The sequence below is a fragment of the Epinephelus lanceolatus genome, chromosome 11 (genome assembly GCF_041903045.1).
Source record: "Epinephelus lanceolatus isolate andai-2023 chromosome 11, ASM4190304v1, whole genome shotgun sequence".
NCBI classification, from domain to species: domain Eukaryota; kingdom Metazoa; phylum Chordata; class Actinopteri; order Perciformes; family Serranidae; genus Epinephelus; species Epinephelus lanceolatus.
In genome coordinates this window covers 42,589,237-42,818,432 of record NC_135744.1, presented here as the reverse complement: position 1 = coordinate 42,818,432, position 229,196 = coordinate 42,589,237, and the positions used below count along the sequence as shown (strand labels likewise).

At 41.3% G+C, this 229,196-nt stretch overlaps 10 protein-coding genes and 2 long non-coding RNA genes across 24 annotated transcripts; 6 read left to right on the top strand and 6 right to left on the bottom strand.

Annotated features, from left to right (window-relative positions):
* The first annotated feature begins 6,676 nt into the window (after positions 1-6,676).
* Positions 6,677-17,582, top strand: ncbp3 (nuclear cap binding subunit 3). The gene is made up of 14 exons (XM_078172651.1): positions 6,677-7,106; positions 7,938-8,003; positions 9,399-9,504; positions 9,614-9,739; positions 10,181-10,306; positions 10,384-10,544; positions 10,669-10,777; positions 12,255-12,354; positions 12,430-12,539; positions 12,763-13,078; positions 13,992-14,140; positions 14,218-14,400; positions 14,532-14,867; positions 14,906-17,582. The coding sequence occupies exons 1-13, from the start codon at positions 6,795-6,797 to the stop codon at positions 14,852-14,854; spliced, it is 2,187 nt and encodes a 728-aa protein (XP_078028777.1). The 5' UTR covers positions 6,677-6,794; the 3' UTR covers positions 14,855-14,867; positions 14,906-17,582.
* Positions 17,583-21,014: 3,432 nt separating this feature from the next.
* Positions 21,015-41,986, top strand: pcf11 (PCF11 cleavage and polyadenylation factor subunit). Of its 2 annotated transcripts, XM_033649033.2 has the most exons (18): positions 21,015-21,394; positions 26,782-26,907; positions 27,205-27,387; positions 30,177-30,392; positions 31,418-32,412; positions 32,735-32,912; positions 33,589-33,988; positions 35,351-35,494; positions 35,602-35,667; positions 35,943-37,282; positions 37,488-37,554; positions 37,666-37,791; positions 37,908-38,031; positions 39,122-39,305; positions 39,408-39,563; positions 39,971-40,063; positions 41,021-41,056; positions 41,135-41,986. In XM_033649033.2, exons 1-18 carry the CDS (start codon positions 21,152-21,154, stop codon positions 41,378-41,380), a joined length of 4,923 nt encoding a protein of 1,640 aa, XP_033504924.1. In that variant the 5' UTR covers positions 21,015-21,151; the 3' UTR covers positions 41,381-41,986. The 2 variants fall into 2 exon arrangements, with proteins under 2 accessions (XP_033504924.1, XP_033504933.1); XM_033649042.2 differs by lacking the exon at positions 35,602-35,667 and having other exon boundaries at positions 21,016-21,394.
* ccdc90b (coiled-coil domain containing 90B) lies at positions 41,451-50,386 on the bottom strand. Of its 2 annotated transcripts, XM_033636060.2 has the most exons (9): positions 50,251-50,386; positions 49,916-50,035; positions 47,531-47,634; positions 47,318-47,419; positions 46,524-46,565; positions 46,369-46,440; positions 45,953-46,006; positions 45,753-45,867; positions 41,451-44,671 (listed from the first exon to the last, which is right to left on the bottom strand). In XM_033636060.2, exons 1-9 carry the CDS (start codon positions 50,285-50,287, stop codon positions 44,616-44,618), a joined length of 702 nt encoding a protein of 233 aa, XP_033491951.1. In that variant the 5' UTR covers positions 50,288-50,386; the 3' UTR covers positions 41,451-44,615. The 2 variants fall into 2 exon arrangements, with proteins under 2 accessions (XP_033491951.1, XP_078028776.1); XM_078172650.1 differs by lacking the exons at positions 41,451-44,671; positions 45,753-45,867; positions 45,953-46,006 and adding an exon at positions 46,019-46,196.
* A 738-nt stretch (positions 50,387-51,124) lies between these two features.
* alg8 (ALG8 alpha-1,3-glucosyltransferase) lies at positions 51,125-61,269 on the top strand. Its single transcript, XM_033636411.2, has 13 exons — positions 51,125-51,215; positions 52,894-52,972; positions 53,143-53,336; positions 53,588-53,697; positions 53,910-53,977; positions 54,065-54,191; positions 55,922-56,025; positions 56,606-56,726; positions 57,081-57,220; positions 57,758-57,897; positions 59,637-59,734; positions 60,152-60,224; positions 60,643-61,269. The coding sequence occupies exons 1-13, from the start codon at positions 51,133-51,135 to the stop codon at positions 60,872-60,874; spliced, it is 1,569 nt and encodes a 522-aa protein (XP_033492302.2). The 5' UTR covers positions 51,125-51,132; the 3' UTR covers positions 60,875-61,269.
* Positions 61,270-63,636: 2,367 nt separating this feature from the next.
* Positions 63,637-82,473, bottom strand: guca1d (guanylate cyclase activator 1d). The gene is made up of 4 exons (XM_033637826.2): positions 82,017-82,473; positions 72,429-72,578; positions 70,493-70,580; positions 63,637-67,952 (listed from the first exon to the last, which is right to left on the bottom strand). Exons 1-4 carry the CDS (start codon positions 82,209-82,211, stop codon positions 67,828-67,830), a joined length of 558 nt encoding a protein of 185 aa, XP_033493717.1. The 5' UTR covers positions 82,212-82,473; the 3' UTR covers positions 63,637-67,827.
* Positions 82,474-88,751: 6,278 nt separating this feature from the next.
* Positions 88,752-100,225, bottom strand: dub (duboraya). 2 transcript variants are annotated; one of them, XM_033611051.2, is made up of 7 exons: positions 100,078-100,225; positions 94,544-94,633; positions 93,357-93,425; positions 93,145-93,213; positions 92,815-93,066; positions 90,848-91,303; positions 88,752-89,549 (listed from the first exon to the last, which is right to left on the bottom strand). In XM_033611051.2, exons 1-7 carry the CDS (start codon positions 100,081-100,083, stop codon positions 89,520-89,522), a joined length of 972 nt encoding a protein of 323 aa, XP_033466942.1. In that variant the 5' UTR covers positions 100,084-100,225; the 3' UTR covers positions 88,752-89,519. The 2 variants fall into 2 exon arrangements, with proteins under 2 accessions (XP_033466942.1, XP_033466934.1); XM_033611043.2 differs by having other exon boundaries at positions 93,145-93,216; positions 100,078-100,224.
* On the top strand, positions 94,557-109,868 carry LOC117246991 (uncharacterized). Of its 4 annotated transcripts, none has more exons than XR_004500787.2 (7): positions 94,557-94,658; positions 100,005-100,157; positions 100,330-100,397; positions 101,152-101,314; positions 101,967-102,448; positions 104,666-105,045; positions 106,418-109,868. It is a non-coding gene; the product is annotated as an uncharacterized LOC117246991 (long non-coding RNA). The 4 variants fall into 4 exon arrangements; XR_013492372.1 differs by having other exon boundaries at positions 101,152-102,214; positions 102,328-102,448; XR_013492371.1 differs by having other exon boundaries at positions 101,152-102,448; positions 104,959-105,045.
* A 1,954-nt stretch (positions 109,869-111,822) lies between these two features.
* Positions 111,823-158,278, bottom strand: LOC117271015 (stromal interaction molecule 1-like). 4 transcript variants are annotated; one of them, XM_033649103.2, is made up of 14 exons: positions 158,116-158,277; positions 154,025-154,177; positions 138,249-138,379; positions 137,927-138,041; positions 133,065-133,176; positions 130,659-130,774; positions 126,990-127,164; positions 123,861-124,038; positions 123,591-123,758; positions 123,404-123,504; positions 120,999-121,234; positions 118,991-119,077; positions 116,745-116,808; positions 111,825-115,505 (listed from the first exon to the last, which is right to left on the bottom strand). In XM_033649103.2, the coding sequence occupies exons 2-14, from the start codon at positions 154,173-154,175 to the stop codon at positions 115,040-115,042; spliced, it is 2,100 nt and encodes a 699-aa protein (XP_033504994.2). In that variant the 5' UTR covers positions 154,176-154,177; positions 158,116-158,277; the 3' UTR covers positions 111,825-115,039. The 4 variants fall into 4 exon arrangements, with proteins under 4 accessions (XP_033504986.2, XP_033504977.2, XP_033505001.2 ...); XM_033649086.2 differs by having other exon boundaries at positions 111,824-115,505; positions 123,591-124,038; positions 158,116-158,278; XM_033649110.2 differs by lacking the exon at positions 118,991-119,077 and having other exon boundaries at positions 111,824-115,505.
* Positions 115,712-126,074, top strand: LOC117271041 (uncharacterized). 3 transcript variants are annotated; one of them, XR_004502844.2, is made up of 5 exons: positions 115,712-118,336; positions 118,942-119,160; positions 121,006-121,269; positions 123,388-123,781; positions 123,911-126,074. It is a non-coding gene; the product is annotated as an uncharacterized LOC117271041 (long non-coding RNA). The 3 variants fall into 3 exon arrangements; XR_013492369.1 differs by having other exon boundaries at positions 123,870-126,074; XR_013492368.1 differs by lacking the exon at positions 115,712-118,336 and having other exon boundaries at positions 119,021-119,160; positions 123,388-126,074.
* A 5,330-nt stretch (positions 158,279-163,608) lies between the features above and the next one.
* rhogb (ras homolog family member Gb) lies at positions 163,609-181,548 on the top strand. 2 transcript variants are annotated; one of them, XM_033649232.2, is made up of 5 exons: positions 163,609-163,775; positions 177,059-177,167; positions 177,895-178,054; positions 179,493-179,663; positions 181,055-181,548. In XM_033649232.2, exons 3-5 carry the CDS (start codon positions 177,926-177,928, stop codon positions 181,328-181,330), a joined length of 576 nt encoding a protein of 191 aa, XP_033505123.1. In that variant the 5' UTR covers positions 163,609-163,775; positions 177,059-177,167; positions 177,895-177,925; the 3' UTR covers positions 181,331-181,548. The 2 variants fall into 2 exon arrangements, with proteins under 2 accessions (XP_033505123.1, XP_078028774.1); XM_078172648.1 differs by lacking the exon at positions 177,059-177,167 and having other exon boundaries at positions 163,641-163,775.
* A 10,638-nt stretch (positions 181,549-192,186) lies between these two features.
* pgap2 (post-GPI attachment to proteins 2) lies at positions 192,187-201,484 on the bottom strand. Its single transcript, XM_033639632.2, has 6 exons — positions 201,128-201,484; positions 199,536-199,704; positions 199,155-199,404; positions 198,871-198,977; positions 193,183-193,291; positions 192,187-193,093 (listed from the first exon to the last, which is right to left on the bottom strand). Exons 2-6 carry the CDS (start codon positions 199,701-199,703, stop codon positions 192,963-192,965), a joined length of 765 nt encoding a protein of 254 aa, XP_033495523.1. The 5' UTR covers position 199,704; positions 201,128-201,484; the 3' UTR covers positions 192,187-192,962.
* Positions 201,485-216,365: 14,881 nt separating this feature from the next.
* Positions 216,366-220,997, bottom strand: LOC117264525 (uncharacterized). Its single transcript, XM_033638551.2, has 4 exons — positions 220,452-220,997; positions 217,822-218,024; positions 217,507-217,618; positions 216,366-216,719 (listed from the first exon to the last, which is right to left on the bottom strand). The coding sequence occupies exons 1-4, from the start codon at positions 220,902-220,904 to the stop codon at positions 216,528-216,530; spliced, it is 960 nt and encodes a 319-aa protein (XP_033494442.2). The 5' UTR covers positions 220,905-220,997; the 3' UTR covers positions 216,366-216,527.
* Between the last annotated feature and the right edge of the window lie 8,199 nt (positions 220,998-229,196).

Sequence of the window (229,196 nt, the reverse complement as noted above, 5' to 3'; positions counted from 1 at the left end):
CAACCATTTGTGTTGTTTGTTGGTGTTGAACGGTGGTCTGCGGGTTGGCAGGTGTCTCTCTGAGGTGTCACACCGTCCACCATCAACACCTTATGTTGGTGTCCTTTAGTGACCTGTCACTGCCGATAGGTCCCCAAAAACTTTTTCTTACCATAACCACAAGGTTTTTGTGCCTAAGCGTAACCACACATTAACCACAGCACTGCTAAAAAGTAAAGTTTCACCGTATTCATATCATAACGTACAAAAGTGACGTATCTGTGGTTTGTAGAAACGTACAATGCCAACATTTGTTCTGGCGACTGGGTCGACGTCTGTTAAAGTCTGATGAAGTGTTTTTTGTTTTTTTTTCAGGGACGCTGAGCTGAAGGCTGATGTTCACAGGAAGATACTAAATAATATTTCTCTCATTTATCGCCTAATATTTAATTACCTAATATTGTTTTTATTTTTAGTTTTAATAGACCCTTTTAGGGCCGACGTCACAATGACATCATGTTATCAGCTGGAGGTGCAGCTGCCTCTCCCCCACAGGGCTGTAGGCTCCATAGGAGTGTTAAAATGTGTTTGTCTTGTTGTGTTATTGGGAGCCAGAATAGAAGGAGTCATGGCTCAAAACCAGCCGCCACTGCCCGTCAACAAAAACAAAGACAACTATGGTTAAATGTGATAAGACCAAAGGACTGGACGGAGGCCATCATCAAAAATGCTCACATGTGCAGCGCACACTTCATATCAGGTTAGGGAAAAAGTATTTCCTGTTGTAGGGATGAATAAGGTTATGTGTATTAAGGGTTATCATGTCCACCTCATCAGAAACTGGGGAGGGATTAAGAGGAATATTGGATTTCTCTGGAACGCTAGCTTTTTAGCACATTAGCTAACGTTAGCTTCCATAGCAAAACAAACAAGTGTGGTCCTCCTTTGTAAGATTGGCTTCCTGTGACATCATCCATCCACTGAGTGAGAGCATACGGGTCGGCCAGTCTGGTCCCGTTGGTCAGTGTTTACTTATTCCAGTAACACTGGCGGTCCCGGAGAGTGAGTGACCTGACATGGTGCGTTGGTAAATTCAGTCTGACGCTCTACACTAAAATGAGAGCCCTGTTGGTGGAAGAAACGCAGCGTTATATTTCTACATGAATGAACCAACAGTTAAGTTAATCACACATTCACTCCGCTCGGCGCTCTGCTGCTCCGTCTCCACAGACAGAGTGTCCAGAGTGCGCTCTGCCACTCTGAGAGTGCGCTGCTCTGGATAACCCAACGCTACATTCAGACAGCGCTCCCAATTTATCAACGCTCCAGTTTGTGTCAGAGTGCGCTCCCACACTCACAATGAGTGTTTCTGAACGCACCACTCACATCATCTTCCTCCATCGTCTAAAACAAGACAACACAACTTGTTAGCTAGCGCTAGCTAATGTCTGTGGAGAACTGTTTTGCCTCCAGCTAAGCCCCGCCCACCAACAAACATCACACTGTTTACCAACAGTAAAGGGTCTATAAATGTAACATGTTTTGGTATTTGTTTTCAGCAGATACAAATATTAATGAATGCACTTTGACATTTAAGTTGATAAAAAAATGAGTCATTATCAGATTACAAACTGAAGGTACCAGAGTGACGTCTGGTTCATACTCTGTGATCCGCATTTATTTATTACATCAGAAACATGACTTTGCGTCTTTTTTGGCTAAACTTTGAAAAAATAAAGTTTTCGCACATTTAAAACTTTAAATTCAGTTTTCCCAGAAAGTTTTGCTGCAGACAGAAGTCGAGATTTTACCAAACACTTCAATTAATCATTTTTTAATCAGTTTCCTGCTGCGTGTCCAGGTTCAGGTCCCGCACGTTAAATTAATAATATAACCAGGGGTTATGGTGATATCCTGCTGGAAGTCCTGAACAGAAACATGCCATAATAATAAATGAATCCTAATTTATCAGTCAGTAACTGTGACATTACTGCAATATTTTTATGATTACATACAAATGTATGTGAATTCACAGCAATTATCTGTAATTGAAAATGTCCTCTGTTAAAAAATGATTTATTTCTGTGATGGAAAATCAAAGGAATGTTTAATTTTAGGGTAAATCACATAAATTCTACATATGCATGTCTACATTTACATTCAGATTCTAAAAGAAAACATTTCACTGTAAAAACATGTTCGCTGCATTAATTTATCCTTTCATGTGACATTAAAAAGTTTAAATGTAACCTGCAGAAGCGCTCGCAATAATCACTTTAAACCCTCGACAGCCACAGACGATCACTGCATGTACAGTGTTGTGCAAAAGTTTGGGCACCTCTGGTCAAAATTCAGTTTACTGTGAATAGTTCAGTGAGTAGAAGATGAACCGATCTTCAAAAGTCATTAAGTTAAAGATGAAACATTTATTTTCGGTAAGATGACTTTTTAATTTCAATGTTTTACAGTTTCAAAATAACAAAAAAGAAAAAGGGCCTGAAGCAAAAGTTTGGGCACCCTGCATGGTCAGTGCTCAGTAGCGCCCCCTTTGGCAGGTACCACAGCTTCTAAACACTTTCTGTATCCAGCTCAGAGTCTTTCAGTTCTTGTTTGGAGGATTTCTTGCAGCTCTGTGAGATTCTTGGGCCGTCTTCATGCTCTGCTCTTTGAGCTCTATCCACAGATGTTTAATGATGTTTAGGTCGGGGGACTGTGAGGGGCGTGGCCAAACCTTCAGCTGGCTCCTCTTGAGGTCGTCCATTGTGGATCTGGAGGTGTGTTTAGGATCATTGTCCTGTTGTAGAAGCCATCCTCTCTTCATCTGCAGCTTTTTTACAGATGCTGTGATGTCTGGAATTTAACTGAATCCATTCTTCCCTCTACCTGTGAAATGTTCCCCGTGCCACTGGCTGCAACACAAGCCCAAAGCATCATCCATCCACCCCCGTGTTTAACAGTTTGTTCTCCAAACATACCTTTGCTCATTGTGTCCAGAGAGTTCTGTTTTACCTTCATCAGTCCACAGGACTTGTTTCCAAACAGCATCAGGCTTGTTTCGATGTTCCTTTGCAAACTTGTGATACAGTAGAACAGTGCACCACCACTCCAGAGTCTGACAAACCTTCCTGCAGGTCTTTTGCAGTCAAACAGAGGTTTGATTTGCCTTTCTAACAATCCTACGAGCAGCTCTCTCACAAAGTTTTCAGCTTGACCTCCACAGTTCCTGTTAACTGCCATTTCTTACTGACATGACCAACTGAGGAAACGGCTCCCTGAAAACACTTTGCTATCTTCTTCTAGTCTTCATCAGGTCTTTTAGTTTTCAGAGTGCTAGGCAGCTGTTTAGAGGAGCCCATGGCTGCTGATTGTTGGGACAAGGTTTCAGGAGTCAGAGGAATTATAAAGCTTTGAAATCTGCATCACCTGGCCTTTCCTAACGATGACTGTGAACAAGCCAGAGCCCTAACAAGCTCATTAAGGTCTGAGTACAGCTCATCCTCACTGTGACCTCGTCACATGTCCACGTTTGGTCATGGACTTTCCACGTCCACATATGACATCCAAGGTACCCTGGGTGCAGACGTTGCACTAGACTTTTTTGTCGCCGGTCATTTTGAATGACAGGGTCATAAAAATCCAGTCATAATCTATTTTTACCGGTCATTTTAATTTTCGTTTTTAAATGATAATAAAGATATTCAAAGACATTTAGTTTTCATTCGTTCGTTTTTAATAAATCCAACAAGCAAGTTATAAAGTGTGCATTAATAAGGACATGAACGAAAAGATGAACAGACATCCACACACCGCAGCGCTTCAGAGCCGCGAGCTCTTCTGTCAAGCTGGATAGAGCGGATCGTACCAAACAGGAAGTCGGACACAGAAAAGACGAGAGAATCCGGCCAATTTTCAAAATAAAATAACAGCACGCACTGAGGAACGTGAGGAGAAAATACCGTGTTTATAATTTAAAATAACACAACAGTGCATAACCGAACACATTTTTCAATACCATAATCACTTCATTACAATTTTAATTTTGTGTCACTGAGCCTACAGACTACATAAATAAAATGGTCAGAACAATATGACTGTCCACACAGGCAGCGCATTTCTCCTGCGCTCTCCGCGCCGGTTAAACATCGACTCCACTCGTCTGTTCCCGTCAGTACTCGTTTTTTCACTTCAACAGGTCATTTTAAACATGGGTAAGGCCATATTTTAACCGTATTTTATAACGTAATAAGTTAATGACAATTTGAGACAGAGAGCGGATGAGGAGGAAGGTTCCTGTTCCTACTCGCAGGACTTCTGCGGCACTACTGCATCTGGTGTGTCCAGGCCGTTACGTCAACAACGCTACATGAAGCAGATGAATGACAACAAAAACACGAGGCTGCCGGTTGCTGTTAAAGTAAAGTACGGCCGCATATCATGCCGACGTTAAAGGGTGGGGGGGCAAACTTTTGGACGGTGTTCCTTTAATTTTTTTTTTCCTCTAAAATTGTACAAAACTAAAATAATACACTGATCTTACTAAAATGTTGAAAAGCATTTTTCATCCTTAACTTTCTTCTACTCACTAAACGATTCACAGTAAACGAACTTGTGACCAGAGGTGCCCAAACTTTTGCAGCCACTGTGACTCCGTGTTGCTCTGAATCTAAATATTATAAATGTCTTTTCTTTGTATCTTTGATGACGTCTGTACGTTCACTCCGTTTTAAATGTAAACATCATCTTCACGGCCGACACTTGTTGAACCATCAGTCTGTCGTCGTCACTGCAGCCGCGAGTCAAACAAGTGCTGTGAAGATATTAACGTGAACACGCCGAACACGACAGACTGTAAACCTGCAAAAACAGGAAGCTTCACTGCCGTCTGATGCAAAAACTGACAGGACACAGGAATAATTTGCACTACAATGACACGTCGCTCTGTGGATGTTATATATATGAAATATGAAATATGTACAGTCTGAAGCACCGACCGAACTGTAATTGTCTGCACTGCACTGAAAGCACAAACTGTTCCTTCTCTTCTCGCTCTGATTTCAGGTGTAAATTTGTTTGTTTTTTTCTGTGTTCAGATTTTTTCAGAATAAGAGTAATAATTTATTTTGAAAGGGCGATGATGACAGGAAGATGTAGCATAAACAAAGATGTCGCTCTGTGTGTGTTCAACGTTCTGCATGAAAATCTGAAGTTATAAAGTTTCTGCAGGACGACAACGATTTTTGTTTCTTCTTCTGTGGTGTGTGTGTGTGTGTGTGTGTGTGTGTGTGTGTGTGTGTGTTAGCTGTGATTGTTTCTTGGTACTGTTATAAACCTTCCTTCTATCTCTGCTGATAGATTAACAAACACTGTTAAAACAAAATAAAATTAATTAATTTCATAATAATAATAATAATAAAATTAACAGGATTTTAAAAGAATTCACATTTTGAGTCAGTCCAACTAATTTTTATTTCGTTTCTAATCAGTCAGATGTGTCACTGCTGTCACTTTATCTTGTCATTTTTGTCTCCGTATGTTCTTGTTTTGTTCTTCTATTTTTTTTCAGACTTTTGTTTTACTTTTCATATGTCTTATTATTTAATCATTTATTTTCTCTATTTATCTGTCGTATTGCTGTATTTGTGCTAAAATGATTTATCTTATTGTTTTATTACAAATTAAATTACATGAATTTATAATAAATTACAGTAAATCACACTGTGGTAAATCAAATCGAGTTAAATACAGTTAATTGGAATAAAATTGTTTTGCAGTAAATTAAATGAAGTCAAATAAAATTACAGTAAACAATATTACAGCAAATTAAATCACAGCCTGTTATTTTACAATAAATTATATCATGGTAAATAATATTACAGTTAATTAAATTATAGTAAATTACATTATGGTATATTAATTTATTTTGCAATAATTAATTAATAGTATTCAGTGATATTACTGTGAATTCAATTAATTTCACTTAAAATATTACAATAAATCAAATTAAATTACAGTAAATATATTAAAGAAATTAATTGAAATTATTGGAAATTATATCACCATAATTTGAATTACCGTCAGTTAATTTACAAATAAATTATATTGCAGTAAATAATATAACAATTAATTAAATTATAGTAAATTACATTATGGTAAATTACATTATATTGCAATAAATTAAATGACAGTAAATTGTATAATGGTAAATTACACAATAGTCAGTTATATTACTGTAAATTCACTGCAGTAAATTATGGTGAATCTAATTTACTCATGGTAAATTAAGGTATAGTAAACATATAGAAATTAATATAAATTACAGTTAATGATATTACTATAAATTAAATTGCAGTCAGTTATTTTAAATAAATTATATTGCAGTAAGCAATATTACAGTGAAAAAAAATTAAATTACATCATTGTAAATTAAATACAATTACAATAAATATATTAAAGAAATTAAATGACGGTAAATTAAATGAGTTTGAACTACAGTATATAATATTACAATAAAATAAATTGAATCACAGTCAATTATTTTACAATAAATTATATTACATTGAATTAAATTAAGTTACATCATGGTAAATTAAATCAAATTACAATAAATATAGTAGAGAGATTAATTTAACGTGAATTAAATTAGTTTAAATTACAGTATAAAACATTATTACAATAAACTAAATTTCAGTAAATTATATAATATCACACGATAGTCAATAAGATTACTGTTAAATTTAATTTAATTTAATTTAATTTATAAATGTCAGACTGAGGCGATAAAAACACAGACACACAGTATCCACCGGGTGGCGCTGATGCTCCGGTGTAACGTCTGTTCCCGCCTCAACACCACCGAAGAAGAAGCGAGAGGACAGAATCATTACCGGGTTACAAAACAACCGCAGCACCTCCAGCAGCAGCGGCCGTTGTTCGCAGCTCGCGCCATGGCGGCAGTACGTAGCTTACGGGTGTCGGTGAAATCAGACAGCGGCTCGGACCGCTCGGACTCAGACTCCGACTCCGAGTCGGACAGAGATGCCCGCGAAGCCGAACCGATGGAGGTGGAGGAGGGAGAGCTGGAGGCGGAGGACATCTCCGTTAACCGTTCCCTGAAGGAGCTGCTACCGGTAAGTGTCTGGTTGAGGCCTTGTCAGACCGGGGACTGGCGTCTCTGGCGGCCGGCGGGAGCGCACCAAGAGCCGGCGTGTGTTAACGTCGACTCCGGGCTGTCTCTCTCCGGTTGTAGTTGTTAGCACTGTGACCGTTAACGGGCCAACGGTTACCGGCTGTTACCACGAGCCGGTCCAGAGTTAAAACGTGTTTGTTTAGCGGCCGCTCACTTGTTTGTTATTTCACTCACTTGTTGCTGGAAGCTGCTTCATGTAGTGTGTTTGGATGGAGTCACCGTGCCACCAAACCTCGGTAAGAACACTGGAAATTAAACGTTTTTAACGGCGAAATAACGGAGCGTTTTAATGATTATTAAAAATGTTTGATGATTCTGACACACACAGAGTCTCTGATCAATTCGGCACGTTAATAATCACATATAAAAGAGAAATTGATGAACTTTTAGAGGTAGTTTTACTTCATCTTCTCACCAGAACACAGTGACTAGAACACTGTAAAGTCTGCTGCGGAGGTGAATGTATCACTGCAGGTCTCCGTCACCTGTTGGTTCACCTGCCTCAGGTAGGACAGGGTGTGTAGTCACTGTGTTACTGAGCTAGATAAGAATTAAAGTAAGTGTTGTTTGAATGGGAGTTTGGTGTAACGCTCAGTGGAGGTGTTATGTCAGAGTTTTAGTCTGAAAGGAGTTTTCATTTAAACTGTTGGTCTCAACTTTAAATGTATTTGTTAACAGTCCTGCTGACATCATCAGGTCAGTGTTTGGTTGAGTCACAATCAGAGGGGCTGACAGGTGTCTCATTAAAGTGTCTTTGTGCTTTGTTTTGAAGGATACGAGCCGGCGATATGAGAACAAGGCTGGAGCGTTCATCACCGGGATTGATGTCAACTCAAAGGTACGACAGACAGACAGACAGACAGACAGACAGACAGTCCTCCATCCATTTTATTCAAATGTTCTCACTGTCTTACAGCAGCAGGGATCATGAATCGCCATATATATATATATATACATCGACCACTTTATTAGGTACACCTGCTCAACAGCTTATCAATGTAAACAGCTAATCAGCCAATCAGGTGTCAGCAGCTCATTAACATTTAGTCATGCAGACATGGTGAAGACGAGCTGCTGAAGTTCAAACGGAGCATCAGAATGATGAAGAAAGGTGATTGAAGTGACTTTGAACGTGGCATGGTTGTTGGTGCCAGACGGGCTGGTCTGAGTATTTACTGGGATTTTCAGCACAACCATCTCTAGGGTTTACAGAGGATGGTCCCAAAAAGAGCAAATATCCAGTGAGCCAAAATGCCTTGTTGATGCCAGAGGTCAGAGGAGAATGGCCAGACTGGTTCAAGATGATAGAAAGGCAACAGGAAGTCAAATAAGCACTGGTTCCAACCAAGGTGTGCAGAAGAGCATCTCTGAAGCAACAACACCTTGTCCAACCTTGAAGCAGATGGGCTACAGCAGCAGAAGACCACACCAGGTGCCACTCCTGTCAGCTAACAACAGGAAACTGAGGCTACAATTCACCAAAACTGGACAATAGAAGATTGGAAAAACCACATTCAGATGGAAGCATGGATCCATCCTGCCTTGTATCAACGCTTCAGGCTGCTGCTGCTGGTGTAATGGTGTGGGGGAGATTTTCTTAGTACCAACTGAGCATGGTTTAAACACCACAGCCTACCTGAGTATTGTTGCTGAGCGTGTCCATCCCTTTATGACCACAGTGTACCCATCTTCTGATGGCTACTTCCAGCAGGATAACGCACCATGTCACAAAGCTCACATCATCTCAAACATGACAATGAGTTCACTGTACTCCAATGGCCTCCACAGTCACCAGATCTCAGTCCAATAGAGCACCTTTGGGATGTGCTGGAACGGGAGATTCTCATCATGGATCAACTGTGTGATGTCATCATGTCAATATGGACCAACATCTCTGAGGAATGTTTCCAGCACCTTGTTGAGTCTGTGACACCAAGAATTAAAAAGTATGAACAAGGTGTACCTAATAAAGGGGTCAGTGAGTGATAGATGTTTGAAATAAATATCAAATGCTGTAAACTGTAGACGCACCCTGTAACCTGTGGATCAGAGTGGTCGACAAGACGTCTGTTTTTAACACAACACAGACGAGAAAATACAGTTAAACTCAGTAACACTTTCAGAATATGGTCCAATGTTAGCCTCCTCCTCCTCCTCCTCCTCCTGCTCCTCCTCCTCGTTGAAGCGCTGAACGAACAGAAACTGAAGTGTTGACGTGTGTTTTCATCGTCAGGAGGCGATCGAGAGAAAAGAGAAGCGAGCCAGACGTTTCCATTTCCGTCCAGAGGAGCATGTCGATCAGAGGAACGTCTTCTTGGATAAAGACACCATGAAGAAAGGTGGGAGGAGTCACCTGACACCTGCATGTCACATGACCACAGAGTGACCATTTACAGGTGTTTGTATTAACCTGTCGTCATCTTCTTCTTCTTCTTCTGTGGTGCTCAGCTATCCCCAAAGTGCGCATGGAGGCCATCTACGTGACGGGCGTGGATGACATGAGCACGCAGGACGTCTTCGGATACTTTAAGGAATATCCTCCAGCACACATCGAGTGGATCGACGACACTTCCTGTGAGTGTAACACACACACACACACACACAGTGGTGGAGGAAGTATTCAGATCCTCTATTGTGGTAAAAGTACTAATTCACAGTGTAAAAATACTCTGTTACAGTAAAAGTTTCTCTGTGAGCTCACGTTTCTTGTTACAAAAAGAAATTAAATTCTTCACAACGTCCTTTTTCATCAATTTTCATCAAGCGTTTAAAAATAAATAATTAATAAGATAAAATGAAATAAATTCAAATTTAATTTAATTAAAGAAAATAAAATGAAAATAAAACAAAAAGTGAAGTAAAATGAAATTAAATAAAACAGAATAAGATAAAAATAAAACAAAATAAATAAAAAAATGTTTTGAAGGTGACTGTTAGAAAAAAGCAAAAACAAAACCTGACACCAGAGCTCAGTGAGGACCTGATGAGTCTTAACACCACCTGATTGTTTCCTAGGTAACGTGGTTTGGCTCGATGACAACACATCCATCCGCGCCCTCATCAACAGCAGCCGGATGCCTGACGAGCAGACAGTTACCGCGGAAACAGAAAGGACGGAGCGAGCCGGCGCACAGAGCAAAGGTCAGTGTGCGTACGGAGACGCACTCAGCAGGTTCTCAAAGGGATCAAAACTGACCGTGTGTTTGTTCACTCGTCAGGTCGCCGGAGTCAAGGGTCAGATGACGATGAGGACGATGAAGAGGAGGAGGGCGAGGTGGAAGAGGACGAGGAGGAAACTGTGAAGAAGAGCGGTGAGGAGATCGAGGTGAAAGACAGCGATGGAGAGGCGGAGCAGAAGACGAAGGCGGAGAGCGTTCAGGTGGAGCAGAGTTCACTCCGACACATCCTGATCAGGTGTATTGATCTGTTCCAATAACTGATGGACGACATGAACAGCTGAGTGTGTGTGTGTGTGTGTGTGTGTGTGTGTGTATGTGTCTCAGGTGGATGACCTGTCGAGGGCAGAGAGAGAGTCTCTGCTGAGAAACGACCTGCGACCCGCCACCAGAGCCTTCAAAGGAAACAAACTCTTCCTGCGCTTCGCCACACACGGTGAGTTCAGGTCAAACCTCGCCAGCCTCCGTCCAGCTTCTGCTGAACCTCAGTTAAACTTAAAACTCCAGTTAAACCTCAGTTTACTCAGTTCAGAGGCTTCTCACCCTGAACGTCTGTTTGAAGCTCCGCCCTCAGGGAGGAGCAGGTCATTTCCTTTAATTCAGTTGCCTGTTGATCATCAAGTGAGTTTGTTTGATTACAAAGAAGTTATCTATCATCAGGTTTCTGTCCATCTGTAAAGAAATGCACTTCCTTGCGTCGGACACCAGAGGCATCCTTTGTATATTTACAGATGTACAGACACCAGTCACATATGTAAGTGGCGAGCAGCAGCAAAGACCCCTGGGAACAGAACAGAGCAGCATCAGTGACAAACAGAAATGACATTGATGAGTCAGACACAACATAAAGGAGGAGCTGGGGTGGAGGCAGGTTGCCAAGTAGCAACAGTAGGAAGCAGTTTAAATAGGGCGCCATGAATGAGATTAGCCAGTTGAATCCATAGAAAGGAATCATGTGATCTATCAGCTGATCCATCAATTGATTGGCTGCTTGAGATCAGCTGATGTGAGCTGAGCTTGACATCGTGTCCTGTCTGAACTAACGCTATGCTCAATTTAAACTGTAAAGTCTAGTTAAACCCGGTCTGTTTAGGTTTAAGTTAAATCTGGGAGCTTCAGGTTCTGATCACACAGAAAGCGTTTTAGCAGCTGGAGGAAACTTTTTGCTACGAGGCTACGCACCTTGTGTTTCTGCGCCCTAACACCTGGTGTTTTTGCCGGAGCACTCCTTGAGTAGAGAAAACTTTAACTCAGAGCAGAAAAGTGCCCCACGTCATCTCTGCTCTGTCCAATGGGATGATGTGAGAGGCGGGGCTTCTGTGGTGGTCACAACAACAAGTTTACAGTTGGTAAACAATGGAGGAGAAACTGGTGGTAGTGGTTGCTGGATACCCAGAGCTATACGACTTTACAAAGCACAGTTAGCACCATCTGAATAGAAAACAGCAGATAAGTGCAGTACTGTAAACGTCCATGATGGAGGAGAAGCTCCTGGACCAACTGGTGGTACTCCCCATGATCCAGCCTCTTTTTTAGGGTCTCATGTACCCACACAGATCTCTGTTTATCTGCTGACAGCCTCTCACCCTCAACCAGAGCTACACACAGCACCCTCTGCCTCAACATGGCAGCAGCTACACACTGATTACTGCAGAATACATACAGTAAATAAAGATGACACAGGAAGGTTAGGGTGAGGAGGTGAACAAGTGTTTTTGTACTAGTGTCATTCAGTGTGAAAAAGAAAAGTCGGTGCGCCTCATGTTTTGTAACCTGCAGTGTGTTCTCTGTGTGATCGCGGCCTCAGACAACACTGTTTTAAACCCGTCCTAACTTTGAACCACAGCTGACAACAAAGGTTTGATTTAAAACACAAAGACAACGTTTTACTGACTCTGTGTTTTCGTCCACAGATGATAAGAAGGAGCTGGGCGCCGCTCGTCGCAGCCGATACTACATGAAATACGGAAACCCGAACTACGGCGGCATGAAGGGGATCCTCAGTAACTCCTGGTGAGACTCAAACATGGTTCACTCGCCGGATTGTTTAAAGCAGCACTTTGTCTTTAACGTCCTCTGTGTCTGCAGGAAGAGGAGGTATCACAACCGGAGGATCCAACGAGACGTCATCAAGAGCAAGAAGCCTCTGATCGGAGACAGCATGGGACACACGCCGCCATACACACATCGACACTCTGGTAAACACTTGATCTCACACCTCAGTCTGAGCAATAGACACCAAACGTATTTTTTATTGAATAAAACAAGCTGATGCTCTAAAAATGCTAAATGTGAGAACGCAGGCGAAACAGGAAGTTTAAAATACTGTGTCATTAATTAAATCAGGAGCTCTGATTAAAGGAGACGCTCCTTCATGGACACAGCTTTCACTCCTCTTCCTCCTCTTCCTCTTCTCTCCAGCTGACCTGGTCAACCTGCCCGAGGAGCCCATCAAGGAGGAGGAGGAAGAGGAGGAGGAGGAGGAGGAACGTGACGAGGACATGGACTCAGACGACAGGGTGGTCGAGTACAAAGAGCGAGGCGAAAGGGGCAGTGGCTCGCGCTCGCTGGGGGCGGGGCTTCGCAGCCACGCAGAGCGCTCTCCGTCGCCGTGGTCGGAGTCGGACGAGATGGACTATGACCTGGAGCTGAAGATGATCTCCACACCGTCGCCAAAGAAGAGCAAGAAGATGACGATGTACGCCGATGAGCTGGACACTCAGCTGAAGAGCATCCGGTCAGCCGCCATCTTTATTCTCACTGTTTTACTGCGATGTAGATGAAGTGCTTCAGGATAACGACAGTATCAGCGCTGACAAGACAACAGACAGAATGAACATAAACAGACTTAAAATCATAAAGAGTCAAAATCATGACATAAAGTCAGAGTTGTAAAACTGTAAATCATAAAATCCAGTAAGATTTTAAGAGTTGCAGCAGTGTGAAGAAAGAAGAAAAGAAAGAGTTTCAGAGCTGAATGAGGAGAGTCAGAGCCAGTTAAAGAGAACAGATACGTTTTTAGCTTCCTCTGTGTTTCTGTCCTCACAGTGTGTCAGACGGTGGGTCGCTGCTGCTGCTCCCTGTATGTGCTTATGCCCCGCCCACACACACACATTCTCATTGACTGATGAATTGGCGCTGGTTATTTATATTATTGTGGCGTATTGATTATGAATACAGTCCATCTGATGCTGGTTTTGGAGTTGTTGACTAAAGATGATACACCGTCTCATGGTGGTCACTTCCTGTGAACCAGCAGGTTTTTACATCGACAGTAGGTGTTTGTTTCAACTCGTTTCATCATGAATCTTTGGTCTGAACACACACTCCTCCTCAGAGCGTCCTGCAGTGATTATACACTAAATATGGAGACACAACTTTTTTTTAACAACTCACAGATCATAAACACAATTATTAAAAGGTCTCATTGAAATTAGTCTAGAAATTTAAACGTTACGGTTCTTTATATCCAGAAGAAGAGACGCTCTTCTGTTTACTGTCACTTGTTTACAGGCTGGTTTTACCCTCTCAAATATGGCGACCAAGTGTTGAATTTTATTCTCTTGTGTTAAAAAGGTCTCTATCAGTCTGTTTAACCTGCAGAGACTTTGTTTATCTCATGTTTGTTTGTGTTTTGTTGTTGTGAGCAGGAACAGAGTTGGTGGGTCAGGATCACAGCCCAGGGCCAAATCACCGTCTCCCGCCAAGGTGACAGACGTTCGTCAGCTGCTGGAGGAGAAGAGACAGGGACTGTCTCAGCACAGACAGACGCCCCCGGTGGTCACCAGTGGAAAGACAGGTGTGACCTCATCAAGCTCCTCCTCCTCATTAATATTCAAATACATCTGATGTATTAACTGACTGTGTCCTCTGTAGACGTGCGGCAGCGGCTGGGGAAGAGACGCTACTCTCCCGAAAGACGGCGCTCCCCCTCCCCCGTCTCCACCAGAGACACGCCTCCGGCCAGAGAACCAATCAGAGACGTGCATCGCAGACTGGGCGTGGCCAGTCAAGACACCAGAGGCGTCTACTCCAATTCATCCAAAGACAGGAAGACAGGTACGGAGGCCGAACTCATAACTTGTAAAACAAACAACAAATTAATGATCTTTATGTCTGAGCCTGTTTATGATGTTTGTTTTTAACCCCATCACCTCCTCGTCACCTCCTCCCCACCTCCTCCCCTGCAGGTGGGTTGTGGAGCAGACTCGGCTCCGCTGAAGATGACAGCAGCGGCAGCCATCACGAGCGTAGGTCGAGCAGCCGGTCAGCGGGTCTTTTCTCCTCGGGGAGGAAGGACGTCAGCGAGGGCAGCGGCAGGAAACGCGGCAACGGAGAGGAGGAAGAGGAGGTGGAGGAGGAAGACGACTCAACGCTGCAGAAGATGTGGGGCGCCATGATCAAACAGAAACAGGAGCGTATGTCCCACAAGATGAAGAAGAGCCGGCTGGACAACCTGCCGTCGCTGCAGATCGAGATCAGCCGCGACAGCAGCGACGACTCTGACGCCTGAGACTGAGCTGCGGGTGGAGGGGGAGCAGGGGGGAGGGGGAGCGGGGAGGAGGGGGGGAGGACTTCATATCGCTCTTTTCTCCAAGTACAATAATATAAAGACATGAAGCTGATCTGAGGCCAGTGTGGTGGGTTTTCTGTTTCCATATTTGTCTCTACAGTCCAGGACGGACGACCCAGTGGACCGACAGGAAGTGATAGAAGGGACTGTTATCGTTTCTTGTTGTCAGATAAACGTAGATCTCCAGATGGTGTTTTTCTTTTTGTTTGTTTTTTGTTTTTGTTTTTTTTAAATATTGACAATCTGCAACCAAATCCAAGCGAACATTTACAGAGAAACACAAACCTGTGACGTGTTTCTGTGAAACTGAGTCTGGTGTCAGAGAGAATCTGTTCGTCTCCGGTGTCGGATAATTACTGAAGATCAGCTGCAGCACCTGAGAGCTCTGCTTCACCTGCACAGTGTCGCTGAAAGAGACGGAAAACGACCTTGAAGAGACAAAACGACAACAGAGATACTTCAAAATTATACAAAATGACTGCAAAGACACAAAACGACGACCTCTGACAGGTGCAAAATGACAAACACTAAGAGACAAGAAACAACAACCCCCAGGAGAGGCAAAACAACAACCACAGAGAGACTTCAAATGACCTCAAAGAAACAGAAAACAACCATAAAGACACGACAAGACAGAGTTTCAAAACAGCCACAAAGAGACTAAAAAAATGTCCAAAAAGACACAAAACCAGAGATGCAAAAGGACACAAAACTACGACCACCAAGACACAGAAGGACGACCACAGCGAGAGACAAAATAACGACCACAAAGACACAAACTATGACCACCAAGAGACGCAGGCTGACAACCACAGAGAGATGCAAAACGGTGACCGAGAAGATGCAAAAAGATGCAAAATTACCACACAGAGACTAAAAAACAACCACAGAGACACATAATGTCCTCCAAGATGCCCAAAAGGACAGAAACCGAGACACACAAGATGACGACCACAGACAGACACAAAACAACCAGAAAGACAAAATGACCGACGCAAAACGACCACTGAAAGACACAAATTGACGACCACTTCTGAGACGCAAAACAAACACCACCACCAAGATGCAAAGTGACCACAAAAAGACATGGTACAGTTTGTCTCCTGTAAACCCAGAGAGCTGATTGGTTGGTGTGTTGTGGTCGTTTCACGTCTCTTTCAGGAGGGGGGAGGGTTTGGGGCCCCTCTACATGTGTGTGCCAGATCTACACTCTGTTTATGTATGAAATATCTGTGCTGATATTTATCAGCCGTTTCTCGGTTGTTTTTTTGTCAGGATGTAACTGAGCATCATGGGAAACTTTCCCCCTGACACCCAATCAGATTCTCTCACTCCTCTCAGCTGGCCAAACTTTCAGTAAATCATTCCTGCGTCACCATGGAGATGTTGGTCGAGCTACGATTGTTATTTTTTCCTTAATGGACTTCCTCTGAGAATCCAACCCTCGACCTGCGTCAGCGCTCGGGACCATTCCTTCATGCTTTGAGCTCATCCGGCCGCAACGATCAGATCCAGGATCAGATCAGATCAGACCCAGGATCAGATCAGACCCAGGATCAGACCAGATCCAGGATCAGATCAGATCAGACCCAGGATCAGACCAGATCCAGGATCAGATCAGATCAGACCCAGGATCAGATCAGATCAGACCCAGGATCAGACCAGACCCAGGATCAGATCAGACCCAGGATCAGACCAGACCCAGGATTAGATCAGATCAGACCCAGGATCAGACCAGACCCAGGATTAGATCAGATCAGATCAGACCCAGGATCAGACCAGACCCAGGATCAGATCAGACCCAGGATTAGATCAAATCAGATCAGATCAGACCCAGGATCAGACCAGACCCAGGATCAGATCAGACCCAGGATCAGATCAGATCAGACCCAGGATCAGATCAGACCCAGGATCAGATCATATCAGACCCAGGATTAGATCAGACCCAGGATCAGATCAGATCCAGGACGAAGTGTTTTTACGTTTTCAGTGTGAGCAGACTTGTGACGTTGCTCTGAAATAGAACGAACTGATGAAACAGACTCAGAGAAAAGAGACGTGATGAAACCAGAGGAGAGACGGATTATTTCCAGACATGAGCAATTTCTTCCACTTAAAAAAAAAAAAAAAAAAAAAAATCACCTTCTGTTATTGATCAGCTGCTTCCTGTCTGTGTGGACATCAACACTGTTGTACTTCCTATATCAGTCCACTCACGTCAGTCGTGTTGTTATTTTTTATTATTTTTTAATCTAAACTCTCAGAGGCCACGACGTCACAGGTGGTCTTGAATTTAGATTGCTGTTACAGTGTTGGCTAAAAGCTTTATTTTACACGTCTGCAGGACTTCCTGTTGAGTTTTACCAGAATGCATTGTGTTATTTGGAGGGGAAATAGAGACAAATGAATCAAACAGAATGAATTATTGGAGTAACGTCCACAGGCAGCGTATCTGAAGGACACCTGGGTTTAAATCAGGGCAGCAACTACAAATTTTTTTTATCATCAGCCGATCTGCAGATGGGTTTTAGTTGGTGCGGCTGTTTTAAGTTAGATTTCCTCTCCTGTCATCAGCGCCAGGTTACAGAGTTCTGTTCAGGAAACTTGTGGAAAGGATTGAAATATGTCAGACCTGTAAAATAAAGTGTTGTCACTGTCGTCCACTCTGAGTTTTGACACTTTGTGAAAACATGTCAGAAGTAAAACAAGTTGAGTCTCTGCTGGAGGAGCACGGCTTTTACTTTAAACACTTGGACATCTGATGGTGTTTCTAAACGTCTGTCTGCAAAATGTTTTTTATTATATCACTTTCAGCTTATACTGGTGACTCTGCAGATTTATAAAATCTGACAAACACGATGTTAATGCAGCTGTAGTGACTGAGCTGTGTGTCCATCAGCGTGTGTTTATAAGCAACATTAGGAAAGTTAGTTGACATGTTCTCCCTGTGTCAGTGTGGGTTTCCTCCGGTTTCCTCCCACAGTCCAAAGACACGCAGGTAAATTGGTGACTCTAAATTGTCCGAAGGTGAAAATGCAACAATGAATGGGACGTTTCCTGTCACAGTTCCAGCTGGACGAGGACATCTAACTGGCCTACTGTCCTTGTCCCAGTATACAAGCACGGGAGGGGAATCCATTTATTGAGCCAAGTATGTGCGACTCCTCTACGATAGGTGGAGATATGCCCCCTTTCAGCTTGTTAGTATTGGACCTTTTTCCTGTTGACCTATTACGTCACAGACCAAACAATGGACAAACAAGTTAGCTACGGTTAGCTAGCAGCTAACTGCTACCATGGTGGACAACTTTACAGCTCTGTACATTTGGTCTGTCCAAAAAGTCACGGCTCTGGATGTAGATTTCTCCATGTTGTTACCGGCTTCGTCTTCTCTTACACATTTAATGCTATTGGACTTCCGGGTCAAAGCCCGGGGCGGAAACTGTGGAGCACTTTAGGGCCATTTCAGTTGTTCACAGTTTCCACCCCGGGCTTTGACTGTCATACCAAAATCTGGTCTTGCAGATCTCAGTTTGTAGACATTATGGTTCATCCTGAGGGGAGCGTGAATGTCTGAGTCGAGACGTGTCTGTCTTTAACGGCAGCTACAGTCGTGTTCCCTGATTAAAAAGCCTTTAATCAGAATTTTAGTGTTGGATGACAGATACAACATTTCTCCTCCCAGTCTTGTGTTACTTTACTGAGTCTATTAATATCCAACCAGCTGGTGAGGAGCCTCACATGGCAGCTGTGACACTGTCAGCTCTCTGCTGTCAACAACACCATTCAGTCTCTACCAGTCCAGGAAATACACCCTAACAAAACACACACATTCCCTCAAAGTTACTGAAATGTTTACAGCCAGCTGTTAGCTGTCTGTTAAAATCACACATCTGGATCATTCTCCTTTAACTGTCAGATATATTTTTGTTTTTATTTGAGTTCGACAGAAAGAGGAAGGAGCTGCTCATCATGGAGAATATACTGCAGTTAGTTTATCTTCAGGAAACATGATGAATTAGAGCTGGAAAAAACTGACATGCAATATAACAATCATTTTTTTAAGCGGCAGACAAAGTCAGAAATCTGTCTCCTGATCGACTCACAACTTCAAACATTTGTATCACTGCTTTAAGAAACCAACAACAGTTAAAGCCCAGATTGTCTCTTTATCAGACACCAGCCGAGTGGGAGGAGCACGAGACTGGAGGTTAAGCCCCGTTTCCACCGAGCAGTCCGGTTCAGTACGTTTATTTTCCGTTTCCAGTGTGAAAAGTTGTGGATGGTCCCAACAGAAGCGTTCCTTAGCGTCCCCATGTTTGGTCCCCCCTCTGTTGGGGTACCTAGCACACAGATCTGGTACTAAAAGGTGGAGCTAGAAACCCTGCAGTCTGATTGGTCAGTAGAGGACGCTCACTCTGGTTTTATGTAACCTCTGTTCATACATCAGTAAACTACAGCTATAAAATGAAAGAGAAAAAAATAACTTCATTCACTGGGCCGACTGCCGGCAACTTTTAAGGTGGAACGTTAACTTGTAATGTTACTCAATGCATGAGTTGATGACGTGAATCCATCAGCACACCTTAAATTTCACTGTGACAACTTTGACCATCACTTTAGTTTTTATATGACACACACTTTTAGTAATGACTTTAAAAATATAGATGAATTTGGAGCGGATTATGTGAAGGTCATATATTCTAATCCTCACTTCCTGTGGGCTACAGCAACACTAAACCCCTGAGCTTGCCTGAGAAGGACTAAATGCACAAAGCTGCTATTTTTAAATATCCCATGGAGAGAGACTCTCACTGCAGCCTGTTCTATTTTGTTGTGAAAATGTGGGCGTGCAGCCTCGTTCTGTGGACGATAAACCAGGTGCAGACTTCCATCTGTGTCACCGCTGATGAGGAAATACAGCGAGTGCTGGACGGAGCAGTGAGTGACAACAACCCCGCCCACATTTAAGAGGACTGTCTGAACAGACCGAGGGTCTAGGTACCATGTCTGAAGGCTTACTGCTGGTTCCAGAGGTGCTGGACTGAAAGGGTTTGGTGGAGACGGAGCTTCATTGGCAGATCTGAATCAGCGTTTGTGCTTCATATCTGATATCGCCTCAGCTAACCTCAGAACAGACCTTGTGCTTTGGTCCTCCTCACTGCGCCTCGTCTACATCATTGAGCTCACTGGGAGGATGCTGTGCAACAGGCCTACGAATCCCAGAGCCTTAAGTACATCGCCAGGATGCCAGGTGCTGCTGATGAGCCCTCTGCACTGTCATCACAACACCAGTGAAGGAAGGTACCCACCTGATGACCCCAGTGAAGCTTTTACCCTCCCTAAATCACACCTCTATATATACATCCAATATATGTATATAAGAATTACGTCTGACTTAAGTGTAAAAATATAAAATATATTTAATATGCTGAGTATGAACAGCGTGTAAAAAAATATATAAAAAAATGTGCCTCATGCTCTAATTAAAAATATAAAATTATCTGTATAATGTTACAAAGTACAACATGCTGATTATGATCACATTTTATTTTTATGTTATTTATTTATTTAGTTACTTATTTTTTAATTTTATTTTTTTATTCATTTATTTATACAAAATACTTTGACAATAACATATCTTTGTTTATGCCAATAAATTATTATTATTATTATTTATTTTGTTTCGATTTTTATTAATTAATTTGTGTTTTTTTAATTTATTTTTATGAATGCTTCAGCAATAACATATCTTTGTGCCAATAAAGCTATTTGAATTTTGGTTAATGAATTTTTTCACGTCATTGCTAATGTCGTAGTATTAATCATAGACATATATGTCTATGGTGTTAATATTAAACACCTGATTTAAACTCCAGTTATGAGTGAAACGTCACGCCTCGGCCTCGTGCTGGAATTCTGGGAAACATATTTCGTTATGTAATCATAAACTCACCCTGCTTCAATCTGATTGGCTCATTTGTGTGGCTGTTATTTCATCGAACCAATGAAAATCAAGAGCCCGCTACAAGCGGCCTGACACAAGCCAATGGGGATGAACTGACGTCACTCAGCTATAAGAAAGTTGGTGTGACGTATGAGGCCTCCAGTTACAGTCGCCATCTTCTTGTCGTCCATAAACGGGCGAAGAACGACGACGAGGCGACGGCAGAAATAACCCACCGCACCAGCGTTAATCTGAACCGAGTCAGGGCGGAAGAGTTCCCGCATGAGTTGATGGACTGCCTGCTGATCAGTGGTTATGGTATCGATCAGGCTCGTGTAGGTTTCCCCGGGTCGCTCGGCTCAAAGATGGACGACAAAGCGGCGAGGGAAGACGCGTGCCGGGAGTATCAGTCGTCTCTGGAGGACCTGACGTTCAACAGCAAGCCGCACATCAACATGCTGACCATCCTGGCCGAGGAAAACCTCAACTTCGCCAAGGATATCGTGGCAATAATTGAAGCGCAAATCAGCAAGGTTTTTATAAAAATAGAATATTTTCAATTCCAGATGTTTGTGTCGATGTATGTTAGATTTAACAGGCCCGCTACACGCTGTGTTAGCTGCTGGCTAAACATGGCGGCCAGAGCTGTGTTACACCTAGATACGGTACATTCCGTTGTTCTGCTCAATAACAGCAACACCCGAGGGGCTGCCGGTAACTTTACTAATCTGTTACAGAGGGAGAAACTGCGGGTTTATATTAACACGTTTGTGCCCAAAGACTTTCTTATTATTATACAGCTCAAAGAAGCTTTAATAGTTTGACCACACGGAAACACAGCGCGGTGTACAGGTGGTAATAAATATAAACTATAAACTGTTGTAACTGTAAGATACGAACAGTAAAATATTAAAGTGTAAAACAACAACTGTGTCAATAATATTTTGTAATGCAAATCCCACATACTGAATTTAGGATGAAAAGTGAAAGCACCATAATATGCTGTGCTTTGACTCAAGTCTGGGCAAAAAGTTAATTACGGACATATTTAGGAAACTTTGGAATTTCCACAACACATGAAAAATCGCACTTTACTCAAAAGTCAGAGTCAGGATTTTTAAAAATACGGAAACACACTTAAATTGTGTTAGTTTTGTAGATAGATGTGGTCTGCAGGCACATTCTTAGTCCTAAAATATAATGATATAGAAAAACAATAGTCTCATGTGCCCACAGACTTTATTACAGTTCAGTTTTTAGAAGCTTTATTGGTGTGACCACACTGAACACAGCACATTGTACAGGGTGGTGTTAAATATAAACTGTTGTAGCTTCTTTGGTATCAACAGGAAAAGTACAGCCTTTAAGATGCTAACAGTAAAATATTAGGTTAACATTATAGTGTATAACATCAGCTGTGTCAACAATGTTATGTAATGCAACTCTTACATACTGTGTTTAGTACAACACCATAATGTTGTGCTTTGACTGAAGTCTTGATATGTGGTAAGTAGCAGACATATTCAAGTCAGTATTTACATTTTCTTCCACATGTGTAAAATATTTGTTAAAAGATGCCAGATACTTGATTCACATAGTTTCTGAGATACTATATGTGATCTTAAGGCACATGGGACTGCTGTTTATCCCTAAAATATAATGAAATGTGTATATATATATAAAAAAAAAAAAACAATAGTCTCATATAGTCAAAGATTATATTGCATTTAGTTCACAGTATTAGTTTGATTGTATTGAAACATGGTGCATTATACAAGGATTATTCCCTGCAGTTTTAAAACAGGCCTGAGCTTGGTAAGATAATACACAGATGAATATCACTCTAAGTTAATTAGTAAAATAATGACAATAAAGCTAAAAAGATAAATATGAGATAAAAGAAATGGGAGAAAGTAAAAATCTATAAATACAATGAAATATTTGTTTTAACACGTATTTAGTCTTTGGACACGAGAATACTGTTTTCCCCAAATAAATATATATGAATTATTTAGAAAAACAGTGGTCTCATGCACCCAGAGACATAATAGTTCAGTTTTTCGGGCACATGGGAATACCATTGTCATTCCAAAAATAAAATGATATATGCATAAAAAGCAGTAGTCTCATGTGCTCAACGACTGAATATAGTGAAATAAGAAACCTTTCAGTTTGACCAATTTTAAATGTTTCTCCAGATTTGTTCTTCAGCAAGCTCAGACAAAACTTCAACCAAAACTAAATTCAAATTTCAGTTGTGGGCACAAATGGGTTAATATATTAAGTTTGCTCCAAATTCAGAATTTCAAAAAAAAAATTTCTCGGCGCACTGATGTGAAATCAGCTGTTCCTGTCAGTTTTTCCTCTGCACAGTAAACGCTTTGCATTCAGAGCTGAAACGATTCATTGATCGTCAGAAGTTTAATTGGCAGTTATCAATCATTTGTCTCATTCAATTAACTGATTGTCAAATATTCTCTGATTCCAGTGTCTTAAAATGTGAGGATTGACTGTATAGTAGAGAATTTAACTTCAGGATATCAGCAAGAGCTCTGAGAAATTGTGACGGGCGATTTATTTACATTTTTTAATAGGCTGCTGAACGATTACCAAGAATAATCGGATTAATTTGAGCTACAGCCATTAATCCTTTTCATAATTAATGAATCTGCCTTTTTTTTTTTACCCCCGATTGATTGTTCATTATAGAACATCAGGACGTAATGAAAAATGACCGTTAAAGTTCAAGGACTTTAAATTTCCAAAATCTAAAGAAACTGAATTTACTGTGATGTCAGACAAAGAGCTCATCATCACACCTGAGAAGCTGGAACCAGAGAGAACTTTGACCCTCCTGCTCAGATGAACAAAGACCAATTGAGAAATTGCAGATTAACTTTTGGCGATGCAAGATTTTTAGATCCAAATTGATCTCCTGTCAATGCCAGCCGTCAGATGAATGTCGTGAAGTTGGTGTGCTGCTGTCGGGATCAACTGAAGTGAAAATCCACCACAAGTGTCTTAATGATGCAGTTTGTGTTTCACAACAGCTTTAAGTTAATAAATTCCCTTTGAGGTCTAAATCCACTGATGAAGGTGACAAATTTTTTGCCATTCTCGCCAAAATGGTGCCATATAGATATATATGTATATTTTTTTGACTAAAAGTAAGTTATGTGTTGACCATGTTTCCAAACAGGCACGACAACATTCTTTACAAGATGATGACAGGAAACGGGTAGAAAATAAGACAGACGATATACGTTAAAAAATATAGAGAATTCAGTGAAAGAGCTGTAAAATAAGCTACAGAATAAAAAAGCCATTTAACCTGCTTTTTCATATTTTAACTTTTTTTTTTAACCAATTAGACTTCTGTGAGACTTAAAGAAAAGCCGTTGTTTGTCGTCGTTAACAACCAGGAGGGTTCTCAACCACTAGTTTCCATGATGTTAAAACAGAAGTTTAGAGTCAGGCTAGTTGACTGAAGAACACACCCAGAAAACAGTCCAAGTTTAGAACAATTTAATCCATAAGGCGGACATGACATAACACGACTCACTACATTAAAAAGTCAGTATTCTGTAGGAACATGCCTGATTATGACAGCAGTATTTTCATTGGGTGAACTTAATGGCATAAATGAAAGAAGATCCACGATACTTAAATCACAACACACTATTGTGATTTTAAATATGTTGTGATTTATTACCTTTTTTAACTGTAGATTATTTCCCCAAAGGAAAACTGTCAACATCTGTTTAATCTAAGGAGATTAAGTTTTCAGTCTGTTTATCTCTATTTTTCATCCATGTATCTGCACATCTGCAAACATTATTCTAGTAGGCTGCCTAAAGTTACATCTGTATTTGTACTGTTGATTTATGTAATGGAAAATGTGATACATGGTGCTGTGTGATGACACACAAAAATATCATGATACTATGCTGTGTTGATTCCCCCACCCCCTTAAAAAAAAAATAATCTAAAGATGAGTTTAACGGACTAGCATTTCTGGTGCTGGCTAGTGACCGTAGCAATGTTTAATCCACTAGTGGACCAACCGCTCAAGTCCTCGTTTACGACAGAATCAACTCACAGTTATTGAGTCAGTCGAGTCCTTTTTACACAGAGTTAGCGCTACAGAGCCGCTACGACGTCCGTTTTTACTCAGAACCAATCCATGGCGCTACAGTGTGGGATTATAGACAGTTTATATATCCGCTCATACACATGTGTCTGAAATCAGCTCAGCTGTTCAGAACAACAAAAGACTTTATTGGAGCTAATTCAACCCTTTGAACTCTGCCACACAAACAGGCCGCCAGTACATGTGTTGGTGTTTTTGCCTCTTGTGATGTCATTTCTTTGAGTGTTTTCTAATGCGTCATATCCCTATAATCTGTACAACCTGAGCTAAAAGGTCACGTGAGTCAATAAACCATAATAACAGTATTGAAAATGTGTCGTAAATAAAAAACAATACAACAGACATTCCCATCCACCTGCTTCTCTGGCGCCACCACATGTTTTGGAGTGCTTGTAGCATAACATAGTGACGTCATCACATGTGGACAACATGATGGTGCAAAAGACACAAGTCTTAACTTTGTCTTGTAAAAGCAATGACTGCTCTAGCTCCTATATATTTTATTTTAAATTGATTTTAAACAGGATCATGAAAACACCATTGATTCATCAGTATGAATGGCTTTAACGCGAGTCGTCCAGTGATACCTGATCATTAGTGACACTTTGACCTGATGGACGAATCGAGCAGCAGATCAGCAGCAGTGTGTAAAGACGTGTAGAAGTCGTAGTTTTTTAGGATCAGCCATTTTATTTCTGGTGGATTTTGACTTCAGCCTCGACGCTTCACAGCCACGACAGACCTCACCAGTGTTATTGATTGTGTTGTTAATAAATGTTGTCGGGTAGCTGTTGTTGAACACAGGAGACGTGTCCTCTGACCTTCTGTAGAACAGATCCTGAGTCAGCGGTTAGCCGCCTGTGTGCTCTCTGTTTGCACTTTGACGCAGCGAAGCTTCTGATCAGATCAGAGGAAAAAATAATGCATTCATTCACTAGTGAATCTTGAATTCCTGAAATGTCACTGAATGGTTAAAATGTTATAATAAAAAATGTGAAATGTGCTTTTTGTCATTTTTTATTTCCCAGTGTAATTTATTGGTCTGGTTTCCATTTACTGACACGGCCGAGGGTGACTCGGCTCGTACAGACACTGCTCACTCAGCTGATGCTGCACAGTTTAGTAACAGCAGACTTCACAGTTTAACGCAGCCAACAGATCAGTCCTGTGTCCTGATGGGTTACTCATGTTTTTTAATAACTGAAGGGAGACAAAACTTTTGAGGGGTAAAACTCAGACAGAGTGAGAGTGAATAAAAGTCAGTGGGTGTGAAGTAAAAGAGTCAAACTGGCCGATATGTCGTCTGGGTAAAGTACAAAGAGTGGTTGGAAGAAGAAACCCTCTTTGGAGGTAAAAAGGTTACCGAGGACTGGACTCCTTTTTTTTTTTTTTAACCCAGAGTGCATCATGGACATGTTTCCTCCCCCTGACTTCGGGGACGTCTCTGCTGACTGATCATGACTGAAGATTTTTCTGCATATTTTCCTTTTTTTTTTTTTTTTTTGTTTTTTGGAGCCGTGTTCACAACACGCAGGAGATAATTGTGCTTCCTGAGTGAAGACGAATCTTTGGGACTGATTTTCCACCAGACGTGTCACTTTTTCCTCACCTGACACCGACTTTATTTCGCCCACATTTTGCTGTAATTTTTGGGTGGTGAGGGTGGAGGGCGCTCAGCCCTGTTAATCCTGTCAAGTTGTTCTCTGTTCTGAAATGTTGGTTTTTAACCCCTGTTGTTTTCTAAACTTGTCGAGTTCTCTATTGCTCCAGGCCCCATCTGCCGAGAAGCTTCCAGTTTTGTACTTAGTGGATTCCATAGTGAAGAATGTTGGAGGAGAGTACCTTGCAGTGTTTGCTAAAAACCTAATCACTTCATTTATATGTGTCTTTGAAAAGGTACAGTTCTCTTTGCTGCTGTTTGAAACATTTAAGCACTAAATCTGTTAGCACCTCACCTCCCTCCTGTTTGTTGTGTTGCTTGCTTTTTATGTGTGGTCTCCTGCACTCTGCTCCTGTCTACTTAACTCCATAATGTAGTCCTGCTAATAAACGAGGGAGGGGGGGCTCATGCTTTACACATATTTAACTCTTAACACAGTAAATGTAGTGGTGATAGAGCTGAAAGCCTTTGCTGTGATGATGCTGAAGTGCTTTAGGTTTTTCGTTGGACCAAGTCCTGTCCTCTGTTTGTAGGTGGACGAAAACACTAGAAAGAGTCTGTTCAAGCTGCGCTCGACGTGGGACGATGTGTTTCCTCTCAAGAAACTCTACCTGCTGGACGTGCGGGTCAACTCTGTGGACCCGGCCTGGCCCATCAAGCCGCTGCCGCCCACAGTCAACGCCAGCATTCATGTCAACCCCAAGTTTTTAAAGCAGGTGTGTATGTTGCTGCCGACACCTCGTCACTCCACTGGGACTGGGCTCTTCACACCTGCTGGGCACAGTCCAGGGATGCTACAACTCATATTCTAACCGATAGCCGACCCTTGTTAGCAGACGTGATTAACCCTCAGTCCTCTGCATAGCGGACAACTTCTCTGCTGGGTTTCATTACACGATCCTTAAAATTCAATTCATTACTCCAAAATAAGGCTCTGATTGGTATTAAAATACCTTAAATCAATCTCTCAGAAGTCTTGAAATGCTCAGACATGACAAGTACGATTTCATGAATCTGTTTGTCTAACTGCATCATTTAATCTCAAAATAATCTGTAATATCCAGGGCTGGACATCAGCACCAACCAGCAGCCAGATGATGGTAAAATATAGAAGTGGCTGCAAAATTCACTTCACTTAAAGCCAAAGAAACCAATGGTAATGTATTTAGTGGCTGGTAGATTCTTTACTCCACCAGCCACAGTAGCAGGTGGACAAAAGAGTTGATTTCCAATCCCAGCAATATCTGTTTTTTAAATCATTAATATGATGTTTCACATCAGCGTCACACAGATCAGACCAACATACATGTACATGTAGCTCATCCAAACAAATGAGAGACATTTTTAAGATAAATTAAATGGATATTTTGATGATGACATGTTCATTGTTTTCTGTGTTCCACTCTGGACACTGTTCTTTTTCTGTAGCATTTAGAGTGGATAGGGATGACTATGATTAAGATTTTATCAGTACTCTTCATCAGTTGTTTTTCACGTCTAAATAAAAGCTTTTAGGTCCTGATCCCACAGGACGCGCTTTAGCAGCGGGAGGCACCTTTTTCTAATTTATTTTAGTGAGAATGAAGCTTGCGAAGCTTTGCTCACAGTTTTTGCGTTGCTACACACCCGCGTGTTTCTGCACTCTGAGCTCCTGCATTTTTGCCGGAGCGCTCCGATGCCCCGTGTTTAAAAAACGCCTTACGTCATCTCCGCCTTTTCCCCATTGTCCAGGTCCGGTGCTGGACACTACTCTTGTGCCTTTTCTGTGCCGGCTTTCAAGAGCATGGCAGCAGGTTGTGTCTGAGGTTGCTAAGCAACCTTAACAACATCTTATAGACTATTTAGGTGAAATCCTGAGTGCAGAGCTGATCTTCTTCCAGGAGCTGTTTATAAGTGTGTAGGCCTATTGTCTGTGGGACAGATGTGACGCTCTGGGTAGCCCTGCACTAACATGATCAGCTTTTCCGTGTTTATCAGACTGAAAATTTACAGAAGAAGGGAAAGATATCTGTCAGCTGTGATTGGTTGGTCCTTGTGACATGAACATGTGCTCCAAAAGTTGAACTTATCTCAGGGAGCAGCCGCCGCACCCTGAAAAATGGCGTCTTGCGTTTGAGCTCACCTGCCGCGCGTCTACATCGAAAACAATGAGTTTGAGGGCGCAGAAAACACAGCATGTGTAGAAAAGAAATGAAGAGCAGCTCATTCTCAGAGGAGGCTGAAGTCAGAAAACATCATCTTCATGTTTTTGCTTTTTTTTAAAAAAAAAAAAAAAAAGACTGATCAACTGCTCGTTTCAGCACTAAAGACTTACTGGTGTCTCTCTCATGTAAAGTTTAGGGATAAAGTTAAAATTGAGTAAACACTCCCTGAAAGAAAAACTAATTACAGCCATGTTTACCTGTTGAATTTAAAATGTAACTGAACAAATAACCTGCAGCACGAGCCGTCTAACTGCAGGCAACTTCAGGCACTCGTGTGGATTAGGAACAGATGCATATAGATTAAGTTAAAAAGCCTTTATTCAAAAACATGGCTGCTAACATTAGAACACTGACGGGTCTCGACCCTAAGGTCTTCATCAGGGTGCAAAAGGTAGACAGGAGTCAAGCAAGTTTGGTAGGCGGTGTCACCCAATCCTGATTAATAAGTGAGCACAGGTGAGCGACAGCAATAGATTTTAGCACAGAAAATCTCTAACTAATATAAAAAATACAATACATACATAAAAGGGAGAAGGAAATTAAATTAAGCTCTATCGTACAGAAAAAGGTCTAGTGTTTCTGTGCTGTGATATTCAGGAGTTACTGATCTGTGATCTGGATAAAAACAATATTAATAATAATACGTTAGACGAAGAGTCCGAATAATAACAAGACAACATCAACAATAATAAGAACAGATCACTCTAACCCTGTTTCTCATTCAAAGGAAGGGTGTGTGATCAGTTTCCTCATTTAAACCAGGATATATTGCATCAAGTTTGAATCATGTACCTCTTTGTTTAGCCATGGGGTCGTCCTCATCCTGCGTCCTAATCATATATTGATGCTCTGAAACTCTGTCTTTAAGATGTCTTTTGGTGCGTCCTACATAAAAACAGTTGCATGGGCGTGTTGGACGATATATAACAAAAGTAGTACTGCAGTTAATAAAATCCCTTCTGTCATATGTCCTTCCTGTTTTGAAATCAAAGCCGGTCTTTGTTTGGACCACATTTAGTCAGTGTTGACATGTGTTAGTGAGACACTTACAGGTCCCTGAGGGTTTCTTTCACCACATGTCCTATTTAGGTGCTGGTAAATAACTGTGCACACGTTCTTTAGGGTTTGAGCTCATTTTGTAAGAAATAACTTGTAATTCATTGAAGACAGTTCTCAAATTGAGGTTTGTTATTTCTGTTTGTGAAAATCGAAACACTAAAATGAGCAGAACATCTCAAAGCCGGAGGAGACGGACTAACTGACAGACTCCTTTGTTTCTTCTTCTCTCATCGTGTCTTTAGTCTGAGGAGCCATCCTCTCCGGTGCCCGCCCCCGCTCAGCCGCAGCCGCCGCCACCGCCGGCAGCATCGGCTTCCCAGCCAGTTCCCGCCATTAGCCAGTCGAGCCTGACCCAGGAGCAGCTGATCCGACAGCAGCTGCTGGCCAAACAGAAGCAGCTCCTGGAGCTTCAGCAGAAGAAGATCGAGCTGGAGCTGGAACAGACAAAAGCGCAGCTGGTAGGACGACTGAGGGCTGGTCCCAGATCTGTAGTGTCATTTATTAACTGTGTACGCACAAAACCAGGCCTGAACGAGGTGCACGCCACTCGCCACGTAAAGATGTGAACTGTAAAAACAGATTTGATGGGAGAAACTTTGACAAATGCGTACCAACATTTTGGAGACAGAAATTTGATGACACGGTTGAAAGCCTGATTGTAGAAATTGACGAATATTTTTTTATTTTTAGTACGGATCCTACACACTGTTTTATAAATGAGACCCCTGATCCAAACCTGTTTTATCCAAATATTTTGAAACTACAAAGTTGTTTCTTCAGCAGATTCGGGCTTCCATATTTATGGAGGAGAGAGCTGCCGCTATCAGAAATAAATAAATGACTTGTTATTTAAATGACTGTGCCAGTAACTGTACCAATATAATTTTACAAATAAATGTAGATATATTAATTAACTGATGAAACGTGACACAAATTGAAATTCTTCTTTTAATTTGCTTCTTTTAGTATATTTCCCTTTAATAAATTTTAATCTTTATTTATTTTATTTTTGCTTTAATTTTTTTATTTAACATTTTTATAACTTTTTTAAAAAAAAATTTTTACTTTTATTTTTTGTTTCGTTTGTTCACTTAAAAGTTATTTATTTTTACTTTTATTTTTTAAGTTAGTTATTTTTACTTAATTATTTACATTTTAAAGGTAATTTTTTTAATACATTTATTGTTACTCTTATTTTTAATTTATTTTTATTTTTAGCATTTATACATTTTTTAATTTAATTATTTTTACTTTTATTAAAATGCATATTTATTTTTGCTTTTTTAAATTTATTTTAAATTACTTAAAGCAGTTATTTGCTGTTTTTCACTCTTTATTTTCCCGAACTTATTTCTTTATCTAGTTGAATTTCTGGTGACATCAGTGACTTCCTGTTTCCTGTTCGTTTCAGTCCGTCCATGTTTAGAAATAAATTTTCTCCCTCCACTGCATCAGAACCAACAGTTGTTTCATGTGTCCACAGGCCGGTGGATTTGTGATGCCAACAGCGACTTCAGTCTCAACTCCAGCAACGCAGAGCGCGGCACTGAGCACGGCACCGAAGACCACCAGCCAAACTGTCCCCGTGGTCCGACCGTGGCTACCTCCTCAGACTCAGACAGACGCCAAGTCGACCACCAGAGACCCCCGACTGAACCGCACCGGCCCCCCTGCTGCCTCCCAGGCCAAAGAACAGCCTGCTGGCAAGAAGGATGGCCTCGCCACACCTGAGAAATCCACCCGGCCAGAGAAGGCCAGGACCCCGAGGAAAGACGTGTTAGAGGACAAGGCCAAGTCCAAGTCTCCATCTCCGCTGGCCAAAAGTGTCCAGAGTAAAAACAAACAGGCGGAGGCCGAGATTCTGAAGTCAGCTGACGGCACGAAGAAAGACCCCCGACTGAAGAAACGCACACAGGACAAGAGTGGAGACGCCAGAGACGAGGAGCTGAAGGAGAAGAAAAGATGCACAGAGAAGAAGGAGCGAGAGGGCGCCGCCCGGGGGGTCGACCCTCAACGGTCCAACAAGGGGAAGCTGGTGAACGGCTCAGTGACCAAACACGATCGCGAAGAGCCCGCGGAGAAGCTCGAGTTCAAGACCGGAGGCAACGCCCGGACGCACGCCAGGAAACGCACCCGCTCCCGCTCCAGGTCTCGCTCCCCCGCCACCTCCCCAAAGAGGAAGGACAGGCGGTCCCCAAAGAGCAGAGCCCGGAGCAACTCCCTGTCCCCGTCTCCCTCCCACAAAGCCGGCAAACCCAGGAGGGTCCGCGCAGAAGAACCGGAGCACGGCAAGCCCGGCAGAGAGGCCCGCCTCGCACCCAAGAAGAACCAATCAGAGAACAGGAGGTCAAAGAGGCCGGCTGAGGATCGGCACTCTGAGGCCAGAGACTCTCACTCCCCACGGAGCCACGACGGAGGAGGCAAGGAGGCCAAGGAGGCTCCTCACCGCTGGAGGAGCGGCTGGGAGGAGAACAAACAGTGAGTCCGTCACCTCAGATCATATTTAATGTTTTAAACAAACGTCACGTCTGATTCACATGAATGTGTCATCAGACTGAACGCTGGCGTCACGTGTTCCTCATCTAACAAGTTTTATCATCGTACAGCTGTTTGTGTTCGCACGTTAAGGAACTTTGATCTTTTGTGTTTAATGACAGATTATTCTTTTTTTTGTAGTCGTATTTTTTCAATTGATAGCTGCTTTAAACTAAAATCGATGGATCATCATCATCACAGCGATCCTGCAGGTCGTCTCAGTGTTTGTGGATGAAGTTAAAGAGTGTGTGTGTTTCCTTCTCAGTCCGAAGCTGCCGGAGGAACCTCACCTGAAGCCCTCAGGACCTCCCAGACACAAACAGTACGGCGGCCCGCCTCGCCCCACCACCCCCCGAACCCCGAAGCATCGCCTCAGCGTAGACGCCAATCTGCAGATACCTGAAGTCCTCAACTCCGCCTCCAAGAAGGACCTGCTGAGGAGGGTACGTCATAAACACCACGCTCACTGATTCTTTATAAATACTTTATAAAAGTCACAAAAACAAAAAATTAAAGGCTTCAAAACATGCAGAAGAATTATTTCCACCTACTGGTAAAAAAACAAAACAGTCAGGATGGAAACTGAAGGCCCGGCGGGGACGGAGCACCTGTCGTCTGTGGTCATTGTGACTTGACCAGCAGACTTCACTACAAGCTGATTGGCTGTTGAAACGGGTAACGTGCTTTAAAACCAGCTGCAGGCAGTTTGACCAGTTGAGTGTCAGGTGACATCATCAGCCAGCTTGAGTCGAGCTCAGACCGTCCAGTTCACACTGCTGACACTTTTCTCTGCAACGTTCTGAAACGGTTTTGTGTCATAGTGAATCTTTGGTCTGAGCTGGGGTGGTGCAGGTGTCTCTGTCCACTTCTGTGCTCTCTGTGTCCGCGGTGGCGAGCATTTGAAAATGCAGAAGTACAATCTGTAGTCTGAGCAATGATCTAAGATCCAGAGAAAATCCACTGGGTGACACATACTGTGTCACCCAGTGGATTTTTACTGAGAGACGAGCGGAAACACAAACTAATCATTTGCACACACAGTGTTATGACACAGAGCTGGCTGAAAATCAGCACAGGTTTCATCTCTGTAACAGTTGTCGTCTTCTCGTCTCTGTGCAGGCCAGTAAGCGTCTGGAGAGCGGCGAGATCACCGAGGAGGACTTCCTGAACATGGCCCACAAGATCAAACACTTCTTTCAGTATCAGGAGGAGAGGCAGCGCTCCGACAGCTGGGAAGAGTCCGCTGACTTCCCTGCCAAGAAAGTGCCGCTGCTGACTACCCCGGGTGCCCCCTCCCAGCCACGGCCCCATGAAGGCATGGACCCGGCGGAGCTGTCGTACTACGAACACAAGTCCAAGCTCAGGAAGACGCAGGTCACCCACCGAAACACTGGGGAGGAGTGGGACGGCGAGGAGAGTCCGGAGGAGAGCGAGGAGACTGGGCAGGGTGAGAAGACGGGCCGCAGCGCCGGACACCCGCCATCACATAAATACAACCGGGCGCCACGGGACAGACCAGGTAGGCTGAGTGTTGATTGATGTCTTTGGCTCATGTGATGTTTAACTGAATATTTTGGGTTTTGGTTTTCAAATGAAACAAGCTGTCAGAATACATCACTCGGTGCTGTGGCGAATAATTAAAGGCTTACTCGTGACGCGGCGACGACATCCGTGGCCAGAGGCGGCATGTTTTTGGGTTGTCTGTCACAATGTCCCAAACACCCTCGACGCTGTTCAATCCTCATGCGCACGTTATCTCAAGAACACCGTGAGGGAATTTCTTCAAATCTGGCAAAAATGTCCACATGAACATGATGAATGATTAGATTTTGTTAATCATAGGTCAGAGGTCACTGTGACCTTGCTTCGGTCTCATTCTTGTAAACACAATATCTAAAAAAAAAAAAAAAAAAAAAAAAAACACCTTGAAGGATTTCCTTCAGATTTGGCACAAACGTCCACATAGACTCAATGATGAACTCATAAGATTTTTAGAAGTTCAAAGGTCACTGTGACTTTGGCGTTTGTTTCATGCTCGTGAACAGGATGTTTTAAGAAGGCCTTGAGCTTGGTTCCCATTGTATTGGAAAGCCTGGAAAAGTCATTGAATTTCACAATTATATTTTCCAGGCCTGGAAAAGTCATGGAGTTAGTGAGAATAATTAAAAGTTATGAGTTTTGTTGTGTGTTATGATATTGTCACAATAATCTTTAATAAATAACCTATAACATAATGACAGATAATTTTCTATCGACGTAACGTAGCTTTAACGTGTCAATACGTGATGTTTTGTTTACTGTCGTGTTCGTTGCGTAATTTTCTCCCCTCGTTCAGTCTCTCCCTTCATGTATGCCCGCTTGTTGAAGTTATGTTTGAATTGAATTTCAATCTGAAAAATGTTTGAAAAATGCCAAAGAAGTGGGCAAGAAGAAATTATGGGTCTTTGAAAAGTCTTGCACAATTTGGCACAAACATCCACCTGGACTCCAAAATGAGCTGAACAGATGGTGGTCAGAGGTTACTGTGACCTTTAGTCCGTCATCATGATCATGAACAAGATATTTTAAGAAGGCCTCGAGGGAACTTCCCTAAAATTCTAGTTTTCATTTTTTTCTTTCATTTGATAAACAAAATAATTTGGAGAAAATAATCTGCAGATTAATTGATGATAAACATAATTATTAGTCTCACTAGACAAGTAGCATCTTTTTTAATGTGGAGGGGTCGTCTCGTTTCCTAGAATACGTAGATGAAGGGCGCTGTTTTCAGGTTCTTCCAACCTCACTGATCGCTAAACTGTCAAGTCCTGACGTCAGAGCTTCATGACGAAGACGGTTTATTGTTGTGTCACTGACGTGCGCTGGTTAATGACTCTTACAGGTGAGAGGAGGAGTAAAGAGCGTGAGGAGCCCCGCCCACCACTCGGCCCCATGATCGAGGAGTACCACCACGGCAAAGAGTTCCCCACCCTGAAGTCTCTGCCGGGCCTTCGCTTCAGGAGGAGAGCCGACCCCAGAGAGTCCAGTGAGTCCACGGCTCCGAACACGTCCACCATGACATGATGTCTTATCTGCCTGTAAACTGATCTGTGAAGCCAAACGTTATCTGTCGTCTGTCGTCTTTATCCACAGAGAGGTCAGAGGTCAGGTTCTGGAGCTGCGGGGTGTCAGGGTCTCGATCAGGGACACTTCAGCAGGGTTAGAGACTCTTTAAAAAGATCGGTTTACACATTTAATTAGGGAGTTCAGCTCACACGCTCAGCCTCAGTTAATAACCACAGCAGAGTCCGATCAGCTCATCAGGTCAGGAGACGCCGTCCGTAACCAGAGAAGAAGAGTTTACGTTTCGTCCTTTTTAGATCTCTGTCTGTACTTTGAATCTTTACTAACTGTAGATGAGATGAGCTGTTGTTTTACTGATGAGTCACAGGAAGTCCTGTGCGTCTTCATGAGTTTCTGTCCGCTGTTTCCAGGTGAGAGGGAGTGGAACTCTCCGCTGACAGAGCGCCAACGCCTCGACGAACGTGAGGAGCAGAAGAGCGGCTACGATGCTCCGCGGAGGTACGGCCAACCTGTCGAATCCAGGCTCCCTGATCCACGGAGGCCAGAGGTGCCCCCGCCCTCCGGCACCGTGGTGCACAGGAACTGTCCGAGTCCAGCTGGTCTGGACCCGCCGGCGCCCAGGTTTGAGCGTGAGCGCCTGTCTCCTCTACACCAGAAAGACTCTGCAGAGATGAGCCCAGTCCCGCGCTTCGAGAGCCCCAACAGTGAACACTCCGACGATGGGCCACTCAATCTGGATGCCCCCCCGCTTCCCCCTCCACCCAAGTCCATCCTCAAGGCGCCTGTCCGTGGAGGACCGCTGTCTTCTGTCCGACAGCACAGTGACTCCCCAGGACACACACCTCCTCATGATGGAGGACACCCCTCCTCCCGGTACGACGGGCCCGGACACATGGGCCCCTCCAGACCGCACCCTCCAGGGTGGTACGAGAGCGGTGGACCCGGGCGCTACGATGAGTCGTCCCGATTCGACGGGCCTCACCACCAGGGTCCTGGCAGGTTTGATGGCGGGGGACCGCCTCATCACAATATGCCAGAGAGGTTTGACGGACCCCACATGTCTCACGGTCCAATGAGGGGCGGAGACAGCATGGGGCGGTTTGACGGTCCACCTCACCCTCAGGGCCCCGGGAGATTTGATGGTCCCATTGGTCAGCAGCCCCCGGTGAGGTTCGACGGTCCAGGGCCCGGACCGGGTCACTTTGAGGGTCCTATTCAGCGCTTTGACGGCCCGCTGCGCTTTGACAACAACATGGCTCCTGGTCCTGGATCTGGACCAATGAACTTCCAGCAGACGCGACCCATCCGCTTTGACGGCCCTCCAAACCAGATGGGCCCGATGAGGTTCGATGGCCCTGGTCCGCTGCGCTTCGAGGGGCCCGTTCAGCCAGGTCCCAGGTTTGACTTACCCAACGTGCCCCATCAGGGTGGGCCACCACGGTACGAGTGTGCTCCCAGCCAGCAGGGCCCCCTGAGGTTTCCTCCTCAACACAACCTGCAGCCCCCCATGGGGCCGATGGCCCCACCCATGTACGAACCTATTGCCCCCCCGCAGAACTTCAACATGGCCCCCCAGCGCTTCCCTGAGCCCATGAACCCTCAGTTCCCGGCGGGGCCAATGGCGTTCCCAGCTCAGCCCAACCTGCAGCCAGGAGGAAGCTTCAACATGCAGGCGGCGCCGCCCTTCAGCCAGCCGGGCCCCGTCCCCTTCTACAACCCCGCTGCCCCCGCCGTCAGCATGCAGCAGCCGGTGAGTCCAACAAAGCCGATATGTTTTATATCAACACAAAGATCTCTCAGGTTTGGTTTGATGTTTAGTAATGTCACAGAAGAGTCTCGGGGGTTCATTCCACTTTCACTCAGGATCGCTGGTCCTCATGTACCCAGTATAAGCCCAGTATAAACCCAGTATAAACCCAGTGTACCCGGTCTTAAAATGTCCCGTTTGTTTGCAGGTAAACATGTTGGCGAACCCCAACCAGCCCTTCCTGCCTCAGAACCCAGTGCCTTTCGGACAGCAGAGTAAGATCTTCCTCCTGATTTTAACTCACACACATTTTACACAGTTTTTTTTAACACTAAACTGGAGAAAAATCAAAGTGTTTCTAACTGGTGTGTTTTGTGTCCCTGTAGCTCCGCAGGTCGCCCCTCCAGAGAACCACTTCGGTCAGGTTGACGTCAACGACCTGCTGTCCAAACTCATTTCCACCGGCATCATCAAACCCTCGCAGCCCGACGCCGCACCGACCACCACCACGGGTCAGTGGACCGGCGTCATGATTTCTGTGGTCAACTCGTTAGTTTGATCCGAGACTTTAATGTGATCAATAATCAGCAGGTTGTAAAAATTTACATGATTTCATTTGTTTTCCCAGAATCATCTTCCACGCCCTCAGCAGCTCCGCCTGTGGTGGAGGAGGAGGAAGAGGAGGCGGATGAGGTGGAGGAGGAAGACGACATCCCGGACCTGACCAGCTTCACTGTCGATGACATGAAACAGTGAGTACAGACTGAACGTGACCATTCAGACCTAAAACACTTTGTCAATAAGTGGATCACCAGGACTGGTGGAGTCTCCCAAAGACTACAGAAAAGATGTTACTAACATGTTTGGCATGTTTTTTGAAATGTCCAAGAACTGTGAGTAAAATGTCCAAAAATAAAACAGAATATTAAAGTATTTGTAAAATATCAGATTTCTTTTCCTGGAAAAATAATTACTAAAATGTTTGAAAAATATGTATATAGTAACATATCCTTTTTTTTCCTTTTGTAAAAAATATATAAATAGAAGGAACCCAAATTATTGGTAAAATGTCAGAATAATATTGTCAGACTTCTTTTGTAAAAAAAAATAAATAAATAAATATGGGTAATATGACGAAATTATTATTAAAGAAAAGAATTAGTAAAATGTCTGAAAGATTTACTAAAATGTCAGAATGTATTGGTAAAATTTTTGCCTGAAAAATATAAGTAAAATCTCAGACTTGTTTTGTAAACATTTATATGATATAACTCCAAATTGTTGGTACAATGTCAGAATGTGTTTCTGATAAATATTTGTAAAATGTCCATAAATATCTAAAATCTAAAAATGTTACCAAAACTATAAGAAAACATAAATTCTATATAATATTAGTAAAATGTTTAATATTACTCAGGGAAAAATCTAAGTTAATATTGCTGTGCTTTATTGATTAGTCGATCAGCAGGAAGTTAATCACTAACAGATCTGATCATTTCCAAACATGTAAACTGTTCTCTGGCTCAGCTCCTGCAGTCTCAGGATTTTTCTCAGCTTCATATCATTTAAAATATGAACTTTTTTGGTTGTTATGACAGTTGGTCGCACACGTATTTTCTCTCGCTGTGTCTTGAAATATCTCACTGATCAATTGATAATTAAAGTAGTTGCTGTTTGCAGCCGTAGTCGTCTGCTCCCGGTGTTTTGGAAAATAAAAACGTGCACAGATTTGCACAGGGTCGATATTTGTCACCATTAGTCTTGAAATAAAGTAAACAAATACAAAAATGGTGAGCTGCTGTTTGACCGGTCTGACTTGTTCTGTCCCCGTCTGTCTGTCAGGCGTTACGAGAGCGTGGTGACCAAGCTGTACTCAGGGAACCAGTGCTGCTTGTGCAGCATGAGGTTCACCACCGCTCAGACCGACATGTACGCCGACCACCTGGACTGGCACTTCAGACAGAACCACGCCGGCAAGGTCGCCAGCAAGAAGATCACACACCGCCGCTGGTACTACACGCTCACGGTGAGAATGCACGTGTCCTCCATACGGACCTCAAAACAGCTGAAGGTTATCAAAGGTCAGATCTGATGTTTAAACTTGTGTGTGTGTGTGTGTGTTTGTCAGGACTGGATAGAGTTCGAGGAGATCGCCGACCTGGAGGAGCGAGCCAAGAGTCAGTTCTTTGAGAAGGAGAACGAGGAGGAGGTGCAGAAGAGCCAGGCGGCCGCCAAGGAGAAGGAGTTCCAGAGCGTGAAGGCCACCAAGGACCAAGTGGGAGAGGTGAGACACGCTGTGACGAGACGACAGAGCTGAGATCTGCTGTGTAGTCTCATCTTTAATATTACGTCATTTATTACTTTGTGTTAATAATCTGTGAAGTAACTAAAGCTGTCTGATACATGTAGTGAAGTAAAAAGTGCATGTGCAGGAGGAGAAGTATTAAGTTACATAAAATAGAAATATCAAAATGCAGTTTGTACTTGAGTAAATGTACTTAGTTACTTTCCACCATGTAGTAAATACATCAGAAACAACTAAAAAACATCATCACTGACATTAAGGAATTTTTTTCATCCATTTTGTATTTATATATTTATTATTAATTTTACTCAACACGTTTGTTTCTCACGAGTCACTGACAATGTGTGTGACAGTGTGAAAGGTCAAAAATGTTTTTCTTCCTGCAGTCGTGTGAAATCTGTCAGGAGCCCTTTGAGACGTACTGGGTGGAGGAGGAGGAGGACTGGTTCCTGAAGAACGCCGTCAGGGTCGATGACAAGGTACGACACAGCGCCAACATCACCACACACTCCAGAAATATGTCTTAGAAGTGTCTGAAAATATTCCCCTGAAAAGTATTTGTAAAATGTCGGAGGAAAAAAGGATTAGTGAAGTGTCCTAATTTCCCCCCGAGAAATATTACTAATGTCCCAAAATGCTCGTAACATCTAGACGAAACATTTGTAAAAATGTAGGAAAAATATTTGTGAAATGTAGGAAGAAATTTTAATAAAATGCCCACGAAGTATTGTTAAAATGTAGGAAAAATACTAGTAAAATATCCAAAACAAAATACCAGTAAAATGTCTTAAAAAATATTAGTAAAATGTCAGAAAAAAAATTGTGAAATGTCCAAAAATAATTAGTAAAATTTGTACAAAAATTGTAGAATTTATGTAAAATAGTAGTAAAATGGAAAAAATATTAATAAAATGAGGGAAACATATAATTAAAATGTCCAAAAAAAATTGTAAATTTAAAAAAAAAAAAAAAAAAATTATTGATGTAGAAAAAATGGAAATGTCCAAAAAATGAGTAACAAATATCTGTAAAATATTAATGCTCATCAGTCCTACTGACACTGAACATCAGCTCATTTCTTCTCTCTGAACTTTGTTGAGCTAAACATTTGTTTGAGCTAAAATCAGAACCAATCAGTGGACTGATCAGGAGATTGACGGATAAATGAATAATTCGAAGCATGTGACACTGAACTGAGTGTCCTGGTTTTATCCAGCTATTTAACTTCAAACCAGCGGTGGACTGAGGGGTTAGCAACAATCAGCTAATGTTAGCATGCTAACATGCTAAGCTAAGATGAAAGTGAAGAATGTGAGTTTATTTTATCTGATTTTAAAAACCTGTTTCCTTCAGTTCTGTGTGTGTTTGACGTGTTGATGACAGTGGTCAGTATCCAAGGATCAGTACCTGCAGTGACTGTTTGTTTGTGTTTACAGAACTTCCACCCCGCCTGTTTTGAAGATTATAAAAATGTAAGTATCTGAAGAATAAATCAAAATCATAACGCTGAAGGTTTCAGACGTCTGACCTGCTGCTGTTTGTCTCCTCAGTCGTCGTACCTCGACGTCACGCCGTCGCCCAACAAGCTGCTCACTGATCATCCGCTGAGCGCTTACATAAAGAGTGAAGAAGAGGAGGGCACTTCCTGTGAAGTTGCTGCTGCTGCTGCCGCCGCCGCCGCCTCAGTCTCAGTCAAACAGGAAGTGAAGTCTGAGGCGAGCGAGCTTCCCGATGTGAAAAAAGAGGAGGAGGAGGTTTTAAGAGACGAAGTGCAATGTGAGGAGAGCAAACAGTGACCCGCTGGCGCTCTCGGCGTCGACGACCTTTTCTCTGTTTTTCAGAGGGAAAGGTGTTTTTAGCGTGCGGGGGCGGGGCCCTCCGCACCGACAATAAAGCTCAATACATTTTTGTATTTGGATCCTGCGCGGCCATTTGAGGTCTGCTGTCTGTCTGTGAAGGACACGTGGAGACATGTTTGCTTTGTGGGCTCAGAGATGTAAATGATTTAATTTATGAATTAAAGTATTTTTTGTATCTCTGGTGTAACAGTGATTGAATCTGGCGGCTGCTGCTCGCTGCCCGTCACCCTCTGTACATAGTTTATTGATTAATTGATTGATTGGTTGATTGGTTTGATGACGACTTGACGACAGGTGTTGAGTTGTTTGCTGCTGCGTTAAAGGTAAGCATCACCTGATTGGACGGCTGAAGACTGGACCCGGCTCTTCAGGACGCGTCTCTCCGCAGGATCAGTCGTCCTTTTTCTTTTGTTTTTCTTTGGTCTTCAATAAAAGAGTCTGAAACTTGTTTGTGTTCGTGTGAACGCTGATTGATCTCTGACGCTCGCCGTTTTATTGTCACTTAGGTTTCCAAACTAACAATAAAGGTTCAGTGGATTTAAAGTTTCTCTTCTGCTGTTTTTATTTCTGGTTTTTATTTGAGACGCTGACGGGGTCAAAGCAGGGACGAGAAGTTAAGGGAAAATTTTAAGGTGTTTAAATCGGAGCCAGTTTTTGAAGCCGCGTGTGGCCGCCATGTTTCTGCTGTGACTCAGGTTTTAACTCAGCAGCAGTTTGTGATGTCGGTGGCGGGGTCCGCCGCTACCGCACTGAAGTCACAGTAAACAAAGTGAACAAACGTCTGAAGACAAGCGGACGTCATATTTTATGCAGATTTTATGTCTCAGCTTCTTTCTGAATTCAAACCACTCACAGAACAGAAACGGAACTGATTCGTGTTTTTTATTTTCAGTTTGCCTCAGGTTTTATTTATTTTTATATTCTTTTTTATTTTACAACTTTTTTCTTTTTTGTTTGTTCTTTTTCCCTTTTTTACTTTTTAAAATCTATCTTGTACTTTTTTTCTTTCATTATATTTTTCATTTACTTTTTCCTTCTGTTCTTTGTTTGTTTTCTGTCTTTCCATCTCTTTCTTCCACCACCCTCCCTATTTATTCTTGTTTTCTTTTTCCCGTTCTTATGATTTTCTATTTTCTTCCATCCTCCCTTTCTGTTAATTTTTCTTGCTTTTTAAATGATTCTTTCCTTTCTTCCACCATCTTCCCTCCATTATTGTTTTATTCTGTTTTATCTTCTTACATTCACCATCCTCCCTTTTTATTAAACTTTCTTTCTGCCCTACTTTTCTGTTCGTTTTCCTTTTTTATTTTCTATCTTTCCCTTCTCCCATCCTCCTATTTCTTTGAAGTGCTTTTGTTCTTTCTGTTTTACCTTTTCATAATTATTTTATTCTTCCACATCCTTCTTTCTTTTTTCTCTTTTCTTTTTCTGCTCCATTTGTTTCTTTTCCTTCCACATCCTCCCTTCACTGTCTCAGTGTTCATTTTTTATCCTCTTTTTCCTACTTTTTTTCTTCCAGTTTTTTTCTAAACCGTTTTCCTTTTTAGCATTTCCTTTCTTCCTCTATTGTCCCTTTATTTGCTTTATTTAAATCTTTTTTTCTGTCTGGTCTCTTTTTCGCTTTCTTTCTATTTTCCCCGCTCAGCAGTGAGTCGACAGTTTTTCAGTTTTTTGTTATGTAAAAAAAAAAAAAACGCAGTTTTTTTCCTTCTGATTTAAAATGTTTATTTCATTTGACCCTCTCAGACTCTCCTTCACTCCGTCACACAAACAAAATGTCTTATTAAATATTTAGTGTAAACGATCCTTCAGTCTCAGTCAATCAAACACAACAAACAAAAATCAGTTAAAATTCAAATCAAAACACAATCAAATAAAAATGAAATTAACAGGCTCATTAAATATTCATGTTTCCTTCTGACTAAAACGTCTTCAACCAAAGTTTTTAAAAAATCATCAAATAAAGTTTTTATTCTTTAAAAATGTGGAAATATATTTTCATTTCTTCATGAACACAGTGTGTTTACTCAGATACTTAAGTACTTAATATTTGTATTCCACTACATCTCTGAGAGAAATATTCAGTACTGGTAAAAGTACTCTGATTATTTACTGAGTACATGAAGCAGTGGTTTAAAAACGCAGTATAAATCCCTCTGATGTAATCTTCATGCAGTCAAAGCAGTAAAAGTACACAGCTCGTACTCTAACTACATGAAGCTCCATATACCTGTGTACTTTTACTTGAGTATGATGTGTAATATCAGATAAAATAGAAGTATTTAAAGTACAAGTACTTTAACAGTGTACTTACATACAGTATGTGAGTAAATATACACAAGTACTTCACACTAGTGGTATTCAACCGCTACTTCTTCAAATTATTCTGTGTAATGAGTACTTTCACTGCAGTACTACAGAGTACAACTACTCTGATACAAGTTTTACTCCAGTACTACAGAGTACAAATACTCTGACACAAGTTTTACTCCAGTACTACAGAGTACAAATAATCTGACACAAGTTTTACTGAAGTTCAAAAGTATTATCAGCAGAATGTACTCAAAGGATAAAAAGTAAAACTTGTGAGTATTTGTACTCTGTAGTACTGGAGTAAAACTTGTATCAGAGTTTTTGTACTCTGTAGTACTGGAGTAAAACTTGTATCAGAGTATTTGTACTCTGTAGTACTGGAGTAAAACTTGTGTCAGAGTATTTGTACTCTGTAGTACTGGAGTAAAACTTGTATCAGAGTAGTTTATGTCAGAGTATTTGTACTCTGTAGTACTGGAGTAAAACTTATGTCAGAGTATTTGTACTCTGTAGTACTGGAGTAAAACTTATGTCAGAGTATGTATACTCTATAGTACTGGAGTAAAACTTATGTCAGAGTATTTGTACTCCGTAATAATGGAGTAAAACTTGTGTCAGAGTATTTGTACTCTGTAGTACTGGAGTAAAACATATGTCATAATATTTGTACTCTGTAGTAATGGAGTACAACTTGTATCAGAGTATTTGTACTCTGTAGTACTGCAGTAAAACTATTTGAAGTAACTGTGTTTTACTCCAGTACTACAGAGTACAGGGTTTTGTAGCAGCAACACGTTTTCAATCTGTTTGCACTGGAACTAGTTTTCGTCTAGTCTCAAGACAAGTCAGACGAGTCGGTTCACCTCCACAGGCGGTGGACACCCAGAGCAATGATGAGGCAGGAGAACACCGTCGCTGTGAGGAAGAGGAGAAAACACCTTCATCTCAAATACCATCTTATTAACATCATACACCTGTCACAGGTAAACACTGTACTTCCTGTACCTGTCACAGGTAAACACTGTACTTCCTGTACCTGTCACTGGTAAACACTGTACTTCCTGTACCTGTCACAGGTAAACACTGTACTTCCTGTACCTGTCACAGGTAAACACTGTACTTCCTGTTCCTGTCACTGGTAAACACTGTACTTCCTGTTCCTGTCACAGGTAAACACTGTACTTCCTGTTCCTGTCACAGGTAAACACTGTACTTCCTGTTCCTGTCACTGGTAAACACTGTACTTCCTGTTCCTGTCACTGGTAAACACTGTACTTCCTGTACCTGTCACTGGTAAACACTGTACTTCCTGTTCCTGTCACTGGTAAACACTGTACTTCCTGTTCCTGTCACAGGTAAACACTGTACTTCCTGTAACTGTCACAGGTAAACACTGTACTTCCTGTTCCTGTCACTGGTAAACACTGTACTTCCTGTTCCTGTCACTGGTAAACACTGTACTTCCTGTACCTGTCACAGGTAAACACTGTACTTCCTGTAACTGTCACAGGTAAACACTGTACTTCCTGTTCCTGTCACTGGTAAACACTGTACTTCCTGTACCTGTCACTGGTAAACACTGTACTTCCTGTTCCTGTCACTGGTAAACACTGTACTTCCTGTACCTGTCACAGGTAAACACTGTACTTTCTGTTCCTGTCACAGGTAAACACTGTACTTCCTGTTCCTGTCACTGGTAAACACTGTACTTCCTGTAACTGTCACTGGTAAACACTGTACTTCCTGTTCCTGTCACTGGTAAACACTGTACTTCCTGTACCTGTCACAGGTAAACACTGTACTTCCTGTAACTGTCACTGGTAAACACTGTACTTCCTGTTCCTGTCACTGGTAAACACTGTACTTCCTGTACCTGTCACTGGTAAACACTGTACTTCCTGTACCTGTCACTGGTAAACACTGTACTTCCTGTTCCTGTCATAGGTAAACACTGTACTTCCTGTTCCTGTGCGTGTCACAGAACTCATTGACGTACCTGCGAGGTAGCGGATCGTCTCCAGTTTCAGAGACTCGAGCACTGTTTTGAGTGACGCCACCTGCAGGTCGATCTTCTTGTTGATCTCCATGTTGTCGTGTTCCAGGTCGGCTTTCTGACCACAGGAAACACATGATGATGTCATCAAGACGCCACAGGGACAGGTGTGGTGTTAGGTTGTAGGAGTAGTGTGTATTTACCTTGTGATGGAACTCCGTACTCGCCTCCATCAGCTTCTTCTCCTGCTCCGTGAACTGACACACAAACACTCAGTGAGACATGCACCCTAATTCTGCCTCCTCTTCTCCTCTCTCCTTATCTCCTTTCTCATCTCCTCTCCTCTTTCCTCATCTCCTCTCTCCTTGTCTCCTCTCTCCTCATCTCTTCTCCTCTCTTCTTGTTTCCTCTCTCCTTTCTCTCCTTGTCTCCTCTCTTGACACACAGCTAATGATGTCGTCATTACAGAAGAAAAGTGTCACACACTGGCTGAAATGCCTGTTGCCTTGTCTCCTCTCTCCTCATCTCCTCCTTTCCTCCTCCAGTCTCATCCCAGTCAGGAGGTAGTGAGAGGTGAGGAGAGGAGGCGAGGGAAGGAGAGGAGGAAGCACTGTCTCACCATGTCTGAGATCCTGCTGCTCTGCAGGTTGATGTCCAGTTTGGTTTCTGCTCTGAGTTTCTGACTCTCCTCCTGGACACAAACACATCACGTCACGTCAGAGCTTCACTTCCTGTCGCAGCGCTCACACACACTTTATAAAAACACTTTCTGACCTTCAGTCTGTTCTGCAGCTGCTCCAGCTCCCGCTTCATTTTCTGCCAGAAAACAAAGAGTTAAAACACAAAGAGGTCAAAAACATCGTCACAGAATCTTTCGCACAAAATCTCCTTCGTGTTTTTAATAAAATGTTTAATCTGTGGTGAATTTTTATTTTCAGATTTAAAGATTAAATAAATGTTATTGACTGTTATTTTCTGCAAATTATGAATACATTAAATTTGTACGTCATTATGTAGAAACTTTATATTTCACTAACGCTGAGCATGTTTAATGTGCGGTTAGATTTAGGAACAAAAACCACCTGGTTATGGAAGAGATCATGTTTGGGCGTAAAATACACGGTATTGTCGCACCATCCCGACAGGAAACGCAGAGATGTTTCAACAACAACTTTTCGCAGCACTATCCCGACACAAACAACAGCAGCGGGTCGCTAACAGCCACGTTTGGTGCGTAAAAAGCTGCAGGAAACTCAGCTGGTGTTGACCGATGGTCTGCTGAACGTGAACTCTGGACGTGACTCTGATATAATACCTGACACAAAGATCGTTAACTGGAAGAGACGTAAATATTTAACGATCTAATTTACTGTTTGTGTTGTTGTATTTTGTTGTAGTTTAAATTAAATTAAGAGTTTTTAATTTTTTTTGTATTGACGTCCAGATTTTGTCCCGTGTTGGATCCCGTAGGTCATTAAACAGTTTCAGGAAACTGTTCCTGAGCGACAGGCGGTGAGGGGTGAGGGTCAGTTTGACAGTGACAGATGTGGGCGTGTCTCTGGTCATACGCTGTTTTCAGATCGCAGGTTGGCGAAGTCGCTCTTCTCCAGGATCACCATGTCCTTCCTGATGGAGTCCAGGTGGGCGAAGATCTGCTGCACCGCGATCTCCTGCAGCAACAACAACAACAACAACAACTGAGCGTCCTGAACAAATACTCCGATCCTTTCTGTGACTTTTGTTCTAAAAGTTCCAAATCAAACTTTATTTAAAGTTCCCACCTGGTGTGATTTGGTCACCATGTCTTTATAAACGATGTCCATGTTTGCTGTCGTCAAGGTAACCAGAGCTGAGACTATCAGCTCCGCCTGATGCTTCTCAAAACCTGCACAGAAAAAATAAATCTACATTTCTACAGTGTGATGGAGGCTGAAGAGGCGGAGGACGACATGTTCACATACAAACGTTTCACCTTCTTAGGTTTATATCAGTGACTGGATTATTCAAAATTCTAAATTATTTTTCTTTATTTTTCCATCCTATAAAGATTGTTTTTTCTATTTTAAAATTAATTTCTGATATTTTTGAAAAACATTTCAAAACAGTTTTGTATTTTTAAGAACTTATGATTTTTAAAAAATTCCATATTTGTGTTAAACATCAAACAATTTAAAAAAAGGAGCTATATGTAAGAAATCTAAAGCAAACAGTCGCAAAATCCTCCTAATATGTCACAGAGACTAAGGAATAATGTTCATATTCAGTCCGCAAATCATGTTTATGTTTTGAATTTGTGTTTTGGCCTGTTGCGCCACCCACCGCCGTCTACCAGTCTCACAGTCAGTAGAGTCTCAGCATCAGTTACAGTTACGACTGAGCTACAGCAGCACGGCAAGCAGCATTAGCAGTGTCCTGGTACATAGCATTAGCAGCCGGCTCCTCCTCAGCTGTATCCCAGCAGCAGCGTTAGCAGCAGAGAAGCCGGACTTGCTCGAACAGTCCGCTGGAAAACCGAAGATCAAGAACACGGCGACGCGGCCCTGCCACGGCAGCCGCCCGTGGGCAAACAAATCAGTCTCCAGCGTGCCGCTGTCCAGCAACCTCGAATCTGTAGTGGAGGGGGGGCGGACACGACTCGCGGCAGTATTTTGAATTTGAGTGCAGTAACCGTTTTGGCCACATTCTTACATACAGCGCCTTTAAAAAAATTACATTGAAAACTTTTTTAAAAATTACACTTTATACATTTCTATTTTGAAAAAAAAAAAATATTTACATATTTTTATATTTTGTTCATTTTTTTTTATTCCATAATTATGATTCATCAACACAATTTAAAACAAATGTGTTGTAATTTTGTTCCATCCTAAAAGTACATTTCACTTTCTTAAACTTATGTTAAAGACTGGATTTTTTTCTATTTTTAATAGGCCGTAAGGTGAACACAGTTATCATTTCATCTCGTTCCGACATCTGGGGACTACACGATCTTTACTTCATAAAAAAGATTGATACAGATCGAGTTCGTAGCTCATAACCCCGCAAGGAGGGACAGCCCTGCAGGCAGGGAGAGAGCAGCTCGCAAGGGCTATGAATGAGGAAATAATCGCCTCTGCGTTTAATACGCAAAATGGGGTCAAACCCTCGGCGGCTATTAGGTGCCCTGCTGCTGTATGCCACCCGGCGACTATTTGGAAATATACGGTATGTGACAATAATCATATGTGTATAATAACAGCATAAGTGTGACTAATGATAACAGCAGCAGCAGGAGGCATCTGGCAGGACCACGGCAGCTTTTGTAGGCTGAAATCAAGACGATCACATTAACCAGTGCGCAATCATCAGACTTGACAATTATCACGGGAAAACAATCTTTGTTATCACGAGATAACAGTGCACACAAAAAAATAAAAAATACATGGCCGTTCTCGTCTTCCGTAGCTAGCTACTGGACAGCTATGTTGTCTATGTAATAATACGTCGGTTATGCCCAGGTATTGAATCAAATGTGTTTTAAGACATTTTTGCTTAGTTCACCTTATTGTCTATTTGTCTCATCGTGTTTCATGGACACGGCGATGTGAACAGCGCTGTTTCAGCTCATTTCTGCTCACTTTTTAGGACTTCCGGGTCTGTTTTCCTCTGCTGAATGAAACCATGGCGACACGAAATGCGGGTACCTTATTGGTGTAACGCGATCACGTGACGGCCATGCCACCACTCGCGTACCAAATCTCATTACGCTCAGGCGGAACAGATCAATATGCTCAGACAGAACAAGTGCCAAATTACGACCCCGATCACAGGACTCTTGCAGGGTTATGAGCTACGAACTCCCGCTGATTAGCTGAACATGTATCGATCTTTTTTATGAAGTAAAGATCGTGTAGTCCCCAGATGTCGGAGCGGAAATCAGTTTCTGTGAGACTTTTTCTGATTCACCTTACGGCCTATAAATGTGTTTTAAAATATTGATTTGTTTGTGTGTTTTTTTTTAAAATAATTTATGATTTTTTAAAAAAAAAATCATAATTATAATCTCTCAGGAAACGAACATAACTGTTTCAATGTGAATGTGATTAAATGTTTGTCACATTTTATTTCCCTTATTGATTCACTGATTGACTGATCGGTCGATCGATCGATTGATGAATTGCTCTCACCGCTGCTCTCCAGCTCCGTCACCATGGCGTGGGAGTCAAAGGTGAGTTTTCGCTGCTCCAGAGGCGTCAGTTCCACTTTCCTCAGGTCAAAGGTCGCCGCCGGCGCTGATACATGGAACCCTGTCACACACACACACACACACACACACACACATATATAAGTTGTGACCGTGACATTTAATGACCTTCACCAACTTTGTGTAACAAGATGTTTTTTCCTCTTCACCTTTAATAAAGTTCATTATTTCCTCCTGAAGTGAAGCTGTGAGCTCATTGGCTCCGTGTGTCTGACAGTGAGAGTACTGAGGTGTGAGTAGAGTAATCAGAGTACTCACCTCTCCATGTTCCGACCCGCCGCAGCAGCGCGTTCATCTTTTCTTTAAAGTTTTCTCCAACAGTAAACTACAGACACACTCCAGCTGCTGGTTACACACCGGAAACAGTCTTACGGCACGAGGAAGTTCAACAACAAGTTAACAGACCGTAGTGTACTGATGCTGCATTCAGGTACTGTCAGAATGCTGACAATTACTGCGGTCGCATCAACGCTGCTACTACTACAGTTAAACAATGAGTAGTGATCAAAATGTTTATCAGTCATGTAAAATGTGATTTTATTGTTTTGTGTCTGTTTTTGTTTTAAAGCAAATGAAACCATTAAACAGTGTATAATGATATATATAACATACATGTCATAATATAAAGAGTTCCAACAGTAAAGTAAATTACTGATACATTCACATGTAAACAACATGTGAATGTATCAGTAATGATTTATTGGAACACAGAGAACATTTACACATAAAGTTATACTGATAATATTTACTCATTTCCCCCAATTTTAGTTGTAATAGAGTATTTTTGAAATGTGATATTTGTACTTTTACTGAAGCCAAGGATCTCAATGAAAACTTTATTCCTACCACAGGTCTGTGGCCCACTGAACTACAACAGCTGTAAGAATTCCTGACTTTAAGAAGAGATCGTAAAGGCATCTACACGATGACGTCACTGTCATTTTGTCATGAGAAAATAACTTTATTTAAAAATCTGAAAACGAAAACAGCTTCACAGTCATCGATCAGCAGCTGTTACTTTTTATCAGACGATTATTTGTTTGTAAAAACTTGTCGTGTAAACGGAAGTTCAGTTTACACAGTGTCCGCCACCGAGCCTCTCAATAAAGCTTTGTTAAAAGAGTCAGTGACGTCACTGTCATGGCGGCGGTGGAGAGTTGGAGCTGGTTTCCAGCGTTAGCACTGGGAGTTTCTTTCCTCAAATGTCTGTTTATCAGTGCATAGTGAGTGTCGATACTTTGATGTGAAGCAGTTTCACTCGTCGCTGCAGCTTCAGGACGATTGTTTCATTTTACAGAGAGAAAATTTAAAATCTGCCGCGACACCTGTTAGCATCCGGCTAGCAAACTGAGCAGCTAACGTTAGCTACAAGCCGGAAAATACTGTTTTTAAATTCAACTTTAACGTTAGGAGCTTGCTTGTGCATGGATGTGATAGAGTTGTCATGGAAACATGTATATATATGTGTGTGTATCAGTTTGTTATTTTAGACTTTATATAAAGTGACGAGTGATAACTTGACGTGTTATTAACTTCCAGATTAATGTAGCCAAACCGCCTCAAGATGGCGCCGTTTTTATTAGAAGTTCGTTTTGAAGCTGAGTTGAAAAGTTTCACACAGATTATTAACTTTAAGTGACATAATGAGACATTTGCTGTGCACGTATTTGAATAATCATGTCACTGTTGCTTTGTTTCGTGCGATCAGAATCTGTGTGGAGTTTTATTGTCGGTGGAAATATAAAGTGCAATGTTTTATTTCTGTTAAGGCCAAACCTCTCAGAAAAATATCACAATTTAAAGATTTCTTGCTTTTTAGCCATCGCACACATGTCAAAAAATATAACTGAGTACATCAGTAGAGTCAGGATTAACTGCTGGTAATTTCGGCATTAATTCAACAACTACAGCGTTATGTATTGTGGTTTTATTTGTCTTCAGAAAGTACATGTTATCTATTTTTCAACCAAACCTCTTCAGAAAATCTCACAATTCAAAGATTTCTTGCTTATTAGCCAGCGCACATGTCAAAAAACATAACTGAGTACATCAGCATAGTCAGGATTATTACTATTATTAGTAGTAGTAATAGTATTTGGACACATAAAACTGCATAAAATCCAAATAGTGTTGTCCTGTGAGATTGTTGTTCAGTGTGACTGTTGTTCATTGTGACTGTTGTTCATTGTGACTGTTGTTTGGTGTGACTGTTGTTCATTGTGACTGTTGTTCAGTGTGACTGTTGTTCATTGTGACTGTTGTTTAGTGTGACTGTTGTTCATTGTGACTGTTGTTCATTGTGACTGTTGTTTAGTGTGACTGTTGTTCATTGTGACTGTTGTTTGGTGTGACTGTTGTTCATTGTGACTGTTGTTTGGTGTGACTGTTGTTCATTGTGACTGTTGTTTGGTGTGACTGTTGTTCATTGTGACTGTTGTTCAGTGTGACTGTTGTTCATTGTGACTGTTGTTCATTGTGACTGTTGTTCATTGTGACTGTTGTTTAGTGTGACTGTTGTTCATTGTGACTGTTGTTCAGTGTGACTGTTGTTCATTGTGACTGTTGTTTGGTGTGGCTGTTGTTCATTGTGACTGTTGTTCATTGTGACTGTTGTTTAGTGTGACTGTTGTTCATTGTGACTGTTGTTTAGTGTGACTGTTGTTCATTGTGACTGTTGTTCATTGTGACTGTTGTTCGATGTGACTGTTGTTTGGTGTGGCTGTTGTTCATTGTGACTGTTGTTCATTGTGACTGTTGTTTAGTGTGACTGTTGTTCATTGTGACTGTTGTTTAGTGTGACTGTTGTTCATTGTGACTGTTGTTCGGTGTGACTGTTGTTTAGTGTGACTGTTGTTCGGTGTGTTTGTTGGCTCCACTGAGTGAACTCTGTGTGTCTGTCAGTCACTCCACAGACTTCGAGGTGCACAGGAACTGGTTGGCGATCACACACAGTCTGCCGGTGTCCAGGTGGTACCATGAGGTCAGTCTCACTCTGATGTTGTTGTTTCAGACAGGAAGTGACCCTTCCTACATCCTGTTAACCATTTACCATAAAGCTACCACGTAATACATTCATTCTTTTAAAGTCAGTGTTGCAGAGCAGCACGGTCCTCTGAGAGATCAGTAAACTTTAAGGTCTCTTCCCCTCAGAACACGTCGGAGTGGACTCTGGACTACCCTCCGCTGTTCGCCTGGTTCGAGCTTGGTCTGTCTCACGTTGCTCAGCACTTTGACAGAAACATGCTGCAGGTGGAGAATCTGAACTACGCCAGCCCGGCTACCGTCCTCTTCCAGAGGCTGTCGGTCGTCTTCACTGACGTGGTTTTTATCTACGCTGCCAGAGAGTGAGTCCGATCGCTACTCGACCTTTATTATTATCAGTCTGCACAGACCTCACAGAGCTGCTGTCAGTCACAGCACGAAGGTTTAAACTGTTGTGTCACGTCACATTATCAGACGACGACAAACACTGAACGCATTCTCTCTCAGAAACATAACAAAATGAGCCACTGAATAAACCTCCACTGCATCAAGTCAAAATGTCCCACATGATGTTCCCAGTAGCTCGATCCTGATTGGTTGTGTCCTCCTCCAGGTGCTGCAGGTGTGTTCAGGAGCAGAAAAGTTCTCGGGACGTTTTGAACCGCTCATCCTTCATCCTGGCTGTCCTGCTGCTCTGGAACTTCGGCCTCCTCATCGTCGATCGTATCCTTCAGCTACGACACCAGAGCGCAGTTTAAAATGAGGATCAGGTTTCAAATGTTAACTTTAATTTTCCATCAGAACATCGTTTTTGTGACGCTGAAGCTTTGGTTTCATATAGTTAACATATCCTCACATTGTTTTCTGGTGTTAGAGATTAAATCGACCGTCAGTCATGATGATGAATCTGAAACTTCCTTCACAGTTTCCCTCAGACATTCACTTCCAGTATAACGGCTTCCTGTTTGGCTTCCTGCTGCTGTCGGTGGCGAAACACCTGCAGGTACCAACCTGACGCTCTTACTTTGAAAGGGTCTCTAAATGTTTGATATAAAAATGCTCCTCACAGTGTTTGTTCTGTGTGGAACAGTCCCGTCACCTGCAGGGGGCGCTGCTGTTCTCCGTCCTGCTCAACCTGAAGCACATCTACCTGTACGTGGCTCCGGCCTACGGCATCTACCTGCTGAGGAGTTACTGCTTCACCCAGGACGACAAAGGTACGACATCAAGTCGGGCTGGTGGAAACATTTTGAGATAAAAAGCTGGACTAGACCGAGTGACCCGCCGGACTCAGCAGCTGCTCCTGAGTGGAACATAATGACACCGTGTCTACAGAAAACTAGCTTCTGACTGTCAGGTAGCATCATGTGACACCTGAGCTGTGCTGAATCCAGTAAGGGGCCGTACACAAAACTCAAAAATGACTGATGTATCATTAAAAAGTTACGTCTAGCTCACAGTGGTGAGTTTTTGTGTTGAGTGAACATAAAGTTTTTCTGTCATTTTGACAAGCAGGAGCATCTGTGTTGACTTCACATTAAAGCTTGTGTCATGGATGGGTTGGGAGTTCACAGTGTAGGACTGAAATGTTGTCTGTGGGACAGATGTAACGCTCTGACAGCTTCAGCTTCTTGATATTTATCACAGAATTATTTTTACAGTAGAAGGGAAAGATATGTGTCGGCTGTGTTTGGTTGTTCCTCGTCACATGAACATGCTGTGTGTGTTGCTGAGTTCCAGATGTTAAACTCAGTTTTTCAGGGCACAGCTGTCACGCCCTGAAAAATCGGTGCTCAGGAGTGCTTGTGCGTCACGACGGCATCCCTGTGACGTTTGAGCGCGCCTGCTGTGTGTCTACATTTAACACAGTGAATTTGAAGGCGCAAAAACAGCCTCTCAATATGCACTTCTGTCACATCATGTAAAAAAACCACATAGCTATCAGCTCCATGCTGGAGATCACACCAGAGAGGAACCATTTAAAAGATGGATTAGTATCCTGCTTGCTGTCTAGTTTAGCCTAGCTTGTTATTAGCGATGGTCATTTAGCAGAAACATTCAGCTCCCTGCTGATCAGCTGACACCGTAAGCAGGATTTATACTTCTGTGGCAGAGCCTACACTGTTGTGAGCATTTATACTTGTGTGGTGGTGTGTCTGTGTCACTCTGCAGTTACACCTCCAAAACACTAGTCAGCGGCAGAGTTTCTGTGAAGTGCTGTAAAGTTTAGTTGATTCAAAACACACAGTAAACACACATTAAACATACATTAAACATGGCTTAATAGAGACAATTTAAACACAAGTACACAAATCAGCTTCACTATAACTCGCAGCATTCACAGACAAACACTTGTCTTTATCTGGACACATTTTCCAAACAAATACAACATGCTAACGTTATTAGCACAAGTCTATGGCATTTTACATTGTATAAATTAGCCTAGCAGCTAGCAGAGATTTCCTCTGCTCATATTTCAGCCAGGATAAATCACACACAGTGTGTGGAGGCTTTATTGTCTTCACAATTTATTGTTTCTTATCTGTGAAATTAAAGTAAATCAAAGCTTTGTTTCCACTGAGGGAAATGGTTTCAGCTCACAGAGACAGACAGGAGGTCTGTGTCACTGTGACGTGGAGTTATATTAATGGGGAGGTGCACGTCAGGCTACGGCGTAGGTACAGTGTTGATTCAGTGCCGAAGCATAAGGTTGTTGGTTGTTGTGGTGTAAGGAGGAGGTGTCATGTTGACAATCCCTCATTTTAACTTCATGAATCAGCTGATATTCCTCATCCATCATGATTCTTTCAAAATGAGCGACAGGAAGATTATAAATAGAAACAGATCATCCGACAGAATTTCATCTTGGAGGTCAGATAACAATCGCTCCACCTGCAGCAGCAAACAGACGTTCTGTCGGTAACTGTTGTGTGTTGTTTCTGTGCAGACGGCTCCGTCAGGTGGAGGAGTTTCAGTCTGCTCCGTCTGCTGGCTCTGGGCAGCATCGTGACCTCCGTCTGCGCTCTGTCCTTCGGCCCCTTCATCGCCATGGTGAGTGGAGTCTTCCTCCGTCAGCATCACTCAGACTGAAGAGTGAAGGCCTCTGCACACTGTCACTGAGTTTTTTTCGGATGTCATTTTTAATCCATTTTATTGTTCTATTCGTTGAGAAAATTTGCAATATGAGATGACACATTTCCTCCTTTGCCTCTCTCCACTGGAGTTACCTATCTGACTGTAATGTCATCCTCCTCCTCCTCTTCATCATCATCCACCTGAATATTACTGACCTGTTGAACGTAGCTGTCTGAGTAATGAAATGATTCTGTGCACCTGGTTCCTCTGTCTCATCTCAGCTGTGTCCTGCCGCCACATTGTCTTCACTGATTCCTGCTCAAACGTCTCTAAAGGCTCTGACGGAGGCGACAAAACCCCTCCAGTTGTGACGTAATAGGTCAACAGGAAAAAGGTCCAATACTAACAAGCTGAAAGGGGGCATATCTCCACCTATCGTAGAGGAGTCGCACATACTTGGCTCAATAAATGGATTCCCCTCCCGTGCTTGTATACTGGGACAAGGACAGTAGGCCAGTTAAATGACATGTTAACATACTGAGTGTTTGTTTTTCAGGGTCAGCTCCCTCAGGTCCTGTCTCGTCTCTTCCCCTTTAAGAGGGGCCTCTGTCATGCCTACTGGGCCCCAAACATCTGGGCCCTCTACAACATGCTGGACAAAAGCCTGGCGATACTCGGTGAGGCTCCATCGACATTTCTTTTTACTGAAGTCTTTAGATTTCTGTGTTGTCTGATGAATGTTTCAGGCCTCAGCAGAGCAGGACTGTGACCATACAGATGAATCAACACCTCTCTGAAACTGTTTCAACATTATAACCTTCGTGACGGTAGAGTTTACTGCAGCAGCTCTGCAGACCTAAACGCTGTGGCTCAGTGAAAACAGGGTGAAGCATAAAGTTAGTTAAAACGTAGGAAAGAGGAAAGAGTGTCGTACATTTTGGGACCTAAAAAGTTATTTAAAGGCAGAGCTTTGATTATTAGGATGAAATGCACCACCTGTTTGGCCTTAACAGAAACATCTTCCTGCTCAGGAGTTCGTCTGAAGCTGCTGGAGGAGGCGGAGCTCCCTCGAGCCTCCATGACGGGCGGGTTGGTTCAGGAGTTTCAGCACTCGGTCCTCCCCTCCGTCACTCCCTCCGTCACACTCGTCTGCACTCTGATCTCCATCCTGGTGAGTCTCAGCAAACCGCGCCTGACGAAGCTTCACAGTCACACTCCTCACATGCAGAGAAACGCCGGCTGAGGTCAGATATTCTGCAGATGAATCATCTCGTGTTTTTACCCCCTCCAGGATCATGGGTTTGGTCCTGTGTCTGCAGCTAATCCTGCAAACTACTGGACCAGTCAGCCTAATATTTTGTGTGCACATGTCTGACCGTATGCTGAACGACCTCTCGTGGTTGCAGTGATTCATGATAGTAAAAAAACTTGTTTTATTGGCTGTTTTATACGTCGCTGACTCCTCCTCATGGGCCGTCAGGGGCCACACGTTTTGTGGAAATCAGCTAAAAACAACAAACCTTACCGTCAGTTACAGGACACAGTTTGACCTTTGTCATGACTCAAAAACTGACATCCACAGAAAAGTTTGGTGTCATTTTTATTTCGGAGTGTCTGCAGATTATTTCCATACCTGATGTGTTACGATCCACTAAAGCTAAACTAAACTGAACCGTCTCTCTGTGTCTCCTGTCCTCCGTCTCTGAAGCCGGCGGTGGCGTCCATCTGGTGGCGTCCTCGTGGTGCTTGGGGTTTCCTGCGCTGCCTGCTTCTCTGCGCTCTCGGCTCCTTCATGTTCGGCTGGCATGTCCATGAGAAAGCCATCCTCATCGCCATCCTGCCGCTCAGGTCAGCCTCCGACTGATTTACACAGTTGAACCAGAACAAACAAACATGTTGCCTCAAGTGCTTCACATAACAAAAGTGAAACAACACAGACAAATAAATAAATAAACAACAATAAAAGAATTGCAATAAAATTAAAAAGATCAATAAACAATAAAAACTATTTTGCAAGATTATAACAATAAAATGTTAAAATGAATAAATAGAGGTCAGTAGAATTTGAAAAAAGGAAAAACAAAAATAACAAATTGAATTTTGCGAGACTAAAAATTACAACAGTGAAACAATAAAATGTTAAAAATAAGTTATTAAATGAAAGTCAATAGAATAAAATAAAATCATAAAATAAATATCAATAAATAAACTTTTGTAAGACTAATGGCTAAAAGATAAAAAATATTTCGCAGGACTTAAAAATTACAACAGTAAAACAATAAAATGTTCAAAATAAATGAATAAATAAAAGTTCATAGAATAAATTTTAATTAAAAAATACATCATAAATAACATTTTTTGAAAATTACAGCAATAAAATGTAAAGAATTAAAGTCAATAGAATAAAGTAAAACAATATAAACTTGAAATAAAAATGAACACAAAAATGATCAATAATAAATAACATTTTGCAGGACTAACAATTACAACAACAAAATGTAAAAAGAAAAATCAATAAATAAAAGTCTTACTGTGCGTTCACACCAAACGCGATGGACGCGATGAACGCCACAAGTTTCCATTCAAAATCAATGTAAATGACGCGATGACACGCGATGTCGCTTCGGGCGACGCATTTCAGGCGATAAGAGCGACGCGATGAAGCGATTACGCGTCCATCGCCTCATCGCGTGTTCTGCTTGAAGTTGAAAAATTTTAACTTTTCAAGCGACATCGCATGACGCTGTGCCGCGACATCCAATCAGCGTTGATATCCAACCACGTCACCGACGTAGTTACGTCAGACGCACATTTCAAAAAATGGAGGAAAGAATCATTGTGGCTGTGTGTGGGTACACCGATGGACAGGCGCTCCGCAGCTGGGATGGAGCGCCTGTAGTTGGTGTACAGGCGGGAGATCCTCGCACCGATACGGGCCAACAGGTCCTCAAGCTGGACCAGCGTCAGCCTGAAGTACCGCTGGAAACGACAGTCATCCAGATGCAGCTCTTGCAGGAGGTGATGATATTCACCCAGCTGTGTGCGTTTCTGGAGGATATTGTGAACCCAGACACGGCGGCGTTTGGGCCTCCGATCCAAATCAGATGTCCACAACAGATAAAGAGCAGCTACGGTAGTTAACTCAGCCATGGTTGATGAGAAAATAGCGGGAGGTGAAGAAAATTGCGGGAGGAGGGTTGCGTCATCGCGATTGAAGCGATGATCAAAAAGGTGACATTTGTGATCAAGCGACGCGATACTCGCGTTACAGGCGATGACATCGCGTCCATCGCGTTTGGTGTGAACGCACAGTTAGAATAAAATGGAATAGAATAAAACCAGGGATAAAAAAAATTATTAAATGATTCAGACTTTAGGCTATAAAATTATTTCAAAGAACTGTCTTTAATTTAAAAACACAAAGACGGAGCCTGTCGCTCTAAAATCCAGAGTCACTGAGTTCATCAGGTTAGGGCCATAAAATCAGAAATCACTCTCAACATTTTTATTGATGCCTTTGGATTCAATAAATCAGTCAACCAAGACTTAATTGACTTTAGTTTTTTGTCTGTTTTCTCTTCCTGTAGCATCCTGGCAGTTGAGAGCAGAGAGGATGCTGGGATTTTCCTGGTTCTGGCCACCACAGGTCATTACTCACTGTTTCCGCTGATCTTCACCCCCGCAGGTAAAAAACAGACGGACAGCTGAAACTTTGATTATTGTCGATCTAAAGATTGTTGAAATGTCAGTGAGCTGCCAAATTTAAAGTGCTGAGAAATTTACATTTTATTTTCTGACCCTTCAAAGTTTCATCACTTTTCTTTTGCTCTTTTCAGACAGATTCTGCCGTTTAGTTTCTTCATTTTGAATTTTTTAAAAGGCTTAAATTCAATTCCAGGCTTCATTTAAACAGATGTGAAAAGTCTGTTTACTCAGAGACAGTACTCAAGTATACATTTGAGTATTTCCTCCACCTCTGCATTTTCGTCTTCTTCTCTCAAATGTTCGAACAGTTGTGAAGCAGTTGAAGTTCAGTGAGCTGTGCAGGAGCGGTGACCTCTGATGACCCCTCCTAACGTCTGTTGTTTAATGTGTGTTACAGAGCTGCCCATCAAAGTGTGTCTGATGCTGATGTTCACCATCTACTCTGTCACCGCTCTGAGGAAACTTCACAGGTAAAGAAACAAGTTTTATTGTTTTTATTGTGACGCTTTAAATGAAGTGTTTACATGTGACAGTGAAGACGTCACGTAGCTGAACTGGATGTTTGAGGCCGAACATTCGTATTTTGTTTTTATGACGATGTGTTTCATTGAAAGATGCTGAGTTTACAGAGTTATTAAAAACTGTAAGTTGCAGAAACTAAGAAAATAATAATATTAATAATAGTGACAACAGTAAAAATAATAAACTACAGAGCGTCACCATATTAATACTTTGATCTTCATTGCACAGATTTCTGACGCTTCACATGTTGATCTCAGGAGATTTAAATTTAAAAAAAGATCATAGGAACGATAACAAGAACTCCAGTACCCAGAGTGCTTTGCGGCGTCATCAGTTGTAATCAGATTACTGACTCTCTCCTCTCAGCGGTCAGGGGTCTCTGCTCCATCCTCTGGAGTCCATCTACCTGCTGGGACTGGTCGCCGTGGCGGTCGCCTGCGAGGTCGTCTTCCCTCTGTCACCATGGCAACAGAAGCTGCCCTTCCTCCCGCTGCTGGCGACCTCGGTGTACTGCTCCGTGGGCGTCTGTTACTCCTTCCTGCGTCTGTACGTCAGTCTGCTGAGGGGGCAGAAGGAGGAGAAGCCCAAACAGCTGTGACACGGCGTCTTGCGCCCGAGAGGTCGCAGGTTAGATCCCCCAGAACACACCTACACCCTGACGAGGCACTCAGACGCTGACTGACCAATCAGGAGACAGAGACTCATGTTTCCAAAAACTCTGTTGGTGATGTGCTCTGAGACTCCGCCTCCATTTCCGTTCTTCTTCTTCTTCTTTTTATTGTGGAGTACTGACCAAACACAGACCACATGACGTCACATCCAGATGTTTACAGCAGCTGCACTGTTACAGCACTGACTGTAAATACACATTTTTGATGCCAGGAGCTATGCAGGACAAAAAATGACTCAAGTATCAACAAATAAATAAATAAATAAATAAATACAGGAATAAATAAAATAATATATAGAGGAGTAAATAAATAAAAGAATAAATGTCTAAAAAAAATGTTGAAGTAAAAATGGATATTAAAAGATAAATGCATGAATAAATAAAGTTTGATAATTAAACATGACATATGTAAATAAATATCAAATTTATTTCAATGGTTTTTGTACAACTGCATTTATTCATTTATTCATTCATTCCTGTATTAAACACTTATTTAATTTTTCATTTATTGATACTTGTGTCATATTTCTTCCTCCTCACATTCAGCGAGCACTTCTACATGATTCCACTGATCAGTTTTTTGTGTTTCTAATATAATCGATGGAGAACCCAGCTGGGCTGCTGATAAATACAAGACAAAAACAAACAATCCTCAACCAGAGTTCAGTGACGCTCGGATCCAAAATTCTGGAACTGAAAGTGTGAGTTTATGGAGGCGGCAGATTGAGCTGCACGGTACGAGGAAAATGGGACAACATTGAACACTGCAATAACAATATTAGGATAAATAAACAGATACTAAAGTGAACTCCAACTTTTCAGAATGCTGCTGAAATACAACATCACCTGTTGAATTAAAAAATGAAAGGAAATTATTTCCAACATTTTTTATTGAATAACTTGAACACTGAACTGAACACAAAAGGCACCAAAAAAGACAGTTAAATTATAAAGTGCAGTTTCCTGCTGATACTCTCCTTCAGCTAACTCCAAAAATCTCCTAAGTAGATTATCTACAGCTGAAATAATTTTTATTGATAGAAAAATATTTTAGTTTTGTGGAAACCTGTTGAACGGGAGCCGGAGAAATCAACTTGGATTTGCGGTCTGAAAACTTAAGAGACTCAATACATCAGGATCCAGCTTACGGTCCCCGAGTCGTATCAACAACAAGAACGTGTGTTTCTGTGGCTGCGATTCACCTGAAGCCTTCAGACCAGGAGTGACGAACTACTTCCTGTTTTTAATAAATAAAACACCACGTGGACCAAAGCAGAGCTGAAAGACATTTATGTTTGTTTATTTTGAAATAAAAACAAATTTAATTTATCCCATTTTGTGTTTTTAATGATGTTTGTTAAATCTTCATCTTCATCACCTTCTGACTCGAGTGCTGCACGCGAGTACAAACTCAAGGTAAGTCTACTCTACTGGGGGATTTTCTAGGGGTGTATCGACCTGGATCGATATATTGATTTAATGATCGTCGATGCAAAGTGAAAACATCAGCTCATATCACCACCATAGTGTACGCCTTTAGGGGGCGATCACACAGAAATGAGACGCTAGAGACGCGGACGCTTCAAAGACGCTTGAAACGCTGGAAGCGCTTTTTCAATGCACGCTAGACAAAAAAAACAGCAAGGCGCGCCTGTGGAGCGGGGGTGCGTGCGCAACACACACACACACACCTCCTGTCATCTCTCTATGTCTCCCCTTGAATATGTTTCCCTCAAAGACAGTAGAGACAGTAGCTTACATGAAACTATCACGAGCTCAAATCAAATCCAACTTTGTTTATATAGCACTTTTCATACATAAAAATGCAGCACAAAAACTGTGAACTATGAAATAAGGTCACCAGCCCTCTCACATATCCCACTGTCTGAAAGTTAACTAGCTGCTACGACCATATCTTCGTTGTCAAATACATAGTACTTAAATTCGTTGCGCTGAGTTTGTCTGAGTACTCAGACAAATTTGTTGCGCTGTTCGCACAGTTCCATGCGTGTCCCCTCCTGTGTTTGTTCGAGTACTGAGGTGTGCGTGTGTTGTATAATTCTTAAAAATCAAATATTGTCAGGATAAATTTCTCGTCTTCGGATTGCATTGTGTTGTGTGTCGCTCATAACTGCCGTAACAAAACAGGAAGGAGGATTTGATTGGCTGCCTGGGCCAATGACGACAATGACGAATGGTGCTACTGACGTCTGACGCTCAAAAAGTTGAAAATATTTTAACTTTTCAGCGTCTACGCCGGTCAGACGCACATATCATAGGAAAACAATTGTTTCACTGGCGTCGCGCTTCCAGTGTTTCATCTCTGTGTGATCGCCCCCTTATTTTGAAATTTTGCGTCACTGTCACACAGCAGCAGCCGAGAGAAAGACGATGAGGATAACGTTATTTACTCAGGAATAAATCAGCAGTGGAAATATTATCGATTATGGAAACAACAGCTTTATTAATCCCACCAGCAGCAAATTGAACAGCTTGCTTTGCACACACACTAAAACATACCGTAACATGTATAGATTAGTAATAACATATATATATATATATATATATATATATATATATATATATATATATATATATGTAAAATTAAAAATGAATGAATGATTGAGGCCCCGCTTCCAACACTGTTTCCAGGTCTCTTCATTGTTTCAACAAAACGACACACATTTTGTTTAAAAACTTTATTGATAAGGCAACACAAAACATGATGCATTACAATGAACGTAGAGTTTTTACAGTTTTACACATCTTCACTGTAAAAGTCTCTCTATTGCACAGTAAGAACTGTTTGTTAGCGCTGTCGCTAATCTGCAGGTGGGATCTGACTATACGACTACCAGTTAGCAGTTTTAAGGACAGAATGGCCTCCTCGACTTTAACCTCCAACTCTTTGTCTGTCCTCTCTCCGCAGACATCCTCCTCCGTCATCTTGATCTCGTTTCACTCATCGTATAAAAGTAAAAACACGCCAGTCATTCAGTGATTTCCTTTAGAAATAAGAGACCAGTCGCACAAAACTATGAATAACTACCACTGTGAATTTACAAAATGAAATAATGTTCATCCAAACGTCATCAGACTTTCTTAAAGAATGTGAACATACACTGAAGCAGAGGAAACATTAAGTCTTTCAAAATAAAACCAAATGGCAGTTTTACACATGAAAAATGTTTCAGTGCGATCTGATCCAGAATCAGTTTGTGTTCCTAATTTATTATGATTTAAATGGTCGAATGAGTTTCCTTTGGATTTTAAACAGTCACATCAGTGGATCTGCTTCTTAATCCTTCAGGTACACATGTAAGTATACAAGCAGTAGTAGAAGAAGTATTCAGACTTTTTACTGCAGAAAAAGTACTAATACCACAGCGTGAAAAAACACTCCACTACAAGTAAAACCTCACTGAAGTTAAAGTATGTTTCAGCAGTACAAGTGTTCATTTTTTTAATGTTATATATGATGTTTTTGGATTAATATTACTGAAAACTGTGTCTGCAAAGTAACTAAAGCTGTCAGATAAATATAGTGCTGTAAAAAGTTTAATATGTACCTCTGAGAAGTGATGTCACTAGCTCCGCTGCTGGCTTAAAGGTGAGACAACTCTGTACCATCATTCTGCCTTCATACCTTTTATACAGGACGGCGAGGCAATATAATGGGGTGATACTGAACAGGCAGTGTGAAAGGGGCTAATGTCTTACGACATTTTCGGCCACTGTTATTCTTTGAGTTAGCTGCTAACTGCATCTAGCTGCTTTATAAATCTCCCGGTGGTGGCCCAAAAACATAACATGTCATCAAAGCATCAAACCAGTCCCATCCTTCCGGCTGTCCCTTTTACACGGACGTCATTTCACCGCTGTTTCTACCTCCGCCACCGGTTCAGAGGTGAGACAACCCTGCCCCCCATTCCATGATTGCACCTTTTAGACCACGTGACATTCCCGCCTTGAACAGGTATTGTGAAAGAGGATAATGTCTCCTTGGTTTGCACCATTTTCGGCCACTGTTCTTTGAGTTAGCTGCTAACTGCTGTTAGCTGCTTTGTAAATCTCCCAGTGATGGCTTACAAACATTACACGTCATTTAAACGTTACACCAATCTTGTCCTGTCCCTTTTACACAGACGTTGCTTTGCCGCTGTTAGTACCTCTGCTGCAGGTTCAAAGGCGAGACAACTCTGTACCATCATTCTGTGGTCGCACCTTTTAGACAGAACGGTGAAGCAGAAAAACCATGCAATATTCCCACCTTGAACAGGCAGTGTAAAAGGGGCTAATGTCTTTCATTTTCGGCCACTGCTCTTCGTTGAGTTAGCTGCTAACTGGTGTTAGTTGCTTTTTAAATCTCCCGATGTTGGCTTGCAAACATAACACAACGTCAAAACATCACACCTGTCCTGTCCCTTTTACACAGACATCATTGCACCACTGTCACGACCTCTGCCGCTGGCCCAAAGGCTTGACAACTTTGTCCCCCCATTCTGGGGTCGCACCTTTTAGACAGAACAGCAAAGCAGAAGAATGACGCGACATTCCTGCCTTGAACAGGCTGTGTGAAAGAGGCTAATGTCTCCACACAGTGGCTCGCAAACACAACACTTCGTCATAGCATCACACCCATTCTGTCCTGTCATTTCACCGCTCTTACTACCTGCGCTGCAGGCTCAAAGGCGAGACAGCTCTCTACCATCATTCTGTTGTGATCACACCTTTTCGACAGAACGGCAAAGCAGAAAAGCAATGCGGCATTCCACTTTTAACAGTAAAAGGGGCTAATGCTACCTCTCTCATGTCTGTAGACTACATATGAAGCTACAGCAGCAGCTGGTTAGCTTAGCTTAGCATAAAGACAGTAAACTGCTAGCCTGGCTCTGTGCAGAGGAAACAACCTACCAGCTCCTTTAAAGCATATGTTTAATATATTGTGATGTGTTCACTGTTTTATGTGGGGTTTGTTAAAATTTGTCCTGGTGTGGCGTGATGTGGCCCGGTTGGCCTGGTGCCAGAGGACCTGATAGAGCAGGTTGTTGTGGATTACTCTGTCCATGAAGACACAACTCAGCTCTGGGGTGGAAGCCAGAATCAGAGAGTAGACTTACTGGTCTTCAGTAGAGTTTTCTGTCCGTGAAGCTGCAGGTTGAGTTTGTTATTTAAGGGAGTTTTTCTGCTTTCAGTTCATATCTTCCTCCTCCGGTCTGCAGGTTTCTGTTCTTGACTCTGTCTGCAAATCTGCTCCATTACGGCTCAGGACACTGAACCTTTTAACAGCATTAAGAGGATCAGGAGCTTCCGATCAGCTCTCTGAAGGACAGACTCCCAGCATGCTCTACTCTCAGAGATACCACCAGCTTCTGTGGTCGAAAATCACTTTGACTGTGTTGATAAAGATATTCTGAGACATCGATGCTCATCACAACACGTAAAGAGGAGCAACAACCGTTCAAAGCAAAGAGCCAAACCTTTCATAAGTGTAAAATAGAGATTCATCCATGATTTGGAAGAAATATTGGAAGAAAATAATTAATGATTAAAATATTTTAACTAATTTTTTGCAGAAAAATACAAAACATGACTGTGTCCTCAATATCGGAAAGTTTTGGACTGTTTGATTGGACGAAGGAAAACTTCTGAAGACGTTTTATAGACTAAAGGAGTGATTGATGGATTCATTATTAAAACATAATCAGTAATTGCAAATCAAAACTTTTCAATAACTAATTTGCTCACAGTCATCTTGACGATCACAGCAGATCATATCATCACGATTTGATTGTGCTAAACGTTAATTCTCTTAATTTCTTTGACCCAGTTTCTTTGTCCTGCGGTGATGTTAACCTGCTTCCTCTGCTGTTTAAGAGCTTAATTAAAAGATTAAAAACTGGATTGGAATAAAGTTTAAACCTCCTGAAGCTTGAATTTGAAGTACTTTTGCCTTTAAGAGAAAAACATTCAAACCCAAGACTCGGCTGCAATATTCCATCAAACCAAAATATTCTACATGTCTTGTGCATGAGTTTAGACACATTTACCCCCAAAAATTCAGGCTTAAAATTTGAGGCAGCGTTTCGTTTGAAATCGATAATACTTACGGATGCCGGGACCAAAGTGTCAATACATTACTTTGAGAAATATAAACATGTTTTTCTGCCAAAAGTTTGTTCCATTAACAGAAAAAAAAAATTCTTAAAATTAAATGTCTAAAAGCAAGCAGCGATTCAAAAATGTGCGGTGTAAAATTGGCAAAATTTGATTGGAATCAGGTCCTATCAGATCAAAGAAAAATATCGATTGCAGAAACCATTCGGTGACGACTTTTGGTACTTTTTGATATCTGGTGTTGTGGACACAATTCAGTTGGTACCCAAAAAGGTGTTGAGGTGCGACACCAAGCCCTGGACATCGTTGAACTTGAATCATCACTACAACTCGAGATAAAGTTCTGCAACATGATCACAACGTGATCTTTGTGATGGCGGATGATTTGTGAGGTTAAAGACGGTGGATTTTGTTGAAGGATGAAGGTGGCTGCTGTAAAACAGAATCATCAAAGTCTCCTTCAAAAATATCTTTGTCAAAAATTAGTTCCATACCTGGAGACGGGACGCTCAGAGGCTGGACGGCCAACCACAGTCCATCGGAAAGTCTTACATTTTCAACGTCCTTTGTTTCCGGCTGCTTTGCTCTGACCATGAAACATCAGGTGTCTTTAAGACGACCATTAGGGGGTGAGGGAGCAAGTCTTTTCTCTTATTGAGGGGTGACTGAGGGGTGATTATTTAACTTTTTCTCGGGGTGGGGGATTGCAGGATTTCTGCTTCAGTCAGTCTTTGTCGTTCTGGTGCACCTCCAGCGCTGCGCTCTCACCCCGCCCGGCCCTCCACAATGATGACTAACACCGGCGTCAGGTCCATCAGGTTCTTCAGCATGTCCATGATGTCCTCGTGGTCTCTGGCTCCCTCGATGAACTCCTCCAGAGTCAACTCACCTGAGGAAGGTCAAAGGTCAGAAGATATTTTAGGGGTTATAATGGGAAGTGGAAACTTTTACTTTGCAGTTTATTTCACCAGGAAATACTCTGTACCAGCACTGCTCTGCAGGGAGTCCTGGGTTCATACATGAAAACAAAACAAATGAAGCAACCCAGTTGGTCTGATTTGAGCCTATAGACTAGTTTGTTGCCTTGTCCGGCTGATTCCAGATAATGGCTCCATAATACTGCAGGCTGTTCTTGAACGCAGCGTCTTTGGCTGCAGGGACTTTGCTTTGATTATTGCACCCTCATCCAGTTACAACTGTTTATCTCACATTTGGTGTGTTTGAGACTAAGACCGTAAAGTGGAGCACGGTTTAGGCAAGTTGAAGAAATGTGACTGGGCATCATCACCGTACGTATTTAATGTTAGGTTACATATTTAGGCAATGTTGCGTAGGTTAGGTTTAGGAAAGTAAAGGTAAGTAGTTTAGGTTTAGAAAAGTTACGTAGGCCAGGTTCAGTGAAGTAAAGTTAGGTGTGGTTTAGGAAAAGAAACGTGCTTGGGCGTCATCACGTCATATATTTAACGTAATGCTACATACTTAGGTAAAGTTTTGTGGTTTTGGTTAGGTTTAGGAAAAGAAATGTGATTGGGTGTCATCAGAATACGTACTTATGGTAAAGTTACATACTTAACGTAACATACTTAACCCTATTGGCCCGAACGACGCATTGTGTGTCCAAATTCACACCTGTTCTTCTCTATTGATTTTCTCCGCGACCGTGCGTCATAGTGAGAAACCACGCATATCACGTGAAACAGCGGAATTGTTGCTTCCTACAAGGCCAAGCACTTGCGGGTAGTCCAATGTTTTCACAGCGAAAAAAAATGATAAAGTTACACTAAAATCATGAATAACAGAGCTTTCATACAGCTCTGCACACACATTACTCTTGGATGGATTACTCACGAATGCAGGCTCGCACAGAAATGCCATGCATATCACATGAAAGCGCAGGAGCAGAGCTTTCCACTGACACCACACACATCATTGTGCTGTCATCCCATCACGCTATAAATACAGATCAAGTGTCTACAAAATAAAAACCTGACGAATTTCTTTACAATCCATTATACAGATCTTGTTATCAGTCACTTCATATAGTGAGGAATATCGTATCTTACCACGTCTTAGGCTTACGTGTGTTTCTCCCTGTCTATCCACATTTGTAGTCCGGCTTTCAAGATGCAAATATCTCCATATTGTCCAGTTGATACTCCATCAAACTTTGTATGACAAGACCAGCACACTTCACCTTTGCGCACCCAGACAACTGTAGCCTAATTATGCATGCTGACAGGGCCGTAGTCACCATATACATTGAGGGGGACACGTGCCCCCCCACCAATGCCCAAAATGTCCCCCCAGTATATAACTGAAACTGAAAAACAACAACAAACTTTGTTTACTGCAAACAAAGTGGCAAATATTATCTTGGAGGACATCACTGCACTTGGTTGACTATTTTTCTATTATGTTAGATGTGAAAAAATACTGGCAATCATGTCCGCCTGGCACAAATCACATGTTTTGGACAGCTGTGAAGTGACAGAATGTCCCACCATCATGGTTCTTATATTGCCAGATTCCAGAGAGTCTCCCCTCTTCATATATGGCAGAATATGTCAACTTCCAACTTGCTATGGTGAGATACATGTAAAAATGTAAGAATTTAGTCACACGGATTTGTTTTTTTCATTGATATAAAAATTAATATAAAATACAGGCACATAGAAGGACATGGAATGATGGCAAATCTGGATAGCCCACATTGTCCTGAAAAAAACAAGATATAGCATGTGTATGTAGCCTTTATAATGACTGTGATATGAGCTTAGAAGTAAAGGCAGTAAAAATACCCCAAAAAACGCCTAGGGCCCATAGGGTTAATGAAAAATTATGTAGGTTAGATGTAGGAAAACAGACATGGCCGGGCATCATCATGTTACGTATTTAACATGAAGTTACTTACGTTGGTAAAGTTACGAAAGCTAGGTTTAGGAAATTCAAGTTATGTAGGTTAGGTTTAGCAAAACAATCATGGTTGGGCGTCATCACATTATGTATTAATGTAAAGTTACATACCTAGGTAAAGTAAAGTAAAATAATGTTACGTAGTTTCGGTTTCGGAAAATAAATATGGTTGGGCATCACCATGTTATGTACTTAAGATAACATGACAAAGTGATGACGTACTTTAACATAACTTAAAGTGCACTTGATTTCACACGTGACATCACCACCCCAGCCTGCGTCCTTACACACTAGGCCTAATTCCTTCTTCACTCCCGTCAGTGCATTAGTCACGTGATCACAACCTTCCTGATGATACGGATCCTGGTGCGTTATGTTTTGTAGGTTTACATACAAACAGCGTACGAGAATAGCTGCATATTTGGTTAAACTTTCACCAGCTGTTTCCAGGAACCATCACAGGGCGTCACAGTATCAGCAGAAACATGATATTATCTACAGCGTCTGGTTCTTTACCTTCTCCCTTCACGTCGATCCTCTCGAATATGAGCGCAACGATGTCCTCGGGGTCGATGTCTCTGTTCCGTGTGATGTCCTGGATGGCCTGCAGGGGGAGACACACTCAGTCTGACCCGGATACAAATCATAAAATCAGGTGATTCTACTTCCTGTAAAGATTTAAAATGGCTGTTAAAGCTCAGAGTCTGAACTTTTGTTCTGTAGGTTTGTTCAGTTTTGTCTAAATGATGAGGATGAAATTACGCAAATCAAAGATGACGAGAATAATCTGTGAAAATTAAGAGAAAATAAATAGTGTTATTTTTCCTTTTTTCTTATCTAATACAGATTTTTGCATTTAAACTTAAACATCTATATCGTTTTTTAAGTTGCCTTTTTCTTTTCAGCATTTAAACATGGCCCAGTTTTCCTCAGCACTAAAATACAATTTAATTCAGCGTGTTATTCTGAGTCAGCGAGCGTCAAACGCCCCACAGCAGACTGGACTCTGTAAAGTCCCTTAGACTGGTTTGACATCCAGATTTACTGGGTTGAGAGTCAACGTCCCACTTCCAGCAGCTTCCTGTCGGCTGAGAGATTGAGCTCATTCAGCAGATTAACATTCGTCTATTCAGAGCTAATCCAGCCCAGTTTTCTGTCGGTGCGAGCGAGCAGCTCTGCTGATTCAGTCCGTCCACAGTTTGTAGGTCACTTCACAGCAAGTGTGTTCCGTGATGAAAATGTCAGAGCTTCTGTTCGTCGTGATGAACTGTTAAATGTCTTTAAAGTCATAAATGAATTTGACACGGTTCCATCCAGATGTCTTCTGCTTCTGTTTTTATTCCTCTGAATTCAGCTCGGTGTGTTTGGTATCTTTGGAATAATTGAGCATCGATGAATGAACTTTTTTTTTTTTTTTTTTAATTGTGTCATGTATATGACTGATCTGCTCGCATGGTTTTAAAAAACACCATCAGTTCATACACAATCAGTGTGCTGCATATACATTTTTACAAACCTGTCTTCTTAGAAATTACCTTTATATTCAAAGAATTAACAACAGTAAATATGTTTTGGAGGAAACATGATGCTGCACGGGTTAAAATGATGAGGAAATTAAATAACATATCTGTATGGATGGAAATAAACCCCAAAAAACAATACTGAAATTTAAACACTTTACTTTCCAATGTTCAGAAATTCAGATCCAAAAATTCAAGTTTTAGAATTACAAAAACAAAATAAATAAAATATTTCAGGTTGCTCCAGTTTGATTGGTCAAATCCACATCTAGAAATTCAAATTTTAGAATTTAAAAAAAAATTCAAATGCTTAAATTTGATTGGTTAAATTCAGATATAAAATAATCAAGTTTTAGAATTTCAAAAACAAAACAAAACAAAGTATTCAAATTGCTAAAATCTAACTGGTGAAATTGAAAACCAAAAATTCAAATTTTATGATAAAAAAAAACAACAGGTTGCTTAAATTTGATTGGTCAGATTCAGATCTATAAATTCAAGTTTGTTATTGAAAAATCTCTCAGCGACTGGTCGATTTTATTTTTAAACAATAGAAATATTGAAACAACTTTAAGAATCAAATCGTCAGACCTTTCTGTTTGCACCTTACTGCTCATTTTATATTTTATATTTTGAACCTTACTGTTACGTGTAATTCACTCGTGAATTGTTTTATTCACACCCAGTGTGGACACAATAAAGTGGATTAATGGACATTCTTCTGGATGGACATGAGAGATACTAATGTCCTCAGGAAGTGGACGTCACTGAATCTAAAAATGTTGATTTCATTTCTGTTTCAGTTATTTACAAGATGAGGGCATAAAATAATTTGACTGCTCCAGGTGTTTGGTGTGGAGCCTCACTGACCGTCCTGATGTCACACTGCCTGTCTGTCTGTCTGTCTGTCTGTCTGTGTGTGTGGTGATTACCGAAAAGATGGTCTCCAGCTCTTCTTTGTCAATCTTTCCGTTGCCGTCCTGGTCGAACAGTTTGAAGTACCACTTTAGTTTCTGGTTGATTTCTCCTTTCAGCAGCAGACTGATGGCTGCGATGTACTCCACAAAGTCGATGTAACCGTCCTGCAGGCAGAAAAGATGGAGATTAAACCACTGCGGGGACGTTAGCATCAGCTGTTTTGTTTCTACGCCTTGGCGCCCGCGATAGCCGCGGCTGGAGGCGTTATGTTTTCAGGTTGTTCATCCGTCCATAAATCCATACATACATATGTCTTTGTCAACACGATAGCTCAATAACGGTTTGAGGATATTTCTTTAAATTTGGCACAAGCTTCCACTTGGACTAAGTGATGACCTGATTAGTCTTTGGTGGTCGTAGACCAAAGGTCAAGGTCGCTGTGACCCTGTCTGTCTCATTTTTGTGAATGTGATTCATTTCTTCAAACTGGTGTGCAGAGGCTCAGAACAGTGACGCAGTAATTCTCGTTAAGTGCTGACTTTATTTTTAGTCTGGACGCCTCATCAGCTCTCCAAAGGGGGCGTACCTGTGTTCCCCAGCTCAGTATCTTCACAATACAACTCATGCTCTTAGCAGTGTTTTTCCCACAGTCCAACTCATCCTCACTGTGACCTCGTCACATGTCCACGTTTGGTCATGGACTTTCCACGTCCACATATGGCGTCCAAGGTACCCTGGGTGTGTTGGTTGTTGACGTTCTGGGACGCCGTGTCAACTTCAGCCCGTTACATGCATTGTCTGTTTTCAAAATACACTTCTGTTTTCACAGGGTATTTAATGTTTACATACAGTCTCTTTCAAAATAAAAGCACTGCAAATTGATGTTTTTTTTTCCTTCAACAACAAACACAAGGTTAGATTTAGGAAACAAGAACAGGGTTTGGCTTTACAATCTCACAGGATGCAAACACCGCTCTCTCAGGTGAAAGTCAGTGTTTGTTAGACTCATCCACTTCCCCTCCTGCCCACCCCAGTCAGACTTTCACCAGGGGCTGTTAAACTATAACTGCTGTGTTTCATGCCGACTTTAAATGACGGCCTTTTTTTGTTGGTTTCTGACACTGCCGGTCACTGCCCAAGCGCCGGATTTCGACGACTTCGGAGTGAGAGCGGGCTCCTCAGTCAAGTGTTCAGTGTGTGTCTCCCTGCAGCCCATAGCCCACTGATGTTATACTCCTTAACAACCTACACCCTCAAAGTTGCGGTCATGTCATTGACTATGTTTATATGCACATTAATATTCCACTATTATTCAGAATATGAGAATATTCTGAAATTTATAAAGGTCATGTCAACAGCATATTTCATTTTGATATTCCAAATTAAGTTTTATTCCAATCGTAGCATTTTCTGATTAAGACGTGGAATGTGCAGATATCATTCAGGTTTTAGCAGCGTTCTTTGGACATGTATACAGCACATTCAGAATATGAGTCTCAGTTTGTGACTCCTGCACAATCGGCTCTGTGCGTTGTCATGGATACGTTCTACCCAAACCAACTCGCAGAAACAGTTTTTCAGGCTGCTGTAGAGATGTATGTCCCAAAAGCAAAGCCCACATTTCTGTTCAGAAGCAGAGATGCACCGACTAGATATAAAGAAATGTCACAACACCGAGCTTTTCAAGAAGGTTGAAGGAATGAAAGAGGGCGGCTGTTATTGTTCACATGGTCCAACATGTCCTCCACTGAGAGGGAACTATAAAAAAAAAATCCTATTTTGATGCAAAGAATCTAAATTATGAGCAGCTGTTTCACTGCTGTGTATTTTGACGTGATAAATGACATGTTAGTGCACGTTAATCAGAGTATTCACGGCTGCATGTAAACAGGAATATTAGGAGAACAGACATGTAAGCAGCTTAGAAGGAATATTGTTTTTGTGAAAAGGTAAAACAACAGAACCTTTGTGACGTCCACGTCCCTTCAGTCTTTTGCAGTTTGAATTGTGAATGGTCCGTACAGATCTCTGACAATGATAGTCAGGATGACCACCTCTTTAAAACTAACACTGTGTGTCGAATCTGTGGAGAGAAACTCAAGTATCAAAGGTTGAAATCAAATGTTTGGTCAGATTCTTTGTATTTTTTATGATTCCCAATTTAATCTTGCCAGTTTTAAACTCATTTATTTTTCAAACAGATTCATTTATGGCAGCTTTTAATCAGATACGCAACATGTGACTTATTTTACCAACTGTCTTTATTGTTTAGTTTTTATATTTATTTTGTCTTGTCTTATTTATTTTATCATCATTACCACGTCTCTATTTAATTTCATTTTAATCTTTTAATGTATTTATTCTTTTCAGCCTTTTTAAATTAATTTTTATTATTACCATTACTTTCTTTACATTACTTTCCAGAAATGGCCGTTGAAATGTATACGCTGAACTTCTGATTCATGAAAAAACTTCAATAAACAAAACTGTGGAATAACTTATTAAAATATAAAATGTAAATATAATCTATATATTCTATATAGTGACAGTTGAAACATCATTTAGGCCATAATTATACAGTATTATAGTAATAAGTACAAACACGTTTATATTTCTAAAATTAACGAAAAAAGAAAATAAGTAAAAAATAAAGTATTATATTTATTATTAATCCACTTGCACTCTGTCTTAACTTTAATACTTTGAGACTTTTGACTTTAGTGGTTAAAGTTTCTTCTGTCTGTTGATTTCATTAAGAATCAAAAGCTTCTAATTTATGTTCGTAAATAAATCCAAACTCTAAAGTTTCTAAACTTGTGAAGATAAAAAACTGCGTGGGGAGCTCTAGTTTGTGAATGTCCTTCCTCTGATGAGGTGCAGCTTTCAGAACATTGTCCCTGAACTCCACCGCCACACACTGTGAGCATTGTGAATCCACTTAACTCGCCATAAACACTCTGCATGCAAACGCTGTAATCCAATCAGACGGAGAGCCAATGAAAGTAATGCTGCAGCCATCTTTGTCCCGAGTCACACAGCAGACTGCAGCTGAGTTAACGCTGAGGTCTCTGCTGCAGTTTGATTTAGTAAGATTAATTTAACTGAAATTTGATTGAAAATTTTAAAATTCAGTGTCAGAAACATCATAAAATGTCTTTATAATCACAGTTTCAAAAATGATATGAGACAAAACACGACTCCTGGTTAGCCTCGAAAATAAAAGCATAACGAGAGTTTATCCAATCCGAAACAGTAGTTTGACAGATTAATCTTTACTCAAGCTCTACTTATAATTAAATGAAAATAAACAAATAACATTTACTGAAAACAATATTCTTAAGGAAAATAAATGATTTTCAGTGGAGGCATAAAATAATAATGCTGTTAATAAGTTTCATTGAGTAGTATTTCTGGTGCTGACGAATAATCACGCTCGTTCCTGCTTTATAATTTAGTGCAACAGCATCTGTCATTAATAATATTTGAGATTACTCAGCACAGATTATGACACTTAAACCCCTCCATAAATATAAGAAAATAAAAGAAATAGCTTCACTCTCAGAAATAAAGGTGCTTTCTAGAACCATATAGGGTTCTTCAGCTTGTCCCCATAGGAGAACTCTTTTTGATTCCTGATAGAACCTTTCATAAAGGTACGACCTGGAACCCTTTTATAATACAATACAATATAAAGGGTTGTACCTAAACCATCTGAGAGGGGCGCCACCCACAACACTCTGGTACACCTTTTCCACTGAATTAGCTCTGGTTCTTGACCCAGTTCTGTTCAGGATTCTTGGAATCGTGGTGTTATCTAGAGAACCAGCCTGAGTTTGATTGGAACCTGTTATGTAAATGTATATAATTTTTAAAAATTTTACTAAGTATATAGAAAAAACATTGGTTAGTTATTATGTTTCGTGCACGTGTCCAGCCAACATGGATTTACAAGAACAAAAACAATATATGTTTTGGTAATTACTCTGCACATAAAATCTGGCACAAAACGTTTAGTTGACCCAGTTCTATTCAGGATTCTAGGAACCTTGATGTTATCTAGTGAACCATTCTGCGTTTCCACCACTTTTGAGTTTCACCTTTTATATGATATTCTTCTAATTTTGTAATCAAGGATGTGCAATCAACGGAGGGTGTTGCACAGTACACAGTGGAAGTAAACAGCAGGGGCAAAATTGCAGAACACATTGATTACCTGCAAACTTTTGTTCTGTTTCTACAGCATGAACCAACTATTGATGAGACCACTGCACAAACTTTTTTTCCCTGATCATTTCTCCCTTGACTTCTCCGCTCTTTCTTTCCGTGCTGTAGAATAGGACATGCACACTGATGTCATCACAGTTCAGCTCAAGAGAACCCTGCTATTTTTTGGTTCCAGGTGAGAACCAACTTTTCAGGTTCTGAAACAATTTATTTTTGGTCAAAATGCTCCGAATGGCTCAAAATTAGGTGCAGGAGTCAGAACAGAACTGGTTCCAAGTTGGCAGAAAAGGGGTATAATAGAGCTTCTACAGAGAACCCTTCTATGTTGTAATGGTTCCACCCAAGACCGAGACCACCTCTTCAAGAAGGTCTCGGTCCAGCTGTCTTGGTGCGCACCAGAGTGTAATTGCTGTGTTCACACCTGCTCTAAACGAACTGCACTGAAGGGGCAAACAAACCTGAGTTTTACTGAACCGAACCGAACAGGGCAGGTGTGAAAGCAACCTAAGAATACTACTTGTCTACAGTACCCAAAGATCTCTCTCTCTCTCTCTCTCTCTTTCTCTCTCTCTCTCTCTCTCTCTCTCTCTCTCTCTCACTAATCATAGTTCTAGTTTAACAGCTTATCCTGAGGCCAAGAGAACCATGTACAGCAGCCTTGGGCTTCATGAGGCTCCTGAAGGGCCTGAAGTAACTGATGTGGTCCAGGGCAACCCAGACCACTCATGGTTCACTGTCACATGTTTAGGACGTTTCTGCAGCCTTTACTATCTCAGTGCTGCAGTAGGGTTAGGAACTGAAACTTGGTTCCAAATTAGGACCAAACCCTAAAAAAAAGGTAAGAATTCCAGTGGTCTATACGACAGGAAATTTTGTTAAAGATATCAACATTAACAGAACAGGTAAAATGAACTGGGGAGATTCTATATTTAAAAATACTATTTGAAACATGGGTAAACATTTGAATATTTTAACATCTATGATTTCAACAATCCTTGAAGAACTCATTCTTCTACAAAGGGTTCTTCAGAAGCAAATGGTTCTGGGTCGCACCCAGCCCTTTAGGAAGAACTCTTTGGAAACCTCATTTCTTAGAGTGTAGAATGAAGAATCTTTATCCATGGTATAGTATGGATTTGTTAATGTCCAGCTGAGCTCACGTCTACCTGTCAAAAACCAGATGAAAGTTTACATCAGATAGTCACCTTACTTTTATAGTTTCAGGTTTTCTTCCTGGTAGAGTCTCCCAAAATGTTTTACCGCCCTGGGTCTGTGGGCTGTACGCAGCCTGCAGACAATACTCAGGGCTTTTTCAGCATAACAGAAATCAAATCTTTATTTTCATTTACAGTTCTGTACATTATTTACATTTCAATCAACCACGAGAAGCATCAGGTGAATTTGAATTGATTTTAAGTAAAGTTACATTACAGAGGTTTATGAAGTATTAAGAAAGGCATAACTTTTATCATCATTTGTTTGGTATATATACACACACACACGCGCGCGTTTATACACACACACTTGTGTCTTTCTATGTTTGTGAGAACCCTCATGGACAACATGCATTCTCTGGCCCCTGATCCATTTTTTTGTATTTTCCTTATTTTTATAACATTTTGAAAGCTCATTTAACATATTGTTGGAAAAAACAATTCTAACCCAAATTTTTACTGTAACCTGAACCTTAAAACAAAGTCTGAACCCTCAAACAGACCATTGTCACCAAGTGAGGACCCAGAAAAATGTCCCCATTTTAAAAAATGGTCTCTAAAGGTAAAAAACAAATTTCAAAATTAGTTTTATGTGTAAATATATACAGTCAGGTCCATAATTATTTGGACAATGATACAGTTGTCGTCATTTTGGCTCTGTACACCACCACAATGGGTTTTAAATGAAACAGTGAATACCTGCTTAAAGTGCAGACTCTCAGCTTTCATTTAAGGCTTTTTTCAAAAATGTAGTATGAACCGTGTAGGAATTACAACCATTTCTTCACACAGTCCCCCGACTTTAAGGGCTCATAAGTATTTGGACAAACTAACATAATCATCAATTAAACAGTCAGTTTTAATACTTGGTTGCAAATCCTTTACAGTCAATGACTGCCTGAAGTGTTGGACACATAGGCATCATCAGATACTGGGTTTCTTCCCTGGTGATGCTCTGCCAGCCCTTTACTGCAGCCGTCTGCACTTCCTGCTTGTGTTTTGGGTGTTTTGCCCTCAGTTTTGGCTTCAGCAAGAGAAACGCATGCTCAATTGGATTCAGGTCAGATGATATGACTTGGCCGTTGCAGAACATTCCACTTCTTTGCCTTAAAAATGTCTTTGGTTGCTTTTGCAATATGCTTCAGGTCAATGTCCATCTGCACTGTGAAGCATCGTCCAATGAGTTTTGAAGCATTTAGTTGAATCTGAGCAGATAATGTAGCCCCAAACACTTCAGCTTTCATCCTGCTGCTCTTGTCAGCAAGACAAGACTTCACTAGAATAAATACAGAGGGTTTATCACAAGATGCAAACCATTGGTTAGCCTTAAAAATGGAAGGCCAGATTAGAGTTTGTCAAAAACCATCTAAAAAGCCTGTACAGTTGTGGAACAGCATACTATGGACAGATAAAACAAAGATCAACTACCAGAATGATGGGAAGAAAAGAGAAGGAAGAAGGGAAGGAACTGCTCATGATCCAAAGCACACCAACTCATCAGTGAAGCATGGTGGAGGTACTGTTATGTCATGGCCATGTATGGCTGCCAGTGGAACTGGTTCTCTTGTATTTATTGATGATGTGACTGCTGACAAGAGCAGCAGGATGAAAGCTGAAGTGTTTGGGGCACCATTACCTGCTCAGATTCAACCAAATGCTTCAAAACTCATTGGACGATGCTTCACAGTGCAGATGGACAATGACCTGAAGCATACTGCAAAAGCAACCAAAGACATTTTTAAGGCAAAGAAGTGGAATGTTCTGCAATGGCCAAGTCATATCATCTGACCTGAATCCAATTGAGCATGCGTTTCTCTTGCTGAAGCCAAAACTGAGGGCAAAACACCCAAAACACAAGCAGGAAGTACAGACCGCTGCAGTAAAGGGCTGGCAGAGCATCACCAGGGAAGAAACCCAGCATCTGATGATGCCTATGTGTCCAACACTTCAGGCAGTCATTGACTGTAAAGGATTTGCAACCAAGTATTAAAACTGACTGTGTAATTGATGATTATGTTAGTTTGTCCAAATACTTATGAGCCCTTAAAGTTGGGGGACTGTGTGAAGAAATGGTTGTAATTCCTACACGGTTCATACTACATTTTTGAAAAAAGCCTTAAATGAAAGCTGAGAGTCTGCACTTTAAGCAGGTATTCATTGTTTCATTTAAAACCCATTGTGGTGGTGTACAGAGCCAAAATGACGACAACTGTATCATTGTCCAAATAATTATGGACCTGACTGTACGTACACACACACACTCACACGCACACACACACACCAATCAGCCAAACCATTTAAACCACTGATAGATGAAGTGAATAACATTAATCATCATGTTACAATACAGTGTTGCTGTATTGTAACAATACAGTGTTGCTGGGCAGGGTTCCCAGGGTCTTGGAAAACCTTGAAAAGTCATGAAATATCACATTTTCCAGGCCTGGTCATGTAATGAAACTGTTACTGTAGTCTTCTGTGTTTAACCTCCCACGTAATGTGACATAACGGCATATTAATTTTCTGTAGCTGATGATGTAACGTAGCTCTAATACATGTTGTGTTTACCATCGCGTTCATCTTTCCCTTCATGTATACCGACGAGCTGAAATTATGTTTAAATAGAGTTTGAATCTGATGTTTAAAATGTCATGCAAACAGGGCAAGAAAAAAATCTGTATTGACTTTGTAAAGTCATGGAAAATGTTTGTTCGTGAAGATGTGTGGGAACCCTGGCTGGGAAACCTTTGGTCCTGACAGAGCGCCATGTCACACCATAAAAACTGTTTGGGAATGACCCGATGAACGTGACAAAGAGCTCAAGGTGTCCACCTGGCCTCCGAATTCCCCAGATCCAATCTGATCGAGCATCTGTGGGATGTGCTGGTACCCCAGAGGAACCTCTGATCCACGGTGAGGCCTCCTTGGATCGGACTTGGCCCCAGCCTGTGGAACCATAGACACAAGACCTCTGGGGGTGTCCTGTGGTGTCTTGCACCAGGGCGTTGGCGTTCTGTCCTTTGAGTCTTTTGGGCTTTGAGGTGGGGTACCAGCACGTCCCACAGATGCTCAGTCAGATTGGATCTGGGTAATTCGAAGGCCAGGTTGACGCCTTGAGCTCTTTGTCACGTTCTTTGGGTCATTCCTGAACAGTTTTTATGGTGTGACATGGCGCATTGTCCTGCTGGGGGGGCACGGTCATCGGGGAGTGCTAAGTAAAGGGGGGTACTTAGTGGGTGGGTGGAGCGTGTCAAGTGGCGTCTACATAAGTACCAGGACCAGACGTTTGTCAGCACAACATTGTTTATATAAATGTCTCCTAAACTACTGAGTCCACTATTCAAGTATTCAAAGTTGCATGTATTTAAAGTATCAGCACAGCTGCTGAGCATACTTGAGTACTTTTACTGCTGATACTTTAACTACATGAAGCTGAAAATACTTGATTACTTTTACTACTGATACTTTTACTACATGAAGCTGAGAGTACTTGAGTACTTTTACTGCTGATACTTTAACTATATGAAGCTGAGTATACTTGATTACTTTTACTACTGATACTTTAACTACATGAAGCTGAGAGTACTTGAGTACTTTTACTGCTGATACTTTAACTATATGAAGCTGAGTATACTTGATTACTTTTACTACTGATACTTTTACTACATGAAGCTGAGAGTACTTGAGTACTTTTACTGCTGATACTTTAACTATATGAAGCTGAGTATACTTGATTACTTTTACTACTGATACTTTAGTAAAATTTTTAATGCAGGACTTCAGGAATTCAGTTTTTGTTTGTAGAGTAGTACTGCAGTTTTTACTGAGCATATCATTTCCTCCACCATGGTCAGTTGCTACAAGTATGAAGTAGCACAAAGTAGAAATTCTTGAGTCAAGTTTGAGTACTGCAAAATATTTAATTTATTTTAAAACAGACTGAAATATTCATACTTGATTTTTTCACCTTTTCTAAGAAAAAACTAAAATTTCAGACTTTCTTCCTCTTGATGATGACGTTTCAGAACCTGATCACGTTTATTGAGGTCCCACTGAGGCTCAGACCAGACTGGTTCTGGTCCAGTGAAACCAGTACACAAACAGTGGCAAACATTCAAACTGTGGAACCTCGCTGTGTGAAGCGTGTGTCGGTGTGAAGCTCACCCCATCCATGTCAAAGGTGAAGAAGACCTGGTCCACATAGCTGTTGGCGTTCTCCGTCATGCCCTTCAGGCCCAGGATGGCCTTCAGCTCAAACAGCGTGATGAGGCCCGACGGAGACTCCCTCATGAACTTGTTGTACCAATGGTGCATGTCCTCCGCCAGGATGTCGTCCAGGTTCGAGCCGTGGTTCCCCATTGGTCCGGTCCGACGGGAGCACCGAGGCGAAGAAAAACCTCAAGAGAAGAAAGTATGAGGGATTCTCACCCTGAAAGAGACGCTTCTAGAAAAAGAGATGAAACCAGCGAGAGCTGCAGTGATCCTCAGCGGGTGGATGTTTGAGGAACAACAATGAGAGCTTTATGGAGACAACTGAAAGAGTAAGAAAGGTTGGAAATCCGTGGTGTCGGCGGCAGGCTTCAGCTGCATAACGGTCGAGCCGGCCGACATCCAGGCTGCAGTGACTCTGCAGGCAGAGAGCAAACCTCAGGACTCTCTAACCCTCTTAGGTCCCACAGGAAAAAAATCAAGGAAGCACTCAAAATAACTCCCTAATGAGATCAGGCCACCCGGCCGCAGGGCTCTGCTGCCATTAGAGGCCGAGCCAAGAGGCTTTACCTGCCGAGTTCAGGTGAGGGAGTGGGGCTGGCCCTGGAAGCAGGATGGTTATATAACAGACTCACCTGGGTGTCCTGGTTCAGACAGAGAGGTTCCCTGATGGGATACCCAGGCAGGACGTTTCCACCCGAGGACAGGCAGATGGGTCAGGTCATGTGTGGACACCTTACAGGCTGGACTGAGGGCTTCAGTAACAGATGCACCAAACAAACGTTGAAAGTAACCAAGTAAAAGTACTGTGCCTAAGTACCATTATGAGATAGTGGTACTTCATCGTGAGAAACAGAAGTGCTTGTTTTAAAATAAACCTCCAATCATGGTCGCTCTTGAGCTCTGGTCCACTGATGGAGGATTTATGTCTTTGTTCTCTAAATTGAAGAAATATTCAAATGAACTCTGTCTTTAGGCGACTAAAGCAGTGTTCATTTTGACAGCTGTTTAGATTTAGTCTCAGTCCTGAGACGAAAATGTTTATTAGTTTAGTCACATTTTAGTCGTTTTTACCATTCATAGTTTTAGTTTGAAAAATCAAGACATTTTAATCAACTTTTTATCCTGATGTTTTCTATCTGTGTTTTAAACTAATCCAGTGAGGCTAATTTGATTAGAAATTATAATCCAGGTGACAGGTTTAGCCCTGATCACACAGGATGCTGGAGCCGCCTTTTTGTAATTGATTTTACTGAGAATGAAACTGAAAAATCTTCAGCTCTGAGCAGAAAAACGGCCCACATCATCTCCGCCTTTTCCCTATTGTCCAATGGGATGATTTTAGAGGCGGGCCTTCTGTGGTGGTCACAACAACAAGTTTACTGTTGGTAAACGATGGAGGAGAAACTGGTGGTAGCGGTTGCTGGATACCCAGAGCAGCCTGCAAAACGTGTCCTGTGTGATTGGGGCCTTAAGGGCTGATTTACGAGCACACACTTACTGATCATCATTTGAAAAGCTCAACATCTCTCTATTTATGCTCTCAACAAATAACTAATGTGAGCCAACTAGGATTTGTCCCCAGGTTCATTGTAAACTCTGACTTATCCATGTGACTGTTAAGAAGCAGAAACATAACTTGTTTCTTCATGTGCAACATGTTAGTCTGGAGGTTTAAACTGGTGTCCTCTCACAGAGTTGGTGATTCAAACTAAACTTTCATCTGAGTTCAGACTGTTTACTTACAGCACAGCTACACTCACAGATAACTGAGCCTCCTACCTGCCTGTCAAACACCATCAACCCACAAACCTTCTCCAGTCCGGACTGAGTGGAGTCCTGCGGGGTGAAGCTGTGAAGGCTGCGAGCGGAGCTAGCTGCTAACAGCCATCACTGCAACTAACAAACTCCACAAATCCATTCAGCAGCTCCACCATCCACAGTCAGACACACACGGCTGATTATTTACTGCTGAGTTACAGCTCACAACTTGCACCGACCCAAACATCCTGGGGCAGACTATTTACTGGAGTTTACCAGCCTGTCGCTCATCAGGCATCTGAAGATCATTACAGATACGGCCGTTGTCTGCTTTCAATATCTGATAGTCCATCACTAACATTTTTATCATGTCTCGTCAACAAAAATGAAACATAGATTTTGTTTTTATTATCAGGAGCTATTTTTAGCTCTTGATACAAAAACATGATACACAACTACAAAGAGAGGCAACATGGCTACAACAACACACAGAACTACAAAAAGATGCAAATATTCACAAAGAGACATAAAATGATCACAGAGACCTAAACCAACTGCAAAGAGACAGGAAACAACCACATAGGGATGCAAACCAGATACAAAGATACAAAAGGACTATGAAGAGATGCAAAATGACCTCAGAGACACAAACCAACTACAAAGAGATTATCACAGAGACACAAACGGACTACATCTGAGAACAACCTTTTAGATTTCTGTCGCGGGGCCCGTGGTTTCATAATCTCCCCATGGCTGTAGAATATTTGGAGCTACAAACAGCTGCTATTTATTGATATCATTTTATATTTTAATATTGTAAATGGTTTATTAAGTGATCATTTATTACAGTGATTAAACAATTTAACTATTTATCATGTACAGTTTATTATTCTCAAGAAGTAGGGCTTTAAAACACCTTTATTACTCAGCTTTACAAATGTGCCCCTTCTTTAAAACTACTTTGAATTCTTTAAATCACTTTCAGTTTGTCCATAAATGTGTCCATTGAGGACAGTCTGAAGTCCTCAGCGGTCCTTGCACCTAACATCAGCGCCAGATTTGAGCGTCAGCGACTTTACTCGGAAACAATGTCGGAGTGTGTTAATCAGATCAGACCATCAGCAGCTCGTCAGGTTAAATTAGAGCTGAGCTTTTATTAGACTCTACTGTGGAAAACTCACTTTAATGACTCAGAAAGTGAAGGATGTTTCCATTGTTAAAGGAAGATAAAACACTCTGTTACTGTTCTTCTACAGTAAAATTATGTTGTATAATTAGTAAACTGTGAAGTATTAAAAGTATAACTAGGATTAACACCTCGCAGTTGTATGACTCCACCCACCAGTGAAAACATGGATGCTTCACACACAGAAGATCTATACAATCAGCACAGTTTCAAGATTAGAGTCACCAATTCAGTATCTGACCAAATGTCTCCCCTTCTGTTCCTGAGATATGACGCTAAAACAGGATGATGTCACAGTCAAGCTGACCTTTGACCTTTTGGATATAAAATATCATCACTTCATTATTTTATCCTGTTAGACATTTATCTGAAGTTCTGTCATAATTAATTATTGAATTATTGAGTTATGGCCAAAAACATGTTTTGTGAGGTCACAGTGACCTTGACTTTCAACCACCAAACTCTAATCTATTTATTGTTGAGACCGAGTGGATGTCTGTGCCAAATTTAAGGAAACTCCCTCAAGGCCTTACTGGAATATTGCGCTCATGAGAATGAGACAGACAAGATCACAGTGACCTTGAACATTGACCTATAACTACCAAAGTGTAATCTGTTCATTGTTGAGTCAAAGTGGACATTTGTGCCAAATTTGAAGAAATTAAGATATGGCATTCACAAGAATGGGACAGACAGACAACCTGGAAACATAAAGCCTCTCACCATAGCTGTAACCGGGGGCGGAGCCATGAAAACTGTCTCCTGTGGCTGTTGTTCTATTATATATGACATCATCAGATGATTCTGACTCGTGCATCAATGTGAAAGCAGATTTTACTGTTGTAGTTGCTTGATATGGAGCTAATTTAAACTGTAAGGTACTTATTATTATCAGTATGGTTCCATCTACTGATTATTTTCTCTACATTGTATTAATACATCTGCATTTGTTAACATTATGACAAATACATTATTAACACAATTATTGATACATTGGAAATATTAATATTATTACAAAGACATTACAGCTATTGCTATTATTATTTATACATAACAGTGATAAACATTTTTACTAATACATTATGATTATTAATAGTATTACATAATATTGCAATCATTTATACGATTACAAATACATTCCCACTATTAACACTATGACGTATTATTAAGAAATTAAATTACTAACATTGTTGCTAATATATAACATTTGTTAACATTATTACAAATACATTAAAATTATTCATATTATTACTGATACATTTCAATTATTAACACTATTACTGATATATTACAATTTTTAACATTACTACAAATACATTACAGTTATTAACTCGATTACAAATACATGACAGCTATTACCGTCATTACTAATACACTGCAGTTATTAACATTATTACTAATGAATTACAATTATTAATGCTGTTACTAACACATTTTAATTGTCAACACTATGACCAATACATTAAAACTTTTACCATTATTACTAACACATTGCAAATACTGGCTCTTTTACAAAAACATGACAGCATTAACATCATTACTTATACATTAAAAAAAAAAGTTTTAACATTGTTACTAATAAATTACAGTTATCAACATTATTATATATATATTACAATTATCAACATTTTTAAAAAAACATTACTATTATTAACACTATTACAAAGACATTACAGCTATTACCCTTATTACTAATACATAACAGTGATTAACACATTACAATCATTAACATTATTACAAACACATTACAGGAATTAACACTTATACTGATACTTTTCAATTATTAACACTCTTACATATTATAATATTAATTAGACATTAAATTACTAACATTAATACAAATACATTACAATTATTAACACTATTAGTGCTACATTTCAATTATTTATATTACTGACATTTTGATTATGAATACATGACAACTATAACGTCATTACTAATACATAACAGTGACCTTTCATTTCAATTATTAACATTATGACTAAAACATTACAACTATTACCATTATTACTAATACATAACAGTGATTTACATAATTACAAATACATTTCAATATTAACATTATTACAGATACATTAAAACTATTACAGTTATTACTTACTTACAGTTATTACTTACTTATTACATTACAATTATTAACACTTATACTGTTTCATTAGTTATTAACTATTACAAATGCATGGCATCTCTTACCATCGTTACTCATACATCACAGTTATTAATACAGTTATGGATAATTTAAATTATTAACACTATAACAAATTTACAATTATTAATACTATTACTCATACATTACAAATATTAATTATTTTACAAAAACATGACAGCCATTACATCATTATTAATACATTACATTTATAAACTTTTTTTTAAACATACAATTATTAACACCATTACAAATACATTACAACTATTACCATTATTACTAACACATAACAGCTATTAACATAATTAGCAACACATTACAATTATTAACATTCTTACTAATGTATTTCAGTTATGAACATTATTATAAATAAATTACAATTATTAACACTGACAAATACATTATTGTTATTAACATTATTACTGATACATTTTACAAGAAATAAATTGTTTCATTTTGTTTGTTTTACCATGTTGATGTTTACCATGTTACCAGCTTAGCTTTATGTGTTAGCATGCTAACATTTGCTAATTAGCCTTTTATCCTGCAGCAATTTTTTGGGGGGCTTAGTCTCTGTGACCTTTGACCTTTTACCAGTGAAGAAACATGTTATCAGTCCCCGTCTCCATCACAGTGTGCGAAAACCTGATTCTTATGCAGGAGCCCTGAACACCTGTTATACACCCGTGATCTCCCAGCATGCCTCTGGGCTCCAGGTTTGTGGGTTTTGGCAGCGAATCTTCAGTCTCCAGAGCAATTTGTTGATCTGTGTTATTTCGGGCAGCAGAGAGACTGGATGTGGGTGTATCAGAGGATCAAACAGATTATCCAGAATAAGATTTAAAGACAGCGAGGAGCAGCAGCCAGGTTTCCTCTTCGTGGTTTCTCCTGTTCGACTTGTGTTTTCCAGGTATGAGTCCTCAGCAGATTAACAGTAATTGAGTCGTGTGGAGACCTGCCAGCTGTGGAAAGTTCTGTCATCAGCACTGAGCTGTAAGTAGAGTTTCACCTCTCCTTTTTGTCTCAATGTCTCATTTATTATGTCAAGATAACAATACAGAAGTGACCCAAAGAACAGAACCTATCTCCACCACCAAAAACTACAAATAATTTATTAACTAACTCTTGTGGGTCTGTCCAAAGTTATTTAATACCTCCTTGTGGTTATTTAATGCCTCTTTGTGGTTGTTTTGTGTCTCTTTATGTCTGTTTAATGCCTCCTTGTGTTAATTTATAGCCTCTATGTTGCCATTTTGATTCCCATTGTCCCTCTTTTTTGTTAAATGCGTCTTTGTGGTAGTTTTGAGTCTCAATTTAAATCTTGTCACTCAAATGTTGTACTTGTTTGTTACCTTATTTTTTTATTTTTGCTACCTCATACATCTTCCTCACTGCATATCAGAGGGACAGTTTGTACATTTAACTCCACTTCATTTATCTGACAGCTGCAGTTACTTTGTGGATTAATATTTTATAAACAAAGGGATGTTTTCACTGAAGTCAAAGATTTGAATAATTCTTCCAGCTCTATCAGTGCTGAATATAAGACAGGAAAAAAATCTGAGAAACAGAACATTAAAGAGCAGATGAACATTCATGTAGCCAAAATTTGTTTTTTAATATCAGTTTCAAACTTAAAGGCACAATGTGACGTCCCAGGTTTAAAGACTTTACAACAGAATTTAGAGTTTCTGTAGCTGCTGCATCTTTGTACAGTTTTGAAACAATTAAAATACTGTTGGTTGGTAAAGTAGTATTTTATGAATGTTTGGAGTAAGGCTTCAGGTTTTTCTTCTTCACACACAAATGATTTCAACACAAACATAGATCTTATTTTGACACTTTGCATTTTGTTGCACAACTCACAATAAACGCACAGACACCAAATCACTCGTTGTCATCATCATCATCATCATCATCATCAGTCATAGCTCTGGAGGCACCGAACATCAAGAAAACATAAAAATGAAAACAACAAAATCACATTTTATAAAAAGATACAAACGCAGCGCTGCAGTGTAAAAAGGCTTTGAGTCGAGGGTTAGTAAAAACAGATTCACATCAATCGTTGTCGGGAGTTTTCTCATCCTTCGTGCTGAATTAAAGCTGGACCTTCAGTTAAAGTCCAAATTACATCAGCTACAAACTCGAGAGAAAAAAGTCAGTCGGCTTCCTCGCGTCGTCGTCACCATATCGGAGATAAAAGAAACTGTGGTGACAGAGTCTCATGAATATTCGTCTTAATGGTGTCCAGACTCTCAGACAGGCCTTTTCCGTCAGGCCTCCCAGCTGCAGGGTCTCCCTTCCAGCCCCCCAGGGGCTCATCATGGCTGCAGTGGTCCAACTCAAACGGACATCTGGTTTTTCATCGGCCCGAACTCTGACTCGTCTCCTCCTGTGGGAGAAATAAAACACTGTAACCTGGAAAAACAGATGTTTCTGTCCACTTGTTGCTCACTCTTTAAACTAAGCAGCCAAAGATCAACACCATGATTCTTCAGGAGTCTCTGTGTTTGTGTCACCTGATGAATGTCAGTCCGATATTCTCTCTCTTCTAGCCCTGTTTTTGGTCTCCACCAACTCCTGAGAGAAATGTCTGTCTCTTTAGCTGCTAAGTGCTCCACTATGTTCAGCAGCTAGACTCTAAAGCAGCATTTATACTTGTGTGTCAGCTCTATGCAGACCCTACACTGTAGCCTATACTGTTAGAGCATTTATACTTTTATACTGTGGAGGTGTGTCTGTGTCACTCTGCAGTTACACCTCCAAAACACTATTCGGTGGAAGTGGTTTCTGTGAAGTGCTGTTAAGTTTAGTTGATTCAAAACACACATTAAACACAGTAAACATGGCTTAATAGAGACAGTTTCAAACACAAATCAGCTTCACTATAACTTGCAGCATTCACAAACACTTGTCTTTATCTGGACACATTTTCCAAACAAATACAACATGCTAACGTTATTAGCACAAGCCTATGGCATTTTACATTGTATAAATTAGCCTAGCAGCTAGCAGAGATTTCCTCTGCTCATATGAAGCCAGGATAAATCACACACACTGTGTGGAGGCTTTATTGTCTTCACAATTTATTGTTTCTTATCTGTGAAATTAAAGTAAATCAAAGCTTTGTTTCCACTGAGGGAAATGGTTTCAGCTCACAGAGACAGACAGGAGGTCTGTGTCACTGTGACGTGTAGTTACATTTCTGGGGAGGTGCACGTCAGGCAGGTTTCATGTGTAGTTGCTAACTACATGTCGCCACAACGTACTGTTCACTAACAGTTAAAGGGTTTATGGAGCTGGTCCTTGTATAAGGAGATTACCATGTTCACTGCCATGTTTCTACAGTAGCCCAAAAGAGACATTCATGTTTTCACGTTCGGTCACTGTAGTTAACAGCCCCTCTGCAACCATCAGCGTCAGAAAAACGGTGATTTTTTAAACATGAAACGTCTTTATTCAGAGTTATTACTGGTTTAAATCAGCTGCTGTGTTTGTTCTGGAGAGGAAGAGACCTCTGTGGATAATTCAGCTCCCAGTAAAAACCTGAACAATGAACACTGAGGGAATTATAACCTGGAGAAGTTTCAGCTGGTTGTAATCTGTAATTCTCACCACTAGATGTCACTAAATCTGACACGCTGGGTCTTTAAATGAGCCCAAACAGACTGTAATTCATATAGAAGTCACCTCGCTCTTGTCTTCTTCTTCTTTGCTGTCTTTGTTTGTTGCTTCCTCAGCTGACTCTTCTTTCTGTTTGTCTGCAGAGTTTTTATCCTGACCTTCCTCCTGCTCCTCCTCCTCCTTTCCTCCTGATGAAGATCCCTCTCCTTTCCCTCCTCCCGTTGATCCCTCCTCCTCCTCCTCCTCCTTCTTCTTCTTCTCTTCTTCTCCTCCGGGCTCAGTGCTGATCTTTGGCTCACCTTCTTCATGGGATTCATTTTTCTCAGAACCTGCTGAAGTACCTGTGTCGTCCTCCTTCTCTCCTCCTCCTCCTCCTCCTCCCGTTGTTTTGTCTTCTGGTTCGGTCGGAGAGCTCAGACACAAGTCCCCTCCCTCGATGGCGACGCCGGCATCTTCTCCACTGCTGGACTTCCTGTGGCGGCGGGAAGGAGGGCGTCGCCGGATGGAGTGGCGAGCTCTGCCCTGGAGTAGAACAATTAGGGAGCAGAGAAGGACAGGTGAGGTCATTGCGTTCAGATGTCTCTCCTTGATGATGTCAGCAGACGTATGTTAAGACTCAAGTTTAAAGGCCTGCTGGTTGTTGGTGATAATAAACTGTTCATGATTAATAGTTACAAAGTTTATTGACTCTAAAGGATTAATGCCAGATAAGAAACAGTTGTTTCACATCTCTTTGTGGTAGTTTTGTATCTGTTGTCATTTTGCATCTCTTTGCAATGTCCCCTCAGACAGTCTTAATTGCTAACACAAACAAATTGCTAGCTAACGTAGCAAAATACTGAAGATAGTTTTTTGCTACATTAGCTAGCAATTTGTTAATGTGTAATTCGTGATGTAAAGTGTGTCTCAAATCGCATACTTCTGTTAGTAGTACTATGTACACTATGTACTTCTTGTGATAGGGTCGTCTCTCACTGCTGTTTTGCACTTACTTGAAGTAACGATAATTTATTCGCTTCTTATTCTATGTTGTCTTTTTAAGCAGACGTTGCCACAGATGGTGAAGCATTATTGCCAACATTTGACCTTTATCTCCGCCCACACATAAACCAAACTTACGCCACAACGTCAGTGCTGATTAAAATGTGCTGCTGTAGCTAGAAGCGAGTTCACTCGCAAGCTAACGTTGGCACTCCCATTATTGTTGGTGGTACCAAATCATTTCAGGTGAAAAAAACATTACTGACGGCTTCTATTCAATAACAGTTTTGGTACTTAGTGCAAAAAACGTGTAACTAGCAGGCTCCTTGTTGCCGCAATTTCACCAACTGCGAAGTTTGCTTCGTCACAAAGATGGTGACGGTTGAGGGTGAGAAGTGTTCGTCATTCTACACTCAACTTTTGGACTGTTTTGAGTGCACCACTAGAACACTGTATTTTCCTGTACGATGCAGCGTGAACACACCTAGCGCACATGTGCACTTAAAATATGAAGTGATGTGACGGATCTGGCTGGTAAATTACAAAGCTTGTCATTTGAAAAAAATTTTCTCAGCAAATTTTACAAAGCAACCAACTGCAGATCAGTACAGTGTAGCTTAAGTACAGCTAGCTGGCTAACCTTAGCTTACTTGCTTGCTAATGTTATTGCTAGCAAAACACTATCTGAGTGGATATGTCAGTAGGCTAGCTTGCTAAATTTCACCAGCTAATGTGATCTATGATGATAAGTGCTTTCCACTAGCCAGAGGCAATGCAAGGGTGTCCAACGTGCTAACAGTAACCTGAGCTAATGTTTTTAAAGATATTTTTTGGGCATTTTGCCTTTAATTGACAGGACAGTTAAGTGTGAAAGGGGGAGAGAGAGGGGGGATGACATGCAGCAAAGGGCCACAGGCTGGACTCGAACCCGGGCCGCTGCGGTAACAGCCTTGTACATGGGGCGCCTGCTCTATCCACTATGCCACTGACGCCCCGACCTGAGCTAATGTTAGCCATTGGTTGCTTTGTCGACCAATGAAAACAGAACAGACCTTGATGTTGTCGTTTGACAAGATGGATCCCTCTGCCACGGTTGGAGGGGCTTCAAAGGAGACGGGGCCTTCCTCCTCAGATAACGGAGGGACAGCGGCGACAGGGCTGGTGGGGGTGGCGGTGGATGAGGTGGTATCTGCGGTAACCGGGGCGGAGGCGGGGGAAGGCGGGGTGAAGGCAGGCGGCAGCAGCCTGAAGCCAGGGCTCTTTGGAGAGGGCTGCAGGGCTGAGGGAGACAGAGCCAGGTTGGCCTGCACAGAGAGACAGAGAGTGATGTCACAGTGATGTCACAGCGATGTCACAGAGCAGCAGAGGTCACCTGGACTCACCTGGAGCTTCTCGATCAGAGCAGAGTTCCTCTTGGCTTTGGCAGGTAGAGGAGAGGTGACATCTTGAGGCTGCTAACACACACACACACACACACACACACACACAAGACTCTGTTGTTAATATTGTTTAGTTAAAGATTTATTCTATATATATGTACAGTATACTTAAAACAATGTCCCCTCAGACAGTCATGTCTCTGTCTCTGTCTCACCTCCTGATCGTCTCCGTGGGGTTTGGGGATGTGTAAAGAGCGAGGAGGTCGTCGTCTGACCAGCTTCTCCTGGTAAACAAACACACAAACACACAAACCAAACAAGCAAACAAACATCAGTATTAAACGACTGACCTGTTACAGTGTCACAGCAGACTGACAGTCACCAACATGTTCTGGGCTCTCAGCTGTTTAAAACCAGTCACACACACACACAGTGACACTTTGTTCCTGCAGGAAACTGATAAACTGACATTAACACAGTTAATTTGTCATGAGCTGTCAGTCATGTTGAAACACACGTTAACACTTTTCCTGACTTTGCCTCATTTCCTGTTTGTCTTCTTCACATTCTGCCGTTAAAACACTGCAGCTCACTGACACATGACGGAGACATGTTGTTACAGTTATAGCTAAGAAAACAACATAACATTCAAAAAGATTATTATATTTAATAATCTTTTTGAATGGGGGGGGGCAGTATATCAATATTACACTGATATCATGATATGTGACTAGTAAGCTTTACATTGACATGTCAGTTACAACAGCATCATAAAATAACAACCCCTTCAGATTCTTCTCCTTTTTTAGTATAAACACGTCCATTCTGAAAACGATCATCCATTTACAAAACAAATGATGAACAGCCCAAGATATCCTCAGAAACATTATGTGCTTATTCAACAGAATGTCTCAGTTTTTCCACGTTCAGTCAGAATCAAATTTATTGTCATTATACAAGTTGTACAGTGAAATTAGAGGCAATGCCATGAAGTGCTCATAAACACACAGATAAGAAACAGAAAAAACAAATAAATAAATAATATTACATGTGACTTTTTTCAAGCTACTGAAGACGCAGGTTAAGTCGTCCTCTGCCTTACAAACCACCAAGTCTGAAGATTTGATGGTCTTAAATTGCTCCTGAAAGCTCTCAGCCTTCACAAGTGCATCAATATCAGGTGTGAAAAATCATCCAGTGGGTCAGACTGGACCTTTTGGAGGGCCAGTTCTGGCCCCTGGGCCGTATGTTTGACACCCCTGCTCTAGATCCTTTAGGGCCATTCAGTAATCAGTTCATGTTACTGTCAAGTCCGTACCGTCACCTTTTGACTGTGGTGTTGGGCCCGCCCCGTCAGACGTGTGTGTTTATGTGTTTTCTGACATACAGACGTTAAACTCACCGCTTCATTTCCTGCAGCATCATGTGGACGAGCTGAGTCTTTGAATCTTCCTGCAAGTTCAGCCACAGAGCGCCGGGACGGAGCCTCCTCCTGAGGGAAGGACACAGGACGTCAGGTAAAAACTGACAACGCTGAGTTCTTTCAGGTGTTTGTGCCGGGCGGCAGCACATTGATCTGAGTGCATTATTTCACATGTACAGTATTTTGTAGTAAAAAGACGATTATCTTGAATGTTTTAGAGAAATGATAAAAGCAGTTTGAGCAGGTGAAAGCAGAGATTGACACACAGAGGGAAATAAATGATATGATGGATATGTAGATTAATTTTAAAGTGAAGGTTTGTTTTCTTTATTTCTCTGAATCATGGAGTCTCTCACACTCTAACTCCTGCTGCTGTGATCACTAATGTCCTGATACTTTAACCACCACTCATACCAGTACTACGACCACACTATTGTTGCCACTGCCAGTGCTTGTCCCGCCCTGTGCTGCAGGGTACTTCCTGTCTGTGGTGGCATCTCAGCAGTACTGTGACCATGTTAGGAAGGAAATGTGAGTGTTATCATCAGTGAGGCAGCTGCTCATTAGAGACACAGCTCGGAGACAACATGACAACGTGCCTCACGTGTTTTCTGTTTGATCTAACACATCATGATGTGAGAAGAGTCGAGGCAGAGCTCGAACGTTAACAAACACTAACTGCTGCTAAAACCAGAACATCTTCCTCCGACATGTCTGTGTCTACACCTGTTCAACAAACAGTCAGACACAGTTTGATGCAGCTAAGCTAACAGTCCTCCTGCTGCCTGTCTCTGTGCTAAGCTAAGCTAAACCTGTGTTTATATAAAGCTGGTTAACTACAAACAACTATAACAAGAGCTAGCTCCAAACAGTTTGCATGATGATATTGGATATGAAACAAAAGGACCTAAAACCTTAACCTCGAAGAGACAACATGCAGGGAGTCACAACAATCTCACAAACATGCAGAACTACTTCAGAAAGATGCAAACTGCAAACTAAAGCTAAATGTCCAACGTCCACAAAGAGACGCAAAATGACAACAGAGAAGCAAACGACCACCGATTAATCACAGATATGACCACAGCTACACAAAGTGACTGCAAAGAGACAGAAAACAGCCACAGAGATGCAAAATGACAGCAAAAGGGTGAAAAACAGCCACAAAAAGGAGACTATCTGGGGTGGATTTGCATCTCTGTGGTTATTTAACCACAGAGATGCAAATCCACTCCGGATACACAACATGACATCAAAGAGTTGCAAAAACACCAAATAGGAGACACAAAACAACTACAAAGACTCACAAAACTGTCATAAAGACACCAACAATTACAAGAAGTGCAAAATGAGAACTAAGAGACTCAAAACTGCAAAAAAGAGACAACAAACGACTATGAAGGAATGTGAAATGACCAAAAGAGACTATTTCTACAGAGAGAAGCAATATGAATGCAAACGGACAGAAAACTGCCACAGAGATGCAAAATGACTGTTAAGAGATGCAAAAACCAGCAAAAAGAGACAAACAGTTACTACAAAGAGATGTAAAATGACCACAAAGAGACACACAAGGACTGTATAGGGATGCAAAACAAAAAAGAGATGGAGAACGACTACTGAGAGACATGAAACTGCCGCAAAGTGACAAACAGCAACCACAGAGGGACGCAAAAACAATCTCAAAGAGATGCAAATGACCAAAAAGAGACTCAAAACAGCCGCAGAGAGAGGTGCAAAAGGGCCACAGATAGCCACAAAATGGCCACAAAGACAACAATGACTACAAAGAGATGCTAAACGACACAATGAAAGTCAAATCAAACTTGACACAAGACAGACACAACACAACTACAAAGAAATGCAAGACGACCAAAAAAGACTCCCAAAATGACTGCAGAGATGCAGAACAACCACAAAGAGACACAAAACAAGTACAGGGAGATGCAAAATGACCGCAAAAACAATAAAATGGCTACAGAGACAGAAAATTACCATAAGATGCTAAATGACCAAAAAGAGATGAAAACTGACACAAAGAGACATAAAACTGACACAAAGAGACAAACAGTGACTGCAGAGAGACTCAAAATGACCAGAAAGAGATGTAAACAGACTACAAAGAGATGTAAAACTACTACTAAGAGACATGAAACTGACACAAAGAGACAAACATTGACTGCAAAGAGACGATCAACGACCAGAAAGAGACTGAAAATGACCTCAAAGTGACACAGAGCTACTACTGCTGCTGTAAGTACTACAACTAATGCTACAGCTGCCACCTGTCTTTATACATGTGTTATAGGTAGACAGGGCCATGATCCCTCACTGGCTTCCCACCAATGAAAACTAAAACATGTAAATCAGACAGCTTTAGTTCAAAACTGTACAGTCAGTCTGAACATGAGGACAGTACAAGTCTATTAAAGGATCACACACACACCACAAACACACACACACCACAAACACACACACACACACACCACAAACACACACACACACACAGTGCACACACTCAGCTGTTGACGTGGGGTTGATCCACGTCCATTTCAGCTGAAGGTCTCACATTGCTGACATTCAACAGATAATGAAATCACATTGCCGGGAGGACACACACACACACACACACACACACACACACACACACACACATTCCTTCCACAGTGTGTAGTTGACCTATAAACTGGAGGCAGAAACTGAAGAAAAAACAACCGTTAAACCACTTCCTCCTTCTGTGTGTGTGTGTGTTTTCATTCCTGTTATTTTTAAGAACAGCTTCTCTTCATACTTTTTAACATTAAATTATAAACTTCATATTAACGACACAGTTTGGGTTTCTCTAGTTGATGTCTTCAGATCAGTTTCAACCTTTAGATTAATTATCAATAAACACTGTTGTCTTTTTCTTAAACGACTACAGCTCCCATCAGGCTTTGATGCAGAAGCCCTTTTTAAACAGGAATTGTGCAAATCTGCAGGAAAGCCCAATCAGTGTTTTTTCTGCATTGGCAGTATAAAAGCAAAATCGGGGAGTGCAGCAAAATGCCGCCTACCTACTTTTGTTTATACAGAATGTGCCTTTTTCGGGGCAATGGGGGGCGTGAGCAGGTAACAAAACGTGTAGCTCAGCGTGTGACATAAACAGTGATGTGAGAGGGAAGCCGCGGCTGGTCAGTCCTTCGGCGATTCTCTCGTAAGTCTGGCCGTTCTTCACCGTCCCCGTCATCTGATGGTTAATGGCCTCTTCGTTTGCGAGGACAAGGAGGGCGCGCAATTCCTTGTCTCCCCAGTTGCTCATCTTTACAGTGTCTGTCAGGTTTGTGTTTCCCTCTTGCTACTAGCTGCTCGCTAATTCCTGCTATCAGCTGTTTCCTGTTTATCCACCGCCAGTGGGTCGCACGTGCGGCGTCATCAACAGCTCCTCCCACAAGTCTTCAACAGCCCCTCCCGTTGCGGAAGGCCGCCTCGGTCTGTTTCCACCAATATGTCTACCCTACGAGGCAGAAAATTGGGCACCTCGGATCAACTCGCCAATCCGGCTCTGTGTGTCTTAACGCTCGCAGCTTGCCGGCAAAACGGCCCAACATTCGCCGAAAATCTGGTAGTGTAAAAGGGGCTAGTGATGATGATGATGATGACAATGAGGATCAGCTCCTGTTCTATTGGGCTATACTGTGTCGTTTCAAAAGCCCTATTCGGACAGGATTAGTTTTACATAGGGACGTGGGGTTAAGTAATAATTACCAGAGATTTTAGTCCCATCCAAATGTGCCATGTCAGTAATCATTACCGCACGATGTCAGTAAAGATTACCGCGACTTTTACCTTCTGTAAAAGGGTCCCTGACAATTACCTCAGGTAATACTAATCCCATGCGAATAGACCAGCAGTAAATATGTGTGTAGATATTTCGTCATATCCTGTTTACAAGTGGTTTTTCGCGGGGGCTCTTTAAGAAGCACTCAGGTTGCACTTCACAGTTGGCCTGTGAAACCTCAGGTACTGTGGGCCTACGACTAACACGATTCAAGTGTGTTCGCGTGTGGTACGCACAGGAAGCAACGTCATACGCACATGACGACAGGAGGGGACGGCAGTGCATGAATGGATTTACCCCTCCCCTCCGTGCGAATTGGCCATTAATATTACTGACATACTGTGGTAAAGTGACATTACCCCACGTGCCCATGTAAAACTAATCCCGTCCGAATAGTGTTAGAGGACAATAGAGAGGACAACAAAGATAAAACCTGTTAAACTAAAGAATTTAAACTCAAAGGTCCACATACTAGTTTTCCAGAGCTTTCAGACACTCAAATGACGGTACCTTCATGTTATTTATGTAGACTGATTAACCTAGATGTCGGTCTGTTAACAAGCAGATGCAAACTGATGAAACAAAGAACTTAGTGGATTTTATTTAATGTTGAAGTTTCCTCAAACTTAACAGCAATTTTGAAAAAGCACAATTAGCACAATGGTTGCAAAGATACACAAATGACCACAAAGAGACACAACACGCCACACTGATGTAAAAAAGTGTCATAAAGAAACTGACAGGTGTTTGTATTACTGCACCACAGACTTTAGTGAATGTGCTGTCAGTGACCTGCAGTAACCTCTAGAGGTCAGTGAGCACACACACACACACACACACACACACACAGCGTGTCATTTCACTTTAATTAACATCAATTAAAACGTCTTTTCTTTGTTAAAAACAATAAAACTGCTTCATGAACACGTTTTTTTTCTGTTTCACACATAAAATGAATAATTTTTAATCCTTTAGTTGAAATAATGTCACCGACGTGTTCTTACGTCCGTGCTTCATGCGTGGTCACACTCACACGTGTCCTCAAATATGTGGTGCGTTTAGTGTGGTGCTGCTGGAAAGCTCTGACATCCGGCCTTCGACGGAGTTTGTGTGGAATTTAAAAAAGGGAAACGGGATCTGCTGATAAACCTGATAGCTCATCTGTGTGTGTGTGTGTGTGTGTGTGTGTGTGTGCAGCAGATATTTCAGGGGCGAAACAGAGAAGTAATTTTAGCGTAATAATCATATTTATCAGAATTTTTCTGAAATAAAATCAGCACTGTCCCTCTGCAGAAACACGACTGATGCGTGTTATCAAACGTCAGAACATGAATGTCGAACTGCAGCTGTAATAAACGACCTGTCGACACACCTCAAACACCACGGTGATGAAATCTGATGCAGAGTTTGATTTCCAGTCGCTCGCCGCGCTCTGCCAAACAGACGTTTTCCCCCAAAACAAATGAACAAATCTAACTTTGTTAAATCTAACCTGCAGATTTATTTATTTATATTTATATCACATTAATAAACAACAACAGAACTGAGCAGAAACATGATGAAGTCTGAGAGTGATGAGCAGCAGCTTCAGTAAACAGTTTGTGTTCTTCGATCTGACAGAAAACAACAACAACAACAACAACAACATGCAAACTGATCGTCAGCAGCAGAGAAACATTAGAAGAAGTTTTACCTCCATCCTGCTGGTCCTCTGTCAGCCGCCTCCTTTATGTCGAGTATGTGTCACAGAGGGAGCGCGGGGAGGCCTGCAGGGTAAATATAGAAGCAGAGTCACCACACACACACACACACACACACACACACACACACACACACACACAGAGGGCGGCTCATGTTCTGTCACATGTTCATCATCATCATCTCTCTGCTGCTGCTGCTTCATGTTGATTCATAACGTCTGAGTTATGTGATATATGTTCAACAGAAACCAGTTAGAGTGAGAAGGCTGGAAACAAACTACACTGAGAGGAAGTAGGAGCATCAGTACACAAGGTAGTAAACAACCAGAGTAAATAACCAAACAGTCTGCAGCTCTGTGAGGCTTTGAGCTGAACGCTCATTACAGAAGAGAAAAAGTTACTTTATTATTAGAAATGTTTGGATAAATAGAAAAATTAATAAATACACATCTAAGTAAATAAATACTTAAAGAAATTATTTATTATTTACATTGTGGACATTCCTTTTTATTTACATATGCATTCATTTTACAAATATGTATTATTGTTATTGAGTATTTAATATTTTTAATTCCTAATTTTATTTGTACATGTATTTATTTATTTATTTATTTATTTATGCACATATTCATTTAATTTCTGGTTTTATCTATATTTATCTATTTATTCATTCATTTATTCCTATATTTATTTGTACATTTATTTATCTATGTATTTTTTCTGTTTTTATATATTTAAACATTTATTTATGTATTCATTTAATTTCTGTTTTATCTACATTTATCTATTTATTTTTTTATCTATTCCTGTATTTATTTGTACATTTATTTATTTACATATTCATTTAATTTCTGGTTTTATCTACATTTATCTATTTATTCATTTATCTATTCCTGTATTTATTTGCACATTTATTTATCTACGTATTTTTTCTGTTTTTATATATTTATACATTTATTTATTTATATATTCATTTAATTTCTGTTTTATCTACATTTATCTATTTATTTTTGTATTTATTCCTGTATTTATTTGTACATTTATTTATTGACATACGTATGTTGCAGGTTGGTTTTCATGGAAATAAAACAAAGATATCAACCTGAAACCTGCTGGACAGTCAGTGAAGTCATCGTCAGCGCCAGCACCTTGTCGCTCAGTGGGTGGAGCGGGCGGTGTCCTTGAAACAGCGGCTGTGGGTTCAGTTCCAGCCAGCGCCCTTTTCTGCAGGTCACATTAGCATGTTGTATTTGTTTGGAAAACGTGTCAGTGAATCTTGTGAGTTGTAACGAAGCCGAATTTTGTAACGTTACCTTTGTTAAATGTTGCTGTTGTTCCTGGCGTCATATTAGAGGAGGAAAAGTCTGCTAGCTGCTAGGCTAATTTATACAATGTAAAATGCCATAGGCTTGTGCTAATAACGTTAGCATGTTGTATTTGTGGGGAAAATGGGGAAAAGTGTTTGTCTGTGAATGCTGCGAGTTATAGTGAAGCTGATTTGTGTACTTGTGTTTGAAACTGTCTCTATTAATCCATGTTTAATGTGTGTTTTGAATCAACTAAACTTTACAGCACTTCACAGAAACCCTGCCACCAACTAGTGTTTTGGAGGCGTAACTGCAGAGTGACACAGACACACCACCGCACAAGTACAAAGCACAAAGTATAAATCCCGCTTCAGCCAACATGAGGCGGACACTCGACTCGCTGAGCTCGAGGTCGCCTCCAGAACTGACCTATAAAGTTAGAATGAAATGTCTCAGTTTGACCACAGTCGTCATGAGTTTTAATCGCACAGTGCAGGTGTTTCTGTTATTTTGTCCACCCCTCTGTGTGCGTGTGTAGGTGGTCTCACTCATGAGCAATTTTATGTGTGTTTCAGATGTAGTGATAATTCGGGTGAAGAGGAACCTGCAGCCTGTCGTTGCTCTGCAGCGTCTCCGTCTTCTCTGAGGGGAAGTTGAGTCACTCAAGTGGAGAAAATTTCAACTTTCATTTCTGCTTTTGTGTTTCTTCACTTCTGCCCCAAACCCAGCCTGACTCTGGTTGCATAAGGACAAAATCAGAAAGCAACAAACTCCAGGGCGGCGCACAAACGAACGCACCGCAACAATAACCACTGATTTCTCTGTGAGCGCAGAACTTTTGTTTCTGCAGCAGCATCCGCTCCGTGTTTAAGATTCTAACAGATAAACAGAAACAGGTGTTCATTTCAAAACGTTAAAATCCTCCTCTTCTCTTAGGTCTATCTCAGATCATCATCTGACCAATCAGCATAGGCGGTTTGTCCTCGGAGCAGAGACACAGGACGTGGTTGGAGGGGAGGAGCCGAGCCAACAAGAAGACAGGAGGAAACCTTATAAGGTGAAAATAATATGACAGGAAATGTGACCAGAAAGTTACGCAACAGACAACTGTCAACAACACACCTTCAAACGTCACAAACCTGAATGGAAACATTTCACACGTCTGCAGAGACACAAACATCTGGGACATTTTATTACATTTAACTGATCTGTTTCCTTCTTGAAGTTTAAAGCAGTTTTTATTTTGGTGTCATTGAGACAAAAATCCCATAATAACCTTTGATCATATTGTAGCTGAAGTGTTCTGAGAGAAAACCAGACGTCAGCTCCTCCTCTAGTTTGAGGAGAGTTTGCCCAATCACAGATCATTTCAGAGAGACGGGCGTTCCTATTGGCTGTTGTACAGATACACCGTTCAGACAGTGAAAGTCTGATTCAGAGGACGATCCTGCAGAGAAAGTTCCAACATTAAAGGGAAATTTCAGTTTATTTCAACCTGTCTCCTATCGTCCTAAATTTGTTTCAAGTGACTAGTGACATAGAAATAATAGTTAGCATGTTAGCCGTTAGCCTAGATACAGCCAGGGCGCATAGTAGCGTCAGACCTGTTAAAACGTAAGTGAACGGGCAACCTTCAAGTGCAAAGTTAGTCCACTAAACAAGCTTTTTTTCCACACAGACCGCCTCATATCGTTAGGATAAATGTCAGAGAACATATAGAAAACGACATGTAAACGTGTTGTCTTACCTTACCGGTGTGCTGCCATGTTTGTTTACCGCTTTCCAAAGCGCGGCCGAAATATTGCGAAATTCCACCAATCTCCAGAGCTACGCAGCCTTGCAGCAGCCATTCTTCCTCTCTCGTCCTCTACCTGTTGCGCCTCTCTCTCTCTCTCCTCCTCCGTTCTTCAATTTCCCAAAGCTCTTCGTCAGTGTATTCTGGCTCAAATAAATAAGGGCGGCCATCAAACGCTTTCATAAAATAAATGAACTTTTCAGGCTACTGTCCGGTTCTGCCTTCCAGCTGTTGCTGCTTGTTCTCGCGAGATTTCAGGCACGGTATGAGATCGCCGCTTGTTCTAGCGATATTTCGGCCGTGCTTTGGAAAGCAGAGCTAGATGGTAAACAAACATGGCAGCACACCGGTAAGGTAAGACAACACGTTTACATGTCGTTTTCTATATGTTCTCTGACATTTATCCTAACGATATGAGGCGGTCTTTGTGGAAAAAAAGCTTGTTTAGTGGACTAACTTTGCACTTGAAGGTTGCCCGTTCACTTACGTTTTAACAGGTCTGACGCTACTATGCGCCCCGGCTGTATCTAGGCTAACGGCTAACATGCTAACTATTATTTTTTATGTCACTAGTCACTTGAAACAAATTTAGGACGATAGGAGACAGGTTGAAATAAACTGAAATTTCCCTTTAATAACTGACGACACCGCAGAGCAAACCTAAAACAGGAAGTCAGACTGATCAGAGTCTGAAACAGAGTCTGACAATAAATTAAAGACGTGTCAGTATCAGCAAAGTGTTTTTAAAACATGGAGGGAAAATGTCGCTAATAGTTTAGCCTCTTGCTAACAGGAGCTAATGCCTCACTGCTGCAGCTACATGTTCATGTGTCTGTAGCTAACGTTAGCGAGTAGCCTCTTGAATCAGTCACTCAGGATTCTTTGAACCTCGGCCAGCGATCTCTGTAGAACCAGCCCACGTTTCCACCAGTTTGGTCAGAACCATTGGACGGCGCCACACGAAGAACAGCAGCAGCAAGATGGCGGATAACACTGACCACCTGCAAGCTCTTGTTCTGTTATTACAGATATTTGTTCTTATCCAAAAACACAAGCCTGAGCCAGCTGTTGATCAGAGGGTCGTCACACTGCACGCTTTATTCCTTTGATCTCTTACTTCATGTCTCAACTGTCTTTCTGTGGTCATTTAAGTCACAAAACATGTTTTGGCCATAACTCAAGTATTCATTCATTCATTCAGATGAAACTTAACACATTTTATATCCAAAAGGTGAAAGGTCAACTTCACTGTGACATCATCATGTTCTGCATGAAACACTTTTCTGTCCAGTGTGTGAAGCGTCCATCTTTTAGACTTTGTAGCTTTACAGCAACATATGAAGCATCGTCTCCATCGTCCCGGCTCCACATGAGTCTGACAGATGTGGATGTAAACTGTGGCTTGGCTCATTTTAGGAGGCATAAATCCACAAAGAGGTCATTCTATTTTAATTCTGTTGTTTCTTTTGCCTTTAACAGATTTCTGCTGACCCCAGCTTTAACTTGGGACTCGACTTGAGCCTTGCTCTCTTCACTCAGGACTCACTGGTCTTGACTTGTGACCTCTTGAGTGATGTTGTGTTTTCACTTGTGACATGTATCTTTAAAAGTGTCACCATGACCTTTATTTTGAAGGGCCACACACCTGGTGTTAACTGAATGTTCAGTTTCAGGTTCTTTGTTTACACTGCTGAAATATTTTAACAGTCATTTTAAGGGAGAATCAGCAGCTGAGTTTGACCCTCGACAGACCAAATGTTTCCTCTCCTCAGTCTGCTGTTGTTTCCTGGCGGCTCTGTGCTGCCACCTGGTGGTGAAACATCTCACACTCTGTGGCAGGTTTCCAGAGCAGCTAACAGGTCAGTGAATGCACCGCCTACCGTTCATATTGTCTTATCCAGTCAGTTGTTGTTTTTTGTGTCTGTAAATCAGCAGCTGTTGTTTCAGTGAACTCAGCCACAGATAGAAGAAAAATTCAGAGATGGTAAAGATTAATAATTGTATGCAGTTGTTTAAATCAGGTGTTAAATAATAAAAAGTACTGAAGAGAAACTGTGTGTGACTCAGAATAACATGATGGTTACAGTTTGTAACTCTGCTTCTATGCGGTCAGCCACAGCAGCTCACTGACACTTAAAAAAATCTATTATTATTATTGACTCTATCGTGTGGTGCAGCCTGTTGGGTCTGTTCTGGAGAAACGTGGTGCTGCTGAACGATACTTCCTGTCCTCACAGCTGCAGCGTCGTCCAGGTTTCATTGTCAAATGAAGCAGATGTTTGGTGTGTTTCCATCCACCTGATCTGATTGTGAGCGGAATCACTTGACACAGGGGAACAAAGCTGAAATATCGAAAAGAAAACACATAAGGTCATTTGAGATGATGAATTTATAATCGGAGAGCATAAACGATCGAATCAATAAATGCTAATAAACTAATCAAGAGCACAAACTACGCAATTAGAGAAATGAAGCACTGAATATTAATTCAAGAACATAAACTGAGTAAGATAGAATAGAATATTTGTACGTTTCATAAGAATCAATAAGTGACACATGAGCTGTCTGTGGACGTTCCAGCTGGGATTGTGCCGCAAAATCCACATAATTTGAGCCATGGCTGAATCTAAATGTCCAGACTTCACTGCACTTGCAGACTTTGCGGGCACGTTCCCGGGAAGTGCTGACACTCCAAATCCAACATTCATCCAGTCAACAAGAGGCCTGAAGCGGACATTCTGCAGACTTCAGCAGACGTAGTCCCTGATCACACAGAAAGTGTTTTGTTGGTTGCAAAACATGAGGCGCACCACACTCTTATTTATTTATTTTTAAATTAAATGCCACTGAACGCCTGCTGCACCTTTTTGTTTTGCTGGGAAAAAAACCTTTCTCAATGTGTAAAATAGTTCTTTATAGTTTGGCCAATTAAAATGCTTCTTGAATTGTGTCAGCCAGATACAATGATATGATACTGATAATACAGAAACATGTAGAAGTGTGGGCTGTAGAGGGAGTGAGAGCACTTCTTCTTATTGCAGCCTGTCAGACTGCTGTGTAACAGGCTGAAAAATGGCCAAAACAATAACAAAAGTTCATCTAATGTCACTAAAACCCAATTTACTGAGTTATAGTCCTCATTAACAAACATTCTGTTTCTGAGCCTGCTATATAGAGATGTATTAAAACATTAAAAGCCTTTACATGAGATTTATATCTTGTCATCTGCAGGGACCGATGAGCAGACTGTTCATATCCTGAAACATCTTTATACACAACATGGGCTCAAATTACAGGAGCCATCCATGTGTTTGACACTTTACGCACAAGGTCCTCTGTTTCCAACCGAGCGGCACGACTGTTACCGGATATATATCCTGTTTGAATGACCTGTTTCCTGTCTGGATAGTGCCAACACATCGAGTATGACTGACTCTGAGCCAAACCCTGCTGACACAGGCTGTGATCTGCTCCTCCGCTAGAAGAACCAGAGGGAGGTGACAGCACCAGTTTCCAGTGTTCACACACTCCCAGGTGTGGAGCCGTGGACTGTGTCATTTTTTGCCCAGGGGGTTTCGTGCTCCTGCCCTCCGGATAGGCTGACCTGTTCCTCCAGACCATCCATTCTAACATCAACCCTTGACAAAGTATCAACAGACAGCAATCAGAAATACTTTATTGAGAAATTGTTGTGTTACAGGTGCTCCTTGCAAGAGAGGAAAGATACATGAAAATATAAGAAATTTAAACAATAGTATTTATGAATACTATACTATACTAATAGCAACTGTTTTTTTTTTTTTTTTCAACATATGAAATGGAAATTGACAACTTTTCAGCTAACTAGCTAGCGTGCTAGCTGTGCTAACTAATGCTGGCAGCCTGAAACAAACAACTATGATTCATTGTTGGTTAATTGTGTTATAATTTAAACAATGAACATGCTGGCCTGTGGTCCCTCTAATATGAGCAGTGGTTTAAGTTATTATAGTCTATTATGATCAGGGAGTTGATACGCAGACATTAGCTAGTGCTAGCATGGCTAGCTAGTTGAAATGTTGACTACTCCCATTACTGTGTAGTGATTGGTTGAATTAAAAACTTTTAAATGTTTGACTGACAGGCGATTGTGAGCCTCCCATTGGCCACATTTAAACATGATTGACAGATACCCCACCGCCTCAAGCTCGCACATGCGCACGTCTAAAATGGTGGCTCTCCGGCTCTGCAGGTGGATGATATTGGAAATATACAATACCAACATTTACTCTGGTGACTGGGCTGCGAACTCAGCTGCATGAGAGCAAAATGTACAATGAAGTCGTCCAGCACCATTTTATTCATGTGAAAGCAGAACTGATTGATTCAAGATCATGAATTGACCTATGGCTAAGCTACGCCCCCTCCACTCACTCAGACAAACTATCAACATTCAGTGAGCGGCGCTATGGCAGGTGTCACAGTACACGACATTTCACAAGAGGGAACTGATGATTTTTGGGGACATAATTAATCATTTTATTGTTGAGAAGGTCGATGAAAAGCTTAAATAACAAGCCAAAATTTACAGGTCACAGTGTACGCTTGTGAACCGCATCTGGTTGCTGTCACCATCAAAGACAACAAGTTAAAGTGCCACTGAAGTTAAGGTTTTTGGCTCAGAATATGAGAAAAGGATAACGGCCTTTTTACCATCTTTACCAAGAGTGTCTCTCCGTTAGTTTGGTGCTACAGTATTTACACTGAATCATTCAGCATAACGTTTGCCAACCTTTGTTATCTCTGCCATTACAGATAAGTTAATGAAGCTAAGCTCCAGAAGTTAACGTTAGCTTAACTAGAGCCCTTTGGACAACAGCTAACAATGATGTACGATCACCAAAGTACAAAACTAGAACAAAATAGGCTAATGAACTCCCAGCAAACAAGGTGACATGATGAACAACGCAGCTAGGAGCTAACGTTAGGCTAACTTTAGCTAACGTTAGCTAGAGATGTTAAAGATAACTTTATATTTCTTTCCAGCAAAGTGACAATATGTTGCCTCAAACACAATGTTGACTTACCTTAGAACAGATGTAGACATCATTGTTAATCTTATTCACGTTGAGTTGATGTTGTGGTCTAACGTTACCACACAACTTTATCCAAAGGAGACACTTTTCTCGGTTGAGATGTGGTTTAAAGTGTAAAAAATACACCTGGTCGCCCAGCCTCTCAGGATACCTTGTGTCAGAGTTGCATGTACCCCATGCACACCATTTGACCATTTTTAAACTTCAAATCTCAGAAAAAGCTCATAAAACCGAACAAACTGACTTTCTGTAATGCATTTCAATGGACGTCCAGGCAGAGAATGTCCGAGTGTATGGGAATGGCTATACGCACTGTGATTGGCTCATCGCGTTTGAGGGCGGGACTTTGCCATAGGTCAATAGAGTGTGCCAGGGCTGACGTCAAAACCCGGAAGTTTAGCATCGCGCTGGTTCCCGAAGAGAAAGTGAATGTGATTTTTGCATTGCGTTTTGGATTATGTCAGAAAATAAGCTCTGTGGCTAACACAAGTTTATGATACTTACAGGTTTTGTTCAGCGAGATAATCTTCACATATGAACACCTTTCATACCACATTTGAAGCTTAAATGCGATCGCCAGAAGTAAAAAGCTAACGTTAGGCTTTAACGGACTACATGACTACTCCACGGTCGCATGACTCTTGACGTCACCGCCACTAAGCTTTCAAGTGATTTCGGCCGCTTTATTTTAAAAACATTGTATAATGGGGAAATCGGACTGTTTAAGCTAAATAAGAAGCTGTAATGGCGGACTGCCAGCACTCTCGCCTGTTCGGGGGTGATGACGTTTAATGTCCCCGACAGGGTTTGTAGTCGTATTGAGCAACTTGTTAGCAACCGCCTTTTTTACGACATGTAAAAGCTTCAAAATTCACAAGTAGGGTATTTACTGGCGTGTTTTATGTCGTAGAACAAAACCTGAAACTCACTTAAGCTTTTGTTAACCACAGACCTTATTTGAGGCATTTTACCAAAATCCCAATCAAAAAACGTATTGACTTTTAGACAAGAGAACCGGAAGTGCTAAAAGCGCTAACAGAGTTCCGGGTTTACTGGCACACTGCATTCAGTCATTTGAGAGCAGAATTAATTAAATCAAGAGCTTGTTTTTGGCACTTCATCATTCCAGGACAAAAGTTATGAATTTGAGACCTTTGACTCATTAAATTGTTTATTTTTGGGCCAAATGTAGAAAATGTGAAGTAGATGAGTTTTGAGATGTTTGAAATAGTTTCAGGGTTCCCACATTTTCATGGACAAAATTCCTAAACTTTTCCAGGACTTTTCAAGGACTTATCATTAAATTGAATGACAACTCACAGCATATGACAGGAAGAGAACTGAACAGTCGACTTCACTCCAAATGTTCATTATTGTGTGAAAACTAACAGCAACCTTTTCTAATCCAGTCGGTGATGTTTGTGACATCACGTGGGAGGTTATCCACGGAAGATTACTGCAACTATTCCATGACTTTTTCAGGTTTTCCCTGACCGTAGGAACGCTGGTTAAAATTGCTGATACAGACAGAAATGCAGCAGAGAAGACAAACAGATCAGACGTTAAGTTTGTTTATTACAGATTTATAAATAAAAACAAATGTTGGATCATTTTCGTGACATGTTGTTTTTCTCCGACGTGTGAATGCTTGTAATTTATTGTGGCATCATGTGAGAGGAATTCTGGGTAATGGAGTCTTCACACTGACAGCTGGATTCTTTAAATAAACACATGGTGACACTTATCTTTGTTCAGAGTAAATAAAGATTAAGCTTCACATCCTGTTTAACATCCTGCTTCACACACACACACACACACACACACACACACACACACACACACCAGCTGATTTTTAACGCTGTGTGTGTGTGTGTGCATTAGTCCAAACTGTGCAGACACACACATTTTATTTCTCCAACTGAAACCTTTATCTCCTCCACAGATGAACATCAGACGGTGACAATAAGATGTGATGATGTGATGATGACGATGATGATGATGGACAGCAGAGCAGCATCTTCATCCAGGGACACTGTTGGTGTTGTGGTGAGTTGTCCTGAACGTAACATCGGTATCATCTGAAATATTTCCCCACCAAAATAAAATAAGTTTTAGTTTGACTTGTATACAGCACTCTGTGTCTGCATGCCACTCATCACTTTCCCTCCAGATAAATAAAGTTCTGTCTTAAATGCTTTTTGGGCTGAAGGAGATTTTTCGCTGCGATACCACAAATGGCCACTGGGAAAACTGGAAGCAGGACTGAGCGGCGTTCCTGGGGGTATGATGCGAGCCCAGTGTACAGGAATAGTCATGTGATGTTTGTTTTCAGGTGTGTTAGTGTGGACGGGGACTGTTTTTAAAACAAAAACGTATCAGTGTGGACGAATCCAACGGCCCTGACACACCTGACAGTTGGCTGTGGGCGTCTCTCACCCTAGTTTTTACGATGTGTCACGCATTGATGACCCTTGTTAGCTTTTTTTAGCGAATCCAGCATGTTGACTGAGCTACCGAGGAGCCTGTCAGTGAAATAAATCACTGATCAGCACTTCCATGTTTCAGATGATACATCATGTTTGTAGTCGACCAATGAAGATGAGTTTACATATCACATTGGGTTCGTCCTTCACCTTCTCAAAATGATCCCAGACTTTGGATTTCCTGCCCGACATGTTATTAACTAGCCTGTGGAATAACCGCAGGTACCAGCCCTGGAAATTAAAGGGAAATTTCGGTTTATTTCAACCCGTCTCCTATCGTCCTAAATTTGGTTAGCCATTAACCTAGATACAGCCGAAGCGTCAGACCTGTTAAAACGTAAGTGAACGGGCAGCCTTTCAAGTGCAAAGTTAGTCCACTAAACAAGCTTTTTTTCCACAAAGACCGCCTCATATCGTTAGGATAAATGTCAGAGAACATATAGAAAACGACATGTAAACGTGTTGTCTTACCTTACCGGTGTGCTGCCATGTTTGTTTACAATGTAGCTCTGCTTTCCAAAGCGCAGCCGAAATATATCTCGCGAGAACAAGCAGCGATCTCATAGCGTGCCTGAACAAGCAGCAACAGCTGGAAGGCAGAACCGGACGGTCGCCGAGGCGCAACAGGTAACGTTAGAGGACGAGAGAGGAGGAATGGCTGCTGCACGGCTGCGTAGCTCTGGAGATTGGTGGTGTACCTGTGAATGCTGTGCCCCAGTGCCCACAGAAGAGGAATGCCTCTGTTGCAAGGAATGGGACCGGTTGCAGCCTTATTTTCAAGGTCTGGATGTGACCGAGGATGAGACACCTCCACCTGGAGTAGTATCCAGCTGGGCTTTATCTAGAGCTCGCCAGATATATTTTGGCCGCGCTTTGGAAAGCAGAGCTAAATGGTAAACAAACATGGCAGCACACCGGTAAGGTAAGACAACACGTTTACGTGTCGTTTTCTATATGTTCTCTGACATTTATCCTAACGATATGAGGCGGTCTTTGTGGGAAAAAAGCTTGTTTAGTGGACTAACTTTGCACTTGAAGGTTGCCCGTTCACTTACGTTTTAACAGGTCTGATGCTATGGCTGTATCTAGGCTAACGGCTAACATGCTAACTATTATCTGTATGTCACTAGTCACTTGAAACAAATTTAGGACGATAGGAGACAGGTTGAAATAAACCGAAATTTCCCTTTAACCTGACTCCTGTCTGACTGCTGAGCGTGGACACTTCCTGTGTCTGTCCTTTCAAAGTAAACTCCCACATGGTCCAGTCATATAGGTTTAGATTTATTTTGACAAGGCGCAGCTCCTGATACAGTTTCACCTTTATTTTTGTTTTTTCTGCGACCAGGTGACCACTGAAATTTTGCCGACTAATGACCTTTCTGGTCGTCTAACATTTGGTCGACTGTTAGGGAGCAGCCCTGGTTGTTATATTAGGTGTTTTGAGCTCTTTAGCAAAAACATTTTGTAATTGTTTGTGTTACTAGCATCTTGAATCTGTCCTGTTGTCTGTTTCCCTTTTTGAATGACAATTACAGATGACTGCTGGTGAGCAGAGTTATTTCCAGTCACGCAGGCCCAAAATGTACGTGCTGGTTGGCTGTTGGTAATACTCTTTTCGGCCTGTTCAAGGGCGGCCTTTTGGTCAAAACATAGGTGACATGAGGCGATTCGTTGCTACTAGATCTTTTATGTCGGTTTGGTTTCTCCTGGCCTTCAAACTTTGGCTAAATAAAATTAGGGCTAAAAGAACAATAATTTTCATTATTGATTAATCTTCTGGTTATTTTCTAAATTAATAGCTTCATTGTTTCGTCTGTGAAATGTCAGGAAAGAGTGAAAAACACTTTTTACTTCTTCAGATGTCTCTTGTTTTGTCCGACCAACACAAAAAAACAAAATGTTCAAATTCAGATAAAACTGAAAATCAGTAAATGTTAACACTGGAGACGCTGGAAACAAAGAACGTTGGCATTTTTGCTTAACAAAATCGACTAAAACCATAAATTATCTGAATGATTGCAGATTAATTTTCTGGTGATCGATGAATAGTTGAATCTCAAAGTGACAAAATTAAACTATCAGATATAAAACCATCAGATTTTTTCCACCATGCACCAAAATAAAAACTGAAACTCAAGATAATAAACTTCACTCTGATATATACATATGAAACAAAACAAAACAAGGCATTTACAGACGACCATGTGAGTTTCCATCATGCATCTGACAAACATAAACAAAGGAGGCAGTAACAGCTGCGTTCTGAATCGCATACTCTTTCTTTTTACTTTCAGTCGTTACTGCAGCTGCCTTTAAAACGTACGTACTGTTTCATGAACACAGTCCGGACGTACGACTGTCTCATAACGTTATGCCCTGAACTCTGACCCTCTTGTTTTTATATAACAAACACCACTTACAGAGTTCGCCAGAGACGAAGATCAACCTGCAGAGCTCTGCTGTTATTACTTTGTGACGTGTAGTTTAAATTTAAAGTTATAACTGCTCAGATTGCAGATGCTAACAGATTATATTTGTGACAGTGAAATTACATCTGCAGTTCTATGTCACTGTTATTTTTTATTGTTATGTCCTTTAGATGTTTGTAATATTTATGATTATTTTATTCACTTTAACAGATGACAGCTGTCAATGAGCTGTCATCTGTTTGCGGCTCAGTTGATGTGACATATCGTCCTCTGTGCAGAGGATTGTGGGTCAGAACAGCCAGTAAAGCATGCTGGCTTACACACTGTAAAATACAGCCGGATGTAGTAGAACATTACATTTGACATACTCTGTATTTAGACTTACTAAATCTTTTTTGGCGTACTATATGGCAGACCCGTTCAATTAGCGGGGCTTAGCTGGAGGCAAAACAGTTCTCCACAGACATTAGCTAGCGCTAGCTAACAAGTTGTGTTGTCTTGTTTTAGACGATGGAGGAAGATGATGTGAGTGGTGCGTTCAGAAACACTCATTGTGAGTGTGGGAGCGCACTCTGACACAAACTGGAGCGTTGACAAATTGGGAGCGCTGTCTGAATGTAGCGTTGGGTTATCCAGAGCAGCGCACTCTCAGAGTGGCAGAGCGCACTCTGGACACTCTGTCTGTGGAGACGGAGCAGCAGAGCGCCGAGCGGAGTGAATGTGTGATTAACTTAACCGTTGGTTCATTCATGTAGAAATATATAACGCTGCGTTTCTTCCACCAACAGGGCTCTCATGTTAGTGTAGAGCGTCACACTGAATTTACCAACGCACCATGTCAGGTCACTCACTCTCCGAGACCGCCAGTGTTACTTGAATAAGTAAACACTGACCAACGGGACCAGACTGGCCGACCCGTATGCTCTCACTCAGTGGATGGATGATGTCACAGGAAGCCAATCTTACAAAGGAGGACCACACTTGTTTGTTTTGCTATGGAAGCTAACGTTAGCTAATGTGCTAAAAAGTTAGCGTTCCAGAGAAATCCAATATTCCTCTTAATCCCTCCCCAGTTTCTGATGAGGTGGACATGATAACCCTTAATACACATAACCTTATTCATCCCTACAACAGGAAATACTTTTTCCCTAACCTGATATGAAGTGTGTGCTGCACATGTGAGCATTTTTGATGATGGCCTCCGTCCAGTCCTTTGGTCTTATCACATTTAACCATAGTTGTCTTTGTTTTTGTTGACGGGCAGTGGCGGCTGGTTTTGAGCCATGACTCCTTCTATTCTGGCTCCCAATAACACAACAAGACAAACACATTTTAACACTCCTATGGAGCCTACAGCCCTGTGGGGGAGAGGCAGCTGCACCTCCAGCTGATAACATGTCATCGTGATATCGGCCTTAAAAGGGTCTATTTAAGTTTTAAATCTCTTCATCAAAATTTCTCTGAAAAACTAAACAGGAAGTAAAACTACAAATTAAATTTTTTCACTGTCGTCAGTCGTCCTCTTGTTCGTCTTCTTTGGTTTGTGTCTTTGTAGGAATCGTTCGTCTCCGTGTCCCCTGGGCGTTGTGAGGAGCATCGTATGTTTTCCCTCGGTGAGTCCAAAAATCTGATCTTTTCTCAGTCTGACAGAAAAATAAAATCATTTGGCAGAAAAGGTTGATATAAAAAATGCCTGAGTGAAGCGTTAAAAAAAAACCACATGTTCCCTGTGAGCGACAGTTTGGTTCCTACATCACGATGAAGGTGAGGATCTCATTGTGATGAAGATGAAGGTCTTGTCATGAGTCAGTAGCGGACAGAAGCAGGTGTGTGAGTTTTGTCTGAGCTCAGACGCAACGGCGTTCAGTGGCGTCCCTGCTTCTTCTTAAAGATCTTATTAAAAGCGTTTCTCCTGCGGCTGACGGACGATTCGCTCTCCTCACCTCCGTCCTCCTCCACTGGGCTCCGCCTGGTCGGGAGCTGGACGCCCGTCCCCCGACCACTGTTAGAAGAGCTGGACGAGGTGGAAGACGAGAAGATGGCTGGGACGTCAGTGGCGGCGTCGGACGTGACGCAGAGGGAGCGGGTGGAGCAGGATGAGGCGAGGATGCCAGCAGGGCTGCCCCTCAGCTCCCCCAGACTGGAGCTCTTCTCCAGGCTTCCTACTCCTCCTCCTCCTCCTCCTCCTCCTCCTCCTCCTCCGACCCCGGAGCCCTGCAGGGGGTGGAGCCTGGATGAAAGGAGGAAGGGCTTGGAGCCGTACAAGCTTCGTGATTCGCCGTGAGAAAGAGGGAGGGAGGAGTCAGAGTCTGAGCGGTTCATGATGTCCCTAAAAGAAACAGAGAGACAGTAATGACGGCAGAAGCTAAAGTTTCATTGTAATGTCAAAAAGATGGACATCAAAACCTGACACACTGTAAACTCTAAATTAATCAAGCTCTGTTGGCACATCTGTTAAAAGATCTGAATACTTTCACAGCAACATGAACAAATCAAAATAGAATCAAATAAAAATCAAAAATCAAATCAAATAGAATTTGAAAATTAAAGTTTGGTTTTAAGGTCAGATAAAACAGCAGGAGAGAAAACATTCAGCAAGAACAAATGAAGATTAGAGACAAAGCAGCGGTGTGGCGGACGTTAGGCCTCAGTCACAAATGTTTTATTTTTTTCTCGTAAAAATTTGTTTGTAAAAACTGAATAATAAATTAAAAAGACAAAAAGTGGTCCACGCCACAGTGGTCCAGCAAACCTGTAAATACTGATCAATCCCTAATCCTGACAACTCGTAAAAGTCGTAACTCTAAATCCTGACGTTTTGCAAAAGTTTAAAAATTTTAAATCCTGACAACCTGTAAACCTCAAACTAAATTATTAACTCGCAAAAGTCGTAAACTCTAAATCCTGAAGTGGTAAACTGAAAATCCTGACCCTTTATAAATCGTCAATTCTAATCCTAATTTTTCTGTTTTAACGACAATAAAGTTTGTTCATTACTCAAAATGTTCCTATTTGTTTATAAAACGAGAAAAAACGAGTCTTACAAACTCTAAATTAAATCGACGCTAAAGTTCAGATCGAATCTTTGCGTACGAATGTTTCAGTGTTGAGGCCCGCTGATTTTTTTTCTGTCTCGTTAGTACATGAGTAGAGTATAAAATGGCCGTGCAGAGGAAGATACCCGAAGCTGCTGGAGCGACAGCGCTGCCCCCGACCCGTCGCAGCGCCCCCTGTAGGCGGGAGGCTGCACGCCTCCAGAGAGTGGAAGTAAGAAGACCGGAAGAGCAGAGCAGAGAAGTGAGCAGCACCTTCAGTGTAGGAAGAGGAAGAGGAGGAGGTGGAGTTGGGGGGAGGAGGGGGCGGACAGAATGAGATGACGGGGGGGTGAGGAGGGGAGGTGGGGCCGATGGAGGGGTGAGACAGGGAGGACGACAGAGAGGGGGAGGGCACAGGAAGGAACTCCAGCTGGCCAATGGAGCGGCTGCGATTTTGCCGGCCGCTGGGAGGGCGGGATGGCGTGAACAGGCCACGCCCTTCCTGTTGCGATAAGCCCTGCCCTTCAACCAACCTCTGAGAGCTGAATGTCAGAGCGGGGTCTCCTATCCTCGGTCGCAGGGGCATCAGACTCTGAGCTGCAGGAGAGGGAGGAGGAGGAGGAGTTAGGCTGAGTTTTATTTTGAAAACCAGAAGCACAGGAAGTTCAGATTCAGAATGAAGAGTTACGGGTGTCTGAAGAGAAAAGGTGCTACACGTGATAAAGAGCAATTTCAGCTGTGACAACAAAATGAGGCCATTTTGCTTTTGAGGAAACTCAGTTTGTGAGACAGCATCAGATATTTAAGGTTTTTACCTTTTTCACCTTCAGTGGTCAGGTGCGTTTAGATGCAGCCTAAATTCAGTGTTTATAACAAAAAAAAAAAAAATAGATGCATGTTGTAAGTTTGTACAAACTAGTTAAAATCGACTTCAGCTGCACCCAACAAATCTGGGCTTAATATAAATAAACGTGAAATCAGTTTTAATTAATTTTTCAAAAACCAATCTCAACTGACCAAACTTGTAAATTCTAAATCCTGAATACTGCTAAAATGCATAAACCCAAAAAATAAAAATAAATAACAAACCCTCAAAAACAACAACAACAGAAAACCCTGTCAATTCTAAATTCTGACCACTTAGGAAACTTGTAACCTCAAAATCTCCAAAACTGGTAAAACTATTAATCCTGAAAACTAACTTTTGACCAGTGGTCAAAGTTGTAAACTTAAAGTCCTGAAAATTTATAAAATGCATACACTTTAAATTCTGACCATTCAAAAACTTGGAAACCACCCCTAAAATGCATTAACTCTAAATCCTGAAAACTTGTAAACTTCAAATTTTGAAAACTTGCCTTAAAAAAAAAAAAGTAAACTCTAAACTCAGACCACTCCTTAAACTTGTAAACAATATATCCTGAAATGCAAAAAAGTTTTGAACTCTAAATCTTGGAAACTAGTAAAGCCCCTCAATTCTAAATCCAGACCACTTATAAAACTGGTAAGTTTAATCTAAAAGTCGGATCTTTAACAAGTTTACATTAATTATCCTCTGAAAAGTTTCTTCTAAGACATACAAGCTTTTTTTTATCACGACAGTAGTGACTCAGTGTTTTCAAGAGCAGAATATTCATTCAGTCAGAGTTTCTGAGTGCGGGTGAATGTGACTCCAAAACGTGAAATCCACTGTTTTTTGTTTTTAAATGTGACGACAGCTGCCAAATATCATGAAAGACAAACAGCTATGAAATTAAAGTTTTCCAGTCGAGTATTGTTGGAGTCATGAAGTTAAGAACTAAGACACATTTTGTCTTTCTGTGGATCTGTGGTGTTTTGGAATCAAAACATTCAGCCGTATGACGTGACTTGTGTCGAAGCTGAAATAAGAAGAAAACATTTACTTTGTGCTTTTAGCTGCTGCAGACCTGTAAGTGGACGTTAGTGAGAAGAGGAGAAGCAGGTTAACTGTTGTTAAAGTAGTGGTGAGTGTTCCAGGTCGTCAGAGGGTGAAAAGGCGAGAAGAGGAAGAGGAGGAGGAGGAGGAGGAGATTGTTCTGGAAAACATCTGATCTGGCCAGATGGAGGGAGGGAGGTGGAGGAAGAGGAGGGTGAAGCTGCACAGGTGAGGATGCGTTCACATGAACACCTGCTGTCCGTCATATTCACAGACAGTTAGGTCATTAAGTTTCATCAGCTGAGCATCTGTTAGCTGACGTTAATGCTGTGAACTGTTCTGATGGGCTTCAATTTATCATTAGATGTTCAAATTTTATCATAAAATACTTAAATGAATTTTAACTGTTAATTTCAGTCTACTCTTGAAATACGAGACTGCAATATTTTCACGTTGTCTGGACTCTGACTTTATTGCAAATGTTCATGTGAACGCTGCCTTCTGGTTGATTTTTACCTCTGAAAGTGAGAAGCTTTTTTCACTTCAGCTTTTTTTGCTGTTGATTCTTATAAATTGGGAAGATGTCAAAAAAGTAGAATAATTTTTTAAAACTGCTGCTTCAAAATCAAGCCATTGAATGTATTGAAAAATTCAGCTCTTTAGTGTTTTCTGAGCAGTTGAGCAATAGAAAAATAAAACACAAAAAACATAGTAAAACTGAATTTAATGGAAAACTTGATGATTTTGTTCAGTAATTAAAATAACTACAAATCGAAATAACATATAAAAGAATTGATGTTATATTTTATTGTGGGATCTCGACAATCATTCAGAGGTATGAACCAATCAGAGAGCGGGAGGCTGAAGGAAGGAGGGGCCAACCGGAGTGTTTCCATGGTGACTGGGTGTCTGCGATGCTGCTCAGGGGCCAGAAGTCGCTCACTCGCCGGTCCATCTGCCATGCTGCGTCTGGAGGGAGCCAACCAAGAAAGAGATGCCAAGAAAAGAGTAACCAATCAGAGGAGGGGATGGAGACAGCGAGCGGACCTCAGGTGAGCTGAGAGAAGATGGGTCAGGTAACTCTTGCACAGTTTGTCCCCTCTGAGCCTCTGTAAGAAACCTGAAGTGATTAGTGGCACTGTCGTTGGATTAAAAGGACAGTTCCACAGAGATTTAGTTTTACTTTAAAGTCCGACTGAACCTCTGAAGTCTGAGACTGAAATATCTCCAGAGTCAACATTCCTCTGGTCCACAGAGCTCCACTGATGTTACTACGTAGCTGTGAGGGGTTTTAAAAGATTTACATCTTCAGCAGAACCGATTTGACTTTTTTTTGACGCCACATATTGGATTTGTTGAGTCTAATAAACACATAGAACTCACAGACCTTTACTTTAAGTACATACTAAAAGAAGAAACATGACAGGAACACTGACAGCGAACGTTTAAAATGAGCACCGCAGTCCAAATTAAAACCAGTGGCGATAACTATCTTCCCCTGCCCCTCCGCCCCAGACTCAAAGTTCGTGGGCAACAGGCAACATTATACTTTTACAATAACAAGCGACGGCGAGTCCAACACTGTAAGTTTTAATCAGCTACATGTATTTGCTTTGCATTGTATGTTTTGTTTACAGATGTCACACTGGTGATATGGACCTTAAAAACACAATACTACAAGTAATTCATACCAGTGGGGCTCTGTGTCACAGACATGTCACAGATGTGTCACATCTGCGTCACATCTGCATCACACATGTATCACGTGTCACAGATGTGTCACAGACATGTTATGTGTCACAGATGTGTTACAGACATGTCATATGTGTTACAGACGTGTAACAGACATGTCATGTGTGTAACAGACGTGTTACAGACATGTCATATGTGTCACAGACGTGTTACAGACATGTCATGTGTCACAGATGTATTACAGACATGTCATATGTGTCACAGACGTGTTACAGGTGTGTCAAATGTGTTACAGACGTGTCACAGACATGTCATATGTGTCACAGACGTGTTACAGATGTGTCACATGTGTTACAGACGTGTCATATGTGTCACAGACGTGTTACAGACATGTCATATGTGTCACAGACGTGTTACAGATGTCATGTGTCACAGACGTGTTACAGACATGTCATATGTGTCACAGATGTGTCATATGTGTCACAGACGTGTTAAAGACGTGTCACATGTTAAAGATGTGTCACATGTGTCACAGACGTGTTACAGACGTGTCATATGTGTCACAGACCTGTTACAGATGTGTCATATGTGTCACAGACGTGTTAAAGACATGTCATATGTGTCACAGACATGTTAAAGATGTGTCACATGTGTCACAGACGTGTTGCAGACGTGTCATATGTGTCACAGACCTGTTACAGATGTGTCATATGTGTCACAGACGTGTTACAGATGTGTCATATGTGCCACAGACGTGTTAAAGATGTGTCATATGTGTCACAGACATGTTAAAGACGTGTCACATGTGTCACAGATGTGTTACAGACATGTCATATGTGTCACAGACGTGTCATATGTGTCACAGACCTGTTACAGACATGTCATATGTGCCACAGACCTGTTACAGGCGTGTCGTATGTGTCACAGACGTGTTAAAGACATGTCATATGTGTCACAGACGTGTTACAGACGTGTCATATGTGTCACAGACGTGTCATATGTGTCACAGACGTGTTAAAGACATGCCACATGTGTCACAGACATGTCACAGAGGTGTCACAGACGAGTCACAGATGTATCAGGCTGTGATAAACACACTGTTTAGTTCAGATTAAATTAAAGAGGAGAAATATTATTTTAAGGTTCATGCTGACTGAAGTTTCCAGATGTTGATTAACCAGACATCTCGTGTACTCACACTGCAGCGTCCCTGGAGACAGGATGTCCTCGTCCATGTCGTCGAGGTCATCGGAGAGGAGGAGGTGCTGAGGGGTGGGAGGTCTCAGGCCAAGGAAAGACGGGTCCAGGTTGAGGGCGGCAGCTAGCGCTCCCAGACCGGGGTTATTGACCAGGCAGAAACCCGTCAGACACTCGATCTGCTGCCAGCGGTGAAGCTTCTCCCGCAGCGCCGCCGTCACCTCGGCCAGGGCCTGTCTGAGGGGCGGGGTTAACAGGAGGAACCTCGGACAGTAAGAACCCTTCCGAATTTACCAAGCGCACCTCACAGAGTCAAAGTGTTTGTCTTTGAATGTCAAAATGAAGGAATCTGTCAGATAAATGTGCTGCAGTGAAACCTCTGAGATGTGACAGACATACTAGAGTGAAGTAAGATTACTTTGAAAGTGTACGTACATTGTAAGGACAGTACTCGAGTAAATGCACACAGTTACTTTCTACCACTGAATACAGGAAGGGAAAGAGTCAATGAAACATAATGTACACGCGTGGCTTTTTAACTCTTTTACGCTATACTATGACTTTTTTTTCCAGCTGTACTGTATTATAACTTTTACGACATTACACTAGGACTATTTTACAGCATACAATAACTTTTAATTACTTTTTACAATTTACAGAGATCTTTTTTTTTTATGACATACGATACAATGCCCTTTTCACGACTTACTATTCTATGACTATTTTATGACTTAACAATGCCTTTTTTATGACTTACAACTTACTATACCATGACTTTTTCACAACTTACTTTACTATAACCTTTTTAGAACTTACTATGCTATGACGTCTTTTACGACTTACTTTTCAATGCCTTTTTTCACGACTTACTGTTCTATGACTTTTAGGCCTTACTATAAGTTTTATGACTTACTATTCTATGACTTTTTCACGACTTACTATACTATGACTTTTTACGACTTATTTTCAATGCTTTTTTTACAACTTAATTTTCTATGACTTTTTCACGACTTACTATACTATGACATTTTTTAACGACATACTCTACCGTGACATTTTTTAGGACATACAATGACTTTTTAAAATTATACTATAACTTAAAAACTTATTTCCAACATTCAGTACTATGAATTTCTTTTACGACTTACTATACTGACTTTTTTTAAGACATACTATATTATGCCTTGTTATGACATACTATACTATGACTTTTGTACAACATACTATACTACAAGTGACTTTTTTTTTTTTTACAATATTCTTTTTTTTTACGATAAACTATGGTATAAATTTTTTTATGACATAATAGACTGACTTTTTTAACACTACACAATACTTTGACTTTTATGGCATAGCTCTTGACATAAAATATAAATATTATATTGTGACTTTTTTATGACATACCATAACTTTTAATGACTTTTTTACACTATAACTGTTTTTACAACTTACTATAGTGAGTTTTTTACCATATACTGTACTATGACTTTTTAACAGCAGACTAGACAACAGGTGTTTTTTTCAACGACATACTATACCATACAATTTTTTGGACATAATATGACTCAGTAAAACTTTTTTCCAACATTCAAAACTTAAAAAAAAACCATTTATGACATAACATATTAGGTCTTTTTATGACTACACTATTACTTTTTTCCAGCATACTATAATTTTTTTATAACTTTTTTACAACTTACAGTACTATGACTTTTTTATGACATACTTTTCATTCACATCTCATGAATTTCCTCCAAAATACTTTACTGTGACTTTTTTTGTGACTTTTGGGACATACCGGTCTATGACTTTTTTTTTTTTTTTTTTTTTAATACAGCAGACTTGACTATAACTTTTTATGAGGAGTTTTTTTTTCCCAACAACAGACTATACCATGACAATTTTAGGACATACTATGACCTTTTTATAACATAATATATGATAACTTTAAAACTTTTTTCCAACATTCAATACTATAGATTATTTTTTATGACATACTATACTATGACTATATAACAGCATTATTTTACAGTTTACTATACATACCAACTTTTTATAACTTTTAAACTAGATATTATGACTTCTGTACAACATACAAAATGTCTTTTTTAATGACATACTATAACTTTTAATGACTTTTTTTTTACACTGACTGTTTTTTTACAGCATACTATGACTTTTGCAGGACATACTACACTATGACTTCTTTACGAAAAACTATCCTATGACTTTATTATACCGACATACTATACCATGACATTTTTTAGGACATACTATGACTTTTTTTTTTTTTTTACATATGTGCTCAGTGACTTGAATATTTGTGCGTTTGAACTTGAACTGTGATGATGAAGAAGAAGTTTAAGTCATGTCTTGTCATTTATTTAAAGGTCAAAGGTGACTCACTTGGCGGAGAGAATCTTGTGGTCGACGTCGTCCAGCGAGGAGCTGTGAGCTACATGAAACGTTCCAAACAGAGAGCTCCTCTTCTTCTTGATCTTCTCTGCCTAAAGCACCACATCGGATATCATCATCATTATCATCTTCATCATCATCATCATCATCATGCGTGTGTGTGTGTTGCTGTCCTCACCCCCTCTCTGGCCTGCAGCAGCTGCCTCTCTGCGCTCTGCTTCTTGATGTTGTAGTACTGAACCTCCACCTCATGCGTCAGCTGCAGCCACTTCTGCAGAGCCTCAGGTGGAGCCCAGTGAGCCCGTGACTCCAGCTCCCTCTCCGCCTTCTTCAGCGCCATACGGACCTTCCATGTATAGACACACAGAGGTGAGTCTTTATGAACATGAGTGCCCAGTGACGGCTGATTATCGAAGCCACACCTGCCAACCACCTGACGCCTGTCTACCTGTTCCAGCTCCTCCTCAGCGTATTTCTGTCGGCTCCTCTCGTTCTCAGTTCCTTCTCGGAGCTCTTGGAGCCGCTGAGCTTCCTGTTTGGCCGAGTTGATCTCGCTCCTCAGCTCCTCCTCCACCTTCACCTTCTCCACCTGAACGCAGAGCTGCTCCTCCTGAGCCTTCTGCAGCCTGACGGGACCAACAACAACACGCTGCTGTGATTCACTGTAATGGCTGTGTATTATCCATAAACTCCTCGATATGACGTCACATGAAAAGGAAAACTGTTCGTGTTCACTGACTGAGTGGTGCTGATCAGTAACGATTATGAAATACTAAATAATGACTTTTTTTTTTTACATCAAACTATTCTATGACTTTTTTTCATCATTTTTAACGACATGCTATACCAACACTTTTTATGATTTTTTGATGACGTACTACCCTGTGTCTTTTTCCACAACAAACTATGAGTGTTTTAGCCACATACAAACTATTCTTTTTTATGACATTTTAACAATAAACGATACAATGATTTTGATATTTTTTTAACAACATATTGAACTATGACGTTTCATGATATTCACGGAGTACAACACTATTATTTTCTGTACGGACATATGACACTATGATGTTTTTAATGTATTTTAACGACATAAGCCCCTTTTCCACCGCAGGAACTTTTCTCATTTACCCAGGATTTTGAGAAACCTCGGCATGTTTCCACCGAAATTAGCCGGGGATAAAACTTTGCCTCAACCCAAAACTTTCCCTGAAAAAGTACCTAGCAGGGGGGAAGGATTTTTCAGATTACCCGGAATTTTTGAGGGGCGGGGCTGTGTGCTGAAGAACGCTGATCGGTGGAATACACATATGCAGCATTCCGCACTTCCTGCCACGGGCAGCCGCTGCAAACTTTATTTAATTTCTACAAGCTTCACTTCATTTGTGTTTTTATTAAGGATGGGTACCGAAGCCCGGTACGAAATTAGCCCCGGGGCTAAATTATCAAAGACCGTAGTACTGATGAGCGCTAACGGTTCTTTTGTGCCGGCGCTGAACTCCTCCACACACACACACCCACACACACACACACACACACACACACACACACACATACACAAGCCTACACAACACTGTAACCGGTGAACAGCTGAGCGGCCGCGGTGGAAACAAAGTGAAGATGACTCGAAAATGACTCAAGTTGACAGCAGCTACACTCATTACTGTAAGTGACATTAAACCTTAGAGAGTAAGAAGCCAATACTTTATCAATACATGTGTTCAGCAGCATGAACATGTAAATTCTAACATGTAGACATGTAGACAGTGATGTTCAATATGCTCCGCCCATAGTCTCTCATCCACCGACACTAACATACTATGACGTTTTTTTGTAGTTTTTGACGACATACTATACTATGACTTTTTTCATGGTTTTTGACGATACGCTATACTATGAAGTTTTTTCATGGTTTTTGACGACATGCTGTACTATGAATTTTTTTTCATGGTTTTTGACGACATGCTATAATATGACGTTTTTTCATGTTTTTGACGGTACGCTATACTATGACTTTTTTTCATGGTTTTTAACGACATGCTATACTATGACTTTTTTTCATGGTTTTTAACGACATGCTATACTATGACGTTTTTTCATGGTTTTTGACAATACGCTGTACTATGACTTTTTTTCATGGTTTTTGACGACATGCTATACTATGACTTTTTTTTCATGGTTTTTGACAATACGCTGTACTATGACTTTTTTCATGGTTTTTGACGACATGCTATACTATGAAGTTTTTTCATGGTTTTTGACGACATGCTGTACTATGACTTTTTTTTCATGGTTTTTGACGACATGCTATAATATGACGTTTTTTCATGTTTTTGACGGTACGCTATACTATGACTTTTTTTCATGGTTTTTAACGACATGCTATACTATGACGTTTTTTCATGGTTTTTGACGACATGCTATACTATGACTTTTTTTTCATGGTTTTTTACTATGACGTTTTTTCATGGTTTTTGACGACATGCTATACTATGACTTTTTTTTCATGGTTTTTGACGACATGCTATACTATGACTTTTTTTTCATGGTTTTTCACAACATACTACACTATGACGTTTTCTGTGACAAACTTTACTATTTCTACCACCTTCTACTGATTTGTGATATTGGACTTTATAAATAAAATTGACTGATTGATTGATTGATGGATTGATTGATTTTGTCACCATTACTACTCTTCCTTCTTATAAAACACTGCGGAATGCTCCTGATACTGTAACAATAAATTATTTTTTCAAGGTGTTGTTTCTTAAAATGAAAACTGAAATCTGTAAATAAATCTGAAGTATTCATATTGATTGTAATGACTGCTGGTGCCAGCAGGGGACGCTGTGTATCAGTCTCACGGGGAAAGGAGGGTCTGTGTGTGTGTGTGTATCTGAATGTGTTTTTTTTTTTTTACGCAGTGCATGTAACAATAAATGAACTGTACTCAGTCCTGTAACCAGTAGTAGGAATTGTTACTGTAGCAGCAGAAGTACTGCGTGTGTGTGTGTGTGTGTCTTGGTATTTGTGGTTGGAGGAAACAGAAATAAGCAGGAGCTGTGAAATATGTTACAACTCGACTAACACACACGCACACCATTGTTTTTTTCTGTGCAAAGTGTGTGAATGTCTTTGTGTACCTTATTGTGTACATGCAGGTGTGTGTGTGTGTGAGAGAGAGAGAGAGTGTGAGCATACAGACTGAACTGTCGGCTATTCTTTGACCATATAAGGACTTTAAACAGAAAGCTTCTGCAGAGACTGTCCGTCTGCACACACACACTCACAGACGGAGCAGATTAGTTATTTCCTCCTGGTGGCTACAGCTCAGTCAGAGTTTGAAGATAATTAATTTTAATTATATCATAAACAACACAAGTTTCATTCATAATCTGAGCTGAAGCGTTGCCTCAGCAGCTGATCAGTACTGATAGTAGTAATGATAGTGAGACAGTCAGTGGGAACACTGTCATGTGTTCATAGGACTAACAATAATAGTATGAGTAGAAGTAGTAGTAGTAGTAGAAGTACAGTAGTAGTAGCAATGCTGCTGCCAGTGTGGTGGACTCACTTCGCCTGCAGGTCCAGCAGGCTCTGCTCAGCCCTCTGCAGACCCTCCAAATCCTTCACCAGCTTCCCCAGGTCGTCTTTGGACTTCCTATTCTGGATGTAGGCAAACCAGCAGCCACCCAACGCCATCAGGATGGACAGACCCAGAACCAGATCCTTCCACCGGCTGTGTCTGCCTATATGTACACAAACATACATGGAAATCTATAAACCATAAAATGGTCATAGTGATGACCTGTCAAGAATAAAGATTAATGACTTATATTGTAGTGTCATAAAAATCATCCATCATGTATAGTATGTCATCAAAAATCATGAAAAAACATGATCGTATGGCATGATGTCAAAAACCATGAAAAAACGTCAGAGAAAAGTATGTTGTCATGAACCATGAAAAACGTCGTATCGCATGTCGTCAAAAACCATGAAAAAAACGTCATAGTATAGCATGTCGTCATAAACAATGAAAAAACGTCATAGTATAGCATGTTTTTAAAAACCATGAAAATTCATCATAGTATAGCAAGTCGTCAAAAACCATGAAAAAAAACGTCATAGTATAGCATGTTGTCAAAAACCATGAAAATTCATCATAGTATAGCATGTCGTCAAAAACCATGAAAAAAAGTCATAGTATAGCATGTTGTCAAAAACCATGAAAATTCATCATAGTATAGCATGTCGTCAAAAAACCTCATAGTATAGCATGTCATCAAAAACCATGAAAAAAAGTCATAGTATAGCATGTCGTCAAATACCATGAAAATTCATCATAGTATAGCATGTCGTCAAAAAACGTCATAGTATAGCATGTCATTAAAAACCATGAAAATTCATCATAGTATAGCATGTCGTCAAAAACCATGAAAAATCATAGTATAGCATGTCGTCAAAAACCATGAAAATTCGTCATACTATAGCATGTCGTCAAAAAACATCATAGTATAGCATGTCATTAAAAACCATGAAAATTCATCATAGTATAGCATGTCGTCAAAAACCATGAAAAAACGTCATACTATAGCATGTCGTCAAAAACCATGAAAAAACGTCATAGTATAGCACGTCATCAAAAACCATGAAAATTCATCATAGTATAGCATGTCGTCAAAAACCATGAAAAAACGTCATACTATAGCATGTCGTCAAAAACCATGAAAAAACGTCATAGTATAGCACGTCATCAAAAACCATGAAAATTCATCATAGTATAGCATGTCGTCAAAAAACGTCATAGAATAGCATGTCGTCAAAAAACATCATAGTATAGCATGTCGTCAAAAAACGTCATAGTATAGCATGTCGTCAAAAAACATCATAGTATAGCACGTCGTCAAAAACCATGAAAATTCATCATAGTATAGCATGTCGTCAAAAAACGTCATAGTATAGCATGTCGTCAAAAACCATGAAAAAACATCATAGTATAGCATGTCGTCAAAAAACATGAAAAAACATCATAGTATAGCATGTCGTGAAAAACCATGAAAAAAAGTCATAGTATTGTATGTCGTCAAAAACTATGAAAAAACTTCATAGTATAGTATGTCGTCAAAAACCATGACAAAACGTCATAGTATAGCATGTCGTCAAAAACCATGAAAAAAAACGTCATAGTATAGCATGTCGTCAAAAACCATGAAAAAAAACGTCATAGTATAGCATGTCGTCAAAAACCATGAAAAAACGTCGTAGTACAGCATGTTGTGAAGAACCATGAAAAAAGTCATAGTGTAGCATGTCGTCAAAAACCATGAAAATTCATCATAGTATAGCATGTCGTCAAAAACCATGAAAAAAGTCATAGTATAGCATGTTGTCAAAAACCATGAAAATTCATCATAGTATAGCATGTCGTCAAAAACCATGAAAATTCATCATAGTATAGCATGTCGTCAAAAACCATGAAAAAAGTCATAGTATAGCATGTCATTAAAAACCATGAAAATTCATCATAGTATAGCATGTCGTCAAAAACCATGAAAAAACGTCATAGTATAGCACGTCGTCAAAAACCATGAAAAAACGTCATAGTATAGCATGTTGTCAAAAACCATGAAAAAACATCATAGTATAGAATGTCGTCAAAAAACATGAAAAAACATCATAGTATTGCATGTCGTCAAAAACCATGAAAAAACGTCATAGTATAGCATGTCGTCAAAAAACATGAAAATTGATCATAGTATAGCATGTCGTCAAAAACCATGAAAAAACCTCATAGTATAGCATGTCGTCAAAAAACATGAAAAAACATCATAGTATAGCATGTCGTCAAAAACTATGAAAAAACTTCATAGTATAGTATGTCGTCAAAAAACATGAAAAAACATCATAGTTAGCATGTCGTCAAAAACCATGAAAAAACCTCATAGTATAGCATGTCGTCAAAAACTATGAAAAAACTTCATAGTATAGTATGTCGTCAAAAAACATGAAAAAACGTCATAGTATAGCATGTTGTTAAAAACCATGAAAAAAACGTCATGGTATAGCATGTCGTGAAAAACCATGAAAAAACGTCATAGTATAGCATGTCGTCAAAAAACATGAAAAAACATCATAGTATAGCATGTTGTCAAAAACCATGAAAAAACGTCATAGTATAGCGTGTCGTTAAAAACCATGAAAATTCGTCATATTACAGCATGTCGTGAAAAACCATGAAAAAACGTCATATTATAGCATGTAGTTAAAAACCATGAAAATTCGTCATACTATAGTATGTCCTTAAAAACTATGAAAAAGTGTCATAGTATAGCATGTAGTTAAAAACCATGAAAAAACGTCATAGTATAGCATGTAGTTAAAAACCATGAAAAAACGTCATAGTATAGCATGCTGTTAAAAACCATGAAAATTTGTCACATTACAGCAAGTCGTTAAAAACCATGAAAAAACGTCATAGTATAGCATGTAGTTAAAAACCATGAAAAAACGTCATAGTATAGCATGCTGTTAAAAACCATGAAAATTCGTCACATTACAGCAAGTCGTTAAAAACCATGAAAAAACGTCATAGTATAGCATGTAGTTAAAAACCATGAAAAAACGTCATAGTATAGCATGCTGTTAAAAACCATGAAAATTCGTCACATTACAGCAAGTCGTTACAAACCATGAAAAAACGTCATAGTATAGCATGTAGTTAAAAACATGAAAATTCGTCATATTACAGCATGTCGTTAAAAACCATGAAAAAACGTCATAGTATAGCATGTAGTTAAAAACTATGAAAAAACGTCATAGTATAGCATGTAGTTAAAAACCATGAAAATTCGTCATAGTATAGCATGTCGTCAAAAACTATGAAAAAATGTCATAGTATAGCATGTAGTTAAAAACTATGAAAAAACGTCATAGTATATAACATGTAGTTAAAAACCATGAAAATTTGTCATAGTATAGCATGTCGTCAAAAACCATGAAAAAATGTCATAGTATAGCATGTAGTTAAAAACCATGAAAATTCGTCATAGTATAGCATGTCGTCAAAAACTATGAAAAAATGTCATAGTATAGCATGTAGTTAAAAACTATGAAAAAACGTCATAGTATAGTATGATGTCCAAAGTCATTTATAAAGTCATTGTATAATCAGTTGTAAAAAAGTGATATAATATTGCACTATAGGGTTTCAAATCACACACACACACACACACACACACACCTGGTGGAGGTCCGAACAGCACAATGTCCAGAGCTTTGAGCTGCAGTTTCTGAGCATGACTCCTGTCCAAGATCTTCAGCAGGGACACAGTCAGGGTGGTGTTCTTCACCGCCAGCCTGTAACACAGCGGGTGGAGGTCAGGACATGTGGCGTGGCAGCTCAGGACTCAGAGACTCTCCGACATATAATATCTGATATCTGAGAGTGGAGACCTGCAGCAGACTGTTGTAGAAACATTACGGACCAAACACAACTGAAAAACTAACCCTCAGCAGGGACCAGGAGGAAGTTCTGTCATTGAGATTTAGCAGTAACAGGTCTGTGATGCTCTTAGATGTCCGGAGCTGCATGAGCGCCACACTGAGCGTTTCAGCCTGTGTCTACCCTTCGCCAAGAGGCGTGGGTCACCTGCTGAACCCCACTTGTGATAGGGACTGGGGACTGCAGTTAGCTCCCATGAACGAGGAATTTCTAGTACGTGGGGTCATAAGTTCGCGTTGATTAAGTCCTTGCCCTTAGTACACACCGCCTGCCTGTTGCTACTACTGGATGGTCTAGTGAGGTCCTTGGTTCGTTCCCGTCAGAGTCAGTCACGGCCCTGGCGGATCGCCAAGAAGATGATCAAACTTGACTATCTAGAGGACGTAAAAGTTGTAACAAGGTTCCCGTATCATTACTGGTTCGCCAGCCTGGTCTGAGCCGGCGACATGAGTCGCAGGGACGGCTGGCTCGGATCTCCACAGATGTCTCCGAGAAGCTGAGGCAGCACAGTGCACGTCCAACATCACTTGGGGCCTCTCGTCCGTTCCTGCGCCAGTGGCTGCCAGGTGGGGTGGGGTGGGGTACCTCCACGTGGCGGGTGGCCCTGTACATTTGTCGCAGGGGCCTCTCGTCCATTTCTGCACCGGTATGCCGTAACAGGGGGGAATGGCTGCCAGGTGGGGTGGCGTGGGGTACCTCCACGTGGCAGGTGGCCCTGTACGTTTGTCGCAGGGGCCTCTCGTCCATTTCTGCACCGGTATGCCGTAACAGGGGGGAATGGCTGCCAGGTGGGGTGGCGTGGGGTACCTCCACGTGGCAGGTGGCCCTGTACGTTTGTCGCAGGGGCCTCTCGTCCATTTCTGCACCGATATGCCATAATGGGGGTAATGGCTGCCTGGAGGGGGCAGTGCAGGGTGCCTCTGCACAGCGGGCACTTCATCCCCCCTAGTCTGGGCCCTGTCATGATCGGACGTATCTCTCCCCGACCTCTTCGCAGCCCAAGGTGGTGCGCGCCAACGCCACCATCTGAGGGCTGACAGACACGACATCAGCCTGCCTGCTGGTGGAGGAGGCTCCGGGGTACCTATCCGGTGCTCTGGGAGCGGCCCGCCCTACTGAACCTCAAGCGTCAACACAGTCTTGGCAGCCTCACCATGATCGTCCCTCCACATGCCTTGGAGGAAGAGGGAGGTTTAATGTCTTCAGTAGTGTCCCCTCCCGGGGGCGTGACGGTGCAGAGCGCCCGGGGTTCTGTTTCTTAGGTTAAAACCCTCTGTCTGCGAATCTCGGCCTCCAGAAGCAAAACCAAAAACTGTCACAATTCTTAGCGGTGAATCGATGATAAACACAGCTAGGTGCGAGAACTAATGTCAACTGTGAACAGCTGATTTATTGAAGTTTCTCACCAAAAGCTACATTTTACAAGATTACATTGAACACATCATGAGAATGTTGTAATTTCCCTTCGTCCAATTCTGATTTTTACTTAACAGAGCTTGAACGCCTCACAGTGTAAATCAATGTAAACCTCTGTGAGCTGTTGGTTGTGTCCATCAGCTGCTGAGAGGTAACAATGACTAGCTGCTAACAGCTAACAGCTAACATAGCTAGTTCTCCTCCTGCTGATGTCATGTTCTTTCTCTCCGCTCACTCCTCTCAGTCGTGTCGTGTAGTTGAGTTGTTTGACATGATAATGATACAGCGTGTTTTGGGGTTCACGTGGTGTCGGATAACTCCGCCCACCTCCCCCAGAGAGCCTATATTGCCTGTGACCCCTGGTTTGGTCCTTTAAGTTACTTCTTCTTTTCTTCATAACTCAGTGAAACGTGAACACACAGACAGAGAACACATCATTTTAGATTCAGTGTGACTTCCACTTCCTGATGACATCATTATCTCTAATGTCCATCTAAAATAAACGTCCATAAATCCTCTTAGAAACCACCAAAGAACAGATGCTGCAGAACCTGCCTGAGAATCTTCATGTTTTAACTTCCCATCAGTGTCACAGTGACCCAGTGACAGCTGTGTGAACGTACGTGGGTTCACTGTGAACAGGAAGTGCTGACTGATAATTCGGCTCACTTATGATGGTGCTAATTCGCACCATGGCAACAAAGCATTGTGGGAAGTGTAGTTGTGTACCTGGGTAAGGCCTTTCCATCCAGCTGGTGTTTCCTGAAGGCCTCTGTGTACTGAGGAAGCTCCACGCTGACGACCAGCCAGTCCACCACCTGCTCCACCGTCCAGTTATACACTGGGACACAGAGACAGAGACAGGGACAGGGACAGAGACAGGGACAGAGACAGCGGCAGAGACAGGGACAGGGACAGAGACAGAGACAGAGACAGGGACAGAGACAGGGACAGTTAATAGAAACAGGGACAGAGACAGGGACAGGGGCAGAGACAGGGACAGGGACAGTTAATAGAAACAGGGACAGGGACAGGGACAGGGACAGAGACAGGGACAGTTAATAGAAACAGGGACAGAGACAGGGACAGGGACAGTTAATAGAAACAGGGACAGAGACAGGGACAGAGACAGAGACAGGGACAGGGACAGAGACAGGGACAGTTAATAGAAACAGGGACAGAGACAGGGACAGAGACAGAGACAGGGACAGGGACAGGGACAGAGACAGGGACAGGGACAGTTAATAGAAACAGGGACAGGGACAGAGACAGGGACAATTAATAGAAACAGGGACAGAGACAGAGACAGAGACAGGGACAGGGACAGAGACAGGGACAGTTAATAGAAACAGGGACAGAGACAGGGACAGAGACAGGGACAGGGACAGTTAATAGAAACAGGGACAGGGACAGAGACAGGGACAGGGGCAGAGACAGGGACAGGGACAGTTAATAGAAACAGGGACAGAGACAGGGACAGAGACAGAGACAGGGACAGGGACAGTTAATAGAAACAGGGACAGAGACAGGGACAGAGACAGAGACAGGGACAGGGACAGGGACAGTTAATAGAAACAGGGACAGAGACAGAGACAGGGACAGGGGCAGAGACAGGGACAGGGACAGTTAATAGAAACAGGGACAGAGACAGAGACAGGGACAGGGACAGTTAATAGAAACAGGGACAGAGACAGGGACAGGGACAGAGACAGAGACAGGGACAGGGACAGAGACAGAGACAGGGACAGGGACAGTTAATAGAAACAGGGACAGAGACAGAGACAGGGACAGGGGCAGAGACAGGGACAGGGACAGTTAATAGAAACAGGGACAGAGACAGGGACAGAGACAGAGACAGGGACAGGGACAGGGACAGTTAATAGAAACAGGAACAGAGACAGGGACAGAGACAGAGACAGAGACAGGGACAGGGACAGGGGCAGGCACAGAGACAGGGACAGAGACAGGGACGGAGACGGAGACAGGGACAGAGACAGGGGCAGAGACAGGGACGGAGACGGAGACGGAGACAGGGACAGAGACAGGGACAGAGACAGAGACAGGGACAGGGGCAGAGACAGGGACGGAGACGGAGACAGGGACAGAGACAGAGACAGGGACAGAGACAGAGACAGGGACAGGGGCAGAGACAGGGGCAGAGACAGGGACAGAGACAGAGACAGGGACAGGGACAGAGACAGGGACAAGAACAGGGACAGAGACAGGGACAGAGACAGAGACGGAGACAGGGACAGAGACGGAGACAGGGACAGAGACAGGGACAGAGACAGAGACAGAGACAGGGACAGAGACGGAGACAGGGACAGAGACAGGGACAAAGACAGTTAACAGGTTAACATCTGCTGGGACACGTCCGTCTGTCTCCGTGACCATGTGTCCATACTGTCCCTGCTATAAATAAACATGTTCTTCTTCATGTGTCTGTTTTGACGTCACGTCTGAGACAAACTGAGCCGGAAAATTAAGTGAAGCTGAAAATAGGATTTTATTTTTATACTCAATGAGCCGTTCTGCTCGTTAGTCCCCTCTGTCTGTCTGTCTGTCTGTCTGTCTGTCTGTCTGTCTGTTTGTCTGTCTGTCTTTCTTTCTCTCCTCCCTTTGTTCCCTCTTTCATTAATTTACACTTCAGTCTTTCTTTCCTTCCTTCTTGGCTTCCTTCTTTCTTTTTCTTTCTTTCTTTCTTTTCTTCCTTCTTGACTTATGCCACTTTTGTCTTTCTTCCCTTCCTTCTTCTTCTTAACTTTCTTTGTTTCTCTCTCTCTCTCTCTCTCTCTCTCTTTGTTTCCTAGTTCTTTCATCCTTTCCTACTTTTCTTTTGCATTTCTTTCATCCATTTTTTCCTCACCATCTTTTTTCTTCTTTCTTTCCTATTTCTTCTTTCCTGTTTTTCCTACCTTGCTTCTTTTCTTTCTCTCCTCTTTCTTTCTCCTTTCCCTTTGTAGTTTTTAATTCCTCTTCACTTTCAACTTTCATTTTCCTTTCCTTCCTTCTTGCCTTGTTATACTGTATTTATTCCCTTCCTGCCCTCATTTTTCTTTCTTTCTTTCTTTCTTTACCTTTTACTTCTTCTCTTTCTTTACTACTTTGCTTCCTTTGTTTCTTTCCTACCTTCCTCTTTCTTTCTTCTTCCGCTTGTCCTTTGTAGTTTTTTAATTTCCCTTTTCATTTTCAACTTTCCTTTTCCTTTCATTTCTTTCCTTCCTTCTTGCCTCATGTCACATTGTATTTATTCCATTTTTTCTTCTTCTTCCCTTATTTTTCTGTCTTCCTTCCTTTCTCTCTTTCTTTCATCTTTTCTTTGATCTTTCATCCCTTTTAACACTTTCATCTTATCTTTTCCCTTTCATTATTTCCTTTCCTCTTTCTTTCCTTCTTTCTTGACTTATGTCACTGTTTACCTTCTTTCCTTCCTCCCTTCCTTCTTTCTTTCTTTCTTACTTTCCTAACTGCCTTCTTTGCTTTCTTCTTTCCTGTATATCCTACCTATCTTCCTTTCTTTCCTTCCTTCTTGACCTATGTCACTTTTTATTTCTGCCCTTTCTCCTTCTTTCCTTTCTTTTGTTCTTTCTTTCTTTCATTCCTATTTCTTTTTCCCTTTCTGTCCTTCCTTCCTTCCTTCTCTTTCTTTCCTTGTGTTTCCTCTTTTTCACCAATCCTTCCTTCCTTCTTCCTTTTGTTCTTTCTCATCCCTTCTTGAATTATCCTTCCTTCCTTCTGTCCTCCTTCCCTTCTTTTCCATCTCTTGTTCCTTCTTCCCTTCTGTCCTTTTTTGTATTCCTTTCTTTCCCCTTCTTTCTTTTCTGTCCACTTTTTCTGGCCTTCCTGTCTTCCTGTCTCCTTCCTCCCCTCCGCTCTTCATCCCTTTCTCTTCTGCTCTCCTCCTCCCTTCCTTCTTTTAAAGAACTTTCCAGAGCAGATAAATCTTATATCTTCTGACATCTTTAAAACAACATGAACCTTAAAGTTCGGATTTCTAAAATGAGGTTTGGTTCTGTGAGTCGAGGTGATGATGTCATTGTTTTGTTTACAGAGTAAGAGTTGTTTTGTTTACAGAGTAAACAAAACAACGCTGAGCAGAGATGATGCATCGCTGTTTGTGTTTACTGAGAGGAAACCTCACATCTCTTTGACTCGTGAGTTCCTCTGATGATGTTTGTTGCTGTTTTTTCCTTCAGCTCAAACAGACGTCTGACTGTTTGTGTGAAAATGGAGGAACTTAAACACGCTGCTGGTTCTGTTGATGCTAACATGCTAACATGCTAATGCCAACATACAGACTGTTTATGAACCAATAAGACGACAGAAAACAGAATTAGTTCCTTTAGAATTAACGGTTGTATGACTCCGCCCACCAGTCCACCCTGTGGTTGTATGACTCCGCCCACCAGTCCACCCTGTGGTTGTATGACTCCGCCCACCAGTCCACCCTGTGGTTGTATGACTCCGCCCACCAGTCCACCCTGTGGTTGTATGACTCCGCCCACCAGTCCACCCTGTGGTTGTATGACTCCGCCCACCAGTCCAGTGTCTCTGACAGTCTCCATCCATGTCAGTGAAAACATGGATGCTTCACACACAGTAGATCTATACAATCAGCACAGTTTCAAGATTAGAGTCACCAATTCAGTATCTGACCAAATGTCTCCCCTTCTGTTCCTGAGATATGACGTTAAAACACGATGATGTCACAGTCAAGCTGACCTTTGACCTTTTGACCTTCATTATTTTATCCTGTTAGACATTTGTGTCAAGTTTGGTCACAATTAGTGGATGAATTCTTCAGTTATGGCCAAAAACATGTGTTTTGAGGTCACACTGACCTTTGACCATCGGTCATCACATTCTAATCAGTTCAATCTTGAGTCTAAGTGGATGTTTGTGCCAAACTTCAGAAAATTCCCTCACGTCCTTCTTCAGATATCAGGTTCACAAGAATGAGACAGATGCCAGGCCACAGTGACCTTGACCTTTTATCTTTGACCACCAAAATCTAATCAGGTCATTCTTAAATCCAGGTGAATCTGTGCCAAATTTGTAGAAATTCCATTGTGGCGTTCTTGAGATATATTGCATTCTCAAGAATGAGACAAATGCAAGTTCACAGTGACCCTGATCTTTGACCACCTAAATCCAATCAGGTCATCCTCAAGTCCAAGTGGACGTTGGTGCCAAATTTGACAAAGATTCCATCAAGGCTTTCTTGAAATATTACGATCACCAGAATGAGATGGACACAAGGTGATACTGACCTTGACCTTTGACCACCAAAATCTAATCATTTCATCACTGAGGACGTTTGTGGCAAATTTGAAGAAATTCCCTCCAGCCGTTCTTGAGATATTGCGTTCACGAGAATGAGACAAATGCAAGTCTACAGTGACCTTGACCTTTGATATTTAACTACCAAAATCTATCAGTTCATTCTTTGGTCCAAGTGGACGTTTGTGCCAAATTTGAAAAAAATCCCTGATGGCCGTTTTGAGATATCACATTCAGAAGAATGAAGTAAAGAATGACAGTTATCAGTTTGCAGATATCTCTGGATAATGTCTCGTCGGTGCAGCTCTCACCTTCAGAGCTCTTCCAGGTGCTCCACATGTCCTCCACACTGATGTGCAGGTCGGCTCGGTGGAAGCTGCTCTGCGCAGCTTTGGGGTCCTGATATTTCAGATCCTCCCTGAGAAACTGAGGGGGGAGGGACGGTAGAGGGACAGAGGGGGAGGGACAGAGGGGGAGGGACGGGGGGTGAGACATCAACAAGAGGATTTTCCATCAATTAGTCTTCACTAAGGACAGTCAGGGTCTCTGTGAGCTCTGCAGGCGCGCAGGAGAAAAGGACGTTTTCAGTGCAGAAAGAAGGACAGTATTCTTTTTCTGGTGTTTCTGTCTCACCTCGTCCGTCTCCATGGTGTCCACCGTGCCGTCTGCATCGTCGTCCATCTGTTTGTGGATGCTGCAGATCGCCTCAAAACTCAGGAGCGAGTTTTCATCCTGACAGAGCTGCTCGTCTATTGCACACAGATCTATAACACAGGAATACATATATTATTATTGTCATTATTATTATTATTATTATTATTGTCATTATTACCAGTAGTACTGTTATTTTTCTAAACATAATGATTATAATACATCTCCAACAGGCGGAAGGTATCAAAGTATATTAGTGTGCAAGAGGACATTTTGAGAAAATGAAAATGTTTTTTAAAAGCAGAAACCTGCTGATACAGATTTGCTCAGATTTAATTTAGTATTTGTAGGTAATAAATACTCTGTAAATATCATTTCTGTGGTCTCAAAAATAATCTCCTCTCAGAGGAATTTTCATCGAGCATGCAAACACACTGCAGTGTTGTGTTCCTGCCCGTCCAGCAGGTAAAGACTCTGAGTCTGTGTCAGTTTGACAAACGTCTCCGTTCCCTGGAGCCAAAAACAGCAACAGGACAAGTAAACATCCATCTTTTCTGGCTGCCATCTTTGTTTGGGTCAGAGAACGGAGACGCATCACAGCTCTGCTTCACTGAACTCCTGAGAACAGCGGAGGAAGAATTACTGATGACTGCTGAAGTAAAAATAGAAATATCGCACCATGAAAATACTCTGAATTTATTATTTTACTCAAAGTACAAAAGAGACACAGTAGAACTTTCTAAAGACATGCTGGGAAAGTAAAGCAGAGGAAAAATATGCAGCAGAGTGCAGTAAAGAAACCCAGAAGAGGACGGTCAGGAAAATCAGTGAGCGCAGAAACTGCAGTAGAGTAAAGAAAAGTAAAGAAACAATAGAGTAAAGAAAGAAACCTGACAGCAGTAAAGAAACAAAGTGGACCGTAAAGAAAGCAGCGAGTGCAGTAGAGGACAGTGAAACCAGCAGCAGTGTACAGCAACAGCCTCAGTTCCTGTTAGCCTCAGTTAGCAGCTAGCATCCACCGTCATCCATCACATCACACTTCACATCACATCTTCTACTGCTGCCACATCTTCTACTGCTGCCACATCTTCTACTGCTGCCGCCGTTGCCATGACAACAGAGGCAGTTTTAAACAGATCAGAGTGAGAACTTCATTCATGACTACATTTGGTCATTTCAGCCTCCAGAACGTCTCTGAGAGTCTCTGCATGATCGCTCAGCTGAGAGTGTGTGTGTGTGTGTGTGTGTGTGTACATTTTTAAAGGTTGTTTCTGATGATTTGTGAGTCAAACTTTAAATCCAGTACCTGTACTGTAACTCTCTATTATCAGGTAGCTCTAGTAAGTCCTTAAAAACTCTCCAGCTAATTCAGAATGCAGCAGCACGTGTACTAACAGGAACTAAGAAACAAGATCATATTTCTCCTGTTTTAGCTTCTCTGCACTGGCTCCCTGTAAAATCCAGAACTGAATTTAAAATCCTACTGTTAACTTATAATGCTCTAAATGGTCAAGCTCCGTCATATCTTAGAGAGCTCATAGTGCCATATTATCCCACCAGAACACTGCGCTCTGAGAACGCAGGGTTACTCGTGGTCCCTAAAGTCTCCAAAAGTAGATCAGGAGCCAGAGCCTTCAGCTATCAGGCTCCTCTCCTGTGGAATCATCTTCCTGTTACGGTCCGGGAGGCAGACACCGTCTCCACATTTAAGACTAGACTTAAGACTTTCCTCTTTGATAAAGCTTATAGTTAGGGCTGGCTCAGGCTTGCCCTGTACCAGCCCCTAGTTAGGCTGACTTAGGCCTAGTCTGCCGGAGGACCCCCTATAATACACCGGGCACCTTCTCTCCTTCTCTCTCTCTCTCTCTCTCTCTCCTTCTCTCCTTCTCTCTCTGTCTCTTTCTCTCTCTCTCTCTCGTATTCTATTACTGCATCTTGCTAACTCGGCTTCTTCTCCGGAGCCTTTGTGCTCCACTGTATCTCAGATTAACTCATATCACAGCGGTGCCTGGACAGCGTGACGTGTGTGGTTGTGCTGCTGCCGTGGTCCTGCCAGATGCCTCCTGCTGCTGCTGCCATCATTAGTCATTAGTCATACTTCTACTGTTATATGATTATTGTCACATATGTATACTATCAGATATTAATATATACTTTCAACATATTGTACCACAACAGCCAGAATTATAATTATAATATTATTAGGCCCAGTGTGTAAAATGTGTTGAAAACAGTGACATCAGTGGTCAAATTCTAGATTGCAGGGCTCACTCGCTCACCCCTCCCGTCGGGTAAATGACGGTGGCCTCGTAGGGACAAAAAGCCTTGCGCACGAGTTTTTCAGGAGTAGGTCTATCTAGCGACGAGGTGAATGTTTATTTAGAAATCTAAACCATGTTACGATATTGTAATGAATCCCTCACGAGCAGGAGACCAGAGGAGCGTTCGGGAAAAAGGCCCGTTTATTTGAGCACTCCAGAAACTCCGGTAACACTCTAGGGGGTAAAAGACTCGTCCCAAACTCTGACTCTTCTGGCGTAACAGACACACTCCATACACACATTCTCGTTTACAATACCAAGCGGGACCCCCCTCCCCTCTCTGCTCCACCAACCTGCAGCCGGCACACTGACTGACAGCGTAGCCGGTAAACAGAGCTCAGCTGTTTATTTAGCCTAGCAATATCTCCGGACTATAGCAGCTGCAATGGACGACTTTGAACGCGATTTTGAAGAGTTTCTTGTAGCGGACACAGATCCAGAGCCATACCTGTTTGAGCCAGAGCACACAGATGAGGAACTCCATGTGTTTGATGCTGAGCGGGCGAGAAGAGAGGCTGAATGCACAGAATGGGATTTGGTGCTACTGCTACCATCGTTGGGGAGATATATCACCAGGAGGAAAAGCGCAGCAGAGAGTGCATCACAAGGAGTGAAGTTGCGTCTTCTTTTCCTCGCAGATGACGGTTCGGGTTCATTCTCTCCTGTTGCGTGGTAAGTGTGGTCCATTCGCAAACTTTATAACTAAAAAAACTTTTCACTACTCTCTATCAACGAACTACTAACACTCTGCTGTTTCCTCCTCCTTCTTCCTTCCTTCTGCTGTCTTCTTCATTGGTTCATTTATACACGCGAAACGCGTTCTCTGGCTGGCTGGATTGTCTGCTTGGGCTGCCGTACATACATGACGGCGCAAGATGGCGACCTCTCTAAAGCAAGGCCCTTGATATATATAAAAGCATAATTACAAGGCTTCGAAAACCAAACGAATTTTATTTTATAGCAATTATACACTTGTATAAACATATTAATGGGTAGAATATTCAGATTCAGATTCAGATTTGACAATAAACCATGCCAAATATTACACACTGGCCCTTTAAAAACGACAAGAAATGAGATAAATCCTGAATAAAAGCAGAACTAATACAATAAAGCCCAGATCCTCCACAAGACACGGGGCCTGAAAACACCCAGCAGGGAGCACTTTGGAAACTGTTGACCTAGTAGCAGAAATCAGTAGCTAAAGTTAGCTAACGTTAGCTAGTAACGTGCTTTAAGTGTAATCATCAAAAGCTCAAAGTAAATTCTACGCACAGGTGACCAGTGTAGAGATGCTGAAGTATGTGTAACGTGGACTCCTAGATAGATTAGGTGAGTCCTCTGGCTGCAGCATTTTGAACTAGTTGAAGTTCGGAGAGGTTTCACTGAGACAGCGATACATCCAGTTACAGTCGGATGGAATGAAGCGTGGACGTTTCAAGATTCTTAGCGGATAAAAAAGATCCAGATAATACAAAGCTGCAGAGAGCACGACCGAACTGAGCTGTGTGGTAATTTGGGTTTTAGACCAATGAGGCGTCAAACCTCGTAGTTTTGAATGCAGTGTTTTTAAGGTGTTGTCAGTTCTTTATCTTAAGTAAACTTCAAGTACCTGCAGTGACCTTTGACCTGCTCAAGTTTGTTTTCTGATGGAGCCACAGCCGATTCCAGATGTCAAACAATTCTGACTGCAGTTTAAATATCAGATGTTCAGTGTGTGTGTGTGTGTGTGTGCGTTGCCTCTTTGGGTAAATATTAGGACAGATTAGAGATCAGACAGATACAGTCAGCCTGAGTGGAGCTAACTGGCCTGTTTGGTTTCAAACAGACGTCTTCATATTGGGAGAGTTGATTGGGAGGTAGAGAGAGAGGGAGGAGGCACAGACACTGGGTCAGGTGAGACAGACAGGTGCATGCAGGTGTTCAGGAGGTTAGTTACAGTAGTTTGGACCAATGATTTATCAGCATCTATTCGAGGAGGACAATAATGTAGTTCAGTAACTTCGTAATGTGAACACACAAACTTGATACACATATTTTTAGATTAAGTGTGACTTGAACAAAGGATGCCATTACATCCAATATCCATCATGGAATAACTAGAGTTACTGCATCGTGGTTGTATGACTCCGCCCACCAATCCACCCTGTGGTTGTATGACTCCGCCCACCAGTCCACCCTGTGGTTGTATGACTCCGCCCACCAATCCACCCTGTGGTTGTATGACTCCGCCCACCAGTCCACCCTGTGGTTGTATGACTCCGCCCACCAGTCCACCCTGTGGTTGTATGACTCCGCCCACCAGTCCACCCTGTGGTTGTATGACTCCGCCCACCAGTCCAGTGTCTCTGACAGTCTCCATCCATGTCAGTGAAAACATGGATGCTTCACACACAGTAGATCTATACAATCAGCACAGTTTCAAGATTAGAGTCACCAATTCAGTATCTGACCAAATGTCTCCCCTTCTGTTCCTGAGATATGACGTTAAAACATGATGATGTCACAGTCAAGCTGACCTTTGACCTTTTGTATATAAAATGTCATCACTTCATAATTTTCACCTTTGACCACTAAAATCTAATCAGTTCATCTGTGAGTCTAAATCTGGATGTTGAAACAATTCTCTCAAGGTGCTCTTGAGGTATCACATTCATGAGAATAAGATGGACAAGGTCACAGTGACTTTGACCTTTGACTTAGGACCACCAAAATCTAATTACTTCATCCTTGAGTCTAAATAGACGTTTGTGCCAAATCTGAAGAAATTCCCTCCAGGTGTTCTTGAGATATTGCATTCACAAGAAGTAGATAGATGCAAAGTAATGATGACCTTAACTCTGAATGTGATTAATTCATCCTTGAGTCTGGGGGAACGTTTGTGCCATGAGAATGAGACAGATCAGTGCCCTACGACCTTCACCTCTGATCTATGACCCCCAAAATCAAATCAGTTCATTCTTAAGTCCAGTGCCAAATCTGAGGAAATTCCCTTAAGGCTTAGGATATGGTGTTCACCAGTATGGGGCGGCTATCACCAGTTCAGAGGCATGAAGAGGCTGCAGAAGCTGCCCCAGAGTCTTTATGTTTTGAAGTTTTCTTCAGTGTCACACTGATCCAGCGACAGATGTCTGTACGTCCATGAGTACACTGTAAACAGGAAGTGCTCACACATCATTCGGCACAAACGAATACAGGCAAAATAAATAACGGGGAGTCAAGTTGTAGCCCACAGGTACAGTACAGGCCAAAAGTTTGGACACACCTTCTCATTCAATGTGTTTTCTTTATTTTCATGACTATTTACATTGTAGATTCTCACTGAAGGCATCAAAACTATGAATGAACACATGTGGAGTTATGTACTTAACAAAAAAGGTGAAATAACTGAAAACATGTTTTATATTCTAGTTTCTTCAAAATAGCCACCCTTTGCTCTGATTACTGCTTTGCACACTCTTGGCATTCTCTCCATGAGCTTCAAGAGGTAGTCACCTGAAATGGTTTCCACTTCACAGGTGTGCCTTATCAGGGTTAATTAGTGGAATTTCTTGCTTTATCAATGGGGTTGGGACCATCAGTTGTGTTGTGCAGAAGTCAGGTTAATACACAGCCGACAGCCCTATTGGACAACTGTTAAAATTCATATTATGGCAAGAACCAATCAGCTAACTAAAGAAGAACGAGTGGCCATCATTACTTTAAGAAATGAAGGTCAGTCAGTCCGGAAAATTGCAAAAACTTTAAATGTGTCCCCAAGTGGAGTCGCAAAAACCACCAAGCGCTACAACGAAACTGGCACACATGAGGACCGACCCAGGAAAGGAAGACCAAGAGTCACCTCTGCTTCTGAGGATAAGTTCATCCGAGTCACCAGCCTCAGAAATCGCAAGTTAACAGCAGCTCAGATCAGAGATCAGATGAATGCCACACAGAGTTCTAGCAGCAGACCCATCTCTAGAACAACTGTTAAGAGGAGACTGCGCGAATCAGGCCTTCATGGTCAAATAGCTGCTAGGAAACCACTGCTAAGGAGAGGCAACAAGCAGAAGAGATTTGTTTGGGCCAAGAAACACAAGGAATGGACATTAGACCAGTGGAAATCTGTGCTTTGGTCTGATGAGTCCAAATTTGAGATCTTTGGTTCCAACCGCCGTGTCTTTGTGAGACGCAGAAAAGGTGAACGGATGGATTCCACATGCCTGGTTCCCACTGTGAAGCATGGAGGAGGAGGTGTGATGGTGTGGGGGTGTTTTGCTGGTGACACTGTTGGGGATTTATTCAAAATTGAAGGCACACTGAACCAGCATGGCTACCACAGCATCCTGCAGCGACATGCCATCCCATCCGGTTTGCGTTTAGTTGGACGATCATTTATTTTTCAACAGGACAATGACCCCAAACACACCTCCAGGCTGTGTAAGGGCTATTTGACCAAGAAGGAGAGTGATGGAGTGCTGCGGCAGATGACCTGGCCTCCACAGTCACCGGACCTGAACCCAATCCAGATGGTTTGGGGTGAGCTGGACCGCAGAGTGAAGGCAAAGGGGCCAACAAGTGCTAAACACCTCTGGGAACTCCTTCAAGACTGTTGGAAAACCATTTCAGGTGACTACCTCTTGAAGCTCATGGAGAGAATGCCAAGAGTGTGCAAAGCAGTAATCAGAGCAAAGGGTGGCTATTTTGAAGAAACTAGAATATAAAACATGTTTTCAGTTATTTCACCTTTTTTTGTTAAGTACATAACTCCACATGTGTTCATTCATAGTTTTGATGCCTTCAGTGAGAATCTACAATGTAAATAGTCATGACAATAAAGAAAACGCATTGAATGAGAAGGTGTGTCCAAACTTTTGGCCTGTACTGTAGGTGCTGAACTTCGATACTTATACGTAAACTTTGGTATTTTTCAACCTGGACTCTATGTTCCTGTGCTTTCGTGACACCGCAGCAGCAGCAGAACAGGCTGCAGTGTAAACACTCCGAGCGCCCCGTCAGTGTTCGTCCATTAACAGTGTTTGTTTTTGTGTTTCTGTGTTCTCAGACTGTTTTACAAAGTCTGCGACAACACTGTGGAAAAGATCCCTTCAGAGGAATGGAACACTTTTCTCGGGCTGCCCCCTGATAGTTAGCCAAACGTTAATCAACCAGACAGGTCATTAGTCTGCAAGATTTCATTGGTCACCTAGTCGCAGAAAAAAACGAATAAGTAAATAAAAAACAACAAACTGTATCAGGAGCTGCGCCTTATCAAAATAAATCCAAACCTATATGACTGGACCATGTGGGAGTTTACTTTGAAAGGACAGACACAGGAAGTGTCCACGCTCAGCAGTCAGACAGGAGTCAGGTTAATCTCCAGGGCTGGTACCTGCGGTTATTCCACAGGCTAGTTAATAACATGTCGGGCAGGAAATCCAAAGCGTGGGATCATTTTGAGAAGGTGAAGGACGAACCCAAGGTGATATGTAAACTCATCTTCATTGGTCGACTACAAACATGACGTATCATCTGAAACATGGAAGTAGCTACATGCCCATTAGCCCACAGCGTCATTAACAGGCGGCTCGCTCAGTGTGTGACGTGCACTTGGAGATAAAATATAGGCCTATATTAATGAAGGTTCATTAGTACGGTTTGTATTTCTCTGTAATGTAGCACAGTGTTAACAATGTTACTGATACTATTCTTTCTCACACCTTCAACTCAAACCACCAAAATATATCATTTAATCATTACATTCATATCAGAAACATGCAGGAGACTAGTCCACTGATGGACCCTGATGAGGACTGTTGGTCCACTGATGGACCCTGATGAGGACTGTCGGTCCACTGATGGACCCTGATGAGGACTGTTGGTCCACTGATGGACCCTGATGAGGACTGTCGGTCTACTAGGAAAATCATCAGTCGGGGGGGCAGCCCTACATTTTTCCTCACCTGTTGCTTGTTCCGATCTTTTGTGAACAAAACTCGCTAAAGAAGTTTCATTCTGAAATCTCAGACTTTTCCACATTGATGAAATTAGCTAAATATTCAGCCAAGACATTGGAAATATTTTAGAAAAGAGTAAGATAACTCTCTGTACTCCAACACAACTATTACTGCTACTCTCTACAACTCTCACTCCACCATTGTCCTCCTGCAACAAATCACCTCTCCTGAGGTTTCAGAACGAGACAAATTCAACGTATGGAACAATGAAAAGTATGGAACAATGTTTCACATCTCTGTAGGGATCATTTCCATAATATTGTCAGAAAATCATAATAACAACCTGAGCCTTTTAATGACCTGGATCGACGGGGCGCACCTTGACCGAGTGGTTACATCGTAGCCTGTTTCGCCGCTGCAGCTCTCTCAATAGATACAGAGTCAGATTTATTATCAAGTAGGTTTTCACTTACAAGGCAAACATAATATGGGCCCGTGTAACATTAGGTAACAGATAACTTCAAGTTGTGATAAATTGGTTAAAATTTTTTGCTGTGAAACTGCTTTGAGTGTAAAACTGCTAACAAGCTGAAAAATATAACAAAAGATTTGTATCTTTATTTTTCCTAAACCTAACCCTTCGTAACTTTCTAAACCTAACATACATACATAACTTTACTTTCCTAAACCAAACCTAAGTAACCTGATTTCCCTAAACCTAATCTACATAACTTTACTTTCCTGAACCTAACTTACGGAACTACATTTTTTTTTGTCTGAGGGGGGGTGATTTACACCATGTATATCGTGTAGTGCTGTCAGTGGGTGAAATCTGATGCAGAACTACAAATTAAATGCTATAACAGAGGTATCTCCACAGCTGTTAACCCTTTGATCTCAGATATAAAACCAGCTTAAGTTTCCCTCTCATCTGCTGAGACGGCCAACAGAACACCACAGAAGAAGAGTGAGAGGTACAGCGAGTGACAGGTGAGGAGGCAGCGTCTGTTAAAGGTCTGAGGATTAACATCAGCAGCTGTGAGGATAAAAATACTGAGATAATAGAATTAAAACAGGAGGAAGGTCGAAGTCAAAGTCACACACTGCACATCAGCTCAGCCTGAACACACGCCAACACTCCACTTCCCATCATGCACCTTTAAAGAGTTTCTTCTTCTGACAGAGAAACTTCAAAGTGAATATTCTCCTAAACTAGAATTACCAACTATGGTTTGTACTCCTCCACGAACCAGCCAAGTTGCAGTAACAGTTTAAATCCATATCTGTCAGACTCATGTGGAGCCATGACGACAACGCTTAAAATGTTGCTGCAAAGAAACTACAAATTCTAAAACATGGATGCTTCACACACAGAAGATCTACACAATCAGTTTCAAGATTAGAGTCACCAATTCAGTATCTGACCAAATGTCTCCCCTTCTGTTCCTGAGATATGACGTTAAAACATAATGATGTCACAGTCAAGCTGACCTTTGACCTTTTGGATATTATCACTTCATTATTTTATCCTGTTGGACATTTGTGTGAAGTTTTGTCATATTTAGTGTGTGAATTTCTGACTTATGGCTAAAAACATGTTTTGTGAGATCATACTGTTTGACCTTTGACATTCAACCACAAAATTTACTGTACTCCTCAGTCCATGAGGGCGTTTGTGCCAAATTTAAAGAAATTCCCTTAAGGTGTTTGTGAGATATCGTGGTTACAAGAATGAGACAGATAAAAGGTCACATTGACCTTGACCTTTGACCATCCAAATCCAGTCGGTTTATTGATGAGTCCAAGTGGACGTTTGTGCCAAATCTGAAGAAATTCACTCAAGGTGTGTGAGATATCGCATTCACAGAAATGAGAAGGACAAGGTCACAGTGACCTTGACCTTTATCTTCTGAAATCCTATCACTTCATCTATGAGTCAAAGTGGACATTTGTGCCAAATCTGAAGCAATTCCTTTGAGGCATTTTGTGCGATATTGGGCTCACAAGGATGGGACGTACGTATGTACAGATAGAGGAACAACTTGAAAACATAGTGCCTCCAGCCATGGCTATCATCATCTCAAAGGCATAAAAAGACTGATTACCAAATTCTAATTCATTCATCTTTGAGTCTAGGTGAACGTTTATGCCAAAATTGAAGAAATTCCCTCAGGGCCTTCTAGAGATGTTGCATTCATGAGAATGAGACAGACACAAGGTTACAGTGACCTTTGACTTATGACCACCAAATTCTTGTAAGTTCTTCAGTTTATTCTTGAGTCCAAGTGGACGTTTGTGCCAAATTTGAGAAAATTCCCTCAAGGCTTTTTAGAGTCATTGCGCTGACGAGAATGAGATGGATGCAAGGTTACATTGAGCTTTGTCTTTGACCCCTAAATTCTAATTCATTCATCCTTGACTGAAAGTGAATGTTTGTGCCATATCTGAAGAACTTCCCTCACAGTGTTCGAGATAATGCATTCACAGAAATGAGAAATACAGGGTCACAGTGACCTTGACCTCTGCCCTCTAGAATCTAATCAATTCATCATTGAGTCCAAAGAGTCCAAACTTGAACAAAGTACATACAGACAACCCCAAAGCTCCTGTGAAATTATTATGTTTAACTGTAACCTTACAGTTAAAGCCTGTTACATTACTGTGATATAACACTATGTAATTGTAATTTACTGCATTTAACTGCATGGATTTAACAATAAAATTCTGAATTTGGTTAAATGTCACAGTTAAAGGTGAGGTGATAATAATTTATTGTGAAATATTACAGTTACACAGAATCCCTCGCTATCGGATCATTATCTGATTACTTTTGATTTCTTTTTACTCGATTACACGCCACTCAGCAACAGTTACTATACCAGATGTTTATCAGATAGTGCTGTCGCAAAATTTAAGGAAATGATTACTCCGTCGTTAAATTCAATACCAAGTCCCTCAGTAACAGAGGTTTCCTGTACCGACTTTGATCATTTTGTCGATAGCGCCGTAGGCTCGCTGCAAACAACACTTGACACTGTAGCTCCTCTTAAAAAGAAGTTAAAAAAAGCAAAGAAAGTTCGCTCCTTGGTATAACTCTCAAACTCGTAAGTTAAAACAAATATCACAAAAATTTGAAAGGAATTGGCGATTAACCAAACTGGAAGAATCTCGTTTAATGTGGACAGACAGTCTCAAAACTTATAAGAGGAGCCTCCGCAATGCCAGAGCAAACTATTACTCAGCATTAATAGAAGACAATAAGAACAACCCCAGGTTTCTTTTCAGCACTGTAGCCAGGCTGACTGAGAGTCAAAGCTCTATTGAGCCTTGTATTCCTTTAGCCCTTAGCAGTAATGATTTTATGAGCTTTTTTAATGACAAAATTCTAACTATTAGAGGCAAAATTCATGACCTCCTGTCCCCAGATAGTACCTATCTAACCTCAAACACAGCTGTAAGACCTAATATATATTTAGATTGCTTCTCCCCAATTTCTCTTCAAGAATTGACCGCAGTGATTTCTTCATCTAAATCATCAACGTGTCTCTTAGACCCCATCCCAACTAGGCTACTTAAGGAGGTCTTTCCTTTAGTTAACACTCATATATTAGATATGATCAATATATCCTTATTAACAGGCTATGTACCACAGTCTTTTAAGGTAGCTGTAATTAAACCTCTACTAAAAAAGTCCATCCTGGATCCAGAGGTGTTAGCCAACTATAGACCAATATCTAATCTTCCCTTTATGTCAAAGATCCTTGAGAAAGTAGTCGCAGACCAGCTGTGTGATTTTCTCCATGATAATAATTTATTTGAGGAATTTCAGTCAGGATTTAGAGTGCATCATAGCACTGAGACAGCACTAGTTAAAATTACAAATGACCTTCTGATTGCTTCAGACAAAGGACTCGTCTCTGTACTTGTTTTATTAGATCTTAGTGCAGCGTTTGACACAATTGACCATCAAATTCTGCTACAGAGACTGGATCACTTAATTGGCCTAAAAGGTTCTGCACTAAGCTGGTTTAAATCTTATTTATCTGATCGTTTTCAGTTTGTTGACGTTCATAATCAATCATCCTTACGTACCAAAGTTTGTTTTGGAGTTCTGCAAGGTTCTGTGCTCGGACCAATCCTATTTACTCTATATGTGCTTCCTTTAGGCAACATCATTAGAAATCACTCTGTAAATTTCCATTGTTATGCGGATGATACACAGTTGTATTTATCGATGAAGCCAGAAGAAAGTAATCAAATAACTAAACTCCATAACTGCCTTAAAGACATAAAAACTTGGATAAGCACCAATTTCCTGATGTTAAATTCAGACAAAACTGAAGTTATTGTTCTTGGCCCCAAACAACTCAGAGACTCTTTATCTGATGACATAGTTTCTCTAGATGGCATTGCTCTGGCCTCTAGCACTACCGTAAGAAACCTCGGAGTAACATTTGATCAAGATTTGTCTTTTAATTCTCATTTAAAACAAACCTCACGGACTGCATTTTTTCATCTGAGTAATATTGTGAAAATTAGGCCTATCCTGACCCGAAAAGATGCAGAAAAATTGGTCCACGCTTTTGTTACCTCAAGGCTGGATTACTGTAACTCTCTATTATCAGGTAGCTCTAGTAAGTCCTTAAAACTCTCCAGCTAATTCAGAATGCAGCAGCACGTGTACTAACAGGAACTAAGAAACGAGATCATATTTCTCCTGTTTTAGCTTCTCTGCACTGGCTCCCTGTAAAATCCAGAATTGAATTTAAAATCCTACTGTTAACTTATAAAGCTCTAAATAGTCAAGCTCCGTCATATCTTAGAGAGCTCATAGTGCCATATTATCCCACCAGAACACTGCGCTCTGAGAACGCAGGGTTACTCGTGGTCCCTAAAGTCTCCAAAAGTAGATCAGGAGCCAGAGCCTTCAGCTATCAGGCTCCTCTCCTGTGGAATCATCTTCCTGTTACGGTCCGGGAGGCAGACACCGTCTCCACATTTAAGACTAGACTTAAGACTTTCCTCTTTGATAAAGCTTATAGTTAGGGCTGGCTCAGGCTTGCCCTGTACCAGCCCCTAGTTAGGCTGACTTAGGCCTAGTCTGCCGGAGGACCCCCCTATAATACACCGGGCACCTTCTCTCCTTCTCTCTCTCTCTCGTATTCTATTACTGCATCTTGCTAACTCGGCCATTCTGGATGTCACTAACTCGGCTTCTTCTCCGGAGCCTTTGTGCTCCACTGTCTCTCAGATTAACTCATATCACAGCGGTGCCTGGACAGCGTGACGTGTGTGGTTGTGCTGCTGCCGTGGTCCTGCCAGATGCCTCCTGCTGCTGCTGCCATCATTAGTCATTAGTCATACTTCTACTGTTATTATACACATATGACTATTGTCACACATGTATACTGCCAGATATTAATACATACTTTCAACATATTGTACCACAGTAGCCAGAACTATAACTATAATATTATTACTTTCAATAATGTTGTTGTAAGCTACTGTCATTACCTGCATCTCTCTTTCTGTCTCATTGTGTCATATGGATTACTGTTAATTTATCATGTTGATCTGTTCTGTACGACATCTATTGCACGTCTGTCCGTCCTGGAAGAGGGATCCCTCCTCAGTTGCTCTTCCTGAGGTTTCTACCGTTTTTTTTCCCTGTTAAAGGGTTTTTTTGGGGAGTTTTTCCTGATCAGCTGTGAGGGTCATAAGGACAGAGGGATGTCGTATGCTGTAAAGCCCTGTGAGGCAAATTGTGATTTGTGATATTGGGCTTTATAAATAAAATTGATTGATTCATGTTGTAACTTCCTGGAGATAATCTGCAGTGTAGCAGATATCTTTAAACAGAGATCTTGTTAGCGTCTCATTCTGAGACTGAAACAGTTAAATCAAAAGTTGTGGCCTGTTTCCTTTCACACTTTGAGAAGTGATGTCATTGATGTATGAGGACTCTCCTCTCTTCCCATTGGCTGTCAGACCTGACGGCGGGACCTGTCGTCTCTTCTAAATGAAACAGAGACAGAAGTCTATTTCTGTCACGTCCAGGAAGCTGTGGTGAGCTGCTAGCAGCTAGCTCCCACGCTATCTCTGCTGCACACACACACACACACACAGAAGGACAGGATGTAGTATTGTCTCTGAGGCAGCGGAGGAAGTATTCAGATCCTTCACTGCAGTAAAAGTACTGATACCACACAGTGAAAATACTCGACTACAAGTTACAGTCCTGCAGCCGTCACCCTGTCTCAAGATCTGTGTTGATCAAACTGATGAGAGGAAACATTGAACTCCAGTGAAACAGTTTTTTCTTCTTCCCTTCAGAAATGTTTTCATAAGTTACCATGACGTTACACCAGAGATACATGAAATTTTCACCAGAGATTGGAAGTCGTGTGCACATGCTGCTCAAGAAACAAGTCGCCAGTTCTCCAGATGGGGGCGCTATAATGTCTCCATTTAGCTGTAATCTCAATATTCAGGTCAAAATCACTGCTGGACGCTCAGTAGTGGAGAATGTGTGAGGCTGATATGAACTCAATCACTTCCATGGTATTAAATTATCCTGATGATCAGTGTTACTTTTGCATCTTTGGGTCCACAGAGCAGTCGCTCTGAACACTTTTGGCTGCAGAGTAGGGCTGCCACGATTAGTCGACTAATCAATGACTAATCGACTATTAAAATAATCGGTGACTATTTTAGTAGTCGACTAATCGGTTTGTGTCATTTTTCATAGAAAAGTACTATAAAAGTACTCCAGAATACTCTTATTGCAGCCTCTTACATTCAGATATTGGCAGCTTTACACACTCTCCCGTGACAGTGAACTAAAACCCTTTGGCATGAGTACGAAACAAGACATTAGATGACGTAATTTTGGGGTTTGGGCGAGACAGACCGACATTTTTCAACATTTTAACACATTTTTCGATGAAATGATTAGTCGACTAATCGAAGAAATAATTGACAGATTAGTCGACAATGAAAATAATCGTTAGTGGCAGCCCTACTACAGAGCATGGCCGAATGGCTGAGTACTGGTGTAGCGTGAATCTGAATGAGGATAAAATCATTTAATCTTGTGGATCTTCAGTTTGCAAATGCTCTGGCGACAAACCTTCAGCTGGTCAGGATCAGTCAATGTTATGTCACGACAAAGTGTTCATTAATCAAGCTCCACCCACTGTACCCAGAGAGGCCAGTAGAGGGCGGAGCCCATGTGAGATATAACAAAGGTTATAACATTGTAACCCTGGTTCTATAAACACAGGCGGAGCCCTCTACCTAGGCACCCTGTCGCTCCAACGCCACTCGCTGAAGAAGGTGCAAGATGTCTGATGGCGGGAATCTGCCTGCTTATATACTGTGGGGTCCACATGTATTCGTGTAGGCTCGTCCTGATTGGCGAGAGTTACCCAAAGAGTCCAGTAGAGGGCGGAGCCTGTGCTTATAGAACCAGGGTTACAACACTGTAACCTTTGTTTCCTACCTGAGGCTGTGTTGCCATTAGAGACTAGATGATGATGATGATGATGATGATGGTCCAGGTGGGCCTGGTCACTTCTGTCCAATGAACTGTGAGCCCCGACACACACACTCAAGATGCACACATACACCTGCCACACACACACACCCTCCATGTCTGTGGAAAGAGAGGAAGAAACATTTCAAAATAAAAGTCACATTTATGAATTAAAAATCATCCCGTCTGCATCATGTGACTCGTTCCATGAGCAGGAGACATTGTTCACTGTGTCTGTAACGAGTCACTGTCACTGACCTGATTAGATCAGTCTAAGAGACGGAGCAGATTTTATTTTCCAACAGGACTGAAGTCTTTTAACGTTTGTAGCAACATATTTTACATCTTTCACCAGGCTGCTGCAGGCTGCTGGGAGCCAGTGACACAAACAAACTGGTCCGACTAACAACACAGCCGCGTCTCTTTGTCGTTGATTTGTATCTTTGTGGTTGTTTCGAGTCTCATAAAAGTTGTTGTATGTTTCTTTGTGTCTTTTAGGTTGTTTTGTTCTCTGTTAATTACTAAATAATTAACAAATACGTTCTAAAATTAATAAATAAATTAGTGTGTATGCAGGTTTTTTAAATGCAGGAACCCCCTCTGAAAACAGGCGATAGATTCCTTGTCTTATTGCCAGAGGACCAGAGCCGTGTCCAGCTCTCTGCAGCAGACGAGTACCTGAAAACATTCTGGCAACAATTAAATCGTAGGCAACTGGACTTTGATTTTGTCTAGAAGACGTTTCGCCTCTTATCCAAGCGGCTTCATCAGTTCTCAACGCATCAGTCTGACTAGTCCTCACTAGTCTGACAAACAGTGGAGTAAGACTCAGGTTTTTAACCTCTGCGGAGGTGTACACCCACCACCCTCATAAGACAATACTTCGTTAGTGGAGTTTCACTGGACCATTGTTTGGGTCAGGTGAGTCACACTAGTGAACGACGGTCGTTAGGAGTGGGTGGGGCCACTGGTGAGCAACAGTCGTTAGGCATGATGTGTGGTTACCAGTGAATGACTGTCGTTGTGTTTCTTTGAGCCACTTGAGGTTAGTTTCGGGCAGTCTTTGTTGTTCAATCTCTTAGGTACAGCAGCAAGGGCCGTATTGTAAATGGGGGATAGCTGGTGTCTCAGGCCACCTCCCCTGTTTAGAGACGGTTTCTCTATTTTAACGTAGATGGATTCTTTCACCCCTCTTTCGAACCATCTGTCCTCTCTGTCCAAGATTTTCACATTGCTGTCCTCAAAGGAGTGAGCCTTCTCCTTTAGATGTAAATAAACAGCAGAAACTGGACCTGAGGAGTTTGCCCTTCTGTGTTGAGCCATGCACTTGTTTAATGGTTGTTTGGTTTCACTAATGTACGAGTCCTTGCATTCCTCACTGCATTGGACAGCATATACCAAGTTGCTTTTTTGAGTGTGTGGTACCCTGTCTTTGGGGTGTACCAGTTTTTGCCTGAGTGTGTTACTTGGTTTGAAACACACAGGAATTTGGTGTTGGTTGAAAATTCTCCTGAGTTTCTCAGACACCCCGGACACACAGGGTATGACAATGTTCCTGCGCTTGTTTCCTTCCTCAGCCCTCTCTGAGTTATTGTTCTTGTTGGATCGTTTTGTTCTGTTAAACGTCCAACTAGGATAGCCACAAGTTTCCAACGCTCTCCTCAAATGTTTGTACTCCTGTACCTTTGCCTGAGTGGTGGTTGGTACATTATCAGCCCTGTGCTGTAAGGTTCTGATAACTCCCAGTTTGTGCTCCAGAGGGTGGTGTGAGTCGAAAAGAAGATATTGGTCTGTGTGTGTGGGTTTCCTGTATACCCCAATGTGGAGGCTCCTGTTCTCATCCAAGTGTACATCACAGTCTAAGAAAGGTAGGTGGTTATCATTAACATCTTCTCTAGTGAACTTGATGTTCTTGTCCACTGAGTTGATGTGCTCAGTAAAAGCCTCCAGTTCTTCGGATTTGATCTTCACCCATGTGTCATCCACATATCTGAACCAGTGGCTTGGTGATGTACCCTTGTAAGAGTTCAGTGCCTTTTGCTCTACCCTTTCCTTTCGACCGTCGTTCACTAGTGTGACTCACCTGACCCAAACAATGGTCCAGTGAAACTCCACTAACGAAGTATTGTCTTATGAGGGTGGTGGGTGTACACCTCCACAGAGGTTAAAAACCTGAGTCTTACTCCACTGTTTGTCAGACTAGTGAGGACTAGTCAGACTGATGCGTTGAGAACTGATGAAGCCGCTTGGATAAGAGGCGAAACGTCTTCTAGACAAAATCAAAGTCCAGTTGCCTACGATTTAATTGTTGCCAGAATGGAATTGACCTGGATAAATGAGAATATCCACAGACTTACCTGAAAACAGGTTAGTAAACAGCAGAGAGCAGCATGAAGGCCAGTGACAATGTTTCCGTGGTTACTTCTTTTTTATAACTCTGGTGTAGTCTGTTTATAGCCTAATGTTAGCTCATGACCTCTGGAGACTGCATTTAGGCTTCAGAAATCATGACACTGGTGTTAGTGAAGATTATCTTGCTGAATAAAACATGTGAGTATCATTAAGAGCTTATTTTCTGCAACAATCCAAAATCCAAGGGAAAATTCCAGTTGGCTTTGTGTCAGGGGAACCAGGCGACGCCAACTTCAGGGTCGGCCTATAGAGAAACATCATCCCTGCAGCGCTCTATGTGAAAGGAGTCTATCGCCTGTTACCAGTGGATTTCTCTGTGCTTAGAAATCCAACTACAGATTTTAACAGTGACTTCAGACAGAGGTTTTGGTGCAGGGCCCCGAGTCGGCCGACTTGTTCAGTCGTCCGTGTATCATGACATCAAGTCGACCACCCATCAGCTCCTGACTGTGCTGGAGGGTTGTACCAGTGTGTCACAGCTGGTTGAGGGCAGGAGGACGTAACACAGACCGTTATCCGTCACGTCAACGGAAGCAAATAATTACCAGGATGATTAAAATCTTGGCAGCAGCTGACTCTCAGAGTTAAATAACACTGAAACGTTTTACTTTGAAAACTGAGTTCATTCGTCTCAGAGTTTAAATAGTCAAGTTCAAGTTGTGCATTTCAGGAACTTTAGTTCAAGATAATATAAACATGTGTGTGTGTGTGTGTGTGTGTGTGTGTGTGTGTGTGTTAGTGTTCAAGGACTCAAAATTAAATATCAATTCAGATCTAAAACTCTACAAACATAACACAAAGAAATTATTTTTAGAATTTACAACTCACAAAGGGACACTGAAATGGTCGCATAGGGACACAAAATGAACTTAAAAGGGCACAAAACAATGGACAGATGCAAAACAACCATGCAGGGACACAACATGACCAGAGAGGGACGCAAAATGAACACAGAGGGACACAAAATGACCACAGAGGGACACAAAATGAACACAGAGGGACACAACATGACCAAGACGCAAAACAATGGACAGAGCAAAACACCCGTAAGGGGCACAAAATGATCATATTTAGGGTTGAAGCACCCTACAGTCAGTAACAATTGAGATCTTAAACGAGTCCAAATATCTAGGTGTTTTACTTTTTACCTCTCATCTCTTTAAAATAATCATGTTACATGATATTTGTCATGTGATGATATGTTGATATGTTGATGCTTTCATATAATATTTACACATTGCAATGTTTGACAAAAGAACATCATGTTTAAATCCGAAGAACAAACTGAGGAGGCGTTCACTGTCCTCTGATCTCAAACAGCCGGAACCAGAAAATCAACTTTTCTTGAAACGAGTCTAAATCAGTAAAATCCACCGTAACATCATCTGTACCTGCACGTGACCAAAACCACTCAAACACCAGGTGAATTATTTCAGCTTCAGCCTCAGAGGATCATTAATCTGCTTCTGTAAACTTCTTCTTCTGTGGTTCTTCTGTTAAATACAGTGTGTTTGTTCTGCTCAGGTCGGACAGCTGTTCGCTTTCACACCGACAAACAGTCGTGCAGCTGCAGAAAAACGCGCCTCAGCAGCTGCACTTTGTTTCAGACTCGATGCGGACAGACAGCTTTTAAAGGCATCACTCACCTCTGCAGCAGCTGCTCCTCTAATCCATCGATCAGCTCTGATCAGCTCTGATCGATCTCAGCACAGTGATCAGAGAGAAGTGTTGAGTGGGATGATCTGACAGTTTGTTCCTCACTTCTCCACCCCGAGACTCAAACGCAACAAACTGCTGCTGAGGAAAAAAACTGACTCATGAAGAGTTCCGCCTGTGCTGCGTTCACGGACCCGGAAAAACCTGAGAGCTCAGAGATTATAGAGTGAAAAATGATCGCACAATCAGGATGAGACACAACAACCACAGAGACATGCGTAACAAATGGTCGGAAGCTAAACCACCTCAATGGGACACAAAATGAGCACAAAGGGACACAAAACAATTGAAAGAAGCAAAACAATCACGGAGGGACACAAAATGATTATACAGGGACACAACCTGACCACAGAGGCCAAAAACGTGTTGTGAGGTCACAGTAACCTTCGACCTTTAACCAAGAAAATCTAATCAGTTAATCCTTGGGTCCAAGTGGACATTTGTGCCAAATCTGAAGATATTCCCTCAAGTTCTACTTGGGGTATTGCATTCTCAAGAATGAGATAGACGCAAGCTTACAGTGAACTTGATTTTTGACCTTTGACCACCAAATTGTAATGAATTCATCATTCAGTCGAAGTGGATGTTTGTGCCGAACTTGAGGAAATTCCCTCTTGGTGAAGTTGAGATATCAAATTCACAAGAATAAGGTCAAGGTCACAAGGTCACAGTGACCTTGATCTTTGACCACCAAATTCTAATCAGTTAATCCTTGAGTCCAAGTGGATGTTTGTGCCAAATTTGAGGAAATCCCTTCAAGTTGTACTTGGGATATTGCGTTCATGAGAATGAGATGGATGCAAGCTCACAGTTACTTTGGCCTTTGACCTTTGACCACCAAAATCTAATCAGTTCATCCTTGAGTCCATGTGAACATCTGCATTTAAGATTTTAAGAAAATTTCCTCAAGTTGTACTTTAGATATCACGTTCAAAAGAAGGAGACAGACACGAGCTCACAGTTACCTTAGCATTTGACGCTTCAGTTAATTCATTCTTTAGACCGAGTGGCTGTTTGTGCTGAATTTGAAGAAATTCTGTCAAGTTGTACTTGGGATATTGCGTTCACGAGAATGAGGCAGACGCAAGCTTACTGTGACCTCCATCTTTAAACTTTGACCACCAAAGTTCATCCTTAAATCTAAGTGGACACTTGTGCCGAATTTGAAGAAATTCCCTAAGTTGTGCTTTAGATATCACGTTCACAAGACGGAGATGGACGCAAGCTCACAGTGGCCTTGATTTCTGACCTTTGACCTCAAAATTATAGTCAATTCCTCATTTAGTCCAAGTGGCCATTTGTGCTGAATCTGAAGAAAATTCTGTCAAGTTGTATTCGGGATATTGCGTCCACAAGAATGAGACAGACGCAAGCTTCTGATCAGTGCATCCTCAAATCTATGTGGACGTTTGTGCTACATTTGTTCAAGTTGTTCTTTAGATATCACATTAACGAGAAGGAGATGGACGCAAGCTCAAAGTGACCTTGATCTTTGACCACCAAAATCTAATTAGTCCTTTAGTCCAAGTGGACATTTGTGCCAAAATTGAAGACATTCCTTTAGTTGTACTTTAGATATCACATTCAAAGGATGAGAGACACAAGGTCAAAGTTACCTTGATCTCCTTTGACCACCTAAATTGTATCAGTTCATCCTTGAGTCCAAGTGGATGTTTGTGCCAAATTTGAAGAACTTCCCTCAAGGTGTTGTTGAGACACCTCTTTCACCAGAATGGGACAGACAGATGGACGGACAACCTGAAGACATAATATCTCTGTTCACAGCTGTTGCATACGCGGAGGCAGAACAACATGTCATAATGAAATTTGTCGATAACTTCCCAATAGTGTGTAAACGTCTGCATAATTGTTACACAAACTTTACTTAAAGTCACAGTTTTAAGTATCGGGAGCTCAGACTTTACGATAAATACGTATTGTTAATGCATCTTCACTAAATGCTTTATTACCATATGAAATATTTAATATTTGTAGTTAAATTTAAGCATATTTTAAGATAATTTTGAGTGTAAAGAATACATAAATATTTTTTTTTAACACTGCACTGTAACTTTTATTCATGTATTTGTTTTGGCTCTCAGTATATTTTACTTTTTTTTTGTTTCCCTTTCTCGCTCTTTAAGGGCTTTTTAATTTTTTTTTTTTTTTTTAATTTATCTAAACGTTATTTTGTCTCATTTTTCCTCCAGTTATCTAATTTCCAACAGCACTGGAAGGCAGCATCTGTGTGCGGCAGCGGTATGATGGCGCCACCTTGCGGCCACAGAGAGGAGGTGCAGGTGAACAGCCTCAGCTGCTCTCAGATCAGTGCTGAGCTCAGCTTTAATGATGACTTTCAAAAGTTCAGTGGAACGAAACAAAAAGTTGAAGTCAGTAAAATCTCGAACAAACACGTCGAGTTGTTAAATTAAATCTGCAACAAACATTAAATGTAAAGAAATTATTTTCAGAATCAGATTTATTACCAAAACAGTTTTCACTTGTGCAACGACTCACAAATGAGCACAAAACAATGGGCAGAAGTAATACCATCACAGAGGGACACAAAATGATCACAGAGGGACACAAAATGAGTACAAATGAGCACGGAGTAACATTTGATCAAGATTTGTCTTTTAATTCTCATTTAAAACAAACCTCATGGACTGCATTTTTTCATCTGCGTAATATTGCGGAAATTAGGCCTATCCTGTCCCGAAAAGATGCAGAAAAATTGGTCCACGCTTTTGTTACCTCAAGGCTGGATTACTGTAACTCTCTATTATCAGGTAGCTCTAGTAAGTCCTTAAAAACTCTCCAGCTAATTCAGAATGCAGCAGCACGTGTACTAACAGGAACTAAGAAACAAGATCATATTTCTCCTGTTTTAGCTTCTCTGCACTGGCTCCCTGTAAAATCCAGAATTGAATTTAAAATCCTACTGTTAACTTATAAAGCTCTAAATGGTCAAGCTCCGTCATATCTTAGAGAGCTCATAGTGCCATATTATCCCACCAGAACACTGCGCTCTGAGAACGCAGGGTTACTCGTGGTCCCTAAAGTCTCCAAAAGTAGATCAGGAGCCAGAGCCTTCAGCTATCAGGCTCCTCTCCTGTGGAATCATCTTCCTGTTACGGTCCGGGAGGCAGACACCGTCTCCACATTTAAGACTAGACTTAAGACTTTCCTCTTTGATAAAGCTTATAGTTAGGGCTGGCTCAGGCTTGCCCTGTACCAGCCCCTAGTTAGGCTGACTTAGGCCTAGTCTGCCGGAGGACCCCCTATAATGCACCGGGCACCTTCTCTCCTTCTCTCTCTCTCACTCGTATTCTATTACTGCATCTTGCTAACTCGGCCATTCTGGATGTCACTAACTCGGCTTCTTCTCCGGAGCCTTTGTGCTCCACTGTCTCTCAGATTAACTCATATCACAGCGGTGCCTGGACAGCGTGACGTGTGTGGTTGTGCTGCTGCCGTGGTCCTGCCAGATGCCTCCTGCTGCTGCTGCCATCATTAGTCATTAGTCATACTTCTACTGTTATTATACACATATGACTATTGTCACACATGTATACTGCCAGATATTAATACATACTTTCAACATATTGTACCACAGTAGCCAGAACTATAACTATAATATTATTACTTTCATTAATGTTGTTGTAAGCTACTGTCATTACCTGCATCTCTCTCTCTCTGTCTCATTGTGTCATATGGATTACTGTTAATTTATTATGTTGATCTGTTCTGTACGACATCTATTGCACGTCTGTCCGTCCTGGAAGAGGGATCCCTCCTCAGTTGCTCTTCCTGAGGTTTCTACCGTTTTTTTTTCAGCTGTGAGGGTCATAAGGACAGAGGGATGTCGTATGCTGTAAAGCCCTGTGAGGCAAATTGTGATTTGTGATATTGGGCTTTATAAATAAAATTGATTGATTGATTGATTGACAAAACAATGGACGGGAACAAAAAGACACAAAAGGACACAAAATGATCATGGAGGGACAACAAATGATCACACAGGGACACAAAACAAACGCATAGGGACACAATGAACACAAATGGGCACAAAACAATGGACAGAAGCAAAACAAGCATGAAGGGACACAAAATTACCACAAAGAGACACAATGAATACACAGGGACACAAAATGAACACAAAGGAGCACAAAATAATGGATGGGAACAAAAAAAAGAAAACGAAAGGACACAAAATGATCATGGAGGGATGAAAAATCACCACACAGGGACACAAAACAAACACACAGGGACACAAAACAAATGCACAGGGACACACAATGAACACAAAAGGGCACAAAAGAATGGACAGAAGCAAAAAAAAAAAACACCAAAACATTAAGGGACACAACATGGCCACAGAGGGACACAAAATGAACACAAATGAGCACAAATCAATGAATGGAAGAAATACCACCACAGGGGGACACAACATGATCACACAGGGACACAAAATGAACACACAGGGACACAACATGATCACACAGGGACACAAAATAAACACACAGGGACACAACATGATCAAACAGGGACACAAAATAAACACAAATGAGCACAAATCAATGAATGGAAGAAATACCACCACAGGGGGACACAACATGATCACACAGGGACACAAAATGAACACACAGGGACACAACATGATCACACAGGGACACAAAATAAACACACAGGGACACAACATGATCACACAGGGACACAAAATGAACACACAGGGACACAACATGATCACACAGGGACACAAAATGAACACACAGGGACACAACATGATCACACAGGGACACAAAATAAACACACAGGGACACAAAATAAACACACAGGGACACAACATGATCACACAGGGACACAAAATGAACACACAGGGACACAAGATAAACACACAGGGACACAAAATAAACACACAGGGACACAACATGATCAAACAGGGACACAAAATAAACACAAATGGGCACAAAACAATGGACAGAAGCAAAGCAAACATAAAGGGACAAAAATCATCATAGAGGGGCACAACATGATCATAGAGGGGCACAAAATGACCACACAGGGACACAAAATGAACACAAATGAGGACAAACAATGGATGTAAATAAAACTACCACAAAGTGACACATAATTATCACAAAGGGACACAACCTGACTACAGAGGGAAACAAAATTATAATAAAGGGACACAAAATGACCACAGAGGGACACAAAATGACTTTGTCAGAAGAGACAGACTCAACATGAAACACAAGATTTTTTTTTAAGTTTCTCAACTTTGGGCTGAACACAAAAAAATCCGGTGTTACACACACACACACACACACACACACACACACACAGTAAACTTCCTCAAACTTGCCCCACCGCTTCCTCTCCCTCTCCTCTCGGACTTCCTCCTCTTCATTAGCTCCACCCGCTGAGATAGAGATCCGCTGTCCCTCCAACATACACTCACACACACACACACACACACACACACACTCACACACACAGACACACTCTAACAAACACACTAACATACTGACACACACAGAGGAGCGGGACTGAGCGGAGCTGTGTGCCCGGAGAGGAGGACTGATGAGCGGTGAGTCTCTGCGTTTCATCCGCCCGGTGCTCCGGGATCAACCGGTCAGCTGAGTGTGTGTGTGTGTGTGTGTGTGTGTGTGTGTGTGTGTGTGTGTGTGTGTTTCCTCTCTCTGCCCAAACTTTCAGCCCGTTATTGATCTCTGCTTTAATTCCCGTCAGCCGATCGAGCGGTTCTTCAACGGATCAATAATCTTATTTGTTTGTTTGTTTGTTTGTTTGTTTGTGTGTGTGTGTGTGTGTGTGTGTTTCCTCTCTCTGCCCAAACTTTCAGCCCGTTATTGATCTCTGCTTTAATTCCCGTCAGCCGATCGAGCGGTTCTTCAACGGATCAATAATCTTAGTTGTTTGTTTGTTTGTTTGTTTGTGTGTGTGTGTGTGTGTGTGTGTGTGTGTGTTGACGCTGCTGCGGGAGACTGGAGATGAAGTGCGACCACTCCCAGTGTGTTTGTGTTTGTGTGTGTGTGTGTGTGTGTGTGTGTCAGTCACTTCTTGTTAGCACTTTAATATAAATTCAGTGTCATCAGAGGAACATGACAGAAACACTGCGGTATTTATGAACATTAAATATTATCTGTAATACTACATGAATATTATAAGTACATTTATATAATAACACTGTCGTATAACTACAGAAAGATTATGGGCATACTAACTAACTACTATCTATATACTAAGGAACATAACAGGCAATGTAATCTAAATAAATATTAGATAAATATTAGGAAAAGAGAGACCTGGGTATAAAGTTAAAAAAAACATCTACAGTAATATTATCTTTGCTGTTTCTGAATAACTTCAACATCACTGTGAGAATATGACAGAAATACCAGAAATACCAAAAAAATGTCATTGTCAATAATATAACATTTAATGAGAGAGAGCAGTTGAAATAGTATACAAAATGATCACTAAGGGACACAAAACGACTTAAGATGGACACAACATGACCACACAGAGAGACACAAAATGACTACAAAGGTACACAGCATGATCATAGAGGGATATAAAATGACTACAGAGGTACACAACATGACCACAGAGGGACACAAATGACAACAGAGGGACACAAAATGACCACAGAAGGACACACAATGACCACAGAGGGACACAGCATTATCATAGAGGGACACAAAATGACCTCAGAGGGACACAAATGACAACAGAAGGACACAAAATGACCACACAGGGACACAGCATGATCATAGAGGGACACAAAATGACCTCAGAGGGACACAAATGACAACAGAAGGACACAAAATGACCACAGAGGGACACAGCATTATCATAGAGGGACACAAAAGGACCTCAGAGGGACACAACATAACAACAGAGGGACACAAAATGACCTCAGAGAGACACAAAATGACCTCAGAGGGACACAAAATGACCACAGAGGGACACATGACCTCAGAGGGACACAAAATGATCTCAGAGGGACATAAAATGATCATAGAGGGACACAAACTGACTTCAAAGGGACATAAAACGACCTCAGAGGGACACAACATGATCATAGAGGGACACAAAATGACCACAGAGGGACACAACATGATCATAGAGGGACACAAAATGACCACAGAGGGACACAACATGACCTCAGAGGGACACAAAATGATCTCAGAGGGACATAAAATGATCATAGAGGGACACAAACTGACTTCAAAGGGACACAAAACGACCTCAGAGGGACACAACATGATCATAGAGGGACACAAAATGACCACAGAGGGACACAACATGACCTCAGAGGGACACAAAATGACCTCAGAGGGACACAAAATGACCTCAGAGGGACACAACATGACCTCAGAGAGACACAACATGACCACAGAGGGACACAAAATGATCATAACAGGCAATGTATTGGAGTTAATATTGCATACATTTTAGGAAAAGAGAGATGTGGGTTTAAAGTAAAAAAAAAATCTACTTTGTACTTTGAGAATATCAGAAATATTTCAGACGCTGTGTCCAAAACATTATCACAGAAATAATATAACATTTAATCAAAGAGAGAGCTGGTATGAAGTGAAATATTTTCTGTAATACCAGTGCCGGACGAAGTACATTCCAAAATATATATTTAATAATGATTATTTTGTCAAATTATTTTTTATATTCATCATTAAAAAGGACAAATGTGAAATCAAACACCGTAGCTTATTAGCAATAATAACAAATAACAACAAGAAATAAAAAAATACTGTATATGAAAATTTGCCTCGTAGTTACTAATAAGAATATCATAAACATACTTACCGATGTGTACGTAGAACTATAGAAATATTGTAGGAATCTTATAAACAGTGTTTATTATAGAGGGAAGTGGTTAGTATCCAATTAAATATTTATATGTGGAATATTACTGGCACCACACACAAACAAATACTACAAAACAAACAGTATTATTATTATCAAATATAGGAATACTTTAATGATGAAACTATCACAGGAAGATGACCGGCACCATGTGTGTAGCAGCAGTACTGTCATCACTGCAGTACAACCACGACTTTCGCCCCGGGATGCCATCGTTCACTTCCTGTAAGATTGTAAAGCCAAACCTTGTTCTTTTTTCCTAAACTCAACCATTTGTGTGTCGTTGAAAGAAAAAAAAACGTAATTTCATGGTGTTGTACCAACGTAGTGCTTTTATTTTGAAAGAGACTGCATGCAAACTGTACATTTCCTGTGAAAACAGAAGTGTATTTTGAAAAACAGTCACAGGCACACTTTTGAAATAGAATATATAGAAATACTTTAAACACGACTACAGTAAATTTAAAATGACCATTAAGTACCAGAAGTTGAGATGCACGATACATATTTGATAGATTATCAAATAATAACAGGATATTTATATTGTTATTTATTATTCCGATAATAAATGACCACAGATGGATAGAGCTGATAGCACAAAGCTTTGGTTCACAAGCTGAAGTTCAATGTTCATTATCAGCGTTTTAAACTGTGGTGAAAATCTCAACATGACGTCCATTTAGTTGCTGTTCTGGAGCTTTCGGTCGAATCACGTGATGATCTCTTGACTCTCATGGATCTCTTTGTGTTTTTGGACTGTTGGTCAGACTGAGTAAGCATCATGAAGAATCACTTTGGACTTAAGATGGACATTTAATGTTACTTTGGATTTTTATTGACTAAATTCAGTGATAAATTTAAAAAGTCATGCATTAAAATGAACATTTCTTGATATAATAGATGAGAGCAGTGAACAGGAGTTCAAATAAGTATGTGAATGCTATTAAAATATGAGCTGTAATATCAGAGAGCCAAACCAACACATATTAACTGTATACTGTATATATGGTAATAACATATTATAGGAATGTACTGTGTGATAATATGAATGTATGCCAAAAAAACACCCCAGCAGTGACTAATGGAGATGACATCACACAAAGTGTCAGCAGTCACACACGCTCAGATGTGAATCAGAAACATCACAGTCAAGTTGGACAGTTTCAGGCTTCCCAGAATGAAACAGGAAGTCAGAGAGTGATTTGTCAGCGATCGCTAAGTTAGTGCTGATGATGGTGAATCATTCAGTGTCACAAACTGTAAATACACAACTATGACTCAGTTATCTCCACTGTTCTCTCTGTTCTGTGTGTGGTTCCCACAGTCTCTGGGTTTAAACCCTGACTTGGCCTAATATTCTTGGTTGTTTTAGCCCAGGCTTGGTCTACTATTCTTGGTTGTTTTAGCCTAGGCTTGGTCTAATATTCTCGGTTGTTTTAGCCCAGGCTTGGTCTAATATTCTCGGTTGTTTTAGCCCAGGCTTGGTCTAATATTCTCGGTTGTTTTAGCCCAGGCTTGGTCTAATATTCTCGGTTGTTTTAGCCCAGGCTTGGTCTAATATTCTCGGTTGTTTTAGCCCAGGCTTGGTCTAATATTCTTGGTTGTTTTAGCCCAGGCTTAGCCTAATATTCTCGGTTGTTTTAGCCCAGGCTTGGTCTAATATTCTTGGTTGTTTTAGCCCAGGCTTAGCCTAATATTCTTGGTTGTTTTAGCCCAGGCTTGGTCTAATATTCTTGGTTGTTTTAGCCTAGGCTTGGTCTAATATTCTTGGTTGTTTTAGCCCAGGCTTGGTCTAATATTCTTGGTTGTTTTAGCCCAGGCTTGGTCTAATATTCTTGGTTGTTTTAGCCAAGGCTTAGCCTAATATTCTCAGTTGTTTTAGCCCAGGCTTAGCCTAATATTCTTGGTTGTTTTAGCCCAGGCTTGGTCTAATATTCTTGGTTGTTTTAGCCCAGGCTTAGCCTAATATTCTCAGTTGTTTTAGCCCAGGCTTAGCCTAATATTCTCGGTTGTTTTAGCCCAGGCTTAGCCTAATATTCTCGGTTGTTTTAGCCCAGGCTTAGCCTAATATTCTCGGTTGTTTTAGCCCAGGCTTAGCCTAATATTCTCGGTTGTTTTAGCCCAGGCTTAGCCTAATATTCTCAGTTGTTTTGGCCCAGGCTTGGTCTAATATTCTCGGTTGTTTTAGCCCAGGCTTGGTCTAATATTCTTGGTTGTTTTAGCCCAGGCTTGGTCTAATATTCTTGGTTGTTTTAGCCCAGGCTTGGCCTAATATTCTTGGTTGTTTTAGCCCAGGCTTGGTCTAATATTCTTGGTTGTTTTAGCCCAGGCTTGGTCTAATATTCTCAGTTGTTTTGGCCCAGGCTTGGTCTAATATTCTCGGTTGTTTTAGCCCAGGCTTGGTCTAATATTCTCAGTTGTTTTAGCCCAGGCTTGGTCTAATATTCTCAGTTGTTTTAGCCCAGGCTTGGCCTAATATTCTCAGTTGTTTTAGCCCAGGCTTGGTCTAATATTCTCGGTTGTTTTAGCCCAGGCTTGGCCTAATATTCTCAGTTGTTTTAGCCCAGGCTTAGCCTAATATTTTCAGTTGTTTTAGCCCAGGCTTAGCCTACTATTCTTGGTTGTTTTAGCCCAGGCTTAGCCTACTATTCTTGGTTGTTTTAGCCCAGGCTTGGTCTACTATTCTTGGTTGTTTTAGCCCAGGCTTGGTCTACTATTCTTGGTTGTTTTAGCCCAGGCTTAGCCTAATATTCTTGGTTGTTTTAGCCCAGGCTTGGTCTAATATTCTTGGTTGTTTTAGCCTAGGCTTGGTCTAATATTCTTGGTTGTTTTAGCCCAGGCTTGGTCTAATATTCTTGGTTGTTTTAGCCTAGGCTTGGTCTAATATTCTTGGTTGTTTTAGCCCAGGCTTAGCCTAATATTCTCGGTTGTTTTAGCCCAGGCTTAGCCTAATATTCTTGGTTGTTTTAGCCCAGGCTTGGTCTAATATTCTTGGTTGTTTTAGCCCAGGCTTAGCCTAATATTCTCGGTTGTTTTAGCCCAGGCTTAGCCTAATATTCTTGGTTGTTTTAGCCCAGGCTTAGCCTAATATTCTCGGTTGTTTTAGCCCAGGCTTAGCCTAATATTCTTGGTTGTTTTAGCCCAGGCTTAGCCTAATATTCTCGGTTGTTTTAGCCCAGGCTTAGCCTAATATTCTTGGTTGTTTTAGCCCAGGCTTAGCCTAATATTCTCGGTTGTTTTAGCCCAGGCTTGGTCTAATATTCTTGGTTGTTTTAGCCCAGGCTTAGCCTAATATTCTTGGTTGTTTTAGCCCAGGCTTGGTCTAATATTCTCGGTGGTTTTAGCCCAGGCTTGGTCTAATATTCTCAGTTGTTTTAGCCCAGGCTTGGTCTAATATTCTTGGTTGTTTTAGCCCAGGCTTGGTCTAATATTCTCAGTTGTTTTAGCCCAGGCTTGGCCTAATATTCTCAGTTGTTTTAGCCCAGGCTTGGTCTAATATTCTCAGTTGTTTTAGCCCAGGCTTGGTCTAATATTCTCGGTTGTTTTAGCCCAGGCTTGGTCTAATATTCTCAGTTGTTTTAGCCCAGGCTTGGTCTAATATTCTTGGTTGTTTTAGCCCAGGCTTGGTCTAATATTCTCAGTTGTTTTAGCCCAGGCTTGGTCTAATATTCTCAGTTGTTTTAGCCCAGGCTTGGCCTAATATTCTCAGTTGTTTTAGCCCAGGCTTGGCCTAATATTCTCAGTTGTTTTAGCCCAGGCTTGGTCTAATATTCTTGGTTGTTTTAGCCCAGGCTTGGTCTAATATTCTTGGTTGTTTTAGCCCAGGCTTGGTCTAATATTCTCAGTTGTTTTAGCCCAGGCTTGGTCTAATATTCTTGGTTGTTTTAGCCCAGGCTTGGTCTAATATTCTCAGTTGTTTTAGCCCAGGCTTGGTCTAATATTCTTGGTTGTTTTAGCCCAGGCTTGGTCTAATATTCTCGGTTGTTTTAGCCCAGGCTTGGTCTAATATTCTCAGTTGTTTTAGCCCAGGCTTGGTCTAATATTCTCAGTTGTTTTAGCCCAGGCTTGGTCTAATATTCTCAGTTGTTTTAGCCCTGGCTTGGCCTAATATTCATGGCTGATTTATCTCTGTTGTTCCGATACTCACTTGAGTTTAAGACCAATAAAACATTTGTGGTGGCCTCACACAAGAAACACCTGCGAGCTAATAGCAGAGCAGGACTTCTGCAGCTCTTGAGTGTACCGCTGTAAACTACTGGTCAGACTGTCTCAGAAACACTTTTGCGTCACACATGCTGCTGCTGGATTAACATAGCAGCGGACAAACCCTTCCTGTTTCGGTTTCAACACAGACCAGTTCCTCTTTGGCCTCTGGCGTCTGAATGTTCATCAGGGTGAGGGGAGGTTAGGAAACGCTGCCTCGGTATGGTAAAGTGCTTTGCCTCTGTCAGACTCTGCTTGTCATACTCAGTTTGGGGACATGGTGACATAACTAAAAACAAGACACATGAGCAGGGAGATTTAGCTGGAAGAGAAAACAAAATGTGAACTAAATTAATTATTAATATTCTCCAGTGTTTTAGCCCCAGTTTGGCCCAATATTCTGCAGTGTTCTAGCCCCAGTTTGGCCCAATATTCTGCAGTGTTCTAGCCCCAGTTTGGCCCAATATTCTCCAGTGTTCTAGCCTCAGTTTGGCCCAATATTCTCCAGTGTTCTAGCCTCAGTTTGGCCCAATATTCTCCAGTGTTTTAGCCCAAGTTTGGCCCAATATTCTCCAGTGTTTTAGCCCAAGTTTGGCCCAATATTCTGCAGTGTTCTAGCCCCAGTTTGGCCCAATATTCTCCAGTGTTCTAGCCTCAGTTTGGCCCAATATTCTCCAGTGTTTTAGCCCAAGTTTGGCCCAATATTCTCCAGTGTTTTAGCCCCAGTTTAGTCCAATATTCTGCAGTGTTCTAGCCCCAGTTTAGTCCAATATTCTCCAGTGTTTTAGCCCCAGTTTAGTCCAATATTCTCCAGTGTTTTAGCCCAAGTTTGGCCCAATATTCTCCAGTGTTTTAGCCCCAGTTTGGCCCAGTATTCTCCAGTGTTCTAGCCCCAGTTTGGCCCAATATTCTCCAGTGTTCTAGCCCCAGTTTAGTCCAATATTCTGCAGTGTTCTAGCCCCAGTTTAGTCCAATATTCTCCAGTGTTTTAGCCCCAGTTTAGTCCAATATTCTCCAGTGTTTTAGCCCAAGTTTGGCCCAATATTCTCCAGTGTTTTAGCCCCAGTTTGGCCCAATATTCTCCAGTGTTCTAGCCCCAGTTTGGCCCAATATTCTCCAGTGTTCTAGCCCCAGTTTAGTCCAATATTCTCCAGTGTTTTAGCCCAAGTTTGGCCCAATATTCTCCAGTGTTTTAGCCCCAGTTTGGCCCAGTATTCTCCCGTGGTTTTGGCCCAATTTGGTCCAGAATTCTCCAGTGTTTTAGGCACAGTTTAGTCCAGTATTCTCCAGTATTTTAGCCCCACTTTGGTTCAATATTTTCCAGTGTTTTAGCCCCAGTTTGGCCCAGTATTCTCCAGTTATTTGGTCCCAATTGGGTCCAATATTCTCAAATGATTTAGCCATGGTTAGGCCCAAAAATCTCTGATGCTGTGGATTTTTTTTGGCTTGATATCATCAAGTGTTTTAGCCCCAGTTTGGTCCAGTATTCTACATTGTTTTAGTTCTGGTTTGGTCCAGAATTCTCTTGAATTTTCACTCTGGTTTGTTCTGATATTTTTTGGTCTTTTCATGTATATTTCCTACTGTGTCCACCACCTGGTTTAAGTTGTGCATATACATTATATTATTATTATTATTATTATTATTATTATTATATTTGTCCTAAAAAATCTCATAACCTACTATTTGCTGTTAGTTGTTCTGCAGAGCAGGTGTCTGGGTTTTTCGAGATCATTGAAACCAAAGTCCACACAGCCGTTAAAATATTCTGTAAACCTCATAGCTCCAGTTTTAGAGATTTTCCCATCAGAGCTTCAGCTGCAGGATGACTCGGTTCCTCTGTGGGTCAGGAGACTCTTCCTAAACCAGCAACATAAAATACAAATACAGAAAAAGAACACAGCTGACGAGACGAAACTAAAGCTGTTAGTTCCTGAAACACGGACATACAAGACCAGCAAAACCACAAAGGAGACGGCTGGCTCCAGTGGCACTGATTATATTTCAAACTACGTCCCTGAGGAAGACATGTTTGAGGGAACTCACCGTGAATCCTATAACTGTGGCCAAAGCTTTTATTTCCCTCGTCTATAGAGAGAGTAGCCTCGACAAGGGGATCACACACAGAAGATCTATACAATCAGCACAGTTTCAAGATTAGAATCACCAATTCAGTATCTGACCAAATGTCTCCCCTTCTGTTCCTGAGATATGACGTTAAAACATGATGATGTCACAGTCAAGCTGACCTTTGACCTCTTGGACATAAAATGCCATCACTTTATTATTTTATGAGGTCAGAGTGACCTTGACCTTCGACCATCAATTTCTAATTTGTTTATCCTTGACAAATGACAAATCCTTGTGCCAAATGTTAAGAAATTCCTTCAAGGTGTTATTGGGATATCATGTTCACGAGAATGAGACGGATGTAAGGTAACAGTGACCTTGATGTTTGACCATCAAATTCTAGTCAGTTCATTCTTGAGTCCAAGCAGACATTTGTGCCAGATTTGAGGAAATTCCCTCAAGGTGTCCTTTGGGTATGGAGATCACAAGAATGAGATGGATGTAAGGTCAGTGTGACCTTTGACCACCAAATTCTAATTTGTTCATCTTTGAGTCAAAGCGAAACTTTGAGCCAGATTTGAAGAAATTCCCTGAAGTTGTCACTGGGATATCATGTTCATGCGAATTAGACAGATGTAAGGTAACAGTGACCTTGATGTTTGACCACCAAATTCAAGTCAGTTCATTCTTGAGTCCAAGCAGACATTTGTGCCAAATTTGAAGAAGTCCCTCCAGGTAATTTACAGCTGCTGCTTTCACAAAAATGAGATGGATCGAAGGTCACATTGACCTTTGACCTGTGACCTAATTTGTTCATCCTTGACTCAGAGTGTGCATTTGTGCCATATTTGTGTTCTTTGGGTATTATGTTCATGAGGATGAGATGGACGCAAGGTTGTGGTGACCTTTGACCACCAAATTAGAGTCAGTTCATTCTTGAGTCTAAGTGAACATTTGTGTCAAATTCAAATTTTTGAATTTGGTCTATTTGACGAAATTCCCTGTAGGTGTTCTTGATATCACTTTCATGAGAACAGGACGGACGAACATTCCTACTTATGTAGTACGACAGCTGTGGCCGGAAGCGTTATGTTTTCAGGTTGTCCGAACATACGTTGCCGGTGCGGAGGCATAAAAACTTCATGTAAATGTTTTCTGACGCAATGTGAGCAACAACCGTGTGAGAGCCGACCACTGTCACTGAAGATTTCTTTTTGGCCTTGTGTCTCAGCATCGTGGCGATTCACGTAAATGTTCTCTGACATGATGATGATGAACTGTCATTAAAACAAACAGCTGCAGTGTGTGTTCCACACACTCTGAGAGGAAGGTCACTTTTACACAATGAGTGTGTGTGTGTGTCAGGTTATATGTTACTGATCTCCGTTCTTCTTCCTCTTTTTTCTCAACGTGTTTTCTTCTTTCTTCCTCTCAGTCTGACTCCGTCAGCGCTGACCTCAGATCTGTCCTCAGACCTGCTGCTGTCACAGTTTGGGCTGATGAACCTCTGAAAGATGCAGCATCAGTTTGGTTCGCTCAGATTGTGTCGTTTATTCATCTCCTAATGTTCGCTCAGTGTTCAAGACAAAAACATCACCAGGACATGAGACTGATGTGACAACTGACATCGAAAAGTAGCATAAGAATTTTGTTTTGAGGGTTTTTCCATATACTTCAATACAGTGGCAGTTTTATCACAGCAGCACCTGGTGGACGTTAGAGGAACTTCAGCTCTGACTGCAGGTGAGACACACGGTGAAGTTGAGGTAAATTTCACTGTGAGACACTCTTAAAGACTCAGTGAATATAATTCTGTGTTGAGAGGCGGACGCTTGTTCATCATGTCTTTACTGACGTTTGTGCTTCATTTCAACATGAAACCACAGTGACAGTTTTTCTGCTGAAAACTTCCTTTTTTCTTCAACACCATCTGAGTTACAAAAGGACATCGTTACAACACATGAAACGTTTGTCAGTGACTCTGCAGGTTATCAGCGTGTTCATGTTATCTGTCAGAAAACTTTGCCTATCAGCCGTTGACAGACGACGAAGGAAGAACTGAGATCCTTAACTGAAGAACCAAAGTCTAAAATTACTCAAGTCAATTCAAAATGTTACTTTAAAAAGTGTATTATTAAAGAGTCAAAAATAAAATACTCATCATACAGTGCAGCTCCTTTATTACAGAGTATTATATTATTCTGTTTTTATTTTAAGTAAATCCATATGAAAGAATTTTAATGTTGTACTTTATCAATGTGGAGCCAGTCTTACTGCTGGCTCCAAAGGTACTGGACTGAAAGGGTTTGGTGGAAACGGGGCATACAGGTCAAAGGTCAAAGTCACTGTGACCCTTTCTGTCCATATTGTGAATGTGTTATCTCAAAAACACCATAAGGGAATTGTCCACTTGGATTCAACGATGAACTGATGTAGTTGTCATAGGTCAAAGGTCACCATTACCTTGCATCCGTGTCACTCTCATGAATGTAATATCTCAAGGACACCTTGAGAGAATTTCTTTGAATTTGACACAAACATCCACTTGGACTGGAGAATAAACTGATTAGAATTTTGTGGTCGAAGGTCAAAGGTCAAGGTCACTGTGAACGCACAAAACATGTTGTGAGCTCAAGAATTCATATGCTAATTATGACAAAACTTGACACAAATGACTAACAGGATGAAGTGATGGCATTTTATATCCAAAAGGTCAAAGGTCAGCTTGACTGTGACATCATCATGTCTTAACGTCATATCTCAGGAACAGAAGGGGAGACATTTGGTCAGATACTGAATTGGTGACTCTAATCTTGAAACTGTGCTGATTGTATAGATCTTCTGTGTGTGAAGCATCCATGTTTTCACTGACATGGATGGAGACTGTCAGAGAAAGTTACAACTGTGCGGTGTTAATTCAGTTCATTAAATGTTTGTTCATATCTGGTTTTAGGTTTTAATTCTAGTTAACTACAATAACTTTGGGAATTTACTACTTTTACTTGTGTAAATAATTTGAGAACTTCTTCCACCGCTGCAGGAAGTACTGAGACACTGTTGTGTCGACTGTAAGAACACTACAGAGTAACAGCAGTTGTACTCTCAGTGAAGGGTCTGATATTTCCTCAGAGGTCACGGTCACACCGCGCCATGTAAACACCGTGAAGGAGAGAAAACCAAACGCTGTGAGATCAGAGGTTAAAGCTTCCAGCAGGAGTGAGATCAGCCGACCTCCGCCCAGAGACAGAGAGAGGAGGGTGGGGTCAGCGTCCCCAGAGTCTGGGCTGAGCCACTTTCTCTATCCAGACATCTGGAGGGAGCCTCCACACAGTTACTGCTTTAGTGTTCAGCACACAGTCCAACAGAGTCACTTTTCATATTCACATCAGGACCTTCACTTTTCACTTTCCTCTTCAGGAGCGTTTACAGCACAGACGACACGAAAACACTGAAACTCAGAATGAAACAGACCTGAAGCACTCGAATAAAGACAGAGACGCGTCACTATGTATCAGAACTCTCTGTTGCTGACTTGTTTTTAGTTCGACCTTTCCTAAATCGCTCTTTTTCTTCTTCACTGGTCTGTAAACTGCTGCTGTTACACTCAAACTGACGGGAACACAACTCCTGCAACCCAGACATGAGCCAAACGACTTGAATACAAACCGGTGACTTCAACGTTAACTTGCTAACTAGGAGGTGATAACATTTCCAGCTTGAATATGATCTGGGTGACTTGGACTTGATCTGAGCAAACTGAACATGACCGTACTTAAACGTGTCCTGGTCGACTCAGAAACAACATGGGCGATTTGGATATGGCTTTGTTGACTTGGACAAGATTTGGGTAACTCGGACATGACTTTGTAATTAGAACATGGCCTTTGCGACTGGATTTGATGACTTAGACTTGATTTGGGTAGCTTGCATTTTAACTAGGTGACTCGGACTTGATCTGGGTAAAGCAGAAACGACCATGGTGACTTAGACGTGTCCTGGTCGACTCAGTCACAACATATGCAATTTGGTGACTTGGACAAGTTTTGGGTAACTCGGACATAACATCAGGAACTTAAGCATGACTTGGTAACTAGAACTTGGCCTTTGTGCCTCGAATTGATGACTTGGACTTGATTTGGGTAAACTGGAAAGTTACACAGTGGTGACTCAGACGTGTCCTGGTCAACTTGAACGTGATCTTTGTGCCCAGAGATGAATTGGACATAACCTGGGATGAGACTGGACGAGTCTAAATGGGACTCGAGGTTTACCGAGTTAACTACAGCTACCCCTACCAGTACTGCCATTAGTACTCCTGACACTCCTGATTCTGCTGCCGTGGGCCTCAGGTTGATGATGTCCTGATAAAACTGGAGACAGAAGGAGGAAAGAAAATCTAACCAGCTGTCTGTCACGTAAATGTAAATAAAGTTTCAATACAAACTGGCTGTGTGGGAGGAGACGCTGTGTGTGTGTGTGTGTGTGTGTGTGTGTTTAATGAAACTTTATACGTTCACTCCGAGTGACGCTGGCATTCAAATCCGTGTGTGTGACTGTGTGTGTGCAGGATAACATCTCTGTTTTGTTTGGAGACCGTTTCCTTCTGCAGATCATTTCCATAAACACAAATACTGACCGATGACAAACTCTGCCCCCCTTCTCCCCCCCACCCACCCCCCCTCTCTGCAGTCAGACGATGGGACGTCACGTGTGTCTGAACAAACTGTGTTAACTGAAGGAAACTGAAGCGTCTCTGACAGCCGGAGTGGGACGAGTCAAGCAATCAGAGTCACTGAAGGTAAACTCAGACAGGTAGCCACACTGTCCCCTCCTGATGTCAATACTCTGACAGGAACTCTACAGAGGATGTTGATTTCAGGGCTGTTTCTGGTTAAACAAAAAGGATCCTACTCTTTAACACAAAGCTCTATCTCTGTAGGGATCCTTTGATAATGTTGTCAGACACTCAGAATAACAATCTGAGCCTGTCAGTGACAAAAACAGACACAGACGGACACAGACGGTGTGAACATCACTCAGTACTGGACTAACATTAAGAACTCTTCTTTCCATCAGTCACTTAGACACAAAAACATAAAAAATAAGCTCCATGTTGAAAAATACAGAAGTTTCTTTGTAAGTAAAGGATCTGAAAACTTCTTCCACTGCTGCATGAGTCATAAATAAACCATAATCAGAGGTCCAATCTTCGCATTTGGCTCTAAAACTGACAGACAAAAGCAGCGCAGTAAAAAGTGTTAACCTCTACAATACAGTGAGGTGGAAATTTAGGGGAAGAATAAAACATGTTGCATGAGTTTCAGAAGTTTTCTATTTTTACTTCTCTATTTTTCTTTTTGATTTAACCTGCTGAGAGATTCTACTGGTCTTTAATTACTAGTGAAAGTGTTTTTCTGTTTTGAACGGTGTGCTTGAGATAAAGGCCGCCACAAAGACAAAATGTATCGTACAATAAATTGTAACAGAACGAACCTTCGGTCAGTTCCTCCTGTTCTGTGTTGCAGGTCGCTGAAGGCTAAGAGGTCAGAGGTCATCATGCAGAGTATAAAGTGTGTGGTTGTGGGTGACGGTGCTGTGGGGAAGACCTGCCTCCTCATCTCCTACACCACCGGAGCTTTTCCCAAAGAGTACATCCCCACTGTGTTCGACAACTACAGCAGCCAGGTGTGTTTGTGTCCGCCGGCTCATGTTCTTCATCTGTTAATTCTCGTGCTCGGCTGCCAGAAAATTGCTCAGTAGCACCCCTACAAATTTTCGATGAAGCAGCCCCTGAAGTTGGTTTCACCTACACATATGAAACTTGGTAGGCACATGAAACACTCTAAGACATTACAAAAAATTCTCTTGGAGCCATACTCTAAACCCAACAGGAAGTCAGCCATTTTGAATTTACTGTGCAATTTTGGTACATTTTTGGCCATTTCCAGGGGTCGTACTTCAACGAACTAGTCCTAGAGATTTCATCCGCTCGCCTTTAAAGTCGGTCTGTTGCGTCAAGAGACCTTAAAGATAAAAATTTGTTACAAGCTTGTGTTTTCGTCAACCGTGTGACCTTGGCGAGGCGTCAGACTTATAGGTGTCACCACGAAACAGGATGTGGTTTGTAACTCCAACATACTTCACATGATTGATGACAGTCCCACCCTAAACACATCTACATGCCAATATTTGGCAGTGGGTATAGCGCCCCCACCTGGCAACAGGAAATGTCGTGTTTTATACTTTGACAAAGTCGACCAGATTTATGTCAAACTTGGGAAAAATATGCAATATTACATGTCCATTTTATAATAGAGACACATAGATATTAAATCATATTTCTTGAAGTATAGACATTATTATAAGAATCCAGGAATGGTTGTTGTACTTTAGGGATTTCACTGACTGATCCTTGAGTGGTAAATCTGAGCTTTTCCAACATCAAGTGAGCCATGACATCATCGACCACGTGGCCAAAGAGAGGGGGCAGGTTAGACTTCCTGTTGTAAAGACCGAGACGTCTGGCTAGCAATGATGAAAAGCTCAAAGCACAAGTCTGAGCTCGTAAGAGACCCAGATCTCTTTGGGTCACACCAAATATTTCCAACTGCGGCTCTGCGTCTATGGTTTTATTACACATGTACGGAAATGTATTGATTAAATGTTTAGTATAAAAAATGTCTGAAATAGTGAAAACTCACAATGTTTCAATGTCACAATTTTCTAATGTTCACATCGACATCCAAACAAACTGTTCAAACCCCAAACGATTTAATTTCAATCATGTAAAATACAGAAAAGCAGCAAATGATCGCAATTCAGCGGCTTGAACTGCTGAACGTTTGTTATCTTTGCTTTAAAAATGACAAACGATTAATCAACTATCAAAACTAATGCTGATTACTGTTCAGTTGATCACCTGGTAAAAATAAAAAAAAGATGATTTAATGATTGATTAATATGTTAAATTTGATTGAAAATTTGGTGGGAATCTGTCAGTTTCAGAGATTCCAAATGTTTTTACCTTCGTAGTTACACAGATGAAATGTGTTGTTCATGTCATATTGACGAGGTGTGTGTGTGTGCATACCTGTTTGTGTGTGTGTGTATGTGGTGCGTTCAGGTGACGGTGGACGGCAGGACCATCAGTCTGAACCTGTGGGACACAGCAGGTCAGGAGGAGTACGATCGGCTGAGGACGCTGTCCTACCCACAGACCAACGTCTTCATCATCTGTTTCTCCATCTCAAGCCCCGCCTCCTACGAGAACGTGAAGCACAAGTGGCATCCAGAGGTCAGAGGGCTCAGTGAGGTTTCAGTGGCTCTTTGACCACATGTGGAGTTTGTTTTAATGTTGGTTCGACTTTTGGTTTATGGGTTGACCACCGGTTGAGCAGAAAGCTATTTCCTTATTTTAAATTAATAAATTTGAAAGCATCGCAGACCGTCCCTCTAACAAAAAACAGCGCATAGGTCGTCTGTACTAGCATATTTATGTTTATGTTTAGGTGGCGACCTCTAGTGCCCGTAGTAATTATGATGGGATCAAAGGTGGAAGCAAAGTGATGTAAGTCCACTAAGGGAGGAGGTTGGTGGGGGTCAGATGGGTCAAACAAATACTGGACTTTGAACAAGTGTCAGAACGAAGCCAACACTTAAGTATCAAAAGCTGCAGTTCCTCTAATGTCCACTTGAGGCTGGCTCCAAGAGTGAGTCAATCCCCACAGAGCAGTAGATCAGTTCATCATTAAATCCAAGTGGACGTTTGTGCCAAATTTGAGAAAGTGCCCTCAAGGTATTCTTGAGATATCGCATTCACGAGAATGAGAGAAACCCAGTAAGATCATCCTTGACTCATAGTGGATGTTTGTGCCAATTCAAAGGAATTTCCTCAATATATACTTAAGATGTGGCGTTCCCGAGAATGAAAGGGGGGCGAAGTCACACAACTTTGACCTTTGACTACCAAAATCTAATCAGTTCATCATTAAGTCCAAGTAAATGTTTGTGCCAAATTTAAAGAAAGTCCCTCACAGTGTTTTTGAGGTATCACATTCACAAGAATGAGAGGGACGCAAGATCACAGTGACCTTGACCTTTGACCACTGAAATATAATCAGATCATCCGTGACTCATAGTGGATGTTTGTGCCAAATTTGAAGAAATTCCCTCAAGGTATTCTTGAGATATCTTGTTCACAAGAATGACAGGGGCGCAAGATCACAGTGACCTTGACCCCCAAAATTTCATCAGTTCATTGTTGAGTCCAAACAAATCCTGTTCCAAATTTAAAGAAATTCCCTCAAGGTGTTCTTGAAATATTGCAAAGATAGGACAACAGTGCAGAGGCATGAAAACTAATTAAAAAACAAGTCTTAGCTATAATTAGTGTTCTGTAATCACAGTGCGCAGAGGCAAAAAATGAAAAACTTTTGTTAACAACGAGTTCAGACTGAACACGGCAGAGAAACAGCGATAAACAAAAGACAGAAAAATACGACCTTTGTTTTATTTATTTGATTTTTCAAATTTAAAATGAAAACAAGAAAACAGTCATTTTACTTCTTGACAAACGTTCGGCTTCATGTTTTCAGATTTCAGATTGATTGATATAATTAAAGAATCTTTAGCTTTAAAGACGAGGTCGTTTCTAGTTGTTTATTCTGTCATCATTGTCATCACCAGGTGTGTCACCACTGTCCTGGCGTCCCCATCCTCCTGGTCGGCACAAAGAGCGACCTCCGGAACGACGGCGAGACTCAGAGGAAGCTGAAGGAGCAGAACCAGACGCCCGTCAGCCACCAGCAGGGCGCTGCCCTCGCCCGCCAGATCCACGCCATGCGCTACCTGGAGTGTTCGGCCCTCAACCAGGACGGCATCAAGGACGTGTTCTCCGAGGCCGTGCGGGCCTACCTCAACCCGCAGCCCACCGTCAACAAGAGGCCCTGCGTCCTGCTGTAGGACCGCGCCTCGAACGCCACATCAGCGGGTTTCTGTGGCGCTGATGCTGCGGTGTTACTGCCTGAGAGACTGTTCGGAAAATCTATGTTAAAATGTGTTTTTTTTATGTTTGGTTAGAATTTTATCTTTGAGAATTAGAAAAGTAGTTTTGAGACGTCCATTAATTTAAAACATTTCTAACGCTGCAGTAAGAACGAATTAAAATCAAATGAAACTCATCCTGTCGTCTGTTGTTATAAACTCTGATGATGTCACGCTCAACATGGTGGCCCTGGACACGTGTGTTCATGTAACATGACTGTGGGCTGCTTTCATGTGCTGATGTCTGGGTAAATAAAAAGCCTGTTAGTTATTTATCAGAGGACGAGGGGGAGTGACTAGGGTAAAACAAATCATCCTCCCAAGTGGTGGCAGCGTCAGGAGCCGGCATTGGGCCAGCTGATTTGGCTCGATTCTGCTGTGTCATTCATGCCGAGTCACAGCCGAGTCAGGCAATCAGACGTGGCCCGACTTATTTCTTCTGGCGTGCCGCATTTGGACCAAAACTGGGCCAGGTCATTTATAACAGCAGCCCAGTGGTTACAGCGTCAACAGCCAAAATCGGGCCAGCTGATTTGGCTCGATTCTGGGGTGTCATTCATGCCGAGTCACAGCCGAGTCAGGCAACCAGATGTGGCCCGATTTATTTCTTCCTATCTGCCAAGTTTGGGCCGGTGCTGGTCCAGGTCATCTTTGATAACGGCCCCGTGGTGGCAGCCAAAATCAGGCCAGATTATTTGGCCCAATTTTGAAGTGTCATTCATGCCGAGTGTCAGCCGAGTTGGGCAACAGCATGCGACCTGACTAATTTCATCTGGCATGCCGAGTTTGGGCCGATGCTATGCCAAGTCACTTTTAACAGCAGCCCAGTGGCGGCAGCCAGGTTATTTGGCTCAATTCTTAATTGTCATTCATGCCGAGTCGGACATCGGGACATGGCCTGACATATTTCTTTCGTCCTGCTGAGTTAAGGCCGATGCAAAGCCAAGTCATTTTTGACAACGGCCCAGGGGTGGCAGTGTCAGCAGATGGAATATGGCCCGGTTCTGGGCGTCATTCATGCCGAGTTGGGTAACTTAATGTGACCTGATTAGTTTCATCCAGGATGCAGAGTTTGGGCCGATGCTGGGCCAGGTCATTTTGGCTACCTGGGACTGTCAGACATAAATAACCATATTTTATCATATTCTAACCAAACGCAGGTGATGGAGTCCATGCAACGAGCAAACAGCACAGAGAACGAGTCACCTCTTGAAGTAAATGCACAACTGAAACAAAACCAACAACATTTATAAACGCTACATTCCTATATTTATTCATACATTAATTTAAGTGTTTATAGATGCTTGTGTCATTTTTCATCCTCCAAAACACTGGGTTTAAAATGTTGTGTGCAGCACTGCTCAGAGTGTGCTTTGGTGACAATGGACACCTTTAATGTCAGGTAGACACACACACACACACACACACACACACACACACACACACACACATGCAGATAATAAACATTTTCCCAAATTAAGCTGGTTTTATTCGCCTGCGTTCCATCAACATCGTACCACAGCGTACGTGTCTACGCAGAGCCACGCCGACATGCACCTCCCCAGAAAATGTACCCACTCAGTGGAAATGAAGCTTCTATTTACTTTTATTTCACAGATAATCAACAGTAGAGACAATAAAGCCTCCACAAAATAACATTTTAAGTCCTGTGTGTGATTCATCCTGACTTCATACGAGGAGAGGAAACTTCACCAGTCACTAATTCATGCAACATAAAATATAATCATGGATGTATAAAGAGACGTGGATACAGCGTGGGGGCGGGGCCTCGCTTATTCCTATGAAAGTTGCTCAGTGAAGCATGAAGACAAAAGAGCTCAATTACCCACAGAGCAGGCGCACTGATCACAGCCAAGTCGCAGGTCTTGATATTTGCAAAATACTGTGAGCCTACAAATTTTTTTGCATTTGTTGTTGTATATTTACAGATCACGCACAAACACACAGACTGTCGCTCTGTTCACACTGAACACTGACACAAATCTGCCTCCATGAATACGGGATAAAAACAAAAAGTCCAACACTAACTCACTGAATTTATGATGGTGACATTATGCTTCTTGGTAAAACCCCTTAAAGCATTATGGGAATTGTAGTTCCAACACTTCGCCCCCCCCCCCCACACGCATCTCTACGTGTGATAAAGAATAACAGGAAATGTGAAAAAAAATCAATTGATATTTAATGATGGAATATGTTTGGTGATATGGGGGAGTAGTGTGGTTGTCATGACAACAGAAACACAGTCGGTGTGAAGAAGAGGCTGGGCGTGCCTGACAGGAAGCTGCTCAGTCACGAACTGGTGGAAATAGAAATAAGGAAGTTAAAGAAGTGTTTACTGACACTGAGACTTTACTGTAACTGCAGACAGAAAAAGAAAAATGGTTCATGTTGTGAATTTGATCTTCAGTGTCTGATGACTGAATCTGCTTTGTGACAAAATGTCTGTGAGACACGTGATGTGTTTAAGCAACAACCCCTGAACGTAAACAGAGCCTAAACTTTGCTTCTTAAAGGGATACTTTGGATTTTGAAGTGAGATTGTGTGTTACATACAGTAGATGTCACTCAGCACGTCCCCAGTTTGGAGAAGCAGACTGGAGTACTGTCTGTGGACGGGGTGAGCAACAACATGTAGTTTAACCACCTAAAAAAAATCAATATCAGCTGAAGTGTACACTTACTCACGCACTTACCTTGCTGTCAGACATCCAGTTCAGACAGGGAAGCCATTAACAGCTGCAGTTCCCCATCTGTGCTCTCGACACAGCCACCAGACTCCACTGAGTAAAGCAGTCATTTTAGCTCACAGAACACAGGAGCTGCTGGTCTACTGCTGCTTTATTCAGTCAGTTAATTTGTGTTAATGTGTTACTTTGGTGTTTTAAAGGCTTAGTTCAGATTCACCAAAGTCACAAAATGACACAGACAAACTAACTGATGGAGGCAGCAGTAAACCAGCAGCTCCTGTGTTCTGTGAGCTAAAATTACTGTTTTTCTCAATGGAGTCTGGTGGCTTTGAAGAGAGCAATATAACGGCTTCATTTCCACGTTGGAAATCGCTGTCTGACAAAAAAGGCAAAGAGGTGAAAACATTCCAAATACAGCGTACACTTAATCTGATAGTGATTATTTTTTTTGGTGTCTAAAATATGTTTAGCTGCGGCCCCCGTCCACAGCAATGTGTCGGACCGCCGCCTGCTTCTCCACACTGAACGAACCCTTTAAGCACCAGAGCCGCACATTAATACGAACTAACTAACAGGACTGATTTGCTGCAAAGCCAGAGCTCAGCATTTTATCATTTATGGTATTTTAGATGCTCTTTTTCTACAGACACATGAAACATAAGGCGCTGACACACCACACCGACGCTCGCCTTTAGGTCACACATGGGCCTCTGGTGAGCATGTGTCGCCCTCGTCGCTGCTGTGTCCCGCACCGTTGTCCCCCCCTCAGCTTTTTTTGTGCTGATTCAGTATGTTGAATCAACATCTGAAACGGCAGAGCCCGTCGGTGACTGCAATCGCTCCGATTGCCGGTTCACGAGAAGAGAAACAAAGAGCTGAAGTCCAGAGAAAGTGACACCGAAACAAACTTGTATCGGATCGGATTATTTTTCTTTAGCAGAAATGTTTCCTGATTGTTTGTGTTTTTGTTCACAATATGCTCTGCTCTGTCAACACTGGATTGGCTTGTTAATGTGCTAACTGGCTAACTAGCGTCAAGATATTAGTTGTTTGTAAGGTCACAGTGACCTTTGACCACCAAATTCTAATCAGGTTATTAGTGAGTCGAAGTGGATGCTTGTGCCAAATTTCTGTGTTTCTGTGTCGAGGTGTTTTTGAGATATAGCATTCACAAAATGAGACAGACGAATGGTCACAGCGATCTTTGACCACCACATTCTAATCAGTACTTTCTTGATTCCAAGTGGACGTTTGTGCCAAATTTGAAAGAATTCCTTCAAGGTGTTCTGGAGATAGTGCATTCATGAGAATACGAAGGACAAGGTCAAAATGACCCTGAATTTTGACTTAAGACCACCAAATGCTATTCATGCTATTCATCCTTAACCCAAAGTGGATGTTCGTGCCAAATTCCTTCCTGTTTCCCTTTTTAAATGACGACTACAGACGATTGCCATCCGCTGGTGTGGAGTTATTTCCTCTCACACAGGCAACAGGCATACAAGAGGGAGGGTCGAGCCTCCTTTAAGACCCCTTGTGGCGTTTGGTGCGGCCTGAACTTCGGCTACACGTTAAAGGAGCAGTTTGTCAGATTTAGTGCTGTCTAGCGGCGCAGACCGCAGATTAACTGGTGTTGTAAAAATGTTTTTTGTCTTGTCATCGTGACTTGAAATGTGAGCTGTAACAGCCTGATGTGAGATGAAGGTTGTGTGTGAACGTCTCTGTGAAGCTGCTGCTGTTGTTTTTCAGGTAAATGAAGTCGGGGGAAGTGAGTTTAATGAATGACCTGCAGACAAACAACTTCCCCAAACCACGAAAGGACTGTTGTGGCATCCGATAACAAAATAATCAAATCATAAACACGCCCTCTGCTGCTGTCACCAACGATCTTATCTTCAGCTCAGCAGCGTTTCACAAGAAGTGTCTGAACAGACTTCGACTCACTCAAGGTTTTAACTTCACACTCATCTCGTTACACGAGTCAGCAGAAAATCAGGAGAAGAAGAAGAAGAGTGACATCACAGTGTGACTTCTCTTGGTCGTAAGAACATGTGATCAAACACACACACATCATGTCAGTCTCTATCTGAACCTCCTGACTCCACAGTGCTCCCAGTGTTCCCAGTATGACATGTCTGTCCTTCAGCAGTGAGCCAGAGTCATGACACAGGAGAGTTTACCAATAGTCATATTGATTATCAGTATCAATACTAATACGGTTATTATTGGACGCCTGTTTATGTAAGGTATGGAGGACGAAAAATGACGTTAGTATAAAAAAAAAGAAGAAATATTACAGAAATAAATAAAACAACATTTACATGCATAAATAAATAAATACTGAAAAAAAGACGTAAATAAAATAATAGGAATAAGTAGATAACTACTAAAATAAATAAAGCACTAAACATACACATGAATAAAGAAATAGAGAAAGAAAGAAATAATAAATGAAAAGAAATACATACAGGAATAAAGAAATAAATACGAAAATAAATAAAAGAATACATAAAGAATAAATACATAAATACTGAAAAACAATAAATACACACAAGAATAAATAAAAAAATATGAAAATAATTTTAAAAAACTGTAATAAATCGATAAATACTGAAATAAATAAAACACTAAATACATGCATAATAAATAAATCTAAAAATAATGAATGAATAAAACAATAAATACAGACAGGAATAAAGAAATAAATATGGAAATTAAAAAATCAACAAATACAGGAATAAATAGATAAATCCTGGAAAAAAACAGTAACTACATAAAAGAATAAAAAAGTAAATACGGAAATATATGAACAAAAGAATAAAGATAGGAATTAATAGATAAATACTGAAAGAAATAAAGAAAAATAAATGCTGAAATTAATAGACAAATAAACAAATACATATAGAAATAACTAGATAGATACTAAAATGAATCAACAATAAATATACACAGGAATAAATTAAAATAATAATAATAGAATATAAGAATAAATAGATAACTTGTTTTAAAATGCTGAAATAAATACAAAAATAAAGTGTCAATAATTACATATTAATGTAAAAAATTGGAAATAAATGAAAGTTAATAATTAAACAGGACATATATAAATATCTTTGATATAATTCTAATTTTTGTACATTTATTTTTTTCCTGTATTTGTGTGTCTGTGTGTTAATGAAGTCATTACTCTGAATTTGTGTCTTTATTTATGTATTTTGAATTTTCACATATTTATTTTTCCATTCCTATATTTATTCATACATTAATTTAAGTATTTATTTGTGTCATTTTTCATCCTCCGTATCACTGGGTTTAAAATGTATAACTGTGTGCAGCACTGCTCAGAGTGTGCTTTGGTGACGATGGACACCTTTAATGTCAGCAGGTACACACACACACACACACACACACACACACACACACACACACACACACACACACACACACTCTCTGCAGGACAGTAACTCAGTGTCTGCTGGTGATTTGACAGTAAAATGAGTGGACGTCACTCAGCAGCAGAGTAACAACAGCACCCTGAGAAATCCTAAAATAAACTATCCACAATGAACTCATAGACCATGAAGCAATGCTGTAGATTAAACGACCCAATATAAAGGACTTGAAACGACGCAGACACATTAATGCAGCTGAATATTAGTTAAAAACATCACAGAGAATCAAAACACTTCACTGCAGCTGCAACACACTTTTACTTTGCAAGCGGCGATTCTGGTGTTTGAGCCCACACGGAGCGATAGAAGCTGGAAGCTGTGAAGAATCAAGACCTTCAACAGTTTCTGACGACTGTGTTAAAGATAACTCACAGGTTTCATGACGATCTGACAGACGCTCATTCATGTACGACCAAATCTGTGCCGGGCCACACTTCTTAGACACATCTATACAATCAGCACAGTTTCAAGATTAGAGTCACCAATTCAGTATCTGACCAAATGTCTCCCCTTCTGTTCCTGAGATATGACGTTAAAACATGATGATGTCACAGTCAAGCTGACCTTTGACCTTTGGACCTTCATTATTTTACCCTGTTACACATTTGTGTCAAGTTTTGTCAGAATCAGTGAATGAATTCTTGAGTTATGGTCAATAACATATTTTGTAAGGTCACAGTGACCTTTGACCTTCAACCACCAAATACTAATCAGGTTATTCGTGAGTCGAGGTGAATGTTTGTGCCAAATTTCTGAAAATTCCTTCAAGGTGTTTTTGAAATACTGCGTTCGAGAGAATGCCACAACTGGGATCACAGTGACCTTGACCTTTGACCACCAAATTTTAATTAGTTATTCTAGACTGAACATTTGTGCCAAATTTAAAAAAAGAAAAAATCCTGACAGGTCTTCTTGAGAAATTGTGTTCACAAGAATCACACAGATGCAAGGTCACAGTGACCTTTGACCACCAAATTCTAATCAGTTTATTCTAGAGTCGAAGTTAAAATTTGTGCCAAATTTCTGAAAATTTCCTCGATGTGTTTTTGAGATATTGCAATCACCAAATGAAACAGATGAAAGGTCACAGCAACCTTTAACCACCACATTCTAATCAGTACATACTTGATTTCAATTGGACGTTTGTGCCAAATTTGAAAGAATTCCTTCAAGGTGTTCTTGAGATACCGTGTTCATGAAAATATGAAGGACAAGGTCAAAATGACCTTAAACTTTGACTTTTGACCACCAAATGCTATTTATTTCATCCTTAACTCAGAGTGGATGTTTGTGCCAAATCTGAAGATATTCCCTCAGGTGTTCTTGAGATACTGCATTAACAAGAATGAGACAGATGAAAGGTCATGCTGACCTCTGACCACCAAAATGTAATCAGTTCATCATTAAATCCAAGTGGACGTTTGTGCCAAATTTGAAAGAATTCCTTCAAGGTGTTCTTAAGATACTGCAATCATGAGGATATGAAGCACAAGGTCAAAATGACCCTGAATATTGACTTATGACCACCAAATGCTATTCATCCTTAACCCAAAGTGGACGTTTGTGCCAAATTCAGACATTTCCTCAGGTGTTCCTGTGATATCACATTCACAGGAATGAGACTGATGAAAGGTCATGCTGATCTTAGACCACCACATGCTTATCAGTTCATCCTTAAACCATAGTGGATGTTTGTGCCAAATTTGAGGCAATTTCCTCAAAATGTTCTTGAGATATCGTGCACACAAGAATGAGACAGATGAAAGGTAGGATGTTGACTGCTGACCTTTGATCACCAAAATCTTATCAATTCATTCGTACGTCCAAGTGGGTGTTTGTGCCAAATTTGTGGAAATTCACTCAAGGCATTTTTGACATATCTTGTTCACAAAATTAGATAAACAAATGTCATGCTAACCTTTGACCTCTGACCACCAAATTCTAATCAGTTCATCGTTGTGGATGTTTGTGCAAAATTTGAGGAAATTTTTTGTTTTGCTCTTGTCCTTGAGATATCATGTTAACGGGAATGGGACAGACGTATGTATGTACCTACAACCCAAAAACACAATGCCTACGGCCACAGCTATCACTGGTGCAGCGGCATGAATAGATAAATAAATAATTTACAGATAAACAGCAGGGTCGGCTGTTTGGGCCTGAACATCTGACAGAACAGGGAAACACCGACAGGGAACACTTAACTGCACTGTACATACCTTTACTTCGGTAAAGTAACTTTTAATTGTAGCTGAGTATTTTCACAGAGTGAAGGATGTGAGGTCGTAGAGCGACAGACAGGAAGACACAGACATGTGTAAATGTAGTTTTTGTCTTTTATTATGAACGTAAACACTCAGACATCAGCAGAGACACAGCAGCACATCACAGCTTTGACATGACTCTGTACGTTAGCATGTGCTGATACACGCAAAGTGTATCAAAGTGTGACGACAGTGACTGAGATGAGTCTGAGATGTCCCTAAAAGGCCACCGTTAAAGATAAACCCTTTGATTTTTGGTTACAGCCTGACTTAGTTGTGCCTTGTGTTGTTTAACAGCCTGGAATAAAAGTTTTTACACATTAACCTCCATTAATCTGATCCAGGACCAGCTGATACTGGCCGCAGCTCGCCGTCCAGTACTCTGTAATATAAACACTCTGTCCTCGCGGAGCTGCTGATGACGAGGTCACAGACTTTTATTGTTGTAACCCTGAACGCAGCATGAACAGAGCTGTGTGTTCTGTCAGGACGTCGACATGTGAGTCTGGTTTGGTGCTGATGAGCAACACGGTGACAGCAGCAGCACATGAGCAGCGTTTACAGCCGTCAGCTTCATCTTAACGGAGCCACTCGCTGAAGCTGAGGAGGACAAACAGCTGCTGCCTGATACTAAACTATCACACTGAAGTTTTCACCTCCATCCTGACAAACATCCAAACTCCACCTGTAAAGGTCTTTACACACTGGGGGCGAGGTTTTTGTGTGTGTGATCAGTATGGTTTTGTCTCGAGTACTTCTATACAAAACACAAATATTACGCTGCAAATAAGCAGCTTCATTTCTTTGGAACAAGGTTGATTTTTCTGAGCTTTCACACAGAGTGAGGCATCAAGTAGATTCAAGGGGTGTAAATCAGTAGTGTCATCATGATATTATATCAGTTCTCTGGACAACAATGCCATATATGATATATGCCAACATTACAAAGGCTGCCATGATACGATTTAGATTCAGTGCTATTTAGGGGCCTGAGATCGATATGAGATGATGCTATATATCGTCTAGCAAGTTCTAGCTTCCTATTATTTTTGAGTCACTTAAACGCATCACCTGACCTGGCATCTGGGTAATCTTTAATTAAAGGCAGGTGTGCTGAAGTGAGTGTGGAGTGTGGAAGACGCCACGGGAGTCATGATAAAACAGCCATCAGCAGCTTTAACTGATCTCAGACCAGATCGCTGTAGAAATCTTAAAGTTTCATTACGAGTGTGTCACAAGACGAGTGTTTCACATTTTCACGTTGTTTATTCATCACGTCCCCGCCGTGTAAAGACCTTTAGCGTGGACACCTAACCTGACTTTACCTGGTGGCGTCTTTAAATACTGACCCATCTGTTTACTCATCATCAACTCCTGGATCATAACAGAACATACAAAGTTTCACCAGTGCTTGTTTTAGAAAGGCCACTGCATCACCGATCATCAAACAGACGATGAGTCATAGATGTTTTTTTCTGGACTCTACTCGGTATCTCAAATCTCATTTCACTCATGCACTCATTTCAACAGGATGGTATTGTCTCAAACCGCACACCAGTGTTTTGCACTTCCCAGAAGTGACAATGGCTTTTTTTTTTTTTTCAACCGCCTCTTCTTCTTCGTCTTCTTTTTAAATTGCAAAAAGACGGTGGAGCATTATCGTCAACATTTGACCGCTATCTCCGCCCACACATAAACCGAAAGTACGTCAAGGCTGATTAAAAGGTGCCGTAGCTAGAAGCAAGTTAGCTAGTTAGTGAATGCTAACGTTAGCTAGCAAGCTAATGTTGGCACTCACATTATTGTGTGCCATCACAGACCCAACAAACATTACTGACGGCTTCTATTTGACAACAGTTTTGGTGCTTAGTGCCAAAAACAGGTAGAACTAACAAGCTCCTTGGTGTCTCCAGCCGCCACGTCAAACACTGAGAAGTCTGTTACGTCACAAAGATGGCGACCGTTGAGAGGTGTCCATCATTCCACAATCAACTTTTAGACCACTGCAAACACTGCATTCTCCAGACTATACAGTGTAGAGTCTGTAGACGCACTTGTGCACTCAAAATATTAAGTGTTTAGTACGAAAGTATGTGATCTGAGACACACTGCTAATGTTAGTATTAGCTAGAGTTAGCAACATGGCTGCCACTAGCAGAAACCACGGTAAAATTTGAAGTAGAAAACCCCGATGTGACGGCTCTGATGAAGGCGCAGTGAAACATCAGCGTGTATTAAGAGCTTTTGCTGCAATTTATTATTATTACGTGTAATTTTAAAGGCTCATCTCAGGACGAGCACGGCCAACTAATTAGATAATAATAAAAATAATAACATTACACATAAACGCTTTTAAGAAGTCGTTTCTTAATGTTTGAAAAGTTTTTTGTAGACTAATGTACTCTGTGGAGGACAGAGAATAACATAAGTATCAAAAAATAAATGTATTGAATGAGAATAAATAAATAAATGACAGAATAAATAAATGCTTAAATATATATAAAGGAATAAAGAAATAAATGCAGAGATTAGGACCTCCTACCTTATTAACATACAGATACAGAAATATATAAATAAATAAAAGTAGCTGTACAAACATGTAGAAATACATTTAAAATATATAAATTTGTCCTGTTTCATGATCAACTTTTATTTTAATTTATTAATGCATTAATCTAATTATTTCCATATATATTTTAACATCTATTTTAAATTTTTAATATTTTTAGTGCATTTATTTATTTTTTAATTATTTATTTCTGTATTAATTTATTTATTCTTGTATTTATACATTTATTTATATATTCATTTATTTATCTCTTTAGTCATTAAATTATTTATTTACTCCTGTATTTATTTATTGATACTTAAGTCATGTTTCGTCCTCCACAGAGCTCAGGACATTTGTGGTATCGCTGAAGTTTTTTATAAAAATGTTTGAACCATAATCACCGTCACAACTCTGCTTCATCAGCAGGTGTAAGAGCACAGACGTGTCGTTGGAATGATGAGAAGTGTAATCAGTTGGACGCCTTCATGTGTTCACACGCAGCTTTGACCTGGCGTCTCGTTGGCAGGTTTCTTTTCACCTTTTCTTTAAACAGTTCACAGGTGAGGCTGCGGCTCAGAACCGTTTGTCTTCAGGAGGCGTCGCCACGATCACCTCTTTACTCCCAAAGTCCCAGAACGCCGTCATGTGGAACGCCATGTTGGAGAAGACCACCAGGTACTCAAAGAAGGCGAAGAGGGTGTAGACTGTGAGGGCACAGAGGACACAGAGTGAATGAGTGAACAGCGTGTAGACTGAGGACAGCAAGGACAGACGACGGCAGTGGGACGCTCACCTCCTGTCTCACAGTACTTGTTGTGGCGTCTGAAGAAGTAAGCGGCAGCCAGACAACAGCTGATGTTAAACAGGAAGAGACGCATCTTCCAGCGGTATGATGTCATTTCCTGAGACAGACACAGAGAGAGAGAAGTGTTTTAAGTTTTAGATAACCACCACAGAAGAAGAGGAGTACAGACACCCAGTGACGTGATGAGAAACTTGTGAGCTTAACGATCAAGCAGGTTTTTTATCGACTGTTTTTCATGGCATGAATTAGGTATGTCAGCTGGTGGTGTGAAAAATCGATACGGCACAGTAAGGCGATATTTTGCGTGGTGAAAGTGTGTCAATACCCGGACGCAGAGTGTCAATCTTTTTTTCCTATACATTTCTAATTTTTACAAATACAGTACAGGCCAAAAGTTTGGACACACCTTCTCATTCAATGCGTTTTCTTTATTTTCATGACTATTTACATTGTAGATTTTCACTGAAGGCATCAAAACTATGAATGAACACATGTGGAGTTATGTACTTAACAAAAAAAGGTGAAATAACTGAAAACATGTTTTATATTCTAGTTTCTTCAAAATAGTCACCCTTTGCTCTGATTACTGCTTTGCACACTCTTGGCATTCTCTCCATGAGCTTCAAGAGGTAGTCACCTGAAATGGTTTTCCAACAGTCTTGAAGGAGTTCCCAGAGGTGTTTAGCACTTGTTGGCCCCTTTGCCTTCACTCTGCGGTCCAGCTCACCCCAAACCATCTGGATTGGGTTCAGGTCCGGTGACTGTGGAGGCCAGGTCATCTGCCGCAGCACTCCATCACTCTCCTTCTTGGTCAAATAGCCCTTACACAGCCTGGAGGTGTGTTTGGGGTCATTGTCCTGTTGAAAAATAAATGATCGTCCAACTAAACGCAAACCGGATGGGATGGCATGTCGCTGCAGGATGCTGTGGTAGCCATGCTGGTTCAGTGTGCCTTCAATTTTGAATAAATCCCCAACAGTGTCACCAGCAAAACACCCCCACACCATCACACCTCCTCCTCCATGCTTCACAGTGGGAACCAGGCATGTGGAATCCATCCGTTCACCTTTTCTGCGTCTCACAAAGACACGGCGGTTGGAACCAAAGATCTCAAATTTGGACTCATCAGACCAAAGCACAGATTTCCACTGGTCTAATGTCCATTCCTTGTGTTTCTTGGCCCAAACAAATCTCTTCTGCTTGTTGCCTCTCCTTAGCAGTGGTTTCCTAGCAGCTATTTGACCATGAAGGCCTGATTGGCGCAGTCTCCTCTTAACAGTTGTTCTAGAGATGGGTCTGCTGCTAGAACTCTGTGTGGCATTCATCTGGTCTCTGATCTGAGCTGCTGTTAACTTGCCATTTCTGAGGCTGGTGACTCGGATGAACTTATCCTCAGAAGCAGAGGTGACTCTTGGTCTTCCTTTCCTGGGTCGGTCCTCATGTGTGCCAGTTTCGTTGTAGCGCTTGATGGTTTTTGCGACTCCACTTGGGGACACATTTAAAGTTTTTGCAGTTTTCCGGACTGACTGACCTTCATTTCTTAAAGTAATGATGGCCACTCGTTTTTCTTTAGTTAGCTGATTGGTTCTTGCCATAATATGAATTTTAACAGTTGTCCAATAGGGCTGTCGGCTGTGTATTAACCTGACTTCTGCACAACACAACTGATGGTCCCAACCCCATTGATAAAGCAAGAAATTCCACTAATTAACCCTGATAAGGCACACCTGTGAAGTGGAAACCATTTCAGGTGACTACCTCTTGAAGCTCATGGAGAGAATGCCAAGAGTGTGCAAAGCAGTAATCAGAGCAAAGGGTGGCTATTTTGAAGAAACTAGAATATAAAACATGTTTTCAGTTATTTCACCTTTTTTTGTTAAGTACATAACTCCACATGTGTTCATTCATAGTTTTGATGCCTTCAGTGAGAATCTACAATGTAAATAGTCATGAAAATAAAGAAAACGCATTGAATGAAAAGGTGTGTCCAAACTTTTGGCCTGTACTGTACACATTTTGAGACAACTTTTGGTCCTAGAATAATAAAATCAGTTGCTTTTCGCTCCATTAGATGGTGCTGATGTTTTGTTCCTGGTGAGGTCAGCAGAGGTCTCAGTCTGCAGAATTTAGCAGGAAGTTCATCAAAACAAAGATGGAGGCACCAGAGAAAGAAATCAGAAATGTGCCTTTGGCGTTATTTTGGATTCTTCAACACAGAAGGAGAGGAGGACTTGGACTTGAAGTGTTTGGTTTAAGCATTTAATCTGTCACCTCCGAGGGCGTGAAATCTGCCCACCGTTCAGTCTGTCAGGTGTGTGCAGCATTTCTGACAGGTGTTATGACGGTGTTGGTCAGTCTGTCTGCTCAGTGTCACATTTTGCTGCAATAAAAATGATTAAAGTCGACGAACAGACTGAAAACTTTATCTCAGGAGGTCATAATGATGTTGACAAAGTTTTCCTTTGGGGAAATAATTTGCAGTTGAAAAAAAAAGGTAACAAATTGCAATACTCAGCATATCCCAATAGCATTGTGTTGTGAGCTAAGTATCATGATAAAATCATATCGTAGATCCTCTGGTGATTCCCACCCCTAGTACAAACATTTCTGCGGAGGTGCGGTCAGGCTTCGGCGTCCATTAGAAGTCTCAGAATGTCTCATCAACGCTGACACTGTCCTCTGTTCATTCATACACATATTTACTATGTCAAAAACCTGAGAACACTGACTCAGTGTTAAGATACATTAAACAGTTTTCTGTCCTATAACATAAACCTTATTCTTAAAGAGTGAACACATGCAGGGACTCTGTGGAGCGAAGAGGCAACACAGCAGACGGCCTTAAAGGGTTAAATATTCTCAGGTTGTCCAGGCTGTGTGGGATCCCTGACAATATTAAATATTAAAAGAAGAGGCGGCTTCCTTTGAATCAGCTGGTGAAGGTTTCCTGGAAGCTCAGCGATCACATGATGTGAGCTGCAATCACTGAGTGACACATGAAACAGGGAAGCACTAAAATAAAGCTCAGACAGAGGTTAGATTTAGAACATGTTCATCTATTTCCTGCTCGATTGGGAGAGCCCGAACTGCATTTCAACATGTGATCCTGAAAAAAAAAAAAAAAAAAAAAACATCCAGCCAGCAGGTTCCTGCTCTGTTTTAATGACACACTGCTGGTCTGAGAAACATCATCTGCAGTTCCCCTTTCTGTCAAATCTTTATTTAAAACAGTAACACGTCACGCTATGGCTGCAAAGAGACAGCGCCCATATTTCATGACACATTCTCAAGGACCCTAAAACTTTCTGAAATATTCCTACAACCTCCCAAAAAACCTTACTCAAGCAATCCTAAAACTACAAGCACCCCAAAACCGCCTCAAAGATCTACTGATCTTCCTATAGCACCATTTGAGCGTCTTCAGTTTACACAAACACTCTCAAAACACCTCAAGAGCCTCCTAGAATATCATGTCAATCTCCTCAAGAACCCTTGGGGACACAATGATTCTCTTCAAAGACCTTATGAACCTTCTGAGACATTCCTGACACCTGACTCCACCTCTGCAACCTACTCAACACAACTGAAAGCCTTCCGAAAACCACCAGAATGATCCTTATACTACTTCAAGAACTCCTTGGTCACTTCAAGTACCATGAAAATCTCCTCAAGGACCCCTAAAAACTTCCATGAGAACTCCCAGGTCCACCTCTAAGACCAACAGAACCTTCTCAAGGATAATGACCACAAGGGCCTATGTGAGGAACCCCTGGAATGTCATAAAGCACTCCTTGAGCCTTTTCAAGGATCCTTCAATGTTTTAAAAGTCTACTTAAATCTAGAACCATGACAAGGATCCCCAAGCCTCGTCATGGTCCATTTGATCCTACTCAAGAATCCAATGGACATCAATGGCCCTAAACCTCCTTAAGGACCACAGATCATCTTCAAGGAACCACAGGAGAACCTACTTAAAGATCCTAAAATCCTCTTCAAGGACAACTACAATGCGCCTAGGGGAATTCTTAGAATGTCCTCAAGCACACCTTGACCCACTTTAAGGACCACAAAAACCTGTTCAGAGTCAACAAAGAGCCTCCTGGAGCACTTTCAGAACCACGACAACGGGTGCTTTTCATAATGCTAACTGATGCGTTCTTGCGTCCTCTCTCCTCCCAGGAAATCATTCCACCTTGACCATCATGAAGGATCTTCCAATCCCTTTAATGCTGCTCAAGGAGACCAAGAGAGAGAAGGCCCCTGGCACCCAAATTTCTCCAAAACCTCCCCAAGGATTAGTTAAAACCTCTAAACTTTCTTAAGGTTCCAAATTTGACCTCAAGGAATACTGGGGCCCAAGTAAGGACACTTAGAAGCTCCTAAAGGAACCCTACACCCCCTCAGGCACCTCTGAAATCATTAAGGACCCCTGGAATGTCCTCAAGCGTTCTTTCAAGACCTGCTCTGAGCTCATGAAGTGGATTTTTAGCTGTGCGACGCCCTCTGCAGGTGAAAACTGAGCACTGCTTCAGACAGCACACCTGGACTGTCTACAAACACACTCAGGTAGCTGCTGATCACATGGGCTGGAAAATAAAATTTCTTTAAAGCTTTGAGCCGACTCATTCATTTAATCTTTTTTAATGACTACAACATGTTAAAACATCAAATTAAAAAACCTATGTTGTGCAAGAATAATAAAGAAGCTGCAACAATATTACAAAAACAAAGTTATTCCACTCAGCTGTGTGTGTCCACATGATTCAATCAAAGGTCTGTATCCCTGATGATGAACCTGACTTGTGATGACCAAAGGGACCAAGTTGTTCTCATAAAGATTTTTGGTAAATAAACAAAAGAAGAAGAAGAATGGTGAGCAGGAAGTGCACCGGAGAACTGAACTGTGCCACGACAGAATCAACGTCTCAGCCACATGAAAGATCTTGTTTTGGCTTTTTCAGCATAAATGTCGCTGCATATAAACCGCAGGGCTGCAAATAATTATTTTCATTATTGATTAGTCTGCCCATTATTTTCTGGTTCGTTTTACATGACCAACAGTCTGAAAACCCAGAGCTACTCCGTTTATTAACATGTATGACAAAGAAAAACATCAAATTCTCACATTTAAGATGCACAAAACCAACAAATGTAAAAAAAAATATTAAAACTATTATTTGGTTATCAAAACAGTTGCCAATTAATTTTCTGTTGATCAACTAATCGATGTATCGACTAGTCGTTGCAGCTCTATCATCCATGTTTGTTGTTTGTTTATATATGTTGTATATATTACGGTTATATATATAACGAATATTTTACAATTACATATGCTGTTTATTTTATGTTTATATATATTGTACATATTAGGTTTAAATATGTTGTATATCTTAATATTTTATACATAATATAACGATTCTAAACACTGCAGACATTTTACACATCACGCAAAGACAGAATAAGTAATTATATATTTGTGACCCAGCTCGACTGTGTCAGATAGGTTTAATAAAACAGTGATCTCTGATCACTTGTCATTAGAATTTGTGCTATTTTGGACATTTTATTTATATTTCTATGATGACTGACTGATTGACTGATTGATTGGTTGGTTAATGACACAGATAACAGGTTTAACAGCTGAGACAGTTCAGGGAACAGATAAAGGTTTGTTACCTCTGGGTTCACATAGTGTCTCCTGATCACCTGCCACAGTCTGCATGTAATGAGCATGTGCACCAGCGAGCTCCCGATGAACATGATGAAACCGTTTTTGTGAACATCTGCGGACACAGACAGGTCGTTAACACGTTCATCCAAGATTCAAGACTTCAGCAACAGTTGGTCTGCAGCAGCACAAATAAGACGAGCTCAGAGCAGACAAATATGGCTTCTCTGGTGTTTTAAATCCTGACCGGACGACCTGTCCCGGCTGGTCACTGGATGGTGGCTGTACTCACTGTAGGTTTCGGTGGACGCCACGTATGTGAGCAGCAGCAGGCCGGTGTTCTCGGCAAGGCTGCAGAGGAGAGCCAGCCCGCTCAGCAGCAGCTCCGGCAGTCTTTTGGCAAAGCGGCCGCGGTAGAAGCTGAAGTAGGCTGCGGACACCAGGTAGCGCGGCGCCGAGTGCAGACCGATGCAGCTACGCCAGATGTAGCGCTCTGGAACACGACTGATGGCGGCACTAATGGACGGGAGGTAGTTTGATACCTGGAGGGTGACGACAAAAAGAAAGCAGATGTTTATTTCAGCTTTTTGAACAGGAAACACAGACAGGAGTTTTTCTTTATTCCATCTCATCAGTATTTTTTATTTTTTATTTTTAGAACGTGGCGACTCACATGACAGTGTGTAAACGTTGCGTCCTCAAAGTGGTACACCAGTGAAATGAAGAGGCAGGCGATGAGGCCGGTCAGAGGCAGCAGCACCGTCCCCACGGCGAAGCTGGTGAAAGGGAGCCGGATGAGGGGACGGTCCCGGTCCAGGCTGGTGTACGGCCCCTGGAGCATCCTGGAGAAACACAACAGACGCCGCCGGATGAGACGCTTAAAGCAGACAACAACATCACGTGTTTCATTACTTCAACCAGTGCCCAACTGTGACATACACAGTACAGGTGAATGCTTAGGGCGCTGTCATCCTTAGAGGGCACCACAAATGGGGGAAAAAAATCAAAATGTTTATCTTTTACTTTTCTTTTACCAGTACTGTTATTTTGACATATGACATGAGGCCACAAGAACATAACTACACAGCAAAGCCTTTCATGGTTCAGCCAATCAGGTGTCAGCAGCTCATTAACATTTAGTCATGTAGTTATGGTGAAGATGAGCTGCTGAAGTTCAAACGGAGCATCAGAATGATGAAGAAAGGTGATTGAAGTGACTTTGAACGTGGCATGGTTGTTGGTGCCAGACGGGCTGGTCTGAGTATTTACTGGGATTTTCAGCACAACCATCTCTAGGGTTTACAGAGGATGGTCCCAAAAAGAGAAAATATCCAGTGAGCCAAAATGCCTTGTTGATGCCAGAGGTCAGAGGAGAATGGCCAGACTGGTTCAAGATGATAGAAAGGCAACAGGAAGTCAAATAAGCACTGGTTCCAACCAAGGTGTGCAGAAGAGCATCTCTGAAGCAACAACACCTTGTCCTACCTTGAAGCAGATGGGCTACAGCAGCAGAAGACCACACCAGGTGCCACTCCTGTCAGCTAACAACAGGAAACTGAGGCTACAATTCACCAAAACTGGACAATAGAAGATTGGAAAAACCACATTCAGATGGAAGCATGGATCCATCCTGCCTTGTATCAACGCTTCAGGCTGCTGCTGCTGGTGTAATGGTGTGGGGGAGATTTTCTTAGTACCAACTGAGCATGGTTTAAACACCACAGCCTACCTGAGTATTGTTGCTGAGCGTGTCCATCCCTTTATGACCACAGTGTACCCATCTTCTGATGGCTACTTCCAGCAGGATAACGCACCATGTCACAAAGCTCACATCATCTCAAACATGACAATGAGTTCACTGTACTCCAATGGCCTCCACAGTCACCAGATCTCAGTCCAATAGAGCACCTTTGGGATGTGCTGGAACGGGAGATTCTCATCATGGATCAACTGTGTGATGTCATCATGTCAATATGGACCAACATCTCTGAGGAGAGTTGACCAGGTGTACCTAATAAAGTGGCCGCTGAGTGTACTTCAGTAGACTTTAGGGTCATCTATAAACCAACATTGAAATCTGCTGAGTCTGGTGTGCTATTCTCTCTTTTGTTGGGCCAAACCAACAGCGGTTTTTGGTCACGTGTCTTTTTACCTTTCCAGGTGATGGAGTCAGGTAACGTTATCTTCCTGGACTCTCCTGTGTTTTGGCTAACGGTTAGCTTCACACGGGAGCAGATGTGTCCGGTTGTAACGTAAACCACTCACCTTTACAGCTCCCCGGTGTGTCGCGACCCGGTGCTCCTCCTCACGGCCATCAGCACACCTTTATTTTGTGTTAATCCCACAGAGCTAATCTTGTTAGCTCGCGTTAGCGTCGGTAGCTACTCAGACAACAGCGTTAGCTAACGTTAGCGATAAACTTCAGTCGTCTTTAACGTGAAATGTGTCTTTAAATCTGTTAAAACAGTTTCTTAGTCAAAAATGTAACTTCTATAAAGCTGCTGTGTCAGTTTAATGTCACTGACATACTTTAAATCTCTTTATTTTCCGTTAGTTTAACGATTCTCTGACGGACTTTGCCTCACATCACCGGCATCAGGTTACATACCACTTCCGGCCACAACAACCTTCACAATAAAAGTCTCTCTTCCGCGTCTTTATAAAAAATAAAGCTATTGTAGAAATAAAAACATGATTTAAAAAAATAAAAATAATAATGATAATTCTTTATTGAACAGACATAGCGACATTATGTACACACATAACTGTCCATACAGGAGTACATATATTCTAAATAAATAATAAATAAAATATAAAACAATATTAAAGGAAAATGAGAAAATGAAGAAAAAGGACGGAATACTGTCTCGTGGAATTATCAAACACATCCTTAATTTTGGTTGCCTTTTTATTCTTAAGGCATCTTACTGTGGTGCCATATTGTTGTACCTCTGCTTGTCAAAGTGGAATTTTCCCAATAACAAAATTAAATGTATAAAACTTATAATCACAATATCTTTTCCCACCTACTTTCAAAACACATAAAAATATCTATATCCTGTAAGTGAATTTATTGCCCAGTTTGCTTTTTATATAACGGGAACATTAACATTTCCATTAATAAATAACAGCACAAAGACTCAAGGAAACATCAGCAACGCTTTAATAACCACAAACAATAAACATAACATAAACAAGTACATTAACATAACTAAAATTTAATTTTAAAAAGTCTGTATTTCAGGGGTTATTAATAAAATGAAATCATATTAATCGTTACAGCATAGATGAATGACATTACCCATTTAACAAAGGAGACAAATGACTTGTAGGAATGGCATAGTAATAAGAATAATAATGATAATAATAATAATAATAATAATAATAATAAATATATAAAACACATAATCTTAGTCTCAACATATAAAACTGAGACATAACTGAAATTAGTTTTTATCAGCTGATGTTCATCATCAAGTGTCTTGAAGAAAGAAAGAAGAAAAATAATTTCTAAACTAAATCAGCTGAAGCTGAGCTGCACCACACTGTGAAAGTATAAAAATGTATTTACACATTTTTAAATCATTATAACCATGATGACTGTCGCCACCGTGCTTGCATCTTTACCATGACCTTATAATAATTATAATACCACCAGTGGCAAAAGCACTTGGTGTAAAAACACTCTGTTACAGTAAAAGTCCTGCAATGAAAATAATCTGAAGTGAAAATGTGTTCATATAACTAAAATATAGTTTAAGTATTAAGATTGAAAATGAATTGTTTGCAAATGTAAACTATCTTGTCTGAGTGGTTAGGCAGTGGTGGAGAGTAACTGAGTATATTTACTCATGTCGTGTACTTAAACACAAATTTGATTCATTTCAATAATCATTAGTTAATAGGTACATTTTTATACTTTTAATGCTTTACTATATTTTACCGATCATACTTACATACTTCAACTAAATGAACATTTTCAACACAGGACCTTAACTGTAACAAAGTATTTTTACTGTGTGGTATTAGTGCTTAGACTGATTTGCATATTTCCTCCATCACCGCATCTTGACATAGGCTGAATCCAGACGTCCACCCTCTGGACCTGCACACTGAGCCCTCACAGACTTCAGTTGTACGCAGTGTGACGTATTTACTGTCATCATGTAACGTAGAGACTGTAAGCAGCTGATAGACAGCCCTCGAGACTGTTTTACTTGTTGCCGTGGAAACGTTAAACTGTCGCTGCTGTCATATTTATACATACAGTATGTCATATCAGTTGATGAACAGAGCTGAACTCATCTGTTCCTGCAGATAACAAGATATAAATCACGTTTACACTTCTCTGTGACTAAACAAAAATGTATGTATAATCTCTATATAACAGGCTGCACGTGATTCACAACAGAAATGTTTAAAATCAGGACTGTAACTCCATAAACTGACATTACTGACATTAAAAACCGTCAGAAACGGTCAGTTTTCCAGCTGATCACACTGCCCAGTCTGACAGGCTGCAATAATAAACTGTATTTTCAGTCCCTCTGCAGCCGGTACTTAAACATACCTCTGGATCATGATGTGGTTGAATATTACTTTTGGCCGACACACTTTAAGCAGCATTTTAATAGACCTAACTATCATCAATAACTATTTTACACATTCATATGTTTTTTTTCCCCAGCAGTTTAAAAACCCACAATGTCACCTCTGTATTACTATGAATTGTGGGTCATTAAATCAGTGAAGTCTGCTGAAGTCTGCACCCCAAGTGGACTCTCTGGGAGTCTGCAGGAAGTCCACTTAAGGCCCCTTGTGGTCTGGATGAATGTAGCTTTGGAGCACCCCCTGCAAAGTCCACGAATCTGCAAGTGTGGTGAAACCCAAACATTTGGATTCTACTGGATAAAAAAAAATTAGACACCTTATCTCGTAATTACGAGATCCTGATCTTGTAATTATGAGAAAAGATCTCATAATTAGCCTACGAGATCTTTTCTCATAATTACGAGATAAGGTGTCTAATTTTTTTTCTATCCAGTGAATGCAATGCACTTCTGTAGGATTCAGCCATACTAACAGTTACCTATTTCCGTGAAACAGAATGGATGCAGTACTCAAAGAGTACCAGCAGGTGGCAGCATGAATCTAACGGACTGATTTCTGACTGTGGAGGAAATCAACAAGTGTAAAAAGTCATAAACTTATTGAAAGCGGTGGCCGGATGTGATTGGGGGGCAGACAAACAGGCATTACTGGACATATCTAGGGCACTTTTGAGGTCAACACTTACTATGGATGTATCATTTATGGGGCAGCAGCTCAGACAACATTACAAACAATGGACAGATTACAGTACAGAGCTTTACGTGCCTGTGGATATTCTCATTTATCCAGGTCATTGTTATCTCAAGGCAATTAAATCGAACGCAACTGGACTCCGTTTTGTCTTAGAAGACGTTTCACCTCTTATCCAAGAGGCTTCATCAGTTCATGCTTGTCTGACTAGGCTGGAACTAGTCTGATGTCGTCAGACTAGTGTACACCCCTGCTCCCCCACACTGCTTTGGGGGAGCAGGGGTGTACATTCAGGAGTTTGGAGTACGAATGTCAAGACACCTGTCAGATCACTTGTCAGTATTCACAGCAGAAATGGGGGCAGCAATTATTAGCCTACAGTGGGTGGAGCAGGTCAGACCAGATGGCTACGGTTGAAAGCTTACAATCAACAAACATAATCTGGGAAGACTTGTTCACTGAAATACAGCATAGTTTGCTCAGGCCTCACAAGGGAGGCACTGAGGTGCAGTTCTGCTGGGTGCCAGCACACACAGGTTCGAAGGGTAATGAGGCTGCTGATGACCCAGCAAAAAGGGCACTAGAAAAGAATATAAGAGTCACAGTACCTTATGGAAAAGGAGAGGGTAAAACAATTATTAAGGCAAAAGACTTGGAAATATGGCAAAAAGATGGGAGCCTGTACTGTATATATATATATACAGTACAGGCCAAAAGTTTGGACACACCTTCTCATTCAATGCGTTTTCTTTATTTTCATGACTATTTACATTGTAGATTCTCACTGAAGGCATCAAAACTATGAATGAACACATGTGGAGTTATGTACTTAACAAAAAAAAGGTGAAATAACTGAAAACATGTTTTATATTCTAGTTTCTTCAAAATAGCCACCCTTTGCTCTGATTACTGCTTTGCACACTCTTGGCATTCTCTCCATGAGCTTCAAGAGGTAGTCACCTGAAATGGTTTCCACTTCACAGGTGTGCCTTATCAGGGTTAATTAGTGGAATTTCTTGCTTTATCAATGGGGTTGGGACCATCAGTTGTGTTGTGCAGAAGTCAGGTTAATACACAGCCGACAGCCCTATTGGACAACTGTTAAAATTCATATTATGGCAAGAACCAATCAGCTAACTAAAGAAAAACAAGTGGCCATCATTACTTTAAGAAGTGAAGGTCAGTCAGTCCGGAAAATTGCAAAAACTTTAAATGTGCCCCCAAGTGGAGTCGCAAAAACCATCAAGCGCTACAAGGAAACTGGCACACATGAGGACCGACCCAGGAAAGGAAGACCAAGAGTCACCTCTGCTTCTGAGGATAAGTTCATCCGAGTCACCAGCCTCAGAAATCGCAAGTTAACAGCAGCTCAGATCAGAGACCAGATGAATGCCACACAGAGTTCTAGCAGCAGACCCATCTCTAGAACAACTGTTAAGAGGAGACTGCGCCAATCAGGCCTTCATGGTCAAATAGCTGCTAGGAAACCACTGCTAAGGAGAGGCAACAAGCAGAAGAGAGTTGTTTGGGCCAAGAAACACAATGAATGGACATTAGACCAGTGGAAATCTGTGCTTTGGTCTGATGAGTCCAAATCTGAGATCTTTGGTTCCAACCGCCGTGTCTTTGTGAGACGCAGAAAAGGTGAACGGATGGATTCCACATGCCTGGTTCCCACTGTGAAGCATGGAGGAGGAGGTGTGATGGTGTGGGGGTGTTTTGCTGGTGACACTGTTGGGGATTTATTCAAAATTGAAGGCACACTGAACCAGCATGGCTACCACAGCATCCTGCAGCGACATGCCATCCCATCCGGTTTGCGTTTAGTTGGACGATCATTTATTTTTCAACAGGACAATGACCCCAAACACACCTCCAGGCTGTGTAAGGGCTATTTGACCAAGAAGGAGAGTGATGGAGTGCTGCGGCAGATGACCTGGCCTCCACAGTCACCGGACCTGAACCCAATCCAGATGGTTTGGGGTGAGCTGGACCGCAGAGTGAAGGCAAAGGGGCCAACAAGTGCTAAACACCTCTGGGAACTCCTTCAAGACTGTTGGAAAACCATTTCAGGTGACTACCTCTTGAAGCTCATGGAGAGAATGCCAAGAGTGTGCAAAGCAGTAATCAGAGCAAAGGGTGGCTATTTTGAAGAAACTAGAATATAAAACATGTTTTCAGTTATTTCACCTTTTTTTGTTAAGTACATAACTCCACATGTGTTCATTCATAGTTTTGATGCCTTCAGTGAGAATCTACAATGTAAATAGTCATGAAAATAAAGAAAACGCATTGAATGAGAAGGTGTGTCCAAACTTTTGGCCTGTACTGTATATATATATAACAAGGGCCTTTCTTTAGAGAGGTCGCCATCTTGTGCCGCCATGTATGTATGGCAGACCGAGTGGACAATAAACCAACGAAGACAGCGGAAGGAAGGAAGAAGGAGGAGGAAACAGCAGAGAGTGTTAGTAGTTCGTCGATAGAGAGTAGTGAAAAGTTTTTTTAGTTATAAAGTTTGCGAATGGACCACACTTACCACGCAACAGGAGAGAATGAACCTGAACCATCATCTGCGAGGAAAAGAAGACGCAAAGAGGGGCAAAGAAAACGGGACAAGCGGCGGCAGAGAATAAACATCGGTGATGTTTTTCAGCGATGGAGGGGGTTCATGAAGGACAAAGGGCTTCAATCCGACGCTGAAGTGGCATGTTTTCTGCAGGACAGGTAAACTACTAAAGTAAATGCTACTATTTGTCAGCACGTAGTATAATAGCGTTACGTGTCGGACTCAACAAGTAGGGAGTGAGGAGGAGAGTTCGTAACGTTACATCATCTCCAGGTAGAGCAACTACTGTAAAACACTTACGAAAATTTTAGTCTTATGTCAAAGGCATAACAGACAATAGGACAGCAGTAACGTTACTCCTGTGTACCCTGCCGATTGGATTCAGTACAGCTGCAGCCTATTTCAAATCACCTGTGCTGTGGAAAATCACTCTGCAAATGCATATTGTAATATGTAACGTTAACGGTTATCCTACCAACCTGACGATTATTTGCCGCACTGTGCCATGACTTTATTTAGCATTACTGCGCTAATGTTTGCTCATGTTACCAAAACAATTAGGAATAAAACACTCCTAACCTCTCACTGATAACCTATAACATATTGTAATATGGTTTAAATCTTCACCTCATTGCTCGTTGCTTCGGATATGTTACCGGCAGAGACACTGCTCTCTGTCGCGGACGACGCCATTTTTCCAAAGTGTTTTGGTCCTCGGAGGACACCGTAACTTTGCAGACGGGAGGGGTGAGCACAGGCGAGCGAGTGAGCGCTGCAATCTAGAATCTAATCTAAACGCTACATGTCACTGTTTTCAACCCATTTTACACACTGGCCCTTTAAAGTGTTTTGGAGTTGAAAGAGGGGATATGAGGCTACGCACTATTGTACAGTAGGTGGCGGTATGCACCTGAACGTTGCTTACGATCCGCCATTAAACAGAAAGAAGAAGAAGAAATCAACAAGTTCAACCTGTTCAGTCTGCAACAAAAAATGAGTTTGTGTTTTTATTGATGGTTTGGCCCAAAACATCATCAGTTTGTCAGTTTTAACTGACACTCACACAAACTGCTTGAAGCTCAGAGGACGGCGGTGATGGAGAGTTAAGTCTGAGGTACTTTTATTTCCAGGAATTTATTTATCTGGGTAAAGAACTCCTGGAAATCTGTGTGGTTTGCGTTTCCATCGCACCTCAAAGTTCCAGAAAATGTATTCAAATCAGGCTGATGACGTTAGCCTGGTGAAACCATCCCAATCTCGTGAGTTGATATTCTATTTCGCTCCGCAGATTAGTCTGATCTCATAAAGGTGCCCCATGTACAGAGGCATTGCCTCGCTGCAGCGGTCGCCGGCTCGAGCCTGGTCTGCGACCCTCTGCTGCATGTCACTAATATATATATATATATATATATATATATATATTATTATAAAAATAATCTTTAAAAAATATAAAAAATAAAGGCGCAATCTGGCATCGGTTAAAGCTCACCGGGCCAATCACAACTGTTTATTACTTTGGGGCGGGCACCTCATCAGAATAGGAGGGACAAGGAGTGAAGTGAATGCATTTCGTAAACAACCAACATGGCTACTGATTTTGAAACTGCGATGGTAAATGTGTTGAACGAACTGGAATGTACATTTTCTTTAAAAGCAGAGCAAATGGCTGCACTGAAAGCTTTTACTGAAAAAAAGGATGTGTTTGCCGTCCTACCTACGGGGTTTGGTAAAAGTTTAATTTATTAACTGGCTCCGTTGATTGGGAAAAAGATGGGACTCAGTGAAAACCCAGTGGCTATTGTTGTTTCTCCGCTAGTTGCTCTCATGGAGGAGCAGGTCAGGGAAGTGACCAAGCTGGCAATCACAGCCATGCAACTCTGAGTCCACAGTGAGGAGGAAATCCACAAAGACGGCAACACTCTTTCCCAGACATCATCACAGCTCATCTCCACTGCAGCTTGCTGGTCTGTTTACAGTGGCGTTGTGCTAGCCTATGTCACACGTTTCGTTTACTGATTGGTTTTCCGTCTTTCCAATTGCGTGAAGGGGCACTTTGAGTGACAGCCATTGATACCGCCCCTCGGGAATAGAGGAAATGTACACTCTGTGTCCAGACCCATTTACATTTTGCGAATTGGGTCTGGACACGCCAGGCTATGATGACGTATGGGGGAGTGGTAAAATAAACTGCACTACACCTCCAGTCCAGTAGGTAGCGTTAAGTAGAAGCTAAAGGCCAAACAAGCACGATGACGCAATAAACAGCAACCAACCGAGCTTCTTATAATCTTTCTGAAGTTTCTTCAACTTTTCACAAATTTGTTTTGGCGTGTGCCCTATATTTATCTCTGCCAGCTTGTCAGCTATTCTTCCATAGGTTCAGCTGTTTCGAGTCACTGACTCGAAGTCCCGCTGAATTTCTTCCTTGGCAAATACACTCAAAAGAGCCTGGACCTCGTTGTCCATCCACTTCTCTCAGCTTCTCTTCTTTTGCTCCATTTTCCAAATGATCAAAACACAAACGAAGACAAGCTTGTAGAAATTAAATAAAGTTTGCAGCCACACTGGCACGAAGTGCGGAACACTGCAAATGTGTGTTCCACCAATCAGCGTTCTTCAGCACACAGTCCCGCCCCTCAAGCATCCCGGGGAATCTGAAAAGTCCTACCCCCCTACTAGGTACTTTTTTCAGGGAAAGTTTGGGGTTGAGGGAAAATTCTTTCCCTGGCTAATTTCACTGGTAACGCGCCGAGGTTTTTCAAAATCCCAGGTAAATGATAAAAGTTTCTGCGGTGGAAAAGGGGCTCTTGAATATTTCCATTTTACGACACCTTACCTGATCCTGATGAATAAATAAAGACTCTGTCTATGGTCTCTGTTGTCTTAAATTTGTGTTTTATATTACTGCTACCAGTAAAACATGGAATTAGTTTGAATACACATTTGTTTTACACCAGTGTAACTCCAGGGTTGAGACCGAGAAGCACGGTCTCACTCCAGAGTCGTTAAAATACAGCACTTGGGCAGTGACTTGTGGCATCAGAAACGAAAACGAAAAAAGGCATCCTTTAACCATGATATGTTATATCGATACGATATAACATATTGTATCGTACGATATAGTTTAACGGCATCCAACGGCGTCAGGGGGAAACGCGCCGGGACAAGGACAAAAGTTAAGGCGGTGAAAGTCCAAGTGAGGCAGGCGGGAGGGGTGGTGGATGGGTCCAACAACAACTGAATTTCACCCGAGAGTTTGTGTTTCTGATGGTATAAACTTGGTTAATTAATCGTTCTCTCGAGACGTTCTTGAGATATTGTGTTTACAAGAATGGGACAGACGGGTTGATGAAACCTGAAAACATAACGCCTCCGGCCGCAGCTATCAGCGGTGCAGAGACATAAAACCAGAGCTTAAAGACTGGACAGACTCTTCCACATTGATTCCTCTCACACACAGTCAAAAATCAGCACATCTCACATGACCTGACACCACAGAGTTTATTAAAAGTAGCATTGTGAAGCACCACCACAGGACAAAGTACAGAGCACTGAGCAAACATACCAACACAAATCCAAACTGAGGGCACAGAAAATCACATATTGTACCTGGCACTGAATCACTGTTAAAATTGAACAAATTCTACTGGTAATGGTGGTGATAAAAACTAATACCTGCCATTTAATAGGCTGATTATATTACAACAGGTGTTCTCCTGGACAAAGTACACAGTCGTAAAGATTAGGCCAACACGTTATGACTAGGGCTGGGTATCAATTCAGATTTTCCAGATCGATTCGATTCGATTTTCAAGGACTCAGTTCAATTCGATTCGATTTAATTCAGTTTAATATCGATTCAGTCAAGTATATTTCAATTATGATACAAAATTTGCTTGGATATTAAGATATTTTCTGAGAACTAACGAAGTATATTTAACAAGGAACCCTCTGACCTGGTGCATTACTATTAAAAATACTGTTTACATTAAAGGGACATTGTGTAACATTTTCAGTTGTTTAGTGGCAAAAATTGATGTCTGCATTCATAAATATGTCATCACTGGTGTATTATTACCTCCACCAATAATCTGACTTATTCTCGTAAAAGGAGAATTTCAGATTTGTTTGTACATTGTGCGGGTAAGTCGTCTTTGGGGTTCCATTACGTTTCGCCATCTTGAGAATACACCCGCCAGCAAGGGACATACAGCACCGCCTTCGGCGTTTTCGTTGAGAGCCAGGCCAGCACTGCGTGACTGAGGAGCCGAAGGAGAGGAGCAAGAGGCGCTTCACTACTATCCTGGCAAATTTGAAACAAAGTCCCACTCTTTGAGCATAATGCAGGATCATGCATATGCAGCATCATAGCAGACGGAATCCTTGTCGCCAAGAAAGCGCAAAAGGGAATAGAAAAGACAGCGTGACCGGTGAATTAAAAAAACGAAGGCCCACATCGGGGCAGCCTTTCCCAGGTAGAGAGAGCTGCTGAGGGAGAATGGTAATGCAATCACAGGCCAGCGCCGCTGTTGGCTGTTAGCCGCTGTTAGCGGCCAGTCGCTAACAGCCTCATCCCTCTCCTCGCATCACTGCGCCGCTGTTAGCTGTTAGCCGCTAGCCACTGTTAGCCACTGTTAGCGCTGGCCTGTGATTGTATTACCTTTCTCCTTCAGCAGCTCTCTCCACCTGGGAAAGGCTACCCCAATGCTGACCCTTGTTTTTTTAATTCGCCGGGCACGCTGCCTTTTTGATTCCCTTTTGCACTTTCTTGGCGACGAGGATTCCGTCTGCCGTGATGCTGCATAATACATGATCCTGCATTATGCTCAAAGAGTGGGACTTTGTTATGCGGCAGTAGTGCCGCTGGCCACTAACAGCTGTTAGCGGCGCAGTAATGCGAGGAGAGGGATGAGGTGTGTGAGGTTGAGCCACTTGTGAGTTGTCAGAGGACAAGACGTGATTGGTTTGTTTCAATTTACATCCGCCCCAACAGTCCTACGTTGTAAACACAGCCAGCATGGTGAGGAGGGGGTTTGTCAACTCGCGTCGTGTGTGTCTGTGTAGGAGCCTGAATGAATACTCCATGTTGTATCGGATGACATGGTTTCATCAGTGTTATCATTGCTTTTTGGTCCACAGCGGCTACAGTTGTTGCAATACGTGTTTGAAACAGTGAGGCGCTAGAGTGCGCCATCTGTTTGAACACAATATACAACCCCTGGCAAAAATTATGGAATCACCAGTCTTGGAGGATGTTCATTCAGTTGTTCAATTTTGTAGAAAAAAAGCAGATCACAGACATGACACAAAACTAAAGTCATTTCAAATGGCAACTTTCTGGCTTTAAGAAACACTAAAAGAAATCAAGAAAAAAAATTGTGGTAGTCAGTAACAGTTACTTTTTTAGACCAAGCAGAGGGAAAAAATTATGGAATCACTCAATTCTGAGGAAAAAATGATGGAATCATGAAAAACAAACAAACAAAAGAACACTTCAACACACCACTAGCACTTTGTTGCACCACCTCTGGCTTTATAACAGCTTGCAGTCTCTGAGGCATGGACTTAATGAGTGTCAAACAGTACTCTTCATCAATCTGGCTCCAACTTTCTCTGATTGCTGTTGCCAGATCAGCTTTGCAGGTTGGAGCCTTGTCATGGACCATTTTCTTCAACTTCCACCACAGATTTTCAATTGGATTGAGATCCGGACTATTTGCAGGCCATGACATTGACTTTATGTGTCTTTCTTCAAGGAATGTTTTCACAGTTTTTGCTCTATGGCAAGATGCATTATCATCTTGAAAAATGATTTCATCATCCCCAAACATCCTTTCAACTGATGGGATAAGAAAAGTGTCCAAAATGTCAACGTAAACTTGTGCATTTATTGAAGATGTAATGACAGCCATCTCCCCAGTGCCTTTACCTGACATGCAGCCCCATATCATCAATGACTGTGGAAATTTGCATGTTTTCTTCAGGCAGTCGTCTTCATAAATCTCATTGGAACGGCACCAAACAAAAGTTCCAGCATCATCACCTTGCCCAATGCAGATTCGCGATTCATCACTGAATATGACTTTCATCCAGTCATCCGCAGTCCACGATTGCTTTTCCTTATCCCATTGTAACCTTGTTTTTTTCTGTTTAGGTGTTAATGATGGCTTTCGTTTAGCTTTTCTGTATGTAAATCCCATTTCCTTAAGGCGATTTCTTACAGTTCGGTCACAGACGTTGACTCCAGTTTCCTCCCATTTGTTCCTCATTTGTTTTGCTGTGCATTTTCTGTTTTCAAGACATATTGCTTTAAGTTTTCTGTCTTGACGCTTTGATGTCTTCCTTGGTCTACCAGTATGCTTGCCTTTAACAACCTTCCCATGTTGTTTGTACTTGGTCCAGATTTTAGACACAGCTGACTGTGAACAACCAACATCTTTTGCAACATTGCGTGATGATTTACCCTCTTTAAGGATTTTGATAATCCTCTCCTTTGTTTCAATTGACATCTCTCGTGTTGGAGCCATGATTCATGTCAATCCACTTGGTGCAACAGCTCTCCAAGGTGTGATCACTCCTTTTTAACTGCAGACTAACGAGCAGATCTAATCTGATGCAGGTGTTAGTTTTGGGAAAGAAAATTTACAGGGTGATTCCATAATTTTTGCCAGGGGTTGTATGATTTCAACATTAGATGGGAAAAATTCCTACACACTGTGGCTTTAAGAATTGACCCCAAAGCAGTACATTAGTCATCATGTACTTTTATTTAACATTACCTGACACATACAAAATAAATATTTTAAATTAAATCTAATCACAAGGCAGACAATTTAAATGAAGTGGCTACAAAAAATGTAAACAAACACATTCACAAGTTTGCTGCCTGTAACCGTCTTATAAAGCTTTTGTGCGATACACTACAGTGGTTGTGATGCACACATTGACTGTATCAGAAGAGAAACAATATACGTAGGTGAACCCTGCAGCAAAGTGAGCCCTCTTCCTCAGAGAGGATCTTTGCCTCCCAGTTTGTTCCTGGCAGCAGAGCAGAGTGAACCGTCTTTTTTCTCAGAGGATCTTTGTCCCATGACAGCAGGCAGCTGTTCTCCGTGTCCACAGTGTAAACAACTTCGCTGGCGATTTGACAGTCACTAGAAGCACATTATGACCCTTTGTAAAAGTTTCTGTGTGGTACCTGTGTTGTACATGAGCTAACGTTAGCGGCTAAGGACTGAGAGGCTGTCCGGTGTGTGTGTGTGTGTGTGTGTGTGTGTGTGTGTGTGTGTGTGTGTGTGAGTGTCAGTATGTTAACTTGCCGTAGCCTTGCTGTTTGTCATGTTAATGTTATCGTCGGCAGCCCTGAATAGCTTGTAAAGCTTTAGCATAGTTAGTTAACACATTTGTTTTCGGCCCATGTGTTTACTGCTACAGAAAAATAATAAATCTTTGGTTTATTTGCACAACGTCGCCTCTCTGCCGTCTTTTATCACGCTTGCTAACGCTAAGTTAACTTTACCAGCAGATCTGTATGAGGCACAAACTGAGGCTACAGTCAGCAGTGTGCTGATGCTTAGTGGTATTTCTTAATATTTTCTGTGAAACTGATGTGCATTTAATAAACATTCGTACATTATTAGCGTTATATTTTTAGGGGAAAATGCGAGTGAAAATACTCGCACAGTAGACCCATGCCTTCAGTGGACGCACTCCCACCGTTGTTTGCTGCTCTGTCTTCATTCAGTGTCCGGCCGTCTCGTGAGATCTCTCGCCATGACCACAGGCGCTAAATGCTGATCTCGCGAGATTATCTGGGTTGATAGTACTGCAGGCTGCTGCAGTCTGCTACCGGCTGTACAACACGTCCACGGAGGAAAATAAATAGTTATAGTAAAAGATCGATTTTTTAATTAATGAATCAATATTGTGCCATTTAAAGGAAAATCGATTTGAATCGATTAAATCGATTTTTTCAACCCAGCTCTAGTTATGACCATTTACCTTTTAAGACTCTGCTCTACATCAGCCTCATCTTCTCCTGTGACACCTGTGTTACCTGATGTATGCAGCCAAGAATTCCTCTCAACCCTATTCATTACTTCACAAATTAAAATTAAAATACAAGTCCAGCTAAAACCATTAATTTGGTTTCTGATGGTATAAACTTGTTTTTGATGGTGTAAACTTGGCTTCTGGTACATGGTATATGTTTACATGGCAGAAATGTGAAACATGTTTCTGATGGTATAAAAAAAGATAATTATGTTGATCTTGCCTTTGATAACAGTAATTAAATGTTCCTTGGTGGAGTTTGTGGAAGTGATGTGCTACAAGTGGTCAGAAAGTTTAAGGAAAAAAGTCTACGGATGACAACACTATTGACATGTCACTTATAAAAGAAGCAATTGAATGTGTCATCAAACTTAAATTTGCTTAAATATGTAAAAAAATCTTTTCCTACAAGTATTTTTCCTGATAAAATGAAAAAGGCTAAAGTGGTTCCAATCTATAAAAATAGTGACAAGCATATTGTATCAAATTATCAAATTATAGACCTGTGTCATTGTTGCTACTTCAATTTTATGAAATACTAAAAACAGACTTCAGGACTTTGTTGAGAAATATGAGTTATAGTGTATTTATTGATTTACATTAAGCATTTGACACAATCAATCATTCCCTACTTCTTATACCATGTGAACACTATGGTTTAAGAGGTTTCACACAACTTTGGTTAAATAGTTATTTAAATAATAGGTTTCAGTATGTGAAATTAAAACTATCTTAGATGAGTAACCTGTGGTGTTCCACAAGGTTCAGTACTAGAACCTAAGTTATCTATACTTTATTTAAATGATATTTGTACGGTATCTAATATGTTGAAATCTGTAACATTTGCTGATGAAACAAATTTATTTTGTCCAGGTGAGGACATGAAAGAGATATTATAAACAGAAGAAAGGGAATTGATCAAGTTGAAAATATAAAACTAAATTCATGGTGTTCGGGGGTATCAGGACTAATTGTGAAATAAAATTGAATTTAAATGATTGAATTGAAAGAGTACATCAAACAAAATTTTGTGTGATTATAGTGATTATAGAGTACATATATATATGATATAGAGTGATTTTAGATCATAAACCATGTTGGAAACCACACATAGAACATATTAAACAGAAATTATCTAAATCCATTGCTGCTGCTGGGAGTTGTTGAGTAAGAAATGTTTGTATATATTGACCTATGCTGAAATTTGAGAAAATGCATATAAAACAAATATTAATGTAGACCCCATAGTTAAATGTCAGAAAAGAGCTCCTCCAGTTTCCAGACATTTGTGTATTTAAAAATATTGGAAATACTTTTTCATGTTGCCAAGAGAAACTTCCTGTTTGTCTGCAATATTTTTTTAGATTAAGAGAAGGAGATTATAATTTAAGAGGGTTGTTTCTTTATGAAACATGTAAAGTGGGAACCAATGTAAAATACAGATGTGTTTCAGTTTTGGGAGTCAAGTTTCGGACTAGACTCAGTGCTTAAAAAAAAGCCTTAACATATAAAATGATTAAAATGTAAAATAATTGAGGTTGATAATTCAGAGTATAATGTATTTATAATTAATTTATTTCCTTTCTTTGGTGTTGTTGATATTCTGGGGTTTCCTCTGGTTGTTATTGGAGAGGCAAAAATAAGTCTGGGGCTTCAGCCTGTTCCTTTTTGGTTATTGACTGAGAAAATTTGTGTGGAATAATCTTTGTTTCTCAAGATGTATGTAACCAAAATAAAATTCATTCATTCATTCTCTGAATTTGGTTCTGTATCTTCTATACAGCTTCTATCTTCTGTATCTTCAGGCCACAACTCCTCCACAAATTCTTTAGCGTCTTGGAAGCTGAGAAAGTTGTAACGAGGTGTAATTTTAACCTTTCCTGCACTGCAGAGCTTGAGGTTCTCTCTCAGTCGGCCAGAATCAAATTTCAGCACCTAAAACAGAAAAATAACAGAAGAAGATGACGAGCAGAACAACTGCAGTCTTTGAAAGGGCTTGATATTAGCAGGCATGCTAAGTGCTAACTCAGATGAGCATTATTGTTAGATAACACACAGAATAATACAAAACATATTATCAGTAGAATTCTGTCCATATTCTCGGGGCCAGGCATTTTGACGAGGAGGGAGAAGGAGGAAGAGGAGGAGAAAGACAAATGAGAAATACAGGTTTATAGACCGTTACTAACTTACAATGACTTAAAACTTCTTAAATCAAAAATATTTCAGAAACAAATCGGGCCGTCGGTGAGCGTCTGTCGGTCTAGTTTTTGCGGTGTGTCCCACACCGTCGGCACTTCGGCATCGGCGGCTTTTCAGCCGATTGAGCATGTTGAATCAACGGCGGAGCTTGTCAGTGAGAGAGATCACTCTGATTGGCTGTTCAGGTTTTATTTCCTCGCCCCTGTAGCGAGTGAATCTGCCTGTAGTGAAACTGGGGCTAACAGGTGCTTCCTCCTCAGGCTCCACTTCACTTAGCTGCCCGACAGACCCGCTGCTGCAGACACCCACGCTGACATGGGGAGAACATGCAAACTCCACACAGAAGGGCTCCCTCCTGGGATTAAACCAGGAACCCTCCTGCTGTGAGGCGACAGTCCTAACCACTTGACCACCATGCCACCCATAATCCAAACAGCTTCTGTTAAATCAAACTGACCGCTGAAATGGACCTGAATCTGATGTGACTGTAATGAGTGAGAGCAACGAGCACTGAGGGTACCTGTTCCTCCACGTGCAGGGCGATGGCAACATTATCCCAAACATAAAACTGAGGGTAAGCCACTTTCTGTGCTTCCATCTGCTTTTCACCAGGTCTCCGGATCAGCTCATAGCTGACAGAAAAATAAAGACAGATAAAGGATTTGAACCATTTCCATCGCTCAAAACCACATTAACATTTGTATCAGAACTAAACTGACTAAAGATCCAGGCGTGGTGCAACAGTGTGTTGAGTGGCTTCATATGTTAAGATAAAGATGGAGGTTATAAAGAGAAACATCTGAAATATCTGACCATCAATGTGGTTGATTCTTACCTGTGTGTCTCACTCATGGCCTCAGGCCTCCAGATGAAGAGGCCATCTCTATAAGCACAGACAGCGTCTGGGTCGTCAGTCAACAAAGGATAGTCTGCGAACTCCTGATTGGCTGGGCTGTGGACCAGCACAGTGTACATCACTTCCTGTTTGTACAGGATGGTTTCAGACACCCGCATGATGGGCTGAGCACCGGAGCAAAACTGGAGACAATAAAAAGAGGTTTCATTGAACGACTCACTGCACATGGAAAAGTCATTCATCAATGTCCCTGTAAAGTTCTGAAAGTCCTCTTTCCTGTGAGAACTCCTGAAAAAAACTTATTTAGGTTTAGGAACAATTTTGCCCAAATGTTTATTAAGATATGGAACACGACTTTTTTGTCTCATTGTGGAGACAAGGATGAAAAATACGTGGGAAATGCCTGGTGTTTGTTAGTAAGTTTTTTTCTGGCGATTTTGTGCCTCTCACTCTGCATGTGCGATTCCACTGCTTTGATTCCCATCATGCCGAGTTTGAAAAACGTTTTGGATAAAATACACCGAGCCTTGTATACAATGCATTGTACCAGTTTCAGCCATGGTGTAAAATGCTGTTTAACTGGCCAATTTTCTTTGAGTTTGTAGTTCCCCATGTCGTCAAGTGTGTGTGTGTATATATATATATAAATATATATTTATATATAAATATGTATAGATTAGATAGATAGATAAATGTATAGATAGATTTACAGTGCCACTTGGTCTGCAGCTATCAATTATTTTAGTAATCGCATATTCTACCATCGATTAATCCAGTAATAGGATAAGAAATACTTCTGCTTTATAAAAGAGCAATAGTAAATGTACAAAAGAGAAAATAAGAGAGGTGTCATGGTGACGTCTGTTTTGGTGTTTGGTTTTGTGTTTGGGTTGTGAACATTTGATCAGTTTCCTTTATTGCTCAAATTGAAACAACAATTAGGCTCCACCTGATATTTTGAATTTTGGGGTATTTTATGCATCGCTGTGAAAAGTGTGTGCTTTCACAATTTGACTGCAGTGTTTTATTTCCTGTGGTTTTGATCCTCAGTTAGCTCAGTGTTGCTCAAGAAAATAAACTCAGTACATCAGAATCAGAGAAGAGAGAATCAGAATCAGAAAGAACTTTATTGCCCATTGCAGAGCAGTGGAAATTCGTCTTTGACGTGGCTCACAATAAAACACAAGTTAAAAATACGTAAAAGACATAAAAAGACATAAAATACATACCAATACATCAAATGCTGCAGTCAGTTTGTGAAAGTCTCACCAGCCACCAAACTGATTTACACTGTTCAGAGGGAAAGACTTCTGATTTTTTTTCTGCTTTAAGTCACTGCAGGTTTATCTTTTAACACTTCTTTCAAAGCTTTCAGGGCCACATACTTACATCTTAAACATGAACCAAACATTTTCTGTAATAACTCATGCTGTGAAAATTGTCATACAATAGAAGTACTGAAAATGGTTGAAACTCAGATCGGGACATGCGGTGGCGTAGCCACAGGTAGCTGTCCAAGATGACTCACTGCAGTTAGTGATGGTGTGATGAAGCCCTGTGAATGTGTCAAATCTTTCCGGCCTATTGCTTCGCCAAAAGGCCGATTACACGAAGCCCCGTTTAACAGCTCATTTGGGAGTACTGATATCTGCTGGTCATTTGATGTACAGCAGTCCTACTGTGACATTACATGTGGGCTACATGTCAGTGGATCTGTTCACATAATGATGGAAGTATTACGTCAGAATCCCCTTATGAGGTATTGTAAAGCCAGATGAAATGAATCTATCCTGAATGTGGTTATATACAGTGGTGTGTGTGTGTGTGTGTGTGTGTGTGTGTGCCTGTGAGACTGGGGCACATCTGAGGTGGGGCAAGCAACTGTAATCACACAACAAAGCAGTCACATGATTTCAGAGAAACAGGGCCTTGTTAGTCTTTGGCCTGGACACAGGCTTCAGGACTTTAGTATGAGACACAGTGTTGATAATTATCGTATTTATACAATAGTTTTAGGGCCTATACGATATAAGATAAATACTTTTAAAAACGGCCAAACATACTGTCACTGCGGGGGAAGAGTACAGGCTACTACTTCCTCTTAGCACTTCCTGCTCTAAAAGCTTCTTGGTATGATTTATCACCTCTTCATACAGGCGAGGGGGGGGTTCTCCGATACCTCTCACACACAGGTGCTTCGTCAGCCACAGGGATTTCATGCTGGATAAGATTGGTGCAGCTCAAGTCACTATCAGAAGAAGCAAAGAGTGAATGTTTGGACAAGAGATGTCTAGCTTGTCCTGCCTGACTGTCAGAACGCCCAGGGAAGTACAATTTGGCCGTCTCCGGGGGCACTTCATGAACCCCTGTGGCTACTTGCTGCGAACACCACTCACTGCAGTAGACTGTTCTGGTTTGGGAGGCGCAGACAGCATGTTGCCTGCTCTGTCCTGTGAGCTCCCTCTTTGGTAACTTTATATTAAACACAGTTGAAGCTGTGGATTTGATTTTTAAATGTTGTAGGACAGCTCAGCGTATCGTTCACTTCATAATGTGCATTTATTCTAGCGCCCTCACAGCACACTGTAAGAACTGATCAACAATCATACCTGCTGGCTGTAAGCATCCAGCACCTCCTTCAGGGGGAAGGTGAAGCGGAACGAGCCCAGCCTGGAGGTCTTCTTGAAGGCAGGAGAAGTGGCAAACTTCTCCAGGAAGCTCTGCTGCATCTGGGTCTGCTCCTCTGTGCGGTCGGGGTAGGTTTTCTCCAGGAGCCTCCTCTCAGCTGACTCCATGTCATCAGGTGTCACAGCCAGACTCCACCACACCAGAGAACTTTGGTGATGATTCTTGAAGCCATTATCCGTCCAGATGCCACGCAGTCCATCTTTGTCTGTGTCGTGTTTCAGATGAGACACATGGAACTCTGGTCGGGGGTATTCTGGGATGTTTTGTTTTCTGAGGTATTGATTACGAGCTTTCTCTTTTAAATCATTCAGCTTCAAGTGCTGTTTTTGCACAAATTGTTCCGGATATCCTCTCCTGTTCTCCCTTTCCTGCATGGTCAGAGGGGGAATGATGAAAATAAGGAGACAAACAAACAGCCTATCTGCTCTGCACTCTCTTCTGATTCTGAGTGAAGTGATCTCTGAACTCAGCAGGAAAACAAACGTAAGCCACACCTCTTTTATATGAAGGTGTGGCATCACTCTGAGCTTCCACTCTGCTCATATAAGCCTTTTATATTCTGTACTACTATACTGTGTACTACATCAGCACATATTACTTATTACTTAATATCCCATACTATAATATGAACTATTGTACACGGTTGCAGTTGGTGGTATGTTATTATTATTATTATTATTGTTATTATTATTATTATTATTCCTCCCACTTTTTGCTCCTCTTCTCCTAACACACTTTTCAACTTATAAATTTCATTCAAACATCAAAATATTCAGCTCAGTTAGGACATTCTGGTGATGACTTTGTCATTCATAACTTCATACTTTCCAAAATGTTTTGTAGTGTAAAACGAGCTTTAACTGCAAAGAGTCATCAAAATAATAATAAGTAGATATTCACTGGCATAAGTTGATTAAGGTTGGAATATATGTTAAAGTTAAAATACTCATTTAACACATTGTTTCATGTATTCATGTATTGTACTCATTCACACACATGTATTGCGTGTAAGCACTGGGGACTAAATGGAGAGTCCCTAAGATTCAATGTTTTTAAAAACATGAAGTGGGACTTGGCTCGAACATAAGGGTGGGGAAGTTTAGGGAACTCCAGCCCAGGCTGCTACAGCCTGATACACCTGTATGAACCACACCCAAGGTGGCTAGAAAAGATTACACAGTTAAGACATGATTCAGCAGAATGTTCGGGCTCAAGTAGGAGGGGCTAAAAGAAAAAGGTAGAGATTCACCAGCATAAAAGGGAGAGCGCAGAGAGTGAAACTTCAGTCTTGTTCCGGAGCTTGACTCATGAGATGTATGTGTTGTTGCTTGTGAACACATTAAACTCGGTTGCATCTGATTCTACGTGTCTCCAGTGATTTTCTGAACACCAGCCTTCTGTATTCTAAGATACTAATTTGAGCAAAGGCGAGTCCAGTCAAAGACGTTGAAGGCAAGGTCTGGAGCCGTCTGGCTCGGCTTCAGGCACCTATTTTTGCTTCATCAATTTAATTATTTTTAGGATTTTCTTTCCCCCATTCAAGTGGAAGGGGAGAATGTTTAAATCAGACACAAAACAATTCTCAGTACTTCACCTTCTCACACATTTAGGCCAGCATTGCAGTGTAGTGTCAGCTTTTCAAAAACCTTAGAATATTCCACAGTATTGGTGTCATTCAGCCTTTCAATGACATTCATACTCAGACCCCGTTCCACTTTTTCAACTACTCCTATCACTTCATCTTATTCTGACACATTAAAGCCAGCATTGCAGTGTAGCATCAGCTTTTCAGTATGCAGCATTCACACCCACAATTTCTTCAGAAACTGCATTCTCTGGTTCTAAACAACACTTTCCTGTTTCTAGTGCAACTAGTTATGGTTCTGGGTCTAGTTACTCTTTTATAATTTATTATTATTATTATATTCTAAATTCTATTTTATAAACTTTACTTATTGGCCAGGCTCAATAAAGGGTCAACTTATCTTATCTTATCTTATCTTACACAAACCATGAACATGAGCCCCTTTGACATATTTGATGCAGCAGCACCACCTGCTGGACATCATACTCCCCTACACTCAGTGCTGATGAAAATACAAATTCAAAGTTTAAGCAGCAGAAATACACATTTCACAGTAGTTTATGATGAAGCTGAGTGACAGTGATTGACTGTTGAGGTGATTAGGCAGAGGAAAACAGTAAAATACATTACACTTTAAGGGTTTTTCTTTTTTTAATATCCCCCTTAACTTTTACACTTTTTGCAATTTCTAAAATCTATGATGTCACTGAACTTTTAATTTGCTTTATTTTTGGATGTCATTAAACCAACGCTTTCCACTCAACTCAGAACAGTGTTACATTTCATGACTATCGCAGGTTTAAAGTTCACGTCAAACTCATCTTACATATTTTTACTTTCTTTAGGTGGAAACATTTTTAAGTGTTGGCATCCATCTATCTACCCATCTATCTATCTATCTATCTATCTATCTATCTATCTATGTATCTATCTATCTAACCGACCCACCCACCCACCAACTGACCTACCCATCCATCCATCCATCTATCTATCTATCTATCAATCTATCGATTCATCCATCCATCCATCCATCCACTCACCCACCCACCCACCCACCGACCAACCTATCTATCCATCCACCCATCTATCTATCGATCCATCTACCCATCTATCTATCTATCTATCTATCTATCTATCTATCTATCTATCTACCCACCCATCCATCCATCCATCTGTTGGGATTCACAGGACCACAGATGATTACTCATTTGGTAAAATCATTACTGATTTCAAGGCTTTTTCCTCTGCACGCTCTTCAAACAAAGAGAGCTAAGTGACACCCATCTCCACAGGAGGTCTCACCTCAGGAACCTCTCGACCATCCTAGCTCGTAGCTGCTTAAAGCTTGCTGCTAGCTCCTCGCTACACAAATAAGAGACTTGGGACAGCCTAGAAGATGGCGGACCTCGAACGACTTCCGGTTCAAGCGAGGAGCTAGCAGTAGCACTATAAAAATAAGAGACTTGGGACGCACCCAAGGTCTGCTCCCGCCAAGCTTTCTCCCTCTTCTTGCCCTGGAGCTTCAGCAGCTCCCACCTCTTTCTGGTTGGGCCTGGAACTGCAGAGGCCCAGACTCTGGCTCCACAGCCCCAAACCACTAAAGGGAGGACAACTGATCACAGACTCTCTGACCTGAAACAGAAAGGTAGAGTTGCAAACACAAAGTTTACAACCAGCTTTCCAGCAACAAGGAACTAAGTGAGTTAGCACCCAGCGTCTAACTCCGCAAGGACCCCGAGCGACCAGCTTCCTCGGATCAGAACCTTTGGAACAAAGGACACCACAAAGACTGCAGCTGGAACCATCTTCCCAGCCTTCTTCTGCCGGCTAACAAAGCAGCACACCACCAAGTGACTCTTTCTTCCATCCATTCGAGGATCGGTAATGTAACAACTGGGCATAGCTTATCACAGCTTTACAGGCTGAGCAAGACTGTTTAACTTGTTGTATGTGATTTGATACTGTTTACTGAGTTATTGTTGTGATACCGTATTTTTCCAAATAGTAGCCTGGGCGTTTATTTCACAAAATCGATTTTGACCCCAGGCCTTTAAAAGAACCAGGGGCTATTTGCTCAAGGCTTTTTTTTTTGCACCGACCTGCACCAGGCCATTATTTGGTTACAGTTCCTGTCCAGTATGTTTTTTAGTGCAAAAATACTGTATAATGTAGAGGTGAGTTTGTGTACAAAAATCTCTAAACATTTAGAATGGGTCATTTTTTTCGTGTACACGTGTACACGGGTTTCACCGCTGGGTGGTGCTATTGCATTATAAGAGTAAAGCCCCAGTTATCCGAATACCAACTGAACGGGCCATTTAACCAACAGTTACAGGCCGCCACACCAAAATATCGCCATTCCGACGGTCCACCATCCTGAATTCTGGTCCCTGAGTCCTGACAGTAAGCTGTGGTGAGTCTGTAGAAGCTGTATTCCTCATGCATGTCAGCGATTTTCACCGGGGACACACGTGAGTAATTCAGGCTGACATTACCTGTTTTTCAGCAAACTCCTCTGGTAATTTCATTAAAAGGCATGGCATATAGGTCCACAGTCACTTATTATTATTGGGTCTTATAAGAGTGGGCTACAATGAGTACCGGGCCATCAAATCACAGCATCCACAGTGAGAGGACACAGAATTGTGTGCGCTTTTACGCACGCAGGTGTAGGTGATCACAGATATTTGATGTGGGAAAGATGTAGCCAGATGTATTACCTGTTTTAGATACGTGGCTGTCTGTCCGTCCGTCCATCCGTAGCACGAGTCATGTGCACCACTTCACCACCGACCCGTGCGTAAAAGCGCAAACAGTCCCTCAAGGAGGGACAGCCATGAGGCAATGAATGAGGAAATAATCGCCCGTGTGTTTAATCGGACTGGCGTTTATTACGCAAAATGGGGTCAAACCCCCAGCGGCTACTAGGTGCCCGGCGAGTATTTGGAAATATACGGTAGACTGCAGTTAGGTCATTGATTAGTGTTTAGTTTGCTAATACTGTTCACAAACAGATTCCTAAATGCAACTAAACAATCTCTGCACCAATCCAGACCATTTGCAACACCTATCACATTGACATAGACTCATTAACAAATAGGCTTTCAACAGAGCTACATCCAAACAGGCATATCAAAGTTCCCGCTTCTTTTCCTTTGTCTTTGTCCTGACCACACGGTCAGACAAATACCTCCCCCTGAAGCCAACCTTGATTCGGCCATTTTGGTAGTTCTCTATTGTCAGCCATTTTGTTTTGTAGGCCAAACGGCTACTTGATCACCACACCGCCTTTGTCTTTCTCTTCTTTCTTTCTCTCTCTCTCTCTCTCACACACACACACACACACACACACACACACATATACACACCAAGCTTGTATATACTTAGTTAGAATTTGTGTGTTTTGGTTTGCTTTGCTAATTTGTGAATAAATATAATTCTTTGGAATCATACTTGCTGTCTGTTTAATGTTGCACAAGAGTGAATGAATAGTCAACCTCTGCTGTGTCAAGAACTCTGAAATCCTTCAGGCGTTACTGTTTTGATTGTTGTCATTAATTTAATTATTAACCAAACTCGCCCCACGAGGTGATTTAATGTTAATTAAGTCACATTATTTAACATAATTATTAATTATTAATAATAATTATTAATTATTTCCGATAGCCAATTAAACCCCAACATATTTGGTGCCTCCGTGTGAAGCCTAAGGTGTTGACCCCAACACATATGGTGCCGCCTTGTGAGGTAAATATATGCTGACCCCAACACATCCACCCATCCATCCATCCATCCACCCACCTATCCATCCATCCATCCATCCATCCATCCATCCATCCATCCATCCATCCATCCATCCATCCACCCACCAATTGACCTATCCATCCATCCATCCATCCATCCATCCATCCATCCACCCACCAATTGACCTATCCATCCATCCATCCATCCATCCACCTATCTACCTATCTACCTATCCATCTATCGTAGAAATTTATTGTAGGGTAGGATAAACCCCTTGAGATGCATCATCTTGTTTTCGAGGGGGTCCTAACAAACATTCAACAAATAAAGACTGACAGTAAATCCATCCATCTATCTATCTATCTATCTATCTATCTATCTATCTATCTATCCATCCATCCATCCATCCATCCATTCATCCAGTGAGTACCAGCAGGTGGCAGTATGAATCTATGGGACTGATTTGAAGAGTTTTCATTGATTGTTTGTGATGAAACATCATCAGCTTGTTTAATCAATGACCGACAGATGTGTGAAGCCTAAGGTGTTGACCCCAACACATATGGTGCCGCCTTGTGAGGTAAATATATGCTGACCCCAACACATCCACCCATCCATCCATCCATCCATCCATCCACCTATCCATCCATCCATCCACCCACCTATCCATCCATCCACCCAACCATCCATCCATCCACCTATCCATCCATCCATCCATCCATCCATCCATCCATCCATCCACCTATCCATCCATCCATCCATCCATCCATCCATCCATCCATCCATCCATCCACCCACCTATCCATCCATCCATCCATCCATCCATCCACCTATCTACCTATCTACCTATCCATCTATTGTAGAAATTTATTGTAGGGTAGGATAAACCCCTTGAGATGCATCATCTTGTTTTCGAGGGGGTCCTAACAAACATTCAACAAATAAAGACTGACAGTAAATCCATCTATCTATCTATCTATCTATCTATCTATCTATCTATCCATCCACCCATCCATCCATCCAGTGAGTACCAGCAGGTGGCAGTATGAATCTATGGGACTGATTTGAAGAGTTTTCATTGATCATTTGTGATGAAACATCATCAGCTTGTTTAATCAATGACCGACAGATGTGGACAGTAAAGTCTCAGGTACTTTAACTGTCCTGCTGCTTTACTCTGCACAAACACTGAACGACACACGTCCTCTCGCTGTGTGTCTGCTGGTTACCTGGCAACAGCTCAGAGCCACGCCCTCATCCAGATTCTTTATATAATGTTTACAATCTATCACTAATGTATCAATAATCTATATCTATAATCTGGTCTCCCTGATTATCCATATTTCATTATTTATTCAGTAGACACATTAACCATCACTTTTCAGTAGTAGTTTAGTAGGACTAATTATCTTTAATTATAAGTAGTACTTTCAATTTTTATTAGTACTATTATTATTATTATTATGTAAGTAGTAGTGCTATATTATAATAACAATGACAATACTAATACTAGGGCGGCACGGTAGTGTGGTGGTTAGCACTGTTGCCTCAAAGCAAGAGAGTTCCTGGTTCGATCCCAGGTGTAGGAGCCTCTCTGTGCGGAGTTTGCATGTTCTCCCCGTGTCAGCGTGGGTTTCCTCCAGGTACTCCAGCTTCCTCCCACAGTCCAAAGACATGCAGGTTAATTGGTGTAGGTGTGAATGGTTGTCTGTCTCTATGTGTCAGCCCTGTGATAGTCTGGTGACCTGTCCAGGGTGAACTTTGCCTCTTAGTACTATTTTTCTTAATAGTAATGTTATTTTTTTTAGTAATAGTAGAGCTTTTATTCTTTACCTATTATAAGTACTTTAATTTATGAGTAGTACTATTTTTATTAATGTTGTTAATGGCACTTTATTTTAGTAGTAGTAACACTTTTATTCTTATCTTTAATTATTACAAATACTTTTATTATTTTAATTAGCCATAGTTTTTATGTGTTAGTAGTGGTAGTGCTCTTCTTCTTCTTTATATTATTAATATTATTATTATTTCTAGTAGTATTTTTATGTTTTGATTGATTGTCCATTCTCACTGTGTCGGTTCATCCTGTTCACACAACATCTACTTCCTGTGTGTCCAGGTTAAAGAGTTTTTTGAGGAGTTTTTCTTGGTTTGAATTAAAGGTCAAATATCAGAGAGTCGTCCAGCTGAGGCTGAAGGTCATCAGCTCTGCAGGTATTTGATCATTTGACACATTCACACGTTGACCTGATGATGGCGCTACAGGAGAAGTCAGAGGGTCACTGAAGTTACAACAGCTGGCCCTGAAGGAAACATGAGACACGCATGATCACAGCTCATCAGACAGATGTTGAAACTCTTTAAACCTTTACATATAATTTCACTTAGTGTTTTATAACCTGTTTAAATCTTTCTCATTACACACACACACACACACACACACACACACACATTTACAGTTTGTCAGCTAATGTACTTTACTGTGCACCAGAAACACATTTTATTTTTTATTCTAACGTCTTCCTGTTCCTCAGAGTCTCAGTTTTACCGACATGTTCCCGCCACAGTTAATGAGCTCTGTATTGATATATTGAAACGTGTCTCGTACGTCCACACTCTGTCTTCTCAATCTCAACTTGTTGCAGCGTCCACGTGTCGTACGGTTTCTCTCCGTGTTGATTTCAGACGTCTGTGACGGTGAACACATGAAACATGAGACGTGTCTGTGGCGTGTGAGTCATGTTCTCCTCTCTGATGTGATCAAACACGGTGCTGTCATGTTTTTATCCTGCAGCTTCTCTCCCTGTTTGATCTCCAATATTTGTCCTCTGGATCAATATTGTCTTTAGCTCCTTCACATCGTGAGAGGAATTATATTTCATGCATTCACATTCACTCATTCAGCTTTTTAATAATTACATCATTCATTCAATTATTATTTCTCACATTTATACTTTTAGTATTTCTCAGCAGTCAAACCTGTACTGATCAATATCATATATTGATAGGTGTCGTATATTGATAGGCCTAAGTATTTATTGATAAGTATTTTATATTAATAGACCTTATTTTCATATATTAAGAAGTAGGGTATATTGATGAGTACTGCATATTTCCAAGTGTTGTATATTGATAAGTATCGTATATTGATAGGCCTTAGTATCGTACATTTTTTTAGTATTGTGTATTGATAAGTAGGTTAGATTGATAAGTATCGTATATTGATTAGTACTGTTTATTGATTGATAGGGTATATTGATAAGTAGGGTATATTGATAGGTATTGTATACTGATAGGCCTTAGTATCATACATTTTTTAAGTATTGTGTATTGA

Excerpts from the sequence above, each read along its gene's own strand:
- guca1d (XM_033637826.2), bottom strand. The coding sequence starts at position 82,211 with ATGGGGAACCACGGCTCGAACCTGGACGACATCCTGGCGGAGGACATG. Across the intron at positions 72,579-82,016 it reads TCACCTTTGACATGGATGGG|GACGGTTACATCGACTTTGT; the intron begins GTGAGCTTCACA and ends TTCTGCCTGCAG. Across the intron at positions 70,581-72,428 it reads AGCTGGAGACCATCTTTTCG|GCCATCCAGGACATCACACG; the intron begins GTAATCACCACA and ends CTCCCCCTGCAG.
- dub (XM_033611043.2), bottom strand. Across the intron at positions 91,304-92,814 it reads TGTCAAACGACAACATCAAG|GGCAGAGCTCGCCACTCCAT; the intron begins GTCTGTTCTGTT and ends GTTCTACTCCAG. Across the intron at positions 89,550-90,847 it reads AAGAAGAAGACAAGAGCGAG|GAGGAGACGAGTCAGAGTTC; the intron begins GTGACTTCTATA and ends TTTCTCCCACAG.
- LOC117264525 (XM_033638551.2), bottom strand. The coding sequence starts at position 220,904 with ATGCAGGAAAGGGAGAACAGGAGAGGATATCCGGAACAATTTGTGCAA. Across the intron at positions 217,619-217,821 it reads GCCATGAGTGAGACACACAG|CTATGAGCTGATCCGGAGAC; the intron begins GTAAGAATCAAC and ends TTTTTCTGTCAG. Across the intron at positions 216,720-217,506 it reads CCCTGCACGTGGAGGAACAG|GTGCTGAAATTTGATTCTGG; the intron begins GTACCCTCAGTG and ends TTTCTGTTTTAG.
- ccdc90b (XM_033636060.2), bottom strand. The coding sequence starts at position 50,287 with ATGAACGCGCTGCTGCGGCGGGTCGGAACATGGAGAG. Across the intron at positions 47,635-49,915 it reads GACGGAGCTGGAGAGCAGCG|GTTTTGAGAAGCATCAGGCG; the intron begins GTGAGAGCAATT and ends TTTTCTGTGCAG. Across the intron at positions 44,672-45,752 it reads GACGATCCGCTACCTCGCAG|CGACGGTGTTCTCCTGCCTC; the intron begins GTACGTCAATGA and ends TCTTCCTCACAG.
- rhogb (XM_033649232.2), top strand. The coding sequence starts at position 177,926 with ATGCAGAGTATAAAGTGTGTGGTTGTGGGTGACGGTGCTGTGGGGAAG. Across the intron at positions 178,055-179,492 it reads TCGACAACTACAGCAGCCAG|GTGACGGTGGACGGCAGGAC; the intron begins GTGTGTTTGTGT and ends TGGTGCGTTCAG. Across the intron at positions 179,664-181,054 it reads AGCACAAGTGGCATCCAGAG|GTGTGTCACCACTGTCCTGG; the intron begins GTCAGAGGGCTC and ends TGTCATCACCAG.
- alg8 (XM_033636411.2), top strand. The coding sequence starts at position 51,133 with ATGGCGGCGGTGGAGAGTTGGAGCTGGTTTCCAGCGTTAGCACTGGGA. Across the intron at positions 54,192-55,921 it reads CTTCACCCAGGACGACAAAG|ACGGCTCCGTCAGGTGGAGG; the intron begins GTACGACATCAA and ends GTTTCTGTGCAG. Across the intron at positions 59,735-60,151 it reads GCTGATCTTCACCCCCGCAG|AGCTGCCCATCAAAGTGTGT; the intron begins GTAAAAAACAGA and ends TGTGTGTTACAG.
- ncbp3 (XM_078172651.1), top strand. The coding sequence starts at position 6,795 with ATGCTCCGGTGTAACGTCTGTTCCCGCCTCAACACCACCGAAGAAGAA. Across the intron at positions 13,079-13,991 it reads ACTCAGCTGAAGAGCATCCG|GAACAGAGTTGGTGGGTCAG; the intron begins GTCAGCCGCCAT and ends TGTTGTGAGCAG. Across the intron at positions 14,141-14,217 it reads GGTCACCAGTGGAAAGACAG|ACGTGCGGCAGCGGCTGGGG; the intron begins GTGTGACCTCAT and ends TGTCCTCTGTAG.
- LOC117271015 (XM_033649086.2), bottom strand. The coding sequence starts at position 154,175 with ATGGAGGGTGTGTGTGTGTGGCAGGTGTATGTGTGCATCTTGAGTGTG. Across the intron at positions 124,039-126,989 it reads CTGCTGGACCTGCAGGCGAA|GCTGCAGAAGGCTCAGGAGG; the intron begins GTGAGTCCACCA and ends TGGTCCCGTCAG. Across the intron at positions 123,505-123,590 it reads TGCTGCAGGCCAGAGAGGGG|GCAGAGAAGATCAAGAAGAA; the intron begins GTGAGGACAGCA and ends GTGGTGCTTTAG.
- pcf11 (XM_033649033.2), top strand. The coding sequence starts at position 21,152 with ATGGACTGCCTGCTGATCAGTGGTTATGGTATCGATCAGGCTCGTGTA. Across the intron at positions 39,306-39,407 it reads GCTGGTACTACACGCTCACG|GACTGGATAGAGTTCGAGGA; the intron begins GTGAGAATGCAC and ends TGTGTTTGTCAG. Across the intron at positions 39,564-39,970 it reads CCAAGGACCAAGTGGGAGAG|TCGTGTGAAATCTGTCAGGA; the intron begins GTGAGACACGCT and ends TTCTTCCTGCAG.
- pgap2 (XM_033639632.2), bottom strand. The coding sequence starts at position 199,703 with ATGCTCCAGGGGCCGTACACCAGCCTGGACCGGGACCGTCCCCTCATC. Across the intron at positions 199,405-199,535 it reads CAACGTTTACACACTGTCAT|GTATCAAACTACCTCCCGTC; the intron begins GTGAGTCGCCAC and ends GTCACCCTCCAG. Across the intron at positions 198,978-199,154 it reads GGCGTCCACCGAAACCTACA|ATGTTCACAAAAACGGTTTC; the intron begins GTGAGTACAGCC and ends CTGTGTCCGCAG.